The sequence below is a fragment of the Diadema antillarum genome, unplaced genomic scaffold (genome assembly GCF_040938485.1).
Source record: "Diadema antillarum isolate AM-2024a unplaced genomic scaffold, OU_Dant_1.0 seq00000263_RagTag, whole genome shotgun sequence".
Classification (NCBI taxonomy): domain Eukaryota; kingdom Metazoa; phylum Echinodermata; class Echinoidea; order Diadematoida; family Diadematidae; genus Diadema; species Diadema antillarum.
In genome coordinates this window covers 323984-612341 of record NW_027271301.1, presented here as the reverse complement: position 1 = coordinate 612341, position 288358 = coordinate 323984, and the positions used below count along the sequence as shown (strand labels likewise).

The window sequence follows — 288358 nt, the reverse complement described above, 5'->3', positions numbered from 1 at the left end:
GACGCCGAATCATCACCCAGCCCAGCAGTCAGGAGGACCACCAACAACAAAGATGGAGTCCCTCATCAAGGACGTCACCCAACGCCTACAGGGGTGCAGTGAGGAGGAGCTCAGCGAAGTGCTGGTGGCCCTGCAGTTCAAGGAGGAGGAGGTGAGTAAGGCTAGGTCGAAGGGTAGGTTAGGGGTATTGAGGCTGGTTAATAGGCACCTTTATAGTGACGAGTTGGCGGAATCAGCAGACCAAGGAGAGGCTGTCTGGAAGCAAGTGTCCGCTGCTCTTGGGACAAAGAGTACGCCAAAGGAGGATATGCCTACTCAAGAACGGAAGCCAGAGTCACCGAAGGTGGAGAACACCGCCACTCCATCCAGTGAGAACCAGTGGAGACGAGAATTCAAGGTATCAGGGCAGATTGGTGAGGCAGGCCAAAAAGACCGGCTCAGCTTTACCAGTCTTATTCACCAGTTGCAGCGGGCTAAGGCAAAAGGCTACAAGGACGAGGAAATAATTGAAGCAGTCATTCGTTCCATGGTTCCGGGCCTCACCCTCCGCGCGTACCTTGAATCAAAGACAGATTTGGACCTACCAACCCTACGGCGCCTTCTACGCTCCCATTACCAAGAGAAGGAGGCAACAGAACTGTACCATGACCTCAGTAAGGCAGTACAACGACCCAAGGAGACACCACACGACTTCATCCTTCGGCTACTAGCTCTGCGACAGAAGATCCTCTTCTCTTCTCAAGAGGCAGGATCAGCTTTCCAATACAACCACGATCTTGTGCAAGGAATGTTTCTGCATTCTGTGCATACGGGCATCTCCAGTGAGAGTATCAGACATGACCTCAAACCTCTCCTCAGTGATCGTCAAATCAGTGATGAGGTCTTACTGGAGAAAGTCAATGTTGCCGCCCATAATGAGATGGAAAGACAAGATAAGCACAAGAGAGCCAAGCTTCACACACAAGTGAATGCAGTATCTGAGAGTCGCCATGAAGAGCGTGCTTCCCCTGCTCCAATGGATATGAAGCAGCTTCATCAGGAGATTAAAGCACTGATCAAGGCTGAGGTCACCGCCCTCAGGGGAGATGGTGCAGACCGAGGAAATCCTAGGCCGGGCCGTCAACGCCGTTCGCCAGAGGAATGGGGTTGCCAAGAATGCAGAAAGAAAGGGGAAGGAAGTCAATGCCGCCACTGTTTCAAATGTGGAGGACTTGGGCACATTGCCAGAGGATGCCTGGGAAACGCCAGACGGGCACCACTACGGGACGAGTCGTGCCCCAACGAGAATCAACAGTAAGTCCCAGGAAGTTTGACCCAATGATCACCACCACGGAATTCCCATCAAAACCCCAGATAAAGATTGCAAAGCTGGTCGGAAAGAAATGTATGCTCCATTGCTATATCAAAGGAGTGAAAGTGCAGGCTCTTTGGGATACAGGAGCCCAGGTATCCATCATTTCACAAACATGGATCAAAGAATTCATTCCCAAGAGCAGAGTCAAACCCATTACTGACCTCTTGCATGACCAGGAACTTCGAGTCTCTGCAGCAAATGGGACGCCGCTACCCTTCCACGGGTACATAGAACTCCCTGTCCGGATAGGTGAAAAAGGAGGTGGGGAAATCATTGTTCCATTTCTTGTCGTTGGGGAAAATGCAATCAACGAGAATGCAATCATTGGGTACAACGTGATAGAGTCCCTTGTCTCTCACCCTTCATCTACCCCTGATGATATTTATGATGCCCTGATGTCTGCGCTGCGTTGCTCTCCAGAGATGGTGAGCACTATCATCTCGACTGTAGAATCCCCTCCCACGGAAGTGGTCCCAAAGATAAGAGTCAACAAAGCAACCGTTGTCCAACCGGGTGAAACGAGAAGGATCACGGGAACAACGCATGCTGGGAACACAGGTAAAACTAAGTGGCTTTTTGAGCCAGATGAAGGACACCCATTGATCGACGATGGTTTGCAACTAGATCCCACCCTAGTAGGAGTAAACAACGGCAGCTCATGCAGGGTGCATGTGTATGCTTTGAACACCTCATCACACCCCATTGTGATACCAAAACGGACTGTCCTTGGCAACCTGCATGAGATTACGTCAATCCACCAACACATACCAGAGAATGAGACAAGGAAAGCAGAAGTTCACCAAATGACCAGTAGCACAGCCCCTACGTCGTACAGTGACAACTTTGATCTTGGACATCTAACACTGCAACAACGGGAGAAAATCCTTCATGTGTTAGAAGCAGAGCGGGATGTGTTCTCAACAGGAGATGAAGACATTGGGTCCATCCCAGATCTACAAATGGACATCACACTTACGGACCCGACGCCAGTCCAGAAAACATACATGGCCATCCCCCGCCCATTGTACCGTGAGGTGAAAGATTATGTGTCAAACCTACTTGAGAAGGGATGGATACGGAAGTCAAATTCCCCATTCTCGTCACCCGTGGTGTGCGTGAGGAAGAAGGATGGCTCGTTGAGGCTATGCATTGATTATCGGCAGCTTAATCAGAAGACCATCCAAGACAGGCAACCCATCCCACGTATACAGGACGTGTTGGACAGCCTCGGCGGGAATACCTGGTTCACCACCCTTGACCAGGGTAAGGCATACCATCAGGGGTATGTAGCCGACAGCAGCAAACATCTCACCGCCTTTGTCACACCATGGGGCCTTTACGAATGGAATCGTATCCCGTTTGGCCTTACCAACGCACCTGCAGTCTTCCAGCGGTGTATGGAGAACTGTTTGGAAGACATGAGTGGAGACATCTGCACTGTATACCTAGATGACATCTTGGTATACAGCCCGACATTTGACGATCATGTTGCCCATCTCCAGCGAGTACTCCAACGACTAAAACAGAAAGGCATCAAGCTCAAGCCTGCGAAATGCAAGTTCTTCCAGAGACAGGTGAAATATCTCGGACGGATTGTATCAGCAGAGGGACACCATGCCGACCCGGAGGACACTGAAGCTGTGCGAGCCCTGAAGGAGAAGGTACCAGCCACTGTGGGAGAACTCCGAAAACTGCTGGGACTTGTAGGGTATTATCGCAGATATATCCCGAACTTCTCCCAGCGAGCTGCTTGCCTGTACCAACTCCTTTCAGCCAATTTCACCAAGCCGAAACTGAGACAGAAACGAAACACAAAACAAAAGGTGACAAACTCACTACCATCGAATACGCCAATTCAGTGGAGGGAATGTCATCGTCTTGCCCTGTCAGCCCTGATCGATAGCTTACTCGAGGCCCCCATCATGGCCTACCCGGACTTCGGAAAACCCTTCGTAGTACACACAGATGCTTCCCAGGAAGGATTGGGAGCAGTGCTGTACCAGAAACAAGACGGCAAGCTACGTGTCATTGCCTATGCGTCCCGTTCCCTTACTCCCGCTGAGAAAAACTACCACCTACATTCCGGAAAATTGGAATTCTTGGCACTGAAGTGGGCAATATGCGAGCGTTTCCGGGATTACCTATACTACTCTCCTCCCTTTGTTGTCTTCACTGATAACAATCCGCTGACCTACATTCTTACTACAGCGAAGTTGAACGCCACAGGACTACGGTGGGTCGGCGAACTTGCTGATTTCCAGTTCAGCATCAAGTACCGCCCAGGAAAGAGGAACGGGGATGCCGACACGCTGTCCAGGGAGCCACTCAGTCTCCAGAGCATGAAAAACTACTCTGAAGAGATGACGCAGCCAGTATTGCAGGCAGTGAGTCACGGCATCCAAGTAAATGAAGAGGTACCATGGAACGTGGCCCTACAGGGACCAAGAGCCCTAACTGTCCAGGTGGCCGATGCCCACATTTCTACTGCACTCCCTCAACTGACCTTAGGTGAGATCAGAGCTGCCCAGGAGGAAGATCAAACTATATCCGTCATCCTTGGTTTGAAAGAAAGGAAGAAGCACCTAACCATGTCCGAAAGGAAGAAACAGCCTCGAGACATCGCCAAGATGCTTCGTGAATCAAAGAGGCTTGAACTGGACGAACACGGGGTTCTCAGAAGGAAAACCACCACACGTACTCAGCTGGTCCTCCCTGCAAAGTACAAGCCTCTGGTGTATGAGGAGCTACACGTCAAAATGGGCCATCTGGGACCAGATAGGGTGGTACAGCTGGCGAGGGAACGGTTCTTTTGGCCAGGTATGGAAAGTGATATACACCACTTCATCACTGCAACCTGTACCTGCCTCAAAGACAAGAGGCCAGTTAGACCCTCCAGAGCCCCATTGACGAGCATCCAAACAACGCAACCCCTAGAGCTTGTCTCGATAGACTTCCTCCATCTGGAGAAGAGCAAGGGCGGCTATGAATATATCTTAGTTGTGGTCGACCATTTTACAAGACTGGCTCAGGCATACCCAACGAAAGACAAATCAGCAAAGACGGTGGCTGACAAGATGTTCAACAACTTCATCTTACAGTTTGGTTTTCCCCATCGTATTCACCATGATCAGGGAGGAGAATTCGAGAACCGTCTGTTCCGCCGGCTTGAAACACTGACAAACATCAAACACTCTAGAACGACCCCGTACCACCCAGAGGGGAATGGCCAAGTGGAAAGGTTTAACCGTACCCTCTTGGCCATGCTTCGTACCCTCACGTCTAGCGAGAAAGCCTGTTGGAAGGATCACCTCCCCAAGGTGATCCACGCCTACAATTGCACAAGGTCAGAGGCAACAGGATTCTCCCCGTTCTTCCTGATGTATGGTCGGGAACCTAGACTGCCCATTGACTTGGTGTTCCAACTGAAGAGAGGCGGGCAGGAGGAAGGGGTCAAGTACTCTGATTTTTGTGGAAAGTGGAAGCAGCAGATGCAGGTGGCATACGACCTGGCTCGGAAGAATGCCGACAAGAACAATTCCAGGGGAAAGCTGAACCATGACAAGAAGAGACTAAGTTTGCCACTGGACTGTGGTGATCGGGTGCTTGTCAGGAACTATAAACGGCATCCTGGTCCAAACAAGCTACAGTCATACTGGGAGGAAGGAATTTACAAGGTCGTCAAAAGGGTAGCTGATGACTTACCAGTGTACGAGGTAACCCCAGAGGACGGATCGGGTCATACACGAGTCCTGCACCGAAACATGTTGATGCCCTGTGAGAACCTTCCAACTGCGGGAGATTGTCAAGTTCAAGGGAATGGTAAGGACACGAGGGCACCCTCTCATCGAAGGACAAGGAGAAGTAGGAAAACACCTCACCGCTTGTCTCTTTCTTCAGATGATTCCTCAGGTGAAGAACTGTATTTCCTTGAAGCAGCAAGGAGACAGGGCCCCAATCGTCAGTCATCAGATAGTGAGAGTGTGGTAGAGAGTGTTCCCTCTGACAAGGAAGTCCTCTCAGATGAACCCCAACAACCCCCTTCGACAGAACCAGATCTGGCAACAGGGGATGGAACTCAATTGGTGCCAAATAGAGAGAGGAGGAACTTGACACCACCACTTCCAGATGACCATGAACCAGAGTTACCTGATGATCAGCAAAGACACAACACTCCCCCGCCACAACCACCCGATCCTGTAGTGAATGTCGCCCCGCCACCACGACGTCGTCAGCCCCCTTCGAGACTGACATATGACAACTTAGGTGCCCCAACCTACCAAACAACTCAAACAAACCTCACGCAGATACCAGCTGGAACCCGCAACCCGCAACATGTAACCAACTCCCACCCCTTCCAGCCTCATGTTCCCCCTTTCATACCTCACGCCTATCCAATGTCTCATCCTCCCCTCTATCCTTCATATCCTGAGTATTATCCAGTTGCTACCAGGCCGAGTCAACCCCAGTTGATGTCACTACAGACGCAGGGAGTACAGCAACTAGCAGAAACAACAATACAGCCCCATGATGTTCGCCAGGTCCCACCTTGGCAGGAGCCTGCTCTAGTGCCTAGAATGAGCTGGCTGACTGGAGGGACGGGTTCTCGCGCATTTGCCCCGACGTGTTAGCCGGCTAGACGAATTGGAGAAGAGTACAAGCATATTTTCGGACTCTAAGCATCAAGGTTGAGAAATTGACCCTTTTCCCTTATAATGCACTAGTGAGAACACATATCGAAAAGCATCGAAAAGCAGAAAAAAACATCATTATGATTAAGGATGGAGACTGATTTGATTACAGAGTGAGATGAGCATTGATGATAGTACTGCGCAGTGCTAAGAAAGAAGCCTTAATTTATAGTTCATGACGAAGTGTCAGTGAATGCTATGAATGAAGAGGGCAAGATGATAGTTTTGGCTCATCCATTCTATTAACATTGTTCTGTAATATGAGGTATACATGCCTATCTCGGTCGGTGTAATATGGGAGATCCAGTGGATCTGAGTTGGGACCCGTCGACACCCTAACTCAATTATTATTAACGATCGGAGCAAGGTACAGGATAGTTGCCATGAATCTGTCATGTCAGTGTTAAGTCTAAGGTAATCAGAATCAGAGGACGTTGATTTTATTCTAAAACCACACTATCAAAGGCAAGAGTTACTGTTTGTGTCGATGTGGTGTGATGGTGGACATTTTTTGTTGGTGGGGGAAGGTGTTATGCCCCTTAGTTGAGTTCACATATAAAATTTTATGTGTCTTTCTCTTGATTTGATCACTACCCAATATTTGCTGTAGAAAATGTCCACCCTATCAGTCAGAATTTTAAATTTTGTCAAGAAGGAACTATATTTGACATGAGGCAGTACAGTTTGATGCTCTTATATGAGACACTTTGTTCAGTTACCAGGAATTGAGAATATTTGCACCTCTGAAAAGTGAAAGCAACCCACCCCATTTAAGAAATGGAGTGGGCCAAGAGATAAGAGGAGAGATGGATTGGGTGGTAGTGGCCACGTTATCATTACACCGTTTGCCACCATCATCTCAACTATACAACTCTTGTGTCTCTCCTCATCATTTGTATCAGGTAAGCAAATTTCTCATTATATGACATATTCATTGTTGTTTGACATCAATTGAATGTCTCACTTTGTATAAAAGGACAGAAGAACCGGCAATGACCGAGCATTGTTGCATTTAATTGTCTAGATTTAATAGAAAGTGAGTTATGTGATTTGATATTGCACCGGAAGAGGTTCAATGAAGACTTGGAGGTTACTAAACTGATAATTTGTGCAAAAGTGATTCTGTCAGGAGAATACACAATGTCATCACTTGTTGAGGAACTTAAAAGAAGGATATTCTGTAGTGTATATAATATAAGTATAGATAGATGTAGTCCAAGAGATTATTTCTCTCATGTGAAAGTGTACACCAGGCGTATTATTGTGTAGCTAACTGAGTAGGCCTGTTCAGTCTGACGCTCGTGTGAACACAGTCTAGTATAGCCCCTACTGTAGAAAGTGATGACCCAAAGAGGCACTGTAACATACATGTATATAGCCAAGATGTGAACAGGGTCTTTCTTATCAGTTCACAAATAGAGAGTAACTCCTGACCACTAGGCTGAGGGCGATGGCCAGCCCAGGGGACATCTCCAAGCTGTTGGGTTACGATTAGTCTCATCATGCAGACTCTAAAGACTCTTATAGGGGGGTCTGCTTATGTCTTGTAAATGTACTATTTTGTATAGGAATAAGTGGTGTATCGTAGCCCGAGCTTAATGATTAATAAGAGGATATAAATGAATAATGAAACTGTGTATTAATCTTTGATAAGAAATAGAAAATAATCTGTGACAGTGATGATAGCATAGATTCGAGTGTGAGTATGCCTACATGCATATCCATGCTTGGGTAATGTTACCTATAGTGGGTCTAGGTGATGTAGACTACAAAGACCGGTGATGAGATACCGCATCCAGGCAGGAGGGAGAGGCTTGTCCCTTTATGTTTAGATAACAGGGCTGGTAGTAACCTCAATCAAGATAACATTGGCAGTACATTGTACCACTGCTTTCAGTTTTAGTATGCTGTTGAAAAGAGGAGTTTTCTCTTTTCCCTTGGAAAAAGGAGTTCCTTGTGTGAGCTTCATGATTTAGCTCCAATGTAGGTAAAAGAGAGAGCAGTTGTGTTATTTAAAGGCAACCTCCCCCCCCCCTTTTGCCTAGTGCGTGACATCTGAGATAGTTTTAAAGGGCCAGTACCTTGAAGCAGGACATAAGTCATAACCAGTAAGACGATGGGGTTGGATGGTAGTCGAATACAAAACACTAAAACATTACTCAATTCAGTGATGTCATATTCCAGTGAGATAAAGCATGGATAGATAATTTGTGTTATTATCTAACTTCATTTTAGATAATTGTTCACTTTGATAATTGATATTTTTGAGTATTGTTAATTACACTCTTGTTATATTATGTGAGTTAAAAGGAGTTTATAGCTAGCTCATAATTGATTAATCAATAAGACACATATCTTACTTTTAGGGAGATATTTTGGCATATACAGATGTATCAATTTCAGTACCCCTGTAATAAACCAGACTACCATCAGCTCAGATATCTTAATCGAAGCATGAAGCGCAATGCTACATCATTTTCATTATTAGAAAATATGTTTGATGTGGAAAGTAAATCATCAATATAAACATGATTCATGATGGTGATTGTTAATGTATTCATATTAATTTACAAATATTAGGGCACAATCACGGTATATAGTCGTGTTTGTACAATGAATGAATGTTTTGAAATAGGATTAGCTGGAAGCGGCCAAACTTACACTCAGATATACTGTGGATAAGTGAGTTGTATTTCAAGGTTCTGCATCCTAGTGTATCTAGACAGTGATCGTTCATGTAATTTTTAAGTGTTGTAATTCAAAGTAAAGACCAAGGTACAAATTCATTGTTGAATTGTGATCTTCACAAATGCTTTGTCATGTGGATTATTCATGTTACGATTAATGACATTGTGATAAACAATGAAAAGAGAGAAATAAAGATCATTACACCGTTTGCCACCATCATCTCAACTATACAACTCTTGTGTCTCTCCTCATCATTTGTATCAGTTGTATCCATGGTAACGGTCTGAAACACCTGCACGACCACGGGTGTAACATATGCACTCAAATTAGTACATTCCCAGTCCTACAGGATGATAAAGCTACAAAAGTTTGTAGGCCTTATCAGTGACATGATTGCATGTTAACCACATTTTCTATTAAAAAAAAAAAAAAACTTCTGCACAGCTGTATACCAACAATTAACAATCTTTACCAATGTCTGCTTTTGCTGGCATTTTTCTTTTTTTTTCAGGAAGCTTAGTCCAGTTTCTACCTAAAGGCAAATGCACAAACAGATATTTCTTCTCTTGCACTAAATGTGTGGTGTAGTTAACATGGCTCATCTTGTATTATGGTACGTAAGGCATGTACTCATTATTGTTTGAAACTTAACACTGATGTTGCTCAAAGTGAGAGAGGATTCTATCTAATCTTTTAAAAAAAATTGTTCATACAGTGTGTATTTGTTGATTACTTTATTCCATTCATGCAGGGACATTTTGTAATACAACACATGATAATTATGAACAGGAAGAGTTTTTTATATTGATTTTAGTATTCTTTCGTTGCAAAGTCCGATTTCTTGGTATCTCGAATGTATTTGCAAGCCGTGATATATCAGTGAAAAGGAAAAGAAAACAGTTAAATTACTTCAAGCTAGGAATAAAACAATAATGCTCTTTCGACCAAAAAAGCATTTATTTTTCTTCTTCACAGAGAAATATTAAAAGTGCGACACTTTTCATTTAAATCAATTGATGATGGAGTTCATCAGGAGTAAAATACAGAAAAGAAGGAGAAATATATCACAATAGATTTCATACATATTTATGCATATTTATGAGTTGATACATGTTTTTTCCCCATGACCTGGAAGATATTTTGATATTTTTTTCAAGCACAAAAGTATCCATGTTTTGTGTAGTACTACAGGGTAATATGGGTGGAGCACTCTATGTAGATAAAAACTTTCCTGTTCATTAAAAAACAAACAAACAAACAAACAAACAAAAAAGCCCTTAGTCATGTCAATATATTCATACTTGGAACTGCTTAATCTATTAATGGCTCTGTGTAATCATAAATGTTGAATAAAAATTCAATCTTCAGACAAATGTCAAGAAATATCCTCTTGTGCATTTACATTATTTTTGCCCAACTGTGCTATGGCATGGGGGGGGGGTGCCCCCTAAGGGCCCACCCAATATTATTTGTGTCTTTAGATTTTGATTTAATTTGTTGCTGTATTTGCCTGGGATTGTCACTGGTACATTGCAGCAGTATAATAACCTGTTAAATAAATTAGTTCTCTGTAAACCCCACGGCAAAGTATGTGTAACGTCAGTTACTGACATGTTTACCTTTAAGTTTTCATAGAACACAAAGAAAATGGACTACTGTTTCATTTCATTGTGTATTTATGACTGATGAACCAAGGTATGACTCCATATCAACCAAATCATTCTGAATGGTCAGAATTATGAAATATCACATAGCTATTCCCAATCACGATTTTGCATGTGTAAACCCTATGGCAAATGTAAGCGTAACGTCAGTTACGTAACGTCAGTTACCGTCATGCCTTCACTGAAATTGGCATGGTGGTAACAGGAGACAACTAAAGTGCACATTATTTTGCACACCTGTTCCTAAGAACCTAGGTGTATTGCCATATTAAACACGTAAAGGCTAGAAGTCAGGGACATGAGATATTTCCATTTACATCCACACCATAATTTCCCATGTCCTTTTTCCGTAACGTCAGTTACCGACACATTTTCACTTGCTATGTGATAAGAAATGCAGTTTGAGAGAAAAACTTTCCACCTATTTCTTCATTCTCATGAACTTATTCATCAATGCTAATTGAAAGCCCAAGGTGCTTTCATTCACAAAACTACAAGGTAAACAATTTCATGAAAATCCTTACGTGTAATGTCAGTTACCGTGGAATTGCCCCAATGCACGTGAGGACGCTGCCCTTCCTGCTGATAGAGAAGAGGCACACCAGCCTGAGCCAAGCAACTGCCCATCAACATCGAACACATCGGCGCCATACCCAAGCTTAGTGTCTCCGGCCCTGGAAAGGCATCTGGTGTTCCCGACAGCTAATCCCCAGCCAAAGAAAAAGAAGACAGGCAACCAACTGCCCAAGTGCATCAGCTCAGAGGCATACATCGGCTATCGAAGGGAAAAGTTGAGGAAGAAGGAGGAAGAAGAAAAGAAAAGAAGAAAGAAGAAAGGGAGAGAAAGAAGAAAGGAAAGTCAGGAGCACAGAGTGGTCACAAAGAGGGCGAGGGTGACATCGATGAGAACGTATGTCCAGAATGCGGCGGGGAGTATGACGACGATCTGGAGGAATGGGTCGGGTGCAACTTTTGCGCCCGTTTGTACCACATCGTGTGTACGAATCTTGATGGCCTCACCGACGATGAAATCGAAGAAATGAATTTCAAATGTCAAGTTTGCCAATAAGATTCCTTTGCCAAATAGTCCAGCTTCATTTTGTTTTTTCTCCTAGATGCTTTTGCTTTATTTCTAATTTTTTCTTCGTGGATTACATTCATTCCATATATTTTCATATTTAGGATTTGAGTCACATTATCAATTTGTTTGTATGATTTTTTTCTTCTTTCATATTTCCAAATATGATTTGTATTTTCTTAACCAAAACAATCTTTCTTTTCTTTCTTTTACAGGTGCCATTGAAGGACGCGCAAAAAGCATGTCTATAAAAGGAGGTATGCAATGTCCCCATTCATCTTGCAATGCAAATTTTGCGGACAGACCTTCCTTTTTTGGAAAATTGATCATGTCTGTTTTAACGCTATGTATTCTGTGTCCTCGGGGACAATTTCGATATGATTTCCTGATTGTTTATCATTTTATTTCTCTCTTTTCTTTCACTACTTTTCCACAGTTTTGACCGTTCTCATCGTGATTATTTCAACTGTTGTAAGTAAGCACAGTTCTGCCTAAAATAAAAGAGGATGACTGAATAAATCAAGAGACTGGAGGTCTGTGAAAGACCTTTATGACCAGAGGTACTGAACTGTATATTTTCTTTATTTCCTAGTCGCTGTGTAAGTCTTGGTTGATTTGCTGATGGAAGAATAGTGCATCTGAATGAAATGCTGTGTAGTGATTTTTTTCCAAAACAGCATCAGTGATTGATTGACGGACACTTTTCGGTGTGTTGGGCCTATTATTGCTGCACGTGAATTCAAAATTATTTGGGTGCTTGTGTGATAATCAAGAAGAATGTGATGATATTGCTGACAGTGCATACGACTCCGGTTTAAAATCCGATTTCATTTATTTTTTTTTTCATAAAGTAAGATCACTGGATCAAGTCTCATGTTAGTGAAGGCGTGGAGAATAAGGAAAAGAGGAGTTCCGTCAGAAGTCACTCTCAGGTCTTTTTTTTTCTCAGTCCTCTCGACTCTCTGTCACCATATTTTCTCTTTTTCTCTGCTAGATATGTCAATGTGGATGAAAAGAAAGATAATATTTGTGTTGAATGAATGAGCAAATCAATGGAATGAATGAACATAATTCTATCATTACCGTACTACAGATTGTAAACTGCAATCAACACGGTTATCAAATGCACAAATGAATAAATGAATGAATTGATAGAGAATCTGATAGGTCTATAGATACCATGTACCAATTCTCAACTGCAATCAACATAACTATCAAGAACACGAGTGAAATGTAGACATCTGAATACATGACATATCTGAATAAAGACACTGAAACATGAAAATAAGTTGGTACTGTATTTTCTATGAATGTCTGTATTTTTTTTCTTGTTTTAGTTTACAAATATAAACTTACTCCTTTGATACTACATTATCAGAACTGCAGAATTGTAACTGCAACCTGTCGAGAAAACCGCTGTCGAATGATTTTTTATCAGGCTTCATACCAACCTCGGGCAAATTACGCGTCATCTGCACTCTATATCGCGCTCGTCCGAAGTTTGGCGAGCGTGTCCGAAGTTTAGAGTGAAAAAAAGGTTCCGCTGGTAATATATAAGTAATCATTGTTTACCATTGACTACCCTGATTCCCCATAACATGATTTGCATTCGCCAAAGTATCTTTGCGAACTTAACATTAAATTCTCTACAAAAAGCATTGACATATTGTGCATCAATATGTCATGAGTGTCCGAAGTTTAGCGGTCTTACTCTATTTTGGTCTCTGCATGGTCACCGAAATGCTACGCCATATCAGGTGCTTCTGTGACAGCTATTATGGGTTTGCCATGCAACCCCTTCAACAACGGTACGCATTGGGGTCGCTGCTGCAGTTACATCAACAGCTGCTTTCCAGGAGGCCGCCCTACCTCGTACCTGTCAGTGTACATCAGTGTCAGCCTCCGGCCACGTGCTGTGGGCTCCAGCCTAGCCAGGCTACTCTAAACCCAGCCCTGGATTTTACTTGCACCATCACCTATTTTTAATGTACAACAATGTAACGTTACATTTATAGTCAAATAGGCCCTTATAGTTACAACTTTTTCACTGTCACCTAACCCGTTAGGGTAGGCCTACTCTTCTAACACTGCCACCTACTGTCGCCTCCCAGATAATTATAGAATTTCACCAGCTGCTATCGGGATTACAATACGAGTAGATCTCTAACAACAATTACCGTAAAACGGGGTGAATAGGGACAAATTTAAAGTTCTCATGATTGTATTTTTTTTCATGCAGCCCAGAGACTCAATCTTAATGTATGTGGGGATTTTATGTCCACCTAAAATACCTTTAATTTGGTATTGTGAAAGAAAATAAATATTTTGGGGAAAAGTATGTTTTTTGATAAAATGATGCTGTCCCTTTTGACCCCAAATTTGGGGTCAACATGGACAACACTAATTTTGATTTAACAAGGAAAAGTAGATATTACGCGGTGCGTAAAATATGTCCCCGCCGGAAGTAGCATTTAGTAGCAAAATGTACAATATTGGTAAAAAATCAAGGTCAAAGGTCAAAGAAGTCAAAGGTCAAAATTCTGTGTAGAAGTTTTGAAGCCCTCACCTAGTGCCATCACAAAAAGCAAACGGAATCGAAATCGGGTTAGAAATGGCGAAGGAGTAGCATTTTGTAGCCAATGTACAAAATAGGTCAAAAATCAAGGTCAAAGGTCAAAGAAGTCAAAGGTCAAAATTCTGTGTAGAAGTTTTGAAGCCCTCACCTAGTGCCATCACAAAAAGCAAACGGAATCGAAATCGGGTTAGAAATGGCGAAGGAGTAGCATTTTGTAGCCAATGTACAATATAGGTCCAAAATCAAGGTCAAAGGTCAAAGAAGTCAAAGGTCAAAATTCTGTGTGGAAGTTTTGAAGCCCTCACCTAGTGCCATCACATAAAGAAAACGGAATCGAAATCGGGTTAGAAATGGCAAAGGAGGAGTATTTTGTAGCCAATGTACAATATAGGTCAAAAATCAAGGTCAAAGGTCAAAGAAGTCAAGGGTCAAAATTCTGTGTAGAAGTTTTGAAGCCCTCACCTACAATTGTACAGACTGTAGTGCCATCACATAAAGCAAACGGAAATGAAATTGGGTTAGAAATGGCAAAGGAGTAGCATTTTGTAGCAAAATGTACAATGCAGGTCAAAAATCAAGGTCAAAGGTCAAAGAAGTCAAAGGTCAAAATTCTGTGTACAAGTTTTGAAGCCCTCACCTAGTGCCATCACATAAAGCAAACGGAATCGAAATCGGGTTAGAAATGGCGAAGGAGTAGCATTTTGTAGCAAAATGTACAATATAGGTCAAAAATCAAGGTCAAAGGTCAAAGAAGTCAAAGGTCAAAATTCTGTGTACAAGTTTTGAAGCCCTCACCTAGTGCCATCACATAAAGCAAACGGAATCGAAATCGGGTTAGAAATGGCGAAGGAGTAGCATTTTGTAGCCAATGTACAATATAGGTCAAAAATCAAGGTCAAAGGTCAAAGAAGTCAAAGGTCAAAATTCTGTGTAGAAGTTTTGAAGCCCTCACCTAGTGCCATCACATAAAGCAAACGGAATCGAAATCGGGTTAGAAATGGCGAAGGAGTAGCATTTTGAAGCAAAATGTACAATATAGGTCAAAGGTCAAGGTCAAAGGTCACAACTGAAATTCTGTGTACAAATTCAAAGCTCCCATGTAGTGCTATCATATAAAGCAAACAGAATCAAAATTGGCTCATAAATGACAGAGAAGTAGCAAATTGAACGTTTTGATCACACACGGACGCACAGACGGACGGACAGACAGACGGACGGACGGACACACACACGTACGGAGCCCGTTTCATAGTCCCTTGCTCGAACTCGTTCGGCGGGGACAAAAAAAGCTGTTTTGGAGGCATTTTTTAAAAATGAATTGGATTAAGAGAACTACAGAGTTTTAAAATGATATACAAACATTTAAGAGCAATCTATTCCATTGTTAATTCAATCTTTAACAAAAATTTCAACAGCCCAACAAAATGAGCTGATATAAAAAAATGTGACCCATCAGGTCAAAGGTTAAGATTGAAAAGTAAGTCAAAACTTTACTAATCCATTGAATTACACTCAAATATTAACCCATTTCTTCTTCAAGTGGCAAATCATGATGTACAATCTTATTCATACACTCTAAATTCAGTGTAACTTGACTCTTATGATGTCGGGAATATTTTGAGAGTTCTTACAGCAATTATAAGCTGGCACCTATAGTATGGGTCTGACCTAAACAGATGTGTTGTTGGCATTAAAACATGCAGAAGACAGAGAAAAGGGTCATGAAATACAAGTGAAAAAGTCCTAGCCTGTCTTAGGCAGTGAAAAAAAAAATTCCTAAGAGGATGGGTGGGGCCAGGGTTCCCAGACCCTTCCTCCCCAAGTTAGGGTTAAGACAGCGAAGTTCACTCTCATCTATGCCTATACAAAAGTGAAGCCACATATCCAAAGATCTTATTGCTCTCTTGTAAAGAGATTTAGAATAAAAATTCACACTTTTGGAAATAGCTGGACATAACAAACATTTCAGAGCAATTTATGACATTATAATAGTTAATCATACAGAAAATTTAAAGGGCCAATCAAACGACACCATGGTGTCCCTATTCACCCCAGTCTAACTGATTTTTTGCCCAAGAGAAGAAAAAATGTGCTGTCACAAATTCCTGTTGAAATAATTATTTCAAATTTAAAGGCACTCAGTCGTGGCGAGTGGATTGTGCGGCACGGAGACGAACGCAACATGCTGCCTCCCCCATTCTGTATCAAATGTAGTGACCACGAATGAGAATAGCACTGGCTCAATGGGTCAGCGAACAAAACGCGTAAGTCACGACAGCGCTCTCTGTGCTTATCTCCTAACCCAAAATGGCTGTCCGAGCGAGCCACGTGAGCTTCCGAATGGATGCACACACTCAGTGCGCATGCGCATGAAGAGAGGCCAAAAGAGCCACGCGTTTTCTGGCCTCTCTCCTCCAATCACCGCAGCTCGCGGTGACAATATTTGTGTATGATGCGTACACACACATGCACACACACATACACACACGTCTTCTGGCCTCTCTCCTCCAATCACCGCAGCTCGCGGTGACAATGTTTGTGTATGATGCGTACACACACATGCACACACACACACGTGTCTCAGTGGCAGCATTGTCCCACACGTTTATGGATATACAGTTGTAGCACCGAGAATCTGGCATTATGCAATTGCATGCACAAACTTCGGTCGTTCGGAGTTTACGTACCATTAGGGATGGCGATCGGCTGCCTTTAAAGGTATGTTGTAGGACCTAATAGGCTAGATTCATGAACCTTTTTTAGCAGATTTCATTAATCAATGGCCACAGGAGCAGAAAAGTTTTGACCACCCTGATTTTTTTTGTGATTTTTTGAAAACTTTATTTGGACCTCCTAGTATGGTAGGTGTCCAACCTACCGACCGGGTCCATAACGACCGGCCGCGCATTATAATGGCATTGCGCGTACAGAAAGAAAATGTACGCATGGGACTACGCGCAACGGTGTTCGATTCTTCACTGGGCTACGCTACCGAGTAAAATGTGGCGAAAACAACTAAGTATTCCCTCTAAATTACCGAAATTTAGCAAAATCGAGTAAGGTTTATCGTGTAACTACATATAACTAGGCCTACCTTTGCTGACTCATTGTTAGATGTAGAGTATCCTTCCGTAATAAATTTGACGATTTTGACCGCAAAATTGTCACCGCCGCTTGTACGATCGTGCACACACGTTACACATATACATGACATAAACATTTTGTCGCCCGCTACAACCGTACGAGTTGATGCAGAAACTGTTGTAATAGTGGACCAGATTCAATGATGAACAGAGGACATAGTTGTTTAACGATAAAATGAACAACTTTAATCCACTATCACAAACTAGCGTCATGTAATGACTGCTACTCTGACCGTATCACTCAAATATAGAATACATGGAATATGCGTACACTTGTGATAAATGTAGTGCGCTCATATAACACAACATCCCCCTCCTTCTGAAAAGATACAATCACGAATATTTTTAAACTGCACTTGTACTTAATTATGGAAACATTCACATTGATCTTCCAAGTATTATAAATGTGAATCTCTAACACAGAATGCTGAAAAAAAAATGGAGGAAGCTTGTTTGAGATTTGCATAGATACGTTGAATCATAATCAGAGAGGCAAATAAAATCTATTCTTCTTGAAACAGCCGGTCTCACAAATGCAATATACTCAGTATCAGAAACTCTTTTTTATCAGTATAAGTTTTACATTTTTCATACTGAACAAATCTCGACATATCTGGTATCGAAAGATAGAACGAATAAAACGATAACGTTATTCAAACTTATTGTCACAAAAATGCATGCAGTTTAACACCAGCATATTTACAAATAATTTCACGTATATCTTCGTGATATCTTTAATAATATGAAACAGAAATAATTATATTCATACGGAATGTACATATGTATGTAATAGAAACATAATGATTTAGCATTTGAGTGTGTACTCAGATTATCATCAACACAGGAAATGATTTATATATGCTTGTATGTTTGTTGTTGTTTTTTTAACATTCAGTTGAGATGAACTTTTGTATGTGAAATTAGTGAACAGCTACATCATAGTTTCAATGCATAAATGTGATTAACAGTTATACACAGATATATATATAGCATGCAACAACCATTTTGATAAATGTAGCATATGTCGTAGTTGTTATGGTTCCTGACTTAAATTTCAAATATTGTCTTGTGAAATAAAATGATGTGTATCACTTGGTTACACAAATGTGCTGTAAATAAATCTACACTAAACATAATGAATATATTATTTACACTGACAATGCTGCTAGTTTATCTTCCAGCATTGCATTACTCTTGGTACCGCGATGGGGGTCTGACTTCACGTCCATATCGCGTTATGTACCGGGTAGAGACTGACTTCCTGTCAGATTGTCCTTGTCTTCTGTCTGGATGTTGTCTCCTTTCCTCACTCCTGCCGTCGTCTTCGAAATGAACCCGTTTTTGAACTATTGGTTTCGTTCCAGTTGGCATCTCTCTCAGGTGAGATCTATTTCTCCTCAAAATGCTACCGTTGGGAGTTGCTACTTCATAGGATCTTGGTTCCTGACGTACTTTGCTCACTTCGGCAGGAAGCCAAGTGTTGTCTTTGGGATTCAGAACTCTCACTTTCTGTCCAACGTGCAGAGGTGGTAAATCCCTACCTCCATGCAAGTCGTGATTGTGTTTCATGTTCTCCCGTCTCTGAAACAACAAATCAGGCGTAGACGATTGTTTGGTCAAGTGGTGACTTGGAAGTGTTGTCCTGATTGGTCTTCCAAAGAGTAATTCAGCAGGTGATGGTAGGTTGGAGTCGATTGGTGTGGCACGAAAATGTAGTAGTGCTGTCTGGATGTCTTGTCCAGTTCTGGTACACTTGGTCATGATTCCTTTCACAGTTTGTACCATGCGTTCAGCGAGTCCGTTGGATCTTGGATATCGCGGAGACGATGTAATGTGATCAATTGACCATTTCTCACACATCTCTTGGAATGGTCTTCCAACGAATTGTGGACCATTGTCTGATATCAGAGTTGCTGGTGGTCCGAAAAGACTGAAGATACCACTCAGTATGTTTGCGACTGCCGCACTGGATGTATCCGTCAACTTGCGAACGATTGGATACTTTGAATGGTAGTCGGTCACCAACAGGTATTCTTCCTTGTTGAAAGTAAACAAGTCAGTTCCAAGCTTCGTCCACGGCGAAGTTGGTATGTCGTGAGGTTGCAAGGGTTCTCTTTGTTGCTTGACCTGATTTTCTTGGCAGGCGTAGCAATTCTTTGAGATTTGCTCAATGTCTTTATTGATGTTCGGCCAATACACGGTTTCCCTTGCTAGTCTGCGGGTACGTTCAATACCTTGATGACCCTGATGAAGTTGATTCAGGATGTCTTGTCTGAGGTCTGTGGGAATGATGACTTGATTGCCTTTGAAAAGTACACCATCTGATACTCCGATTTCATCGCGGTATGGCCAAAATGTTCTGACCTCTCTAGGTACTTCCTTGATTGTGTCTGGCCAACCATTCGTGACGATTTGCCACAGAGCTCGCAAGGTAGGATCTCTCGACGTCTCTTGTTGCAGCTCATTTCTCTTCTTTTGTCCAAAGAAGATAAGGTCAGTCTGTGATATGTCGATTTCCTCACAGATCTCTTCCACATTGACATCAAGGGGAACGTCTTGATTCTTTCTTGGATTAGGCATTCTGCTCAAAGCATCTGATATGATCATCGATTTGCCTGGCTTGTACTTGACATCATAGTCATAGCCTTGAATTTTGATGAGAAGTCTCTGCAAACGTGGTGGCGCACATCTCAGTGGCTTTCTGGTGATCATCTCTAAGGGTTTGTGATCAGTTTGGACAGTGAACTGGTTTCCGAACAGGTATGTGTGGAAACGTTGTATTCCAAACACGAGGGCTAGCGTTTCTCTCTCTATGTTGGAGTAGTTAGCTTGTGACGATGAGAGAGACTTTGAAGCAAATGCGACAGGTTTGCCTTCTTGCATCAAACAAGCTCCTAGGCCTTTTGATGATGCGTCGACTTCTAGGATCGTTGTCTTCCTTGGATCATAGTACTGCAAACAGGATTCTGCAGAGATCGCTTTCTTGAGTTCGTTGAAGGCATGTTGATTATCGTCTTGCCATGTGAATGGCACATCTCTCTTCAGTAGTTCACGTAAGGGTGATGCCTTTTCAGAGAAGTTGGCGATGTGTGGAGCGAGATAGTTAAGAAGACCAAGGCACTTCTGTAGATCTTCTTTGTCTTGAGGTGTTGGCATGGCATGAATGTCTTCAATCTTCTGTGGATCAGGGCGGATGCCATCTCTGGTATATACAGAGCCGAAGAAGTTGATGCTGTCAGTTTTGATGATACACTTCTTACTGTTGAAGACAAGCCCTTCTCTTTGGGCAACTTCCATCAGTCTATGGAGGTTTTTGTCATGCTCTGCCTCGGTACGTCCAACAACTGCAATATCATCAGCGATACAGATGCATCCATCTACTTGACCAACGATACGGTCCATGTGTTGCTGGAACAAGTCTTGGCTGACAGAAAGTCCGAAAGGTAGGCGTGTGTAGCAGTATCTGCCAAATGGAGTACGAAAAGTTGTCAGCTCCTGGGATTCTTTGGATAGGTGAACAGACCAATATCCGGATTTCGCGTCGAGCTTAGAGAAATACTTTGCTCCGGAGAAAGCTGGGTTGACCTCTTCAAGAGTCGGAATCTTGTGGGGACATCGTTTGAGATTCTGGTTTAATCTCCTGGGATCTAGGCATACTCTCAAGGATCCATCTTTCTTGAGAACTGTAGTAATCGAACTGCACCAGTCGGTGTGATGGTCGATTTGTCTGATGATGCCTTGCTTCTCCATTGAGTCAAGCTCAGCCTTGAGTTTGTCTTTGATGTGGACGCTGCACTTTCTTGGAGCATCAATGGTGGGAACAGCTCCTTCTTTGACATGTAGTGTTGCTTCTCCACGAAAGTTACCAATACGATCAAACTGTTGTGGATAGAGCACTTGCAGGTCCTTGACAGATTTCAACGGAGACGGTCTGTTAGGTGGACTACGACTCTGAGGGTGCATCTCATGGATTGTTACCACGTGTAACTCACTGCACATAGGTAGTCCAATTATCACTGGTCCTGAGACATCGACCACGTAGAAAAGTTGATCTCTCCACTTGGAGTCTTTGTACTTGCACGTGATCTGAAGGGTGCCCAAACAATGTATCGGGGAACCGTTGTATGCGGTAAGACGTGCTGAAGTCGGGTGTACAACTGCTTGCCACCTGCTTCCATACATGGCCTTGATTGTCCGTAGAGGGAGTGTATTTCCACTCGCTCCGGTATCGACCTTTGCATGTAAGATGTGTTGTCCACGTTTGCTGGGACAGATAATTCCAATCTTCACGAATGCTTCTTTCTGATGCACAGAATCGATAGATGCGTCTATGTCATTTCCCAGTACGATAGTGTTAAATTCCTCAAAATCTTCCTGGGTTTCTCCTTCTGGCTCTTTGGAGAATTCGGCTACATTTTGTTTGGTTGGCTGCCTGGTGGGTGTCTTCTGTCTTCGTGGTGAAAAACTGCGGTTACCACCTTGGCGTCCTCTACTTGGACTTCGTCCTCGAAGCACTTTTCCGTGTTTTGTCTTTCTGCAGCATTTAGCCCAGTGTCCTTTGGAACCACATGCTTTGCAAATGTCTCTGTAGGCTGGACACTTTCGTGGTGGATGATTCAAATTACAGTTACCACACTTCTTGCGTCTATCTTGGTTATGTGATAGAGCATCTACGTTGCTTGCGGAGGAGTCGATCGAACGAAGACACTGTTTGCCTACGGCTATGGCTTCGTATTTCCTGCCTTCATCAAGGAGGTTTGCTATCTTGTAGCCTTTGGGTTGGTCTAGAAGATCTTTCTGGAACGCCTCGATAGGTGTAGACGCAATGACTAGCTCTGTCACGCGTTCTGAGAGCTCATTTTCGGTAAAGTCACACTCTTTGGCTTTACTCCGGCATCTATTTACAAATTCGTCGATAGTTTCATTTGCGTGTTGACGATATCGCATCAGCTCCAGTCTGTGGATGCGAAAATTTAGCTTGACTTTCAGCTGACCTTCAAGAGTAGACCACAACATTGCAGGTTTTTCTTGATCCTCACTGGATAAACCGGATGCGTTAATTCTACGCAAACCTTCATTTCCTACTGCAATTTTGATTTTGATTGCTTGCTTCTTTGGGTCTTGGACATCGTTGTCTTGGAAGCATAACTCCATGCGTTGTTTGAATAACTTGAATTCTTCCGGCACATCAGCCCTATTCCAATTCATTTCTGGATACTTTGCCATCGTGCGTTTTGATTTAGATTGAGTTGGAGATACAAATGATACAATGCTTGATATCAACGTCACACTGTGCAAACTTATACGGCTGAATGGTTACAGATATAGTTTACAAAGTAAACAAATCAAGAATAGTTTGGAAACACAGAAATATATGACACAAAGTCACTCCTGATATACATGTATCAATAATGTACACTCTCCAAAATACATCGAAACATGTCTAGATGTCAATATTACCACAGTAATACACAGATGCATATGAATATGTCAAAACATTCATGTACACAAATAACGAATGTATGTAATTGTCCACACGCAAGTGTTCAAATGTCTGAGATAGTTTACTGAATTGTACTAATTCTCATCTCTTTTATCTGGTTGCATATGGATTCACTCTCAGTCTGGATCGTGCCGTGTCTTGATTGTCCGTCCTCGCTACGTTGTACATGTAGCTTGCAGGGTAGATGAACTGCGATAACGGGAAACTGCGTATGCTCTGTCAGAAATATCCTTCCGCTGAGTGATGGTCCAGGTAGAAGCAATGATGTCGCAATACACGTTGCTATGCCGATAAGATAAACACATTTCTGGCCAGTCCAGGATAATACGCGTCTATCTGCGTCTTCTATTGTTATGTCAACAATGGATGTCAATGGATACGGTGCGCTCAGGTAATGCGAACTTGGTCTATTGTTACGTCAACAATGGAAGTCCTTGAATGAAACGCTCGGGTATTGCGCGTACTTGGATACGGTGCGCGTCGATAATGCTTGTTTACAGAACTGCAACTGTCCAATGTGGCGAATGTCAGCGACGAAAATGTTGTGACAACATTTTGTACGAGCTACACAGCTATATCTAACGATGTAGAAACGAATATAGAATGCTCTGCAAAGCGTTCATCAATCCGATGATATGTATTCGTATCGTTATTTGTTGATGAGCAGCATGGATGATAAAATAATCGGTGTATTCACGCACAGTGTTACTCACAAGACGAGTCGTTAAGCTAGTCCATGCACGTATCTGCAGTAGACGTAGACGTGTTGTGCGCAGTGTCCTCTCGGGCGGTTTCAGCACAAGTCACTCATGATGAATTTCCCTAAGAAAACTTTAGTTCCGTGCTGATTTGGCATAAATCCGTGTCGGCACCGCTGCCACCATGTTGTAATAGTGGACCAGATTCAATGATGAACAGAGGACATAGTTGTTTAACGATAAAATGAACAACTTTAATCCACTATCACAAACTAGCGTCATGTAATGACTGCTACTCTGACCGTATCACTCAAATATAGAATACATGGAATATGCGTACACTTGTGATAAATGTAGTGCGCTCATATAACACAACAGAAACGAGAAATGAACGTGAAACAACAAACCGACTCATCTAATTTATTTCAATTACGATGAAAAGTTTCCTAATGAAAATCAAGTCAAATTCATCAAACAGTCCTTCAAAAGTAATATCGAAGGATTCAAAATATATTCAAATATTATTGGGGAAAAAATGACGGCTAGAAAAAAACAGCGGCCTGTCGAAAAAACGCATTTAAGTGCCCTTTATACGCATTGTCAGGGTGGTCGGTTGAAATGAGCAGGGCAACTGAGTGCGGAAAAAATGACACCCCATGCGTTCGAAGCCGCCATCTAAAAGCGCGTACCTCAGATCGCATTTTCAGTGCGCGCTTGTGAATCCGGAGTATTTTCTCCACACGTGAGTAAAATTTCAGTCAAATTGTGAGATTTTTCACGTTTCTATTGATAGAAAAACGTTAGGTGTCCGGTATTATGAACACCCAACCATACTCTTTAAAAAAATTTTCACATCAGGAGGACCACTTTTCAGAGACTCCAACCCCAAGCACCTTCTGATCTGGAGATTCTCCCGCCCGAAACCCCTAGCAAACGGGAGACTCCAAGTTGATGTGTGCAAAGCGCGAAGTTCCTAGGATTCTAGATGTTCTCTGGTGCTATCTAAGGCTTATTTTTTCAACATACGATAAAAATAAGTAAGAAAGTCTTTCCACCGGGAGACACAGTGCCAGGGCGGGAGAAATCAAATCTCAAACGGGAGAACGGGAGATTGTGCAAAAATGGGTTTTCGGCGGGAGATCTCCCGTCGAAAACGGGAGAGTTGGAGTCTCTGACTTTTTGGACACTGTTGCCGAAGTGTTGGATGGTCCTTCCATCCTGTGATAAAAATAAGAAAAAAAGTTCAAGCAAATTTGAAACATGCACATTCAAAAAACTTCTCTCGGTTTTGTCCCTATTCACCTCGCCGTCCCTTTTCACCCCGTTTTACGGTACATCTTCAAGATAGTTCAAGACTGACACTCACTACAGCAGTAGGCACTACAGTATCATGGAACACGTGGGGAAAAGTTCTTGCTGCCGTGGAGTGTTGTGCATGTGTGTGGGAGGCCTACGTGCACTGAACGAAATGTACACAGCTAGATTCTAGAACTCTGCTCTGACAGTCTCGATTACAGTAACGTTTAATGCACAGAGAATCCGAGATATACAGCGGTCTATAAATACTGAAACATCAACTCACCTATAAAGTATGCTGAAGGCTTGCATGATGCGACTGATAGAGAACTTGGCAAAAAAAAAAAAGGTCTTGTTGAAACAGGAGCATGGAGATTTACGTGCAAAATCACGAGGCTCGAGCTTACTGCATCGCAAGCAGTGACTATTTTGGCGGCAAGTCAGATACCTCATTTGCATGTACTTAACGCACTTTCAACCAATAGCACATACAGTGTGAAATGGCATTCATGGTCAATTGGACATTTATCAAAGGCGCTTTTCAATTGGCCAGTGTTTGTTACGGATAGACTCTATTCTGAGACCGTTTTATCTCTGTTGTAAGTCTGTTGTAACAAATCGGGGGTGGTATTCTGTAAAGCCCCCGTTCCACTATCACGATTTGAACCCCGATCTGTCCCGATCTAGTAGATCGGGAGAGAGCGGCAACAGCGTACGGAGATCGGAAGCATCGTAGCAGCAGCGTGTGGAGGTCGGGGTTGGAGCGGGCATTTTTTCAGATCGGGAAGAAATTTTGAACCGGTTCAAAATTTCTTCCCGATCTCCCCGATCAAAATTGACATATTTTTAATCGTACGGCAAGCGGGGAGAGCGTAAACGCAGTGGGGAGAGCGTAGTGACGGCGTAAACGCATCGGGATGAGCGTAACAAGGTCTTTCTGAGCGCGTATCCGGGCAATTACCCCCAGAGGGCAATTACCCCCCGGCCAAATACTGGTTAGTGGTAAGGTTAGAGTAAAGATTAGGGTTAGGGTTAGGTTTAGGGTTAGGAGTTTGGGTTAGGGTCAGGGTTAGGTTCAGGATTAGGATTAGGATTAGGGCCAGGGGAAGGGTGCGGGGTAATTGCCCAGGGGGTAATTGCCCTAGACCCTTCTGAGCGTAGTAACATCGGCACAAGAACGGGAAGTAATTTTAGCTGTAATTTTAGAAGAAGAAGAAGAGATGAAGAAAAAGAAGAGAAGAAAGCAGCGAAGCAGCTACCCAAAAGGCGAAGAAAGAGAGACGTACTGCACGTGATGCTGAAAGAGGAGGAAGAGGACATAGCAGAATTTTGTAGAATATGAAATCATCTACAACTGGAGGAAGACGGACTATAAAAGCAAGGACATCAAGAAAAAGCCTTGGAAAAATCAGCACGTCTTTGTTTATACAATGGATTGCTGCAAAAGAACCGTGAGTTGAGGAGCCTCTTCGAGGTACACAGTATATTTCTTCGGTTCTGCATGCTAATAAAAGTTGACTGACTGCAGACCAACAGTCGAATCGGGGTACATCGGGGCACATCGGGCACTTTTCAGCTCTCTGAACGGGGTAAGAGCGTGATAAGATCGTATAGATCGTTCGGAGCGTAGATGCAGCGTGCATCGATCGGATAACATCGGCAACATCGCACTGACAGCGTAGCTACATCGTTCAAAAGCGTACCGGCAGCGGCAGAGATCGTAATGTCTCATTCCCGATCATCGTAGTAAGAGCGTAGCAAGCACTTGGTAGTCGTAACTGCAGCGTGCTTAGAGCGTTCTAACATCGTACTGTGTCCAGATCGGCTCAGGTTTTACCCGATCCTTCCCGACCTGAGAAAATTGTCAAATCGTAGCGAGAACGGCATAGTGGAACGGGGGCTTAAGCGCGATCCTTATTTCGATCCTAGGAGCGCGCGTAGGACAGAAAATAGGATACCCTTAGGACAGGCAAAATCGGTATTCTGTAAGCCTGTCCTAAGCCTATCCTAGGACAGTTATTTATGAATAATGAATATTAATGAGGAAAGACAGGACACGCCCGACGCAGTATCTATAAGCCAATCATCTGGCTAATTTTACGCAATGCGCGCCCAAGATCTACATTGCTCAAGAGTGCGCTTCACGCAGCTCTACTGTGCGAGGAGTTAAAAATGTATTGTCAGTCTAATTCTTCTTCTTCTTCTTCTTCTTCTTCTTCTGATTAAGTCTGCCTCCTTCAATAGACTGAAGATTCTTGCAGACTGGTGCTATTTACATTATAATACAATTTAATTACAGATATTTACAAGCACATGCATAGAAAATTTGACGAAAATAACTAGCCACTGTGATCAACCGTTAGACGGTTTCGAAATGATCCCACAGATTGCGCTGAAACAATTTCTGACGACAGGGAATTCCAGTTCCTTACAGTTCTTGGGAAGAACGAATGGCGATGCGATTCAGTTCTCGCGTAGCAACCCGTTATGTGGCTAGCATCAAAAGTCTTTGGGTCCGATACATGGTTGTGTGCCCCATTCTAAATATCAGAAAGTTATTCAAGAAAATTCGTCAAATCACAGTTTTTTGTCCCACTTAATTCACCCCGCTAGCTCTCCCCTATCTTTATGGTAGTATAGACTTACATGCAGGGCTATGATAACAGAATAAATAAAGGAGATTACTGATAGATGAAACAAAGATATAAACATGGAGCTACTATAGCTCCATGATATCCTTCTATAAACACGTAATTTCACTACATTTTGAAAAAAAAAAAGTTAACCCATGCACATGGACTGTTATCAGTAGGTCACCGGGTTGCGTCACACACTATACGTACGTCTTAACAATAATGTGTGCGTATGGATCGTTGCGTTACTAGTACTTTTCATATTCTACACGCGACCTAGAAGAGCACTGCGTACGTTTCTTTTTCTTTGGTTACTAGATCTTCATAGCAACGACTTCGAGGGTCACGTAATGTGGGAGGCGAAGGTAGGCTCCTTGCACTGCGCCCGCATGACGTTCGGGCCGACGCTGAGCATAATAATAATGATAACAACAATAATTACAATAATTACAATAATAATAATAATAATAATAATAAGAAGAAGAAGAAGAAGAAGAAGAAGGAGAAGAAGAATGAAAATGACAATAATAATGATAATATTGATAATGATTATCATTGTTAAAATATTAATAATTATAATAATAGCTTTTGTTGTTATTGTGTACATAATATACTTTTGATTTATTTTGTACCGAATAAAATGAAGTGTGAATTGAATTGAAAATGGCGAACAACAAACAAATAAACACATACCAGCTAGATAAAGAATACAATTGTTTCGAACATTATAGACTGCAGTTTTAGAATCCTCAGTATGAGAGGAACAGATAACTCTGTTATACGATTCATGTATTTATTTTCTTGTTCATGAACATACAAAATAAGGGACAGTATGTCGTCAGTATGGCCTATATACGCAATCGCCCAGCATAAAGCGCCCGATAAAGATTGCCTAGAGGCTATCCTTATTTTTGCTCCTAAACTTGATCCTACTTGTGCTTACAGAATACCACTTATCTTAAGATCTCATTAACATCTAATTATATCTAATTAACATATCAAGTTACGCCCCTATCCTAAGCTGGGAGAGAAATAAGGATCCCTGACGTCACTATCCTATTTCTCCTCCTACGCGCGGTGTTACAGAATACCAATCGCGTATTTAGGAGCGAGAGCTGTCCTAGGATCCTTACAGAATACCACCCCGGTATTCTGAACACCGTTTTATCTCTGTTGTAACTTCTGTTGTAACTTCTGTTGTAACTTGTGTTTTATCTTGCGCACTCTTTGCCTGCGCATACCATTAGTGAGGTTCACACCTAAGTCCCTTTACCTTAAGGTTTTCTAAACCTCGAGGTTTTGTAAACCACGAGGCACTAAACTACAAGTTAGCGTAGATGTAGACGCATGTAGTTTAGAAAACCACGACAAAACCTTAAGGCGAAGACACCACGACAACACCACAAGATTTCTTAGGGTGTTGTCGTGGTTTAAGCGCGTAGTTTAAGCGCGCTGTGGCAGCGCGCTTAAACTATGACAGATGTGAACGGAGTTTTGTTAACCACGACGCTCAGTTTTTCCACAATAGTGCGCAACCCTATGGGTAAACTAGGCCCCCTTTATTTTCTATCGTAGTTATGTTTACCTCGAGGTTTTGCTAACTGCATGTAGGTGTGAACGGCATCGAAGTTTTGTCGTGGTTAGGGGAACGCATTTTTGCGCTCGTAGTTAGTATAACTACAAGTTTTTGGATAGGTGTAGACATGGCTTTTGTCTTAGGGTTGCGCACGCGCGTAACAGTGGGCGCAAACCTGAACACCCATTAGATTACATTGTATTCTGGAAACTGTTTTATCTTCTGTTGTAAGTCACGCCCCATGCAAATTTATGCTTCTGAGATAAAACAGGGTGGAAGGTGTTTTAACTCCATTGTAACTTTCGTTTTAACTTATGTTAGATAGTGAGATAATTCATCAAGTCAATATTGTGGTATGCGAGTTCAAAATAAAAAAGATATGCAAAAAATAAAAACAATGATTGTACAGAAAGGCAAAAGATATAGCAGTTTGACAAAATGTAAGCTCATTCCACAATACAAAATTTGGTAACAGTAACATTGCAAGTACATATGCGTAGCATAATTATGCACAAAGATAAAAACACAAACACATGAACAGAAAGGTTACCGGCACCGTCAGCAGTAATTTGTTTTAAGCACTATTCTTTTCAAAAATATCTTACAAAATATTAAATATTTGTTTATATGATTTCACTATCTTCACCAATAAGAATTCATTATCAGTATCTTTGGGTGTTTCAAAAATATTTATTGCTGGGGATGGCGCGAATCCTGAGAAAAGTATTAGAAGTCTAAGGTTCCATGATGGAACTTGACGTGATAATGATCTCCAAGAGATATCTTGTGAAAATAGTGACAACAACAACAATAATAATAATGATAATAATAACATGGCATTGCAAGGGCTTAACTTAATTTAGAAGCGTCTAGTTCCCCATAAACCATGAAATTTGGTTTCCTCTTATGAACGCCAGATATCTTCTTATTTTTTAAACAAAATTTCAGATAAAAAGAAACGCGCCTGGTTGTCAGCTTAGAGTTTGAGCTAGCAACCAACACGCACGGTTGTTAGCTAAAAATTTGCGCTATCTTCATGAGCGCGAAATCCTTAAATTCAATTATGACGTAACAATGTATCATAAAATGCATAAGAAGTAAGACATAAACATTTTCAAATCAAACTGATCGTTTGCCAGCCGCGCAAAACACATAGCAACACGAAGAGAGCATAATGATTAAAATATACAGATAAAACATTCTAAAGGCATGTTTGAGTAATAGCCGGTAAACTTTATCAAATAGGGCCTAAATTGAGGCGCAGAGACAAAGAGATATACTACTTAAAGAAACTATATTTACCTAGCCATGACTGGTCTCTGTTCAGCCCAGTCTGAAAACTCTTGCTACGAATTATAGCGCGCAGTTCAGCCAAACTCTAAGCTGACAACCAGGCACGTTTCTTTGTTATTATTATTATTTTTCTGTGCTGAGCTTCAAATACAAATATCACTGTTACCCTGAGGAAGATCCGTGCAAGGGTCGAAAATTTGGTTTACAAATAAATGAAGTTGGAATCTAATGCATTATGTCAACTTGTTTGTCTTCATCGTCTATATATATGTATATATATATATATATATATATATATATATTGATATATATTAATATATATATATATATATACATATATATATGTACATATATATACAGTAATATATATATATATATATATATATATATATATATATGTTGATAAGGTAGTCCACGTGTTGGCAAGATAAAAAGATAAGTAACAAAGCTGCAACAAAGTTCATGCTGTATTCACCAACGGTTTATTTCTTCACACAAATTTTCGAGCATCTCGCCGCCCTTTCTCATGTGTTGATACTGAGAGAACAATAACAAAATTAAGCCATAACAATATATTGCAACCGTGTTACCAAGGATGCGCGCTTTAACGCATAGCGCGCATCCTTGGTAACACGGTTGCAATATATTGTTATGGCTTAATTTTGTTATTGTTCTCTCAGTATCAACACTTGAGAAAGGGCGGCGAGACGCTCGAAAATTTGTGTGAAGATATAAACCGTTGGTGAATACAGCATGAACTTTGTTGCAGCTTTGTTACTTATATATATACATTTATTCATAAACTAACTATGGTTGATTCTTCCAATTTCTTAAAATAATCATTGATAAGAATATGTCCTGGAAGACACACAGATGCCTTAATTGGCAAAGTTTTTTTCAGGAATGCTGGTATTATTCATTTAACTAAAGTTTTTCATTCCATACATTTATGCTTATAATATACTCATATGTCGCATTTGAATTATGGCCATATAGGCTGTTTACTTGGAAGTCAGTACCAAGATTGTGTATTGATAGGATTTTAAGAATACAAATGAGGGCTCTTCAAACTTTTTTTAATCTGGACTTCCTCTTGCAGTAGGTACATTTGAAATATATACATGTATATATATATATATATATATATATATATATTTGAAAACAAATCATTGAAAATTAATTGCATCTTCTTCATCTTGGATCCTTGATGTTTTAATCCAACATGAATAATGAATCTCTCATTGCCCTTACAGTTTATATCAGAAAAAAAAACAACTTTGTTTATAATTACTCTGTAATCACCTATCAGCAAAACCTGTTCTATAAACCTCATACATGCATCCACCTCTGCACAAAACAACGTTATTTATAATGGTCCTAAGCTTTGGAATTATTTGCAAATTGATGCTGAATCTATGCCAGTTTTATCTGTCTTGTGTTAATCGATGATAATTATATGACCTTTGATTAATGGCCAAAGTGTGTATTTTTGTACCCACAAATATCAATATTACTGATGTAGTCAATTGTGTTGCACTTCAATAATGCCTGCTTGCATGGTCCTCTTATTATCCAATATCCAATATGTCACAACTCCTTCTGTTTTTCATTCCTTCCCCACCTTCCTCTTGCTTTGGTTTCTCATCCCAGTCCTTCATTCTGCAATACATCAATTTCACTCATCTTCATATAGTATTGTATAACTTTGGGAACTTGTTTAACAAGCTCTGCTTTTTTTAAAGGCTCCACACAACATTCCATGCATATACATAAACCTGCATCAGGTTTGTAATCATATACAAAACAATGTACATGTCCCCACAAGGGGTTTGGAATAAACTGATATTGAAATTGAAGTACCATATGCATCTTTTGTTGTTGTTGTTGGTTTTTTTCTTGCTTGTCAGCTTGATGAAACCACAAATTATCAGATATATTACTGCCTCCCCCCCCCCCCCCCCCACACACACACTTTAAAAAAACACAGCACCAGGCCTGGTTGGAGCTCGGCCCCTACACTCCCTTGCTTAGCACTCCCCCTCTCTCCCCCCCCCCCCCCCCCCCCCACTTGTGGAATTCCTGGATTCGCCCCTTGTGTTGTTACCCAAAGATTCTAAATGCCCTTGAGGTAAGTCTCATGACTTACATGAGAAAGCAGAGTGGTTTCAAGGCAGCAATAAGTAAATTACTGAATTACAAATGTCATATGATTCTCATTGTGCACTGGATATTCAGTCCACATGGATACATCAGGCGTATTTACAGGAATTCCGTAAAGGAGGGGGGGGGGGGAATATTTTTGGTGCTACTTCCGGGTTTCATTTTCATTTTTTCATTTTTATTTCTTTTGTTTTAACACAAAATAAAGGGGGGAGGGGCATGCCCGGTGTGCTCCCCTCTGGATCCGCCACTGATACAAACACACATTTCACCCATATACTAAAAATGCCATAAACACACATCATTATAAACACATCGTGCACACAGGCGCACACAAATTAATGCATAGCATTGTACAGTGTTGGCCTACAGGTTGAACAAGTATCAAAATGTGGCACACACCATATAACCCACAGAAGTCATCCCTCAGAAAACTTTATCATTCACAGAAACATGCACACACACACACACACACACACACACACACAGATAAAACAAGCTTTACATATATTTGTATATCCCAAAACACAGAGATCTGTCGACACAGCATACAAACTCTCTCCAAAGATCCCAAAAGATCTCAAACATTCATGTTTCAATTTGTAGTCAGAATCAGTAAAGACAAATCCTGTACAGCGCGTATCAAAAAAAAAAAAAAAACGCAACAAGATTTGATTTCAAATTTGTGAATATTGTGTTAACTTTACACCAAAGTGAGTAGCAACATCTTACAACCACATATCTCCTCTTTCCAATGATATCTTATTTATTCATACACGGTCATGGATGGCTGAGTAATCATTCTTTTTGGACAATGGGTCATATTGGACTCGGGACCAAGTTTAGACACTGCAAGAATCAATTCACCTTATTAGAAATTAACTTAACAAAATGAATAATGAAATTGATAATCGCAACTTACCATTGTGAGGGGTAATGAACGCTTTGCTCTTGAGATAACCCACCAAGAAAAATGTCACAAGTCAGATCCAGAGATTGTGGTGGCCACTCCACATCATGATACACGGCAATCACCTGATTTCCAAATACCTCAGCCAATCTGTTTCTTACTGCAACTTGTCAATAGGATGGTGCGCCATCCTGCGCCCACCATACGTGTCTGAACACACCCCTTTGTTGCACAGGAAAATTTTCCATTAATTCAGGAATAACATGTTCATTTAAAATTTGTAAGTATCCACTTTCGTTCATGTTGTTTTCAAAGAAGAAGGGCCCTAGGTATGTCTCACCTGTCTGAATATTCCAAAAAAAAAATAGGAGAATTGAAAAGATTTATGCTGGTCTTACTAACTGAAACTTGGTCCCAAGTCCAATTTGACCCATTATCCGAAAGAATGATTACTCAGCCATCCATGACCGTGTAAGAATAAATAAGATATCATTGGAAAGAGGAGATATGTGGCTTTAAGAATTACTACTCACTTTGGTGTAAAGTTAACACAATCTTCAAAATTTGAAATTAAATTTTGTTGCGTTTTTTTTAATATGCACTGTTTATAAAACTAACATGCTTCTTGCCAATTTATGATATTAACTTCCACTCTTTAAATAAAATACACATAAGCGATGTTGAGAAGTTATACCTTTTATTGAAAATACCTTTTATATTAATATCTTAAAATGGCATGGATATAAACATTCTGTATTTCTATATGAATAGAGCTATAGTGTTCAAAACATAATTATCCTGGCTGTCCAGTGAATTTCAACCATGGATGTCATGCTTTCACATCTTAAAGTAACTGCTACACGTATAAAGATATGATCAAATTCTTCGAAATTACATCACTTTTTGAGGTACTAATGATAGTAATAAAAATAAATTTATAACTCACATAAATACTCCCATTCTCAAACTTTCATTGGTTTGTTTTCCTTGCTTGCTACGTGAATATGAATCTAGAAATCACAACTTTACATGGTTTTGCATCAATATTTTACCACATAAAGGTCAACTCAATCATTTTCACTGAACTTCACCAATCACTGGCTTGCACTACTCTAAATTTCATTCACAGCAGCCAAAGACAATACAACAATTTAAAAAATACAACAAGCTATTTCCTCTTTATCACCAGTTCCTGACACAAACCATCATTGAGATGATGTGCACAATAACATTACCTGCATATGGAGATCAGTTATAAATTTAGCTTAGAGGCAGAAGTTTATTCCAACTGAAAGCAGCTTCATCAGTCTTGGTCCAAGAACAGATCATTGGAAACATGAGCAACATTGTAACTCTTCCCAACTCCCTCCCCTCCCCCCCCCCCCCCCCCCCCAAAAAAAAAAAATCATAAAATGCAATCAGAATAACTTGAGTGCTGAAAAATATGAAATTTTTCTTGAACTTACAACTCAACTTCTGTGAAGCATGCTGCTTAATTATCCTTTTACGGTCATGAAAACACAACTTTTGACAACGTCAAATGATAACTCTTGTCTTTTCTTGCACATATTTATCTTTTTTATTTAATCTTGGACTCAAATTCTGTGAAGAATGCTTCTCAATTATCCTCTCTATCACAGCTATGAAGAAAACATTTTCTTGTGGAGGTCAAGTTAAATGTTGTTACTTTTCTTGCAAATGGCAAACAATGAGTACAATGTACAATGCAGCTTTAACCAAATAAAGATGGAGTGGTGATCATATCAAGATGTCCAAGGCACAGAAGTCAGTTGACATACTGACATAAAAACTGTCCTGAGTTCCTCCAATTTTGCTCAAGTATTCAATGCTTCTTTGGCATTACTCCTCCCTTGGGATGTACAGGCCTACAGAAAGTGTCATGAGAAGGGGAATTCAACAACAATTTTTTTTTTTTAAAGTTAACATTTCCTTGCTTTGTTACAGACGTGTTAAGGGTTATATGATTTCCCTTGCCTTCTGAAAGAGAAAATCAAGTGCTCTTTTATTATGCAAGAAAAGTAAAAATATGTTGAACTTCTTTATATTTCCTTCATTTCATTCTACACATATGACATCATAAATTGTAGTAGTCTTCTCATCAATCAATGGTGGCATTGAAACTTCAAAAATTCATAACCTTTGAATGGATTGTCCAAATTTTCTCAAATTCTCACTGATGTGTTATACTGATATTGCTGCATTCACTCAATCCATACATCTATTAAGGTAAACTTCTCCTTTAATTCCCTGATTTGTCACTATTTGCCTTAATCACCATAAAGGAAGAAAATGCATAATTTCCAAGATATACAAGATGATTAAAAAGCAAAGACAATTAATTTCTTACTTGCCTCATGTGCAAGAAATTTGGAGATGGCACATAAATGTATTGTGTATATTCAAGAAAGCTACATGTGAGTTGGTAATCAGCTAAACGTTGATTCAATCAGTAATCAGTGCAAGTTGTCATTTTACCCGTTTGATCAAAAATGCAGTGTATTTCTGTGCTGCATCAGTGCAATCAGAAGCATTCTAAACTTGGCAATTGTAGTGTATCATTACAAGAAAAAAAAATCCACAACACATTATCAAGATATCAAATGGAATTTACATCCAAGTGATAATCTATCAAATTAAGATGTACTATTCAATTCTGGGAATGCTTATGAAGTCATATTATTTTGGGGAAATCTACAAGCTGAAAGCAAAGTGTGGCTACCAGTGACACATAGAGACATCTTGTTTGCTCACTCAGCATTCGACATTCTGAAAACACATACACAGTTATATATGTAGGATAACTAAACTCTACATAAAAATTAGCCTTTTGCAAAGGCAGCTTGCTATGGACTCGCTAGCAAGCAGTGTGTGCAAGTCCATTGCTCTCTGTGTGCATGTGCTGAAAATTATAGCGAGGTGCCTTTGCAAAAGGCCATATATTAGTATGATGACGCCACTAAACCAACAACTAACATGATGTACCAGTTAATACTAGATGGTCATGTATTCCTCTTGTAGCACATCCAAACTTCATCATACTTGTGTGCTCTTCCTTGCATACAAGTTTTGACGCTTGTTTTTTTTTTTCCCCAACAAACCAATCTTACCCTAAAGGCCATTAACAGCTAGGTCACATTGCACTCATCATTCCTATTTCAATTGTAACCAAGTATTAAATCTCTTTAAAAATGATTATAAAATGGGTTCAAGAATGTAGCCAATTGGAAGCGCTGAAATGAGTCACGTGTGCGTGCATTATTTTCTTCAGGTATGCACTAAGAAGAGTCTCTCTTCCACCTCCCTGGCCTGACGTACGTCACAATGTTTTACACTAGCAGTGCGCACTCAATCAGTTGTTACAAGTGCGTCACGCGCTACTATACGCGCTGTCAATCCTGTAAACAACTTCTAGTTCGGGCCGCGGGCTGCCACAACAGCCGGCGGCCTTTCTTGTGCATAACAGTACGTGGCGTACGTATACTCTTATACGTACGTACAGTACATTGGTACTTATGTGCGGGATTTCCAAGTGCGACGTGCGTAAATGTTTGGGACGAACATCTTCGGACATCTTGACTTTTGAGCGAGTGCTACATGTAGCTGACTGGTATTGACCCACAAAGGTACGTGAATAATGCTGTTAGTTTTCGACCCATTTTATAAAACAAATGATGCACAGGATTATTTCATGGCGTTGCGCCTCGTGCATGTCGCACCCGTTGTCAATACTCTCGAGCGCGCCGCACCTTCACTAACACACTCTATCCTGTGCATCATTAGTATAATGTAACCTATCTCCACACGAGAAACATCTTGTCATTTACCTGTCTCAGACTTCGTGCATTTTTTTTTTCGAGGTGGAATAAAAAGGCAAATAAACTGACAAACATCTTGCCTGAATTGTTAATTGAGCTATCATATATATCTTTGATCATATGGTTGGGGAATATCTATCCAAAATTAACAAAATATGAGCTGTAGATCATGTCTCCTGACATCACAAACACAGAAATGGTACAGAGGGACTGATACTATCATTTGCTATTTTAAAAGTAAGAAAACCTTGAATGGAAGTGAACACATTCCTTGTTCCAATCTTACTTTGCACAAATGATAAAACAACCGTGAACCTCTTATGTATGACTATAAAACAAGTCTTTTTTTTTTTATTTACCTGAATTTCCTCTTTACCTTTTCTGTCCAATTACCAAAACCATACAAGAGCTGGAATGTATGAATATAATACTAGGTTGCTATCTGATTTGCTGTCTTTCATCCTTGGTTGAACGACTGCTAGGTGGAAATATTAATGCCATCATTTTTGTTGGTCCCACATATCCATTTGTGCGTGGGACAGTTTCAAGGTGAAGGATAGAGTAGACAGAAAGTGTTTGTCATGCTTGCGCTACTCCTTACAACATTGATCAATACCCAGTGTGACTTGCATAATCAACCATTCGTAGCAACTAAGGCAGAGTTTAACTCAAAGTACTGCTCATTACCACAATTAAACACTGCTTTTAAAACTGACGATGAAGGGCACAAATCCTCTAGAGTTCATTTATCAAATGGCAACATACATCTCTTGTGATAATCATGTCACAGTCGGATATAATGAGGTGACATTTCAATGACAGTTAACAAAAGTATCAAGTTAAAGACAGAGACTGACTGACTCAGATATATGTAAATATTTGGGGACTGTTCTCACTCATCCCATGCGATAATACCATCTATTTCATATATCTGTGCCAGCACATTAAAAAGACTTGTTTAAGAATGTCTCTACATTTACAAATTAGTTTTAACAAATAAAATGAATAAATAAATAAACAGCTGTATAATTCTCATTATAAAATGGGTTCAAGAATGTAGCCAATAGGAAGCGCTGAAATGAGTCACGTGGGCATTGTTTACTTTAGTACCATTGCACTGCAGTACCAGTGCGCACTCAATCAGTTGTTACAAGTGCGTCGCGCGCTACTATACGCGCTGTCAATCCTGTAAACAACTTCTAGTTCGGGTGCCGCCGGCCGGCCTTTCTTGTGTGCATAACATCATGTAGCGTATGTATACAATACTCTTATACGTACAGTACTTATATGTGCGGGATTTCCGAGTGCGACGTGCTTGACTCTCTCGCTCAAGCGAGTGCTACATGTAGCTGACTGGCATTGACCCACAAAGGTACGTGAAAAATGCTGTTAGTTTTCGACCCATTTTATAAAACAAATGATGCACAGGATTATTTCGTGGCGTTAGTGGAGATGCAGCTCACTCTCAGGTATTTACAATGTAGTGCATGTTTCACAATTGTAAATACCCTCGAGTGCGCTACGCCTCCACTAACGCACTCTATCCTGTGCATCATTTGTATATTAACAGCATCACTGATACTGTGTTGATTAAAAAAAAAAAGCGGCTGTGAATTAAAAAAAAATTTAAAATAAAGTTTGGTTGAAAATGATTGCTAAATACTTCCACAAAATGACAGATTTACTATTTTCAGGGGGCTTCTTTCCCACTAAACACAGTAGTGTTGATATAAATCATTCAGAGAATCATGGGGATATTTGTCCCTTTATGTTTTTAGAGTGATATTATCATTTTTCTATTGTATGTATGCTTGTCTATATTTTTCAGCCATTTGAATATCATTACAGCACAAATTGCAAATAAAATCCTATATCTATCTTTGGAATTGAGCAATCACACATACAAACAGTGTTAAACAGCATAGTGCCAGATCAAAGAAGGAAGTCAGTTTTAAGTAAGAGGATTCTATGCTGAGCACTGACAAGACATTTTTCTAACTGCACTTGTTGAAAAAGAAAAAAAGAGGAAGAGCCAAGGGGCAGATTCGACGCCCAAATCCAACATGTCATTCAGCTGACAAGAATCACTATTTCACCCTGAGACACTGAAGAGAATGTTGAAAATATATAAAATTATATAATTTGCATATCACTGAGAAAGAGAAAAGACTCAAAGCTGTGCAATATCTATAAACCATTGCCACTATCTACCAATCACCAGTCAAGTGCAATAATATATTAAAAGAAGTACATATTGAAATCAACTTCAAAGCAACACTGCAATTGTGTACACAGGACAGCAAACAACATCACAGAAATATATGGCTACCTTTTTTTTCAAGCATCTTACCTCATAAATTATAATGTATTTCATGGCATACATGTACCACAAAAGTATCCAAAGATTACAATTACAAATACAGAATGTTAATTCTCTCTATCACCTGCATCAAAACATCACAGTACAGAAAAGTTTCTGAAGAACCCATAAACTTCATGCATTACTTAGAAGAGAAACCTGCCTAGTCTTTCTTTTAATTTTACATCACATATCCTGAAATGTGAAACTCCACAAACTTTCTTGAGGGCAGCACCATAGCAGTGATGTAATGTCTGCATGCACCTCTAACGCAAACTGTGACAGGGCATGCATGAAAGGCTGGTTACATCTGCAAAGCCATGCATGTACAATTTCAGTCAATTGGCCAATCTGGAATAATGCCAAATGAGCTCTAATCTCTGGAGGATACAATTTTGTGGGGCATATGATCTCTCTATTCATAGAAAACCCCACCATGATACAAAAACAAAAACAAATAAAAAGGGCCATCATCAGAAGGGATGTACCTTTTCAATACATGCCAAACAGGACCACGGCAAGAATGTGTGTTTTGCTACAGAATACCATCTCACAGAAAATGTTACAGGTAATACGCTATCACATTTTAGACAACACTGACCAATACACCAGTTCGCAATTAGCAATGATTCGAATGACTTTGATTTGTAAACCATCAAAGCCAAACATTTAAAAAGTTATGCTGTGTTTACACCATGTTCCTGGTGGCCATTGCAGCCCCGTTTGCCTGAAACGTAGTACACCGTGGGTAGACGGGATAGTCTCCTGTATTTCCCCCTTCGTATTCTGGTCTTATTCGTTCCAGTTCTCGCTCTGGTGAACATGTACCTATCAGACACCATTCTTACGGCATCTGGTCAGTCAAGACTACACAATATTTTCCATTACGTCCCAGTACAGACCGCCTCCAAGTTTTGTTAAGGCATATTACATGCTGTAACGTTTTGTTGCATTTACATCGTTTTATTGTGGCCTACAAGGTTTCTCATTAGCACTGGGACTGCCATGGCAAATTTTTTGATAGTTTAAAAATCTGAAACATGACATCCAGAGCAATCTCGGCCTGTCACGTTTGCACATCCCGCCCTCGTGCGTGGTCTCACATCCATGAAGATTTATCCACAGTAGCCTGAAACATGACTGCCATGGCTGCCAGGAGCATGGTATAAATGCAGCTTCAGTTATTAACCACTTAATAATCCAACTTGATTGTATAGTTACTAGCTCTTTTAAATTCAGCAACATTAAGAAAGCATTCAGGTCCTGTCCATGACAATATTGATTACAACTCTGTCTCATTATGTCATTTTTTTTTTCAGATGGCCTTCATCTGCTCACGCTCACGCAGAGAAAGTAATTCCAAACTGACTTTTAGCAGGCAAGCGTGAACTGATGTAGTCATTTGGCACACACTAAACTATCCACAATAAAAGTTCATGCACTCGCAGACTCAAACACAGACGCAGACATACACATTGCAAATGCAGAGAGGCATACCACAGCCTTCCTTGTTTTCTAGCCTACACACACTCATGTAAACACACACAAACACACGCACAAACACACACACAGACACACACACAGACACACATCCAGGCACTGAGCACATCTTAGTTGAATCCTACGTAGATATGAAAACTGAGGAGAGAGATTTGCAAGGCTCACTAGTACTGATAATACACCCAATCATTATCCTCACAAAATTTTCATTCCACCAAATACACGTCAACCAAACAAAAAGACCTGAATATTGCAACCTGACATTCATCGCATCTTTATAGTACCATACCAAAAATGTGTATCTTATACCATCTATGTTGCATTTTATAAATGTGTACAACAAAGCTTCTGACAAATACCTTCCCTGAACAAAACAAAACTTCATTACAAATAGTCGGGATCTCAGAGACCTACTGGCATAGTGCATAGTTTGCGTACTACAGAAATTTTAATTACAGCAATAAAACTTTTACAATTCTTCAAGCCTTAAGGAAGTTGAAGTATTTCCCATCGTGAAATCTAGTGCAACTAGCTCTTCCTCTCTCTTCAAAGCTGTCAGGTTTCCACAACGCAAACAAATCCTTCTACGCATCAACGGTCCTCAAGCAAATTATATGTGTAGATATGTTGGATTACTCTTCCATTCTTCCTCAAAGTGAGAGAAAAGCATTGGGGGTGAAAATGATTCAGAATATTAGCAAATCATTGAGGGTAGAAAACCTCTTAGAAAACAAAGCTATGTAACACAATCATGCAGGACTCACAGACAGTGGACAAATATAATAGATCATTGTTCTCATTTGATCCCTTGACACAAGATGTCACAGAGGCCCAACAACCCTGAACTGTTATACAAAATACACATGATTGATCTACTCCACTGGGGGCAGAGTATCAACATCTTCTCCATTATCTTTCTTGCCTGCCTGCTTCCGTCGCCGTGGCGACAGATCTGGTGATGACCTCGAGAGATCTGGCACTCTCTTTCCCTCCACTGGAAGGGATGATGCCGAAGGAGATGGGGATGAGGACTGATGATGTTCCTCTGTTGGCATCTCCATGTATCGAGTGAAGAGAGTGGCATATTCTGGTTTCTTCATGGCATAGGCTTTGAATTCATCTGAAATATTCAAAAGAATAATATGCAAGGAGCAGAGGACTTCATTAAAACCAAAATCAGCCATAAAATCCTTCAGCTTAAGAAGTATTCAGAGTGCATGCTGGCAAATGCTGATACAAATTACATGTCAGAACTTTAAAAAAAAAAATCAACTCTATTTCAGTAATGGAAGTCTGGCATTATAAGCACTGTTTCACTAACGAAAGTTTGTACACATATGCATTGTCTTTTTGTTTCATGCATTCTTTTTCATTAAACGAGCTTTTAGTTCTATGATTTTTTTCCATTGTTGAGAAGGCATCATGAGGAAAGTTATAACACTACAACTTGAACACCAGTTCAATGGTCCATATAAACTGATTAGGAGCATTCATGCTTCAGGTGACATCTGCATAAATAGTTTTTCCTACAGGCATAGAGCATTGTGTCATTACATCCGCACAATTATTAACCTCAAATCATCAAAACAGTGATTGCAATATGTTGCATCAGAGCGTCTTGATGGGTGTCCAACTGAAAGTAAGCTGGATTAAATAATGCTAGATAATGATAATTTGAAATCTTTGTTATTAATTTGAACATCTCAAGGAAATAAGAGTGAATATGCTTTTAAACATACGTAAAAGGACATATGTGTTATTTTTTCATCGCTAAATGAACGAGTAGATGCTCTAAATTTGGTACACCACATTTCGATGCAGAAGACAAATTACAGAAAACCCCCCCCCCTTTCTTGACATCAGAAATTAACTTGACATGCTCCTCCATATCTATGCTCTGTTTCACTAAAGTATATGAAGTATTCAAGGGCAGCTGTGAATGTGCTCCCCTGAATCATTCTATTACGTAAAAAAAAAAAAGAAGTTGGACTTAAAAGTAAAAAACACGCCCTACGCCATTCTAACCTCAAGAAAGTCATTGATGTCATACGGTAGAGTGAGTAAATCTATAGTAGGAAAAAAAAAAAAAACCTGGGGGAATTCAGGGCAAACTGGTTCATGTGCATCAAACTTGGGAATCGCATTGAAGACGAATGCAGTAAGAGATGTTCTTTTACCATTACAACTCAAGGGAGGAAGGATTGTTGCCAATAGATACTAACCGTAGGTGATGCGGTCCAGCCCCAGTGTGTCAATGTCACTGAAGAGCTGGTCACATTCATCCTGCTTCATCCCGAAGGCGTTGTCTAGAATCTGGAAGAGGTCTTCTCGAGTGATGTACTCCTTTTCACCACCAAACATCTTCAAGGGGAGGGGAGGGGGGGGGGGGGAGGTGAGGGGGATGGGAGGGTTAAAAGGTATTTGATCCCATTTCTTTCTTCTAAACCTTATGTGTTAGTCACATTCTCTCTCTGTTTCTATATCAAACTTCCAGAGTGGTCACAACTGAAGCTAAAAATGCAGTTTTTTTCCCTGGCTGAAGAAAAATGACCACATTTGAAAAAAAAAAAGAAAATTCAAGTAGTGAATTATGTTTATGCTTTATTCATTATTATCATTGTAATAAGTAGTGGCAACAGTAGTAGTAGAGTCAACCTTGCCTAAGTCGAATGGAATCTATTTGGACTAAAGAAGTGGCTTCGAATTTGAGAAAATTTGACTTATTAGGGATCAAAATCAATAGAATATAAAGATAAAAGGACTTGAAAAGACCTTCAACTTCGGATGTTATTTGACTTATGCGAGATCAACTTATAAGCAAGGTTGACCGTAGTAGTAGTAGTAATAGTAGTAGTAGTAGTAATAGAGAAAGTAGCATAATCATCATCATTATCATCACCATCAGCATCATCATCATCATCATCACTATCATTGTTATTATCATTATATTCTTATGTAGGAAGTTGATATCGCAGCACACAAGAAGAAAGCATCACCATGCTTCCATGCACACATCTTTGCTCCAATTCTAACACACACACACACATACATCAATGCTATGAGATTCATTTTGTCATGGAGCAGATAGACACTTCCACAGATTAGACAACATCACTCATCACCACATACCATACACTATTGTCACATCAGACATCATAAGTCTGTCGGCGCGATACCACTTACTTTGAATGCCATCTGGATTGTATCGTCTGTGTTTGCAGGCTGACTAACGAGGGCGCATCCTATCACGTATTCTCTGAAGTCAATCTTCCCACTGCCATCCTAAAAAACAAAGTCACAAAACTTTTCATTGCTCTCGGGTAACAGATTCAAAATATGCATGCAATTTGGCATTTATCTATTACTACACGTACTGCACAAAATGTAGCAGATGAGATAAGGAAAACTTAACGGCAAGAACACTACAGTAATCTAATTCTTTATACAAGCTTTCTTGTTTCTCTCTGTTTCTTCTCTGAAAGACCATGATCCAGGCCTTACTATCTGAGCAGAGAGCTTTCTCGTTCTTTTTCTCTTTTTTTTTTAAATTAATTTTTCTTCTTTTTGTTTGGGGGGGGGGGGACATTTTCACATGAATAAAAAACCATCATAATGTCTGAAGTACACTTCAGAAATCATTGTGAATGAAGCATTAACATACCACGGTATGTTAAATCATTGAGGACAAGCTGATTTTGCTATGACACGCATTTCCCATACCTGCATGAGTGTACTCGGGACTCGTCTTCAATGGTTTAATAGAATAACTTATGACATTTCTTCAATGTTGCCAGCCAAATGTACCAGAAAGTGAGTGACTGAGGAAATTTACACAGCCTAAATGGTATCAGGAGGAAACAGAACATTTCCTTCCAGGATATGGCATTTCAAGACATATACATCTTGAATTTATCTAGCAAGATTCACAACAGTGAAGATTGGGAGGAGAAAAACAACCCTCACCCACTTATATGATATCCTACAACAGGAGGTCCATCGCTTTGTACTCCTTTCCCATACTATAAAAAGATTCCCTTTCATACCATGGTCGATTAGAGTAGTAAATTAGCAAATTTGTACTTAATAGCATTATAGTCCTTGGAGTGTTGCTTGATACACATACAACAAAGTAGACAAACAAAAAATTTCCCTATTTTGAATGACACAAGAAGAATTTAAGTAATATTTTCTTTGTATGCTAATACTACCAAAAAACAACAACAACAACAGAGGAATCAAATATCTAGACTGCAGCAAAAACTACATTAATACAAATAACTAAAATTTCTCCCAGCTGAAAGGCTGATTAAAACTAAATTCTTTCCTCTTCCAGCCCATCCTCCCCCCCCCCCAAAAAAAAGTTGGCATCAATCAAATCAGAGTGCAACCTCTGAAAAAGTTATAACTGTTCTATATGACTGTATTATTTAACCCTAACTAGGCCGGGGGGGGGGGCCTCTGAGGCCCTCCCCCCCTCGACGTTCCGCGTGATGTATCGCAATTGCAAAAAGCTATCGCCGCGACGTTTCATGACTTTTTTCTTTCAAGTCTCCCGCATCTTTTGACACCAAATTTGCGACGCCCGGGCACGTGGTTTCGAGGTTATGCATATAATGTACATGCATGTCAGACCAAAAATTGCTCAAAAACGTGAATTCACGTACAATTTCAATGCAAACTGCGCTTACAGGCAAATTTCATAAAAGCATGATTATTTTGGTGTTTTATGGATTAAAATCAATGAATAACATATTTTCTTGTTCGGAGCGATGTCGCGGACAAATTTCATCGAAAAAACAATGAAAAACATAAAGTCAAAAAAACATAGAAATACATAAGAAATTCAAAAAACAATGAAATACTTAAGAATTTTTTCTGATATCACAATTTTTTTTTATTACATTTGCTAAGGACACTAAAAAGAATATCTACACAAAAAATGTGCCTGTTTTGAGCTTTATTTTGTGATTTATACCAAATAGTCTGATTTCATGCATCATTATGCATAAATCAGCATAATTTAGCATAAATGATAATTTCTTTAAAATCTAACTTCAAGGTATTTTAGATTACATCATAGGCAACGTGTGTGCCAATTTTCGTCGCGATCGTCGCGATCGCCCCCCCCCCCCCCCCAGCTCTATCAACTACCTAAATAGCCCGGCCTAGTTAGGGTTAAGAACCTGTCTCTTTGGACCCTCAAAACAACCTACTCTTACAAAATAATAATAACAATAATAATAATAATAATTCGATAAATATGAACAACTAAAATATGACCCTGATATAGAGTTCTAGAAACCAAATCTTTCTGTCTACATAATATACTTATTTGAATATGTACTCGGGCTTTAATATCTTTCTGCACTGATGGTAATCCCTTACCCTGTCATAGACTTCAAAGACTTCCTTCAGGGCTTGGGTGACAGGCACATTGAGGTATTTGGCAAAGTCATCCAGTGTGATGTAACCCCCTGACTTGGCTATTTCTGCAAACTTAGTAAGGTGGCTGCGTAGATGTTCCAGCTTAAATCTGTTTGCACATAAAAAGATCAGAGATGGAAAGATGGATGGATAGACAGATAGTTGGATGGATGAATGACAGAAATGATGGATGGACAGATAGAGAGAGACCAAGAAAAAGAATAGGCAATGGAAACTTACCACACAGTTTTATAAGCACTTGCTATATGTTCCTACATACCAGGAATATTATGAATATGATAAAGATATCATTAGGAAAAACAGATAAAGTGCTCATGAATGCTTTCATGATTGTTTGAGTTTGTGACTGAATCTATCAACTTTTTCCAACGTTTTCTTTGTGAAAGAAGTCATCACTTTTGTTTTATATTTCAAATTGTCAGAATCTGAGGCCTAAATGACTCTGTGTCTTGCCCAGTTTGCTGAGTACCTTGCTTAAAAGTAATTATATTTTTTTTAGCGTCCCTTATGTTTTACTGGCTAAGATTTCATATTACAGCTTCATGTTTTGTAGCAAATCAGAAAACTGTGTGAAAACAATTCTGTACCTACCCCAGCTTTCTAATCAGATCACTGTAAAACTTCATAATTTTCCTACATTTTTTCACTGTGTCCCTGATAATTTCTGTTTATTCAAACTGCATGAAATAATCCACTCTTTAGCTTCATGTTATGTGACAGTCACAGAATGTGGTGAGAGTACTGATAATCCTATTCTTACCCCAGCTTTCTGAGCAGCTTGCTAAACTCCACCACCCCAACCTCACAGGGGAGGCCCATGCTAGCAGCCTCCTCCATCAGCCTGCAGTCTTCATATGTGTGGTCAGTCACTGGTACATTCAGGCTCCTGGCAGTTATAGAAATTAATCAACAAAGGTCTTGAGGGAGGCTCTTGATACTGCTCTCAATACACTCTTCAGGACATTCAAATTGTATCTGAATAGAGCAAACCAAACCCACAGCATTAAATAACATATTATTAAGCAACTTTTTATACACATAGGAGGTGTGATGTTAGTGTAGGTAACATGATAATGGAAGAAAACACAAACGTTGTCATGTCAACTATGTTTTTAAGAAGAAAAAATGTACATACAATGTATAAAAAATGTGAGAATGCACTCCATGTAATGATACCAAGTTTGTACAAAATTGGATTGGGAAATTGTAGTTCAAACAAGTCAGCCACTTGTCTATTGTCTATTACTAAGCCATACGTCTGATGCTATGAGACTACAAACAGTGGAAGAATCCACCGCTTTTATCTCACTTTAGTCATTGTCAATAAGAAAACAACAACAAAAGCAAGACTAGTGGATATAGACAATGGATGCTTCACGCCCACCAACTGCTCACAGTCTTGCTGCATCAGATGTATCACTTAGCAAAGACAATATAGCCTCACTGCATCAGATGTTTAGCATTACAGCAAAGAAAAACGCTGCATCCTCTGCCTAGATTATAGGTTGTTATGGCACAGGCATTTGGAAGTAATACACAGATTCTGTGTAAAAGTGAACTATTGATGGCTTATAGAATAATAGCCAATGTTTTGTTCATATGTGAATATGCTCTGTACTTTGAAAAGGCATATAAATTAAACAACCACGGGCTATTAGATGTAAGATGCTTGAATATTGATAAAACATACATGTCTGGTGTAGGTTGTAGACAGTGCATCCTATTGTCTCACTTCACATTCTGTCAGTTACATCATAATGCCAAGCCTCCTTCGTATGAAAACTTCTGTTACATGCTTCATTAATATAAAACTGTAAAAGTCATCCCTTTTACAGCTTCAATATGTGACCTTACATCATAAACCCAGCTAAGATTTGCTACACAAGATAATCTAGTGTAGCCACATTGTAAAAGAGGAAATTCTAACTCGACCGAAGTCGATATTTCAAGGCAAGGTCACACAAAATGGCAAGAATTTCCTGCCAGCAAGGTGCCATAGACAGGCCAAATATGGGAGCCAAAAAGGAAAACATAACTTGTACAATGTCTTACTTTGCCATGCAGCTCCTGACGTTATTAGCAAAGAGTTTGGCATCCTTGATCTCTGCTTCACTTGGTTTGTATACCGGCAGGAACTCAATCTCAAAGTTGTTGGAAAAGTTGCACAGTGAGAGCCACAGGACTGTAAGTCTGTAATAGAGGAGGGAAAATTGTGAAAATAAACTAATTTTCAGTTGGTCTTATGTATTGTGGATATGGCTTTCATTTTATTACAAGACATCAAAAATCCATCAACCAATAAACATGTTTCATTAATTTTGTTCTAAGACACCTGGTAAGAAAAAAAGTTAATTATTTGGATACATCAACGAAAAACTTCCTAAACAAAGATTCTGCTGGTGGCATAATCTCTCAGTCATTGCTACTGCAGTGACATTATTAACAAAGGACAATGGAATGTATCTTCTCCCAGACTGAGCATAAGTTACATGTTTTCCTGCAATGTCCTTTGCTAATTGTATTGGTACATATACTTTAGCAAATAATTGACAGATGATGTCACTAGCAGAATCTTAGTTTGAAAGGTTTCTGTGAGCGTATCCACATGATCTGAAGCAAGTGCCAAAATGTGTCTTGCCCATTCGCGTAGAAGAAATTAATGTTTTTCTAACTCCTAGAAGTTCATTGACCTCGCCTATGACCTTCAACTCCCCAAGGGACATTTACCAGCCAAGTTTGGTCAAAAACAGACATATGGATCAAAAGTTATGAGCCATAATCGAAACGTGCCGTAAAAACTAAACATTGGGCCCTAAAAGTTTGTTGACCCCTGTCTGTGAGCTTTGACCTTGTGGTGACAGATATTTATTCGACCATGTAAGTGAAGTTGAGGGTATCATGAACCAACACAGGTCAACATGCCTTTGGATAGTATAATCCCTCTAAACATATGATCAAATGATCTTATTTTCAAACACATGAAAGAAAATGGAAATTGCACATTTGAAATAATTTTGCACTTACGTCCCGGGTCCATCCCACGTCCATGCAAATGTGTTGATCCGGTTTGTATACTTAATAACAACAGGCTGGATGGGAACTCCTGGGAAAAATGCACCTGGAAAAAACAATACATAAAATAATAGAAGAGAATTCCAGCTAAAGGAAATGTATTTACAGTGTTTACAAGCATTCATGATGATAAGGATGATAATGATTAACAATAATGCAACTAAGTAGTTTATATGATTAGAACGATTGAGATGATAACATTGATAATTTAGAAATATTACAAATACTTGTTGCAACAAAAATTATAATGATGTTAATAGTACTGATACTAATCATGACAATGATAATAATAATGATGATGATTATTATTATTATTATTATTATCTTCATAACAAATACAACAATAACTAAGCAATCAGGTAACTTCAAGTGAGATATTGCAAGAAGGGTATTAGTCGTTTGGTTTCGTTTGGTTTTTTTCCAAGTAATTCGACAGTGAATTTGTCCTGAGACAAACTTTGTCTCAAATGAAATGTGGAAAATCAAAACTAAAGAATAACACAACTCGTCACTTTTGAATGTCAGTAAACCATCTGTATTTCTAGAATTGACATCCTGTGTCTTGGAGAATGTCACACTTTCACAAAAATGAAAAATAAGACATTTGATGGACATTGGACATACTTGTATCCTCATGCTAAATCACATGCAGGCAAGATCACAACCGTATACAACTGATGGCTACATCAACAGGATGCAAACTATGGAATCAATTGACATTTAAATGATTCTGCTCTATTCATATTCAGAGTTAAATCTAGAGCTAAATGTTTTAATACATTAACATTACTACAACACTAGTTTCACTCACATTACCTTGTCTTTGAGATAAATCTCTGTAGACTTACTGCTTAATACTTTTGGTTTAATTTTACAAAATATTATCATTTCAATGAGAAAAAAATGAAGAAAAAAAAACTGGCCAGAGGTTGATCAGACCTGTGCAGTAAGAGACTTCCATTAGAGCCTTTAGGTCATCATTTATATAGTACTATTTCTGCAACGGAGCATTGCAATGTCTTCTCAATCCTCCACCCAAATCTTGAAATCTGCACACACTCAATTCACCTCCTTTAAACGTAATGAGGCAGGTGCCATTGGTTGTGGTGCCCTCAGGAAAGATGATGAGCTGGGGCCACTGGCTGCCCAGCTGGGAGCGGTGCTTGATCTCAGCAATGGTGTTCTGCCGTGAGTTTGGGTCCTTCCTTGACACCAGCACTGGCTGCAGGAACTTGGTCAATGCTGTGCAAGCAAAGCAAGGCATCATTTCAGTGCTGTTAGTGAATTACATTCAATGATGGGTAAAGGTATATGAAATTAAGTAATGAGTGATTTGTGGAAATGTTGCTCAAGAGGTCTTGCATTGGAAGCTGGTGCAAGAATAAAGGACAGAGACATGCATGAATGCATTTGCAATTAATTATATCTGATAACATGATAAGCTGAACTCGCCAGCACTCATTACAGTTGAAACCTTCATATTTACTGAAACAATCTCCTGTCATTGAATAATAAAATTTGCAAATGATTGTTCCTTATAGTCATTCTATATCAAAAGTAATCAAGAACAACCAGCAATGATATTAAACAAACCAAAAAAAGAAAAAAAAACAAGTATGATTTCCAGGTTTACTGGTACAAGCAAACACAGAGATAAATGACAACTTTTGTTGATATTTGCTGCAATAGGCACAGCTGAAGCAAGCATTATGGACTTCCATATTATGGACATGGTTTGTATCAATTGTAGGCCTATGTCATCATCTACACTCAATATTTACACCTTCCTCATGCAGATATTGATATAGTGTCAAAGTGCTTGCCCTTGGCGATAAAGGTAAGGTACCAAGGAAGATTCTGGGCATGTTTTGAATGATAAGACCTGGGGGCAAAGCACTAAAACTAGTTACCTCTGCCAAGGGAGGAGGTTATGTTTTCGTTACCATTGGTTTGTCCGTGTGCAAAATAACTCAAAAAGTAGTTAACAGATTTGGATGAAACTTACAGGAAAGATTGAGCATGACACACGTAACAAATGTTAAAATTTTGGTAGTGATCCGTTTATTTGGGGGGATTTCATGAAGGATTTTTGATATTTTGACAGGTAGGGTCAATCAACTTGGGAGTTCAAGTTGCGCATTTTTTAGGTTTTCGAACTAAAGCGCATGCTCTAGTTTCAGCTAGGGCGAGATGCGCCGCGCAGCTGAGGGTTTATGACATAACAAAGGCTTCTATATTGGGAAATCGGACAATTTTTCAGCATGAATGCCTATGGGTGGAAATCACTGATCTCTGTGGAAGAGCCCAAATAGCTTTTCCCCAGTGGTGGAGAGGAGAAAAATCTCTTTGGGAAGAGCAAGATCATCGGTGGAAAATAGCTGCTTGGCGGAGGTCTGTGCTCTCAGAGTGCTTTTCTAGTTCTGAATGTCATAGGGATTCCAGTTACTCCCAGGGCACTTACTCCCAAAGAATGGGATGTCTGCATTCTCTTGGCGGGAGACACCACTGGGTAGTCCACACATGAAGACGACCAGCGTGTCAAAGAAGGTGGTGTGTGGAGCCACAGCCAAGATGACAGCCTCATCTGTGGACACCTGGCGACCTTTGACCTTGACATAGTGGAAGCCCAGGCAAAAGAACTGGAATCTAGCGATTGCAAGCACAGGTTTACTCAGGGCTCTGTGGACAGATGTTACAAAAGGGGAAAATGTGATTGTACATGCATGAGCATGCACTTGTAAATGCTTTTGAATGAGGACTGTGGAGACACTTCAAAGGCAACACACTTTCTCAGTGTGGACACACACACACTGGTATCCTCAGTTGCGGCATAGATAGTACATAAATTCTTAAGCACAGGCATGATGGGACCTACATTTTTTTTTTACTTTGTAAATGTAATGCTAAAGGTCCATCAATAGGAATAAAAAAATCTTAGAAATCTACAGCTGACAACTGTCACAACTGAATATTTGTGAACAAGCGGGTGAAAGTCAGCATAAAATAATGCTTGCTCGGAAAGCAATTTACCACCCATTATCAACATTTGATATCAATCAAATTTAACATTATTTCAAAAGTAATATCAGCATTTCATTGATTTAAGAACTTAATCAAAAAGTCATCAATATCCATGAAACAAGGAACAAGGTGGCACATACAATTGTTCAGACTTTCTAATCATTTCTTCAGAAGGTAAAGATTTTGCTCAATGAAGTACAGGGAGCATGTTATTCAGTTTCTACTAATCAAAGGCAAAATTAAAGCGGACAATTTTTTTTCCTTCAGCAAGAAAGTGACATAAGTTTCAACAAATTCTCTAACTTTCCTTCATATGGAGAACTCTTTCTTTGGGATAGGAAGACAAGAAATAGCAGAGAACTCACTTCCTCCATCCTCTGAGGGGTTTCTTCTTGTCCTCTTCCCTCATTCCTAGGAAGGCGGTGAAGCACAGGAACCACGCAGGGAGCAGCAGCAGAATAGTGAGCAGAAATCGAATAGGCGCCAGGGTGACGGACATGATTGCAATCTGTGGGAATGAATTCAAATTTGGGACTGTATCACCCTCATGAAGAGCATCTGCCTAACTTTGATCTTGATGCTCTTACATGGACAAGTTTAATCTTCAGTCCATACTGAAAGTGTTGCTGTTCAAGTATATTGTATCTGCAGGAAATTCATTGTCTGTGAGTGATAATGTCGTACAAGAAGTTTTGGTTGAGACAGCATTCATATGTCTAATCCCTGTCAATATTCAGCAAAAAAATAAAAATAAATAAATAATACATTTAGAAAGAGAGGTAAAAATCCTATCCATACAACTACAGTTTGTACTCTTTTGCAAAGAAATTTGGCTTTCTCCTTTCCAGTCTACCATATTTCAATGATTCATGTCTGAGTCTGTTCCAAGTTGTTTTAATCGGCATCACAGTTGTAGTTTGTAAGTTCCCTTATTTTTAGGCTGGATTTCATCATTTGATTAAGAATTCTTAATCTTACGTGGAGAATACACATGATAATGAGAACAGAAAATAGAATCTGCAATCCAAAAAGTTGTAATCAAGAGAAATGTAAATTGAGAACTAAGGGAAATATTTGGCAAAAATATCTAATATCTGAAAGTTGTCCATGTACTTACATTGTATGTCAACAAAGCATCAGGGTTACAAAGTTCAGATTCTAGTATAAAGCAATGCTCCTATACAACACACACTAGTATGAAATGAACCATTGTTACGATTACTGATAATTTAGTTGTTTTATCAAAAGGCATAACATGTGTAAGCACACTACGGGGAAAAGATGTTGTACACGCTGGTGGTACTTATATACACAATCACTACCGGGTATATCAACAATCATGCTTAATGCATGTTACTATGACTGCTACTCACTCACCCTTACATAGTCCCATGTATCTAGATTTATTTTGTGCCCAAATGGACGGTGCGTTTCTGAAACCTGAGATGAGTTCTCCCGGACAATCCTTGGTCTCTTTGTCTTGGACATATTGTCCATTCCTGTCACCATTGACTACAGATATTCCGTATTCATAGACTTGTATGGAGAGCAAAAAGACGCCCAACACTCAGACTTCTACAGTGTGAATCAGCCTTCTTGCTATGTAATCAAAGATATCAAAGTTCCCAGGCTACACTGTATTATCTCACTGCTCAACTACATGTACCACACCACACTGAGGAGCTGGCTCCAGCCTGCTGTCAAACTCACAAAGGAGGTTGTTTACTTATTTAGTCGCATTATCCGAATACCGCCCTCATCCTTATCTCGGAACAGATGAAAGGCAGATTACAGTTTGAAAGGAAGTTAGACAGGGCAGAGCCAGGCAAAAACTGCCTTTTTTTCCAGTCAAGGTTTTCTCACTTGATTCTGGTACTTTAGACCATACTTAACAAAATAAGCTTCTGCGCCATCTTGAAATCTGTCCCAAATCCAAGATGGCCGCCAAATATCCAAAATGGCCGCCAGAGGACCTAAAAAGTGCCTTCTGTGGTTAAGATTTGTCTGGGGATGGGTTTTTTATACTCTATTTGATGATAAATGGTAAGAGGAATAAGATTCAGTGAATTGCAATTAAAATCAGTTTCTTTTTTATTGCGAAAATCCAACATGGCCGCCAGACGCAGCTCCCGAAATTAATAAATGTCATAATAACCGGAGGGCCAAACCCTAAAAACTTGCTTACTTAACAAATGAATTCCACTCTCTCTACAAACTAAGTAGACCATGCTTATTTTCAAATTTTTATTGTAACAAACAACATTCCACTGGTCTACCTCAAAAAATTTGTTGCGAAAGCCTCCAAATCCAAAATGGCGTCCAAGATGGCCGCCATATTTACGGAATTTGCTATTTGAAAGACAGAATTTGATAGAAACATCAGATTTCAACAAATGTGATGTCATATGAAAGAGAATAAAATTTCCTACAAGTTGATACCATTTTTGTGGGCGATTGAGATAACTGAATTGAGATATAAAGGAAAAACACTCATTTTTTGATATTTTTCTGAAAAAAGGAAAATCATGAAAATGCTTGATTCAGCATAAATCAGAAAAAGACTGAAGGATTATCTTGAAACGTTTTTAAGAATTTGCTTAACGTATAATTGATATTTGGAGAAAATTAGGGGTCAGTACCATTTGCGGTTCAGGAGTTATAATGTCTCAAACTTGAAAACTCACTATGTAAAAATTTCCACTTTAGCTGTGAAAAGACCTTGTTGGTCGTAAAGAGAGTCTGCACGCTCCAAGACTACTACACGCACCACGGGCACTGACGCTTGCAGCAGTGCCAGTGGGGCGTGTAGTAGTCTTGGTGCGCGCAGAATTGTTTTGACAAACAAGAGTTTGTGCCTGCAAACTAACTTTTCATACCAAGTGGTAGCTCACGTGACGCTGATCGTTATTATTTCAAAGTAGATTGTTCTGATATGTTTTTATGCCTCCGCCAACGAAGTGGCCGGAGGCATTATGTTTTCGGGTCGTCCGTCCGTCCGTCCGTACGTACGTCCGGACGTCCGTCCCGTTTTGTTTTTGTCGATATCTCAAGAACCGTGTGATGGTTTTACATCAAACTTGGTATGAGGGTATATCCTGGGGGATAATACTTTGTTTGGATTTTAGGGTCATGGGGTCAAAGGTCAAAGGTCACAGATATTTTGTGAAAAAAAGGTTGAAATTTCATGTTTTTCTCCATATCTCGCAAATGGTTAAAGGTATCTTCATGGAACTTAGTGTATATATGCTTGTACCGATGGGCAGTGATTATCTAGGAAAGTTGGGGGTCATGGGTCAAAGGTCAGGGGGTGTCAAAGGTCAAGGTCAACTCCTCAAAATATCGCTACTTATATTTATGCAATGCCTGAAGGTTTGTTTTTTTAACTTGATGTATGCATGTATTACCAAATATATATTCTGTGGGAAGTTTTTGCCAAAAGGTCAAAAGGTCAAGTGAAAGTGCTTAATTGCACTTTTTCCTCCATATCTCGAAAGTAACTCAAGGTATCATCATGAAACTTACATATGTATGCATGTTCTACCTGACAGTGATTCTCTTTGGAACTGTGAGGTCAAAGGTCAAAGGCCAGGTTTAGATAATGCTATTTTACCATTTGATACTGAAACTATACTTTTTCTCAATACCTTGAAAATTACTCAATGCATAAACTTATAAAAGGGTCAAAAGTCAAGTAAAAATCATCAGTTCCCCAAATACCTACTCTCTGACGTTTTAATCATTCATCCAATTGAACCTAGATCTAGGAAAGTGAACATTCAGCACATTTGTGGCAAACCTGTCATTTTAATATTTTGCCAATTGTGTGAAACTGTCATCACACATTGTCAAGACATTGATTTGTGGCAAACCTGTCATTTTAATATTTTGCCAATCGTGAGAAACTGTCATCACACATTGTCAAGACATTGTACTATAGACCTATTAGGAGAACCATGCATTATGGCGGAGGCATACCAGTCGCCGAAGCGACATTTCTAGTTTTTTATACTAAGCTGTCAACAGTTATCAATGTTATGGTTTCTTGAAAAGAAATGGTGATATCTCCGTATGTTCTAGGCTTCATTATATATATATATATATTTTTTTTTTTTTTTTACATGGTAGAATGTTTTGTGATACAACTAACCTTCACATATAAATCGAATGTGATATCTCTTCCGATGGTAAACGATACCTTTAGTGTGTTGCGTCAGAGTCAAATCTTGATCAATAATTTGATATGTTTTTAGAATTTCTTGTATTGCAGTCTATCATATATATTGTCCTTGTTTAAACTATATTGAGGGTTTACTTATTTTTTTTTTTTTGGGGGGGGGGTGGAGCTCATTTTAGTGTTTGGGTAAGGCCCGATCTTTGATTTTAAAAAAGAAATGCTTCTGTATCAAAGATATGCTTTTGAACTTGTATGTTACTCTGCTGTTGTAGAAACGTGAATGATGATGGCATATGTGTAATAATATCCGATCCGTACATGTTCTTGAAAGCCCTTCTGATCCGAGCACCCCCCCCCCCCCCCCCCCCGAAAAATCCGACATGGCGGTAATTTCTCAAAGTTGCTTTTAAATGTGTTGTGCGAAATTACTTTTCAGTATATTGTTCAAATAACACTGTCCAGAATGATTATTCATGCTGTATATTCACATTTCTGAGGGGCCCACATTCTACAAGACTTGTCTTTTTAGTGGGTCCCTCCATTTTTCGATTTATCCACAATGTTTACTTACTTCAAATCACTCGAGTTTTATGATAATCTGTAATGATTGTAAGGTGCTACAATTATTGTATTCTTTTCATCCTACATAGTTTTGAGCACCTGATTTTCTGTTACCAAAAAAGACGAAGTGATGTTTATATGTTCTTGTCAAAAAATGAAATAAAACATTGAATTGAATTGAATTGAATTGAATTTACAAATAAGCATGCTGAAAGTGTATTCACTGTGAATAGATTTTTCTTACATCGTTTTAGGCTGATTTCATGTGGGTTATAATTGAACTAATGCAATTGGTAGATGCTTTCACATTTTAGATATCAGGATCACTCGAGAGTGGAAATGTTCATTTTCATTCATTTTAGAGTGATCTCAGGGATCACTCAAAGAGTGACGAGTGATCCCTAAGGTCACTCTAAAATGAGTGAAAATGAAAATTTTCACTCAAAATTCACTCCAATTTTACTTTAAATTTACTGATTTCCGTTATTAACTCCTTCAAAAATGAAACTTCCACTCGATTTTTTTTTCTTTTTCGGAGTAGAATATCACTGGTTTTAAAAATATCTCCATAAAAACCCATGACGGTTTGAAATAGCACTACAATGTTCAAAATATATAAAAACTATAAATAGATAGCACTGCAACAGACAAAATTGTACCAAAATTTAAAATAATACATTTAATTTGGCGCAATAAACTATGTCAGCTTTGATGGCCTGCAATCTTGAAGTTTTTGAGTGATTGATCCAAATTTTGTTTTAAACTTTCTATAGCATGGTTGTTTCAAGCTTCTACCTCTATTTGAAAGACATTTTTTGCTTCATCTCATTTGCTCCAGAACAATCTACTTTGAAATGATAGCGATCGGCGTCACCTGAGCTACCACTTGGTATGAAAAGTTAGTTTGCAGGCACAAACTCTTGTTTGTCAAAACAAGTCTGCGCGCACCAAGACTACTACACGCACCACTGGCACTGCTACAAGCGTCAGTGCCAGTGGTGCGTGTAGTAGTCTTGGAGCGTGCAGACTCTCTTTACGACCAACAAGGTCTTGTCACAGCTAAAGTGGAAATTTTTACATAGTGAGTTTTCAAGTTTGAGACATTATAACTCCTGAACCGCATATGGTACTGACCCCTAATTTTCTCCAAATATTAATTATATGTTAAACAAAATTCTTAAAAATGTTTCAAGATAATCCTTCAGTCTTTTTCTGATTTATGCTGAATCAAGCATTTTCATGATTTTCCTTTGTTCAGAAAAATATCAAAAAATGAGTATTTTTCCTTAAAATCTCAATCCAGTTATCACAATCTCCCACAAAAATGGTATCAACTTGTAGGAAATTTTATTCTCTTTCATATGACATCACATTTGTTGAAATCTGATGTTTCTATCAAATTCTATCTTTCAAATAGCAAATTCAGTAAATATGGCGGCCATCTTGGACGCCATTTTGGATTTGGAGGCTTTCGCAACAAATTTTTTGAGGTAGACCAGTGGTATGTTGTTTTTTACAATAGAAATTTGAAAATAAGCATGGTCTACTTAGTTTGTAGAGAGAGTGGTACTCACTCGTTAAGTAAGCGAGTTTTTAGGGTTTGGCCCTCCGGTTGTTATGACATTTATTAATTTCGGGAGCTGCGTCTGGCGGCCATGTTGGATTTTCGCAATAAAAAAGAAACTGATTTTAATTTCAATCCACTGAATCTTATTTCTCTTACCATTTATCATCAAATAGAGTTTTAAAAAACCCATCCCCAGACAAATCTTAACCACAGAAGGCACTTTTTAGGTCCTCTGGCGGCCATTTTGGATTTTTGGCGGCCATCTTGGATTCGGGACAGATTTCAAGATGGCGCAGAAGCTTATTTTGTTAAGTATGGTCTAAAGTACCAGAATCAAGTGAGAAAACCTTGACTGGAAAAAAAGGCAGTTTTTGCCTGGCTCTGCCCTGTCTACAAAGAGTACCAGCATTCCGGGTCAGAGAGAGGGTAGTTAAACATCAGCTACCAGGACTTGTCCACAGGGAACACATTTTCATTGAACTGATAGTGATACATGGCTGAGAGCTTTCAAAACTACTTATCATGAAAGGTGGAATTGTGAAAAGGGGCACTGATAAGATTAATTGAAGGTCTGAAATATATCTAAGATAATGATTATTGCATTATCATTTACCAGGACTATTAATGAAGTACAATTTCATAGAGACCCATTTAATGAATTAAATGCAAATATTGGCAATTTTGCCTCGCAAGATTTAAACAAATCCCCAGATGGGGTCATCGTGGTCACTTTGCACTTATGTCATGTCACAGAGTCCCAAAGTGTGACATCATAGCCATTCATTGCCATGGAAACTGATTGTAAACAACCTCACATAGTCTGAATATCTGTGAACACAACAGTTGCTAACCATGCTTGGACAAAAGACTGTGACTTTATCACTTTGGTACACTATTTGCCCTGCTATTTTAACTGAATGGAACTATACTTGAAATGTCGAGAAGACAGATAAGCGGCCAGCATATCACAGCATGTTTCAATATGCCTTTGTATTTGTTACCTCCGCCAAGGGAGGAGGTTATGTTTTCGTTACCGTTGGTTCGTTCGTTCGTTCGTTTGTTCGTTCGTTCGTTCGTTTGTCTGTGCGCAAAATAACTCAAAAAGTAGACAACGGATTGGGATGAAACTTGCAGGGAAGGTTGAGAATGACACGAGTAACAAACGATTAACTTTTGGTAGTAATCCAAGAATTTTGGGGGAATTTATGAAGGATTTTTGATATTTTGGCAGGGAGGGTCAGTGAACTTGGGAGTTCAGGCTGCGCGTATTTGAGGTTTGCATTTGTGCACTAAAGTGCGTGCTCTAGTTTCTGCTGGGGTGAGGCGCGCTGTGCAGCTGAGGGTTTATGACGTAACAAAGGCTTCTATATTGGGAAATCGGGAGACTTTCAGCACACTACTAGTATTATAAACACTTTCAGCATGCTATAGTACGTATGGGTGGAAATCACTGATATAAATACGGAAGAACAAGATCAGTGATGGAAATGAGCGGCATGCTTGGCGGAGGTCTGCGCTCTCAGAGTGCTTCTCTAGTTTGTTCAATGATTTGATATCTGTTTGAGTGCTGCTCATGAAAAAATGAAATATTAGAATGTAACAGGAACATAAAATTATTAATGGTCAATCTATCATTTGTCTGAAAACAAATTGTAGAAAATCTCCTTTTTGTTTAAATGTGTCATAGACCCTATTTCATTTTGAAAAGACTTCCATGTGCCCTCCCCCTCCCCATGATTTGAATGATTTGAATAACATAAATGGAAAGAATCCAGTGGTTTCTGAACAAAGAACAGTCTACCACAGGAACTCACTAAGAGTGAGAGAGGACCGCTGTCTTCCGCGTCTCCTTTGCCCTGAATGTTTGTTGGAGATTGACTGAATGTTGCCCAGCTTGTGGAGTGTCTGAGTGACTAGATTGATGATTTATGGACACCTAGCTACATGAGTGTGCGACTGTTACACTAAAGTGAAGTTGCATTTAATTGCAAGTCAATTTTCTTGCAATGGAGTGCCTCCAGCATACAGCAAGTGGTACTGACAATTCATCACATTTGCTGGCTAATTTCAGCAAAATGTGAGCCTCTGCCAGGCACGCATGCTTACGCCTTACAACTACAATGATTCTCGTGAACAAATTTCAAACTGGTACATAAATACCGGTAGATAGAATGACTACAACATGTTAGATTGTTAGTTAAGTAAAATCATACTCTTTCATTGACTCGGCAAAGTTTATCGCAAATATCTATGGCCAAAGTTGCATCGTAATCATATCTTAGACTGGAAGCTGAAATAAAATGGTTTCTTGACTAAACTGTTTACAGTTTAGTGAAAAAAAGTTAGTGAGATCTCCTCATATTTAAGGCTTTATTGAAAAAAATATACATATATGGTAGGATGTTTTGTGATACAACTGACCTACACTGAATATGCATCAAATGTGATCACTCTTTTTTTTTAATAAATCACTGCACCCAATTAATCTAATGGTAATTAATTTAATGGTAGATCCCCTAGATCGATTGTAGATGTCCAATTTTAAAGAGTAACGTCACCTTTAAGGGGAACTCAAACCCAAAGAGCAATGTGGATTGAGTGAAAGCAGGAATATTAGTGGAACATATTATCAGTGAAAGTTTATTAGACTACTGAGGAAAAACGGACAATCTATGCAAAAGTTGTGAATTTCTAAAGTTTTGGTGTTGGAACTGCTGGATGAGGAGACTACAACTAACTCGACGTTATGACGTATGAGTGGACAATAATAAAGTAAATATAAAGAAAATTCCACAAAACATTAGTTTTCATAAAAATTACATATTCCATCAATTTGATACTGACATTGTTAAGGGTAGCAATTTTTCCCCCTGCTTTCTGAAAGCGGTTAGTTAAGTGCTCTTTCATAATGCTATAGAAAGGGGAAAAGTGAATTTTTTGTCAAATTTTCTTTAAATTTATATTTTCTTTATATCATTGTCCACTCATACTGTTGTTGTTGTTCTTCTTCTTCTTTGAATTCATTTGGCATTTATCATTCCTCTATTATTTACACCAATGTCAAACCTCTAGTAGCCTCCTCAGCTCATCCAGCAGTTCCAACACCAAAACTTGTTGAAAATTCATAACTTCTGCATCTTTTTTATCGATTGTCCGATTTTTCTCAAACTTTCACTGATGATGTGTGCAACTAATTTATAGTGATTGAAAGACTTCCTTTTGAGACAGCCACCCCAATCATACTAGTAGTACTAAATCAGTGCAGATCTATACAAGTCTACCTAGCCTCACCTTGCTTGCGATACGCACGGATGCACGCACTCACTTTTGGGTGGCTGTCTCACCTCAAAAGGAACTCTTGCCATAGTGACTATTCAAATGCTGCTTTAACTCAATTATTTTCAATCCGCATTGCTCTTGCTCCTTTCTTTCATTTTGATTTGGCCATTTTGAGTTCCCTGTGCTTTCAAAGTCTGTTTTTGTTAACGATCGGTAAAATCTAAAGTAGGGCTTAGGCTTGACCGGCAAGTATGTCTGATTCTGCGAAAAACTTCTCATTTATAATAATGACATTGGCTGGGTCAATTTTTTGCTTCTTTAGACAGACACCATTGATACATACGCTATTGCGACGGTTTGAACCGTTCTGGTTCAACGCAACTTCAACCCAGTTCCCCCCGCATAAAAATGGTTATTATTATTTTTTCCAGCTTGGTTTTCAAACCAAGCTGGAAAAAATATATATACACGATTAATCAGTCAACATTTTGACTCACCTCTTCCTCTGTTTCCTCCTGTTTTCTGGTTGTTTCCTCCACTTCTTTGCAGTGCTCCCCAATTCATCGCCGCCTTCGTTTGAAAAATGACCGCACGAACGTCTATGGCAAGCCAAATGCATGCTCCATACAATCACTATATCGGTACACTGGTTTATTGACGAAAGTACTAGTAAGTTGTTCAAGCGCTAAATTTAATTTCGTGATATTGTGAATGTATACTCTCAGTTTTGACAAAACCAATAAAAAGAGAGTACATTCACAATATCACGAAGTTAAATTTAGCGCTCGAACAACTTACTAGTACTTTCGTCAATAAACCAGTGTACCGATATAGTGATTGTATGCCTATATGGAGCATGCATTTGGGGAGCCGCATTTGGCTTGCCACAGACGTTCGTGCGGTCATTTTTCAAACGAAGGCGGCAATGAATTGGGGAGCGCTGCAAAGAAGTGGAGTAAACAACCAGAAAACAGGAGGAAACAGAGGAAGAGGTGAGTCAAAATGTTGACTGATTAATCGTGTATAAAGTTCTATATTTTTTCCAGTCTCCAGATTGGTTTGAAAACCAAGCTGGAAAAAATAATGATAACCATTTCTATTATTATCATTTCTTTTTCTTCTTTCTTCTTTCTTTCTTTCTTTCTTTCTTTTTAGGTGATCCGAGTATCCTCTCGGATCACCTTCTGTATCTGTACGGATTCTTTGTTTTTCTTCTTCTTCTTTATTTCTCCTCAAAAGTTGTGCAGAGGTTAGCTCACAAAGTGCATTGCCTCTCAATGTCAGACTTATACCATATATGTATCATGTCGCAAAGACGACAGCGCAAGTAAAATCATAGTGATCAGTCGACCGTGACGTCACTATGACGTCATTATATGAAAACACATTTTCATGAATATCGCATTAATGGAATGGAATATTTCAATGAAATTTACGTCACATATATTTCAAGTCAAGTGGATTCTACTCATTTTCTCAAAATTCATTTTTATTTCAAAACGCGCGCGTACGCGCGCGTTGAAATATTTGTATGCTCAAATCGAGCTCAATTTTTTTTTGCACACGTTTCAGACCATTTGGAGCATTTTTTGAAAAATTGAAAAAATTGGACGGACGCGTACGCGCGCGCACATATTCGCACGCACAGCTAATATAAAATAGAAATTTTCAATTTTTTCAAACGGATCGGATGTCCAAAATGTCAAGGAATATTTCTACCAAGTTTCAAGTCGATCCGACTCAATATGACGTCATACGGGCCCGTCAAATTCAAAATTCCGCGCGTGCGTCAATGGGGATACACAGTGCAACTATGCTAAAAAACCGCCGATTTTAAATCGGATTTTACTCGTCAGAATGGACGGTGACCCCCCATTTTCTTTACATTTTCTGAAAGCCGATGAGTTGTACATATCATTTCAATGGTTGGCAATGCTGGCAAAATGATTAAAAGATGTCAAATTTCTTAATAAAGTAAAAAAAGTAAATTTTCAAATTGACGTCATCAAATTTCAAGTTTACTCGAGCGTATCTCACTTATCCTTTGCCAATTTTCACCTAAATTTCAATATGTTGTAGGTTATTGAATGCTCTTTCATTTATGTAATTACCCAATTTTGATTTGATGACGACATTACCTCGAAAAAATGGATTGAAGGTAACCTTGTCAAATTTGACCAGTTTACGTGTAATCTCTACGGGAGTGCAATTTTTATGGAAATGAAAATTGACATGACTATCTTTATCGAGCACTAGCTCACTTATGCTTCGGTGAATTTCTCTAAGATTTTAATATGTTGTAGCTGAGACGTAGAGCTATCGTAAGTGTGCCCTTCGTTTCTTCATACCTTGTCGGGATCACGTGAAAAAACTTGGTTGAAATTAAAGTTTATCTTCGATGTATTGAAATATTTCTTTCTTTTTGCAACTTTATGTGCAATAAATCAAGAAAAACATACCCTATCACCACCATATTTTGCACATCTTTAGTTCATGTCACGAACATTATTTCATAAAATAACAACTACTTGATCAGACGCCATCTTGGGTATGTAAATTAGGGTCAAAGGTCATAGATGTTTCATCCTGTATCTTGGTGAATACAGGTCCTATCTTTCCCATATTTTGCACACGTAAAGACCATGTTACAGGGATCATTTCATAAAATAATCACTTTTTGCTCAGATGCCATCTTGTCTGTGCAAAGTGGGGTCAAAGGTCATATGTACTTCTTTTTGTATGTTCGCTATGACGTGTTATCTCTACGGGAGGGAATTTTTTAGATGTGAAAATTGACATGACTCTCTTTATCGAGCACTATCTTACTTATGCTTCGGTGAATTTCTCTCAGATTTTAATATGTTGTAGCTGAGACTTTGCAGTATCAGGACTCGTTTCTTCTTCTTCTTCTTCTTCTTCTTCTTCTTCTTCTTCTTCTTCTTCTAGGTAGAGTGCAGCTTCAAATTTTGAAGATTATCCCACATTTTTATGCGGGGGGAACTGGGTCGAAGTTGGTTGAACCAGAACGATTCAAACCGACGCAATAGCGTATGTATCAATGGTGCCTGTCTAAAGAAGCGAAAAACTGACCCAGCCAATGTCATTATTATAAATGAGAAGTTTTTCGCGGAAAACTTAGACATAAAATTTAGATCTAACCCCGCTTATAAACTAAGTAGGACCTACTTCGTACTTGTCGGGCAAAATCGGCTCATAGGGCACTACACTAGGCCTCCTCTCAGCTCAATATCAGTGCCACGCTTACCAATCTATCTGTCTGTCAAACTGCAAGTACATTAAATACCTATCTGTCAATATATGTTGTTTGTTGTTTTTTTCTGTTCCTCTCATGTTTACATTGTATTTATTGATAACGAATCGTAGGTTCAGTTGTAAAGTTTACACAGAGTCTGATCGATCACACACAACAACGCAACGTCACATCAGCGCTACTCACCCTTACGTAGTCCCACACGTTGAGATTGATATCATGTCTGAAAGGGTTTTGAATCTCCGGAACTGCAAATGACTTTTCCCGCAAAAGTCTTGGTCTCTTTGACAGCTTATTGTCGTCCATCTTACTCTAAAGTACTTGGCTAAGGGTTGATAAATATAAAATGTAAATAAATGAGATAGCGCGCTCAGACGTCAGTCCAGGTGTCCTAAAACGGACTTTGGTCATCGCCTCCAACTCCAGATAAGACCATGAAGACTGTCAATGTTTGTTTTTTTGTAACATCTAGCCACAAGGTGGCGCTATCATACTTTTCGGCCTTTGGTTCTTTCTTTTCCATGCGTCCTCATTAATTTTCCGTGTTGCGCTGAACAGCTCGTCTCGCTTGCCCAATCAAGTGCAAGTCCGGTGGTTGCTGTTGTTGCTGTCGTTGTCATTGTCGTTGCCGTTGTTGTTGATGTTGTTGTTGTTGTTGTTGTTGTTGCTGTTGTTGTTGTTGTTGTTGCTGCTGCTGCTGCTGCTGCTGCTGCTGCTGCTGCTGCTGTTGTTGTTGTTGTTGGTGGTGGTGGTGATTGCCTCTCTTTTCCTCTCTACACTAGATTGTTGAAGTGAAAACAGATAGTTCTGATGGTAAGGGTTTTGCTAGCTACAGAACCCGTCTCTTGCATTATTTCATAATTTGCATGATTGCAATTGACCCCTATCGAAAGACGCGCTTTGCCAGGATGATGAGTTGTTTTGGAGATCAAAAGTGTAAAATAATAAAAGTCTGTATATAACGACTTTCATTTTGATTAGCTGCGATGTAGTATGGCACTCTCTTTCTCACATCCACAAGATGCAAAATATATTCGCTTATTTTACTACCAGTGATGTTTAGGCCTATAGCTTGGAGTCGATAGTCGATACAGTACTAGTAACCAAGAGACAAAAGATTCATCTGCTATCATTCGTGTATATTATGAATGATATGTACCCCGGATATAGTTAAGAGACGATGTTCAGGTACAAGACATTGCCCTACATTCTCCGTAATCAAAACAATCTATACTACCACAGCCTACTGGCCTAACTAATCATTCTCAGGGGCGGCGCAGCCGTGGGGCCGTGGGGGCTCGGGCCCCCACACTTTTTTGCAATACCCATCACTTTAGGACAGCACGTAAGTGGCACTAAAATGGGAGGGGAGAGAATGAGCTGAGGACCTTTTTTTTTTTTTTTTTTTTTTTTTTTTTTTTTTTTTTTGCTTGTTAGCTGAAGAAAAACCCGGAAGTGGACGGGGAGAGATGAGCTGAGGACCTTTTTCTTTTTTCTTTTTTTTTTTGTCAGCTGAAGAAACCCGGAAGTGGACGGGGACGGGAAAAGATGAGCTGAGGACCTTTTTTTTTTTTTTTTTTGCTTGTTAGCTCATGAAACCCGGAAGTGGGCCCCCACATTAATGACAACACTGCGCCGGCCCTGATTCTCATACAGAGCTGCAGCAGCTTATGCTAACATACCTGTAGACAGAAAAAAAAAAAAAAATCTGCCTGTCTGGAGGAGTCTTCTATCATTTTTATTGGAGGAGATCCGTGAAGCCAGATGCAGCTAGTATTCGCGGACCATATCCCCGACAAGCAGATGCAGACTGATCTTTGGGTCAAACATAATACCTGATGCATTAAAACAACTTTCCTCTTTCCCCGTTTTTTTTTTTTTTTTAGTTCAATATATTGATATAAACAGAACCGAAATCCCTTCAACCTGATTTTTTTATATATATGCACCAAACCTATGAATAAATGTAATATATGCCATATATAATGTAATCACAATCACAATGCTGTAATGTATTGCACCGTTCTATGTGTGATTGTGTTATAATTTATTTTTATTCTAGCAGTAGACTTTTGATGAATTTCTGGTAGACAGGGCCCCATATCATGTAAGACGAAAAGTGACAATCATTGTCACTACTGAAAATGGGCTACCCTCCATATGTCTTTTTTATTAAATGACCTTTATATGTGAACCTTTTTTTTTTTCTTTACTGAATGTGTCGATATTTTTTATATACAGAAAAAAAAGACAAAGTTAAAAATCTGAATCCCCATCTCAACCCAAACGATCATCCCTTTAATTTGTTTGTTTGTTTGTTTTCCATACTCTCGTAGAGGTTACAATACTGACTGCTCGCGTTTGAAGGGACCACACCCTTTAAAGGGATTGTACAGTACTGGTTGAGGTGGGGATTCATTAGTCTTAACATTCCTAAGTGAGATAATGAGAAACCTCTTATGAAATATAAAAGAGTATAATATTATATATATTTCATTTATATATGCAAATTCAAAAACATTAATAACAATAATAATAATAATAATAATAGTAATAGTGAGACTCTTATAAAGCGCTCATTTCTAAGATACTCAAGGTGCTACAGAACAGAGTACATGTGTCACGTTACAGTAGTATCACAGAAAATAATAAGAATAATAAACAAACAGACAATATATACATACACATATACATACTGGTATACAATTGTCAATTTAAATTGAAAAGGTAGGGCTTGAGATTCTTTTAGACCCAATTTTGAATCTTTTAAGTTACACCTGAAAATTAAGAAAGAAACAGAGTATTATGTGGCTAAGAAACGAGGTAAACTTCATCTTCACTTTAAGAAATGGAAATTTGATTTGTAAAACCCACCAGTAAAGATTTAACATAGACTGTGTTTGTTAGGGTAGAACCTGCAAGATGTAATATACTGGTAACTATACCACAATGATTTGTGTATTGATCAAAATGATACTGTGTTTTATGTCTTATTGATGATCTTAGTTTTATTGTTATCAATATTTTTGTTCCATGTGTTCATAATTATTGTGTAATTTGTATTGTTTGTAATCAAGAAAATCAATAAAACATACAAATATTAAAAAATATATAAAAGAGTATTCAACGTTCATTTGATGAAAATTGGTTTTCAAATGGCTTAGCTATATAAAAAAAAAGTGATGATAAAAGTGTAATGCGACAGACCACGCCTTTTATTAGGATCTCTTTGTTTCTCCTTGTTTTTGGATATCTCAGCCTTTTCAAGACTGATTTTCAATTTCATCAAATAAACTTTTGATATAAACCCCTTAGAATTGCAAGAACCTAATAGGAATCGAAAACAGCATGCAGCAGCAGCCGCCGCTACACGGCGCTGCGTACTCGCGATCGCGCAGCTCTCGTCGCACGGTGTACGGTTGTGCACCACCACAGGATCTGCTCACACTGCACTAGCGATAGGGTTAGATAAGCACACTTCAAATCAACATGGCTTTTAGAGAATTAGCAGCACATGTTTACGAATCGTCATGTCCACAGTTATCGAGACATCTACTGTAAGTTACATGAGTCTGATTTTCAGTTACTGGATGGTTTTTCTGTGTTGAGTGGTGATAATTAATGCCCCTTTCATGTAACGTTACGTTATAGTCATGTTACTTCTAGTCCCATGCGTTTTGAAATATGCTGGTTGTTAATGTCTGTAGACAACTCTGTGCTCATGCTCCCGGCTCGAATCCATTAGCATTGGAATATATCTCCTTTCGCTTGACTGGCTTGATGTCGTATTCATGTGAAAAACACTAGAATGTATCTACAAAAAAAAAAAGAGTTTTCCTTTCCTTGTATCAAATATTCTCAAACAAGAACAAAACGGGGAAACTAGTCTAGTCTAAAGGGGAAAAATAAGAATTTATTGTCAACTCAAATTCAAATGTCATACTAGGTGTAGGGAGTAAATTAACATCCAAAGGTGGTAAAATGGACATATTTGTTTTTTTCATTCTTTCGATTGAGGAATTTATGAATTCATGAGACAAATTCAAGAACCAGTTATCATTTTCAATATGCATATTTTGCATTTCAGTAATTCAAAATAAAATTTCAGATACATTGTATTTGCCATTTTTGATAATATTACCTCTTCTCTATACTCATTTGATTTGGATTTGACAGAAGATTCTTTATTCACTCCATTTTTTTTTTTTTTTTTTTTGCCTTTATCTTTCGGGAATACAAAGACATAGAGATCAGTGGGTAATTTTTCCAAACTAATTTGTGTTTCTTAAGAGTAATATTGTGTGGGATCTGTCTCTTGTTCTCGGTGTAATGGAAGAGCACATACGTGTGAATGAGAATTTGTCCATTTTTGCAATTTTTGCTTTTGTGCCTTGGAAGAGAAAAATGAGTGTGTTCACTCATACATAAAGTTTCCCTTTTTTATTGACCTACCAGGTCAGGTTGATAGCCAATTGAAATGTCTGTAACATGGTATATTAAACATGTATCAATATTTAGGCTAATATTCTATGAGAAATATGACCTTGAATACAGTAAGTGTTTTTATTTTTTTGCTGATTGTGTAATTCTCTGGATGCTGTCTGGAACATGTGGTTTGCCCAAGTATACATGTTGTGTGGGACAAATTGATCTTTACAGGATGATCATGAATATTATTCAATGACTCAACATTAGCTAAACTTCACCATACTGTTGTGCCTCTCTGGTCTTCCCTGTGCTCTTCTAATTATAAGGACAATTATTGTCGTCATTATTGTCCTAATTATGAGGACAATAATTGTCCTTATACCACACACAATTCATGCATTATTAGTGTCATGTGAGTTGTTTGTAAACTTACCCTCAATGTCATGCTCTGACTTCACAATAAATACAGATCAAATAAGTCAAGAAGGGAAGCAGCCAAGCAAACTGGTAAGTCAGGGATAAGCTCCACAAATGTTACAAAAATGTATGAGGAAGTACGTATGTCTTATCAGTGTATATACGTATGTATGTATGTATGTATCACTTGTGTTCATGCTAATGTTAAGTATGCATTAGACATAATACAGTAAAAGTGGAAATTTTTGCACATTTCGCACAGCCAGAAACTAGTGTGAAAGTAAAAGCATGTGAATATTTTGCTTGCCATATGTTCCTGCACTTGGTGTCTTGATTCTGTGTAATTAAAAACACGCAAAATTCTTCTTACCTGGCCAAGCTCGAAAAACTAGTCCCGCGAAAATATTGACTTTTACAGTACATGTAAAATCTGCCAGACATGGCTGGAAAAAGGCACCTTCCCCAGGGATATTTGCATATTATATTACTAGTGCTGTAAATGAAAGATAATTCTACAGTATGATGCTTTTCTTGTAATGCTCTGTTCTATTGCTGCCTCTACTCATTAAGGTGCAATATCAAACTTTGGTTTTTCTAAGCTTGCAAGTGTAAAATGCAGGCTTGATTTGCCGACTTGCGCATATGTTTTGAAAAAGAATGCCAATGAATAAAACTGATGTAACCTCCATAAACCCTATTTTGTCATTACAGCCTTATTGTTGGACTAAGGCATTGATGCCCCCTCCCGGCTGTTTAACTTACAATGGCTCGAGGAGAAGGGGGGGGGGGGGGGGGGGGGAGAGGTAGGGAGCGTGAATATCCAAATGGCCATGCTTATTCAAAAACTTGGTAAGTGACAACCGAGTTCACAGAAAGGGCTATATATGATCATATCCATGGTGAACATGTGTCATGAAAAGAAGGAATTCTTTTTTTAAAAGTGTATATTATGTTCATTCTCAACTCAGATTTGGAAGAACAGAGCTGCATCCACTGTCACAGCTTCCTCAGGCCAGACACCAGCAGGGTCAGGCTTCGACCCAGGGCTGGCATCACCAAGGAGATTGAGCGCTTGAAGCGACGATGGGAGAGTCCTCGTGGGCGTCTCCTCAGCCCGGCTCAGCGGAAGAAACTCAGAAGGTGGATGAATAGTAAGAATGTGATAGTGAGTATATATACAATGGTGACTGAATTTATCTTTGTTGTGAACAGTGAAAAGTTGAAGTTTTAAAAGTGGAGCACTTGTTTGGAAGAAAAAAGAAAACTACCCTTTTACACTTTTAACCAAATACATAAATGATCATTATTTTGCACCATTGCCCGCATCTGATGTAACTAGCTTTTGCCATGTGTGCTCAGTCACTTATTTACTGTCAACATTTTCAATCAATCCCTTATGAGTACAACTGTACCACAATAAAATGTATAACCATTCACCTTTCTGAAAAATGGTTGCAATTCTGTACTACATTCGAGACGTAACGTAGACCATATTCGTCAACGTCAGAGGTGTTGTATGAAAACAGAACATGGTGTGGTTTACTCATGCAATGGAACAAGATTTCACGCTCATTGAACTTGAAAATGAGACTGTATTCAAAGAGAATTTGCCCCATTGACTAGGATGCCTTATCTTTCATTTCATGCAAAATCTTGTAATGACCTTCATCGTTATATCTTCCGCTCTGTGTATTTCCATCAATAGGTGATTCGGTGCAATACATGCCACAAACCCAACAGGTTTCCCGGGGCCAGCCGAACTGACAGACCAGTCTCAAGTTGCAAGCCTGATAGGAGCAGTCAATCCAAAACACCTGTGGCTAGGTATGCTTTGATTCTTTTAAATGTGTCCTAGAATATCATGCATACATGTAATGCTGACTTTGTGTTTTAATGGAGTGTTAGGAGTCAAAGAGCATAATAAGAATTCAAATGCAAGGACTTTTTTTTCTTTTTACAGTACATTCTGATTACTACTCAGCAGATGGTAAACCTCAACTGACCTTTGTGATGGTAATGTTATGGGGTTTTAGAAGCAGCTGATATCCAAAACCAAAGGCACATAAAAAGTAAAGAAATGTGAAAGAGAAAGAGTGATGACATATAATCTAAATGAATATATCTTTTTTTGTGGTCTGTTCACAGCCCTCCAGCAAAGAGACGCAAAAGAGATTCAACACCTGGACGTCAGCCAACATCAGATGCAATATCAACACCAAGGTATGTGTGAAATTATCACATGACATGTGTAGAATGGCTTCCATATATAGTACAGTGGACTCCCATTAGAACGAAGTCCTCGGGAACGGTAGTTTTCTTTCCTTTCATCAAAATTTGCCGTCTGAAATTTTACTTCGTTGTTACCAGAATTTTGTTATACAATCTAACCGTGTTCGTTATGCCGGAGTACACTGCATGTATATCATAAAATGCAACTTGCAGAGATGAATTCCTTTTGTGTGAATTCTGAAACTAAAATTATTGCATGTGTGTCAAAATCAATGCTATGAATTGATTCCATTGTTCTTTCTACTTGCAGAAAACCTTACTACAGGAATAAGTTAGATTAGTTATCTTTCAGTGAAGAGGTTTGCTTGCTGAACTGTATGAAGATCTGTAATATGAACAAAACTTCTCTCAAACAATGATACATTATCTTCATAACCATGTGGCTCCCATCTCAGAAATTAGCAGTCCTGTGTTTCACAGGAACAAAGTAGACAGACTTGAAAATGAGCATCACTGCCATTGTTCTTTTCCAAGTTCAAACCTTGCCTGTATAAAGGCAGTTTTCTGTGTGAGCCTGATCCCATATTGTGTGGACGATAAAGATACAGGTTGTACTGTATGCACATTTTGGAGAATATATTATGCAAAAAGCATTGTCAGTATTTCAGAGAAAAGTTGGTGATATCCCCCCTTGGAGATAATACATGGCACACTTGTGTTACTGGAGACAATATTTTTGCTAGTTGCTAATGTTTGCAGCACAAAGTTGACTTGCAAATTGTGTTTATAATAATAACAAGGCAAGTGCCATAATGTGTCTCGCCCACAACACCTTTTTAAAATTTTGTTCACAAATGGACCTATGGATCAAAAGTTAGGAGTTAGAATTAAATGCACAGTATATTGGGCCCTAAAAGTTTATTGACCCCTGTCTGTGACCGTTGACCTTGTGGTGACCATCAACTCCCCAAGGTACATCTACCATCCAAGTTTGGTCACAAATAGACTTACGGATCAAAAGTTATGACCCATAATCAAAACTCGCCCTAAAAATTAACAATGGGCCCTAAAAGTTCATTGACCCCTGTCTGTGACCTTTGACCTTGTGATGACCACAGAGCTGCCAACTAGTACTGATTTTCAGTAATTTCTACTAAAATTGGAGAAGAATACTGAAGGTTACAAGCAAATTACTGATCTTAGAAATCATTGTATGTAATAGAGTCTATTACAGTGTTAAGAGTTACTGATTTTCACTCAAAAAAGGTGCAAATTACTGAATTTCAGGCATCAAAGTACTGAAAGGCATTTACAAAAGTTGGCAACTCTGTGACCATCAACTCCCCGAGGGACATCTACCACCCAAGTTTAGTCACAAACGGACATATGGATCAAAAGTTACGACCCATCATCGAAACGCGCCCTGAAAACTTAACATTGGGCCCTAAAAGTTCATTGACCCCTGCCTGTGACCTTTGACCTTGTGGTGACCATCAACTCCCCAAGGTACATCTACCATCCAAGTTTGGTCACAAATACGCTTACGGATCAAAAGTTATGGCCCATAATCGAAATGCGCCCTAAAAACTTAACATTGGGCCCTAAAAGTTCATTGACCCCTGCCTGTGACCTTTAACCTTGAGGTGACCTTCATACTTGGTAAAGGTAAAACTTTGTATGACCACTCTTCCCTCCAAGTTTGATTCAAATTGAAGCCCAGAGTACAGAGTTATTCAAGTTTTAATAGCATTACGGACAGACGACGGACGGACGGATGACGGACGACGGACGGACAGACGCCGCAGGCAATCCCTTAGTCTCCCCTCACCTCCGGTGGGCTCGACAAAAACCAACACATATCATACCACATGTACAGTAGGTACTTGAATTATTTGCAGATGTCTGATCATTCTTTTCCATCAAAAATATCCCAAGACTTCCACAAGTTTTACCGGAGCTATTATGCATTTCTCTCTCACACACACTTTCCCTTTCTCCCTATTTCTTGGTCTCTCCATGCAGAGCTCAAACGAAGTCCATGCCAGGAATACCCGCAGGCCGAAGGAGCAGGAGTGCCAAGAAGGACAGACACAGACAGCTGGAGAAGATGCTGCAGTCAGCTCGAAGGGAGCAGCAGGCCAGTGCCGAGTCACCGCTCTCAAAATTCCTGACCTCACTCTAGATGCCAGCCGATAGATTTCGGACATTTCAGGACATGACACAGACATTAACCACTGGCAACCCTGTTGCAGACAAAGTCAGTGGCATTTTGAGCAGGCAGTCCGTGGAGGGTCAGTTGAAGTACTGCAATGATGTCATTGGAATCAAGGGCATTCATTTTGTGTCGAACTCAAGGAGCTACTGTGTGCTGTGACATGCTTCACAGACATTGATGAAGTTGCCAAGTTGGCAACCAATCTACACAGGAGCCAGTGCTGGCTCAAGAGTCCTTCGAAATTTTGTGGATCATGTGAATCAGAAATAAATGGTGCATTTTTATATTTGCCAATACTCTAAAGACATGGAGTATATTGAGCTTTGTTGTCTCAAAATCAATTCAAACTTTCATTTTTATGATGCATGTGCACACATGGATACACACACACCCACACACACATAAACACACTCACACACAATGATGAAGTGCACTCGTATGATGAAGTAAGCTTACTGTTTTCAAACTGAATTGTAGGTAAGTGACTACTGCATCAGAAGTAAGAAAAACCAACAACAGGAAAATATTACATTTCAGTCTCATTGGTGGCAAATTTATTTTTTTTCCATAGGAAGTCTGAATACTGTCAAAACATTCTTTCAGTACTGTATAATTTAGAGGAAACATATTTACATATTAGCGTAAAACACTCCACATGAACAGGGCAATCCAAATCAGTTTGACAGTTTTCCTTTGAGAAATGTGAAACAAAATACTTCAAGAAACTTAATTTCAGCCAATACCGTTTTAAAAAACTGTGAGCACAGTGCACACGAATGTATTCTAAAGACACATCAGGTTGATTTTGCAGTCAATTCAAATACATGTAGTCAACCTCACACACGAGTCTCAGATTGGGCTACAAAGGGGAAATCAAGGCTTCAATGTGTAACAATATGCAACTTACACAAGCAAAGCACATGTACCAATTTTGTGAATACTGTAAAATCAGAATTGTTCGCATGCATTTTAATTACCTGAATTTCATGAGAGCTAAGAGTCACAAAATTAGAACACACAGGAAAGTTCTTGTGTACACTATATGTATCGAATGCTAGTGGCAATTTGTGAAAATTTTATGCCGCAAGAAAAGGTTATTGGCTCCAATTAGTGAAAATTTGCATGCTGAAAAACAAACAATATCTTGCCTTACAGTATTTGGAATGTTCACAGAGGTTCTATGTAGCCAAACATTTGATTTCTGAGAAGTTGACTTGTGTGTGTATGACTGTACTTCACAAATTCATAATAGTGATGGGCATATGTAATTCATTTGAAGAAGTGGTCTAAATCTAAAAATAAATATTCATAGTAATCCATATAAAATATTCAAGATGAATAATCAAATTCTGATACTGTGCAAGCAAAATACAGTCCCTGCAAGATCACACATTTTACACATTGTACAACTTTACACATAAACACATCATTTCCATTTTACATTTGTACAAATTAAATACATTGTAGTCCATTTTGGGAGGCTCCTATGTGAGCAACAAAGTGACAGGTCAGAATAAGAGCAAAACTTGAGACAGATGATAAAGTTACTATTTTTGAATGTCAGTAAATTATTCTACATGACCTGTGGGCCCCTTGAAATGATTACTATATCCCGAAATTGTATTCCTCATATGCATACACTGTCAGTTGTTTCTCAACTTCTCAGAGATACATTAAATGAGCTTGGTTTGCATTCTCTCTGCAACTTTTGTACCACTCCCCAAAGGCCGCAGCAAGAGCATACAGATGACTCTTAGAACACAAATCATCTCTACCAACAGCAACCTACAATGATTAAAGATTACTCTGTCCATCTCTATCATGCTAGAAGAGAAGCATAAAGTGACTGAAAGTTTGACCCTGCTTCATCCCTTAACCCACACCAGAGCACTGCAACAACTGCAAAGCCAGTAGAGACAGGGCATCTGGAGTGGACACAGGCTAGCAACTGTGTGTGTGGAGAAATTGTTTTACTTGACTTACAGGTTCGAAAAATCACAAAAAAATTATGATTGCATCATATGAAAGACCTTTCAAAACTCTGTCAGATTACATCATGAACAAAAATTCGATTTGGGGGTGAAATTTCTCGCTAGGTCCCTTCTTGCCAAGCAGGCGAAGATGCATTATATAGATAATTGCTGAAGAAACGTAACAACCATTTTCTTTTACAAATGTAGTGAAATGATTGATAAACATGACGTAATACTGTCTCTTCTCTTTCAATTCACCACTTGTGTTATCAAATAAAGGCGAGATATACAGGTTGAAATTCATCTAGGAAAGGGTTAAGACAGGTAATCTTATCTGTTCCTGTACACACATTCCATCATACAATGTGGTTTTGGCCTTCTCATGTACAAGGTTTGATCACAAGTGTTCTATCAGGGTAACCTTCTCTATAGAAACAGAGATGACACAAAATTGTAAAGCTCAAATGTGAATTCAGCCACAGTGGATCAAATTGTATCTACCTACATTGAAACACCAGAGAGGATTCTTTACAAAAGCTAAGAGTAAGACCAACCCATGTCTTTTTCTGCAGGCATTTGGCATAGAAAAAAAAAAGTGGATTAAATTCAAGATGGTCAATTTCAACAGTATGAGAAAATGACTACAGAAATGTCATAGGCAAAATATAGGATTAGATTTATGGAATATTTTTTTTATATTTATTCACAGGGAAAATGAGTCACATTACTGTAAAACAAGGAATTTTTGTGTGCACTTTAATTTCGCGAATTTCGCGAGCGCCAAGATTCGCGAAATTAAATTGCACGCAAAAGTTCTTGTTTACACTATATGCATTGAACGCCAGTGGCACTTCGCGAAATTTTCATGCCACGAAAAAGGCTGTCAGCTCCAATTCGCGAAAATTTCATGCCGCGAATATATCATGTTTTACAGTAATGCCACACATCCTTGTAGTTTATACATGTAGTTGAAAGTACATTTACATCTGTGAAAGGGAATGTGTGCCCCATGCTAGTGTGTGCCCCATGCAGCATACACAAGAACCGTACTACACTGCTGTTTGAAAAGTTCCATGTTGGACATTCACTTTTACACTGAGTTATTCACAATCATTTCACACTGCTTTAACACAAATATTGGAAACCTTTGGTCAGGAAAGTGTATAAAATAACGGTACTCCGTTAATTCTCAAACTCTTTTAAGCGTTCAGACTATCTTACGACACATACTTTTTATCACATTCTGACACGGGATACACAATGTTTCAGCTTGATCCACATCATACCATCTGAGAAGTGTGGAATTCATTAACATTTGATTTCGAATGGAATAGCAAATCCATCATTTACTCTGTATTTACACCAAATATATTTAAAAATTGAATTACTGTCACTGTGACGGATGGATTATAGTTGGATGGAATATTTGATTATTGTATTTGACTGAAACAGATGCATAATTTTGTGATTAATGTATATTAGTTTCTTGCATATGATCAAGGACGGATTAATATACAATCACCTCCCCCATGCACATGGAATGAATTTGAAGCATGAAAAGGAGTACATATATCACAATTAGTTTTAAAAATCACTACTCTTTAATAACACATTCTGCACAAACAATTCAACCTCACATTGACTGTCATCAATTTCATCAAGAAGTCACTGTATTTGAATACTTTGTGGCACATTAATGGGCTAGACTGGTGCAACTTGAAAAGCAACTGAAGACCAAAAGTGTCAATCATGACCTTGTGTAAGAAAACGAAACTATTGTAATGCTGTTGATACAAGTGAACTGAGGAGAGTGGAGTGGAAACTGAAATGACTGTTATGTTGAAAATGGTGGTGATGATGGTGATAAAAGGTACTAGCTACTGGACTACAAGTGAATATTGGTACCACAGAGTTCATGACACCTGTTCAAATATTAATACAAATTAATATCACAATGACATCGGTGGGTATAGTGTTTGTGATGATGTTGACTACACTAAAACAAAAGATGCAAGTAACTTACAATAATGGTGTTTTAATTCATTGGAATCCCAACTGGATATAAGTTCCTGCCGTTTCCTGATGATACTGCTTGACCTAAACACCCCTAAGAAAGGCACTGATATTTCATGTACACACTTACACTCTCCATCACAAGCAGAACACAACAACACAAAATTTGCATGAAGTTACTCTTCAATAGAATTCAAACATCCATTTTTTTTTTTCCCTCTGGTGGGAAAGGCGATCCATTCTGGCTACATAGGGACATGTGTCATGACGTGTCTGTTCACACCAGCTGTTGTGCTGTAATCATGAAGGGAGCTCCGTGCCATAGTTTGTCCAGATGTTATGAATGATCTCTCTGCACAGTCTCGCAGCTTGACATACCTGGAAAACAAACAGTGTGGTCTGTCATATACATTACTCAGGGCAATTAAGTTAACTTTCCCATATCCAGACATCCTACCTTGCTGCACCTGAGAATGAGACTCTGGATTTCACATTCGATGTTACCTCTACAACATATGTGACCGTGCACCTCAAAACGAACATAAAGTCGCACGCACTGATTTTGCGTGAGGACTGAAAATAAGTGAAATGGGTCAATTTAGCCGAACTTGACTTTTTCATATTTTCTGAAAGAGCGGGTCTTCTTTTACATTATGCTAAAATTTGGTATCATAAAACAGACAGGAAAGTGTGTTTTTTGGCAGTTTATCTCGAACATTTTAGGTAGAATAGTGTGATGAGGTGTGTCTTTAGAATCCCTTTTTCATTTCTGAAAAACCTTGTCCACACTCTTCACTTTCAACTCTAATAACTTTTCAAAGGATAGGGCTACTGATTTGAAAGTTGGCATTAATTATGGACAGAATGTGTTAATGAGGCATGCTTAATTTCAGTTTAATCTGATAATTCCTTCATTGTTGTTACTCTGGTGGTTTACTTCCTGTTTTTTGTCCCATTCATCGCACAGCCAGCACGGTTTGGTAAAGATTAAGCGCTTGAATAGACACTGTACTTCAGAGCCTCTTTTCTCAGTTGACACTTTTCCTGAGTTTGTGCTTTCTTTCCAATATTTAGATAGGTTAGGAGAGTCCATTTGATTAGAGTTATACATCATTTTAAAGCTTAAAGTCTGCTCTTTCAGAATATGGTCTTAACTAAAAATTCATGTCTGGCGACTTTTTGTTTGTTTTGAGGTGCACTGTCACATATTATGAAACTAGAGATATCGCTACGGCGACTGATATGCCTCCGCCATAATGCATGGTTCTCCTAATAGATCTATAGTACAATGTCTTGACAATGTGTGATGACAGTTTCACACAATTGGCAGAATATTAAAATGACAGGTTTACCACAAATGTGCTGAATGTTCACTTTCCTAGAACTAGTTGCAAATGGATGAATGATTAAAATATCAGAGTGCAGGTATTTGGGGAACTGATGATTTTTACTTGACTTTTGACCCTTTTATAAGTTTATGCATTGAGTAATTTTCAAGGTATTGAGAAAAAGTATAATTTCAGTATCAAATGGGAAAATAGCATTATCTAAACCTGGCCTTTGACCTTTGACCTCACAGTTCCATTGAGAATCACTGTTAGGTTGAACATGCATATTACATATGTAAGTTTCATGACAATACCTTGAGTTACTTTTGAGATATGGAGGAAAAAGTGCAATTCAACACTTTCACTTGACCTTTGACCTTTTGGCAAGAAACTTCCCACAGAATATATATCGGGTAATACATGCATACATCAAGTAAAAAAAAAAAAAACCTTCGGGCATTGCATAAATATAAGGAAAGTGGTGATATTTTGAGGAGTTGACCTTGACCTTTGACCCCCTGACCTTTGAACCATGACCCCCAACTTCCCTAGACAATCACTGCCCATTGGAACAAGCATATATACTAAGTTCCATGAAGATACCTTGAACCATTTAATTTAATTTCCGAGATATGGAGAAAAACATGAATTTTCAACCTTTTTTTCACAAAATAACCTGTGACCTTTGACCCCGTGACCCTAAAATCCAAACACAGTATTATCCCCCTAGGATATACCCTCATACCAATTTGATGTAAAACCACCACACGGTTCTTGAGATATCGACAAAAACAAAACAGAACGGACGTTCGTACGGATGGACGGACAGATGGACGGACAACCCGAAAACATAATGCCTCCGGCCACTTCGTTGGCGGAGGCATAATAACATTTAGTAAAATTATTTACATAAGATCCCTGGATATGATGAGGCTGTATTTCCGCACAGTTATATACTTCTATAAAAATAAAGATTTAGAAAAAAACATGAACAGTAATGCACCTGCGTTACAGAGACCTACCAGGAGCTTTCCATGGGTCATACACTCCCAGATTAGGACACTTCTCAAACAGAGTCTGATGGTGACCATAACATGACACAGGAACATAACTTTTGATAGAAGTGCATCCAAGAGGGGACTATCAATCAACTTCTTTAATGTCAAGACTTTACTTAGAAAACATCAAGGAGTAGTATTCTGAGCCCGTTTTAACTCTGATTTTAAATCTGTTTGAACAAATCAGCATTCTGAACACCATTAACTTCTGCAGTAACTTTGTTTTATCTTGCACTCTCTTTGCCTGCAAATGCCCTTGTCTTAATTGTGTGCATGCCAGATAATGTGCGCATGGTAAAGCACACAAAGATAAGCAAGGTGTGTTTTGCGCACTTTTGCCCAAGGGAGAAACCTTTTTGATTAAAACACCTGAGATGCTGCCTCTAACAAGATTTCCCATCAAATATGATTATCACAGTGGGCATGGTTTTCATTACTTACAGCACTGTTAAAACAGTTCTCAGAATACCGATTTACAACTGCTTTAGCAGTGTTGTAACTCATGGACTTACAACAGGAGTTACAACAGAGTTAAAAACGATTTTCGGAATACCACCCAAAACAACTGAACAGAGAAGAGTGTTCAGTCTTACATGTCTGTCACAGCTGTTCTCTGTCAGCCATCTGTCTTACAGCTGTCAGACTTGGGGTACACCCCCTCCCCTCTCTAGCGTCGAGGCGTATGCCGAGTCCGACAGAGCGGTGGACTCCGAATGGCTGTCGGTGATGCGTCGAGGAGTGGTCGCACCAGTCACTGGTATTCTATGGTGCTGTGAATGCAGTTGGGAGGTATCCATCTGAGGTAAACAGTGAGGTTTGAGAAATGGATGAACAAAAATGCCTCAACTGTCCTAATTGCAAGAGACACAAAACTCGAGGTTTTAGTGGTGGTGTTTTGTTTTTTCCTGTCTGTGGAGAATTAAAGGACAAGTTCACATATTTTCTTTAAAACGTTCTATGCATGTGACATCATAATCTGTAGTAGCCTTCTCACCCAGCAATGGCGGCACCGAAACTTCAAAAATTCATAACTTTTGAATGGACTATCTGATTTTCCTTAAACTTTTAATGATGTCTAATATCACTGCATTCACTCAATCTCCAAATATATTGAGGTGAACTTGTCCTTAAAACTGTTTTCAAAAAAAGAAGAGAAAAGAAAAGATATTAAGTAATCTTGAAACACCTATTATCACTGAATTGTACGTCATTCACAGGGTTGGGCCAAACTTCAAAATAATCTCCAGTATGCCAAATGTAATTCCCCTCACTAGCCCCATCCATGAATGGGGTATTCTTTTTTACTTTCACTGTACTCAGAATCAAATTCAGTTGTTGTCATACAATGCACTCCTGTTATAACAAACACAGTTGTAATGATATTCTCGTTACAATGAAGTCAAAATTCAGGTCCCAAAATTAAACCCGCCAGTCCTGAGGACTTCAAAACCTTCATCATCACAGTTTTTATGTAACTCTACATAAATTTACTTTTCTAATGCGAAAGCAAACTATTTTGAGATAACTGGACTACCATGTATATCATTTCAATTTTCAAAAGTGGAAAAGAGCTGTTTCGACATAACATCACTGTTTATATCATATCTATGAGTGTGAATGTGGACTGGTTCCACTGGTCACCTGTGCATGTAGATTACTGATGGTGTGATCCCTGCCATCCAGCTTGATCTCCAGTCTCTGTCTGGCAGCCCGCTCCCTCTCCAGCTCGGCCCGCTGTCGGATGTTCTCCCTGTTGAGAGCGTTAAGCTGCTGGTTGAGCTGCTGGATGGACTCGATGTTGGCCTTGAGGCGGGCGTGGAGGTCCTCGATGGTCTCCATCTTCTCCGCTAGCTCCTCCTCCTGGCTGCTCCTGTACGATGCCACGAAAAAAGGAGATCTAGTCAGGTGGTGCTGGAGTCAAAGGTCAATATCACTCTGGGCAACAACAACAAAGCACTGCTCTAATGGACAAATATTTAATAGACATTAATCATTCTGAGTTAAAATACAAGTAAAATCATCAACTCCGTCATAATCAGAATTGAAACCATGACCATATTAGCTTGAATACTGCCCTCATGACATGTAGGATTCTTTAGTTTAACTCTTTACATGCCCAGACACCTAGCCTCATTTGCCAAGTTTCCTAACCATCATTCACTAATCCCTCCAAACTTGACCTAACAGTAGTAATGTATCAACAAGTCAATAAGCCCATCCAGGAGCAGCAATTGGACTACAGTAGAACATGGTGACACAACAGGGATTAGGTGTTTCCTACTCATTGACAACTTACTTCCAGATATAATTTCCAAAAAAAAGAAGCAACAACAACTCCAGTGGATATGACAATCACAGAACAAAGCATAAAGAGCTATGTAGATTTTAAATCTGTCTGTGCACCTCTGCGATACTTTCCAGAGAAATGAGTGATGAATGCAGTCTAAACTGTTTGTGCTCCTTCAAGCATAACGCTACAGCAGTATGTGCTTTATAATAAACTTTGAATATTGCAGCAAAGGCATATTTTGGGAGAATAACCAGAAAACACATGGTAGAGCTTCCAAATTCCGTCATGATCATGATGCAAGACAAAGTACAACACAAGAGACAGTGCAGCTGGAAATCCAATTCAGTATCAAACAGAGCCACAAAATATATGTCAGCAAACATGACCATCAGGTTGCATGGGCACCTTTTAATTCTGTTTGGCTCACACCTTCATAGCAAGAATAGTGAATTGCATAATCACGTTACTTTATAGATTTCACTAGGCCATAGTCATTTCAAATTGTGTTATTCAAACTGAACAAGGTGCCTCAAGCAGGTATCACATTGCACTTTACCCATATTTATAAATCAGTGATATTGCAAAGGAAGAAAAAAATGTACTCTATGCTAAAGTGGAATCAGAAACTGACTCATTGTCTTCCAGGCGAGCCTTGAGCTGCTGGAGGAGCATCTGTTGGTGAGCTGACTGGCTCTGTAGCGCCTTCATCCTCTCTGTGGCTATCTTCATCTCTTCATTCTCCAGCCTCAGTCTGTTCACTGTCTCCTGCAGGCCAGCCACGCTCTCTGTGACACGTCTGTAGAATGCCACGGAAACCATCGCAAAGAAGAATTTTTTTATTTTACTCAATGGTGCCGAATTTATCATGATGAAAAGTAGTTGGTTTAACAATCTACAAAGAAGGAATATAATTCATAATCCATACTGCAACGTCACAATGATTAAAGGAAAATGTCAAGTCTTTATTTACACTAGTAGGACTGCAAGCTATCAACTGTCATGTTGATTGAGTACAGCATATCTACATTTCACAACTTGCCAGCCAATCAACAGCTAATAATATACAAATAATGACTGCTATGAGGGGCACAGTTAAAATTATGGGCCCGAGGTGATGTGAAAAACGTAACCATGCCCGAAGCGAAGCTGAGGGCATGGTTATGGTTTTCACATCACCGAGGGCCTACATAATGTTAACTGTGCCCCGAATATCAAGCAGTCATTATTTGTTTTATATACCGAAAATACAGATTCTAGTCTCTTTTACAGCACTCGTAATCAATGCTGATCGACAGTGCGGCGGTCGTATCATTGATGCATACATGAGTGATCATCTATGTGTACACAGTGTATGTACGGGGTTGCGAGTTGCGACTGTCTCCAAACCAGTCCGCTAGTCTCTTTTACAGCACGCTGATCGAATGCGCGGCGGTCGTATCATTGGTGCGTACATATGAGCGATCTACGTGTACATGGTCGCGACTGTCTCTAAAACCTATTTACTAACTGTGCCCGGGCCCCGGTCACAATAACTCAAAAATAGGGCACAGCTATTTTCATGACTCCCCTTTTAACCAATCAGATGAGAGGATTCTAGAAATGAGGTATATAATAAAATATATGCAATTTGTCAATGTAGATTCTGTAAAGTCTCCTCTTGTGTTCCCTCTCCTGCCTCCTAAAACACAGATGAAGAAAAATACTACAAGTCATACTTACTCTTTTTCCATGGAGAGATTCCTGATGGTCTGATTCTGCTCCTTGATCTTTGTTCCTAGCTTCTCATTTGCTTGCCTAGAGACAATGGCAACACACAAAATATTATACATTATAACAGGAATAGTCAGTGGTATGCAGCGTTTGTACACAACAGAGGGTTGCTTGTGGTGATTTATAACATAACACAGCCAGTAGTACATTCGATACATTGTTTATGATCGGTTAAATTTGGCACCACATGATTTACTTGTCTGTGCTACAGTGCAAAGCAAAATACTTTGACCATGAAGTTTTGAATGGAAATCCTTTGCTAATGAACTGGTCTCTCTTCATAAGCTACAGTCTAGACTAAAAGCTATACACTTAAAATAGCTACACTTCACTATATCAAATGGTGCGATGGCCGGTCCTGCACTGTTATAGACGACACTCATTTGCCGTGCAAAAATCTTGTACAACCATTCAAGATCAATGATCATGCATGCACTATTCATGAAATATTGACTGGACAAAAAAGGACCACTGGTGTAAGATCTGATGCACACTCACTTCTGTTCCTGCACCCATGTGTTGACATTGGAGACCACCTGCTCGCTCTCCTTGTGCAGGCGGTCCCCATTCTTCCGGGACTCGTGGAGCGATGTCCTCAGCTGCTCGTTCTCCAGCCGCACCTCCTGGCACTTGTGCTGGGCCTCGGCCAGCCCTCTCTGGATGCGGTCCATCTGCAGAGACACAAAACAGTTTGCAATCTCATGCATTTACTTTCACACAGAGTTACCACATTAATTTTGATGGAAATGTGTGCCTTCACACTACCATGTTCTTTTAAAACAACTGGTAATAGTATGTACAACAGAACATATCTCTGTGTATATTTTCTTTCATTTCCGTAGGATGTCTCTACCACTTGCTTCAATATCTAATAAAAACAAACATTATCCTTTATCTTTTACATTGTACGCACATCATGTGTATGTCATACCACCTGAGATGCATCTTCAACCTGCCAAAAAGCCCAACTTTTTTTTTTTTTTTCTTAACAGCTTCTTACTTCCTCCATCCCCATATAATTTCTGCAAAAAGGGTCTGATTATACAATACTGATGATAGTGCTGATACTTTTGTCCTATGAGGCACCGAAAAACAGGAAACAATATTTCATGTGACAATGAACACTTGATGTCAATTTCAAAAGGATAACAAGGAAAAGTAGAAATTACGCGGTGCGTAATATATGTCCCCGCCGGAGGTAGCATTTTGTAGCAAAATGTACAATATAGGTAAAAAATCAAGGTCAAAGGTCAAAGAAGTCAAAGGTCAAAATTCTGTGTAGAAGTTTTGAAGCCCTCACCTAGTGCCATCACATAAAGCTAACGGAATCGAAATCGGGTTAGAAATGGCGAAGGAGTAGCATTTTGTAGCCAATGTGCAATATAGGTCAAAAATCAAGGTCAAAGGTCAAAGAAGTCAAAAGTCAAAATTCTGTGTACAAGCTTTGAAGCCCTCACCTAGTGCCATCACATAAAGCAAACGGAATCGAAATCGGGTCAGAAATGGCGAAGAAGTAGCATTTTGTAGCAAAATGTACAATATAGATCAAAGGTCAAGGTCAAAGGTCACAATTGAAATTCTGTGTAGAAGTTTCAAAGCTCCCATGTAGTGCTATCATATAAAGCAAACAGAATCAAAATTGGCCCATAAATGACAGAGAAGTAGCAAATTGAAGATTTTGATCACACACGGACGCACAGACAGACAGACAGACAGACGGACGGACGGACGCACGGACACACACACGTACGGAGCCCGTTTCATAGTCCCCTGCTCGAACTCGCTCGGCGGGGACAACAATGATACTACCAATGCAGCAACAAGTGAATCCTACATTTATAGGGGACAAGAACGTAGCGTGTTCAAAGGGATTCACACGTACAAGTTTACATGGTTCACCATAGATTACGTGGATAAACTAACATCATCAGAAGTTTCCTGATTACCTCCTCCGTGCGCTGCCTGACTTTCTCCTGCATGGAGGCCAGCTCCACCTTGAGGACGACGATCTGCTCCTCCCTCATGGCGATCTCTTGGAGCCCCGCCCGGTGTTTGTCGGTGGCCTGGCTCAGTTTGGCGCTCAGCTCCTGGTAGCGGCTCTCGTACTTCCTCACCTCCTCCTCACTCTGTCGGTTCAGCTCCTGCACCTTCTGCAGCTCCGAGCGCAGCTTGCGCATCCGGTCCTCGTACACCTCGATCTGCAAGGTTCAGAGTTCCCATGGACAGATGAATGAATGACATTTGACCTGCACTGTGCCTGCTGTCATCACCAGTCAGCACAATTATTCTACAACTACCTGTATATTAATACAGATTGAGTGATTCTTATCTCTTCATTTCTGTTGTAGCACTTACAGCCTTGTCATGAATTGGTCCACTGTTATGCCAAACTGGTCATCAAGCTTGCATTTTACTGAATATTACAAAAATGAAAATAGCATCCATGTCTAAAGAAAAATGAAATGGAAGCATGAGCAAAGGGCGCATCTTTTCAATAACTTGGTCATGTGCTACAGTGAAAATGCTTTCTGAATAGAGCTGTTATATGGTAATATTTTTATCATGTTATGATCCAATAAGTCAGTAAGAAATCTTTATATATGACCCTTTCAATAATTCAAACCTGTATCAGGTAAAAACTTCTATAAATTTGCTCACTTATTCTCAATATGGTCAATATTGCAGTGAAGGAAGAGTGACATTACTTATCTCTTTTTGTCCGAAGAAGAAAAATAAACTGTAACTCAGGAAGCTAATTAGTGCATTATGAACCAAGTAATGATTGCATATCTGTCAAAGCAAGTTTCATATCACTGTAAGTACCTCATGTGAGAAGCTTTGGTTCTGCTGGTCAGACTTGGACAGTTCGGTCTGGAGCTTGGCGGCCAGGGTGGCTCTCTCGGACAGCTGGTCCATGGCCTCTTGATGCTGACCTTTGACCTCCATCAACTCGTGGCGCACCGAGTGCAGCTGGTCCTGGCACACCGCCATCTGTGTATTACATTTTTTGATTTGATTTGACACATTGATTTTTGTCTTATCATCACATGTAAATGTATGAAAATTTAAACAAAAAATCACATAATTGCAGTAAATAAAACAGAATATTGAATGAAAGCCACACAGATACATGAGAACCCTACTTCTGTATAATTGTATTCTTATTTTTCCCCCTTCAATTTTATCTCAACAATAGCCACCTATGCAGAGAGCCTCTCAGAGAAGTGGAACTATGTTTTCACTCTCCCTTTAAACATTTTTTTGAGGCTGAGGTTGTTACACCTACACATACTGCTAAACAATTTCTTTATCATAGTTCAGACTGTGACATTTAACAAACAGATAGTCTTATGTAGTGAACTGATACATATGAGAAATTCAGAACACTGAAAAATATTGCCTCCCATAACACAAATATGCTGTGTATCACTTCAAAGGCAGGAAATTGCTAACTTTGCTCCAATAAAACAGATAATGCTTGTTTCTCATTCCACCCCTTGGATTCTCAATATTAAATTTAGACACCTGCAAATTAAATTCTCAATTTGTTACTCACGGAAGTATATGGGAGTGTACTGGACATGTCATTCTTTACCAAAGATCATGACTACGATGCACACATCATTATCCGCCCTGCCTCCCTCAAAAACCCACCTCCTCCTGGCCCCGCTGAAGGTGTTCCTTGGTCTGGTCAAGGTCCATCTGGAGCTGAGAGATGGTCTCCTCGTAGCGGGCCACCTCGCCAGCGTAGTGCCTGTTCTGCTTCTCGGCCGTCTCCAAGTTGACCTGAGCCACACGCAGGGCACTCTCCTGGCTGGCCAGCTCCTCCCGTAGGGAGCGCTGCTTGGCCTGCAGACCACTTATCTCCCCTTCAAGCTGCAGAATGTGCTGATCCTTCTCGGTATTCTGTAATGCAGCCAGCCAGGCAGAATTTTGTGTCAAATATTTCATTCTGCACCCCACTCAAGTAGATTTTGTGTCACATACTGTCTTCATACCACTCAAAAAAGATTTTTGTGCCAAATACATTTCATTAGTTAGCCAGTCAAGCAGATTTCAACGATACTTAATGTTTTATGTGCAAAAAGGTGAAGTAATGATCATCTCCTATAGCAATTGAAAAACAAATTACACAACAGAAAGTTGGGGTAGACACTGCAAAATACGGTATGGTTTGGTATACTTTAGCAGAGCATTCGAAAGCACCCATGGATGTTAAATTTGATTCCAAAGGGTCAGCCCATGTGAAGTGATGCATTCTTAGGAAATGGCAGCCAGACTGGGGAAGTCCCAGATGGATTCATCTCTCATCCTCACCATCTTCTCCATCTCCTTGTGCCTCCTCCTCATCTCCCCGAGCTCTTCCTCCATCTGGTTGATGCTGATCTTGGCCTCCTGAAGCTGTCGGGAGCTGTCATCATAGCGCTGCTGCTCCACTTCCAGCTCCTCCTGCCTGCCTCTCAGAGTCTTGTCCTGCTGGCTCAACTACCAGGGTGGAGGATGGATGATAAAAGGATGCTTTACCCCATTGCCATGGCAACCAGGTATGATAAACTTATCAAAGATATGGGACAACACCTTATCTCAGCGGTAAGAGGTGAAATGTCATCAACATGATGTCACATGTCTTTTTATAAGTTCTAACTTGTAGCCAAATACATTACTACTCGTGCAATGCATCACACACAATCTCCCACCCTGTCTCTCATTCTCTCATACTGTCAGCACCCTCCGTGTGTTCCGCACATTAAAACCAGCAAATCACAAAAGATCAATTAAAAACATTCAATTGCTCTTGCGCTTGATTTCACAGCAATATGTTTTCTACATTTTAATGCCCTCTTCTTATCTTTTTTTTTAAGGGATAGGGTAGTCTGCTCAAAGTTCAGATCTCAGCATGGGATTTTCAAAGAAAGATAATAATCACATGACAAACCATTGTAATGATTTGGGCTGCTACAGGTGAGACTGTGTTTTGACATTGGCCACATGACCCCAACATCACGCCATCCCCCCAAACATCTGTGAGTTTTGTCTCTATTCCAAATATTTCCTTTCACTTAATGCCCAGCAGCACAAGGCAGGGTGTGGTGCAGTGTCCTTTCCCTGAACCCACAGTACTGTTAAACTAGAAACATTCGCAAATTGGAGCCAACAGCCCTTGTCGCGGCATGAAACTTTCGCAAATTGCCACTGGCATTTAATGCATTGTGCAGACAAAAAAATTTGCCTGCATTTTCTTTCACAAATCTTGACTGCTCGAGAAATTCATGAAAGTTTCATCAATGCAAAAATTTCTGGTTTTACAGCCCTCACCTCAGCCTGGAGACGCTTGTTCTTCTCGCTGGTATCCATGAGCTGAGACTCCAACTGTTGGTTGGCCCCAGTCTGCTTCATCAGGTCTCGCTGGATGTCCTCTAGCTCGGCCATGGCTTCATTCAATTCCTTCCTCAGCCTACATGATGAGAGAACAGAGTGTGAATAGGCTGATATCGGAGCATACATGGAAAGTTAAGAAACTTTTTAGAAGCATCATCTGTCTTTTAGTGAGTGCGCAAAATACTTCGCAGGATTTTAATATTCACGAATTTTGCAAGTCAGGTACTATTATGAATTTCACAACATGCAAAAATACTAACTCTGATACCCACATGAATGTGATGTGTACACGCACACTTCTCAATCCATAAGTGTATTCTAGATTGCGAATTTAACCACTCACGATATTGTCAAGAAGTCATGATTTGTAAAGAATTAGACTGGCTAAATATATGGCTTACATAGTATGCATAGGTGCCATGGTTAAACATGTGTGAAGGTAGTAGGCATACAGGTATATGGCTATTGCATACCTGGCTGTAAGTTCTTGTAACAGGCTCACTGGATTTACCTATTGTGAGCATCACTGGGAAAGATACATGCGTAAAACGGAATACATTAACCCACTGAAGACGAGTCCCGAATACACTCGGGCAAGTGTATATGGGAAAGGCGTGTTGTAGCAAATCAGCCTGTCCTCAATGGGTTAATAAACCCTGCCACCCCTGACCTCTCAGAGAGCTCCCTCTGCTCAGCAGCCTCCTCCTCCACGGCTGTGCAGCGATCCTGGGTGGAGCGCAGCTCTGATTGCAGCCGGCGGGTGAGCTGCTCGTAGCGCACCACCTCAGTGACGCGGCCACTCAGCTGCTCCTGGGTGGACTGCAGGCTGCTCTCCATGATCATTAGCTTCTCCTCGTGGTGAGCCAGCTGGGTGGGTGGAGAAAGGGGCGGGGAAAGGGCGGGGAAAGGGTGGGGATTAGATGGAGGCATTGCTACATGGTGATATTGCTAGTGAAGAGTGCTGTGAAGCTCGGTACATCATATGAACAGGCTGGATGTATGTTATCATGGGCTGCAATGCACATGTGACTTTTAAATTCTTGATGTGTACCTCAGTAAAAGTAACTGCTCACACATTAATACCTGGGTAAAGTGTTTACGTCATGAGTAAAATTATAGTGTATTTCTTAGTTCCAGACATGTCACAAAATCTCATGTGTGTACTCGGAAACTTAATCTAAAAATATTTTGCTCCATTTTCAGTGAATGGAATCATATTTCAAGGCTTTGATATACACATCAAATGCACTTCTGGCACCAGCATTCTATTATATTGTAAACTATTACAAGATATAGGCCATATGCATGAAGGCTGATTAGCATAATGATTTTTTTTTTTTTTGGTCCTATATCATTTCAGACTCACTGCAGTATCACAGGTGTAAGTGACGGAAACTCCATAGTTTGTCAGTAGCCTAATATATTGTGACACAAGTCACGCTCAAATAGTAATAAGTTTGTATCCTTTTGTTCTATGAGAGTTACATGGATGTCTTGATTCATCTCCCTCGAGTAGTCCTAGTAGAGTTCAGATGGCACTAATTTGGTATGCTATGAATTTAGTGTTTGATTTGATTTGACTTCTGCATTCCCTTTTCATACAAGAATAGAATACAAAGTCAATTAAGCAAAGTGAGTGATATTTGAATCTGAGAGGGAAAATACTTGCAAACAGGTAAATATTTAACATATAATTATGTAGAGCACTGTTATTTTTGATAATACAAATTGAAGACAAGCAGGTGTCATTTCATTCATATAATAACTTTAAGATTTCATATACCTGCCATTCAAGACACAAAGTAAGCCAATCTAAGGGTACTAGAAATGCAGGAGATCATTATCATAGGCAGATTATTGATGGTGATAATGGCCTGGAAAGAACTGAATGGGACTCGATACAAACCTCCTGTGCACAGTCTTTATACTGCTCCCTTGTGTCTCCCAGCTCCTCCTTGACTGAGTGCAGCTCACCCTGCAGCTGGGCCTTCTCTGTGTCAGTCTTCATGTTATGGCTCTCTAGCTTCTTGACGTCTTCACTCAGGGCACGGGTCCTTCCCTGCAGCTCATCCAACTGTCAAGCAAGCAAGCATGGGGTCAAAGGTGAATTTTGGTAAAGTGCATGGGTAATGTGATACCAGATTTTTTTTTTTCGCAAATATGAAACTTTTGCAAATTTCGCAAGCTGCCACGATTCGTGAAAATTTGAATGAACACAAACATGCTTTTTTTTTACTGCACAATGCATTAAATGCCAGTGGCAATTTGTGAAAGTTTCATGAGCGCGACTGTTACTAGCTTTACAGTAATTTATTAGTAAGCAAAAGATGGGAGATTGCAACCTCACTTCTGCCCCCCATCCCATGATTTTTGTTAATGATGTTTAACTAAACAAACAAAGACTACTGTGTGATACAACCTTCACCACATAGAATCATTACACACAAACAAGGAATGTCAAGTAAGCAGTGTTGCTATTTGCTTTTTATTACATGCCATTTATTCAATGCATGCTCTCCCATAAACACATGCACATAATTATTGCAAGAAACCCGAACAAAGCAAGATCTTCATGTAGACATGCTTGCAACACTAATCATTACCTTTTCATGTAAAAATGAACGTGGTAAGGGCAACTTAGGGAATGATTTGACCTTGACATTTGACATTCAAATTGGACCTCTTCCCTTTGATAACTGGATTACTTTCCACAATCTACGGTGACCTGCAGTCAGATCTAAAGAAGATAGGATATGGACAGCTGCTTTTGGCCTTTCAACGAGTGCAATATTTCAACTCCTGAGAGAATGACAATAGAGTAAAATAGCCTGGTCTTCATGTCACAATGTCTGTTTCATCTGGGTCACTGACCTCTTCACTCCGCCTCTTGATGGTCTCCCTGGCCGATGTGAGGTCGTTGGTCATCTTCTTGGCCGAGTCGCTCTTCTTCCTGAGTTCCTCCTGGAGCTGCCTGGAGGTACGCTTGGACTCCTTGATGTCGAGCTGGAGCTTGCGGACGGCCTCTTCGAGCCTGTTCTCCTATAGGCCGAGGAGCGAGAGAAGATCTCATTGAGGGAATCTGTGGTACTTGATTCAATGTATATGTGATGGCGCAAATTGCCAGAAAAGAAATGATTTCGACATTCAGAATTTCACTTTTGAAACATGCAGATGTGTCACAGGTCTTGACTCTTGAGGTGACCAAAAGCACGTGATCACCTTTGCTTCCGCCATTGGCAAAATGCAAGTAAAACCTTAAACTCCATAAAAAACAAAAACTGAATCACTAGCAAGCTGTACAACAGTATTGCTTCCTGTCAATAGTGCATAGTGAAGTTTATCTTTCCAGAAGCAGCAGTGTAAGCGATCATTAACAATATCAACAACATTTCTAGACATGGATGCAAACCTAATTCAAGCAAGGTGGATAGAAGCAGTGTCTATTGTGTAAACTATTTATGCTGATGGGGTGCTAGATTTTTTCCTGAGCTCATGGTGTTGAGGTAGTTCAACTCTGATGCAATAGAACTTTCAAGTTTCAAAACAAAAGCACACAAAAATAAATTGAATGTTTTTCATGTTCTTTGAAACACACTGTGTTTCTCATGGTCACACAAAATGCTCATTATTCTGCGTCACAGGTACTCTCTTTTGTGGTAATTTGACTTTGCACTCGTGGTACCCGGTACGTGTGATAAAAAAAGCATAAAGATAACCATTACGATTTTGATGACTATGAAAAGGAACAAGTGAAATGAAAGCACACCTCTTGTTGGTGTTTGGAGGTGGCTTCTACGAGAGCTGTCTGTGCCTCCCTAATGCTCTGCTGCTGAGCATCACATTCTTTCTCCAGCCCGTTGCGCTGGTCCTTCACCAGGCCCAGCTCTGACGCCAAGTCCTCCACCTTGGACTGGAGGTCGCCAATCTCGTCCTCCTTGGCCAGGACGCGATCCTCCGTCTGCTGCAACCTCAGCTCCAGGTGCTTGGAGCTCTCATCCTTCTCTAAGACCTGGGAAGTTGTGAGATGGTACATTTATTCTCCACTCAAACTAGCAATTTATGATTGGCACACCTGACTTTGCCGAAGACGTCATAGCCTGTCACAACTTCCATACACAAGCCTACAAAGCAACATTATTCATCTTGTTATAATTTTCTGGATAAATGAGCCACACAATCTTCCAGTGGCTACTGTCATTCAAGGTACTGCGAACCACAGGGAATGTAACAAAAGTAGGCAGGGAAACAATAGGACTGACAATACAACTCTTAAGACACAATGGAACTCTCATCTTGAATCTACATATTTCTGTCTTAGGTTCTTCTAACACTGAATCAGATATGTATGAACTTTTGTTTTTTCTGTAAGAGAAATATATCATATGATGCATACTTTAATCGCACGCCTTAACGCCAATACCAGGTGTCAGTGACACAAATTTGTACAAATCCAAGACAGAATCTTGTTTTCAAAGTGCTGCCTATCACAGTTCCTCTCAGCAACATGACAAAAGCAAAAGCAATAGTGATAACCTTAATTTGTCTGTGCATTAGATTCACCACGCTGAGACCTCTCATTACCTGCTGGACAGTATGTCTGTGGGAGTCCTGGTATGCCTGGAACTCTCCCTCTATCCTTCGCGAGTGTTCCTCGTAGCGATTCAACTACAGAACAAGCAAAGATGCGTAATATTATTAAGTGACCTTTGCAAGGATGGTGGTAACATATATACATTTATTAACAGCTTAATCACCATGAAAAGAGTTACTGTAATTCATGGCACTATTATCTCTTTTAACGATCTTATCAATGGCAGTCACATGGAAGATTATCAAATGCAGCCCTCCCCCCCCCCCCCCCCCCAAAAAAAAAAAAAAAAGATTATTTGAAATTACAAGAAAGTGAATTCAACATTACAGGGCCTAGATATGCTAGACTTGCATTTCCTTTCAACACCCATAATTTGACCCACTGTCTAATATCATGCCGACTCATATTTACACAAGTGCTTTATATGACTTTGAAAATTGACACTTGACCTTTGACCAACAAACATAACAGACAGAATGTAAATGTATCAAGTAATACTAGCATATTCAAGATTTAAAGTTACCTCTTTTTTTTTTTTGTAAGTCTAATATGACATTAGAAAACAGTTCAACAGAAGCAGCTAACAGCACTCAAATACATTCACAGTACATTAGAGTAATCACACTTCTGTGTCTTAGCAGTGACTGTATACATAGAAGATGCTTCATTTCTGGGGCCTGTTGCATAAAAGTTACTACTGTTGTAACTTTGCCATCCAATGGTAACTACCATGGTAACAATAGTCAACAGCCAATCAAAATCAAGAATTCCATGGAAGTTACCATTGGATGGCAAAGTTACCATAATAGTAACTTTCATGCAACAGGCCCCAGTTTTCAGGATATGTTGGTCTAGCAGGATATGTACATATGTAAGTTGTACTTTCACCCGGTCACACCTCTTGCTGTTTCTCGCTCAGCCTGGACTTCAGGCTCTCCACAGCATCCTCAGTGAGGGAGAGCTTTTCCCTCATGCTGCGGAAGTCGGCCTGGACCCGCTTCAGCTCCTCGGTGATGGAGTCGATGACGATGTCGCCGTTGTGCTTCTCTGTCTGTGCCTCCCTCAGCTGCTGCTCCAGGTTGGCTATGTCCTTCTTTAGCTTCTCACTTCCCTCCTCTCTCTGCTTCAGCTGAACCAGGGAGAGAACACAGAGTCATTAAGGATTGATCCATTGATCCATTGATCCATCCATCTATCTATCTATTTATCTATCTACATTGTATCTTGCTTCAGACAAACCCAGTGAGAGAAAACAGTCATCAGTGATTGACTATTTATCTATCTATCTATTTTATCTATCTATCCATCTATCTATCTATCTTGCTTCAGACAAACCCAGTGAGAGAAAACAGTCATCAGTGATTGACTATTTATCTATCTATCTATTTTATCTATCTATCCATCTATCTATCTATCTTGCTTCAGACAAAGCTGTGAGAGAAAACAGTCATCAGCGATTGATTTACTCAACTACCTGGTACTCATTCCTCTTTCTATCTACCTATCTATCTATCTGTCTGTCTGTCTGTTTGTCTGTCCATCTGTCTGTCTGTCTATCTATCTATCTATCTACAATTTATCTATTCATCCATTTATCTATCTATTTAATATATCTATCTATCTATCTATCTATCTATCCATCTATCTTTCTTTAGATGAACCAGCAAAGTGAACACAGAATCAGGACACAATCAAGGATTGATCTACTCATCTATCCATCCATCCATCCATCTATCTATCTATCTATTTATCTATCTCGCTTTAAATGAACCAGCAAAGTGAACACATAATCAGGACAAAATCAAGGATTTATCTACTCATCTATCTATCTACAATATCAACATCTATGTATCGTTCTTTCTATCTATCTATCAATTAATCTATCATTTCTATAATTCCCTTATGATGTAAATAATTTCAATCTCATATCCTTGAGTAATATCCTTCTGTAAACAATTTGAACTGAATATATTCAGCAATATCAAAGTGTAATAAAATAATCATTATGGCATGCTGCTCAGTATAGACTTGATGCTCCATGAGCAGAAAAGCAAACCTTGAATCTGAGTTCGCTGAGCTGCTGCTCAGCCCTCTGCTCTGTGGCTGCGTGCTATTCTCTGCCTTCTGCAGCTGGGCCACCAGGGAGGCGTGCCGGTCCTTGTAGTTGGCTAGCTCTGCCTGCAGCTCCTGCCGGGCATACTCAGACCGCTGCAGTTGGTCTTGGAGCCCAGCTACCTCTTGCCTCGCACCGGCCAGAACCTCCTCCTGCTTCTCTGCTGTCCTGTTGCACTGAGCCACCTTGGTGAGATGGGTGACAGGGAGGGCAAACATTTCAAGTGTACATGTACATTTGAGTGTATGTGTGTGTGTCAAGTGAAGGGCTGCTGATATTTTGTTTTAATTTCCCATCTGACAAGATGATTGGAAAGCATATAATCAGTTGTGCTAGCTGGTCTTCCATGGGGCCCAGTTGTATGTACTTGGGGTGGACCACTTCACTGGGTTATGCACCCTGCTATTTGCCATTGATGAATATAGCAGAATCTTCTACATACAAAGGTTATGATTCTTTTAACACACGGGACCTCAACTTATGTCCTATCCAAGGGACAGAGTGTTTTGACTCTACTAAGGAGAAACACAACAGTAACACTCACTTGCATTCGATTTCGAGCCCAAACCCGAGCCATTCAATTAACAGGCAAATACGCAGCTGACTGAGCCACCTCACTGCTTATTCATGCATCAAAATCAGGGGGGTTCTACAGAGCCATCAGGTATACACTTATCACATTTTCAGTAGATTTCAAGAATTTGAAGTGGATTCTGTAAGGCTGAAACAAACGAACACAGAAACCAATGGGATATCATAATCTAAAGTTGATCTTACCTTTTAAAATGCACTTCTGATCTTTTTGTGAAACACCCCCCAGTTTTATTATTCACACTGACACATACCTGATCCATGGCTGACTTGTGCATCTGTTGAGTCCTGGCCAGGTCCTCCCTGAGTCCCTCCACAGTTTCCTGGTAACGAGTCACCAGCCTGTCTCCCTCCCCAGCCTTACCCTCTGTCTCCTCCAGCTCCCTCTTCAGCCGGCCCAGCTCTGAGCTGGAGCTGCGGATCTCCGCTTCATACTGCTTCTGCTGCGACTGCAGCATCCCTTCCAGCTCGCGAACGCTGCTCTGGTGTGTGTAGCTCTTTGGATATTCACATAAAACATACAAAAAAATATTGTCAGTAATATGAAGAATATCATCACAAAGATTGTTGTCATCCTGCCATTACCAATGACAATATGTTGTAAATTTCAATAATTGCATGAGATTTTGCTTGCAACTTTGTTTGTGCTTGACTCCTACGTCCTGTACCTAGTGGTTAGTGAATTGGGATTACCTGGGGGCATTTCATGAAGCGTTTTGTCATAATATTTAATCTGACAAACTGTTATAAGCTACTGAAATCTTTGCATCTGATTGGCTGAGAGCAAATTTTTGTCTGACAAGTTTGTCGGACAAATCACTTCACAAAATGCCCCCAAGGTCTGTAATCTTCCCAAATCTCTGCTGTGAGACTTTGACCTTTCTGTGGGACGGTAGCAATGTTTTATTTAAGAGGGCTGTTTCTTTGTAAATACAGTCAAGTTGTGAGGTATTCATTTGAAAGTTCAGAAAATGGCATGGGCACTAAGTGCATGGGCACACAAAAAAGGTTGAAAGACATTGCACCTCACAGGCATATCATATTGCTGACATAATAACAACACTCTCTGATACTGCTGTCACATCTTTTTTTAAGTTTGCTGTGAATGTCATGTTATGTCACCATCAACTGAATATTGTGAGTGTGTTACACTCATTCACAATGCTGCTTTTTACCAAACAAGAGAAATTGATGAGTGGTCCCCAATATACAATGCATACAAGGCTATGATATAGAAGCAAGAAACACACAAGAGCATTGAGCACTACCTCAATGCCATCTCCACATTCAATAAAACAAATAAAATTAGCTTAAATTTACCTCCTTCTTGGCAAAGTCTCTCTCTTCCTCCAGCTGCTTGATGAATTTGCTGTCTGAATTCATCTACAAAAGATTAAATCAGCAAAGCAAATAATTGGTATACTTGAAAATTGTGAAGCTATATCAATTTGTGAACACTATACATATAATAACTAGATATATCGCTACGGCTACTGATATGCCTCCGCCATAATGCATGGTTCTCCTAATAGGTCTATAGTACAATGTCTTGACAATGTGTGATGACAGTTTCACACAATTGGCAAAATATTAAAATGACAGGTTTGACACAAATGTGCTGAATGTTCACTTTCCTAGAACTAGGTTCAATTGGATGAATGATTAAAATGTCAGAGTGCAGGTATTTGGGGAACTGATGATTTTTACTTGACTTTTGACCCTTTTATAAGTTTATGCATTGAGTAATTTTCAAGGTATTGAGAAAAAGTATAATTTCAGTATCAAATGGGAAAATAGCATTATCTAAACCTGGCCTTTGACCTTTGACCTCACAGTTCCAAAGAGAATCACTGTTAGGTTGAACATGCATAAATATGTAAGTTTCATGATGATACCTTGAGTTACTTTCGAGATATGGAGGAAAAAGTGCAATTTAGCACTTTCACTTGACCTTTTACCTTTTGACCTTTGATCTTTTGGCAAGAAACTTCCCCAAAAATATATATTGGGTAATACATGCCATACATCAAGTTTTAAAAAAAACCCCTTCAGACATATTGCATTTTAAGGAAAGTAGTGATATTTTGAGGAGTTGACCTTGACCTTTGACCCCCTGACCTTTGACCCATGACCCAACTTCCCTAGATAATCACTGCTCATCAGTACAAGCATATATACTAAGTTCCATGAAGATACCTTGAACCATTTGCGAGATATGGAGAAAAACATGAAATTTCAATTTTTTTTTCACAAAATAACCTGTGACCTTTGACCTTTGACCCTGTGACCCTAAAATCCACACAAAGTATTATCCCCCAAGCATATACCCTCATACCAAGTTTGATGTAAAACCACCACACGTGGTTCTTGAGATATCAACAAAAACAAAACGGGATGGACGGACGGACGGACGGACGGACGGACGGACGGACGACCCGAAAACATAATGCCTCCGGCCACTTCGTTACGGAGGCATAAAAAATTATTTCTTGCATCACATACAAAGCTCCTTACTATTTAACCTTCATTACATAGCATTCACTCTCTATCATAACCTGTTCCAAATGTTTTCTTTGGCATCTTCATGAGATGAAATGCTTGACAAGAAGACCATCTTAAGATTGACAATCTGGTAAAGTAATAAATTACATTATTCATTGCACTCAGCATAAAAACAAATGTTAAAGATAATACAAAGTTTTGGTACCTCAAAAGTTTCCCTGAATTTCCTTGTCTTGGTTTGTGTTTCACATTAAAGTACGTTGTCTGTGAGAATTCCTCGCCCCAAAGTGCTCTCATGTCTTAGTAATCATGCAATAATGGTTTCGTACCAGAGCCATCGCCGTACGGCGTCGATAAATATTGTACGAAACCACTGACTGCGACCAGCAGCGTGCAGCCCATTGTACGCATAGCTAACTGCGACCAGCAGCCCCATACGCATAGCGTAATGGGGCTTCGCATTGTAGCATTCAGGATCATGACAGAATTAGTATCGCGGGTAAATGTCAACTTAAAATTCAAAAATTTCTTCGATTTGAAGACTTACCAATTAAGTTGAAGTATTGAAAACAGGCTTCGAACAATGTTTGGTTCTGCCAATAGTCCCTTTCTTTTCGAATTGATGACTGAATGTGACTCGGTCGAGAGGACCTTGGGAGAGCTACATACACCGACTACTACGGCCAGCGCATGCGCACACAAACATCTTATCCGTTGATGAATTTGAAAATTGTGCGCATGTGATGTGTTCGCATGCACTGGCTGTAGTATTCAGTGTATGTAGCTCTCCCAAGGTCCTCTCGACCGAGTCACATTCAGTCATCAATTCGAACAGAAAGGGACTATAGGCAGAACCAAACGTTGCCCGAAGCCTGTTTTCAATACTTCACCTTAATTGGTAAGTCTTCAAATTGAAGAATTTTTGGGATTTTAAGTTGACATTTATCCTGCGATACTAAATCTGTCATGATCCTGAATGCTACAATGCGAAGCCCGATTACGCTGTGCGTATGGGACTGCTGGTCGCTATGCGTATGGGGCTGCTGGTCGCAGTTAATTGCATGATTACTAAGACATGAGAGCACTTTGGGGCGAGTAAGTCTCACAGTGTTAGTTATATGAAAGGTACTTTAACCTGAAACACAAACTAAGACAAGGAAATTCAAGGAAACTTTTGAGGTACCAAAACTTTTTATTATTCTTAAGATGTGAGGTCTACAAAAACAGCTAGAATTCACTATAAAAACACCAACTGCCTAGGTCTTTACTCAATATGCAGTGCTAAAATCTTAATGACAACACTAATAATGTGGCCTTCTCTAACCGCGGTAGCTTCTTTTGTGTAAGCACTAGAGATTCAAAGGGTCCATCTGTTACTCCCAACCTCGCACTGAGGAGAACCCACTTCTATACCTAGGTGAAAAAGAACATGTTGGGTTAACTATCTTGTCGTGAAATATAAGCACTTGGTAGGACTTGAAGGACCTTTGTTTTACAGTCCAGAGTCTTATCCACTGTGCCACACCATACCACACTCCTCTAACAAATCTTCTAATAATTAAAAGACCCAGTAGGGTTGGGATTCATGGGTGGCCTGATTGATTCGCTGCCTACCAGGATACATCTGAAAACCACAAATAGCACCAGCCAGCGAGTATGTGCATCAAAGCATCCAGTCATCAGTAAACGGTCCACTCCAGGCAAGATTTTTTGGCTACATATTGACCGATTCTGTGACGCGCTATGTGTATTTTTGGCATGGGCAGCGCCATTACGCGGTGTCTCAGTCGACTCCCCCCCCCCCCCCCTCCCCCACCCCCTTCCGCGCACGGAATGAAAAACTGATGCATGGTTGTTTTAGCCAATGGGCGTGTCGTACTGAGTGCGCGAATGCTTGCTAAATGCGCGAACCTTTGTTACAAGTGCGCGATAAACATGTTGTCCATGGGGTGGGGGAGAGGAGGGGGGGTCGGCTGAGACACCGCAAAATGAGCTCATGGCTGCGCCCAGTGCCACAAATTGTCTGCTGCCCTCAACGAACCCGAATCGGTCAATATATGCGATAAAGCTGTACACAATTTGTTACAGGGATTGTCAAATACATTAGAGCTGGACCAGCCTTCCTACTCCACGGTGTCCCTTGCTACTGGGTCTCTGACTGGCCAGAAATCAAGCTACAGCCTCATGAATGTCCCCTCTCAGACTGTGATGGAAATTTCCATCTCTCTTGAATGTAGATTATCATGTAACTTGAAATAGTTGCTGTTGCTGTTTGCCTTAATTACACATACCTTCCTTTCCTTATCTTCCAGTTCGTCACGCGCGTTACGACACTCATTCTGAAGGTTTTTGACTTTTGACTGTAGCTGCTGGATGTCATCTTCCAGTGACTTATTCTGTGCCATGGAAGATTTACGAGAAATGTTACATGAGATAATTACTGGTAAAGTTTGCAGGAATCTATATTGATATAAGCAGATATTTAATAATTCTATTTAGTGTTAAGCTCAAGTGCATTGTTGACAGAGATGCTGCCACATTGTCATTCCTGAATACACACAAAAAGAGAGAAAATACCTGCAATGTCCAATGTAATATGAATAATCCATAAAATTGACCATGACTAACACTACGAAGAATAAAGTATTTGTGCTACCTGATATTGGATAGAGAGCATTTCATTTTATACCACCTATCTTTTATGGGGGGGGGGGGGAGGGGGAGATATGAATAGATATATACCATAGCCCATCCAAACTGACTAGAAGTAACTTTGAAGGCTTCAAGTACATATTTTTTCCTTTTCTTTTTTTTTGATACAGAATACACATTAACTTCACATTTCTATCATTTTTTTCTTTTGTATTCTCATACCTGCATCCTCATTTTATTATCATATTTCATTAAGCCATGAATTTGAACTTTTCATTTCTGCCATACGCACCAAATTGATTTCGAGACAATGCAACTTACAAGTATGTTGCCCATAACTGGGTAGCTTCCAACATAAGAAGAAAAGGCGATTCAATGGGATATGCAATGATTCAGGTACATACGTGTAGCTATGTCAGTGCATGAATTGATTGATGAAAGCCTTCAAGTTATGGCTGAAAATAGACTTCAACATACAATGCAGCATCCAATCTGAATCGGCCTCTAGGGAGTGATATTACATTTCAATACACAATTGTCCATGCTAAAAACCAGGGCAATGTCCATCTCACCTCCTCCATACTGCCCTGGTACTGCTGCTGGACCGTGTCAAGCTCGGACTGGAGCCGGAGTAGGCCCTGGTCCCGGGAGGCCAGCTCTGCCTGGCAGGTTCTGTGCTTCTCCTGGCTGACGGAGAGGTCCAGCTCCTGGCGCTGGACCCGCTCAGCTAGCTTCAGCAGCTCATCGGCATCATGCCGGGCCTGGGTCAACAGCCGGCCCACCTCAGCCTTGGTCAGCTCCAGCTGGTCTTCTACCCGCATCAACTGGTGGGTTTGGAGGACAGCATGATAGAACCAAACTATGAGTAGGAACACAACTGGCGATCAGCTCACTCACATGCACTCTTCACATACACATGATTCAAGATATACATATCCTATCTCAGTATATATGCCCTTGATTTCTTTTTATCATAGCTACAAATACAAAACACTGAATAATTGGTGATTATTTACAAATATGTATGTTAGTGAAGAGCAATTTGTCAATCAATTGTATGGCACATACTGTAAAACACAATATTTTCGTGACATGAAATTTTCGCGATTTGAAACCAATGGCCTTTTTCGCAGCATGGAATTTTCGCAAGTTGCCTCTAACTTTGATGCATATAGTGTAGACAAGAACTTCCACATGCATTTTGATTGGGCAAATTTTGGCTCTCGCAAAATTTACGAAATTAAAATGCATGCAAACATTTCTCGTTTTACAGTGCAGCTAGTCAACAATTCTGCAAAATACGCCTGTAGCAACCAATATACAACTGTTAGGAATCTTTCACAATGAACAATGAGTTTTTCCTTCATGATACAGGTTCCAGTGGAGCAAGCTCTCTCACCTCATCACAGCAGGAGGTGTACTGCTGCTGAGCCTCCGTCAGATCTGACTGGAGACGAGCTATCTCCTCCTCCTGGTGGGTCATCTGTAGGGGGAGAGACAGGGAGAGGGAGAGGGACAGGGACAGGGAGGTGGCCAGCATGCCAGGTCAAGCCATGCCATGCAGGGGGGAAAGGCAAACCAAGTGAATCAACAAGGAGCAGCAACAATAACAACAACATGCATGACACTATACACAACACAGTGTGCACTACCATCAGTTTGGGCAGGTTTTTATCCCAACAATTCCTGGAGAAACTTTGTGTGAGAAATCATCATCTTGTTATCATTACAATTGCATCCTTGAATTTCACAGCATATCTTATATAATATTACTATCAGAGAAAGAGGGAGATGGAACAGGTGACATTCATTAGATCTGGACAAATCTAAGCTTTATGAGAATTTCTCAATCTGAGAGAGATACAAAAAGTAAATTTGGGGACTTCAGACTTGATGAGTTCGGGGGTATGGTCAACAGGTATAGACAAACCATTCATGCACACCTTCTAAAACTAAATTCTACAAAAATCTATCTGAAGATCTACAGTTGGTGCCATATATATCAAATGACTCTTAACAGGATTGGCAGGGATAAATGAAAACCTACTTGTCATCATTTGATTGACCTATTGTATCATCATTTTATAAATCACACAAGAATATGAAAGTGAAGGACATTAACATTAAAATTCAACTAAATTGAATTGAATTGATAGAGATGGCATTATGATCCATCTGTCCTTAAAGAAAATTGTAACATAAACATTTAACCTTGATATGACAGAAATGTCACAAAATATATCTCCCCAGGACATTTCATTTTAAAATCTCCATTGATTTCACTTATGAAATACGATTCCCTGATTTTAAAAACTTAACTTAACTGTGTGATATGAAAAAAAACAACAACAAACATCAAACTTGAACAAACCTATCTGCTGTGCTTAGACAAAATACAGAATCTAAACATTCACACAGAATTTATGACATTTTGATGCAGATTTCCTACCATCTTCAGAGTACCGAAAAAGCTTGGTAACACTTATAGATACACCGCCAAATGAAGTGAAAGGCACTGTTGAAAATAGTGCTATGAATATTCAGTGCTTGAAATTATGGAAGTAAGACAAGCTATAGTACATGGCCAATCATTTCTTCAAGTATGAGTGACTGTCTATATACAAGGCAGTGAGTGAATAACAGTGATCAAAAGAAAGCAGTACACATTAATGCATGCAGTGAAGCAATTAACTGATATTTGATAGAAATGCTTAAAAACTCCAAACACTGCTATACCAGCCTAGCATAGCTACTCTTTAGACCTTTTTATAAGAGAAGCTTTTTCATGTTACATCATCAACAAAATGTAAAGAAATTTCATTCCACAGATGATTTCTAAAATTGATATAGTGTATATGTCTCGCAGGACCCAATGCATACCATATACGCCCCTAAACAGGCAAGACAAACATATGCATGCAACAAAATATAATTATTATACATACACAATCACATATACACATATACACACACACTCACTCACTCACTCACTCACTCAAACTCAATCACAATGTACACGCATTGGTAACTGGGGACCCTAAGCTAAAAACTTAACACACATCACCATGCTTGCACATCACACTAATAGCATACACTTTCAAACTAGTACATTTCCAGCCATGACTCCACACATCTTTATCATCATTCATAGATTAATTTTGGTGACAATGCTTTTTCAGTTATGTCATGTTCCTATTAAATATAACAGAAGAGTTACAACACATTCTTAAAAAGGTTATCTTCTGTTGACCGGATCGGGCAAGTATGATTTAAAGTGGATTGTCTCGTTTCCTTTTAGTACGGACCAATTATACATATAATTTGTTTTTTGGACACCAAAATTTAAAATTCAAAGATATCGGTGACCCAAATGGGCAAAAAAAAAAAAAAAAAAAAAAAAAAGAAATCTTTTAGTATTAAGCTCTGTATTAGGAATATGCTTGCTGTTCAAATGGCACATGCATGCAGACAAAATTGATGCTGGATGCTGGAACCATTTAAATGCTGCATATGGGTAGCTGATAGCATCGTCTTAACATGTGTCATATCTTTGATATAGCTGTGTTGCATTGATATTTGTGTGCATGTGAAGATGTTATTCAAAGCAACATGGAACTTTCTGAGGTACAATAAGTGTTTCTAAAAATCAAACTCATCCCAAAAAATTTCTGCAGATACATTTGAAGGACTCAGCAGTCCTTGAGCAGCAAAACTCAGGAAACTGCAAGGTCTAAACCAGAAACAACTAAACAAAAACAAAAACTAGCATCCACACCAACATCACGAAATCCAAACTAGTTTCCCCCATCAAACCAATCAATTGGCTTTTCATGATTTCACACTGACAGGGTAATTCAGAATACATGATAGAAACAACAGAAATCCCATGAATTAATTTCCTAGAAATAACCATTTAATACCAATTGCTGCAAAATTAAAAGGCAAATCTTGGAGGGTGAAATATTCAGGTTACACATTAGAAGCTATTGAAACATTGAAATGGATGGAACTTTTCTCTTTTTTTTCCCCCTTATAAAAACCTACACACTAACAACAAGAACCGCTGATCTATATACATTGGTCACAATTTCATTTGATGGCAAATTCTTACACGTCTTTAGATTTGGATAAAAACACTCATATCAAAATGGAATGAGACCCTCAAATAGGGATTTTTTTTTTTTTTTATAGTAAACTTTCATCCCCATATTGCTCCTATACCATACTCTCTACTAATATCATATTTTGCAGTATTTTTTCTCATATCACCCTACTTCCTTATATCTCTCTCTTCAATTCAAACTTTCTCATAAATACTTGAAGTTTTAAAAAAATCAATATAAAAACAATTCTAATTCATTTGTGACAAATACTTGCGATGAAATACTCTTTCAGATCTTGTTTCCACTTTTCTTGTTTCTTAATCGCTGTTTTTTCTTCTCTCCATCTTTCTTATGCTTGCCCTCTCTCTCTTTATCCATCTATCTCTCTCTTTATCCATCTATCTCTCTAATGTCTATCTATCTATCTATCTATCTCATCTCTTTCTCCATACATCAATTCATCTACTGTATATCAAGTTATTTTTGTGAATATGATCATGGACATTTTCGCGAGATGTTGTTTTTGCGATTTGACACTGATGCTATTGTAAGTGTACTATTACAAAAGCGCATGGCGACATTTTCGCGTGTTGTTGAATTCACCATCCAACAGTGATTCGCCAAATTTGAGAAAAATATAACCTTGCAAAAATAACAGCTTATACAGTATTCATTTGTCATTCTATCTACCCGTCATTCTGTTTATCTAACTTTCCCCCTATTTCTATGCCCTCTCATAAACCAGTCAGCTGCAAACTTTGCGTCAATATAAATATGTTGCCGTCTCATTGTCAAGGCAATGTCTGATTAATACTAAATTCCTGTTGCTTCCTTATGGCTAGCATAAAAAAGTTACATATAAGGAACAGATATACAGAAAACATACACCACTTAAGTTCACAGATCAACCCAAAAAGTGCTTTATACTTATCTATGTAATCATAATACTGACCTTGCTGCATGTTTAAAAAAAATGTAGAGACACAAACACAACAGTCACATATATCAAGGCCTAGACTACACTTTAAAAAAATGAAATGACAGTCATGATGTATTACAGCAGTTAAGAGGAAGGGTTCTATGTAAAGATTTTATGACCCTAATTCACGAAAGTGGTTTAAATCTAGTCCACGCAATTTAAGGAAATTTCTTCTGCATAAATGCGGGTGACAGATCGCATACATCAACAGTAGACAATAATGACCATGCGATGATACTGGGACTCACATACGAGAGGTAAGCCAATTTTGCACTTCTTAACAAATGTAAGTCCATGGACTGAACTCAAACTACGTCTTTCATCTAAACTACCTTCTTGAATACGGGCCAACGAGATCATGTTTAAAAGTGCTAGAGCAATTTTGGTGACAAATATGTATTTTGGTAACAGGAGAATGTATGCTAAGAGGAATCCACACTGTCACGTGATGTGTACGAAGGATTTCTTGCTCACAAAACGAACAGACAAACAGACAGAGAAACACACAAACCAACTTCCCAGGAAATGATCGCCATACATTTGGGTCCATAAGCAATTGCTTGATGGAAAATACTTTAGCAGCTAACATCCACAGCATGCTACAAAATGTCTTCTTTCACACAACCATGGACCAGCTAAGTCTCCTGAATCTCCTGAAATATTTTCTGCTGCTTCCTATCAAAATATATTTAGAGTAATGTTTCAGCTAAATTTACACAGTGCAACAATATCCTATTAAAGGCACGTAGCCAAAGTAAATGGCTGAAAAAAGTAAAATACTGAGCTTTGGAGATTAGAACAATGTAATCTATATCTTTTAGATTGCATTCTACCTATTGAATACTCCTACAAACTGGGTAGGACTTGATTAAACAATTTGTTATAAATGACTAATAATGTAATTTTTCTGCCACCTCTGAATCAGATATGATACAAATTTTTGACTTAATTCATAATCTGGTTTATCAGTTAAAATCTGCCCTCCTCAGCCCTAAATACTTGAGTGGAGTATATGGTATTCTGCACTACACAGCATAGTCTGATGTCATCACATTAAACTGATATGGCCAGATTACTTCCCCGGCTCTGCATTTGGGTACTGGTCAATTGCCTCTAGACATGCTAATGAGATGGTTGCCTGACTCGCTACATCATACTTGATTTTGTGTGCTAGGACCTTCATTTCCAAATCGGAGCACATGTCACATGACTGCATACCTATACTTCTGAAATAACATTGCTCATAGAAATCTAAATTACACTGTGGAATTGTGCATTCCTCGTTTGAAACATGTCATAATGGGTGACTTCAGATGAGATGGTGTGCTACGAGTTTGGATCATGACACTAGCTGGCTGTACTTTGATAGAGAAAGGGAAATATTGTCGTCTGGCTCTCACCCCCTCCCTCCCCCTCAGCCCCCTTCCCCAATCACGATCACAGGAATTGGTGAAAGACACCCACGGTTACTTGACTTCACCCTCCAGCGGCAAAGACTAACAAATAAGATACAATTGTAGGTATGAATTCTAGATCACCGAAAACAAAGACACACTTAACACACAATGAGACCACTTCCCACCCATGAGGTCAGTTTCTAACACGCAAAACAGCTACGGTATATCAAGTATTAAAAGGTATCGCAAACAAAATTTGATATTGTGAACAGAGGAGGAATTCTTCTTCAAGAGTGATTAAGATACAAGCTTCAGGGAATATTCCAGTACAAAAATTCTTTATACTTAGTTTGAAAATAATTCACTCAGCAAATCTCAAAACAGGCGACATCAACTATTCTGCTGCTCTACCTCTCACTTTCAAGAACCAGAAAAAAACACACCCTGACCTTCAGGGATTTTGTTTTGTGTGTGTGTGATTTTCTTTCAGGGAGGGCACAAGGGTACCGAGTAGATGAAGCCACTCATAAAAACTTGTCATCACATATGCCATATTAAAAGATCTGTCTGGTTGATACCAGCTTACAGTGACAGCTCATCATCATGGGTGAATCACAAGGTAGGTTTCATATACTGTAAAAGTGGATATTGTCGCAGTGTTGAAATTTTCGCGCATTTTGCGCAACCAGAAGCTCACGCGAAAATAACAGCACACAAATTTTTTTGCTTACCATAATGCTCCAGTGGTTACTGTCTTGATTCCGCGGAATTAAAGACACGCGAAACTCTTCTTAACCAGCTGAGTGCGAAAATATCCACTTTTACAGTACCCTTTGTTTAGTGTCAGTGAGGGTACACTATCAATGCATCCTGCTCTTCACAAGAGGCAAAAAACCTCATCAGTACTTTTTTGTTTTGTTTTTTGTTTCAGCTATTTCATACTGACTTCAAAGCTTCCAAGCACAATTAAGTCTGTATGACTCTTAGTTTTTTTCTTGTCCTTTATTGAATGAGAATCCCAGGATGGCGCTGGAAAAAATCTGAAGGTGGGAAACCATTTATTGCACAGCACATCTCAAAGGGGCATCACATGGATAAACAGATGTCTACAAGCACCTGATGAAGAACATTCATGCACGTTCAAATATAAAGAATGATACAAATCTTGCAATGCCATTCACTGATGACCTTGCTTCTTGCATAATCATGCTTCTTTGAATATCAGCCAAACATACCAGAAAAAATGGTAAAAACTGAGGAATACATATGCCATATAGGTCAAATATTTTGCGATATTTTATTTTCATGAATTTCACGAGTCAAGTGATAATCACAAATTTGACAACACACAAACATATTAACCCAACATGAATGTGACGTGCACACATGTGTATACATTTCTCCATTCAGTACTCGTACTCCACAATTGTGAATTTAACCACTCGCGAAATTGTCGAGTCCTGATTTGAAAAAAAAAATAGACTTGCTAAATATATGCTGCATTCAGCGTTCTATATGATGCACCATACAGACGATAAAATTTCAGCGGGAAACTGTTTGGAGAGTTTCAGTGCTGCACGGTGTTGGAAGCGAAGAATTCATCTCCTCTAGGAGCAGTCTGAGAAGACTGGTTACCAAGACAACGCGACAACGAACTACTAGGACATCATGTGCAAACTGTGCACGACACGAGTGCAGGGGTACAAAGTTTGCAAAATGCGTGAATGTGCAATGAAATGTGGTTGGCAGTCAAGCAACAGACAACCAACAGTCCAGACAATATTGAAAAAAAGTTTGATTCACAAACCATATAATCAATTCAATTCCATAGCATACATATTTTGTATCACAAGATTGATCAAGGGGACAGCAATAGCACACACAGTGTACAACATACAGGAGTTGCACGAGGGAGAATGAAATAATCCAACATCCAGGAATGTAGTGGGAGAAAGGTTCCACAAATAAAGAGAGAAAGTAAAATACTCATCAGTTAAGAGGAAGCTGAGAAGAAAGGATGAGCAGTAATATCAAGAACACCTTTAGCAGGAAAGTTTGAATGCTAACTAGAAAGAGTGCATTAATCCTCTCTTGATAAAAAAAAGAAAAATGACTAGGAAGATGAAAAAGAAAGTAATGAAAAAATCACCATGACGATAAATGCCGATGGAGATGATAATTGTACTGATATTGCAATCGCTGTCATAAACTTTTATTGCAATGGTATCTACTGCTGCTGGTTCTTCATATCATGGTAAATCTTTTCTTTTTCTGTTTTTTTCAAGACATCATGATGGCTGTACACCATATTTTTACCCAGTCACTGAAGCACTCACACTGGCTCTCAAGTCACTGCCTTGTAAGGGGAACTGTTAAACACACTCTTACAAAACGCTGAGGGGAAAACAAAGGCATTTAACCATAAAGGAAAGTGTAGATCACTTTGGGATGATGAGACAGTCAAATGAAAGGTACCATGCAGTTGTTACCCATACTCAAGGACAATAAATAGGCTTGTGTTTAATGTAAGCTGTAATGGCTGTACACAAAACCTGTCCCTGTTGTATGAAATGGTAGCAAATCAAATGAAATTGATCTCACATGCATTTGCTCAGCTAAGATAGGATTAGTCCTAATCTTTAAATTGTTGCCATAAATGATAACTCTTTAGGGAAAAAAAAACAACAAAACAATAGATATTAAAAGTAATGGGTGCCGAGCCCCAAAACAGAAACAAACACTAAAATGTCAAAGAAGGAGAAGGAGAACAAGACCAAGGGGAAAAGTAGTCTAGAAGAAGAAATAGAGAAAGGAAACACAATAAAGAACAAGATGAAGAGATAAGAATAAAGTCAACTGCAGCCTTGAAGGCAGGCTAAGACGTACCTCCTCTTGATGCTTTCCTTTCATGCTCTCCATCTCCAGCTGAGATTTACTCAGGGAGTCCTCAAGCTTTTTCATCACTTCTGACTGTCGTTGGATCTGACCGAACAACAATGGAGGAGAAAGAGCTCGAGACTAATCTGCCAGGTTTCACAAGTATTTCAATTAAATAAGTTTCTGCATTTACATCACATTCTTATTTCTTTGTCTTGTTTTGTTTTGGTTTTGGTGTTTTTTTGCAAAGCCTATCTACATAAACAATAACTATTGATGGAAACCTAGGAAGAAAATGTGAAAATGAACCATTTTTGACACAAAAAAAATCAAAAATTTCTGACAATATGATGGATGAAGTGTCAAAGCATATATGATATGATATGGCATACACAGAAATCTGACAATGTATATCTTCGGTTGACAAACCTCGTGTTTTTGCAAGCACAAGACAAACATTTCCTCAATCATAGGTTTGAGATGATGGCAGGACTGACCTAATCAAAAACCTGCACTCTGTATGGTAAAATGATCTCGATGAACCAATGTTGATAGGGATTCCCACAATTAGTTTGCTTGCTTGAACACACACAATCTGATTATTGCTAATGTTGCTGCCTAATTAATGGTTCTGACAAAAGTATGTGCCAACACATATTAAAGGAATATTTGTCCAATATTACTCCAAACACAAGTTTCTCAGAGGGCGGGGGTGATGGGGAGATGAAGACAATTCTTACCTCTGATGTCCTGCCTTGGTGTTTAGCCTTGAGCTTGGCATTCTCACTACTCAGTCTGTGCAGGGCGTTATCCCGTTCTGACAGCTATAGAGTTACAGAAATGGCTCAAAGTTAGCTTCAAGGATACAGTACACCGTTATGTGATAACAAACCCTACAAACTGACATCCTGCCGGCTAAGTAAGAAGCAAGAGGAGGAGGAGGAAGAAGAGGAGGAAGGAGGAGGGGGAGAAGGAGGTTGAGGAGGAGGAGGAGAAGGAGGAGGAGGAGGAGGAGGAGGAGAATGAGGAGGGAGAATGAGGAGGGAGAGTGAGGAGGATGAGGAGGAGGATGAGGAGGAGGATGAGGAGGAGGATGAGGAGGAGGAGGAGAAGGAGGAGCAGGAAGGAAGGAAGGAAGAAGGGAAAGGGAGGTGGAAGAGGATGTTGAGGAGGAGGAGGAGGAGGAGGGGGGAAAGGAAGAGGGGGAGGGGAGGACAAGAGAGAGAGAGGGTGGAGGAGGAGAAGCAGAAGGAGGGGAGGAGGAGGATGGGGAGGAGGATGGGGAGGAAGATGGGGAGGGGAAGGGCAAGGAAGGGGGAAGGAAGAGGGACAGGGCGGTTTAGGGAGGAATAGGAAGGAGGAGGAAGAGGAGGAAAAGGAGGTTGTGGAGGTCAATGGCAATGAACAGCAGTGTTCATCCACAAAGTGATGACTTCTCTTGGAGTACCACGAAAAGAGTACCATGAAAAGCACTCAAGTCACGTATTAATGACAGCTCAAGTAGGAGAAATGTCACAACATTATAGTACGTCAAATTCCAGTGTACCATCTGCCTAATAAAAGTCTGAGATTACAAAGCATCTACAAAGCACAGCAAAGTCAGTACTCAAGGACAATAAACAGCAATCATAGAATACTAAATTAATTCACTATACTTAGATTTTCAAAGCAAAATACCCGCATAGTTTTAACATGATTTCAGTAAATGCTGTTTTAGTACCAAATATCATACTAAGATGAATAATGATAGAAAAGTTATGGACTTGCAGTGGATGCATGCTACCTATATATGGTTGATAGGGCTTTTGAAAATGTCAAGTCCTGCATCTTGATGACTAAAAACTTGTAAAGTGAAATCAGACTCCTACTTTTGAGAGTATATCTCTGTGCTGCTGGTGCATTGTCTCAGTGTCGTTTTTCAGTTCTGCAATCAGGTCATCCTTTAGTTTCATCTTCACAGGAGGAGAAAAAGAAACAAATTAGCACAGGTTAGCGGTAACACTAAAGACAGCTAAAAAATACATTTACCCAGTCCCTTCAAGAGACAGCCTCTTTGAAACGACTCCTGAAAACATCATTGACAATGTAAACAAAGAGTTTATGGATGATAGAGACAGACAGATAATTTCAGTATGTCAGCAACATGGCATCTTGTGGCACCTTTAACATACTGTATACGCTATAATTTTCACGTACATAAATTTTCGCGAATTGCCGCTGTCACACATTTTCGCGAGTGGTTAAATTCGCGATTGGGGGACCAGAGAAAATATGAAGTGGCAAAGAAAGTGTGAATTTTCAACTTACTAGCAAATAAGAATGACACCAGTTATACACTGCATGAAAAAGACTTGCCAAACTCTGCGAACTAGTAAGTTAGAATTCAACATTTTTTAAGTGGTTATGTCCATCGCGCTAGATTTCTGACGAGTGGTCCCCTAGATTTCTGACGAGTGGTCCCCTTGCGAAAATGGATTGGCTCTCTACAGTATTCGTAAGTACACATGGACGTGCGTAAACAAGCTTAGCCAGTATGGTCTGTTCGATAAGCCGTGACATGGTATACTAGTACTGAAATGTTCGTATCATCAAGGCAAGGGATTCATTTCGGAAGGTAATATTTTCGCGTGTTGTTAATTTCGTGAATAGCTCCCGACTCGCGAAATTCGCGAAAATAACCCCCCCGCAAAATATATAGCGTATACAGTAGCCATCTTATTAGAACGGCAATATCATGTGTACATAATTTTTGTCGTTTTATTGCACTTGCAATAACCCTTCAGATACATACACATTTTTTCAAAATCATTTTGAAAGGAATTATGCCGGATGTGTAAGAACATGGCAGTCCATGATAAGTCTGTGGCAGAGTCAGGAAAATAAGTGTTTCTTTAGCAAAAGAAAAGTATGAATCAAGTGATATGTCAGGTACAAAACAAGCAAGGATCACTGCACCAGGAAAGTTGCCCCAACATGGCTACCACACTGCCACGTATAGTGTTATTGAGACATGATGAAAGAGTACCTCAGGTTGCATTACAGTTAACTGAGGGCTACTTCCATATCAAACGACTTACAAAAGATCTGGGAATTAAAGGGTTATAGAAAATGTCCTTGAAAATGAAAGGACCTATAAAACAGAGGTGCGATTTACAAAAGATCTGGGAATCAAAGGGTTATAGAAAATGTTTTGCAAATGAGAGTGCCTACAGAGCTTCTGAGAATAAATGGGTTAACTGAAGGCTACTTCCATATCAAATGACTTACAAAAGACCTGGGAATCAAAGGGTTATATAAAAAGTTCTGCAAAATGAAAGTGCCTACAGAGTTTCTGAGAATAAATGGGTTAAATGAAGGGTACTTCCATATCAAACAATCTACAAATGAACTGAGAATGAAAGGGTTATAGAAACTGTTTCTGCAAAAAGACAGGGCCTACAGAGGTTCTGAGAATAAATGGGTTAACTGAAGAGTACTGCCATATCAAAGGATTCAAAAAAAAGAGCTGGGAATCAAAGGGTTATAGAAACTGTCCTGCAAAATGAAAGGGCGTACAGAGGTTCTGAGAATAAAGGGGTTAGCAGCCATATCAAAGGATTTACAAAAGACCTGGGAATCAAGGGTTATAGAAAATGTTTAGCAAAATAAAAGTACCTACAGAGATCCTGAGAATAAAGGGGTTAACTGAAGGCTACTTCATATCAAACAATTTACAAAAGATCTGGGAATCAAAGGGTTATAGAAAATGTTCTGCAAATGAAAGTGCCTACAGAGCTTCTGAGAATAAATGGGTGAACTGAAGGGTACATCCATATCAAACGACTTGCGAAATATCTGGGAATCAAAGGGTTATAGAAAATATTCTGCAAAATGAAAGTGCCTACAGTGCTTCTGAGAATAAATGGGTTAACTGAAGGGTACTTCCATATCAAAGGATTTACAAAAGATCTGGGAATCAAAGGGTTACAGAAAATATTCTGAAAAATGAAAATGCCTACAGAGCTTCTGAGAATAAATGGGTTAACTGAAGGGTACTTCCATATCAAACGATTTACAAATGAGCTGAGAATTAAAGGGTTATAGAAACTGTTCTGCATAATGAAAGGGCGTACAGAGGTTCTGAGAATAAATGGGTTAATTGAAGGGTACTGCCATATCTGATGTCCAAAATGAAAGGGCATACAGAGGTTCTGAGAATAAGTTCTGAGAATAAATGGGTTAATTGAAGGGTACTGCCATATCTGATGTCCAAAATGAAAGGCCATACAGAGGTTCTGAGAATACAGGGGTTAACAGCCATATCAAAGGATTTAGAAAAGAGCTGGGAATCAAAGGTTTATAGAAAATATTCTGCAAAATGAAAGTGCCTACAGGGTTTCTGAGAATAAATGGGTTAACTGAAGGGTACTTCCATATCAAAGGATTTACAAAAGATCTGGGAATCAAAGGGTTATAGAAAATATTCTGCAAAATAAAAGTACCTACAGAGGTCCTGAGAATAAATGGGTTAACTAAAGGCTACTTCCATATCAAACGATTTACAAAAGATCTGGGAATCAAAGGGTTATAGAAAATGTTCTGCAAACGAGAGTGCCTACAGAGGTCCTGAGAATAAATGGGTTAACTGAGGGCTATTTCCATATCAAACGACTTACAAAAGATCTGGGAATCAAAGGGTTATAGAAAATGTTCTGCAAATGAGAGTGCCTACAGAGCTTCTAAAAATAAATGGGTTAACTGAGGGCTACTTCCATATCAAATGACTTACAAAAGATCTGGGAATCAAAGGGTTATAGAAAATGTCCTTGAAAATGAAAGGACCTATAAAACAGAGGTGCGATTTACAAAAGATCTGGGAATCAAAGGGTTATAGAAAATGTTTTGCAAATGAGAGTGCCTACAGAGCTTCTGAGAATAAATGGGTTAACTGAAGGCTACTTCCATATCAAATGACTTACAAAAGACCTGGGAATCAAAGGGTTATAGAAAATGTTCTGCAAAATGAAAGTGCCTACAGAGCTTCTGAGAGAATAAATGGGTTAAATGAAGGATACTTCCATATCAAACGATTTACAAATGAACTGAGAATAAAAGGGTTATAGAAACTGTTCTGCAAAAAGAAAGGGCCTAGAGCGGTTCTGAGAATAAATGGGTTAACTGAAGTGTACTGCCATGTCAACGGATTAAAAAAGAACTGGGAATCAAAGGGTTAAAGAAAATGTCCTTGAAAATGAAAGGACCTATGAAACAGAGGTTCTGAGAATGAAGGGGTTAAATGAAGGATACTTCCGCATCACAGGATTTAAAAGGATCTGGGAATCAAAGGGTTATAGAAAATATTCTGCAAAATGAAAGTGCCTACAGGGCTTCTGAGAATAAATGGGTTAACTGAAGGGTACTTCCATATCAAAGGATTTACAAAAGATCTGGGAATCAAAGGGTTATAGAAAATATTCTGCAAAATGAAAGTGCGTACAGAGCTTCTGAGAATAAATGGGTTAAATGAAGGATACTTTCATATCAAACAACTTACAAAAGATCTGGGAATCAAAGGTTTATAGAAAATATTCTGTAAAATAAAAGTGCCTACAGAGCTTCTGAGAATAAATGGGTTAAATGAAGGATACTTTCATATCAAACAACTTACAAAAGATCTGGGAATCAAAGGTTTATAGAAAATATTCTGTAAAATAAAAGTGCCTACAGAGCTTCTGAGAATAAATGGGTTAACTGAAGGGTACTTCCATATCAAACGATTTACAAATGAGCTGAGAATTAAAGGGTTATAGAAACTGTTCTGCATAATGAAGGGACTTACAGAGGTTCTAAGAACGAAGGGGTTAACTGAAAGATACTTCCATAATGACCTGTGAATGAAAGGGTTATAGAAACTGTTCCGCAAAATGAAAGGGCCTACAGAGGTTCTGAGAATAAATGGGTTTACCTGAAGGGTACTGCCATATCAAAGGATTTAGAAAAGAGTTGTGAATCAAAGGGTTATAGAAAATGTTCTGCAAAATGAAAGGACGTACAGAGGTTCTGAGAATGAAGGGGTTAACTGAAGGATACTTCCAAATCACATGATTTAAAACTGAGCTGGGAATCGAAGCGTTAAAGAAAATGTTCTGCAAAATGAAATGGCATACAGATTCCTGAGAATTAATGGGTTAAATGAAGGGTATTGCCATATCTGATGTGCAAAATGAAAGGGTGTACATCGGTTCTCAGAATAAATGGGTTAACTGAAGGGTACTGCCATATCAAAGGATTTAGAAAAGATCTGGGAATCGAAGGGTTACAGAAATTGTTCTGCAAAATGAAAGTGCCTACAGAGGTTCTGAGAATAAATGGGTTAACTTAAGGATTCTTAAACATCACAGGATTTGCAAATGAGCTGGGAATCAAAGGGTTAGAGAAATTGTTCTGCAAAATGAAAGGGCCTACAGAGGTTCTAAGAATAAAGGGATTAACTGGAGGGTGCAGCCCTATCAAAGGATTTAAAAAAGAGCTGGGAATCAACGGGTAATAGAAAATGTTCTGCAAAATGAAAGGACTTACAGAGGTTCTGAGAATGAAGGGGTTAACTGAAATATACTTCCATATCAAAGGATTTACAAATGAGCTGAGAATGAAAGGGTTATAGAAACTGTTCTGTCAAATGAAAGGGCTACAGAGGTTCTGAGAATAAATGTGGTAACTGAAGGGTATTGCCATATCTGATTTGCAAAATGAAAGGGCGTACAGAGGTTCTGCAAATAAATGGGTTAACTGAAGGGCATTGGCATATATGATGTGCAAAATGAAAGGACGTACAGAGGTTCTGAGAATGAAGGGGTTAACTGAAGGATACTTCCATATCAAAGGATTTGCAAATGAGCTGAGAATGAGAGGGTTATAGACACTTTTCTGCAAAATGAAAGGACATACAGAGGTTCTGAGAATGAAGGGGTTAACTGAAGGATACTTCCATATCAAAGGATTTGCAAATGAGCTGAGAATGAGAGGGTTATAGACACTTTTCTGCAAAATGAAAGGACGTACAGACGTTCTGAGAATGAAGGGGTTAACTGAAGGATACATCCATATCACAGGATTTACAAATGAGCTGGGAATCAAAGGGTTATTGAAAATGTTCTGCAAAATGAAAGGACGTACAGAGGTTCTTAGAAAGAAGGGGTTAACTGAAGAGTATTGCATATCTGATGTCCAAAATGAAAGGGTGTACAGAGGTTCTCAGAAAAAAAGGGTTATAGGAAATGTTCTGCAAAATGAAATGGGATACAGAGGTTCTGAGAATAAATGGGTTAAATGAAGGGTACTGCCATATCAAACGATTTAGAAAAGAGCTGGGATTGAAAGGGTTATAAAAAAAAATGCAAAATGAAAGGACGTACAGGGGTTCTGAGAATGAAGGGGTTAACTGAAGGATACTTTCACATCAAAGGATTTACAAATGAGCTGGGAATCAAAGGGTTATAGAAAATGTTCTGCAAAATGAAAGGGTGTACAGAGGCACTGAGAATAAGAGGGCTATCTAAAGAGTACTGCCAAATGAAAGGGTGTATAAAAGAGCTGGCAATAAAAGGGAGTACAGAGGTATTGAGAATAAAAGGATTATCAATAGGGTATGCCAAATCAAAGGGTGTACCAAATAGCTAGGAATGAAATGGTTATAAAAACTGTTCTCTGAAATGAAAGGGTTCTGTGTACAGAAGGGTTATCAAATGGCAACTGTATATTTGAAGGGTCTACAAAAGAGCTGGGAATTTTAGGGTTCTCAAAGCTAGTATGCAAAATGAAAGGGTGTACAGAGGTACTAAGAATGAAAGGGATATCTAAAGGGTACTGCCAACTTAAAGGGTCTACAAAATAGCTGGGAACTAAAGGGTAATACAACACTGTTTTCTGCAAAATGAGAGGGTTTACAGAGGTCCCGAGAATAAAAGGATTCTCCAACGGATACTGCCAAATCAGGAGATCTTTCAAAGAGCTGAGAATGAAAGGATTCTAACAATTTTCCTGCAAAATGAAAGGGTGTACAGAGGTACTGAGTATAAAAGGGTTATCAAAAGGGTACTGCCTAATGAGCCTTTGGCTCACAGGAGCTAATAAAAATGTTAATACGCCAGAGGAAGTGGGAAGTGTGTGTGGACTCTTACCGCCTGAGAGAGAGATTTCTCCTTGTTCTGGATGGCCTGGTAATCACAGTTAACTTCATGCAGAGTGGTCTCTAACCTCTCCACCTGTACAGAGCAGAAGATTAAACTTAGCCAACACTCACAGCTACAAACACGATATTATGCGTCAGTACAATTGGATTATGTCGCAATACCTCCACTATGTTTGTTGTTGTTCCTTATTTCATGCATTCATGAACTCTTATATATCACATCAAAAATTCTACATGCTCATTTTATCCTTAATTCAAGACATGGATATGTATACTGCATCAACTCTTCCATTTTTTTTTTGCTTCATCTTACATGTCCTTGTGAGGAGTTTTGGTTTAAGGGGCATTCTAGACATTCACATCATGTAGTACTTGAATCCAAAGTGACATGTATAGATTTGTGGTCCTTGAGCAGATAAACAAATCCTTTGAAAAACCTCAAGCATAATACACTGAACAAGGATGATACAGGAGGCTCACATATTCCAGTATAAAGACAGCAATGTTATTTCATTACAACACCACATGCTAGAGGCCTTGTCACATTAGAGCGTATTGTGGCAACAAATGCCCAAAGGATCTTAAAACCTGAAGTTATGTTGGCATCCGTTGCCAATAATTAAATACTTTGTAACATGTTTGCCATCCTGTGTATTCATTAGCTATTTGTAGGGATTTGCAGAGATATGCTGGAGCTAATTTCTTACTTTGCACATATCTAAAAAACCTTGCCTTTGACCCTTAACCTTTGACCTTTGACCTTCTGGCTGGAAATTTCCAAGAGAATCTCCATTAGGTAATGCATGTAATAAGTTTTGAAACTAATAATGCAAGCATTGCATATACTAGTATATGAGGGAAATAGTAAAATTTTGAGGAGTTGACCTTGACCTTTGACCCCTGACTATTGACCCATGATCCCTAAATTCCCTAGATAATCCCTGCCAGTCAGTACATGCGTAAGTACCAAGTTCCACAAAGATACATTGAACCATTTGCGAGAAAAGTGATATTGCAACATTTTCACCATAACTTTGACCTTTTGACCTTTGACTTTATGACATGAAACTCTCTCTGGAGAATCTTTACACAGTAGTACATGTCCACACCAAGTTTCAAAATAATACCTTTGGGCATTGCATAGATATGGGGGAAATTGCAACATTTGTAGCATTTGACCTTGACCTTTTGACCTTTGACCTCTTGCCAATGTCACTAAAATCATATCAACTAATTGTCCTATCATACATCATCCTTGGACCAAGTTTGGTGAAAGCTGCTTCATCCAGTTTTGAGTTATCACGTAAACAGATAAATTTTGGGATTTGACCTTGATCTTTGACCTTTGACCTCTGTCTGATTTCACTGAAAAACTAATCGAGTAATTGCCCCATCATACATCATCCTCCAACAAAGTTTGGTGAAATTTACTCTATCCAGTCTTGAGTTATCGCGTAAACGGATACAATTTCATGATTTGACCTTGACCTTTGACCTTTGACCTTTAGCCGATTTCACCCAAAATCTAATCAAATTATTGCCCATCATACTTCATACTTGGACCAAGTTTGGTAAAATTCCAGTAAATATTACTCAAGTTATCGCGTAAACGAAAGCGGACGGACGGACGTACGGACGTACGTACGGACGGACGTACGGACGGACGGACAACCCGAAAACATAATGCCTCCGGCACCACTTCGTGGCGGAGGCATAATCAGATGCTGCTCTCCCGATATCATCGATGAAAACTAGAATTATGGTCCTGATGATGAGGGTCCTAAAGAATGACTCTGTAGTGGTCTATCCACTGGGCCACAACAGCTCTTAGCTCACTGTGAATATAGAAGTAAATAGAGCACCACTGATGTACTGTGAGTTAAAACATAGTGCTTACCTCCTCTTTGACAGTGTGGTGCATTGACTTGGCATCATGAAGTTCTCGCTCCAAACTGTCTATCACCTCATCTTTGGACTTGAGCTGTGACGTTGCACTGTGAAGCTTGTGCCGGATCTGTTCAAGGATGAGTTCCTGCATGAAAAGAGAAAAGAATATTCAAAAAGAAACAGCCAGTGAATGAATATCTAACCTTGTTGTTCTTCTTCTCCTTCTTCGTACGGTACAATGTGCCGTGTTTGAAATTGTTTGCTGACTACTGTTGGTCACCTGGGGTGAACCTCGAGGGGTTGGTATCATTTGCCCATTTCCTTGTGTGGGTATGTTGGTGGACCACATCATCTGGTCAGCACCCTGCTCTTTGCAATGAATGAAGAGGGATCTTTTACATGCGCGAGTCATGACCAATTCATACACAGGGCCTCTTAATGTCCAATCTGAGAGACACTGTTGCTAGACTCTTACTTGAGGGGATGTTACGAATACACGCAGCATTGCTCAGCTAGACTCTGTAATCACCTTTTATATGACAGGACACAAGTTTGCAGTGTTACCGCTACTCCACCAGGAAATCTCCTGAGATACGGTGTAGGAATGTGCCTTGATTAACTCAAGCTTTGGAATCCAATCATTAGACATATTCTCGACATCAACTTTATTTGAGAAATACCATACGCACAAGGCATAAAAGTCAGATCAATGTTAGGTGTGTGTGATACTGATAGATATAAGAAGAACAAGGAAAAGTAGAAATTACGCGGTGCGTAATATATGTCCCCGCCGGAAGTAGCATTTTGTAGCAAAACGTACAATATAAGTCAAAAATCAAGGTCAAAGGTCAAAGAAGTCAAAGGTCAAAATTCTGTGTAGAAGTTTTGAAGCCCTCACCTAGTGCCATCACATAAAGCAAACGGAATCGAAATCAGGTTAGAAATGGCGAAGGAGTAGCATTTTGTAGCAAAATGTACAATACAGGTCAAAAATCAAGGTCAAAGGTCAAAGAAGTCAGAGGTCAAAATTCTGTGTAGAACTTTTGAAGCCCTTACCTAGTGCCATCACATAAAGCAAACAGAATCGAAATCGGGTTAGAAATGGTGAAGGAGTAGCATTTTGTAGCCAATGTACAATATAGGTCAAAAATCAAGGTCAAAGGTCAAAAAAGTCAAAGGTCAAAATTCTGTGTAGAAGTTTTGAAGCCCTCACCTAGTGCCATCACATAAAGCAAACGGAATCGAAATCAGGTTAGAAATGGCGAAGGAGTAGCATTTTGTAGCAAAATGTACAATACAGGTCAAAAATCAAGGTCAAAGGTCAAAGAAGTCAGAGGTCAAAATTCTGTGTAGAACTTTTGAAGCCCTTACCTAGTGCCATCACATAAAGCAAACAGAATCGAAATCGGGTTAGAAATGGTGAAGGAGTAGCATTTTGTAGCCAATGTACAATATAGGTCAAAAATCAAGGTCAAAGGTCAAAAAAGTCAAAGGTCAAAATTCTGTGTAGAAGTTTTGAAGCCCTCACCTACATGTAGTGCCATCACATAAAGCAAACGGAATCGAAATTGGGTTAGAAATGGCGAAGGAGTAGCATTTTGCAGCAAAATGTACAATACAGGTAAAAAAATCAAGGTCAAAGGTCAAAGAAGTCAAAGGTCAAAATTCTGTGTAGAAGTTTTAAAGCCCTTTACTAGTGCCATCACATCAAGCAAACGGAATCGAAATTGGGTTAGAAATGGCGAAGGAGTAGCATTTTGTAGCAAAATGTACAATATAGGTCAAAGGTCAAGGTCAAAGGTCACAAGTGAAATTCTTTGTACAAGTTTCAAAGCTCCCACATAGTGCTATCATATAAAGCAAACAGAATCAAAATTGGCTCATAAATGACAGAGAAGTAGCAAATTGAAGATTTTGATCACACACGGACGCACACACGGACGGACACACACACGTACACACACACGTACGGAGCCCGTTTCATAGTCCCCTGCTCGAACTCGTTCGGCGGGGACAAAAAGCATTTCTCTTATTATTGTTTCTTTCTTCCACAGCAATGAGAATAACAAGAATGGTGTGACAACTGCAAGAGCTAATCTCTATCATTATTATCATCATCGGCACCAATAAAATGATTGAAAGCACAGACCTCCCAACCTTTCTTAATGAACTAGAAATGTCGCTATGGCGACTGATGCCTCCGCCATTATGCATGATTCCCCCAATAGGTGTATAGGACGATGTCTTCAAAATGTGCGATGACAGTTTCACATGGCTGGCAAAATACTGAAATGACAGGTTTGTCAGAAATATCTTGAATGTTCACTTTCCTTGAACTAGGTTTGCTATAATTGTCTATGAAAGAGTTCAGGTACATGTATTTGGGGAATTGAGGATTTTTACTTAACTTCTGACTGACCCTTTTATAAGTTTATGCATTGAGTAATTTTAAAGGTATGAAAAAAGAGTGTAATTTAACAGTGCAAAATAGTTTTTTTTGCATTAAAACCTTGCTTGACCCTTAACCTTTGACCTTTGACCTTCTGGTAGGAAATCTGGTAGGGAAATCGTAAAATATTGAGGAGTTGACCTTGACCTTTGACCCCCTGACTATTGACCCATGACCCCTATATTCCCTAGATAATCTCTGCCAGTCAGTACATGCGTATGTACCAAGTTCCATGAAGATACATTAAACCATTTGCGAGAAAAGTGAAATTGTAACATTTTCGCCTAACCTTTGACCTTTTGACCTTTGACCTTATGACATGAAACTCTCTTTGCAGAATCTTTATGCAGTAGTTCATGTCTACACTAAGTTTCAAGAAAATACCTTTGGGCATGGCATTGATATGGGGGAAATCGCAACATTTTTAGCATTTGACCTTGACCTTTTGACCTTTGACCTCTTGCCAATGTCAATTAAATTTACTCAACTAATTGCCCCATCATACATCATCCTTGGACCAAGTTTGGGGAAAATCCAGTTTTGAGTTATCACATAAACAGATAAATTTTAGGATTTGACCTGGATCTTTGACCTTTGACCTCTGTCCGATTTCACTCAAAAATCAATCAAGTAATTGTCCCAGCATACATTACCCTCGGACAAAGTTTGGTGAAATTTGCATGATCCAGTCTCGAGTTATCGCGTAAACAGATACAATTTCATGATTTGACCTTGACCTTTGACCTTTGACCTCTGGTCGAATTCACCCAAAATCTAATCAACTAATTGCCCCATCATACTTTATACTTGGACCAAGTTTGGTAAAATTCCAGTCAATATTACTCAAGTTATCGCGTAAACGAATGCGGACGTACGTACGGACGTACGTACGGACGGACGGACAACCCGAAAAACATAATGCCTCCGGCACCACTTCGTGGCGGAGGCATAAAAATAGAGGACTGGCTCAAAAGTAGGAGAAAAGAGCATTTCCCAAGGGAGTGAGTGGTGAAATTATCACAAAAATCCGAAAATCCTATTGACACTAGCGCTGGGATTGGCCAAAATTCAGATTCTTTCCTCTAAATTCAGAATGGTTGAGAGGTCTGTAAGCACCAATGAAGGCGACGTCACCATCATACACATCATCACTATTATATCATCAATGACATTATATCCAACATCATCTCCACCACCATGACTATCATCATAATCAACATCTTCAACATCAAAAGCGTGGTTATCAATATACCACTTCAACAGACAGATTAACATCTCAGCCGTACCTGTGAGGACAGCCGTTCCTCAGTCTTGTGCAGCTGCTCGGTGAGAGCCATCTGCTCAGCTTTTGACTTCTGGATCTCCTCATTCTTCTTGGATGCCTTCAAAGTTCCACCAAGACAGGCAGAGGGGAAAACATGACCATCACCTCTGAACGTTTCATTTCAATGCGTGTCTATTTCATTGTTAATCTCTACTGCTTTGCACAACGTCTTTTCATAGTTTGGGAATCCTACCATCAGAAATTGATGGCAAACCTGCGATCAATTTACAGATCTCTAACGACATCCCCACATCTTTTACAAATAACATCTGATTCAGTGATGAAAATGACTGATTTTCATATCAAATCATATTCAGTCATTGGCTATTTAAGGGTAAGCAATGATCACATCTAGCGTAGGTAACAGCTTGGGTCTCCAGAGAATAAGCTCATGAGAGCATACAGGTGAAAGAGTGAGTAGCTCATGCAAGTCATATGAATACTTTTTCTGTGCTTGTGGAAAGTTTAGAATAGCTCCCTTTTCTGCAATACACAAATTAACCTCAGAAAATGGATACCAGTAGTTTGGTTATGCACTGCCAAAACGAATATAGCAGATTCTTGGCTGCTTGTGAGTGAAAAACTTCCTACTTGCTTCAATATACAAATTACACAACAAAATATCCGTATGTCTGTTTGTTCATTGTGGTAACTTACACGGCAGACATTCTCACCTCAGCAGTGAGAACTTTCAACTCACTCTGACAGGTGAGTTATTCCAAAAATCTTCTATTTGTTTTTTTGTTCCTTGTAGTATCAAACAGGGCAGACAATCTTACCTGATGAGTGATGAGAACTCTATGCTCAGTCTCATGCATATCTAATCTTATGTCTATTTTTATTTCTTTCTTTATTCTCCTTCCTTCAATGTGCATCGGACATTAGTTCATTTTTTTTTGTGATATGATCATCCTGTTTGTGAAATCTTGTCATATCATCTCAGAAAGCTCCTATTTGTGAATTCTTTGAAGTAAAAAATAAAAAGAATGATAAAGGGTAGATATCCTCACCTCATGAGTGAGAACCTCTTGCTCACTCTGAGAGGTGATGTGCATGGCCTGGATGCGGGCAGCCAATCTCCCATTCTCCTCCACTGCATCCTTGTACTGCTGCCTGGCAGTCTTCAGGTCTGACTCCAGCTGTGCCATGGACGACTCTTTTCTGTTCAGCTACTCAATTACAAACAAACAGACAAAAAAAAAAAAATAAAATAAAATAAAACTAGAATCAGTTCATTATCAACTAGAGAAGCACTCTGAGAGTGCAGACCTCCACCAAGCAGCTCATTTCCACCACTGATCTTGTTCCCGAAATGAGATCAGTGATTTCCACCCTGTTAGAACATATGCATGCTGAAAACCCCCGATTTCCAAATACAGAAGCCTTTTGTTACGTCATCAACTTCTAGCTGCGCGGCACGCCTCACCCTAGCAGAAACTAGAGCATGCACTTAAGTGCACATATGCAAACCTAAAAAACTGCGCAGCTTGAACTCCCAAGTTCATTGACCCTACCTGCCAAAATATCGAAAATCCTTCATTAAATCAATAAAAATTCCTGGATCACAACCAAAATTTAATCATCTGTTCCTTATGTCACTCTTAACCTTTCCTGTGAGTTTTATCCAAATCTGTTTTTTTAGTTATTTTGCACACAAACAAACCAACAAACAAACAAACGCCAATGAAAACATAACCTCCTCCCTTGGCGGAGGTATAAATAAAACTAGGATCAGTTCATTATTAACGAGTAAGTGCTACATATTTCTAATTTCTAAAATTTCTCATCAAGAGGGGAGAAAAATCTTACTCTGAACACTGGCATTGAAAAGACCCGTTGAACTATCAAATGCAAGGGAGCATAGTAATAGGGTCAAAACCAAGAAAGACTTTTATCAAAGATACACAAAAGAAATGCAGGCTAAAAACTAATGCCAAAAGTGTCTCAGTAATTTGGGTAGTATGAGATTACCTCAAACTATACTGTTAATTCATACATAATCCTCTTACTGCATTGTTTGCATAGTGGGTTTTTTTGACTGTGTAAAGCCTAATCTAATCCCAGGACAATCCATCTCCTTCTCACCTCTTCCTGGGATCTGCGCTTCTCCTCCTTGGCAGCCAAGAGCTGGACCTCAAGTTTCTGCAGGGCTGTCTCCTTCCTCTGCCCATCATCACTGGCTGCACGGTGCTGCTTCTGGAGTCTGTCAATGGTCTCCTCCCGGTTTGCTACCTGAAGGACAGCAATCAGTATCAACATCCTATCAGTGTTAACATCATAATGCAATCTGACAGCACAGAGATATATGGTACTGGTAGCAATTTAAGCAGGTTTGGGATTTCACAGATACTGGCATTGCACTATTCTTTTGATGATTTACCAATGACCAATGCAAATCTCCCATTCTTTCGCACTGAAAAAAGGATATATGATTTGGCTCAAAAGTAGGAAAGAAAGAGCAGTTCCCATAAGAGTGTGTAGTCAAATTATCAAGCCAAATAAGAAAATCCTCTTGAAACAAAAGCTGGGAATGGTCAAAATTAAGAGTCTTTCCTCAAAATTCAGAATGGTTGGGAGGTCTGGTATACTGTAGGTAGCCAAAGCAGGTTTCAGCTTTCACAGATACTGCCACTGAACTCTTCTTATGATATACCCAAGACCTGTCTGCCTTTGTAGTTATAAGTTTGCTACTTTTAAACATAATAATTCTGAGATCACATCTTTTTAGGCTCTAAACACTTTAAGACTTAGAAATAGTTAGTGCACGACGGAATGTTGGGAAAAGCACACTATGTTCATGTGATATTTTGTTGCCCAGTTAAAAACTAACATCTAATACTTAACTGCATGGACAAATTAGAGAAAATATGAACTTCTCAATTTCGTCCATATAAATTTCATTAACCTCTTGAAGACTAGCTGATTCTGCTCTTAGACGCATTTCCCATAGACACCTGCCTGAGTATGCTCCGGACTAGTCTTCAACAAGTTAATAAACAGGTATGCCTAAATGGATTGAATGTTGCCCAAACTTTTACAAACTCCATCAAGGCCAAGAAAGATTGTAAATAGCAATAAACATGCAAGTTTTGAGCAGCAATGATCAGCAAGCATGTGCACAAATGGCTCTTACCTTGATCTACTTCCCCTCCCACTCTCTTTCTCTTCCCCTCTTTCGTTTCTTGTACAACCACATGGCTTTGTAAACTCAGACAAAAAAATCATGCAAAGCAAAGCAAAGAAACTAAGCAAAGAACAAAAGAAAAAGCCCTCAAAAAAGAATGCTGCACAGTAATAATTTCATTTGCTTTCCAACACAGGCAGAAATAAAAGTCAAATTTTGAGTAATATATGTACTGCACTGCCATCTACCACAGTGCTTTGAAGTGTGACTTTTTATCACAGGTAGTGACTCAAAATCCAAGCAGTAGTCTGTTACTCAGTGTGTGTTCTGGCTCTAGGGCCACTTTCATACAGTGGTTTGCCATTATTCTATGCTAACAATACTTGCAGGTGTTACCATGGCAGCAAATTGAATGTCTATTATTGATTCTTGGTTGACTTAGGTGCTGTCATGGTTAGATGCAATTGTGAGTGAAGTGCTCTGTATAAAGGCTTGGCTCGTATGTGTGTGTGTGTGTGTGTGTGTGTGTGTGTGTGTGTGTGTGTGTGTGTGTGTGTGTGTGTGTGTGTGTGTATGTGTGTGTGTGTGTGTGTGTGTGTGTGTGTGTGTGCACAGCCTGCCCTGACCTGCATCTGGCTCTGTGATAGTCTTTCCTGCAGGTTGGAGAGTTCTGTCTTCAGCTCCTGAAGCCTCTGCTGCTGGTCGCCCAGCTCAGTCAGGCTGCGAGCCACCTCACCACGCTCTGACTCTCGGCTGGCATTCAGCTGGTTTATCTTTTTTAGGGGGGGGGGGGAGGGGAGAAGGGGATGGGGAGGAGGGGTGGGAAAGAGAGGGAGGGGAACATGGAGACACTTTGGCTTACTCTTCAAGCACACACAATAAAAGCGACACAATTGTACCAGGCACATACAAGTCAGTAAAACAACCATATGCATCCACCTCAGTAAGAAAACCAATAATTGTGTTCTCATTGCACAAAAAGATACCAGTGACTGTAAGTGACTGATTCTGATGTAGGTGCTAAGCATGGATCTAAGTCACTGTTGTTGTTATTAATTTGTTCATTGTTTTAATTTTGTTTGGTGATTTTTTTTTTTTTTTTTTTTTTTTGGGGGGGGGGGCATTGCAAATCATAATACACAACTTTTCATGCAATAAAATCAGATACAAGAATGCCTCACTGGCTCACTGGTGAGTTTGTCTGAGGCCTGCAGCATATATTTCTGTTGCAAAATTTAACATAGTCCATCAATCAGTTCTTGTATTGCACATTGCTTACAGTCTATACCTTAAAAATGTATGAGAAAAGATACCACACGCATGTGTAATAATTTCTCAGAATGTGCATAATTGCGAGAAATGCTAATAAACAGAGATGCCAACCTTGAAAACACCAATGCAGTAGTGTGACAGCTGAAAATGCATATTTTTTGTAGAAAAACAGTATTTTTACCTTTCTGCAATAGACATGTGTTGTAACAAAAACATCATTTCCCAAGAGACCTGCAGTGTTTTTTGGCAAAATACAACACAAAATAGAGCCAAAAAAAAAAAAGAAAAGAAAAAGGAACAGTTTGCATCTGTGCATAAAGTGTAATACATGTATTGTGCTCACCATGTCCTGTAATGAATCCCTCTGCTGCTCAGCGCGTGACCTCTGCTCATTGACCCGCTTCAGCTTCTGACCTCTCTCCTCCAGCTGTAACATGAACATACAATGTAAGTCATTACATAACCACACTAATGATGACCAGGATATAAGATTTCTACCTGTGCGCAATGTTTTTGGAGCCATAATGTTCCACTGACATTAAAAACTAATGATTTTTGCACTTACACAAATCTCATGAAATTACCCTTGCCTGCCTCAGTTTAATATTCCATGCGCACTCACAAGTTTATGAACGCTCACTACAGTAAAATATGCTGATAAATCTGATTTGTTACAGTGAGAACTGACTGCAATACAATTTTAACTCTAATCATATCAGCATAAACAAAGACATACCCAAAATAGCATCAATGGGGCTGCATGAAATAGCTATTAAAGACCATTTCATTGACCAGCAATAAATTTGACATCAGAGACAGTGTCAAACTATACAAAAGCTCTTACCACAGGATTTGACTATTCAATATAAGCAATCATACATGGAAAAAAAATAATAACTTGTGAATGTGAAAAAAAACAATGTTGCATTCCTAATATTTCAGTGCCCTTGTTTTCTGCAAGAAATCACTGCTTTCTTTTCTTCCTCTTCATGTAAGGATGGTTAGTTGCAACTACAAAGTGCCACATCTACTAGTATTTCTTTTCCTTCATTTTGAAATAACAAAGATACATGTAGCTCCTTGCACCTCAACAATGCACATATACATGCCCATCACATTTCTTGCACCTCTGGGTTTCTTACCAGGCTTTTTAAACGTGCCACCTCTTCCCTCAGCTGAGTGATAACCTCACCCCTGTGCTGCATTTGGATCATGCTGTCTCTGTGTTTGACCTCCAGGTCTGAAAGGTCACTCTTGAGCTTGAGGATAGCATCATGTCGCTCGGCAACCTAAACAAGTGACCAATCAAAGGGAACCATGGTACACAAATGAAAATACAAACAAACTTTAAGCTTGGGGATGCATGGTGTCACACTGTAACCTAAATTGTGACGAATTGAAGGGAACCGAACAATGGGGCATATATACATGAAGTTAATAAAGAGGTTTTTAAATGATGCAGAAAACAACCTAACCAGATACTGAAAGTACACTTACATATCACAATTATTGATGATTGCTCATTTGCGTTTCTGTGACTTAATTTCATTCAAATAAGATGACATGATTAAATTCAAGTTCATGCTTTACTAATGTGCTCTTATATAAATCAAGTTCAAAAGGAGCACATTAGCGCATTAAAAGGAAGCAGTCCTCACGAAATTTTAAAAAATATGTTGTTGTTGGTACCTCCAATGAACTACTTTCACCGAAAACAAACTTTCAAATCACCAAATAAGCTCGTAAATTTTGGTTGAAAAAGTGTGAATCTGCATGGTGAATATGCTAATGAGCAAGTCCTGGCGGAGAGTCAGACGTCACCGAGGCACAACTCTTCCCAGCCGTGTTCTGGTCGTTATCCGTACGCTCCCTAGTTACCCGGATGCATGAAGACGTCGGTGGCTACTACTAGTAGTATTTGACATTGTTTCTACGTTGTGTGTGTGTGTGTGTGTGTGTGTGTGTGTGTGTGTGTATTGTATATTCGCACAGTACACGGTGTGGATGGTACAACTAGATCTACGGTAGATACCCCGTACGCGGTTTGCCCTTCACACTTTTCCAGTCTATCACAAGCGCAGCTGCAGCCCTGTCGCCGCTCATGCATGTTCTAGTACGTACAGATTAGAAACGGTTCTACACAGCTACAGGCCTGCTAGTACACTATAGGGGCGACCGCATTCAGCGTTGTCTGGTCAGGCTATCTTACATCAGTAGTTTTGCTCGAATTGTGCAGAAAATTTCCCAGGAAAATCCTTTTTTCCGTCCCATACCCACAAAAGTATCGTGAAAGGTGAGCTGTATAGCTGGGAAATCTCGGTACAACGATGCCGAACATAAGAAACTTAGGGCCTACAAAATCTCTGTATCGTGTTGTGACCTACGGTACCTGTGCGTGGACCATTTGAGAAGCGATGTTTTTACGTAGACCGGCAGGCTGTGGCCCTCGGTTATAAACCGAAAAACTCCTGAAGCCAGATGCAATCCCGACCATTTGCTCACATGAGTTATAAAACAGAAACACCTCAAGCATCGACTTCGAAGAGAACCGAGGGAAAAAAGCGTAGAGAGGTAAGAAAAGTGGCTAGCTATGTTTTATGTACCGTGGGGCTGCAGCCGGGGTTGGACTGCAGTACAGTGCCACTGAGCTAGTTGCTGCTGCCAGTGCCGACTGGACATGCACGGCAAAGTGGAGCGAAATCATATCCCTACGACCCCCTGTGTTTACCCTTCCCAGCTCACGTCATAGTTTTTTTTTCGAGGAAAGGCGATATCTGACTACTTACAGAAATATTGAGATACAAACAATATTTTCTTTGAAGAATTTGACTCTCTCATTCACAGGTTATCTTCGGCAAAATCAGCTAGACGGAGTACTGTGTACATTCGTATGGTAAGAATTCGCGCACGAGAGTGGTTTCTACGCTAAGAAGTATGCAACACGGACGGAAGCTAGAAAAGGACCGTGCCTATTTGATGTCAAGTTCACGGTATATTTGGTTTAAAAATACATATAAATTTATGTTAACAATATTAATTTTTCTTGAATTATATATATCTAAGCTTGAAATATTGTTTGAAATAATAAAACCACAAACTTTCACATTACATGATAAAATTGCAACTCATCATTTCAACACTTATATTGGTTTTTAAAGGCACGGCTGTCAACTTGGTGAGTAGGGCATGCATGACGTACCATCTTTTTGCCGGCTCTTACACGATCGCTTGCAGGAATTATTTTTCAAAAATCGCATACGGAGACAATTTTTCATTTCCACGCGTATAAGCTGGTGAAAGGTTATTATTTTTACTCTTCTTAATTATCATTACAGTGAAAATCTCAGGACTGCTTCCCTTTGATTGCTTGAAGATAATTACATTTATTATGAGAGTAAACGAAACAGTATGCTAGGTAGTAATACGAACTACTAAGTATCATTTGGATTGGTCAAGGCACTAAAGCACCTCACACATGTGGCTGCTTCACTCGCAAGTCTATTTAAGATTTTCCTTTAAAGATAGCTTTCTCAATGGGGTCAATGCACCTTCCATGAGCAATTCCACATCATGAAATCACTAGCTCTTCTGATTTACCATATGTGGCTGCAAAACTACATTACATGTGAAACCTGAAAATGCTGTAATTTTTTTTACAATAATAATAATAATAATAATGCAGCGAAATGCCTCCAAATCTATGTCAAGAAGCTTGCGCATCTTTATGACAATCTTCCCTGCTGGAGGCCTGGAAATATTCAGCCTACATTCAACCAAAGCATGATCTGAAGGCAAGGGATTGGAGATGGTGACACTGTCATCCACAACAAAATCATCCAAAGCACAAATCAGGATCAGATCCAATGTGTGGCCTACATCATGGGTTGGAGATTTAACAAGTTGGTTGAGGTTGAATGACGTAGCAAGATCATAAAAAAGTATAGTGCTGCGACTCGTGATGTCATCAACATGAATGTTAAAATCTCCACATACCATAACGTAACCAGGGTAAGTAGCCAGCTCTTCAAGGAGTGTTGAAAACTCATGAAAAAAAATTAGTAATTGTGGAGCATCTGTTTGCTGTCATTTGCGGCCTATAAATCATTACCAGACGCACAGATGAACACTCTAAAGGACAGGTAAATGTCAAATCCATAATATCAAAAGACTCATATACTTTGGATTTGTTGAAATCATTTTTGAAGGACTTACGGAGGCATATACCAAGGCCACCTCCTTACCAGGTTGTTCTTGGCACATGGTGCAGCCTATAATCTGGTAGTGCACTCAGTATTTCTGCAATGATGTGGTCATCTCGATGATCCCCTGACATTCATGTTTCTGTGACGACAATAACATCAAGTTTTCTCTCCATCACCACATCACAGAACATGTCCACTTTGTTGTTTAGCGACCGTGCATTCCACAAGCCAAAGTGAGGGGGGTTTTGGGCTGACGTGCAAGTTGAGGGCATCATGGATGCTGGAGGTGGTTTTACCTTGTGGCAGCATGGCAAATATGGTATTGGCCTAGATTGTGCAGTTGAAATGCTGCTCTCTTCAGACACCACAGGTATGACAGAAGATTGAGTAATGGGTGTTGCTGCTTTCCACTTTTTCCCACGTCTCGTTTTCTTTTTGTACAAGATTCCAAGAGAGGTGAGAGTTCTCCATAATGTAAGGGGAAGCCACTGATGACATGTCTCTTTGAGGCTGATATCATACAGCTCCTGCCTGGGATACATACATGTAGAATGCTCTCTGATGTCTTTAGTTTGCGTGCCTTGACCTCTGCACAAGTCCTCAACAGGTCCAGGGTTAGGATTGATGTCGCCATCACGAAGAATGGAGATTCGACAGCAAGCATCAGACTTGGAGAGTAGTGAATCTGACCTCCACAGAGTTTACTTTAAGTTCCACTGCCTGAGAATGTGTCTACTTCACCGGTGTAAGAGTGTACTGAGATTGTCTCTGTTGAGACCAGCATTCTGAAGTACAACTGTACAGCCATTCAGCAGGTACATGCCCAGGAGCAGAACAAGGCTTGAATACTTGATTGACTCCATTGTCTCAGTACTTAGTAACTGCTTCAGTGGATGGTCACAATAGGATTCCAAGCTAGTTCATTCAGGCGTAAGTAATCAGCAATGAGTATGCCCATGAAGAAGCTGTAACATGGCTGTGCTTGACCCAAGTAGACTCATGGTATGGCAAAACTATGAAGTCCACAGACATGACAGGTACATCCTTAGAAATCGCATCATGAGTCTAGCGTGATCCAAATGCCTTGCCAAGAACATAGGTGTAGTTTTGAAGCCATGGCCAAGATAATATAGCAAGTAATTAGAACAAAATATGAAATGGAGCAGATTGTGAGGAGCTGTTCATAGGCTGAAAGCTCACTCTTTCTGAATTATGAAACATGCTACATTGCTGTTTGTCCATTAAAGAAAGCAGAGGCTTAAGATTAAGCCCCAGGCATCTCCTGAGTTAACAGAAAAAACATTCTTGCAGTCCCAGAATATGGTCTGGACTTTTAGTTTGTTTTGAGGTGCATCAAGCAAACTGGAGACTGATTGTGCAAACATAACACACTATATTTATGTATACATAACACACTTATTTATGTATACAGCATACATCACTAGCTTGCAGAGCGACATCCTTTTGCAACCAGGCAAGTGGGTCCAGGAAGCTCTAAGGTTATATAATGATGTTCTCTGGTACTTTCTTCACCATATTATTTCACTAATATGACAAAACTAACATTGGGTGAGAGAAAGTTAAACTTTAAGCAGGAGACATACAGGTAGAGCTAGAGAAATTCAAACAGAAGTGGAAAAGCAGGAGATTTTGAGAAAATGGTCTCAAAGCTAGAGATGATCTGCCAAAAGTGGGATAGTTGGAGTCTCTGATAGACTCAACGTGACCATGGTGTGAAATTGCACTACCAGCAATCATCTAGTTGCCTGAAGATGTAGATGTGATTCCCCTCTGCACTTGATCAACGCTGCAGCCTCAGATGTACATATGAATTTGCAAACAGACATGCGCATAAAGTTTATTCAATCTGTCTCCCAGTTCGCCCTTGCCCCCATATGAAGTTGCATCCATTAAGCTTACTTCGACCGTGAGGGCGTCCTTGGCGTCTTTGGACGAGGTCTTGGCCATCTCCAGGGCAGCCTTGAGGTTCTCCATCTCCACCCCCATGTCGCCGTGCTTCTGCCGGTTGGCCTGCAGCTCACTCTCCAGCTCCTTGGAGGTGAGGCCCAGCTGGTGCACCTCCTTGCGGCTGGACGTCAGGTCGGTGGTCAGCAGCTCGATCTTGCTGTCGCGCTGCTTCAGCTAAAAAATACAACAAAGCGGAAAGCTCCAACCGTCAAACATTTCTGCATGTGTCTCACCAGAGTATATACGTACTTTGATCAAAATAACATAACAAGACTTTTTAAAGCATTAGAGAAGCTTGCCATCTGAGTAATTGTTATACCCCTAGTGTTAGTCTTGACAATATGACAGAGCAAACTGAGCGATTTCCAGGTAATTCATGATTGGCACACACTTCTTTGTTATGATTATGATTATTCACGGCTCATTACAATCATGACTGGCAGCATCCGATGAATTGCTCACAACTTCTCATCAAAATATCTCAACATGCACACATATGAATAGAACAAAGTAGCAGATTAATGTAATTTCAAACTCATACAATCACGAAATCAGAATTCACTGTACATATAGGTTTAAAATTAGTAAAATAACAAATTTGAGTTCTGTCTTCTTTGATGTACAGAGAATTCTCTCCTTTGCGCAAAATTCTGACCATCGTGTACTACTTCTGTGAATTTTGTCCAAATCAGAACTGAAATTGAAGATCAGTGAAAATTAATCACAAAATCCTGTCTTTCCATGTGATGTACAAAGATATCTATTTTGAGGAAGCATTCACATCAGTTCATCTTTAATAAATTTGGCTCATCTACACTTAATACCCTAGGATTAAAGACCAAGTTCCAAAAGTAACTGATGAAAAGCTACTGACATAGATTAAAAATTCACAGTCAATCATAAGGGGTTTCATCAAGTAATTAAGAGTAAAGTACAAGTGTATCTTGACTTCAGAATAAGCCTTCTACTTTGCCACTTACCTCTTCAGTCTTCAGCTGAAGCTGGTCTTCTAACCTTTGCACCTTCCTCTCATTTCTCTCCATCTGGGTCACCAGCCAGGAGAAAGGAAAGCAGTGATGCAAAGTAAGCAGTGAATGGCTTCATTACAAAATGCAAATCCAATTCAAGAATCACACTATAACAGTGCCTCTAGAGCAGAGGCAAATATATTGCATTTCATAAACATTTCTAAAATGATTTCTCTATGTCAATATAGAAATGCCTTCAGATGCACTACTGCTATATAATATCATATTTGTTCTTTTTTATAACAGGGTGTATCATTAATGGATGGAAATCATGCCATGGGCACATTTCACGTTTTGGGAGTTAGTATGAATTGAATGATCAACTATTACAGGAAGAGATGACTTTTACAGTGACATGATCTATTACTGATGACATTATGACATGAATATCTGATACCAGATGATATACACTGGATACATACAATGACAAACACATGTCCAACAGTAACAATCTGAGCAATGTCTTACTGAATTCCTAGTGGAGAATGACATCATTAAATGGAAGAAGTCATTGACATCGTCTTTTGCCTTTTGAAATCAGATTACAAAAGGCACATAATGAGGTTACAGTGTCACTTTTCCATCACCTTCAAATGCAGTCATTAAATCATGCACAAAACAAAACAAAACAAAAATTGAAAGTATGAGACATTGTGTCTCTTGAAGAGATAACCAAAGAGCTTGAGACAGCATAAGGAGTTGGAGTCTGACAGTCACAACAGCACAAACATGCAACTTATGCAATGCACAAAAAAATGCTTTCAAGGAAGAAACAATAGAAACGCTGTCAAGGTGAGAGTGTACAAACACAAACATTTCATGACATAGCTGCACAAAATGTGCTTGAACGTTGAGGCTCTGTGCTGAACATTTTCAGTGCATTGCAAGACTCAAATTTGACACAGGCTCTGCAAAGAAGGCAGTTTGCAACAGGAGTGGCGAGCCGCACTTTCATTTTACACGTACCTCTGTGAGCGTGTTTTCATATCTTTCCTGCAACTTGAGAACATCCGAACGGAGTTTCTGTATCGTGTCGTCCCTCCTAATGACCTACGGGTTGGATTCATGGGTGAGAGGTATGCAAAGAAGCCCCTGCTTTAAAGGCAATGCATGCCTTTGAAAGCTGGTTGTCTTAAAGGCACATGGTCCCGGTGGTTTAGTCGAATGCGTATGTGGGCGCATGGCGCACGTTTCCTATACAGACCTACGCTATTGACTCCTCTTTAGCGCTTACGCTTTGGCCCATTTCCCCTGAGTCCGAAGAAGTCCGATCCACTGTAGTCAGTGGTCCGATCACAGTTCGGCTCATGATTCGGCTGAGGGGGATGACAGCTTTGGCAAACTTCTTTTGTGATGTCATAATAAGAAGTACATACCTTGCACGCACCCTGGCATTACAACAGACTGTGTGATGCACAGAGTAGACAACGAAGGCAACGTTAGCAACACCTACGCGCTTTACTCTTGATGACAGCTCAACTTCAGCAATCTTCGTATCAATGCTAACAGTGATCGGCAGTATCATCAACGGCGCCCTCTACACTACCGGGACTATGTGCCTTAAAAACCAAGGTATATAGATTTCCCATGGATGGCTCTGCATTAAGAGCTAACCCTTTCCCCCTTGACAGATAGAGTTGTTAAGTCTAACGGGCTGTCAGCACAGAATGTACACACTCTGTCATTCTACATAATCAATCAAGGCCATGTTGAATATGGGGCTCACATAATTTATGTCACTGACTTGTGATTTACAGTTACCATGGTAACATCTAAAAAATCCTGCAAGCTGATTGGTTCTTGCTGGATATGGTGAAATCACCTAGTTTCATTATTCCACCAACTAGGTTACACTTTTATTTGAGCACCATAAAGTCTGAAAATTGTCAGGTCCCCATTAAGAATTATGTATGTCCATGAGTGACTTTGGACATCACAATGACAAACGTGATGTTACAACATCTTTTGTTCAGGTCAGATTCTGACAGATGAAATTCTATAGCTGTCAAATTACTGAATATGAATGTCGCAAACCCAGTGAAATATAAGAGACTTTATAAAACAAAAATCACTATCTAGAAAGTTGTGTATACAAATAGAAGAAAAGAGTCTTCTTGATGCATGCAGATTCGCTCTGTGAGGCAAGGGACAAACATGTACATATGTGGACTTGAAAGTCTACAACCAGTGCTAAGGAAGATCAGTGCATTTTTTTTTTTCTGAAATTTAGCGTATATGTACTCTTTAGGACCGAAAACAAACAATTTCTTTCAGACACTGAATGGATGTAAATCTATGCTACTTTTATTGAGTTTGTGATGCATGGTCACTTTAGTGCACGTGTATACGCAATGTGCAACACACTTCACCTACATGTATACTGCAACAAAATGCTAAGAGATTCATGCAGGTTTTCAAGAATGGACAAGTTGACAGAGCAAATTTGGCATGTAAAAAAAAATAATAACAAATAAAGGGAAAAAAAGAGAGGAAAAAAAAAAACGCATACTGTACATACTGTGCAGATAGCCCAAAGCTCTACAGAATATTGTATGAATGGTCATGATAAAGTCTACACAAATAATTCACAAACAGGGACTATCAAACATGCATACAGCAAGAATATAATTATGATATATTGCTGGTATACCATCACGAGACAAGAGTATAAAGTCATAATATGCAGTACATTACACTTATCAGAAGTAACATTCTCAGGAAATTGCATGCAAAACTATTACATATGAATATCAAACTATATATATATATATGTGCATGTCATAAGATATTATACCTCAGGCAATTATGACCAGAGATGAAAAAATATCACACAAAAATTTTAATGTCATCAGATTATGTACCAAGTTTAGTACCACTCTGTGTTTTGACTCAGGGATAAAAGGTACATACCTTGGTACCGGTACATACATTGCATGCTGGCAGTATAACTTGGGCCACAAATTGCAAACTTGTCTTTAATATTGCTCCTCTGTTTTTGGGCAAGGAAGTACTGCTCCAAAAGGTTGTTTGTGCAAGTAAATGCATAATTTATGAATAAAAATAGTTATGCACAGTCAAATCTGTCTCTCACCAAATAGGCACTCAAGAGAAGCAGAAAAGGAGGTCTTAATAGACTGGTGGCCACCATAAACATGTTGGCAGCCATTTGATTTTGCTGCATACGTGTGATGAACGTGTCCACATACAATGTATGGAAGATTTGGATGTGTGCTCATTTGGGTATTTCCAAGATAAAAGGGGACATTTCGGAAATGCTGAGATAATTTTTGTTTCCAACTTGCAATTACCCCCAATACAATATGACCTTTTAGAGCACTTTAATGAGATATATCTTTGCCCTAATATTAGCATTTATGGCAAAATGAAAATTTGGGGACAAACATAGTAACACTAGACTGACAAATATTTACTGTACTAACATTTCAAGGTCAAATAATACATGTTCATTAAGAATCTGTTGGGGTTGTTTTTTTTTTGTGTGTGTTAATTTTATTGAACACTGTGTTTTAAACCATTTCTAGACTAAATGGTGAAAGTACGATATGTGAACTGACAAAAATGTGTCAGTCCACATACGACAGGTTTGACTGTATTCATGTATACATATTCATATCCTCTTTAATAGCAGTCAGTCTAATGGGTGCATTACATTCTTTTAGACCATTCTGAAGTAACTTCACACTTGTTTCATATGATCACGACTACAGTTGTATACACACTGTACAGTCCACGTAGGTAATGGACAAATGGATACACTGTATACGTTGCATATTAATGTAGGACTATCTGAATGAATTTCAATGAAAATGTGCGTCAAAAACTTGTCTTCAGTATGTCCTTTGCTACAACTATCTTATTCTATGAAGTTAAATCCATGGTTCATACCTTTTAGAAAGAAAAACACTAGATCTAATGCATACATATTTAGGTACCGTACCTATTTTTTTTTTTTTTTCCTGGGGGGTACATTTGATTGTACATAAAACTATAAGTTACATAATTTGAAAGAAATGAGAATCTTGTTATAGAGGACAAGAATGTAAGGCTAAATTCTGATTGTTACTTTACAGGGTATATGGGTGTATATATATATGCATAAATTTTAGTGACTAGCCAGTTTTTATTTTGTTTTTTTATATTGCATACTGTGCACATGCTTTCCCAGCTTGTTCAGATACACCAGATACACTATACAATTTAGCATTTAGCATCAACTTTGAAATTTAGTGTGGCGTCATTATGGGACAGGATACAGAGAAATAGGGCTCATAAGGAAAGTAAAAAATGATATACATATTCTATAAAAATACATGCATATACATATACATATACAAGCAACCTTTATACAAATAATTATAGCATGCATTGCAGAATTCTGGTTGGATAAAATGCATTTTAAAGGCACTAGTAGTGCACCTGAGTGATTTGTATAATGGACAGCAAATTTGGAAAAATGTGCAGGCAAGCTAAAAGTGAGAAGAAATCACAAACAAACGTCAATTTGACAGCATCCAATATTCGGTACATTCCACAGCTGGTATAGGTGCTGAATAAATCAAAGCCAAGCAGAGTGACAGTATATAAGCATCTATCTAAACACAAAGACAACATTAAAATGTGCGCAACTTACTGGAGGTGCAGTCGACAAATCATTCTGTTACAAAAGCAAACAACAAACGTATATATGCAAACATTTGTCGAACCCCAGTGCGTATGAAAGAAGCAGAGTGCACAAGAAATGGCAAAATACACATTAATGACCACATTATTTGCATTGAAAAGCAGCTGCCACACATGAAATAAGATTTAAGGACAACAGCAAAAGGAATGGGGAGAAAATTGCAGTCACGGGAGTGGGTAAAAAGTCCATTAGGAGATTAATTGTTTCCTGATGTTGCATTCCTTTTTCATAGCATGAATGCATGATTTAATATTCAAATATTTCCCAGATTGAGATGGTGGGGGAGGATATCATGCTCATGCACAAAGCACTTTAAATTTCACAGAATTGAACACAAAAGATAGGCTTTTAGCTTTAAAGATAAAGAGGAAAAGATATAATATTCTTCTGTGAACATATGCACACATGTAGAATAAAAATGAAATAGAGTATATTTGGTGCCAATATTCTACAGATATGGAACATTTTTGTAGAAAGGAAACTCCATTTGAGCATTAACGGTGCACAGGCAGCAGGTAGGTGCCCTTTTTTTTTTGGGGGGGGGGGGGGGCCATCATAGCGTACCGTTAGATGGTAGAGTGAACTTTAACAGCATATCCCGTTGGATATGTCTATTAGCCATAATCCTTTATTTCTATTTGAAATTGGATCATATAATAAGTACTGTACAAGTGGATTTTTTTGCCACTAATTTTTCGCACTTCGCCAGACAAGAAGAGTTTCGCATGTTTTTAATTCCGCAGAATCAAGTCATCAATTACTGAAACATAAGGCAAGCAAAAATACTTGCATACTTTTATTTTCCCACTAGTTTTTGGTTGAGTAAAATCTCAGAAAATTTCAACATCACAAATATTTCCACTTTTTCAGTATTCAAATACACATTTTGAGAGTACACAAGGAGCCAGGTTATTTTAACTCATGCAAATAATTGGCATTGCACATTCAGTTGTGAAGCAAGCCCATTACTAGGGGTTTGTTTGCCATGAACATCACACAACGTTGATTGTCATAGATGTTGAAGGTTTACATACAACAGCAAAGTTAAGATCAGTGAGTTTGCTTTTTTGACAGCACATTAGCTCTCTTTTCATTAATTGGTATTCTTCTCTACAGAAATCATCATCTTTTCACTGAGCTAACTATGCTAACACAATAAACAAAATGCTATGTCAAGATTTTTTCAAATATACACACAATCCATTTTTTTTTCTTTTTTCAGCTTTTTTTTTCAATGAAAACTTGAAAATTCTACTCTCCTATCCTATTCCCACTACACATCAGCGCTATCGCATGGTTAACAACAGACAAAATGGAAAATCAACAATATGTTGATATACAAATGATGCACAGGATAGAGTGCGTTAGTGAAGGCGTATAGCGCACTCGAGGGTATTTACAATTGTGAAACATGCACGAGGCGAAGCCGAGTGCATGTTGCACTACATTGTAAATACCCGAGAGTGAGCTCCGCCTCCACTAACGCCACAAAATAATCCTGTGCATCATTTGTTTTATAAAATGGGTCGAAAATTCGAAAACTAACGGCATTTTTCAGCGTTTTTCACGTACCTTTGTGGGTCAAGACGTCCGAAGATGTTCGTCCCAAACATTTACGCACGTCGCACTCGGAAATCCCGCACATACAGTATAAGTATGATGGGGGGTTGGGTTTCCGGACACTTAAGTTCCCGCATGAAAACTTACTTATTTTACATAGAATATGCACCCTTTACCTTAAAGACTTGATATAGACTCCTCGTAGAGGCCTACTAGACAACATACTCTGAAAACGGCGTGAGAATTAACCTGCTAAATCGTTGGATTTGCCCTTCAAAGTGACTCCATGTACGCGTCCGGTCCCACAACGCTTGGTCTACTGTACTGTGCAAAGTGTACGTATAAGAGTATACGTTGTACGTACGCCACACGTGTTATGCACAAGGGAAGAAAGGCCGGTTGGCCGGCAGCCCGAACTAGAAGTTGTTTACAGGATTGACAGCGCGTACTGTATGCATGCAATTCAAAGGAGCCGCCGCGCGCACAGACGATCGGCAATAGGATTTAACACGCAGTGCAATGGGACTAGAATAACCAAAGCACATGTGACTCATTTCAGCGCTTCCTATTGGCTACATTCTTGAACCCATTTTATAAAACATACTTAGTATCAATCTGGCCATGGACAACAGCTGTAACAGAGCTGCTGTATGCTACCGATGACAGTCTACCAAGCTACCAACAGCCAACCTAGTAGCTGGAATACACGATGTACAGGTATCATTACTAAATTACCGATACCGTAAAACTTATCAATGTACTAGTATCAATATGGCCATAGACAAAAGCTGTAAAATACGGAGTAGGATCGACACTATGTCACCATAAATATGAACGATGTGTGAAGCATGCATGCATATCCATGTCGTTCGTTTGCTCTTCATTTCACGAGGCCAGCTAGCATAGCTACACTGTAGCTAGCTAGCTAGTGTATAGCAAGCCTTTGGCAAAGGCAGCAGCTAGCTAGCTGCAGAGAGAGGCTTTTGCAATGGACTCGCGTGCACACAGCGATCGGATCGAAGCGCGCTTGCCCGTTGCGCGCTGTGTGTGCAAGTCCATTGCATGCTCTCTGTGTGCGTGTGCTGAAATCATAGCGAGCTGCCTTTTGCAAAAGGTGCATACAAGCATGGTACAAGAGACAACATGTTACTGGTAATCCCTCCGGGCGAAACAACAGTGAGTGTAATTACCGTACGCACCGTACGTCTTGCCGTATGATCCCTCTGCTACACTTGTTGATGTTTTTCTTATTTTTCGTAATGAACCTTCCAGTCTGACATGCGTCAATATGCGAGACACCCTCTGCTGTGTATGACAGCAAAGATCGTACTGTACATTCATGATTACGATATGCATGACACATGTACCACGATTGAAAGGCGAAACAATAGCAAGTGAGTACCGAGATAAGTCTCGCATTTTGCGTCTTCCATATTTTGCCCATGTCCGATGAATACCGTTAAAAGAAAGTATAAAAGGAAACATAAAATAGAGCAAATACATGCTGCATTCTAGGGAAATTTTGAGCTGAAATAATATGTATGACACACGCAATATTTGCGTGGAAATTTTCGTGTTTTTTTTTTTTTTTTAAATTTTAGGTCCGAGTGTTGTCTGGCCAATGTAATACTACTTTATGTTTATGAATGCAATGAGACTGTTTATGCACTCATGCAAAGTCTACACTGACATATTAAATGGGTATACGCAGGCAGCCTATGAACATATTATGTTGTCATTTTTATCTCTTTATTCTTTCTTAGCTGAAAATTATGCATATTGAAAGATATCCACTGTGATGTCCTGGGGGAAAAAATCTTCATTATCAAATCCCTTTGTGTGGAAAGTCAACTGGGATTTCCTGATAATTAGAGTCTCTTGTATCACTTGTAATAACTGAGGTGACCACTGAAAATCATCTCTCTAATCTAAGTCTGTGGTACGTCACTGTTTTCCTGACGTAAGATGGCAGAGTGAATGTGAGAGTGGCTGATAAGCTCACTTCATCCCACACACTTTGATTAGGGGCAAAATTAACTAATTATGAAGAAATCCCAATTGGTTTCCTCACAAGGATTCAAAGACTAGTACCATGGGGGTAGAGTGAAGATGCACAATTGGAAGGAGTTGATTTCTTTTCCTCTTGTATGTTGGCTTGCTTGCATAACAAGTTATAATTCCAAAGGGTAACAGATATTATGAACACCCATGTATGGTGACATGATATAGAGTCATTTGAAGACAAAATAATTGTGCGGCTCTATTTCTTGCACAGTTTCATTTGTAATCTTTTGACACTTCTCAATCAAATGGAAATACAAGAAAACAAAGAGTCACATACAATGTAGCCCTATTGACCGGTCATGCTGATGAGTTGGTTTCCTTGCCAACACTAATAGGAAAAGCAGAAAAGATTTATTATTTTTTTCTGAAGAGAGACAATCAGACTATCATTCAATCGGCAGTATTTCAATAGTTATATTCAGACGACAAGCCCTAACCTCGAGGTTAAGCTCTTGCCCCCTAACTTAGACATGCGTCCACACAACGAATCTTAACCTTGAGGTTAGGAAATCTCAAGAATAAACTCCTGCCCCTTTGAGTGCGTTGATTTTTGTGTCCACACGGTGCTTAACTACGAGTGAGACCCCCCCCCCCCCCCCCCCCCCCCCCGTGACTTGTGGTTAGATCGCTAACCATAAGATATCTTGTGGCTTGTTAACATCGAGCTAACCTCCAGGTTAGCTAACTACAAGTACGTCTACACTGTCCCTAACTACAAGCTTAACCTCGAGGTTAAGGCTTGTCGTCTGAACGTAACTAATTTCACAGCAATTCCTGAGCCCAACTGACCCTTGATCTCAAAGTGTATGATGCAATATCTTCTCTCACAAGATTGTGAAAGTAAAGGAGTTACAAAATTTAACAGATTTCTCAAACTTTATTGAGAGGATTTCTGAGAGATGAATGTAAATCTTGAAATAGAAGAAACATGACAAGCAAGACACCTGTAAATAGTAGAAGCCAAACAGATAAGACTGCTGACTGTCTAATGTCATTAATCTTTCAAATGTTGACTTCTATATCTGGGAAAGCAAGCAATGCATAGAAAAAGAGGGTATTTTTAGAGCTCTATTCAGATTCCTGTGTTTGCAAACTAAAATCAAGTTGAAAATATCTTTGTATATATCAACTCATCGTCTTTTCATTTGGAGCTGAATAGAGCCAGACATTAACCCCCAAGTTTCCCACTATCAAATACACATGGCAATACCATGCAGTAGGCCTACACATTAATGTAATAATTTCTGTCCTTATTTCTGCCACTGCTTTGCCACACCAAGCTTCCAGTGCACAGAACAGTGGTCAGTACTATATATGTCATGTTAAAGCCAAAACATAGTTCTGGTATGCCTGCAAAAGTTGTCAAATTTCACTCCCAAATGTGCACGTATGCCTAAGAAATGTGTGGAATAACACTGTAATAACAAGATATTCAATGGTTAACAACGTAAATGAGTAATCATAATAACTAAAAAGGTTCGCCGGAGTTGCAGTCTCAGAACTTTCCCAATCCGTCACAGTTATGGTCCGAGTTGATACCAAAGACACTTAACTGAAAAGACAGGAAAGTGGGCGCTAATCCTGTACAAAACAAATGGACAGTGCGCGATCCTCAAGCATATTTGTTTACGCACATCACCTGAGACGCGCTGTCTTTTGAAGTTATTTGTTGTTTATCAAGCGTCTTTGATTGTCTTTTCAGTAAGGCGATCACGAACTGCGAGTAAATTGTCTGAAATAGGGCCAAGTTTGCCCTGAGACCGAGTTTGTCTGAATTCTTCTGGAATAAAAGTCGGTATACCAACTCTTATTTTTGATCTCGAGATACCAGATAACCTTTTCAAGATTACACAAACTTATCCACGACACATTAGTTTTTTGAAATACAGTGAATGACTTTAAAAATACATGACCCTTTTATTTTGTTCTCCATATTTCAAATTCTTTTAAGGGGGAGGGATTTCACCTAGCTCCTTTTCACCAAACAATATTCAAGTTGCTATCCCAGTTGAGAAATTGCTTATAAATCGATAAAGGTCTCCTCCACCTATCTTGAGATATGATGAAATGCATGTACATATATTGTACATGTTTTTCGTGCACTCTTCTTTATATTTTGATGGGAAAACTGTTGGTTTTGTCATGATTAGCATTTGTACAAGAGGAGAAATACAAGAACCAAAACTGGAAGTGGAACCTGAAAGACACTATTCAAAAAATTATATTTCTATTGACAAAACAACATTCAACAGAGCTGTATATGACATGTGCTAAATATGACTAACATATATTCATGAGGAACTAAGAGACTAATACACTAAGCCATGAGCAAAACTCAGTCCATCAATCAATTAATCCATCAATATAAAGATTAAAACATGGGTAAAATCTCTGGATCATTTTCAGATGACTGGCTCTTTTCTTTCACCATCAGAACAGTAAAGTGACATTGTCAGACACTTGAAGCATTTGCCAAATCTACAAACATTTACTTTTCATTCTATTTCATTTATTATAAAGTACATGTGTGTTAGGGAATTAAGCAAGACCTGTATAAAAGATCATATCCATTACCCTATGTAAATCTCATGAGAGCGATTGAAAAAGATAGACAAATAAACAGTATAATGATCACATGCTCTTTTACCTTCTTTTTTCATCTTCAGAAAAGCAATTGTAGTCTAAACATTACCTATGAACAAGTTTTCAATGTCTTCTTGGAAAATTTATTTCACACAGAGTTGTCATCATATATACCCCGGCTACGAGACACTGCTGTCTCCTTCATGGATAGTATTTACAGTCATTCTCAAGTGCTTGCTCAGGCGTTATAGCTGTACTTGGCTCATAGTTGTCTGGGCTTGACAAGCTTTCGATTTATAACCAAAGGAATTATTTCATTGTGTGTGTCTGAGGCAGGCACCTTATTTTCGCATGAAGTATTAAGGCTTTTTACCATCATTGTTGCAGATATCAAAATGCAGATTAGTTACCAAGAGGAAAAGCTAGTATTATTGCGTTTAGAGGTAGATGTACTTTAAATTTTAAGCTTCCCATTTTCTCCCAAACACCCTTAATATAATTGACACCACAAGCTATTGGGCTATCACACATCTCAAATCTGTAAATCAATCAGACTGGCTTTTCAATAGTTTGAGCAAATGAGAAATTCAATTGTATGTTGACTACTATGTATATTTGTGTATGTGTGTGTGTGTGTGTTCAGATATATTGTGTTACTGTTTCTGTATGTTCATCTATCTGTGAGTCTTGAAAACATTTGTACGTTGCTTTACTATGGAGAGATAAATGAAGAGATAAATTGTGTCTACTGGAAGAAAGGCATAGTATGCCATCACAAGTGTAATTCTCTGCCACAATACTTGTTCCAGAGCTCTCAAACCTCCCCTCCCCCTCCCCCTCCCCCCCTCCCCCTCCCAAAAAACTCAATTCTATAATGAAGATTTCCAACATATCCACCAATAAAACCATATACTTTCGAGATCAGCTCGTTTATTATTGTTATTTTTTTTAGAACACATAAAAGCAGAACTCTAAAAACATGAATGCACTTAGGGTGTGATACCTCTGAGAAGCTACATTTTAGACCTTATCACAAACTGCTTTGCATGAAGTACCTGGAACAAATGTACAATATATTTGCTTGATTTCTCTGGGATAGACTTGATTGGTGTATTGTTCTCGGTTTGTTTGTCTGTTTGGTGATTTGGGGGTCAACATGAATGGGAATATAAGGAGATCTTTTTATTTCTATTATTCATAGCATACCTTAGAGATCTTCTTTACACATTCAAGGTGCCAGAAGTCCACATGCCAACTTGCTCCTGGCAACTAAACATCACTGTGGGGCAAGTAATATATATGAGCTCTTGCCTATCTATAGTATGGGACCCTTGCCCAAAAGCTATTTTGGCAAGTGGCAGAATTGTTTCTTGTAATGCACTGCACACAGTTATCATCTAAATTACTCTAAAGCTTACTAGTGAGAAAGAGAGATATACAAAGTGCTTACTTGTCGAGGATTAGAACATTACTGCCTTGAATGTGTTTCTCACTAGGAATAGGCTTTCAGGATTGCCTAATAAATACACATTCATACTGTGCAAACATTCAGTGCAGACCATGTGCAACATTCACTCTATTGCCTGCTTCCTCTGGTCACTATGGGAATAGGAGATATCCTCGCTAGCACACACAGCTGAATGAAAATCAATCTAGGCACGTTCCCTTCTTGAAAGGAGCATTACACTTCAACGAGTCTGACACCACACACACGCACCAATGTGCATCTTTCTCTCTTGCTCTGTACAGTGCTGAAGTACGGCAACCACAAAACTTCATTCACAATTCAGATAAAACCAGTCAGGCATGAGAGTTGTGGTGGGTGGTTTCCATGGCAATTGAAAAAGACAAAAAAGAAAGAATAAAAAAATATGTTTTGTTTTGTTCTGTAGGATCTTTTTTTTTTTTGACATCTGCCTGTTTGAGGAAAAACCATTTGCTTCGTGCTCAGTGAAAATTGAGCACTGAGAAACATTACGGAAATATAAAAGCTGATAATTCTGCAACTCCAGACATAATGTGTGCAGTGAAATGGACAAGCTCAAGTACATTATGTGCATGAGTGAATGATCATGGTACAAAAGACGGGGTAGCAAAGGAAATGATCTGCAAGTGCATGAATGCACAAACACAGAACGTGGCAATGAGGCAAATGGACTTATATTAAGCGGCAAACTCATGAATCATTCAACGTAACATGTCATGGTTGGTAGCAAACACTGCAGCATTTGCAGACGGAAGTAGATTGACAGCAAAACCATTATGTATTGGGGATTGGGGAGGAGGGATTTTTATGTATGTAGCAAATGTATGATTAACGTATGCCAGTGAATGTGGTAGGAATTAGACACGTTGAGTTATCAAACCAAATCACAGCATTTTTAGAAGGGGTTTCAGCATTGCACAAGGTGATTAATAATATTGCATACATGTGGCAACAAGAATTTCATACTACCGATACTTACTTTATACATTAGTGCTGCATGGCATTGCTAATAAATCCATTCTCTCTTAAACGATTTAGGAATTGACAGCTTTCATTTTTGTTTTCAAATTCCCACTCGTAATACACTAAATACATATGTGTAGGCAGAACGAGGTGTAAATTCAACAAAGCAAAACAGTGGGACATTTATTAAAAATGCCCAAGTTTTAAACTCCTACTTTGATTTATTGTCTTTGTGATTGCTTTGCTATCAAGTACTTAATCAGAAAGGCTTCTCCCAGGAAAAATATCTAGTTGTGCTCCCCTAGCAATGCGCTTGTGAATTCTTGGAGTATTACTTCTACTTGACAGACACTTTACAGATCAAGTACACAATGCCTTGCCAAATATCTCTGTTCATCATCGGTGTTTGCATGTCAGCGTTTTTATGCCCAGACTCTCGAGCAATGCAATCAGAGATCTTCTATCTCTGCATGGTCAGGGTAGTCTCAAGGAAATTGCATAAGAAATGATTTGTTCCTTGCGTCGGACATGGTGACCGGCAAATCGTGTTCTACGACAAGCTACCTTTGGTATGCTGGATACAGTAAAATTGCCTCCTTCAGTTTAAGTACCGTACTCAAGGGTTTCATATCTATCTTGCTGTGACGCAGTTTGAATGATAATTATATCTATATAATTGTAAACTGATGGAGATTTTGGCCTCTCTGCTTTATGATATTGGCACCCTGGATGTATCAAGTGCTATTTGATGACTTCCATGAAACAATAAGCTTTATTTCCTTCCATCATCTATTCAACTCTAATTGTGTCTGAAGCAAACAAACTGGGAAATTGGAAAACACTATCAAGCACATATCAAGTATTTCTGCAAGCCAAATGGGAATTTGAAAGAAGCCTGGAACAATTTCTCTGTGGTAGTAGGCAAAAAAACAAAGAAACAAACAAGTACAACATTTTCAACAACTGATTTGGTTAGGAAAACAGCCAAACTTCTATTCTACATAAGTGTGTCCAAAACATGTATTTATGGCAAACTGCAGTTATAATCTACTATACACAAAATGGTGGACAGAAATGGTGATAAACACAATGCACGGTCAAGCTCATGATATATGTGCATATATGCTATGTGAGTACATTTAGTACTATATTGACAAATGGAGTGTTTCGCTCCCGTGTTACAGGTGTATACCTCCGATCTGAGAACCTGGTGATTATCTTGCGATGCAAACTGCCTTTGCTCCATCTGTCTCGTTAGCTCTTCATGCTGCCAGGATCGATCGGGAGGCACAACAATCAAAAACTGTCACATGAGCCAGCTTTTTGCATTAAAAAAATGCACACTTCACTAGAAAACATAAAATACCTAGATATGTTCTCCTGAAAAACTAAAAGAAGGAAGATAGAAAGTCTCATCAGAGTTCCCTTTAATCCAAGTAATGTCTACAGTGTTTCAATGATTTCCAATATTATTTTCTTTCAAACTTCCTACTTTCTTTGTTTTGTTTGTTGTTGTTTTTTACTGAAGAATAAAATATGTAATAGATGGAACTCATAGAAATTGTCCTCAATTGCTTCAATAAAAAAAAGATAAAACCCTAAACAATGAAAGAATAATTTCACAAAATAATACTGACTCACAGTCAGTGTGGCAGCAATATTCTCTACAAGCTGTGGTTGTGATATTCCCCAAGCTGTGACTACACACACATTACACATGGGATTTCCATGGATTTGCTGATCTGGGAAACATCATCGAGTATCTGGATACTAAAATGCCATTACTTGCATGTAACAGTTTGCTTAAGGCAGTACCTGGCATAATACTGAGAATCAGAACAGCTGTTATGATACTATCACCATCATTAATATTCCTAAACTGATATTCTGATAATACAAAGTCCAAAGGGGGCAAAAGACATACGTTTGTATATAACACATAACACATAGTGTACATGTCCCTGTGTGTTTAAGAATAGGACAGACTACAGCATATACTGTATATTGCACCAGTACCGAGTTTCAAGCGTACAGTGTACTCAGTATATGCCACTTGTACGATAATATTATGTATATCTAATGTAACACCTATTCCAGTGGAAACGCATCCAGTCTTGGTGTATATAAACACAGCTTCTGCTATCAGACCCTTGAGTTAAAGGATCGAGAGAGCTGTTTCAAACTGTGAAACGGGGAATATGTAGGATATCCTATTTGGTCATTGAAGATATAGAAATATTAGTATAGGGTATACTGAGCATTAGCACTAGAGCGCAATATTACGTTTCAACAACATCTAATGTGGACCAACAACACATTCCTGTGAGGATATGTTTGAAGTAGACCATAAAAGCAATTTGTGCTTTTCTTTAATATCAGCATAGCACTTTGAAAGCTTTTAATTGAAGACTGCAGTGAGATGTTGAGAAGTAATGTTACCCAGTGTAGTTTTTCCCCTTTTTCTTTAGTTCTGTGACAGTCACACACGGCAATAACTTGTAATTTGAATCACATGATTGCTCTAGCTGGATTGAGTGTGAGGATTTCTTTTCAATGTCTTGCCAAAACTAGGTCATCCCCGTTTAGAAATTAGGTGCGCGGACAGGAAGTATGTCTCAATGACTGCATTGTGCCTTTTGACATCTGAAATAAGAAAATAGCCTTGCAGCATGTCCCTCATTTACATATAAACAAACACCATCTTCCTTTCTGCACTCTTATCATGTCTTTACAATATCCATTCCAGAAAAAAAAAAATCCTCCCTCTTGTTATGTTAATTACACTAATGTCAGCCATCCACAGAACATATTAATGGCTGAAAACCATTGCCATTCTCCATAAAAAGGATTACAAAAAGGACAAAATATCACAAAAGGTAGGCTGTTTGCTGTCAATGCCATTGCGCAGCCACAGATTTGCGGCTCAGTAAATCTAAGATTAATATCCCCAACAAGGATGTGAATGGTGATGAATTTCCCACAGCCATGCAGTCACGTTATCCTTTTTGCACAATCATCCCGAAGGAAGAGAGAGAAAAAAAGAAAAAAGTAAGGGGTGGAGGGACAGAACAAGAGAGTGAGAGGAAGAGAAGGAAAAATGAGAATGCAATGGAAGGTAGAGGTAGATGTTTCTTAAAGGCACAGTGTAGTTTAATGTTAGTGTAGACTTCTAAGAATCCAAAGTGACAGTGTTCTCTTAACCTGGCACAATATACAATTTCCTCTATGTCTGCTATCACCGTTGTTGCCACTGAGGATTTTGTGAAATGCTTTTCTTTTTAAATGAAGTTTAATGTAAAACACAGATCATTTGCAAAGGTGAGTGTAGCTTCTATGCTTTTGATTTTTACAGAGAGGAGCTACATTGTGCATGTTATTTTACTACTTTTTTTTAGTTAAATAAATGCTGTTTCACTACACACAGAGTAAGTTATTGTACATACTTATAAAAAAGTAAAGAGGGTATAGAGGTAGCCAGTAAAATGTTTGAAGTTTCAAAGGCCTTAGCCACCTATCAAGATTACAATTTTGTAGCACAGGGTGCTGGCTCCAAGTTTGAGACTCTGGCCTAGTCATGCGCCATTGTTGATTGTAGGAGTATTGGTTTTTAGAGTTTGATTTTTTTCCCCATAATTTAATCTTTGGTCTGTAACAAGCATTTGCTCCTTTCTGAAGTACAAGTGCCCCCACATACAGTATTTTATTGAGGCACATGTTTATTGGATTGGCAAATGTGTTAGTACAACACAACCATGTGCATGTCTGGCTTCAATTTCTGACTTGTCAGGGAATCAGATCAAAACTACTACACTGTACCTTTAACGTGATGATTACAGAATGACCAGCATTGTAACATTTAATGACCTGCATGCAGAACCCATTAGTAGACTCACAGCTCCCATCCAATTACCATCCAATACCAGTGACAAACAAATGAAAAGTGTTAATCTCCTGCTCACGTCATACACTTGGAAATGCTGTACACAAAGGAAATACAAATACTTTGGCATTTACACAAAAGAGGTCATGCTGTTAGAAAACTTTTTTTTTCTTTTTTCCATCAAGAGTGATCTTCATTGTTTGTTTGTTTCCCACCCCCCCCCCCCCCTTGATCTGAGCTTTTCTCATTTGTAGCAAAAGGAAATTTCACATCACAGACAGCTGGAAAGGTGCCCTTGCAAGTTTGCAACAAAAGCAGTGCACATTCTACACAATAACTCTGGTTTCTCGAAGAGTAAGAAAATGCCTTTTCATGCAAATTTGCAGCACACTTCGAAGACATGCAGCTGAAGGAATATTCATCGCTTTAAACATGTAAAAACAAAACAGAACAAAATTCTTTGAATGTTCACACTAGCTTCTAGTACGCTCCGCAAAAATTTCCTGAACCCTACACAACAGGCCGAAGATATTGGCTTTCTCAGCTCATTATGCAAAATTGGCATTACTGGAAAGAGAGCTACATGTCAGAAAACGTCACCCTACCTCCATGTTGGATTCCCGCTGTTTGGTGTTCAGCATGGTAATTGTCTGCACATGATTCGATTTCTGTGAAGGAGGACAGGTTTCATAGAAATATTGTGTGATAGAGAAAGTAAAGTAAGGAAGTCCCTCCCTTTTCAGCAGCGCATGGCAAGGTGCATGGCACAATCATCAGCATATGAGTGAAAATAAAACAACTGGAAGAACAAACTCTCCACCATACCAGCCTGATAAAGCAATTTATCTGTGCAGAGCTTTCTCACAGCATGGTCACACCCTTTCACACAATCTGCCATTGACATAATGAATGAATGAATGACAGAAGACTTTGTTGGTAAATGTGTTTTCAAACTCCAGCGTATACACTATTATTTGTTTTCCTCATTTGATATTTGCACTGATCACTGAACAGGCCACATAGACACTTGAAAAATTCAGGTTTTCATTGACATGACCCAATTCTAGCACTTTCCTAAAGCACATCTCATTTGGAGGGATTGTCTTTAATCTATAGACTCACAGAGTCACCCCCCCCCCCCCCCCCCCAATGTCATCCATCACAGCGGAAAGGGAAAGAAAGCACTCTAATGAGGAATGCATTTATCTATGTTCGCCTTGGCAGCCCAAGGCACATTATGACAAATAACCTTAGAACTGTCTTCATGCCCATTTTTATATATATATATATATATATATATTTTTTTTTTTAAATACAGCTACACAATGCTATTGTGTGAAACTTCCTCTTAAATCACAGCTTGCATTAATCATGCTCACTCTCTCTCTCTCTCGGAAACCAAGAACAAGCTTGACTTTAGAAGATAGCGAGAAGCATACATTTTTTCCAACATATGAACCATCATCTATTTTACTGTCTTTTTTTTTAAATACAATGCCACTGTGGTCTAATCTCAGAAGATTATGTAAAACACATGTATACTTTAATCAAGCAACAGATGAACCATTTTTCTGTTTTACTTTACAATCACACAATGCCAAATGTTACAAAACTACCTCTTCAATTACGATGTGCATTATTACTGGCATTTCTCGGGGGGGGGGGGGGGGGGTTGAATCTTCAGATATAGTGTGAAGAACATGCCTCTCGAAAACTGATTTTTTTTTTTCCTGAACAGAATGTGATTTTTAATGAAACAGAGAAAATAAGAAAATAAAACTTGAACCCAATTTTCTACAAATCCTAATACACATCTTCCCTCCTACCACCTCCCCCCCCCCCCCACAAATACAGTCCTTCTGTAAGGAATGCAAATTAGATGTTCTATGTAAGCAACATTATAAAATACAACCAAGACAAATATATCGTATATTCTGTTGACTGCACTGTCCTTCTGTAACTGAATACAAGATAGTCCAGGCTAGGCTCCATAGAAAGTGCACCTAACCTTGTTTTTCGATATATACAATGTTTTTTGATGGTTTCTTGTCAATTCGAGGGTGCTGATTCCAAATCCGATTGATGCCACTCGCGTAACCTTGAGCATTTTCCGCAAAATGCAAAAATCCAAAATGGCCGCCAGATATGCTAATTTGACCATGATAATCCCATTCATGTCAATTTTATGACCGATTATTACATCAAACTTTTTTGAATTTTTGTTCCTTGAGTAATTCTATTTGCACATGCTAAAAAATTTTCATTTAATGTAGGTACATTTAGTATTTTAAGCTTATTTTCAATTCAAAATGGCCGCTATTCCTATACTCATGTACTTTATGAATGGCAAAAAAATATGCATAGAAATAGAAGACGAATTTGCTGTTTTTCCAGTCACATACCTACGCTGTTATCAAGTTTTGCATGTGCAATGCAAATTTGATGAGTACCACTTGCAACACAAGCAAACAAACAAACAAACAAACAGAAAATATATTCTTTGTAATCTTATACGTTCTTCTTAATACAAAAATTCAAAATGAATGCCACTCATATACCCCTGTACAATATGTGTACAAAATGTGCATGGAAATAAACGAATTATCTCTTTTTTTGTCATGCAGCAACACTGTTTATCAATTCGAGTGCTGATTAGAAATCAGAAGAAATCAGAAGGTTGTTTAAGGCTGTTTTATTTGTGATGCAATCATCCAAATTTGCTTCCTCAATCTGGATTTTTCACAAGGAATTTGGGAAAAAGCCCAACAAAACTTGAATTGATCATCACGATCGTTTATCAGGAATTATTAGACATGAACATTTGATACCTACTTACCTTGAGATGTTCAACTTCATAAAATTTACTCTGATTTACTGAAGCTAAATCTCAGATGATAACACAAATGAAATTTCCAAATAACTATCTAAAATATCGAACTACCTAAAATGACTCTAATCTAAAAGCGATATTATACAAACAGTTCCGAGAAGGAACATGAGGCATGGGAAAGTTGAAAAAAGGGACCACCCCACTTCCTTCCCTTAAAAAATCTCTGATATTAAAAAAAAGTTTTTCATGTTCACCCAGAGTATGATATGCTTGAAAATACAAATGACAAATTACTTTCTGTCTGATCTGTATAAAGTAGATCAGATTTACCACTGGTTCTGTGATGGCGTTATTTTTCACCTATTTGCTCAAGGTTGGTTAAATTGTAACAGCATGAACTTGTGTACTTGCCACTGTAAAATTGGTTACAACTCGTTATTCCGAAGGTTCGTTATTCCGAAGGCTCTTTAATCCGAAGATTCGTTAGTCCGAAGGTTCATTTTTCCGAATTTCATTTTCGGATTAATGAATCTTCGGAATGACGAACCTTCAGAATAACGCCACAAATGTTCGGATTAACGAACCCTTTTTCATTTTCGAATTAACGAACCTCTAGGTATAGGGAATTTGTGTGTTTCCGATTGACGACCCTTCGGATTAACGAACCCTTTTTCATTTTCGGATTAACGAACCTCTAGGTGTAGGGAATTTGTGTGTTTCGGATTGACGACCCTTCGGAATAACGAACCCTCGAAATAGCGAACCTTCGGAATAACGAACAACACCCGTAAAATTGACACATTTTTGTGTCTGGAGATGAGTACTCTGCTCTTACCTTTCCTTCAGTGATGAATTGTGGAATTATGAAATATTTACCAATGTTAGTACAATGCTGGTGATTCATGATAAATATAATGGGATGAATCCATTTTAGTCAAGGGGCTTGTCTTACACCTGTTTGCCCCCACCTCTGCTGCAGCCTAGCCCTGCCCGACCGCGACCCCTGCAATCCTGCAATTGCCTTACAAGGTACTTAGGGGTCACTGGGTGATCTTGCCATAGAAAGAAGGTAAAGACGTGGGGACTTGCTTGAGCACTCCTTTACAGAAGATCCAAAGCCCAACCTTACAAGCAACCATCCACAGAGCCATCTGACGATAGACATGCTGACATTGTTGCCTAAAATGTAGCCATGATAGGTGAAAGGCTTCACTGTTCTCGCGATAGATGGATTTTACCACCAGTTTTCTCGGAGTGAATGTCTTTGCGTATGATGTCCAGGGAGACTCTAAGATTTCTTCAGTGCTGCCTCATTCTGAAAGCAGTGCTATAACAACTTCACACTGCTTGTCTTTAATTTTCAGCACTTGCAGCTTCAGGATTTCGCAGACCAACTGACTTAATACTCTGAATGATGGCCTCCTCCAGGGTGGCTATAAACTAACTCCACTCCTTTTAACATGGTGACTTGATAATCACTTCGTGAAGGAAGTTTGTTCGTGCAGATGACCTTACCCTTACGTCTCATAGAATGTCCTTGGATGACATTAGCCGAGTACTAACCCATCTCAAGACAATAGAGGAGTAATTCTCCTTCTGGAGACTTTGCTTCAACCTTTACAGGATTACCATTAGGCCCATGCCTTTCATCTTAGCAACCATCTTGTCAACGCTATTATGTTCAAGGTAGCCTTCTGTGGCAGGCATAGGCTAAGGAAGTCTACCCTCCTTCACTGGTGCTCGATCACTCTCCCTCCTTACGCTGGAAGGAAAGGATGGCAAGTGTCCCCGTGCAGTGCCGTCTATGCATACCCTGATCTTGGCTTCCAGTCATGATAACCTGATAACCTGACCTGGGCGCATTTCATGAAGCGTTTTGTCTGACAAATTTGTTCTCAGACAATCAGATGCAATGGTTTTTAGGCTTATAACAGTTTTTCCAAAAATGTATATATATATCTGACAAAACGCTTCATGAACTGCCTCCCCCCCCCCCCCCCCCCCCCCCCCCGGAACCTGCCATCAATGTGTCTGAAATCCCTCAAGCCAACCTAGATCTCACCCCCTCTCCCCATCACTGAAAGCTTTGACCCCAAAACCGGATGGTGCAGAAGCTGGTCTGAGGCCATGGACCATCCAAGTTACCTACAATACTGTCTCTGGCCTGGCAACAAAGCCAGACGGCCACTTTCATCCTGGTCCTATGGCAAATAATCACCCTCTGACCCTTGAGGAAGTCATGGAAGTGCTGAACGTCATCAGATGTGGTTGCAATAAAGGCAATTGCGGGTCGGACTGATATACATCTTTAGTCCTATAATTCTGCAAAGTTGGGGCTGATGTCGCCTGCTGCCAAACATCAAATTAAAGAGATCTTTGAAGACAATAAAAAAGAATAGTTTTGGTTTTAAGACGAGAATGAATGACCTCATGATGTCAAAGTATATAAAATAAACACATGGGAAGTGTGACAGAACTGAAAGAGGTATTTCACATTGGTCCTTGGTTTTGAATAGTTTGAAAGGTACTGCGTTTGGACAGTTTTGTTTATACCTTCATCACTGTTTGGTGTTGTTTTAATTCAAGATTCGATAACATCAAAGCGGTACTTTTAAATCATATCATATAAAGTGATGGAAGTTATGATCCATTTCAAACTCACCACAGGACTCCCCCCCCCCCCCAATTCCTTGCACCATTTCTGTCCCTATTAATAATGGTTTCAGTGAAATACATGTTAGAAGCCTTGCTTTCTAGCTTCCCCTCCATTTTCAACATTATTTAATAAATACCATGTATCTAGGTTCTTAACATTGTGTGAGTATTGCATTTTTATATGCAACCTGCATGCAGAACAGGAATGTATATTGATTTTTTGCGTGATGTGTAGTGCACTTATATTCTTTGATGAAACAGAATAAAAGATAAGAAATTGTGTTAAACATCGTAGCTAAGGGTTACCATTCATAATTCAAATAATTCAAGTAATAATCCAAATTCATGTGGTAAATAAGGACTTTTCATCACTGAAGAATAACTTTTTGTTAAGAACATCCTTCAGATATATGATCAGCACTAGTTCTTAATAAACGATGTAGCTGGATGTCAGAAAAAAAAACCACCCAGCAAATTGGCTTTCTATTTCCACATATATTTTTGCCATTCATATTGTACAGAATAAGAGTAATTGACGACCATTTTGAAGAATAAAAATACATGTAGGGCCTATTTATTGTAAGTGGCACCCAATAATTTTTGCGTTGCACACGCAACACTTTATAACAGCTTTAATAGGTACGGGACAGGAAATACAGTAAATTTGTTCTATATTTCTATGCATTTTTTTACCATTCATATTGTACATGAGCATAGGAATGGCGGCCATTTTGAATTGAAAATGAGCTTTAAATACCAAATAAATCTATATGAAACGAAAATTCTCTTGTAAATATAAATGGAGTAACTCTGGGAAAGGAAATGTACAAAGTTTGGCGGAATAATTGGTAATAGAATGCGCCTTATTCTGATTATCACGGCCAAATTAGCATATTTGGCGGCCATTTTGAATTTTTGCATTTTGCCGAAAATGCTCAAGGTTACGCGAGTGGCATCAATCGGATTTGGAATCAGCACCCTCGAATTGACAAGAAACCATCAAAAAACATTGTATATATCAAAAAACAAGGTTAGGTGCCTTCTAGCCTGGACTAAAGAAGCCGAGAAAGAGAAACACATACGGTAAACACAAACTTACCTAAATGGGATATTTCACATATAAATGGAAGTCCCAAACAGACTGAACAAAATTTCCATATAAAATGAACTGATTTCTTGGAAATTAAAATTTGCATGTGAACTGTATATGATCATGGTTGTACAAATACGCCAAAAAAAAAAAAAAAAAAAAATTATGTACGAGATTAAGATTAGCAAGGGCAGAAGAGAGAAAAATTTGAAGCCCCATAGCTTGAAATTGTGTCATGAAAATAAAAAAAAAATAAAAAGCAAAGTTTAAGTCCTAGACTCTCTCCTTGATTATGCAAACATCAAATCACCAGAAAAGGGCTAGACAAGGATTACAAAATACCATCGGTACATAAAAAGAAAAGAAAATAATATATGTGTCATAAAATGTTTCCTTTGCTTTGGGCAGGAAAAATTCATTATGGCCACTTACCTCTGACTGCAAGACACTGATTTCTTGTTCCAAATCCTGTATGGTTGCCTGAAGCTGCTCGTTGGACTTCTCTTGCTCTATTTTCTGGAATAACAATGATCAATAGAAGTTTGAGTTCAAAATTTCACTTTTTTTACTATGTTGGTACACTTGCCTTTGCTGTCATATCTCCCATCATGTGGTGGGATATATGTCACAATACCATGCCAGCGGTAAGTATTTGGGGGCTGCAACACTATAACTAGACATCTTTTACTTTGTTGCAAAAGATTGACAAATTCATGTCAATTAAGAGTAATTTGCCAATCGGTAGCAATATAAACAACTTGACACAAGAATTGATTAATATGAATCTTTTACTTGTTTATTTTCCAAGGTTTTAATGTGTTTTGTTCAGATGTCTTGAAACTAAATGTCAATAAACAGAGATTACCCACCACTCCAACCCACCACTCCAACCCCCCCCCCCCTCCAAAAAAAAAAAAATTCATATTGTGTCATCATGGCCTTACTGTTGGAGTGAGGTGCATTGCTACACCCACGTGTGCTTACTGTCTCACATCTAATGTAGGTCAAGTTTGGAGGGATTACTGAATGCTGGTACAATTAATTGTATTACAAAGAAGCTTGGCAAATCAAGCTAAATGCCTTGGCATTAAAGAGGAACAAAAACACACTTTATCAACTTTTATGGTAACATGAGATTTATACTGTCATATAGTGTATGCACATTCATTGAACTTACACTATGTAACAAGCATCATATTACAGTTGAACCTCTCGTATCCGGACAAGTCGGGACCGGGGCTCATCCGGATAAGGGATTTGGCCGGATACGGGAGACTCAATGCTTTATACATGTACATATACATACATAATATGGTATGTACTGATGTAGCCCATTGTAGTACCACATGTAGTAATGTGTATGCTGCAACCTTTTCATTGTTACACTCAGTAACAGACCCCAAAATAGAGGTTCGTGTTTGCAAAAATGAAATCATTTTCTTTTATAAATTCTTGGGATGATTTACCTATATAATTATTAAGAAATGCATCAAGTATAAGATCTTGAAAATAAACAGTACAAGTCGACGAAACTACGCTTCAAAATTCGATCATCATATACGGCTCGGCAAAGTCGACTGTAGGTCGCCATTGTTAGATGGTCTCCCTCTCTCCTTTTGTGTGTGTACTGTGTGTGAACAATTTTTGAGTGTTCAATATCATTCGTTGCTCAGCCAATGTCTCGAAACAATGCATGTCTATCTAGTCAAATCGACGGCTGTGTATGGACCTATATGTGGCAATGCGATATGAGAGGACTCGAGCGCACAATCTGTCCATGTTCTTGCGATGATTTGGGGATGTTTGGGGATGTTGAAATGTCTGAAGGTAAGCAATTTGGAAGGAAATTTGATGTAATGTATGTTAATCATGTTGGAAGTATTATGTAATTCATGTGTGTTTGTGTAGGAGTTCTAAAGGAGTTGGGAATCCCCCTTTCCTCCCGTAATCATTTTAAAAAAAATCACGGCGAGATTGCGTCCTTATAATAGAGAGATCCGGATAAAGGGAGGCCGGATAAGAGAGGTTCAACTGTATTTTCTTTTGTTGGGGGGGGGGTGTGAGGAGTAAGAGTGGCAAGAGAATATTATATCGATAGTGTATTGCAATACAGTTAAACAAACATTGGATGAAAAAAAAAAAAAAAAAACTCTTCTGCATTACTGGTAAGAGCTAAAATTGCACAGATGTTAGATAAATGTTACAGGCACACACCTGGGCCTAAACAGTGTGCATGATGTGGGAAGCTTTGCACTCACCATGTCAATCTCATCGTCAAGGCGATGCTTGGCCTGACGCAGCTCTGTCTCCAGCTTCATGATGGTGATGTCCTTGTCGGTCTCACTGACCATCCGCTGCTGCTCCCTGTCGTGCATGTTGGCCAGACTGGTCTGGGCTGACCCAAGCACCACATCCCGCCTGGCAAGCTTTTGTTGTCCATTGTAACAATATATGTATGACATAGTATGAGCTCATCTGTGAAGCTCTTTGCTAAGCAAGGTCTCACGCACATATCCAAAACTAAACAAATTCCCTGCCAAGTTATTTCGTTGGCATTCGATTAAATTGCCCCTCTATAATCTGATGAGAATGTAAGCTAAATTGTGAAAATGATCTATAGCAATGTACAGTGTACCTGTAACACAATGGCCGCTGTACATGTATGATTAACTTGGAGTTTTAGCTATCCCTTTACAACTGGCTGCTACATTTGTATTATTCCTAAGAACTCTGTCCACTTATATTTTTAGTGTTACACAAAGGCAAAGTAAGGATTAAATTTCAGTTGCACTCCAGTAATCCCTAGCTTTCAATTTATATCATAAATCCATGTATCATTTAGCCTACAACATGAAGCATGCTTAATTCATATCTAACCTAGATCATAAATAAATAAATGTAAGCTAAATTGTGAAAATGATCTATAGCAATGTACAGTGTACCTGTAACACAATGGCCGCTGTACATGTATGATTAACTTGGAGTTTTAGCTATCCCTTTACAACTGGCTGCTACATTTGTATTATTCCTAAGAACTCTGTCCACTTATATTTTTAGTGTTACACAAAGGCAAAGTAAGGATTAAATTTCAGTTGCACTCCAGTAATCCCTAGCTTTCAATTTATATCATAAATCCATGTATCATTTAGCCTACAACATGAAGCATGCTTAATTCATATCTAACCTAGATCATAAATAAACCATGGTGCATATAAATGCATGCGCAATTTAATCACAATTGAAATGGATGCTGCTAACATTGCCTTAAAGCAAAATCTAACTTGTAAATCCATTCATGCTCAGATGACAATGTTACAACAACAAAAAATTTCACCTCATCTGTAGCACTCCTATGTTCCTCACGCATGGTTTTCAGCTGCTCTTGCAGCTCGCTGATCATAACGTCCCGCCGCGCCAGCTGGGCCTTCAGGTCACCAATGTGGCCCTGCAGGATCTGCTCAGAGGACCGGATGCTGTCCCTTAGCGATAACGGGCCTAGGACTTGATCCTCATTCACAATCCTCAGGTCCAACGCAGAGAACTGAGGAGGGGAATAAAATCATTGGGAGTTGAGATCAGTCTTCAAAAGTCCTACATCTTACTGTAACTTCTGGTAGAGATTATTTTAAAAGATTCTTTTATAATGCATTTGCCAGGTTTTATTGCTATCTAAGGAATTCATGCAATATCATGATGTACAATTTACAATGTGACTCCTAAAGGAAACCTTTGAAATCCCGGAATGACTGGCACATTCAGTGTTCATATGATCCCTCCTTTGATGTATGCAGGAATCTAAATTCCACACACACACACACACACACACACACACACACAAAATCATTTGTTCATGCTAACTGTAGCAAAAATAGTTACAGTCTCTAATAAAAACATGCACTCTTAAATAAGACTGCGCATCCACAAATATTCTGTCTGACACAGCTTAGAATACTGTTCACGTCTCCATGTAATGACCTCTGTGAGAGCAATAAACAGAATTGACAGGGAGTTTAATACTGTATGCTACCAGAATGTATCCAATGCAAAAGAAAATTACAGTCAAGTGATCTCATTTCCAACCATGAGAATATCATAACCTCAATAGTATGTGACGTATATATCTAGGTTATATGCACACAAGAGACGTTCACTCAGTGGCTGCAATTACAGGACTGACTTCATTCTAGCCTGATACTTTTTTTATATAATGTATTCTGTGGGAACTGAAGGATTTACTGGTGGCCTTACATCAGATAAGAGAAAGAAGATAGTTAGTGTTGCATTGGAAGAATGGTACATTATGAGAGAGGAGAGAAAAATAGGGCGGAAAGCAGAGAAGGTGAGCGCAAGAGTGAAAGTAATGACAGTAGTCTCAACCTCAGACTGTGCATAAAGAGTTTATAACCTAGAGAAGTCAGTGTATTTTCACAAAAACAGACTGATTTTTTTTCCCCCAAACATAGGCAGGAGAATAATGACTTTTTTTCCCTTGTAAAACTGATGCTGCGATGATACAAATTGAAACAAGGAAAAGTAGAAATTACGCGGTGCGTAATATATGTCCCCGTTGGAAGTAGCATTTAGTAGCAAAATGTACAATATAGGTAAAAAATCAAGGTCAAAGGTCAAAATTCTGTGTAGAAGTTTTGAAGCCCTCACCTAGTGCCATCACATAAAGCAAACAGAATCGAAATCGGGTTAGAAATGGCGAAGGAGTAGCATTTTGTAGCAAAATGTACAATACAGGTAAAAAATCAAGGTCAAAGGTCAAAGAAGTCAAAGATCAAAATTCTGTGTAGAAGTTTTGAAGCCCTCACCTAGTGCCATCACATAAAGTAAACGGAATCGAAATCGGGTTAGAAATGGCGAAGGAGTAGCATTTTGTAGCCAATGTACAATATAGGTCAAAATCAAGGTCAAAGGTCAAAGAAGTCAAAGGTCAAAATTCTGTGTAGAAGTTTTGAAGCCCTCACCTAGTGCCATCACATAAAGCAAACAGTATCAAAATCGGGTTAGAAATGGCGAAGGAGTAGCATTTTGAAGCAAAATGTACAATATAGGTCAAAGGTCAAGGTCAAAGGTCACAACTGAAATTCTGTATAGAAGTTTCAAAGCTCCCATGTAGTGCTATCATATAAAGCAAACAGAATCAAAATTGGCTCATAAATGACAGAGAAGTAGCAAATTGAACATTTTGATCACACACGGACGCACACACAGACACACGGACGGACACACGGACACACACACGGACATACACACGGACACACACACCTACGGAGCCCGTTTCATAGTCCCCTGCTCGAACTCGTTTGGCGGGGATAATAACTGACCTACTTCACTACTTGAATTGTACAAACTGACCATGATTACTTTACATTAATTACAGTGACATTGTCCATCACTGACACTACTATCCAGGATCTTGAATAGCTCAATACAAGGATTATGAGGATTTAACCTGGCTTGTGCGTACAGATAGAGAAGGTGGCCATTGCAAACATAGGGAGCACAATGGCAACAAATTTACATTTATAGCAAGGTGATAAATAGGAAGTACTGTAAAAGTGGAAATTTTCCCGGTGTTGAAATTTTCGCGCATTTCGCGCAACCAGAAACTACCACGAAAATAAAAGCACGCGAATATTTTTGCTAGCCATATGTTCCTGTGCGTCATGTCTTGATTCCGCGGAATTAAAAACACGCGAAACTCTTCTTACCCGGCCAAGCGCGAAAAATTAGTCGCACGAAAATATCCACTTTTACAGTAATCCATCATCTGATGTGTAATCCATCCAGAGAAGATAATGACAGAAACACTGGTCTTTGTCTGGCATCAATGATAACTTCAATTTTATCTATCGTAAAATTCTACATTTGGATGGTCTACAGAATGACATAAATGTCCATAATTGCCATTTGACATTAAAGCTACAAATATGAGAAAAAGTACTACAGTTACAGATGTATTGAAACTGAAAGCCTAAATAGACACATCATTTTCATATCTAAAGAAATGCAAAATCAAACGACCTATCATTGCTATGCAAATGAGAATCAAAGTGGTAACAAATGAAAATCATATGGCCACAGCAGATGCCTACACCATGTGATACTAGACTACAGAAACAGAAATACTAAATTAAATATGGTCATAAAATTTGCTGTTTTAGTCAGATAAGGATGGTCTGCAATTTGAAATTTGAGCATGTTTCAAGCTCTGATTGTGAAAATATTGCGGAAATTGAATGTGCTCAGAGCGTAAATCACGAGCACATAGTGCGCAATGTATTTTGCAGTTTATTTTGTGCTGCCTATGTTCAATGTTCTGTCTCATGTTTACACACAAATTTTTCTGAAATTACCAAGTTGTTTGGTATTTTTCAAGTTGTGTACATGCTTTTTTTTGTTCATGTTTGAATATTATTCATTTTGAGCACGTTGCAAATTTTTCAGGATGTTGCATACTATAGCATGTTGCTGGTTATTGAGGATGTTGCACTAGAATTTGAGCATGTTGCAGCAACATGTATGCTCAAACCCCTCATAGACCACCCTGCCAGTTTTCTAAATTTATTTTAGACTGAGCTGCTGCTTTATTCATTTTTATTCTTTTCTACTGTTTTCCTGGCCAGCACTACTGACAAGCTCATGTTACACACAGAAGGAAATAACAAAGCAATTTAGTTACATTGTACACCTTAGTTACACTGGTGCTATACTATAACACTTCATCCTTTAAAAGCACACACAAGTCACAACACTCTGCTAACTACACTAAAAGCTGTAATCTAGAAACATGCAATTAACAAAGTAACTAGATGTACATCTACAGTACTAGTACTAACTACATTTCATCAAATTGAGAATCAAAAGGTGCTCACACTTGGTACTTTGCAATGTTAAAGTCATTCAAGAACGGTAAGGGAAAATTATTTCTTTCTCAGCATAAACTGGTCCATCTCTTTCAAAGACATTTCCATATTTTGAACAGTACAAATTTTTGTCAAATGGTGCAGATATCATGCTTTTCAAGCTTGCAATTTCTTTTGCATGAATTTTGTTGAATGTGTTTTCATTCTACCTAACAAATTCTGTATGGTACTGAAAGTATTGACTGACATGGTGTGCGAACAACAAGTACTTCATCATTTTAAACCAATCTTCATGTTGAAAAAAGTGAATGCGATTTAAACTAAAATCCCTGCTGCCTGACTGAAAAGCTGCTTACAGTTGCTGGCGCATTACCTTGGATGATTTCCTTATGTTCAAATAATCAAAGTATCCAGAACTTCCATCGCAATACTCATCCATTAATTACTGCTCAAACTTGAAGAGGTAGAGTGCTTTTATTTGCTTCTTGCCGGTCAATGGGACTCGCTCAAGGGAAATAATGTCTCCTTTTTACATTATGAGCAACACACTCATACACCTCATATACATTCTTATCTGTACATACATTGTACATCATACAGCGTGTACACATATTTGTACAAGCAAAGAGAACACTCAAGGGGGATACAGCAACAAATCGCAAGTGACAGCATAAATGCAGCAGGCAATACTACACATGCTGTCTCTGCACACACTTGGTAGAAATAATGATAACAGATAACAATAAAGTGGGACAAAGAATGGGAGAGAGTGAGAGACCTACCTCCCACTTCCCCGACGCTCTAGCTTGCGTGATGACTCCGATAAGGACGTTGAGATCGTGTCTAAGATCATCGTTCTCCTCACGGAGGGCTGCTGTATCCTCAGAGAGGCGGTCATGGCGGTGCTGAAGATCCTTCAGGCATTCGGGAAATAAAGACAGAATGAAGTGCTATTATAAGTGAATGCCACTGCAAATTTATGTCAACTCACAGTGTGTATTGTTGGGGGTTTTAGTTGACATACAGTAGGTTTCATTGAAATCACACAGTAGATATATGCATAAAATTATAGCAATCTCTAGTTATGTGTCACATAAACTGAGCGGTCATATTATTCAAAATCGCATCATAATGAGAAACATCAAGCTAAACATTTGACATTTCTAAGAACAGAAGAAAACAGAAATTGCTTTTTGCTGAAAACTTTCACTGTATAGAGCAGAAGAATCTGAAAAGTTCAGAGATAAATGTATTGAATGTATTAATATTAGATTGTTAAGACTACTGATTCAGTCATTATGAAGTAATGAGTCATCTCACATGTGATGCTAACACTGCATATGTACACTTTAATACACTGTATATGCACAATGTACATCAGTTTGTACATAGCTACATGTATAAAAACACAGAGTAAAACTGTAAAATATGGTATATTAGCGGCATGAAATTTTCGCGAATTGGAGCCAACGGCTTTTTTCGTGGCATGAAATTTTCCAGAATTGCCACTGGCATTCAATGCATACAGTGTAGACAAGAACTTTCGCGTGCATTTTCATTTTGCGAATTTCGCGAAATTAAAAATGAACGCGAACATTTCTCGTTTTACAGTATACCAGCACCTAAATGTGGGACAGCTTCTTTGATATTAGCAAGACAGCATTGTACTTTCCTCCTAAACCTCTTTCAGGATGTGTAGGAGGCAATTTGCTATCCATCCTATAAAGCACACATTGTGAATGTACAAATGTACAGTATTTCTTTTTTCTTTGAAGCAAAAAAGTTCCATTCGTCATTCATCATTCTACTGACAAATGCGCCACCACTGACCTTTAGACACCCTAATCAATCACATGACTGTACCTTGCTACAGTCTGTTTAAGACTGTTCAAAATACCAAAAGAATACCATTTGCAGTACATCTGTACTGTGGGTATTTTAAATGTGGGTATATGCCATAAAAGTTGATATTTTTGCATACAGATATTTTTGCAAATTATGTGGTCACAGACATTTTCGCAAAATGTTGTTTCCACAATTTGACACCAAGGCTATCATAAGTGCACTAATGCCTGTCCCTTCACTCCACCAGTGCATCAGGAGGCAATATTTCTTTTAAATTCACAGCCCAAAGGCAATTCACGAAATTCCCAAAAGTTATACCCTTGTGAAACTTGCAAAAATCAAACCCTCATGAAAAACAAGAGCTTTAAAGGTCTGCCATGGTCACAGCTCACAACACTGTACTTTGTGTCTAATTTTGCTCACAAAGTTGTGAGTTCACAGAGGGATGTTGTCTTTGTTCATAATTTTTTATCATAGTTCTGCTTTCTCTTCTTCCATGTACAATGTGCATTTTCATTTCAGACATACAATACTTGTTTACAGCTTGAGAAAAGGCCTGCTTTTTGGCTGATCTGCTAACAGTTTCAGCAATGACAGTATTCTATTGCAATTTCTGGTATTGCCTCGAATGCCTGCATTGGTTACCCAGTTGCCCAGGCATTTTGTCAACCCTTATTTTCGATGCCATATTAGGACTTACTAAAAATTGAATGTGCACGCCTCATCAGCCATTTGCTACAAAGCTAGCTGACGTCTGCCTGATCTATATGTGGGTATGTTTTGCAAACATGGGCGTATCCCAAAATTATGCAAGGCCAGGTGCATGTGCATGCTTACTGTACATCATACTACATGTGTGTGTAGTGTGTACATCCCTGTGTATAAAGCAACAGGTCCAGCATGTTGGTAGAGCTGTCTGTGATCCTTGCAAATGACACCATAAATAAACAGTGTGTGATGACAACATGTCAAAAGCTATTGATAAGTTACATGTGAACACTGAAAAGCAAACATGGGCACCGAGGTACCACGGCTGAGCAACACTAGCAGACAACTACCGGTATCTAAAAGTTTGTTCCCACCTGCATCTATTGAGCGACTGCAAACCCAACCCATAAAGTTCAGGTGTTGTAATTTAGGGTAATTTTGCTGCGTTCTCAATAAATTGGAAATTCTGAATTTTATGCAGGAAAAGATATTACTTTTGTAAATAGAATAAGTTAGATTCACTACATCCACACACACACACACACACACACACACACACACACAAACTGAGGCAGAAATACAATTGTAGACATTATGTCTTCATGAATATGCTGCTAAATACCAGTCGCTTACATACAGGTACAAAATGTACTAAATGTACAATGTACAATTATAGCAATTTGAAGGCTTTAGAAATGGGCAATTATGGGGCCACCAAAATACTTATCAGTGATTAAGAGAAGAATGCAGTCCAGCATTAACAGCTGCATGAGGCAATTATCAAATACAGGGTGGTCCACGAGGGGTTTTAGCATGTCGCTGCAACATGCTAAAATTCTTGTGCAACATCCTAAAAAGCCAGCAACATGCTATGCAACATCCTCAAGAATTTGCAACAAGCTCAAAGTAAAAGTATTCAAAAATGTGCAAAACATGTGCATAACATAAGAAACATCAAATTACCAGGTACTTTAGATATTTGTGTGCAAAACATGAACATTGAATGTAAGCAGCACAAAGAGAGATAAGCAGCAAAATATTGCGTACTATGTACTCATCGTGTGCACTCCGCGCATATTCAATTTCTGCAATATTCTCAGATTCTGAGCTTGCAACATTCTAAAATTTCAAGTTGTGGACCACCCTGAAATAATCATAAAACTCAGTCACTGATTTATCAAAGGCAAACCCACAGACATAATAAATGCTCTTCTATTTTCATATCTTCTGTAGATAGCATATGAAGACCTGATATGATTGAAATGTACAAGTGTACAAACAGGTCAGCATATGTTGTGTCATATTCAGAATTGAGGTTGAGCATACACTTTACAATGTAGACACGATTACAGCTGGAACCACAAGTGCATGATTTCAATTAAAAGTAAAGATATGACATCCAATTTCCTTTAATTTTGACCTAATAGTACCAAATCCTTCAGCATTGCTTTAAAACTAATCAGGAATTTCAAAAAAATACCACAACTACATTATATTTACATCATAAAAGACTGTCTGCACTTTAAATTCATAGTAGTGGCAACGGATGTAAGATGAAGCCCACAACACAAACGTTGTCTTGCCGTTCCATTGTGTACCAAGTATAGTTCATCAATCAAAGTCGGTCCATTGACAAAATATGTCAGAACAGGTGGATTCTACACATTGAACTCATCATGTACAGGAAATTACATGATTTGGTACAGTATCATTTTTTATCATCTTTTATTTTTTTTTTACTTTTTATTGTAACAATTTCACAGAGTAGGGAAATATCAACTTTTGGGGGCCCTTTTTGTTATTTCAATGAATCTGTTTTGTTTGAGGCAGAAATGTCAGCAGCTTTCTAAACTGCTACATCTTTTGTTGCATTTGCTTTTAGCAAGTTTAATATTTTTAATAGGAAAACTGATTGTTTGCCACTGACTGATATTGGATTTCCAGGGGGAAACCCCCTAATGAGACAAAATGGCTATAAATCCTTGAATTCTTCGCTGCACCCAACATGTACTCCTAAGCATGTATTGGGTCTGTCAAGACATGGTTAAACTTCTATATACAACTGTAGTACTGAAGCCAGTCTGCTGTAGATTAAATCTGGGCTGTATGAACTACACTGTAAATATGCTGAAAAATGCCCACAGGGTTGTATCATCAACTACAGCTGTAGCATTTGGTATTAAAGTAAAGATTAGAAAACACACCATTTAGTGCAGGTTCCTATGTTATGTTTGAGTATAAAATCTAAATGAAAATTAATCTCAGAGCAGTAGCCAGATCACTCTTCAGCACAATAACCTTGAATTTATGATACTCACATCCAAAGTCTGAATGGCCGATGACCTCTCCTGTGTAAGGGCTTTGACTTCCTGCTCCATGCTGCGCTGCCTTGTTGCCGTGTCCTGGGTAACGTGACACACATTTAAGCAAAAGATGTGAAATATTTCTATAAACAAACATAACAAAATTTGACCCCCCCCCAAAAAAAAAACAAAACAAAACAAAACAAAACAAAACAAAACAAAAAACAAAAAACAAAAACAAAAACGAAACAATACAAAACAAAACAAAACAAAAAACAAAACAATACAAAAACAAAACAATACAAAACAAAACAAAACACAACAACTCTTCAAAACTTGTTAAAAATATTTATCTTTTTACTCATATTCATTGTGTACTTGGATGCTTGGTGTGTGAGTGTGTGAGACTTGACATAGCCTTCCTAGAATTACTTGTCTTGCTAATGTTAGAATGATTGACTGTAATGAAAAAAAAAAAAAAAATCAGGCTCTTAGATTTACAGTACTTTAAAATCCCTGAGGGTTTGTGGGTTTTTTTTCCGTAGTTGCATGCAGAAGGCTGGACTGGCAAGTGCATCAGTTATCCTGTTATTATGCAAATTATGAACTGCAGATGGGCAATTCCATGAAAAATGTTCACTTTGGTGAAAAAATGAAGTTTTGAGTTTCACTTAAGTTCTCAAATATTCTAAGAAAGTAACATATATATTTTCATTTTTCACTAGTCGCATCTTTGTCATTACAAAATTTTGTATTTTTCTCAGTCAATGAAAATACTGTATGATGTGTTGCAATGACGCAAAAATTTGGCTATTTTTAAAGAGTTTAGTGTTCCTGTCTCTAAAGAAGGCCAGATATGTCCCAGAGGCCTTGTTCAGCTTTTAAATTATAGTCCAGTGTATATATCAACGGAAAATCACAACCAACTTCCTTAGCATTCATCATTTTTTGACCCATTGATCCTTTAAAGTTGTGTGATTTCTATAACATTTGAAGCGTCATGTCCGTTACGTTTTTTACTATAAGTTTTCATAGCCAAGAGGAAATTAGCATAAAGTTGCTGCAAATTCATTTTCTATGTTAGGATTGAATCCCCTTGCATGTGTGAAAACCACTTTTCTATACCACTTCTAGTTTTCCTGTAAATGGCGTAACGGACATGACACTTTGCGTAACGGACATGACACCTGATATTAGACAAGTGGCAGAAATAACACTGTGGCCCAGTGAAAGAGGGTGGTGATTAGTTTTAATTGCTTGAGGATAGTAGGACATTTCTATACTTGAGTAAATAATTAAGTCTGCACATCACTCATTAAAACAAAAACAAGCAGACTTTGCTTTCTGCCACTGGAAGACTGTTGATTTTAGATGATCTTGCTACCCTGTTACATCGGTTTGATCCATTCCCACCTCTTGTAATCCTGACTGATAAACAGCAGCTGTCATTCCAAGGAGTATTTAGACAATTGAGTTTTCACTGTTGGCCTTCCCTTCAATACTTAAAATGAGCACTTTCTACATATTGTAGACCACATTTAACACATATCCGCCATGGAGTCAACACAACAGCCAGGAACTCCTGCACAAATGGATCCTCGTGCATCCAATGAACATGATCACTGATGATACAACAGCAAAGAATCCAAATGTCACCAGCATCAATGTCTTCAATGATGGTGTTGCCTCATAATTTTTTTTTTAAAGTTTGTGCTGCATCCATACATGCCTCTCTCATCTCTATGACTCTATAAATCCACACCTTCAGTGGCACGTTAATGAGATATCACTTGCCAAGAGGGCTGAGAATGGAATTGTTTGCTTTGTAAAGCGTGTTGACAGCACATGTAGCTCTATCGTCAGAGAAAGTCGGTCTGAATGCTGCCTATCCATTTCATCAATACAACTAAACTAGATGTACCTCTATGCCAAGGGATATACCGGTGTATATGACAGCACACAGCATCATACAAAAAACACAATTTTGAGATGCTATGAGAAGATGTTCATCCACTGAAAGGTACATTGTATAATCATTTACAACCAGTTGGTACAGAAAGCATCCAGTATTTCAAAAAGTCCTACTCACAAGCCTGGTGAGAATAATGTAACCAGTACACCACTCTGGCAAGCCTTAAGAAGTGCCTAAGCAAGCAATAAGTTGATTATACAATTTGAACGAGTTGAATTTGCCGCGAAGAAAACAAATACTTTGTTGCCCAGGTGACCACTCTACATGGAAATGGATAATACGTTGTGAAAATTCTCAGAAAAAAAAGGGGCTTGATCATTCACTTCTAGTCAAAAAAAGAAAGCATTTGTTGACAATGATAAAGTACTGGTACTAGCAGAGGAAGTTTTTACAATAGTCTATCCAAGACTGGATAACAGAGGATGATTCTACTCCAAGGATGACATTAATGCCAAATGAAAGAACTTTGCAGAAATGAAATTTACATACCTTATTTCTTTCAGATGATAACACTAATTTGATAATGGTACCAAACAATTTTGTGGTCCTGTTTCATTGCATAAAAGTTGATGCAATCCTGAGTGCATTTTAATGATGTTGTATTCAAACTTTCTATTTCATACAGATCCGGTTCGTTCTGTTTTCTTTGCCTATCCGCAGATATGGAGACATGGTCTTCTGTGTTTTACATGTATGCCATTGTGGTACTCTGGGCATTGTACTCCATGTGCTTTAGAGTAGCTGTTAGATCACTGAAACCTGCAATAAAAGGACTTTTGATGTTTTGTTCAAGAACATAATGTAGTTAGCAGTGTGCAGTTATTTTAATCTTTTTATTTTGAAACAAAGAAGTGAAAATATGGTTCACCTTACAAGGGTGTCATGTCCGTTACGCTAGTGTATAATACTAAGTATCAAATATTAGGCCACTAAGAAAAAAATAACCATAGTATAAGATAGTAATGTGTCCTATTTTGCTATGGTGGGTGGTAGTAACTGGAAATTTGTCACTAATTGTAGCCAGCTGGTGCAGGAGCGAATTTGTTTTATATTTCTTTGTTTTGTAAATATATACAAAGACTAACCCCCCTAAAATGATATAAATATAAGAAATATTACATGATTGCAGTTATGATGTGTGTCCCTATGTTCTAACCTTACTATGCCAACAATTGAATATCTGCTGTACCTTGTAATAAAAAAATTCTCTTAGCTTACAAAAAGTGGACAAAACTGTCATGTCCGTTACACTCGAAATGTCATGTCCGTTACGCAATATTTTAAACTATTAAAAAAGAATGAACAGTAAAACTACTCTAAATTAGGAGTTTATGAGTAGAGCATAACCTAAAGGTTTAATCGAGACCAAAACCAGCTGCATCTTATCCAAAAATTCGCAGGAATTTTCATAATGGTAAGTAGATCAAAATGCCTTGTCCATTTAGTGTCATGTCCATTACGCTCGCTAAAAATGCAATTTCTCAACAACCACTTGATAAATTTCCATGAAATTTTCTGTGTACATTACATATACTTAAATGTGTCTGATAAACTCAATTAGAATCTTTTGGAGACTCCCAATTTCACTGTGTGATGGCTTGAATCACAAAAAAGTGGTCTGAATGTCATGTCCGTTACGCTGGAATTGACCAGATACGATCAGCCCATAAGGGATTCTTGATTCTGACAACCTATCCATTATAAAATGCAGACACATCATAGATAAAGCTCTGTTGCTAGAGGAAAAGTGAAGTGCAGTTCGTGGTATAAACAGACAAAGATCCTACAATCTGACAAGATTTGATATTTATCTGCATTTAGCTCTGTCATCTCCACAAACACTACATAATTTCACCTATTTCCTCATTTGTAATTGCTGCAGAGTACAGTGCACAAATGTATTGTACTGTACTGTGCATAATTTGTAGGCACCTGGGATGGTAGAACTTGGCGTCAGACACGAAGCCAAGTTCACTCTTTGTTCACTCTTTGTGGTAACATACTGTATGTAAAACACGGCAGGACACTATAGGGTGTACATTCATACTGTACATTACATACCTGATTGACAAAAGAATACAACGTAAGTACTGTGGATCATTTCATGACACAATACACGTAAATTACCAAGAATACTAAATTTGAGGTATGAGTTTTCTTCAATTTGTCTGCTCTCTTTTGTACACAAGTCAGACAAATTGAAGAAAACTCATACCTCATATCTTCACCCCTCTGCTCTACCATAATCTCTTGCTTTCAATGTTGATGCATTTACTTCTGAGGGTGTTTTACCCTGTTGCATATACAAAGATGTGATTTATAGTACTCTTAGAGCTCTTTTGCACAATATGATGTAGATGATTCATGGTGTATCAAATACGAGGGATGTCATACACCAGGCTTGCTTACATCGCACTATATCGCCACTTGTCAACTCGGCGAGTCTGGTAACCATGGCAACAAAAGACTGCATGTATTGCATGCTGAACAACTGACAGTTCTGCTTCTATTCAAGACGGGAAGCAAGAGCAAAGGCTCTCTGAATGAAGCACCCACGCTCTTGGGATTGTCCATAATGGCAATAACAGCTGAGCGTCAAGACATCTTCTTGTCAATGTCACAACAACAGGTATCCCTTTTGAAAATTTACAATGCCAAGAAGATCACGGTATTTATGGCAGGGTTGTATTTGCTGTCAAAGTATATTTGCAGCAGCTTCACACTGAAACGTCAATCAGATTTCCATATCACTAAAGGCAGTTTATAGACTTAGTTACCCTGGCGTTCATAATGCATAGCAGCAACTAAACAGGATTTGTGAAAAAACCAAGGTGAATTCAAGCCATTAACTCGGACATTGAAAAAAAGGAAGTGCAATTTAACACCCTTCCACCTACAAACAATGCTCATTTAATCCATATTATACTTTTGAAATACTGCACTACAATGGACATTTATATTCCACAGACTTTAGTTTCCCCTTTCTCATGCAATGGTCAATGACAAGACAGATTAATGTTATGACCAGTGTTTTATGAGAACCTTGAATTAGCTGTCTGAGCCACGCAGCATGCAATGTATAATCATGATACTTAATTCTACATCTAAAAGTTCCAAATTAGTCAGTACAGAACATGGACCCATGTTCCCTTTTCATTTTAAAATATTTTTTTCTTTATTCACAACACGTTCACATCATGGACAAATGAGCGAATTGATATTCAAAGTATTCTTCCACACAAAACTGCATGGTACGCTACATGTGATTTCAGTATAAAATGACTGCACATTGTACTTTGAGTCTAATGTGAATTTCATGCCCACAACACAAATCAAATGAAGTGAAGGACATTGTGCTCTTCTCAGCATTTGTGAGGATGAAGAAAATTAATTCCTGTAGGGAAAATGATGTTTGATAATTATCCAGGTAATGGGTGAATGAGTGACACTCTCAAGACCACCCTCTGGTTGTTTTTGGTCTTTCTCCTCAATCCTTACCCCCATCCTTCTCATCATCAATCTGCAATTATGTCTATTGCAAATATTGTCCATGATACTTGATGCAGATCTTTAAATGATGATAACAAAAATCCATCCACAAAGCATGGTACATGTATGTATACTTTAGTATTTTGCCTTGCAAGAGCTCCTGGTATCAATCTTGCCAGTGCATCATTCTTTCTTTTTTTTTTGTATGATCTACGTTTGCAACCATCAAACTTATGATTTAACAATGAGAAAAAGTGATTACAGTCAAAACCTCGCACAGCTTTTAAAGAAAATGCTGGGGTGGTATTCTGAGGTTGTAATTAAGTGTGTAATAAACTTCATAATTAAATTGGGAATTTAATAGCCTCATAATCATGTGCAAAATTGGTATTCTGAGGAGTTCCTCCCATGTTATTATTATTCCATCCAATCAGACCAGTTATTAGAAGCTAAATGATGATTACACACGGAAATATGCCCTCACTGTGCACTCCTCCCTACCCCTTGAAACAAAAGAACTCTGTGTGCACACTCTGGTCTTTGATATACAACGTGTAACCCTTCACATACGAATAAAAAGATCTCATCCTCTTTGCTAACATAAAATGACAAATTTCTCAAAGTTCGCCTACACTGTACATCATATTTTTGTCTGAATTCTACAAAGCTCATGACAACAAGAATCAACCACTCCTTAATTATGGAAGACCTTAAGTAAGCATCATTATGGGTGAGAAAAAAAAATGTTGTACTTGTTGATACTGGGGGCAATTAGTGACACTCTTTGGTATCATTTAAATTTCAATAACTTTCACATTTAATCATATTGTATGCTCAGAATACCAATTTGTCATTAACGCTGTAATTATCAAGTCCTCTCAGAGGTGCATGCGTATCAGTGCACATCAATATGTGCAAGCACGTAAGCCCCTTGTCATGGTAGTTAATAACCCCCTACACAGATACTTAATTAAGCTCTAAGAATACCAATTCCCTGATTAAGGGCTAATCAAACACTAATTAAGACCTCAAAATGCGCCCCTTGATATCAAGAATGCATACCAGGAAATTCAATATTTGGTAAAATACAATGTCCATGTGCAAGTGCACATGTTTGGAGCATGACTTGAGATGGCATTCAGTGTTCAGTTCAGATATCAACTGTTCAATAATTGTAGCACTCATGTTTTTCTACTTTATCATATCTACACAAAAGCTTACACATTACACAGGTTTTAAAGGAAAAAAAAGGCAAAATTCTCATCTGAAATACAGTGCACTCCCGTTATAACGAAATGCTCAGGACCGGCAGTTTTCTTTCGTTATAATGAAATTTCGTTATAACCGAACAAATACAATATTTATGACGAAAACAAGGAAACCACGCATATCATATTCTGTTTGTTGAATACTCATCATACACTGGAAAGCTATGTGAAAAGGGATGGTACCTTTTTAATTTTGTTTGAATATTACATTTAAAAGAGAGCATAAAGTTCTTGTATTGTTTTGTATCTAGTTTTTGTATAGAAAATGAGGGTTTAGGATTCGGTTACAGTTCGCTATTCTAAAAGTTCCTTTCATACTAAAGTTTGTTACTCCGAAGGCTCCTTATTATGAAATTTTGCCATTCCCCTGGATTCCGAAGCTTTGTTCATTTGAAGCTGAATTCGGAAAGTTCATAATTTAGATATAAATACACTTGTAATATTATTCGTTTTCCGAAGGTTCGTTGATCGGAATATGAAATGAGGTCTGTCATTCCGAAGGTTTGTAAATCAAGAAATGAGAAAGGATCACTATTCCGAAGGTTCGTTGTTCCAAAGATTTTTCAATCCGGAAAGGAAATAAGGTTTGTTATTCCGAAGGTTTGTTAATAAAAAAAAAAATGAGGAAAGTTAGTTATTTCGAAGGTTCAGATATCTTTAGACGATTGTAAGGTTTGCAATTCCTAAGTTTTGTTAGTGGACTCACCTTCTTCACGTTTGGATTAACGAAACGTTTTTTTCAATGTTCTGATTTAATGAACGTTTGGAACTCCTATCATTTTCGGACTAACGAACCATCATGACAAGAACCATATTTCTTTATCGGATTAACGAACCTTATCAATAACAAACCTTATCAATAACGAACCTTTGGAATACTAGTAATGCCAAAATGTTCATAATAACAAACCCTACATGTATTTCATTTCCGAACTAACGGACATTTCGTTGCATCAGAATCTGTGTGTTTTATATTAAAGAACCTTTGGAACAATAAAACAAACCTTATTTAATTTCAGATTATTGTATTACAATAATGCAAGTTCCCCTTGGAAACTGTGCGTGACACACGGAGCAAACACACAGTGATGTGAAGCGTTCGCCCATGCAGAGACGCTATAAATGCTTCTTCAGCTACGTATTTTCGGAAGCGATCCGCATTTTGTTATAACGGAGCACATGTCTTTTGTTTTTCTTTGTCAGTGGCACTCGAAAAAGACTTCGTTATAATGAAAATTTTGCTATAACCTTGTTCGTTATTTAAGCAAATTTTGTACCATAGACTTTAAAGGCGATAATTTTGGGACCAGAAGTTTTAGTTCGTTACAACGAAATTTCGTTATAACCGTGTTCGTTGTAATGGGAGTGCACTGTACAAGATACTTGAGATTTCCAAGTTTTCCTACACTTTAATTCAACATACCATGGGAATGCAACATGGTCTCTGTTGAGAACAACTGTAGGGGGTCCTAAACAGAATGATATCATGGGATACGCTGGCTCATTGAAAAAAATCCTTAAATTGCACTACTGTATGCAAAGATATCAAACATGAACAATATTTCATGAAATTGCAATTATAGAGTTGAAGCCAGCCACAGTTATTACAATTCCCGACCTCACAGAAAAGATGTGTGCAACATTACGGTGAGGAGAATACAATATCCTTTCTCAAAAAGCTATTGAAACTCGCCGGACACACCTGATATTTGTGACATCACTGAATGGAGTCAGCAAGCAAGAACAAACTACGTCCTATGGACAATGCACAGGTTCAAAGGTGTTCCCTGTTTTCCGTGTTGACTGTTTTATTGATATTTAGCCAGGTAAATGCTATACCAAGATGCAAAGTGAGTGTTTGCTTTTCATGTCATTTGAATGATCTGCTTTAAAATATCAGTTAAACGACAATCTTTCAAAAAATAAATTTCCTGTCTCTAATGCACTTGCCTACCCAAACACTTTGGCAAAAGTCATCAGCATTCACTTGGCCTTGCCTCATTCAGCCGCAATGACATGCCGGGTGGTTTTCTCTTCATTGACATTCACCACTGTCATATGGGCTTTTCAGATTTGAAAATGTGCTAGTCCTTACATTCTAAAATCTTAAATATGCCTTTCCACTGTAGTGATGGTGTCTATAAAGCTGGGTATAATTGTGTTCTGTGCCACCTCTTCTTCTGAAGAATGTCACAGTTAGCATCATTCAAAGTAATTTTAAATTTAACCTCTTCTTACATTGTAGTTATGATTTGCATTTTAGCTGTGACATGCCAGCTGCTGCTGTAACCTTCACCGAATTTTCCCGAATTCATTTAAAGTGCTTGCATTACCGCAGATATTATATGAAGTTTTTCTTTGCTCTTGTTGCATTCCCCGTTGTGGAATGTGCAAAAGTCTTACATTTTGTAATTTCCAAAAGTCTAGCATAAACACACCATATAATTTGTGCCAAATGGTAATTTTCTTTGAATGTCCACTTTAAAATTGATTCACATAGAAGTCTCCATGAGAGTGCCAAACTCAATTGTACTTAAAGTCATTGGTACATAGTATGTACATTATGATGCCAACCTTAACCATACACATTGCTGTGCGGTTCTGTAGCATATATCCAATGCAAGAAACAATGCAGGGTCTTTGTTCTTTAACTCTGCCTCGGATTTACAGTACTAGAGGACGCTAGAGGAAATATTCATACTGATGATTATTTGCAACTCAATTACCAGATTGATAAACAAATTATGTTCACTTACCACCCATGTGAACTCCCTGGACACATACATTTTAATGTAATTTAGATGTTGCACTTGGGTATCACAATGATGACTGTGTGGGCACATTCCTAAGTTTTACACAAATCAGAGCATTTGTTAAGTACATATTGTAAGTTAGCCTTAGTACACTTTGTACATACGCTTCATTGAATGGCTGCTATTTTGGCATCATAATTTGATGGCAGTAATGTAATGGGAGAGCTTGAATGGAGGGAAAATAGTCTGATGGCAGACTCTGTAAGTATGGTTTTATTGCAATTTACCCTAGAACAGCCCTGTCTTGTATATATCCCATGCACACTTTCTATGAATTGGTTATTTTCAAATGGCAACCAGAAAGCTCACATGTCTACAAATGCATACTGAATATCCCTGACATACAATGCATAGTGTGATGCATGCAAACTGGTTTCTGAGTAATAAATCATTTATAATAAGTACCAGTACACTTGTAGGCTGACCATGTAAAATTTGATTTTTTTTTTTCTTAACAGATTGGGGGGGGGGGGGAAGAATATCAATTTCTAAACCAGCTTGAGATATTTGTATGGCAGATATTCATCATCAAGAAACTCAGTTTATGCTCAAAAAAACTAAGTTTGTTAATGATAAACTTACTTTTTTGCTCAATAAATGAAGTTTTTCATTTCATACAGAGAGTTTATCACAAAAAAAAAATTTAGGTCATGAGTCCATAAATGTAATTTTATGGTGATTTTCAAAGTTTATCAGTCAATAAACCAAGTTTCTCCATTGATGGGACATTTGGCTTGCCATCCCGTTAAATGCTGATTACTATGTGCACTTGTCTTTCGATAGATACTGCACAAACACAACAAATACATTCATCTGCAGGCTTTCTTCAGATTTTTTTTTTCCTTACTATACTAGGCTTGTCCAGAGGCTTGCACAGCTCAGTATTTAAGTGAATAATATAAAACGAGGAAAGTTCACACATATTTTAATTTTGCAAATTTCACGAGTCCAACATTTGCAAAATTAAAATGCATGCAAAAGTTTTTGTGTACACTGCATGCATTGAATGCAGTGGAAGTTTGCGAAAATTTCATGCCGCAAAAATATCTTTTTAAAGTGCATGCACACTGGATAGTAGGTCTAAAGATTTTCGGGCAGTAACAGGGAAATTGAGAAGCCCAACACTAAGTTTCCTGTGAGACAAATGATTGTGTAACAAACCAGTTTGAAAACTGTACAGGTTTTAAGATCATTCAAGTATATCATTGCATAATCTAACATGTACAGTCAAACTCGGATACCTCGAATTCATCGGGACTGAAGAAAATGGTTCGAGGTACGCGAATTTCGAGGTACGCGTACGTCAAATTTTCTTCGACTTATCCGAAGTTTATCGTTGTTCAACATGGTATCTGTTGTAGTCCCTACTGATTGTTTGCATGCTTGTCAATTGGAATTGAATCAACTTTTATATGAGTGAATTGAATGAAAATGGGAATAGAAATTAAAATTTCAGAAATAAAGATTTTGGTGGCCCGATCGCGCCACCAAAAAATTCGGATGTTTGCCTTTACTTTTGAAAATGAACAGCTGTAACAATCGGCTACGTAAGATGCTAAAATAAATGTCAGATGTTTGCTTTTAATTTTGGAAATGAATAACGGTAATATTCAACTCGGTATGATACTGAAATAAATGTCGGATGTTTGCTAATACTTTTGGAAATGAATAACGATAAGACTCAGCTCCATATGGTGCTAAAACTAATGTCAGATATTTGATTTTGCGTTCGAAAATGAACAAGGATAACATTCGGCTCCGGAAGACGCTGGAATAAATGTCGAATATTTGCTTTGATGTTCGGAAATGAAAAACTAATATTCAACTCCGTACGATGGTTCGATAAATGTCGGGTGTTTCCTTATACTTTCGAAAGGAAATATAGCAATAACATTCGGCTCCGGAAGATGCTAAAATAGATTTCAGATGATCGCTTTTATGTTCGGAAGTGAATAGCAGTAATATTCTGCTCCATACGATGCTAAAATAACTTTCTGATGTTTGCTTTTAAATTTCGAAATGAATAACAGTAACATTCAATTGCGTTCAATGGTAAAATTAATGTTTGATGTTTGCTTTGACGTTCGTAAATGAATGACAATAATATCAAACTCCGAACGATGATAAAATAAATGCCGTATGTTTGCTTTTACGTTAGAAAGTAAATGGCAATAACATTCAGCTCCGGAAGTTATTAAATACATGTACATGTCGAATGATTGCTTTTACGTTTGGCATGTTTGGAAGTGAATGGCGGTAACATTCTGCCCCATACGATGTCAAAAAAAATATTGGATGTTTGCTATTACATTTCGAAATGAATAACAGTAATTCAGCTACGTTTGATGGTAAAATAAATGTCTGATGTTTGCCTTGACGTTCAAAAATTAAAAACAGTAACATTCGGCTCCGTACAATGATAAATAATTGTCAGATGATTCATTTCACTTTCGGAAGTGGACAGCAGTACCTTTCGGCTCCGGATACGATAATAAAATAAATGTCGGATGTTTGAAATGAATAACCGTAATATTCTGCTCCGTACGATGCAAAAATACAATAATAGATTGTTGCTTTAAATTACATTTGGAAATGATTAACGGTAATAAAACACTCAGTTAGATGCTAAAACAAATAGCAGATGTTTGCTTACACATTGGGAAATGGATAAGGATAGCATTCAGCTCCACCAAGATGTTAAAATGAATGTCGGTTGTTTGCTTTTACATTTAAAAATGATTAACGGTTATATTCGGCTCCGTATGGTGCTAACATACTAATATATGTTGGATGATTGCTTTTACAATAAGAAATGAATAACGGTAACTTTCGGATGCTAACAAATGTCAGCAAATGCTCCCATTTTCTCATTTCAAACGTAAGTAGATAAAAATCAATGACATTGGTAACCCGATAAAGTCAGTGTGGAGCCCTGTCTATTCCATTCTTTATTATGCTTGGCCTATACTTCCAGATCATATACCACACTATTTTCATGATCGCATTGCTGGAAAAAAAAAATCCAGTGAAAGGCCCCCCCCCCCCCCCAAAAAAAAAAAGATAAAATATAGGCACTACGCAGGAGATGTTAGAACAGTGGACCGTACTGATTAATGCCAAAGATATAACTGTCAATAAATGCGCCACGACGGTTAAGAAATCTACGCGCACGGTATGACTACTCGGTATCACGATCAAAAATCAGAACACAGTGGTTAAAGAAAAGATAACGTAAGCACTCCATTGGCAAGGGTGCTACAAATGTATGTGCATATCGTGTACGTGTGTAGTAGGTATGTTTAGGTGGGGTTTTTCTAGTCAGCTGTGTAGGCCTACCGGGTATTTCTTTGAGTGCGCGATTCTTTACAGTCGAGTGTGAAAAGATTTGTGACATGTCTCCGCTGTCCACGCGCGCTTAATCGGAGAAGCTGAGTGATGTTGCAATTTCGATTCGAGCAACATGCTGGGAAAAACAATAAGTTAATTAACATCGGGACAATAGATTTCACTTCGAGGTAACCGAACATCGAGTTATTTCCTTCAAGCTACGCGAATTTTAATACACGGAAACTCCATAGGAACAATCGGGACTTTCATTTTGCACCCGAGGTAAGTGATATTCGGCTTAACCGACGTCGAGGTATCAGAGGTTGACTGTACATTGTATCCTTCGGGGATATCAATTTTGCCATTTAAGCAACATGATTGTGATAAAACACACATAATGAATTACCGTCAACGCAGAAATTTTATGGTAAATTAATTTTCGCATATTTTGCGCTTCTTCCACATAGAAAGAATTCTAAAAACCCCAAATATTTTCTCTGCACAATTTGAATAGGTTCATGAATTCACGAACCCGAGAATATGTTTTGAGCCGCTCAGTGCGAAAAATTAATCACATGAAAATATTGACATAGTTTACAGTACTATACTTAGGAGATCATGAACTTTGTACAGTATCTAAAGCAGTTGGTTTTTTCTTTCTGTTTTGTTTAATGTGTGTTGTGGTGTTACAATACATGATAGAGTACATTGTATATGATGTTTTTATTGCAATCTAGAAATTACCAAGCACCATGTTAGTTTCATACAGTGGAACCTACATGTATGTTTGTACCACACATGCAAGCTCAAGGAGATGGATTGTACAATGCTTTTTTTTGGGGGGGGAGGGGTGCCTGATCCATTCTACCTGCTTATCTGTTGCCATTCTAACATACTGATTTCATGGAATACAAAATTCTCTCCAGAAATATTCTCTTGAACTATGGTACATGTAGAAGCTCTCCTCGGCAAAAATTCATACACCAAAGCTATATTTTGACCATGCAAACAAAACGTTAGAAACATCACATTCCGTAAATCTATCTCACCTTCTGACTCTGAAGCAGTCTTGTTTCAAGGATAATGACTCTGTCATTGGCTTCCTTTTCTAATTCTTCCACAGTCTTCACAAGGATGTCATTCTGCTCGGACAGGTCACTGACGTAAGACTGGAGGATTCTCACTTTTTTCTACACATGAATATTACAGAGAGTAAAAGTAGATAATAACTCAACCAGTTACTTCTGATTCATCTGATTGAAACACAATCACCTTTTTACCATGGAGCACTCTACAAGTTAATTTCATACATACAGTGTAGATCTGTACTTTGGCTTGAAAATGCAAGAACATATCTGATACAATGACATTGACGAAATAAAATACATTACATCGAAATCAAGGTACTCACATATCAAAAACCTTTAATATAAGGGATCAGTAAAGATTTTTTTTAAGTGCTTACTGAGAATGATACAGTGAGTGCAGTGTGGCTGACCTGTTGCATGGTACTGGTATACATAACAAGCAAACGATATCTGATGGATGTGTACTGATGTAGCGTATCTAACACCATACACTTCCATGTTCCAACAGCTTGAATGCACATTGGTAGACATCATCTTTCAGATCTTACCATCTCAAAGCAAACTCACTGCAAACTCACAATGGTTACTACTGTTTATACTTAAATTCGGACCATTTTTGTTATTGACTTATTAAGAATAAAGTGATCAAAAATACCTGAATCCCTCTGGCAATGCAACAGACCCTGACAGGCGCATCATGACTCAATATGGACACAAAATGTACATGATGTACAATGTACAATGCATCATAGGATGGGAGACTGTAATACGCCTCCACTTAGTTACATCGTACACTAGCTCAACCCACACTATAGTAGATAATGCATCTCACCCAAGGGAATATGAATGCAAAGGGGGGGGGGGACGCTTTTACAGCTGTAGATAGTCATCGAACGGGTGTTCAGTGGATATACAACCCTGATTTAATTCACCCTGGAAGACTGCTTTTCATCACTGATGATTTGACATTTACCAACATGTGAAAAGGGGTACTCTGCTCTCTCAAGAAGACTTCAAAGCTTGAACAGCACTCTGATTATGATTGCAATCATAACTTCATGAAAAGCAATGCAATACTATTAGTCTATCAGAGTTCATTCGCAAGAGATTTGTCTAATAACCACTTAATCCCAAGCTCGTTCTGTCTAGAGATGCAACCTTATGAACATGCAATGATTTTACTAAAATTTTTAATAATCTACCAGGAACTAGTGAGAAAATAATCCTTAACCAAAATTAAATCCCTGCAATTTTTTCTTAGACGGATTTATTTATTATTTCTAGAGATTAATACACGGAAAATGGAAGTGTTTCCGCCAGATTTGTCCTGATAAAGCGGTTCATGGTTCCGATAAAGCAGGGGAAATAACACGTGAAAATTTTGTTGTGCATCAAGTTTTAAAGCGGTTCCCAATTAACAGGTGAGCAAGTGCTGTATTCAGCTTTAACTTTACCTTAACCCGATGAGGACGAGTCCCGAGTATACTCGGGCAGGTGTCTATGGGAAATGCATGTTGTAGCAAAATCAGTCCGTCCTCAACGGGTTAAGTATCTTAATTATGGTATCATAGCTTGGGGGAACAATCTTCCAACTGATCTCGACAGACTGTCCTGTCTCCAGAAAAAAAGCCCTTCGATTAATTTGCCACATATCCGAAACAAAATTTTAAAGATAACCAATCCTTATTAATCATCTTGGCCAATTTATACACGTACAAACTCAGTAATAATTCATTACCATTTGTTTCACCAGCACATTTGCTAGAAAACCCTCTTTCCATAATTAAATACCCAAGTAGTCACTGAATTTCATTTGTCTTTAACTTGTACACGTAGGACTATTTCGACACAATCTATATTTTGCTGGACCTAAATATTGGAATAACCTCTGTGATGAAAGAGGGGTGAAGGTTCAGGTGTGAGTTTCTTCAATTTGTCTCCCTCTACAAATTAAATTTGTTAAGATTGCAACTGTTGATCTGTAAATTAACAAACATGTCGGAATTTCCGACATGAACCTCTGTGATACATTTGTAGTTTAAAGGCATCCACAAGTTTAAGTTCTTTTAGGAAAAGTTTGACGGAAAAATTCCTGATGTGGGCAATTCCACAATAAAGTGGACATGACCATCAAATTTTCAAAATAGTCAAATCTCATCAAATGAAAGCTTAAGGACTGAATTTTTCATATATGACCATCTTGTTAAAAAATTACATCATTAACTTTGCTAAATATGTGCATAAAATCAGCATTTTTTAAATTAAATTTGACATAATTATCTGAAAAATATAATGAAGTTAAATGAATGTAGCATAAGAAAATGAAAAAGGAGGTAAAAACTTTACCTTTGTTTTCAGAGTTAAAGGGTTGAACATCATTACCAAATCATCAAAGTGCAAGATTTTCTATGTGTTAAGCTTCAGCGAACATCGCAAATACGATCATCATTAGATCAATAATGTCAAGGTGTTACGGTAAAAACTGATGTTTTTAGTATTGTTTGAAAATTACAAACACGAAAGGGTCTATTTTGATAGCCCAAATCATGACCACATGTAGCTACCACATACAAGTACTAAAATAATGGTAACTCATTTTGTTAATTAATTACAGCTGATTAAAATGTGTCCCGGTGTTACAGTAACTGTAACACCGTGACTATAATACCGTGACTTGCATTGCAATAACACAGGACACATACCGGATTACACATGATAATTAACTGTTGAAGTGACCATCTGATTTCTCTGTCACATTTACTCAAAAGATGGAGGTTTTTCAAGTATTGTTCATAACAGATGGGTCAAGCTATATCCACAAAGATTATCCCTTGAACTTGCTGCCAGCATCATGCACTTTTAACCCTTTCTGTGCCAAAAATCGAGAACTGTGTTTACAATGCAGGGGGGTTTGATATGTCAATCAACACTCAGAGCACATGGTGGGTTAAAATGGAAGCAGTCCACTCACAGTGTGCCACCTACCAGATTCATTACTATCCAAAGCAAACATTTCTGAAGGTTTTGAACTTTTAATTACGGTAAAGGCAACAGTTTGTTCAGTTGAGTTAATACCCTTTGTTTAATATTTTTATCATAATTGACCATTTTATCACATGGTTTGACTTCTTTTGTAGACTCAAATGTGTTCCTAACATGATAAACAATCTGAAATCTTGCTGCAGCTTCCCAGGTATCCTAAAGAATTACTTAGGGCATACTGAAGCTAGATCGATGTGTCCACCAAAAGTTAATCTCACTGGAATACTACTTTCCTGTGCATGGTGCTGTGCACAATCTTACAAGTTTCACCATTATAAGAGCCACACTCACTAGGATTTATGTGTATGAATGAGAATTTGCATTGTAATCATTTTTATGTGCATGTTCATTTTCAAGTACATCTTTGAAAAAGAATAATAATTATGGTACATTTTGTATCACACAAATTGCTTGAATGATTCTTTTTGTTGCTACTGAAATTGCTAAGTGGGTTCACCTGGCTTTGTGAACAAAGGTATTAAAATCAAAGTTTCAAATTTGTACGTCATTTTAAATATACAAATTGGACTTTTAAAGAGTAGTTGTAAACCCTATAAGTTCACTCAGAAATATCTAACAAGCTTTCATTGATGATAGAGTGAATTATGTCTCAAAACATAAAGTATATTTTACTGAAAGAGCAGTGTTCCTGACTGTAATGTGTACAAACGTATATGACATGTCACAGCGTTACAGTGCAAAGTTTTTCTTTACTTTGTTGTTTTTGTTAATCTGTTATGATTTCAATAATTTTTTGTGTTATCTGGAAGTGTTATACTGTGATGTCAAACATTCATCATGAATCATCATTTCATTCTACCTAATGGAGAAACACTATGAGCTGAAAGTAAGACAACAGGATTCTCCATAGGTTTTCTACACACATTTCAGAGGTCACGGTGTTACAGTCACGGTGTTACGGTGCACTTATTTAAAATCTATGTCACAGTTTTCCTGTCAATTGATTCTTTAATCAAATTTTACTTCATTATTATCATTGAGTCTCTAGTACATCCAATGAACACATCCACTTATCAAAATGTTCATTAACTTCACAGAGTTTTGTCAGTACACAAATTGCACAAAAACCCATGTCCATTTTGCGTCACGGTGTTACAGTGGTAATTAATCATGCATAACTCATTTACCACAGCAGTTTTTCTGCCTTTCTTTTGTTTTCAAAATTGCTTATGACAATATGCATAAATACACAATAATTTTTTTTTTTTCTCAAGTGTTACATTTTGATTATTATTTACATTTGATGAGTGAAATTATACTCAAAAGTGTCACGGTGTTATCGTGGAATTGCCCATTATTTACAAGAATTTATCTGAGTCTCATCACCAAAATTAAAGTTTTGTATATTAAAAGGACAAGTCCACCCTTTATACAATCCCCGTATCTACACTGTATGGATTGAGTGAATGCAGCAATATTTGTAGAGGACATCACTGAACGTTTGGGGAAAATCGGACAATCTGTTCAGAAGTTATGAATTTTTAAAGTATTTGCACAGTCACTGCTGGATGAGAAGACTACTAGAGTGCATGATGTCACATGCGTACAATGATATACAAGTAAGGAAAATATAAAGAGAATTTCACAAAATGTTACTTTTTGAAAAAGGTGCACATTTCCTCAACTTGTCACTGACGTATGTTAAGGGTAATACTGTATACGCTATATATTTCGCGGGGGTTTTATTTTCGCGAATTTCGCGAGTCGGGAGCTATTCGCGAAATTAACAACACGCGAAAATATTACCTTCCAAAATGAATCCCTTGCCTTGATGATACGAACATTTCAGTACTAGAATACCATGTCACGGCTTACCGAACAGACCATACTGGCTAAGCTTGTTTACGCACATCCACGTCTACTTACGAATACTGTAGAGAGCCAATCCATTATCGCAAGGGGACCACTCGTCAGAAATTTAGCGCGATGGACTTAACCACTTCAAAAATGTTGAATTCTAACTAACTAGTTTGCAGAGTTTGGCAAGTCTTTTTCATGCAGTGTATAACTAGTATCATTCTTATATGCTAGTAAGTTGAAAATTCACACTTTCTTTGCCACTTCATATTTTCTCTGGTCCCCCAATCGCGAATTTAATCACTCGCGAAAATGTGTGACATCGGCAATTCACGAAAATTTATGTACGCGAAAATTATAGCGTATACAGTATTATTCCCCTTGCCTTCTGAAAGAGGGGAAGTCAAGCTTTCTTTTATTATGCAAGAAAAGTGAAAATATCTTGTATTTTCCTTATACTTTCTTTATATCGTTGCACTCATGTGACATCACAAGTTGTTGTAGTCTTCTTATCCAGCAGTGACTGAGCAGAAACTTTAAAAATTCATAACTTTCAAACGGATTGTCCGATTTTCCTCAAACTCTCACTGATGTGTTCTATTAATATTGCAGCATTCACTCAATCCACATGTCTCTGAAGGTGAGCTTGTCCTTTAATAATTTATGAAATCGTAAAACTGTGTTGATCCTTTAATGGTTGCTACGAACTGGAAAATCCAACTTCATTTTCTGCTAAAATCGAGTAAACTGCTGAGCAGCTCCAACCATCCTTTAACTCTTGTCTTGTTATAGTCAACTATCTTTTTTATCCTTTATCGTCATGCATATTTGTACCGCATAAGTTTCTCTCTCACATGTTTATACACACTCACACACTCTTTTCTTTCTCTTCCTGCATGACAGTGACTTACAAAGTTCTGCACATGTAGGGATTTGCCAAGGGTGTTTATTTTTGGTTACTTAGGTTTCCATATCTTAATTTCTTTGAATGTATGAACTACTTCTTATCATATCAACCATATGATTTGTTGTATTACATGTGGGGGGATTGCACCCTATGAGCACTGACAGTGATGTGCATACACACATGTGCATTGCAGATCTACAGTTTAGTGTATGTAAATCACACAAGTGATCCCCATGTTGTCTCTCTACAAAAATCATCTGAAGCGGGCAGAGGAAACAAACATGCTAAGCTCAGTCCTGCCGTTATCCATCTTTATCCCCATTACCAGTAATGAATAACCAAGTACCACTCTTTTCAAGCGTTTTTATAAACCATAATAATTCACAAGAATATATAAGCTCAATAAACTTTAAATCATTGAACATAATCATTTATATATTCTTTCAACATGAAAATAAAAAAACTAGAGATGTCGCTACGGCAACTGGTATGCCTCCGCTATAATGCATGGTTCTCCCAATATCCTAGGTTTTAATAATGTGTGACAACAGTTTCACATAATTGGCAAAATATTAAATGACATGTTTGCCACAAATGTGCTGAGTCTTCACTTTCCCTGATCTAGGTTTGATTGGATGAGTGGCTATATTGTCTAAGAGAGCAGTTGGGATTTGAGGATTTTAACTTGACCTTCGACCCTTTTAATAAGTTTAGAATGCATTAGGTACAGAGAAAAAGTAGAATTTCAGAATTATAGAGTATGGTAACATATTAACGCTTTAACCTGACCTTTGACCCTTTCACATTTTGACAATAGTGTTGTCATACAATGCATGCAACACAATTTTACGAGAGCATGTTTAGATCTAGAGATGTTTTCAGTGCGCTTTTCCCAACTAGATTAATCCAAACAATATGTAGCATTTGAAGCAAACTGCCAACCCGGCCCGGCAGAGAGCTACCAAAAATTAAAAAGAACAGCAACATGACACTGTAGTATTAACAACCAGACTAGATTAGCAGATTAGATGAATAGTAAACCCTGTCTGGAGTGCTCCTTCACACAGCGAAAAAAATATCAAAGATCCTTGTGGAAAGTTGTGTAGGATCTTTGGTTATAGTTTAGCCCGACCAGACGCTGTTAGTACGCTGTGCGAATACGCGCTACGTACAGCGACTGGGCTGTGTATAGTTAGTTATAGTTACACTGGAAGTCTGTACTGTGGTCATGTGTATGAATATTATGATACTTACAGTAACCCCTGCCCGGCCCGGAGTGCTCCTTCACACAGCGGAAAAGATCCTTGTGAAAAAGATCAAAGGAAAACTACAGTCCACAGATCCTTGTGAAAAGTTGTGGAGGATCTTTGTTATACTGTACTGGGCCTACTCAGCTACTGTATGATAGATTCTACTGTAACCAGTGGTAACAGTAGTAACGGTTAAGTAGGACCCTAGGAACCCAACTTGTTACTGTGGAGAATCGAATAGGATTAGGAACACCCACCTGACCTGTACCTGCTGTATATAAACTGTAGGCCTATTTGTATATTGTAAGCTTTGATTTCTAGGAATTAAACTCACCCGACTCGTGTCTTCTCCAGGAACCGCGGACATCTCAAGCTTTCGTAGTCTTTCAGTGTACACGTCCTTGATGTCAGAGAGTAAACTTTGCATGCTCTCGTTAGCTATGCTCAGACTTCGAATAGAGCTTCTCGATCCAGCTTGCATCCGCGACGTGCTGTCTGTTGACAAACGGTTCAGCGACGTGTTTGCCTCCCGAGAGGCTTGGCGTCGAACGCTGCCGTCTGTCCACTCCCGAGATCCAGCAATCACTTGTCCGTGTCTTGCCACAGAAGACGATGCTGCAGATCGTGAACGTCCACTGCTTGACTCAGCCATTATTCAGTAAATAAACAACTTCACTTTGTAGAAATTATATAGGCGTTACACATTTCAACTGAAGTCATTTCGTCTGCAGCAGGTAAACACACTCCAAAGTTCAAACCAACAACCTAAATGCTGTTAGCATCGCAGACTACACAGCGGCCATATTCAATGTTGTATCCAGCGCTCTCGTTCAGACGCGTAACGGTGAAATTTGATTGGTCGGTGTTTTTCATAAACGAAGTGTGGTACTAGTATGTGCTACATAATGAAGTCTGAAGTGGATGGGCGATTTCCAAGCGTACAATGATCGATTTCGTCTCGAATGTCACACACACCGTGACACGAGCGATTTTAAAATATGCCATGGGGCAGTGAGATACTACTACACGGAATGTTTGCCTGCTCTCTCTAGTATTCTTCGTTTCGTTTCGTTTTGTTTTGTTTATTTATTTCCATTTCAAATGAAAAATATACAACAAATAGAATAACTACATTATCACAGATTCCAACTCTCCCGTTTTCGACGGGAGATCTCCCGCCGAAAGCCCATTCTTGCAAAATCTCCCGTTCTCCCGCTTGAGATTTAATTTCTCCCGCCCTGGCTCTGTGTCTCCCACTTGAAATGATTTCTTGCTACATCTGTAGTTGAAAAATAAGCCTTAGATAGTACTAGACCAGGAGCTGGCTGCTGGTCAATTTACCCCATCAAGCCCAAAAGGTTTGACCCCTCAAAGTTACTGGGGCCAACCCCCTCATTACAAAACTGGGCGTCAGCCTGATACCTGAGGGCGGGGTCCGGTCGTCCCCCAGGGACCCCCCCCCCCCCCCCCCCCCAAATGGCCCCCGGCGGGTGTAATTTACCCCATGAAGCCTATTGACCAAACCTGGTCTAAAAGAATGGCCTAGGGGTGTACATAATAAAAATATAAAAACTGACAAAATATCTGGTCGGGAAAGGGGTTGCCAGACCGTCCCCCCCTGGGCCCCCCCCCCCCCCCCCCCCCCCCCGGCGGGTGTAATTTACCCCACGCAGCCCATGCACCAAACTTGGTCCAATGAAAGTACTATGGGTGTACATAATGAAAATATAAAAACTGACACGATATCTGGTTGGGAAGGGGTTGCCAGATCCCCTCACCCCCCCCCCCCCACCACCACCGCCCATTACGCCCCTTCGTGGGTTTAATTTAGCCAACAGCACCCATGGATCAAATTTGGCTGGGGGAAAGTAGGCCCCACTATGGGTGTGCAAAAAATAAAGATAAAAGCTGACAAAATATCTCACTTACAAAGAGTAATCAAACATATCCCCTACCTTTGCTACCCCCCCCCCCCATTTTTTAGTGTGAAGGGCCTAACGGTTTGGAGAGGTATGAATGAGCGTGTCATAAAAAGTAATAAATGGAACTTCTTGAATTAAGATGAAGTTATGACAACAGGAAGCATTGTGTGTGTACATATATCCACATGCCCCATCCCACTCCCTCCCCCAAAAGAATGGAGTTATCAATATCTACACTAGAAACATACTCAGACAGTGCAGACCTTTGCCAAGCAGCTCATTTCCACCCATCCACACATGCTAAAAACTGCCAAATTTCCCATATAAAAGCCTTTTGCTTTTAAATGCCATCAACTTCCAGCTGTGTGGTAGTGCATTATACCTTGAGCATATGCCTTTACCTTTAGTGCGCATGTATGCAAACCTCAAATTCATGCAGCTTGAACTCCCAATTCCATTGATCTCATCTGCCATAATATAAAAATCATCAAAATTTCATAAAGATTCCCGGATCACTACCAAAATTTATATTTATCATCTGTTTTTAAAATGTAATTGTGTTATTATTATCTTTTCATACAAGTTTCATCCAAATGTGTTCTCAACCTTTCAAGTTGTTTTGCATACAAACAATAATGCAGACAATACTATATATAAGTAACATAAAACCTCAAGTGGCAGAAATAATCACAACTGTATCCAACATCCTACAGTTCAACTGTGTTACCATGCATGTGGAGCAAGCTCATGTACAACAGTACAAGAAACTGTATACCTGTGATAAAAAATTGTACATGCATGCAGTGGGTGCATAGGCCATAGTGTGGTTATATTGCATGCATATATTTGTATGTTGTATACATTTTACTTGTTGCATGCAATTATACATTTCGAAGATCGGCAACATGTGTATCATCAGTCTGCAAACAATAAAAAGGTGGTGTTTTCCTGACCTTGGTAAGTGAACTGGGCTTTCCTATTGTAGGTACTATACTGGTAGGCCCCTATGACAGTAGTACATGTATTTCATCACTGGATGACAATTGGTGTCATACAAGTTTCATCCAAATGTGTTCTCAAGCTTTCAAGTTGTTTTGCATACAAACAATAATGCAGACAATACTATATATAAGTAACATAAAACCTCAAGTGGCAGAAATAATCACAACTGTATCCAACATCCTACAGTTCAACTGTGTTACCATGCATGTGGAGCAAGCTCATAGTGTTGTTGTTGTTGTTGTTTTAGGTTTAATGGCAATCAGTCATAATTTTGACTATTTTTGCCAGACTATATAATATATATATTTCCTTATAGATTAATCATCAATATTTCTTAACAAATTCAAATTCTATCATAATATCCATATTTGTTTTATTTCCAACCATATTTTTATTTTAATTATAAAAATTGTATTGTTTTCCTCGCTCAGTCAAAACGGCCACGTTGCCACCCTCGGTTCTGTCTTACCAACCCGGCGAAGTGCGTTTCGCAGGCTTCTCAGGCGTGCGCCCTGTATAGGTAACTCGAGAAGGATGGTGGCGACCGTCATGCCTGAGCGTGTGGAGAACAATATTCCGATATAATCCAAATCCAAATATATTCATTTTATTCATCTTTTTTTTTTAATATGTATGTAGCGAACATTTGTGGGCAGAATCAAGGGTGCAAATGATGAAGATAGGTGCACTGGTGGTAGGCCTATACCTTCAACATATTCTAATGTTGATATAATAAGACATACACTAATCTTCCAAATACTAATATACAGTAATACTTAACATACTGCGGCATATAATATAATATGCATGTGTGTATATGCCTATATACACACACATACCTACTCATGTATACATCTGAGATCATACAAATACACATTCACATAATATCAATAATTCACTGTTTTACAAATTTTACAAAATAAATTTTCTACTTTACACTTCATTATGAAAATACTACATTGTAATCTTTAAGGTTCGTCAAGCTTATCCTTGACTCAAACGATTTGTCCTGTACACAAATGTGATTATGGAATTTTGAATATTTCGATTTTGAGACGCTAAAAGTTTCATAATATCAGAGTCACGATTTGTGTTGGTTTCTGCCATTAACATGGCTCTTTCTATTGTATATTTCGGGCATTCTATTAGAAAATGTTTAACTGTTTCAGGGGTGGGGCAATAGGGGCAGTTTCCTGTGGGGTGTTTTGCTATTTTTGCTAAATCATAGTTAAGGCCGAGACAGCCCATTCTCAACCTGTGTATAATCATTTCATGTTGTCTGGAAAGATGACATGTGAATGGCTGAAAATTTACAGATGATTGGATGGTTTTTAGAAAGGAGGTTGAGTTATTCCACTTACTTTGCCATTCTGCTTTATACTTAGTTACAAGGACTGACTTTATCTCTGAAAAACTAAGGTCGTTGTAGATTTCGATAGGTTTCGTCAAGGCTTTTTTAGCTCGGGAATCAGCGGCTTCATTGCCGTGAATTCCACAGTGTGACGGAATCCATTCGAGTGAGATGTCCGTGCCTTTATATTCTAGACGAGTGACAATTGTCCTGATTTCAGTGATGAAGTTGTCGTCGTACGGTTGTGATTTGATGGCTTTAAGTGAGCTCAGCGAATCGCTGAATATGACAGCTCCTGTGTGGAGGTCTAATTGCTCAAGCCAGTTTAGGGCGAGGATGATTGCAGATAGTTCTGCTCGATATGATGATGTGTGATCACGTAATCTTTTGCATTGGGAATAACGAAGTGATGGCACGTAAAAGGCGGCAGCTGATTGCCTTCGTTTGGCAATTTGGATCCATCAGTAATTATGTGAAGTTGATGTTTCCATTTGGAATTGATCAGTTCTAGGCTCCATTGTTTTTGAATTAAGGGGTTGTCGTCTTTATTGAGCCACTCAGTTAGCTCTAAGGAGATTTTGATTTCGGATTTCTGGGGGGGGGGGGTGAGAGGTTCGAGTTTTGTTGTGATATTTGCGCTTTGAATTCTAAGTCCGAAAGGTTTACGTGAATTTTTCTCTTTCATATACTCGTATTGCCAGCAGTTTTTTGTGCTTTGTGATACCGGATGGTTTGCGATTCTCGTCAAAGACGCATGGTATTTTGTAGTCAGCATCTTTCTTCTGATGCATAAGGGGAGTTCTCCCATTTCTACTTGAAGGGATTCTAGAGATGTGGCGGGAGCTGCACCAGCACATACTCGAAGAGCCTGATATTGGATGGAATCTAGTGGTTTTTTTGAGCTTTCGGAGGCGGACTCATAAGCTTCACATCCATAGTCGAGAAGAGACCTGATCAGTGCTCTGTACACCATAAGAAGGGTTTTAGAAAAGTTACCCCATGTAGTTCCCGCCAGACTCTTTAAAATATTTATTTTGGGTTTACAACGATCAACAACATCATTTATGTGTGTATTCCATGTTAATTTTTGATCAAAAGTGAGACCTAAAAATTTCTGACTTTGTTGATATTTCGCTACATTATCATTTATTTTTATCTCCGGTTTTTCAAGTTTAATAGAGTTTGTGAAAATTACTGGGGTTGTCTTTCTGTCGGATAATCTGAAGCCCCATTCGTTGAACCAGGAGTTCAATTTTCCAAGATATTCATTGATTTTTTTGCCAATGAACTTTACATTTTCCCCTGATTTCCAGAGTACGCAGTCATCAGCGTACATTGACATATTTACAGCGGGATCGGTGGGTATCATACATCATGAGGTTGAAAAGAAGGGGACTGATTATACTTCCTTGTGGGAGACCATTACTGATGGTTTGGGGACTAGAATTTGTGTTTTGGATCCGCACTTGAATTGATCGGTTCGTCAGGAAGTTATGTAAAAAGCGAACCACGTTCCCTTTTAATCCTATACGTCTTAGTTTGAATATAAGTCCATCAATCCAAAGAGAATCAAATGCTTTTTCGATGTCGAGGAATACAGCTAATGTATGCTCCTTATTTCCTAGACTTTTTTGAATGCTTTTTTCTAAGTTAGTTGACTATGTTGTCTGTAGTACTACGTCCCTTCCTGAAGCCACTTTGGAGTGCTGGAATTAGATTGTGTTTGTCTGAGTACCACTGGAGACGAGATTTTATCATACGTTCCATGATTTTAATAAAGCAGGAAGTTAAGGCGATTGGACGATACGAGGAGACATTTTGGGAGTCTTTGTTTTGTTTTGCTATCGGGGTGAGTATAGAGTGCTTGCAGGCTTTGGGGACGTGGCCAGTATTCCAGATTTGGTTTATGAGTGAAAGCATGGTTGTTCGTGCTGAAGGGGGCAGTTTGCTGTAGACAAGATAGTTGATTTGATCCTGTCCTGGAGCGGATGTTTTTCCACAATCCAGAGATTTCGACATTTCGTTCATGGAGAAATCTTCATTAAGTACTGAAGGATATTTTTCTAGTTCGTCATGTCGGTTTCTCTCTAGGACGGTATCGTAGAGGGCGGTATTTGGTTTCTTTTTTCCGATATTTGCAAAAAATTGCGCGAAAACTTCAGCCTTCCCTTTATCTGTTATTACTTCAGTGTTATTTACAAATAACGCAGGTATATTCCTAGTAAATTTAACAGAAACATTATTCATTGTTTTTATGGTTTTCCATATTTCACTGGTAGGGGTAAAGCGGTTCAGTTTGGCGCAGTAGTTTTCCCAGTACTGACGTTTGGCTTGTCTAATAACTTTTTGAGCTTGCGCCTTCTTTATTTTATAATCATTTAGGTATTGCTGTGACATATATTTTGCTGCTCTGTTTTTTGCTTTATTTCTTTCTCTCACTTTTTCAGAGCATTGCTTGTTCCACCAGGGAACAGCTGGACGGTCTTTTTTTTTTTCTTTTGAGGAACGGATTTTGAGATAATTTTTGTCAAATTTGTTATAAAATTCTCATAAAAAGTTTCCGTGTCCTCGTGCTGAATGTCAGCGGACAACAAGGTTTCAGATAACTCTGCAAAAATATTCCAATCTGCGTTTTTAAAGTGATAACGACTTAATCGATCTTCTTGATTTAATTCAACACTGCAGGAGAAATTCTTAATTGTTATAGCCAATGGAAAATGGTCGCTACTGAAGCGATCGGTAAGAACAGACCAGTTGCTTTTATTTGCTATGTTTGGGCTTGCCATTGTAAGGTCAAGGCATGACAGTTTGCCGGAGTATATGGATCTAGCCTCGTGCCTGCGCCGTCATTTAGCAGGACCAGGTGTTGGTCGTTGATAAATTCCTCGATGAGGTGACCATTGCGATTGGTGTGCTCGCTTCCCCACAGGGTGTTGTGACTGTTAAAGTCACCAAGAATTATGACATTTTTAGTATCATTTCGATTGCTTCTGATTGACTGCGAAAGTGCCTCAATTGTGTTTTGATCAATCTTTTGACAGGGGTTATAGAAATTTATTACAGTCAAACGGGAAGAATTTATATGGAGAGTTATTGTTTGGATTTCGAGTTCCGCTTGAGAGGTTGGCGAGTTGAAAGGGATAGTGTTATGCACGTATAGATGGCACACCCGCCTCGGGGGCCACTCTTCCTATTTCGTGGGAAGCATAATAGTTTGGTATTTGCATAGTGTTTTCTTCCGAAAACCAAGTTTCTTGGATGCATATGATGTGAAAAGGGTTCTTTTCACGTGACTGTACAAATTTCTTTAGCTCATCTCCGTGGTTCTGGAGGCCTTGTGCATTCCAGTGAAGTATAGACAGGAATGCCATAAGGACGTGTATGTTATGTGCGAATATATGCATTGATACGGATGATATCAACTTTGGGGATGTTTAGTATTCGCTCTGCTGCTTCTGCTGTTGTGGCAATCAGTTCAGATATGGACATTTCTTGTCTGAGTGACTGTATCATGCAGATCAGGAATGCTAAAAGCGACTCGGTTGTGGCAGTCAAGACGAAATTTGGGCGGTTAGTCTCTCCGGCGTTATAGTTTCTTTTTGGATTTGGCGGATCTCTTCCCAACTCCCTGGGCGGATCAACTTTGCTAGTTTGGGTTGTTTCTGGAGTCGTCGCCGTTCTTTCAATGTTTTGAGTTTGTTCTCTATGGCCTATTCTGTTCTTTATTGGGGGGTCTGCGCTTTTGTCTGCGGGAGCGGTCATGGTTTGCTGGGTTTCAGTGATTTTGGTTGGCTCTGCAGTGTTGTCTTTTCTTTCGTTGAAGACTTTTGTGGCCTGTGCATAACTTATTTTGTTTTCAACCCGGATGATTTGGATTTGCTTGACCTTTTTTATTTCAGTGCACCCGTTGTATGCCGCGGAATGTTTCTCGTGGCATCTGATGCACTTGGGGTTTTCTTTCTGTGTACAGTCTTGAAAGGAGTGTGGCCCTCCACAGCGGACACATCTTTGTTTCGAGCGACAGTTTGTTGCTACATGTCCAAGTGACTGGCAATTGTAACATCGAACGATGGGAGGGATGTATTGTTTGACCGTGAACTGTTCGTAACCAAGGAGTATGGCGGCTGGGAGGTTGGGGGTCTTGAATGTTAATATGACTGATTTTGTGGGAGTTTTTTCTGTTTTCCCTCTCCTCAGTATGCGCTCCACTTTAGAGACTTTCTGTCTACTCAAGGCATCTAATAAGTCAGTTTCAGTGAGGTCGGTGGATATACCACTGATGACACCTTTGCTAGTGTTTTCTTTTTCGAGCACTTTAACGACTACACTGCCAATTTCGGTCATTTGTGAAAGAGACTGTAGCTGATGGAGGTTGGCACATTTGATAAGAATACCGGTTCTGGTTCTCTTTACGTATTCTACGGGGGTGTTTCCGGCATGTTTTTGGATGGCCTTTGCAACAACAAGAGGGTTTAAGGTGTGGAGATTTTTCCTTTCTACTGGGGTGAAATGGATAGTGAGGTTTGGTGGAGTCCGTGGGGGTGGGTTTTCAGTTTCAGACATGTCACTGGCGGTGGTATAATAACCTGTTGGGGTTTCATTAAAGTTTACGCTGCCTTGTCTGCGGCGTTTACCTCTACGTCTGAAGTGGTCTACTGTTTTGAAGTTGTCATCTTCCATATTTCCAGATGCATCCGCATCGGAATCAGGGTTGAATTCCGGCGCAGAAAGCGGAGGCAGCTTGAGCGCCATATGGCGGGAATTTTAAATGAACGGATTAGCGTGCTCTATACGTAAGATGGGTTAGTGGTGGTCTGGTATGAAGAAAGGAAAAAGCCCACGAATGTGCACTTACCTTGGTTCTTTTCCTAGGGAAATCAACGTTTTCCTTGTATTCTGCTATCTATCCGGTTATATTTCAGTTGCCATCCGTGTTTTCAAAAGAATAAAAGAGAGATTGGAGAAATTTTCAAGTTGGTAGCTATGGAAACTGGAGAAGCTAAGAGTAAGCGTCCGTGCGTCCATGCGTCCGGTCGAAGGCATCCAAGGTGTTCCCAACAGTACAACAGTACAACAGTACAAAAAACTGTATACCTGTGATAAAAAATTGTACATGCAGTGGGTGCATAGGCCATAGTGTGGTTAATTGCGTGCATATATTTGTATGTTGTATACATTTTACTTGTTGCATGCAATTATACATTTCGAAGATCGGCAACACGTGTATCATCAGTCTGCAAACAATAAAAAGGCGGTGTTTTCCTGACCTTGGTAAGTTAGTGAACTGATGATGGGCTTTCCTATTGTAGGTACTATACTGGTAGGCCCCTATGACAGTAGTACATGTATTTCATCACTGGATGACAATTGGTGTCAGTAACAGAGCAAACAAATTAGAAAGGTCAAGAGTCTAGATCTTGGACTAGATCTAAGTCTCATAATATTATGCTATGATATGGCTAGATATCTAACGTTAGACCTATATTTCCTATACATGCTATAGCTTGTAGAGTACCTAGTACTATTTGGCGAAACCAAATGAACTGGAACAGGGGATGGATTATCAGCGAGATGTAGTGCATCATGCGTCATAACTGAGAAACCAATAAATAGAACATCAATGTTCTCAGCCTATATAGGTTTAAGTGTCAAAGGTGTGCATTGCTTTAAATTTGCATAGAACACTTAAACCCTGAATTTGTTAAAGTCATTGCTCTTCCTATCATTAATAGCTAGAGTCAAAAAGGCAGAATTATACTACATTTCAATTTCTCTATCTAATAAACAACTTTGACTTTAGGATTAGAAATAGTTGATGGCATTTAAAAGCAAAAGGCTTTTATTTGGGAAATTTGGCAGTTTTTAGCATGTGTGGATGGGTGGAAATGAGCTGCTTGGCAAAGGTCTGCACTGTCTGAGTATGTTTCTAGTGTAGATATTGATAACTCCATTCTTTTGGGGGAGGGAGTGGGATGGGGCATGTGGATATAATTATGTACACACACAATGCTTCCTGTTGTCATAACTTCATCTTACTTCAAGAAGTTCCATTTATTACTTTTTATGACACGCTCATTCATACCTCTCCAAACCGTATAGGCCCTTCACACTAAAAAATGGGGGGGGGGGGTTAGCAAAGGTAGGGGATATGTTTGATTACTCTTTGTAAGTGAGATATTTTGTCAGCTTTTATCTTTATTTTTTGCACACCCATAGTGGGGCCTACTTTCCCCCAGCCAAATTTGATCCATGGGTGCTGTTGGCTAAATTAAACCCACGAAGGGGCGTAATGGGCGGTGGTGGGGGGGGGGGGGGGCTGAGGGGATCTGGCAACCCCTTTCCCAACCAGATATCGTGTCAGTTTTTATATTTTCATTATGTACACCCATAGTACTTTCATTGGACCAAGTTTGGTGCATGGGCTGCGTGGGGTAAATTACACCCGCCAACTGCATGCATCGACGGAAACAAACGTTCAATTTTAACGGGAAATGTACTCCAGTATATACGAACGCACCCAGCAAATGTGCAGTATTAGGCCTATACGATCATGGTATAGAAATGGATGAACTCGATCCTTTTCTCGAAAACCCGTAAACGAATTTTCACCAAACAGAGTTTACTTAGCAGCAGCAAGTTCCCGAAAATCACTGTGGATTTTTAAATCTTCTTCTTTAGAACAAAAACTGGAAAATATAGCCAAGTTGTATAATGATTGTAGTTTCAAGTTTGTTTTTGTTTGTTGTTGTTGTTGTTTTTTGTTGTTGTTGTTTGATGTTTGTTTGTTTTTTCTGTCGCCTATCCCTGTCACATAATTATCCCTACCACGGATCTCTCAAGCGCAGGCGAAAAAAGAGGGAACAATAGTGATGTGTACATGCAGAATATTTTGCATGGTCATTATATCACACTAAGTTTTACATGTTGAGTCGTATATATTTTCATATAGGTGGGGGATGTGGAGCCGGGAATGTGCAAAATAAGCAAACGTCTGGAATTGTGCAAACGCCGTGAAATTTGCAAACGTCTAGCCGGGAAATGTGCGAATGCCGGGAAATGTCAGTGTCGCCGGGAAATGTGCAATTCATCGACGGGAAACATTATGTGCAAACATGTGCAAATGTGGAAATGTGCAAAAGTTCAATATTGCCGGGAAAGGTGCAAGCGTCGCTGGAAATGTGCAAAACTGTGTATAAAGATGGTATAGATAAACTCCATGTCAAAACTAAGTAAGTGTGGTGAAGACTTTAATAACTAAAATTTCATGTGTAATCATGGCGGATCCAGGGGTGGCTGGTAGGGGCGGAGGATATGGGGTGGGGTGCCCGGGAAGAATTTTTACACTTTCAGAATCTTCTTTAAAATCCATGACAGAATTTCACCAAACGTGGGAGCTGGCATCCCTATCTTACAGAATCCTATACTATAAGGGGCAACAAACCGTGGGAGGGGGAGGGGGAGGGGGAGGGGGGACGGGGGAGGGGGGACGGGCGTGGTTGGGGTGAGACGAAGGCCCAAATCGAAGGGGTCGTTTAGAAAATTTGCTCTAACCATATTAAGTGTGACAGATGTATAAAATATAGTACCGTGTTTTTATTAGTAATTACAGTCTATGCATAATGTAGTTTCAAGCTGGCTATGGCAGATGAAGGGATGCCTAAAAGGGGGGGGGGGTGGGGGTAGGAAGGAACCTTAATTTTCACATTTTCATCTTTTTCTTGAAAACTCAAGAAGCATCCCTCGGGAAATAAAATCTCACTTCGGCTTTAAAAAATTGAATAAACAATAATCTATACAAAGGTGATGGAGCAAATAAAGTGCTATAGTTCATTCATGAATGTAATTTCAAGGGCGGGGGAGGCGGAATTTTCACACATTCAGCTTCTTCTTGAAACCCGTTACCATTCGCCAAGCTTGGCATGTAGCGTATTCATTGGGTGATATGACCTCAATTTGTTTAATGAGCACCGCCCAATCCCAAAGGTGGGAGGAGGTGGATCTCCCCCCCCCCCCCCCACCCCCGTCTCAGCCCCTCAAAAGGGACCGAGACGAGGGGGTGGGGTCGTTCGGGTGGAATTCAGAATTTCAGGTATTTCTTGAAAACGTGCACATGACAAAAGGAATACATATTTGAAGAAATATTATGTCCAACTATATAATAAGAGTCATCGAACTCAATTTTATCACATTTTTTTGGAAGGTTAGCCTCTATACTTTGATGAAATTTCACGCCTGCTTATAACGTGGTGGCTACCCTCGTCTTAGCCCCCGCGTTGAGGAAAGGGAACAAATGGACTTGTTGCCCCTTCGAACAAAGTGGGATTCTATTACCCTATAGAGATGCTACCTCACGTTTGGTGAAAATCCGTCAAAGGTTTCTCAAACAGATGCAGAAAATGAACATGTGGAAAATCCCCCTCATTCCCCTCACTCTATCCCACCCCTGGATAAGGACACCCCTCGATCCGCCACAATCAAACATGAAATTTCATTCATTAATGTCTTCATAGCACTTACTTAGCCCTTTCTTTTTTGTTCGACAGAAGAAGATAAAATTCCACAGTTTAGGGACTCTGAGGCTTCACCCCCCCCCCCCCCCCCTCCCTTCAGCACTCAATGTGTGTGTGAAGGGGGTGGGGGGCTCATTTTCTCAAATTAAGATCATATCGCCAAATGCAATCTGCAAGTTTTGTGAAAATCCGTGTAGATTTTTTAAGAAGATGCTGAAAATGTGGAAAATCCCCCTCATCCCCCCTCACCCCCCCCCCCCCCTTCTGGGCACCCCTGGATTCGCCATATCAATCATGAAATTTCTGTCATTAATGTCTTCATTAGCACTAACTTATACCTCTATCTTTTCCGGTTTGACAGAAGAAGAAAAAATCCAGAGTTTAGGGACTCTGAGGCTTCAACCCTCCCCCCCCCCCCCCTCCTCCTCCTTTGGCGGGGGGGGGGGGGCGCTCATTTTATCAATTAAGATCATACTACCAACAAAAAAAATGCTATCTGCCAAGTTCGATGAAAATCCGTCGTTGATTCTTAAAGAAGATGCAGAAATAATGTGGAAAATCCCCTTCTTCCTCCACCCCTAAATTAAGCTACCAATTGTCTTACGATTACACCTTTAGGCCCTTTGTTAGTTTAAAGGGATTGTATAGTTTTGGTTGAGCCTCAACTTCAGGTTTTTATCATTTTCTGGTGAGATAGTGAGAAACCTCTTATGAAATATGAAAGAGCATGTAATTCCAAGAGGGATTCAATGTTTATTTGATGAAAATTGGTTTTGAAATGGCCGAGATATCCAAAACAGAGCGATCCTAATAAAGTGTGGGACCCACACTTTATTACGATCGTTTTGTTTTACTTTGTTTTTGGATGTTTCAGCTATTCCAAACCCGATTTTTATAAACTTTGAATTCTTCTTAAAATGGTATGCTCTGTACTATTTCATAAGTGTTTTCTTGGTATCTCGCAAGTTAAAGCCTAATTTTCATCTCCACCAATACTGTATTACCCCTTTAAAAAAAAAATCACACACACACATTTTCAACATTTCTTTTGTTTCTGCATGCTAGTACTAGGTGTTTCAAAAAACATTTTCCACTTTTAATCATTGATAGTTCAAAAAGTATTAATCCGATAAAACTGTCATTGATATGAGTAATAGCTGGATAGTGTACAATTTGGTTGAAGGTAATTTGCACGTGAAAGCATAAATCAGTTTCATTAAATCTAAGATTAATTTTGAAGTAAGGTTTCAGATTTTGGTCACATTTTAACCCTCTGTACAAAAATGAACTTTGCACAGGAACCAATGATGTGTATGTGAGTGTGTGCTGACAATGGCCCTGAACAATGGACATGCCTGAACCACCTGTTGACTAGGCGTCAGTCCCGCGCTCCCTGGCACATGAATGCTTAATCAATAATTCATATGGATTGCCCTGGACACTGCTAGTCTGAATTCATGCACGGTAAAGTGCTTGCAAACACCACATTTTGTTCCAGCTGGCAATCGTTTTCAAATTTTGCTTCACATATCACTAAATTTTGGATATAAACAAGACTGAATTATCTAAAGTTCCTCATTTTAATACAACTGTCTACTGACTAAATAGTCTGACAAATTTTTCGCTTTTTCGATAAAAAGAGATCATTTTTGGTAAAGAGTTCAGCAGCATTTATCATTGGGGCGATTTGTTTCACAGTAGATTAATTTAAGGCTCCATATACACAGATTTAATGTATACTCTTTGCTTCCTGTCACCATGTTTACGATAGAACAGAAGGTATTCATTGCAATTTCGTTTTTCAAAAGTAGGGAGAGCACTGTCACGACTCAACGACAGTATCAGCAGGCGTTTGACTTTACACAGATACTGCCAAAGGCTGAATAAAGACTAGTTGTGATAGTGGAATTTCGCATGAATAAATAATGAAGCATAGGACCATTGTCAGGGTGTTAACCACACACTCCCATACACACCCATTGACCCCTGTGCAAAGTGACATTTTGTACAGAAGGTGGAAAATAGAGCAAAATCTGGAACCTAACTGTGAAATTAATCATGGATTTCATGAAACTGATTTATACTTTCATATTTAAACTGCCTTCAACCAAATTGTACACTATTCAGCTATCACTCATATCAATGACAATGCTATCTGATATATAGTATTTTAATTATTAAGAATCAAAAGTGGAAAATGTTTTTTGAAACACCTAGTATGTGTAACGTATTGATATTTGAAAGAAATATGTAGATTTTCGCGACGCAAGAGTTCAGCTTAAAAAAAACAACAAAATCCTGGTCTGCGCATGCGCAAAGTTTGCTTGTAAAAATCTTCTCCGCGTTATTCTGACTTTGCACGGTCGGTTCTGTCACCCTTCTGTGTACATGGGCAAAGAGATTTTATAGCTGTTTTTGCGTCCGCTTAAAATAATTCACACTGCAGCAGAGAGCTACTCCTTGATGTAATGATCCTATATGGTGGCGCCATTTATATTTGAATAGGATGCCTCAAAGACATTTTTCTCCTCATACTCTTTATTTTGTATGAAGGTCTTTGGGCTGCCTCCTCGCGTAAACTAAAGCTATACTCCTATAGCATACCTTACAACACGACGCAGGGAACGTTAGCGTCGCAAAAGCAAAAACAAAAACTCCTATATTGGAGTTGTTGGAGGGGCAGTATACAAAATACCTGGGTGCTGCGGCCAAAAATGATGAAATATATACAATTAGGCCCACACAGATAGACAAAACAGGGGCGTCACCAGCTTTTTTTTCAAGGGGGGTGCGTTTTGACCCTATTGTAACGAGATTTTTTTTTTTTTTTTTTTGACAGACATTTGGAATATAGGAAGCTCTCAATCCCTAGACTTTTACTGTTTTTGAGGGAAACCAACAAGCCGGGAAAGGGCACCGGCGTAGCTAGGATTTCATCTTTTTTTTTTTTTTTTTTTTTTTTTTTTTTTTTTTTTTTTTTTTTTTTGGGGGGGGGGGGGTGTTAGTATGCGAGGGAGCGAGCAAGGGGGGGGGGGGAGTGTGGAAGTTCCTGTTGTCCCCCCCCCCCCTCTCCCACGGTGAGAACTTTTTGCATTTTGATGTTGTAAATGGTGCAATTTGATGCAGGCTTTTTGCGTGTTTTTATCGACTTGAAACAGTCCCACTTGTTTAAGGTAGCAGTACATTTTGATGGAATTTGTTGTTGAACAATGTGCCTATAAACAATATCATTTCAATAAACTTCTTGTATTGATTCTTATACTCTGATGTCATGAACGCGACCGGGCCCGAGCAAGCGGAGAGAGCGAGGGGGATTTATTGCATGTTTTGCTTGTTTTATCGACTTGAAACAGTCCCACTTGTTTAAAGTAAAGCAGTATATTTTGATGTAGATTATTATCGAACAATTTGCCTATAAAATGGTATCATCCAAATAAACTTCCTGTTTTAATATTTACACTGAATATCATGAACGCGGCCAAGCAAGAGCGAGAGGAGTGAGAGAGGGGGAGGATGTGGGAGGGAGTGTCCCCCTCCCACGGTGAGCACAATTTGCATTTTGATGTTGTAAATGGTGCAATTTGATGCAGACATTTTGCGTGTTTTATTGACTTGAAACAGTCCCACTTGTTTAAGGTATCAGTACATTTTGAAGTAAATTGTTATTGAACAATTTGCCTATAAATGGTAGAATTGAAAATGATAAAAGATGAGTAAAATCAAACAAATTGATACATGACAATGTCAGCATATCCTATTATGAAAAGCTTTGAGAGTCAAACCTGGTAGAGAGACCATCTGTTTTCACGGGTGATGCATGTTCTTATTCCGAAGGTTCGTGATTCCGAAGCACACCTGATGTTCGTTGATCTGAAAAAAAAAAAGGATAAGAAAAAAATTCTTAATCACACCACTAGTGGCGTTAATCCGGAGGTTCATTATTTCAAAGGTTCGTATCATACTATGAATACACGAATTTATATAAAGGGATTCTGAAAACGAAGCAAAAGTTTCGTTATTCCGATCGTTGATTCGAACTTTATGATGAGAAATAAGGTTCGGAAGGTTCAATTCGTTAATCCGAAAATGAGAAGAATGTGCGCTTTTTAACGAATCTTCGAAATTACGAAAGTTATTTCGATTTCGTATTATCGAACCTTCAGAATAAAAAACTTTTTTTTTCAATTAACGAACCTTCGGAATAACGAACCCTATTTCATACACTTCCTGATTACAGTGAACCAGTTGGATAATGAACCTTTATACTTCATCTTTGGAATTACGAACCTTCGGAATAACAAATCTTCGCATTGACGGCCCATACTCTATTTCGATTTGGGATCAACGAACCTTCAGAATAACGTTAGGACCCCTATAACAACCCCTCACGAGACCAGGTACCATGATAACAGATTTGGTCTCGCATTATAGCTGGACAACCATTTTTGCATCACAACAACATCCGCAGCTCAATCCTTAACCTTTGAGGAGCGTCAGTAGTCTGCTGGACAGTCTACACCAATATATGAGTTATATTTTCCCAAGGAAAGAAGGACCTATGTAAAAAACAACAACAACCCAATAACAACAACGATGTTTTCAAGGTTGTCATCAACCCCAGAAACCCTCAATCTATGCCTTCTAACCAAAATTGTCTCAGTCACGCACGGCAATTTTTAATCCTATAAAATATATAGCGCCTGGACCTTTCAAGAGCTATCAAAATCTGAAAAAAAAAGAAAAGAATCCGACAACTCGAGCTTACTATATAAAACCCCAGATTTTTTTTTTTTTTTTTTTTTTGGGGGGGGGGGGGGGGGTCCACAGTGACCTTCCAAAAATTCTCCCCTATTCTTTAATGTAACGTCAATTCCATTACCCCGAAGGCGAGGTGATAATATATGTGAAACAAAATTTGTGTTTTGTTTTTTAGTAATTTTACATTCTAAACTATAGTTGTGATAGGGCAGAAGGCACAGTATAGGCCTTCTGAAATGTATTCCTTGATAACAAATTCATAAATATTCTAATTTAAAACACTTTGGGAAAAAGTAGAGAAAAAATATTATAAGTGTTATCTGAAGTTATCAAAACCATTGTTATACCAAAGCAATAAATTTGAAATTTAGGACTCTTTGGCGACAACGCGACCTGGAATCTTTGGATTATAATAACATTGTACTTTAATTCCATTTCCTTTCTGATTAACTATAATCTTTTCTGTCTGTTATATCATTTTATATATTAAGTTGTTCATTACTCTGCATAACACGTGGTCGTAGATACGAACCATTTTATCATTTTTGTCATGTCACGTGCTACAGGTCTGTTTTCTTTTGGGGCATTATGTACGCACAATATCTTGACCTCGATAGAAAAGCTTAAATCAAGGACTCTCGTTATTTATCTATTTATCTATCTATTTGGAAAGTGAGAGTCAATGTGTATACAACAATACCTCATAGTAACTTTTGGCAATAAAGTCTTACGTAAGACACCATCGTTGCTCACAGTCAGGTTGATCGTTGCCATATAGCTACTATTACTTATAGTATAAAGTCTTTGATTTTGTGAATGAATTCTATTTTTTTTTTCATATAGCGAAATGAACTATGATAAGGAAATTTTACAGTAGAACAGTTTTTTTCCAATGTTACTCCTGTGAAACAATTGAATGTTTGTTTTATAAAAGAAACAATTATTTTTTATTTCAGCCATTTTATTAAGTAATTCTATGTGGGTTATTCTAAAACTTGCTAATGAATCACGATATATAGCATAGCTATTATAGAAGTTAATGGTCTTCGCCCCAACCGTCCTCCATAGACTGTATTGCTTCTTCCGACGGTCACGTTCCTTGAAGTCGTTGTTTTGTTTTGTTTTGTTTTCATCTGATCCCTTTATTTTCATTTCCCGCCACTCATAAATAATAGCCTCTATCTAGGCTGTAAAAGCTGTTGGCTATTCTTCCACAAACATTATAAAGACGCTCACTGTAATTTACGTAAAAATAGACTCAATGACTTAGAGTTGACGGGTTATTGCTCCACTTCCCTAGTTAAATTCAATGCTGTTTATTCGTTCTGAAATGTGTTAAAACTGGCTTGAACACCACGAAGAGTCTTTCACGTAATAATCTTTTGAGCTTTGCTACCCCGGATCCAAGAGCGAAACGTTTGCTATTCAAACGTGAATTTCGTTTTTTGTAACATTACTATTGTGTGCTCAAATGGGGACACGTGTCATCGTAATATTACGTAACAAAGCATTGTTGTTTGATAGCTAACAAGTTGTTTGGCCAGCTCCCTGGTTTTAGCTGTTTTATTATTCTTTTGCTACTCCGAACACACGGTCGTCGACACGAAACATTTTTCATCTTTGTCATATCACGTGTAACAGGCCAGTTTTCGTTTGGGGCATTATGTACGTAACATCCTGGATTCCATAGAAAAGCTCAAATCAATGACTCTCGCCATTTACAAATCTATTCGAAAAGTGAGAGTCAACGTGCCCAACATAATACGGTATATATTTGGCAACGAAGTCTTACGTAAAACACATCATTGTTATTCATTTATGGTTGGCTGGTCGTTGCCTTACTATTCAAAGCTGCTCAGTTCAATCTTTTGCACATGGGGCTGCAAAGTTTCACCCTTTCAGAGGGTGCTCACCTCTTATGAGGTGTTCGACTGGTATTTATCCCTAGGTTAATTTTAATATACCAAGTTGCGTCTCAGTTAGCTGCATCTTAGTTTGTCTCTTTGCTCTTGTTTTCCATGAGGGAAATTACAAAGCAGAGATTGTTGTACTTTCCGAAACGTATGAAATGACTATGGGCTACTGCCGCCCCCCCCCCCTGGGATTTCTGTGACGTAGGAGACCGGAGGTATTTAGTGATTATTGATTGCGAGATAATTATATATGCATACACATGTAAATGTTTGATATGTTTGAAGAATAATTCAGTGATATGGATGATTTCTTTTCCTGCCAAGCAAATGTATATCGGTAAATAGCTGATTGTTTACATTTTTTCTTGTCAGTGGGAGCTCTGTCCACTTCCACTCTCCACTGCCTAGTACGTGTAGCACACGTCCTTGCTTGTTAAATAAGTTCATGTTAGGCATTGTACACGAGGCCATGGCCTTGTGTACCATCCGCAACGATGTTGATTCTGTGTCATCTGTGTTCGTGTTCATGTTCGTTTCCCTGTTCTGTGTGTGTTTCATGTTTCTCTGTACGAATTTCGGTTTCCTTTCTTCTTTTAGGTCTGCATACCCCCACGTAGCTGCTGAGCTAGGACCAGACGGGAAGCCAGCTATTAATTCCCGAATGTTTTATATTTTAACCCATGGCTAACGCAACAAATTTTGCTTTTAATTCTTTGAATAGTGATGAATTCTATAACACAGTAAGGCACTCTGAAACTGATCATGTAAATATTATTTCCAGTGTATATGAAGATAACATATCCGATAAATACAAAACCTCAACACAAGAATTTGAATATAACTTTGACTCAAATGATCCAGTCCAGAGTCCATCGTGTGTTTATTTGACCGAAAATCAGTATAAAAATCGGATCACGAATACAGTTGGTGAAAAATTTTTGTTAGCTCACTTTAACATACGCAGTATTAACAAAAATTTTGATAAGTTGCGCTTACTCTTAGAAAACCCAGATCATAAATCTTGTTCCATCATAGGGTTAACAGAAACATGGCTGAACTCTAATATCAGTCATTTATTTTCTTTACCCGGATTCGAATTTGTATTTAGAAATAGAAGCGAGAGAGTTGGTGGTGGAGTTGGTTTATACATCTCGAAAAAAAAAAATTTAAGTATACATGAGGAGATTAGTGTTATGAGCGATGTACTTGAATCCCTTTTTATTGAATTGATAAATCCACATGGAAAAAACATTATGATTGGCGTAATTTACAGGCCCCCTCGTTCGAATTTAAATGATTTTTTGACTGTTTTGCAGGATTTAGTACAAAATCCCATGATACTTAATAAAGATACATTTTTGATGGGCGATTTTGATATCGATCTCATGAAATGTAACTCCCAAAACAGTTCAAAAGAATTTATAGAAACATTAATGTCTGCTTCGTTTTTACCATTAATCTCCAAGCCTACCCGTGTCGCCAGCCAATCGGCTACCCTCATAGACAACATTTTTTGTAATGTTTTTCCACTTCCTGAGTCTGGTATCGTCCTCTCAGACATCACTGACCATTTTCCTATATTTACTCAGGTACCAATTAAACTGATTAAACAAAATAATCATTATAAGCGTCGTAAGATTACTGCAGATAATCTTATAAGTCTTCAAAACAGTTTAAAAGAAATCGACTGGTCTTCTGTATACAACACTACCGATGTCAACTTGTCTTATGACTATTTCATATCTACTCTTACCTCCGAAATCGATAACCATATTCCCCTGCGTAACATAAAAAATAGATATAAGCAAATTCCAAGACTCCCGTGGATAACCCAGTCTATATTACGATCTATAAACAGGAAAAATAATTTGTTTTATAAATGTAGATGTAATCCCACTGAAAAAATAAGAAAAAATATGTTTCATACAAAAACACACTCACCAAATTATTACGTACGCAGAAGAAAATGTTTTATGTGAATCAGATAAGCAAATACAAAAATGATATTAAAAACACATGGAAAACATTAAAGAATGCTATGAATACATCTAGCAATTCATCTAATATTTCTGAAATTCGGTGGGGCAATGCCTCCAGCAACACTCCCGCTGGCATGGCGGAAATTTTCAATGACTCTTTCTCTTCAATTGGGAAAAATTTTTCTCAAAATATTCCTCTTTCTAGTAAATCTTTTAATGATTTTTTAGATACACCTAACTCCAAAACTATATTTTTTGACCCAACATATAAAGAAGAAATAATAAAGATTGTTGCTAATTTGAAAGAAGGAAAAAGTCCTGGCCATGACGGAATTGACAACTATTTGATAAAAAACATAATTCCTCAAATAGTGGATCCCTTTTGTACACATTATCAATTCATCGCTTACAACTGGCCATGTGCCAAATAGCATGAAAATTGCGAAAGTAATTCCTATTTACAAGAAAGGGGAGAAGGATGATGTCAATAACTATAGACCCATATCTCTATTATCTTCTATTTCTAAGATTCTTGAAAGAATAGTTTATATCAGGACAGTACGTTTTCTTACAACCTGCGACATATTCTCAAACTTTCAATTTGGATTCAGGGAAAATCACAGCACAACACACGCACTACTTGCCCTCATCGACAAAGTCACACACGCACTCGACACACTTTCACACACAATAGGTATCTTCTTGGACTTCTCCAAGGCCTTTGACACGATTAACCACGGAATACTTCTCGCCAAACTGTCTCATTATGGAATACGTGGAAAGGCCTTGGAGTGGTTCACGAGTTACCTATCAGAAAGATCCCAATTTGTACATGTCAACGGCTTTGACTCTCAAAGTAAAACAATTGCATCTGGTGTTCCACAAGGGAGTTTATTAGGCCCATTGTTATTCATTATTTATATTAATGATTTTCATAGATCCTCGGAGAAACTATCATTCATATTATTCGCGGATGACTCTAACTTTTTTTTTCTCACCCTGACCCAAACATTTTAATAAGAACAGTCAATGAAGAACTGAAAAAGGTTATACAATGGATATACGCAAATAAATTGTCATTAAATATTCAAAAAACAAAAGTTATGCTTTTTAGTAATTCTTTAAATAGCCTCCCAGGCAATATAACATTTGATACTACTCCCTTAGAAGAAGTTTCTTCCTTTAAATTTCTTGGTGTTTGCGTCGATAACAAGCTTTCATGGAGGAATCATATTGATAACATATGTAAAATTATATCACGTAACATTGGCGTAATGAATAGATTAAAATATTATCTTCCTTCATCTGCATTATTAACTCTTTATTCTAGTTTGATACTACCTTATTTAAACTACGGGATTCTTGCTTGGGGTAATACATGTCAGATGTTACTTGATAAACTTCTTTTACTGCAAAAGAAAGCGCTTAGAATTGTTTTTAATTTACATACCCGAGAACATACAGATGCTTTGTTTTCTGACCATAAAATATTAAAAGTAAATGATTTGTATGTGTTTCAACTTGGCCAGTTTATGTTCAATTACAACAGTAACTTTTTACCTAAAATATTCCATGATTCATTTCATCGAAATAGTCATGTTCATAACTATCCCACGCGACGATCCGACGAATTTCATCTTCCATTAATGAGAACCGCACATGCCCAAAATACATTTCTTTATACCGGACCCAGACTTTGGAATAATTTAGATAATAGTTTAAAAGATTCCCCCAAATTTGTTACATTTAAATACAAACTCAGAAAATATTTACTTTCTACTTATAATCTTAGATAATTTGAATTGTTTTGATTCATGCTTGAGCCTTCACTTGTCCTGATGTCGCAGCACTTGGCGTGTTCTGTGTGCAGACTTCTCTTCTTTCTTCTCTCCTCTTCCTTTCCTGTCTCTTGTTCTTCGTAGACTTGTATTGTCACCGTCTTCTCTCCTCTCGTTACTGTCTCGCGTCTTACAGTGTATACGTGTGGGTACTCAGTAATCGAATGTGTGTACGAACGTGTTGTCCTTTTTGTCATATTTTGCCGGTACACGTGGTTCAGTGAGCAGTGTCCGGGCACTAGCATTGGTATTCTATATTTTTTCCGAACCGGTGTATCTCAAAATAATTACATGTATATTGTTATAGAATAGTATATAATTTACTCATTATTTGTCTAGCGATCCACGTCCGACAAGCTATGCTTTTTAGTGGATCACTATTTTCCATAATCGAATTTATTTTCCGCTCGCCCACGAAGTATTTATACAGTGTTTTCCTAAATATTGTACATGTTATATGTTGTTCTATAATATGTCTCTTATATATATTACAGGGGCCGCGGAAGCGGGGGGGGGGGGGGCTGGGGGGGGGGCTTCAGCCCCCCCCCCCCCCCACCCTTTTGGATCGTGAAAAAAAAAACAAAGAAAAAAAAGAAAGAAAGGGAAAAAATCGGGGGAATATCACATTACCCGAATTTCTCACAAAAAGTGTGCTTCAGATCGCTTTATCTTGATTTCAAAAACGCAAAAGCTCCGTCGATTGGGAGGGGGCATCCCCCTCCCACACCCTCCCCCTCTACCTCATTAGACTTTGTACATACACACAAATGATGCACACGCGGAATAAGAGCTAAATGCTGTGATTTGCTATTTAGTTTTAACACTTTCCTGAAAAAAATCTAAATTATTTCCATAAATATATATTTTTTTAGGGGGGGGGGGCTGGGGGAGCTAGAAAAAAATCCAAGTATTGAACCAAAAGTTTGCACCAGATCACTGAATTTCAGGTCTGAAAATGTAAAATCACCTTCGTGTAGGAGGAGAAATATCCCTTTTGTATATACACTCTCGTGAGCATGCCTTTTCTGTTTGATTGCTTAATAGACAACATTCATGAAATTAATTGTAACAATAAATTTATACAAGAAGTTTATTCATATGCTACCGCTTTATAGGCAAATTGTTAATAATGATAATTCACACCAAAATACCCTGCTATACCTTAAACAAGTTGGGCCGTTTCAAGTCGATAAAAGACGGAAAACATGCATCAAATTGCACCATTTACAACATAAAAATGCAAAAAGTTCTCACCGTGGGAAGGGGAACACCCCCCTCCCACACCCTTCCCCCGCTCCCTAAGCTCGCTCGGGCTCGGTCGCTTCGCTCCCTGGCATAGTAACCCGCCCTCCCAATATCACAAGATCATTATCCAGGCTACGCCGGTACGTGTAAGCGGGGGTTTCAAGTCTTTATAGGCAAATTGTTCAATAATAATCCACATCAAAATATCCTGCTACCTTAAACAAGTGGGGCCGTTTCAAGTCGATAAAAGACGGAAAACATGCATCAAATTGCACCATTTACAACATAAAAATGCAAAAAGTTCTCACCGTGGGAGGGGGAACACCCCCCTCCCACATCCTCCCCTTCCCTCCGCTCGCTCGGGCTCGGTCGCTTGGCTCCCTCGCATAGTAGGCCTAACCGCCGCCCTCCCAAGACGTTCCGCGGCCCCTGTATTACATGAATCTTATACAAACGTTTGAACAATATTTCATCACATGTATACTTTGTACTATGTTTTTTGATTTTCGATGATTGGAAATAAACTATGATTGAATTGAATTGAATTGAATTGAATTATAGGCGCCATGATTATCGGTAATTCCTTTTACTTTTTCAAATCACATGGCACATTTTTCTGCGTTAATGTTACTCTAATTGTACATCTAGTACTGTTCCTTCTCCACTGAATTTTAAGACAAATAAAAACTTTCAATTTTCAAATTCAGTTTGAAATTACTGAACTGTTCAAGAACTAATCGTTGATGGCATGTGAGGAAAATCGAATGAGCATTGCCCTTTGCTTGAAAGAATTAAGCGGCATAAGTTTATCACTTGCAAGAAGAAAAAATCATGTTGAATTATCAATAGGCCTACTAATATCTGAAATGTCTCACTCCGTGTTCTCAGGTGAAAGGGTGTGAATAGGCGTTTACTCATTACCATTTTGTTTTCTTTATAATTATCCTGCAGGGTTGGCCTATTCAGCTGTATAAAACTGCAGTGCTGAATGTGCCATACAGTCTTTATTTGTCTTCTTGTATTATAATTGTTCTTTTTGCTGCTATTGCAGCACTTTATCACGTCGTGATGTAGTCCATATACAGTTAATAAGGGGGTTAGTTAATATCCCAAAGAGATTTTACGTTCATGATTTTTTGTGTACTAGTATGTTGTGGACTACTGGGCTCACACCCGTAAATACAATGGAATGTCCGAAACCCCTTCACAAATTCGTACCAAAGATACCAAAATAAATGAAGAAAAAAATTAATTAAAAATCAATGATGCAGTTTGGCAAAAAACTGAATAGCTGTAGATATTGAGTATGAATTCCTCTACAAATTGCATTTTGGTTAGAAGATGAAAGCTTTTCTGGTGGAATTTGAGGGGACTATATTTCATTGGGTACGTGCACGGAAAATGGGTGACTTTTTGAGTGACAAGAACTCGTAGTCTGGCTTTTCGTACCCCTGAACAGAATTTGAACTGAATTATCCACCCAGAGAATTTGATGGATGAAAGGGTACATCTAACTTATCCAGGTTAGTGAAGCTGAAACACCTCATTTCTCCCAGCTATTTTACAGAATTTTTTGAAATTTGATTTTTAACACACGTCCCTATGGGGAAATATTTATGGGTGTGAGCCCTATCTTATTATGTTGTTGTGTTGTTGTGGTATAGATAGACCTTTGTACATAGCAGTCATCAGTATCACACAACTTTGAATGACTGTGTTATTTTAATGTATTTCTTTGTTTGGCTACCACTGGAAGAGGTCAAAATTCATAAAGTTAGTCTGTTTGACAGAACAAAGTCTTTTCAAGTATTTTGTAGGCAATAATGTGATGATGACACCCCCATAATCAAAGATTACTGCCTGCTTCTAGGTATTCATCTTATGAAGAACTGATCAACACTACATTTTTATTTCTTTAAAAAACCTCAAAGGGTGTGAGTTTCAAAAGTGTCCCTTTGAGAAGCTTTATAACCCTAGAATGTGTAATTTCCCATATGATGTAGGTGCAAATATCATCAAAAACACATTTATGATGTTTAAAAGTCAAATGAGAAATATGACCTTCACTATAGGGCTCACACCCGTAAATACAATGGAATGTCCGAAACCCCTTCACAAATTCGTACCAAAGATACCAAAATAAATGAAGAAAAAAATTAATTAAAAATCAATGATGCAGTTTGGCAAAAAACTGAATAGCTGTAGATATTGAGTATGAATTCCTCTACAAATTGCATTTTGGTTAGAAGATGAAAGCTTTTCTGGTGGAATTTGAGGGGACTATATTTCATTGGGTACGTGCACGGAAAATGGGTGACTTTTTGAGTGACAAGAACTCGTAGTCTGGCTTTTCGTACCCCTGAACAGAATTTGAACTGAATTATCCACCCAGAGAATTTGATGGATGAAAGGGTACATCTAACTTATCCAGGTTAGTGAAGCTGAAACACCTCATTTCTCCCAGCTATTTTACAGAATTTTTTGATATTTGATTTTTAACACACGTCCCTATGGGGAAATATTTATGGGTGTGAGCCCTATAGAGGATGCATGCAATGCACACAAGTCTATGGGAAGTATTCATCCCATACAAATTCTGCTGGTTTATGTTGTTGTATTGTGTCAAATCTCTTCCTCCCTCCCCCCTTCCCCTTCCTACCCCCCCCCCCCCCTTCTCCTCTACCCCCCCCCCCCCAACTCTGTTTGGCTATAATTTGTTTTCTTATTATGTTGTTGTGTTGTTGTGGTATAGATAGACCTTTGTACATAGCAGTCATCAGTATCACACAACTTTGAATGACTGTGTTATTTTAATGTATTTCTTTGTTTGGCTACCACTGGAAGAGGTCAAAATTCATAAAGTTAGTCTGTTTGACAGAACAAAGTCTTTTCAAGTATTTTGTAGGCAATAATGTGATGATGACACCCCCATAATCAAAGATTACTGCCTGCTTCTAGGTATTCATCTTATGAAGAACTGATCAACACTACATTTTTATTTCTTTAAAAAACCTCAAAGGGTGTGAGTTTCAAAAGTGTCCCTTTGAGAAGCTTTATAACCCTAGAATGTGTAATTTCCCATATGATGTAGGTGCAAATATCATCAAAAACACATTTATGATGTTTAAAAGTTGCAGTTTGGCAAAAAACTGAATAGCTGTAGATATTGAGTATGAATTCCTCTACAAATTGCATTTTGGTTAGAAGATGAAAGCTTTTCTGGTGGAATTTGAGGGGACTATATTTCATTGGGTACGTGCACGGAAAATGGGTGACTTTTTGAGTGACAAGAACTCGTAGTCTGGCTTTTCGTACCCCTGAACAGAATTTGAACTGAATTATCCACCCAGAGAATTTGATGGATGAAAGGGTACATCTAACTTATCCAGGTTAGTGAAGCTGAAACACCTCATTTCTCCCAGCTATTTTACAGAATTTTTTGAAATTTGATTTTTAACACACGTCCCTATGGGGAAATATTTATGGGTGTGAGCCCTACTGCCATGTACGCACCACTTTATCGATAGATGGCGCTCCTCAATAACTGCTCAATTGCACATCAATAACAAAAGTTGCCTACATGCATGCAGGGCAACTTTTTCTCCATGAGCATACAACCTGCGTCTGTCGATGAAAATTAATCAAGCAAGCGTGTGTTGGGTTGCTATATAGCAGCCTTCAGCGTGCACAGCGTCAGCTGTTCCATAGAAATGAACAAACTTCTGGCTGTAAATGAGTCATATCTTCCAGATCCAACAGCAAAGTGCATGTAAGAGGTTTACGTTTGAGAAACAAGTGTGATACAGTACATGTCTTTTTGCGTTGGTGCAGCACGGAACAATCCGCAGAAGCCTCACTGACGAACTTGTGCGACTTACAGACCTGCAGCTGTGAGGAATCTTAAAAATATTTCCGTTGCATTTACAGCAATTTAGGTATGTATCTGTTAGTCATGTCAGTAGTCTATAACGTTAGTAAACTGCTAGTCTTTGACTAATAACAATAGACTCTAGAACCTACGCTGATGTTCGTTATCAACAACACGATCACGGCATTCACGCTGTTCACATTTTGATACAGAACAGAATGGGAAGCGGTCGGTCGGCGGTGGCGGTATTCCTGCCATCCACATCATCATGTCAGGCAATTTCTAATTCTATTGTGACAATAGGGAGCTTTAGATTTTATGCGAGGACGTTCAAAGGGAAAAAAACATGGTCTGACTGTGCGCAGAAGCGCGCATCAAGTTGACGCGCGCTTCTGCACACGCTCAGACCATGTTTTTGTCCCTTTGAACGTCCGCGCGTCTAAAATCTAAAGCTCCGCGCTCCCTAATATGTACGAACAAACGAACGTTCTAGGTAACAAATAGGCTGCTGGTACAGTAGTCTATAGAAAGTATGAGTACTGGAATCTGAAATCTGGCATGGGCTATAGCCATGGCACATTATGGCGCTGCTTTTTTATTGACGACAGCAATCCGGGAAACCTCGTGGGGGGGGGGGGGGGGGGGGGTGGGGAGGGGCTCCTCCTCGTGAGCATGGCTGGGGTGCTCATGGCGGACATGAGGCCCTCGGCTGGCTCTGGGTGAAATGTTTGACATGAGCCTCCCTGTTCACTTATTTAAGTTATTATCCATCTCGCACCCGACATAAATTGTTGCAAGTTTGCACCGTAATTTTTTGGTACACACACATCACAATCCTCACATGTCCACTCTTCATCCATGATGAAAAGAAGAAAAAAAAAGTCTGTGTGCACTTTTTGACAAAAATCAAGTTTTAATCAACTGACGTGCAATGACCGACCAAACCACAGGTTTTCCAATAAGAGTAAAATAAAATCAGAACTAACCTGATCTTGTGCTTCTAGGGCCTATAGACAGAAAAATCCATCTGTCCGGAGGAGTCTTTTATATTTTTGACTTTGTCAGCTCTCCTTTGTATGGGAGGGGATTCCATGAAGCCAGACACAGTCTCCGCAGAACATCCCCGACAACCAGATACATACCCATCTTTCAGTCAAGTGCACATACATGTACAGCTGTATTCCAAGTAGATACCCTAACTATTCCATACTGATGAGTAGGTGGGTATTCGAATTTGTTAGCAAACTAATCATTTTGTAGGTATTTATGGGTTCACTTTCTCTGTTAATTCCCCCGTCCACCAGCCTTAGGGCGCCTTTCATGCAAGCGTCCAGCTGCATCCAGCGCAGACAATACGCAAGCTATGCTATAAAAATGTACAGAAATCTCCTCCCGTGCGTACGCAAGCTCTGAAAATCCCACAGCTTGCATGGCTTGGGCACTGTCTGCACTCGATACAGCAGGATGTGTAAAAGTGTCTCAAGGTATGGAGAATCAATTGTGAAATATTTAGATCTAGAGCTTTAGGGTGAGTTTGTACACGTTTGAAAATCATTCGCGATGCGAAGTGGCACTAGCATACATTGTTATGATAGATAGCAGCGCAATGAGTGTCAACAGTATGCTGTCCAAGCCCAAGGCAAGCGGCTCGTTTGCAGGATTGTTGACTATCGGTACAGCACGCATATAACACAATGCTTGCATGAAATCATGATCCATAGGTGAATTTCCTGTGTTTTTTGGCCGCCCGTGAGAAGTAGAAATATCAAAAAGTTGATGTAGCAACTTAAAGGGCACAGCCACAGGGAACATTTAATAAACTTATCTTATTTTAGATGTAGAACGTAACTAGGTCTAGTCAACTGTAGATCTAGAAACTAGAACATGATTAGAGGTAAAGAACAATGGTGTTCTACTTCTAATCAAGTATTGTCTATGACCCTGGTGTAGAAAGAGATTAAAATATTTCTAGAAAACTATCTCAGATAGAGATCCAAATGAAAGTTTTTTTTTCAGGTTGAATATACTTGTAAATATCATTTAGAGTGAGTTTGTACATGTTTGCAACTCATTATCATGCAAGCTGGTGCAAAACTACAGTGTACACTATCACAGTACAATGGCCTAGACCTTGTAATGTAATGTAGCTTGACCATCATTAATTGTACCAGATACCAGTAAATGAGGGATAGATTCTAGTAATCTGCTCATTTCTAGACTGTACACAGAGTTAGGTGTGTGTCACGCTGTTGTTTGCAAACTTGCTATGTTTTCCCAGTGTCCACCTACCACCCATACATTGTACAACTTTCTTTGAATATTCATAATATAGTAATGCAATGGTTCTTTTATAAGGCCTACAGCTTTTGTGTATCAATGGCTTCACTTCGGCTTGCAATAACTTTGACTTTGTTTTTCACCCCGCTGCATGCTGACAACATTTCCCATTAGATGTGGATCACATGGTTTTAGAACAGTGATCTGTGAACTTCATATTAGGACAGGTATAACCCATACATTCATGTAGAATCAGGAGAAGTAAGGTAATTAGGGTCATCCACTACCTCCAGTAGGTCCCAATGGTGTGCTACACACTTAGCTTGCAAGGTTGCAGCACAGGATGTAGTCATAATGTACTCACACCTCATGCAGCATGTACATTGTAGTTCACATGGTGGCTGCCCAGACATTGAGAGTAATTACCGTTAGTAGAACACGTGTGCCATGCTGGGAAGTATACAACGCTGTAAGTTTGTCGCATTTTAGTGCACTTTGCCAATGCGGGAATGATTTGCTTGTGTGCACTGCACAGCAGGCCATTCATCTAACTGCAGTAACTGTTGCTTATTGATGTGAAGGTGCCGATTGTAGCATACATACTGTATTTTGATCAGTATTGATCGCATATGAGCCACATTAGTGCAGAGTACTTTGATAGGTGGATGCGAATGGAACCCAACAGTACAAACCTCACGTTTCCCATCCATTTTTTAAAGCATCTTTTACCAAACATAAGTTGTAGATTTAGTAATCTGTGCAGGCTCAGATAGGTTAGGGGCAGAGACTCGAACCCCAAGCACCTTCAGGGGGGCATTTCATCAACGAGTTAGTCAGAGGTTTTCGCCGACAAATTTGCTATCAGCCAATCAGACGTAAGGATTTCAGTAGCTTTTCACAGTTGTCAGTGTAAATCAGCGACAAAAAGTTTCATGAAATGGTCCCCTGATCTGGAGATTATCCTGCCTGAAACCCCTAGCAAACGGGAGACCCCAAGTTGATGTGCGCAAAGTGCGAAGGGAAGTTCCTTGCGGCCGGGGTCCAGCTCTAGGGTTCTAGATGCTCTCTCTTGCTGTCTTTACTCTAAGGCTTATTTTTCAACATACGATGGCAATAAGTAAGAAATCCTTTACAATGGGAGGCACAGAGCCAGGGCGGGAGAAATTAAATCTCAAGCGGGAGAGCGGGAAATTTGGCAAAAATGGGCTTTCGGGGGGAGATCTCCCGTCGAAAGCGGGAGAGTTGGAGTCTCTGTAGGGGAACTCTGGTTCACTTTTATGGTGAAATAAAGAATGGGAAAGTATTGCCGTAAAAAAAAAAAAGTAGCCTTACCTTGGCTTCCATGTACAATTGTAGAACTATATATTAGTAGTTACAATGCACTTATGTTATTGTCACGAGCATCAGTGGCCACTACTCATGCACAGTGCAGGTTTTTCTTGCAAAAGCAAGGCAAAATCCCAGACTTTACCCCCAGAATTTATTCTCTGTTATTATTCATTTAGATATTTGCAAGGAAAAGTTTCTTGTTAGTCCCAGTAGATGGTACACATGTATGACAGAAATCTTCAATCACTGTCAGCCCTGAGTCAGCAATATTACAAAACTGTGTGCAACCACTATGAAGTATTGCACTGGAATATAAGCCAGCTGATGGGAATCACATACCATACCAAAGGCAGAAGGGATATTGCTTTGTTAACTGTACACATGTTATACATGTGCATTTTGTATGTTTGGTAGCATACACTGTAAGAACTGTATGGTTCCCTTTTAATACAATACAAGAGCCAGCACACAACTACATTGTACCATACAAGGTCTGTACCTGCAAGCTGAGGGGATCAGTTACTAGTACATTAATTCAGTAGACCATTTCAGCCTGTGGCTAACTTGTTATGTATGTAATATGAGCTGTAGACATGATTTAGTTACAAGCTTTGTTAGAACCCCATTGTTTATAAGTTGTGTTTTAATGATGGAGTGTGTGTGTGTGTGTGTGTGTGTGTGAGTATGCATTTTAATGTGTTTTGGTGGAAAGCTACTCTGTTTTTAAATGTTCTGTATTACAGCTGAGAGAGTAATACACAAGTACATATTTGTATCTTTATGCCGCCCTATGGAATACCACATCTGCAGTGTAAATTTGTTTGTTTTTTTTTTTCTGCAGGGTCCTCATTGCTACATTTCCTTTTAGAGTTATCATCAAAGAAATTCTACACTGTTTAAATGCGATATGATGTCACAGACATTCTTACAATCTATGACTGCAGTTTATATTCTGTATCTTGTTTAAACTTTTCAGTTCAGTATTAATGCACTTGAATGTAATTTTGTTATCAGTTACTATCATTATCATTATCATCATCATCATCATCATCATCATTACTACTATAATAATTGCTGTTGTATACAGTAGTTATAAGTTCAAGAATGCCAGTGTGTCATTTATGTTATGAAGGAATTAATGCATAATTTACTGATCAAATGTTGATTACATTTGCTTCCATCTTGCATGAGTAGCACAAAGAAAAGAGCCATGGAACTTCAGGTGCAGAAGTAAGTTATAATTCAATCATATGCATGAGGAATGGCCTTACGTAAGTGGTATAGAGACGTTCATGCATGCAGAATTAACATCTTTAAGCTTTTATTTTTGGATTGTGTATGTTAATACTGTTTTTTTGTACGTTTTATCAATATCTTATGAGTTCATAGTCTTGTTAGTGCTGATTGTTTATGGCTCCATCTACACTTTTTTTTTTTCATGATTAGTTCTTCTATTCAAACAACCACCCCCCCCCCTCCCATTCAGTCTCATACCTGTACTCTTTCCATCTTAAAGGGATCGTATAGTTTTGGTTGAGACCTAATTTCAGGTTTTTAACATTTTTTTGGTGAGATAATGAGAAAACGCCTATGAAATATGAAAGAGTATGTAATTCTATGAGGAATTCAGCATTTATTTGATGAAAATTGGTTTTGAAATGGCTGAGATATCAAAGAAGAGCGATTCTGATAATGTGTTGGACCCACACTTTATTCATGATCACTTTGTTTTACTTTGTTTTTGGATGTTTCAGTCATTCCAAACCCGATTTTCATCAAATAAACTTTGAATTGCTCTTAAAATGGTATGTTCTGTGTTACATCATAAGTGTTTTCTTGGTATCTCGCAAAAAGTTAAAAGCCCAATTCTCATCTCCACCAATACTGTACCATCCCTTTAATATTTTGGTGATAAAGAGTGGTATAGTAGCCTAGCTAAGAAAGAAATAATGTAAGAGTGCTTTAATGATACATTGTAGGTACAATTGTATCATGCTTGTGGCTACTCTGCTACACTTTTAAAGTATAAATGGGGCTTTCCTACATTGCCAGTTTGTCCTTGATTCAGTCCTAGTATGAACAATGTATGCATGTGTTGTGTATGCCCTGCATGCGACTGTAATGCTGTCATGATTGTAACCATCCTAACTGTATTCAGACAGTAATGTAACCCCCACTTTTGAAACCTGCTGTGTTGATGATGCTTACAGTAGTTGTAACAATATGCAATATCTGTGATAATCCTTTTGACCATATAGAGCTGCATTTCATTTTAGTTATTTTTTTTGACTGATATGCGTTTATTGTTTGAATTATACTTTTGTGTGACACAAGTTTCTGAATTGAGCGTCATCTTCAACCTATTATTTTTGCATTGGGAATTTGAAGGTTTTTTTTACTGATCATCGTGTAATAACATAACAAATGTGTCCTGTTGTGAGATTATGATTTAAATAATCATTTGTGAGCACTCATCCAATATTTTTTTGATGTTCTATAAAACTGTGTTTGAATTATATTAAAATAAATTTGAAAGAAATGTAAAGGGTTATAAAACAATGTATATATTGTGCCATCATTATAAAATATAATAGTATTATATTTTATAATGATGGCACAATATTCCCAACTCAGTTGTCCCTGCAGTGCCAGGTACATACAAGTGTATGTATGTGAATTAATCACTGCATATATGGCTTGCCTGATCGTGAACGTCGTTTCAAATCTACAATGTACTTTAAATATTTAATTTGAAGTTGCAATACTGTTCTTTAATGTGTTGACACTTGATTATTGAATATTTTTTGTTTGAAAAGTTTTTGCATGCTCTTTCCTTTATTTTGTGAAGCAGAAATGTGTTATATCAAGGAGATGTTTGCCCACCAGAGCAAATCTCAAGATTAAATGTAATATGGATTCTCAATCTGCGTTTACCGTGCCCAGGCTAGGGTACGTAGATCTAATAAAGTGTCTGAACGCATCATCCAGATACTGTCACCTGATATGATATTATCCCTGAGGGTCTACTCATATCAGAGTGCCTTTCAGGCGGCCATCTAAGGGTTAAGGCAATGTGCTGCTGAAGCGCCACATGCAAATGTAATTGCATTTGGTGGATGAATCAATACCTCCCATGATGGAAGAGGTGCCGCGAGCAGGGCTGCACGGTGGAGGAAATGTCAAGAAAGTTGACAAGACGGTATCGAGCAAATTGGCGATCAGGGAGGCTGGATACTGTATTGATGCTGCTTATGTACTCTGAGTTGCCTATGTAGTGCAATAATGAGGATCCACAAACCTTGGAGAAATATTTCGTGGACCCCCACTTTGCTGTAAGTTCCCTCTGTAGCGTCAGCAGCAGTGAAAGTAGCAGTTTCACTCTATAACTCAACTACCACCTCGCTATTATCAGGACTTTGTTTATTCTTTTATTACAACATGAAAGTTCATTGTGAAAATATCGACCTTCATCAACAGACTTTACGACGGACTTATGAAATATGATTCAAATTCTAAGAAATCTTTTGAATATTATTGTGTTTTTTGTGATTGACAGAAGACATTACTGTATATGGAAACATGCAAGTTATCCTGGGTTTAGAAGAAGGTGCATTCCATTGTCTTTTGTTATTTCATATTAGTGATTTAGCAATGATTGATAGATGGTGTCATCGACAGAATGTTGGAAGCTTTTTTCTTGTGGCCAGATCCAAAGAATCTGAAGACAAATTATCATAGGATATGGTCAGTATATTGACATAAAATACTTAGATGGGCAAGTCCAAGATAAGGTCCCCTCAGAAGGCAAAATTTCATCTTTGCTCAATATTGACATGTTTGGTATCATTTTGAAGCTTATGAGTTGAAGTTTTGATTTCCATGGACGAAAAAATTATATTACGTAAATTTATGCAAATTTCAAGGGCTTCATTTGCATAAATGTGAAACACAGCGTTACGTATGGGACATTTATAAAAATTCATATTAATTCAAAGGAAAGCAAATGATATTTGATTAATATGTGGACATAAGAAGTTCATCAAATAGTTTAACTTGGTATGAAAATTTAGGGATTATGCAAATGATTATGCAAATTAGCTCGTGTCCTATCATGAGATGTCCCATACGTAACAAATTGAGGTCATTTTTTTAGGTTTATTCTGAAATTGCTAATGTTATATTAATGCCCTTTTGGAAAGTTCTAACTTATTGTTTAGAGAAATTAAATACCATAGAAAAAAGAAAAAACAGTAAAAGGAATATTTTTTATTAGGCATTGAAATAATGTTACGTATGGGACAAATGCGTTACGTATGGGACATCCTCATACATAATGCATGTGAATGCATGTAGCTAGCTGGGAAGGTCTCTCAGTACACAAATGGTCAATCATCCTGAAGAAAGCATCCCAACATTGTAGCTACTTTTTGAGTTATAGACACTTTAAACAATACATGTACTTGACTGAACAATTTTCAGAAAGGGGGAGGGGAAAATGGCAAAGTACACAATGAAAAATCAGCATTAAAGGGATGGTATAGTTTTTTGTAGAAATGGGGATTCAGTTTTCAACATTTAATGAGATGATTGGAAACCAATTATATGAATTACTAAAGAGCATACAATCTTAAGACTAGAGGAATTCAAAGTTTAGTGATTGAGATCCAATTTGAAATGGTTGTGATATAAATATTAAAAAAAAATAAAGTAAAATGATTTTTTTTTTCATTGCAAGTGATACACTAATTGTCCTTATTCAAAAAAATAGACAAAATTCATGGGTATACATACTGAGGTGTGACTCGAATCAATGACCTGACTGCTAGACAGACATCATATATCTACTTGATCACTGGGGTTCCACGCAGCAGGTATTGCTTATTTATAAAAATTAATATTTCTTGTGTCAAGTTGTTTTTTATTGAAACGAAATGGCAAACTGCCCTTCATCAATGGAAGTAAACACTTTAAACTATTTAATTTTTCAGTAGTAACTATCCTGATAAAAATAGGGCATACATACTCAGGTTGGTCATAAAAATATAGAATATGATTAAATATGATTATGATGGTAAATATTTGGGGAATATTGTTCCCTTGTCAATCTGGATCAGTATTTGAGTAGTTTCAACTGATTCCATTTCAATAATTATGCAAAAATTTGTTCATGGGTATTTTGCAAAATTATTTTGCAAAATACCCATAAACATGTCTCTCCACACACTAAACGAATGGGGGACAAAGGGCATGCATACTCAGGTTGGTCATAAAAATATAAAAATATGATTGAATATGATTAGGATGGTGAATATTTGGGGAATATTGTTTCCTTGACAATCTGGATCAGTATTTGAGTAGTTTCAACTGATTTTACTTCAATAATTATGCAAAATACCCATAAACATGGTTCTTCACACACTAAATGAATGGGGGACAAACTGTCCCATACGTAACTGTCCCATACGTAACACGTCATGTCTGTCTTTAATTAGAACCTGTAATTAGAGCTTTTTACCTAATGACACGAAACTTACCTGTGATAATCTTCAGTGTTGTGACTTTCATCACAGTGAGTTACAAGTTGTAGAGTGAAATACTTTCAGAGAGTTTTGAGGTTGAAAAAAATGTTCAAAAAAACAAAATTTTTCTGGTCCCATACGTAACGGCACATATTTTCTCTTCTAGAATATAATTGTGAAGGTCATTTTTCTCCATTTTTTGCATGATTATACTTCTCCTAGATATCAATCACCATGATAAAGTTTAATATCATCAAAAGCCATTAACACTATTTTTCAGGTCATAAAAGTCTCTGAATGTCCCATACGTAACGCGCGTGTTATCTTGGACTTGCCCAGATATTCTTTTTGCCACATGCAAAAACTGTAAGTGATGGTCAGGATATTGTGAACCAATACAAGTAAACATGCATTTGCATTACATCAATAATGTACATGTAAGTCCTTTTCTCACCTTCTATTGAAGTATCTCTATACATTGCCAGGAAGAGGTACAAGTGTTGTTTCATTGAGTCCTGAGATTGATGTTTACCTGAAGTTTTAAGGTTTGATTTGCAGTGGACCAGCTTAATTGTAGTTCCAGTTGTAAATGTTGTTGTATCTTCATTGTGTTTCATGGTTTAAAATGATATTTTGGACTGGTGTCTTTGTTACAGAAAAGGCAAGAGAAAACAGAACTTTATGCTCTCTCCTGTCTTACATAAACCACACATTCGTATCAATTTGATAAAATCCTATGGATATTCAAAGGCTAAAATTTTCACTGAAATCAAAAGGCTAAATGTGAAGTATTGTAATATTACTGCCTGTATTTTGTTGTTGTTATAACTGATTCGTTATATAGCTGTATTTCAAGTACATCCGAAGCTTGATAAGCCATGGAGGATACAGTACAGTATCAAGTACATTGTAGGTCCATACAGGCTAGGTCCATTGTACAAATGTATGTATTTTGTGTGTTTGTTTAGTTTGTGAATTATACAAGTTTGTATGTTGCGTAGTCCATCCATACTTGTATTTACAGTGTGTCTATATTGAATTTGCAAATACCAGTAAACTAAATTCTTGTAAGATCTGTCATGAGGCAGGGAAAAATCATATAGTAATGGCTCTGTTCATGCTATTTATGATGGGATGACATTAACATGAGTGAAATAGTTTGATGCTCTACAATGTTGTACATAATTTGTCGGAAAAAAAAAAAACAAACAGAAGAGGGCAGGATCAAATGAATTAACACAAATTTTCTGCTATGATGTGGGCGTGTTTTGCCTTTTTTTTTAAATCATTGATGTATGGTGTATCAAGAATCACTGAAAATGAAACATTGAACATCCGGTTGGATTCAGATGTCATTGTGACAATCTGACCTTTGTTGCCAATACAAGCAAGCAGGTTTACCTCAGCTGCATACCACCTCAATGATAATGACTACGGTATATCTCTACAAAGATTGTCAAAAGATAGTAGAAGGGAGATGGATCAGTCTGTATGGGAAAACTCGACGTCACAGTGTCAATATTTATTGTGTATTGGGGATCGGCTGACAGAGGAGGTAGTAGAGCTGATCAAAGATATGCACAAGGTGGCCAGCATGCAGCATAGCCCAGAGACAGTTATTGTGTGCTTGGGCTGGACTGATGTGGGCAGTGTATTGGTCTTCTGGATGAAGGAAATAAAACCATATGGGCAATTCCGCGGTTAGTAACGTTACATTTAAAGAAATTTAGATATTTATTTTTACTGCTAAATCACCATTTATTCATTTCAAGTCAAAATCATGTTAAAACATGTTCATCCTCCCCAGGTCTATGATAGAGAAAAGAATGAGTACAATCCAATGAATATTAGAATTGCTATGGCAACTAAAAGGGCTGGTTAGTAACGTTACGAAAAAAGGACATGACAAAAAAATCAATGTCTTGTAACAAAAAGTGTGCAAAATTTCAAGTTACTTCAAACAAAGTGTTGCATTAATTTCAATTATTGCATCATGACAAATGTTCACGCAAATATTTTAGCAGTTCGACCGATAATTCATTAGCTAGACCCCCAAATGCATGGTTAGTAACGTTACGGTTAGTAACGTTACATTTGTCCGGAGTAATTCCGCAGGTCATTTCACCCTTCTGTAATTGACAAAATGTCACATGACTTCTGGAGTATTTAAATGTATTCATCTTTTACCTTTTAGCAAAAATTTGAGGAAAAAATTTCAAAGCAACCCACTGTAATTTGCATTTAAGTGAATTTCAGCATCCCCAGTCCCACATGTACATTTTAAATGATGGTTTTAGATCTCGCAAAATCAATAAATACGAAAAATAAAATCTACTGAATTTGAAAGACCTTAGTGATTGGTGAACATCCATGGCATTAGTTGATACCTAAATTAAAGAGTAAGATAAAGAGGCACATTTCTTTTATCCATGTCATGTCCACCTAACTGCGGAATTGCCCATATATGGTTCTTGAACCATACTTCACATGTCAGCTACAAAGTTGAACTGTGTTATGAAGAGGTTGACTATAACAAAATACTCATAGTTAGTATACAAAGTGATTTTGCAGACTCTTTACAATTTTTGTTTTGTTTTTTCTACCCTAATATATACTGTAGTGAGAAACCTGATAATATATAACAAGGTAACTGTCATGGATCTTACGTGTAGGTCCTTGTTATAGTGAGGTTCCCCTTTAGTGTAGTACTCATAAGACACCATATGTCCTTTATTAAGAAAGCATATGAGTACCGGTATTACACTTTCAGATGGGAAACAACTGAGACATTGATAATTGCTGAGAACAATTTTCCTTCGTATACTAGCGATGTGAACCAAAGCCTAAAGAGGCATTTGTGACATACAATGTACATACATTGTGACATTGTACACCAGCATATCATTATTGATGATGATGATATCTTACAGTTTGTGAGTAGTGTTCTTTTCATAGGAATATTCTATATTTGTACTGATTAATAATGAGAATGGGAGCTTTATTTGTGTTAATATACTACACATCTGATTAGTTCACTATTATTCATGTACTTGAGGAATTCATTTTATCATGATACACAGTGTATTAAGTGCACTACATCAAGTTCAAAACCAAGATGGCTACTACTAGTTCAGTGCAAAGTGTACTCTTCTTTTTTATCATATTGTTTACATTGTACGTAAATTGTGTGCTAATTGAGGCTAGTTGCTAGTTTCGCTTTACTAGTACATGTACAAATGCACTTTTGTTTCATGAATACTTAACATGGATGTTGGCATGCTTATAGTATTTTACTTGTAATAGTATTTATTTTTCTACCAGTTAATATTGAATGGAGACCATATTTCTATGATCTTTGTTAGAGTGGTTTGTAGTTCTCTGTATAAAGTTTGGAAGTTATCACTGCAAGTTATGAGAATATAATGTTAAGTGAATAACTAAGTGGAAAAATCACGGTCAGAAAGGATACAATGTACATTGTTTGCAAAATATTTGTAATGAAAAGAAGACATCAGACAAAAATGAACATAATTTTTAGATAACTTTGTATTTTCCTTCGTGGGCTGATCACCTTTTTAAGTTTGTATTTTCTTGAAAAACCTTCTTTTTTTTCTTAGTTTTGTTCCACAGAATTTAAAATGGAATGATGTCAGTATGTTACTATACCATCCAGCCATGTAATGATAACACTTTAAGGCCAGGTGTTAACAACTTGAGGTTGAAGATCACCATTTCTCATTCCATGTACTGTGTACTGTTGTACATCTGACATTTTTTATATGAGGAGTTTACTTGGCATGTCATCATCAAAATCATTCAACTCTTCAGAGTTTATGTGATTTATCTGAGCCTAGTAGCAAAAAACGCTTTAGTTGCTTTGGAATGATTTGGATTCCCAAAGGGGTGGACATACATTTTGATAAATTTTCAGACTACAATATGATAGAAAATTGAATTTTAGACACATAGGGTTGTTGCATGTTGCATGTTTTCTGTATTAATTTTAATCTAACATTTCTTGAATTGAGGAATAACACCCATTTCACAAAATTATGATTTAAGAGTACCAATGTGCAAGAATTGTATGTTTGCTAAAAGCTACATGTTTACATGTACAATGTACACACTATGTTCATGACAGAGCTTTGTACACCACTCATGAACATACAATATCACAGCTAGTTTTATCTCAGAAATTTCTACAGACACCACTATATAGGATACTATGTGTGCAATGTTTTGCTTGGTCGATGCTCTGTAGCAATACATTGCTCTATACAATCATGCAACACAGATCAGCACATCTCTGGCCCCAGCATGTTCCCAGTCTGTGCCGTACTGTATATGACATTTTTTCTTTCTTTTTTTTTTTTTGGGGGGGGGGGGGGGGGGTGGGGGTTATTTTTGCAAATTTTCTGAGTCAGGTACTATTCATGAATATAAAAACATACGTGAAAATATTTACTCTGATCTCAACATTAATATGACATTCAAGCATGCATGTTTCTTCATTCATTATTTCTGTCAAAGATGTGTTTACTGTATCTTTTTATTTGATAGTTAATTTAATGCCAAGATACAACAAAATAATGTACTTTGAGTGCAGCCAAGTAATGCAAGTTACACAGTTGCATAAAGGTGATAAAATGCCATTGGTGCAATTAGTATTGCAGCAGGTAGAGATCAAAAAAAAAAAGAAAAAGAAAAAGAAAAGCTGATTGGCTCGTACTTGAGTTACCTGTAATCATGATAAATATAGGCAATCGTGCAACTGGGATCTCGTCTGCCAAGGGTGTTGTATTATGGCTCATTACATCTTCCACCACAGGAGGTAATCAAAATAATTAAATCAACTTGTCTGTGGAGAAAAAACAGAGTGCATGCATTCCTTTAACATTCAATTCAGTAGAATCACTGTATGAGAGTAAACTATTCATGCACATATTTCAAAGAGACATGAAAATGTATTCAGAGATAGCATTTTTTTTTTCAGATGTGATATGATGCAAGTATGCATGTGTATGTATTATGTAAGGACATTTCCCCTGTACTCTCACTTACTCGTTATCCTGTTAAATTGTCATTGAAGCCAAGTGTTGACAGTTCTGACTCGTTGTTTATCATTTTATGAGAAAAAACATGAAATAAAAGCCTGCCATTATACTCTGTAATATACAGTTTGCTTCAACAACAACAAAAAAATACTACTACTACTACTACTACTACTACTACTACTACTACTACTACTACTACTACTACTACTGATAATAAAATGATTGGTGCATTGTACTGAACTGCTCTCATCATAATTGATATAATGACATTACAGCAAATAAAAGATACACAAAGGGTATACACATGCACTTTGTCTTAGCTGACTACAAAATTGCCATGGTAACAGATGAACTTTTACCTAGTTCATCAGGGATAAACCAGGGAGGTGAGACCTCCCTGGGTAAACTAATTCCCGGGATTGGAAAAGTAGCAGAACTTCTGCCTGGTTGATACCTTGGCTTACAGTGTATCTACAAGCTGCTGATAAATGCCAAGAGATGCACTACAAATGTATCAGCCAAATTGAGATTTGCACTTCGTGGCATCCCCTGTGCCACTTATCTGAAGTAATTTGAAAATGTCAAATAGATCTGAGAGGGGCCTTGTGCTAATTCTACATATTGTCAATTCACATATTTCTTTTCAGTATTATGCGCATCTTCAAGGCAATACTGTTAAACTGGGCTACTTGTAGGTTTAGATAAAGTGGAGTTGAAGGAGAATGACTATTTGTAGGCATGTGATTGTTTTTACTTCAACAGTATTATTATGAAAAGAAATTTTTGTTAGAGGGTGAATATCATTACATTCAACTTGCTTAATACTTTGTACAAAAGGACTACACTGTGTTTAATAACATGTACAAGGTGTACTTCTATGCAAACTGGTGGTAAGTCAGTAATGAATCATAGGTTCATGTTCTATTAGTTGTTAGTATTAATTTGATGAAAGGTTTTTTTTTTTTTTTTTCAAAAAGGAAACAACAAATGTACACTCTGTAGTTCTCTTACCCTGTAGAATGTTTAAAGCAAAACAATGATCTTTGATGACCACAGTTCCTCATGTATTTCACTAGTGGCATGCATACACCCACATGTAGGCCTCATATTACACTCTCCAGTAAACTTTTTTGTGTATTTTCTTATTCACTGACCAAATACAACAAAAAGTCGCTGTGGAGTGAACGAATGGAATAACTCTGTTAACCACTGAGTTCCATATACAGTGTAGGATGACTCAGACCTTTGGTACAATGCCATGATGAATAATGCCATGATGAATAAGCTCATGGAAAAATTTGGAAATAAGTGGAAAGAACTAAATTCTCTAAATCCCCCCCTTTTTCCATCAAACAGTAGCATGAAAAAAACCCTGCACAACTGTCAAAATAAGTGCTACACTTGCCTGCTAAAATTTTGATACATGGTTGTTCAAAAAAAGTTTTATAAAGATGAATATATACACATGTGTACACAAGTCTGATGTACTTTGCAAAACACACCCTGGCATATTCTTTTATACTTCAGCAGGGGTTGTATGATGGCAGGAGTCTATGACATCGCACTGTAATCTCTTCAGAACAGACTTTGTGTCCATTTTTACCAGTTCAAATATCCTTTTGAATGAAATACTGCGACTTGAAGTTAGCATATTTGTTGCATTAATGTACTTGCTAAAACATTTGGACATATGTTTTGATTTATGCTAATGTTACTTTAGCTAAATCTGACATACGCATGATTGCAATTTGCATGCTAATTTGCATACAGTAAACTGTTTTGTCACTGAAAATCTGAATGAAATTTGACCAGCTTACATGTATACATTGTATGCAACTGTAGAGGTGTTTGTTTGATTTTGTTTGTTTGTTTGTTTGTTTGTTTGTTTGTTTAATCCATACTTACATGTCATGTTTTGTTGAAACCATTTGTGTGTTTATTATGGGTAGGGTATTAAATTCAGTGCCTGCACAACATGAACATGCTCTGCTTTTTAGTGGACCCCTCTTTTTTTTCTCTCTCTCTCGGAGCATGAACAGTGAAACAAATTTGGTTTGCTTTCATTTGCTTTCAATTCGTTAATTACCTGTAATTTCATCATACAGTCAACTTTTTTGTTTTCAAGATTTCGAGTAATTTGCTTCTATTATGTTCTTTGGAAGATACAAGAATTTTTTATGGAATTAGATTGAATAATTGTATTGAATGTACCGTGTGACATCTCAGAAGGGTATTGGCGCATATATGAGAGCAAGAGACTCATTTTCTGTCTTCTCGTTCCGCTTCCCTCTCGGTATGGAGCAGCGAGAGGGAGCTAGACGGGATGTCGTACAGCAAGCTGGACGCCGACGACGTGGAGCTTGACAATGTGGAGGCGACGGAGAAGATGTCCTACTCCAAGCTGGACGAGGTGGACGGTGGTGGCGGCGGTGACCAGAAGGACCTGAAAGGGATGCGGGCCAAGAGCTTTGATGGCTTCGAGGACCCCAGCCAGCCCCTCCTGCTGTCTGGGAACAATGTTGCTGTTAACTATGAGGTGAGTCTTCAGTCCATAATCATTCTGGGTGCCAGAGACTGAACCTTGTTTTACTCTCCGTCCAATGTTTTTTGATGGTTTCATACCCAATTTCTAGGGTGCTGAATCCAAATCTGAATGATGCAACTACTGCATCCCAGAGAGTTTTGAGATATTTACAATTTTTTGTGGCCATTTTGGCAGCCGTCAAGAATTCCTTGAAACCCTTGAGAATTCAAGAGTTGCATCTACCAGATCCGGATTCAGCAACCGCCCCAAAAAAGAGGGTAAAACCATCCATTTATTTTCAATATTTTCACCATTTCTAAGGATACATGTACTTATATTGGGATTTTAATTTTTGGTGGACAGTTTGGATATCTCAAAACCTCAGGGATGCAGGAGAGGCATCATCCAGATTCAGATTCAGAACTCACAGAATGGGGTAAATCCATCATAAACATTGGGAGTATAGCACATAAAGGGGTAATGCTAGAAACTAATGAAATGATGGGATTGATGAGCGTACCAAGCTTGCAATGTACTCAGACATTTATATATCAGGATGCATACCTTCAAAAGAGTTTTTCTTTGTTTCTGTGTAAAACAAGGTTAGACCTAAAATCTAACTTTGGTACCCAGTCTGCATGAGGCAGTAGACCAATTCTATTGAAATTTTATGAATGCTTTCCTGTCATACTAGAATTTTATGCATAATTTCGTAAAACCTCTGAGTCAGAAAGCTTGGATGGAGACTTGCTGGACAAAGCATCACTTAACCCTTTCTATGCCAGTGTCTTTGGACAGTGTGTGCAACACTATGTGGTTTTCTATGCCAATCCGCACTCACAGCACATAAAGGGTTAATGCTAGAAACTAATGAAATGATGGGATGGATGAGTGTACCAATCTTGCAATGTACTCAGACATTTATATACTAGTACCAGGATGCATACCTTCAAAAGAGTTTTTCTTTGTCTTCTCTGATGGCTAAAAGCATGTTCGTGAGTTGCCCGTCAGCGTCGTAACAACCTATGATGATGATGATGAGCAGCAGTTAGGATTTATTTTGCTGTAATTCCACCTAGAAAGGTGAATGAGTTGTGTGCAAGCGAACTGGCATCTGTGTTTGATTTGGTTTGGTATGAACAGATGAATTGAACAGCTAGTGACAAGGTTGGGGAGTAGGGAAAGAGATCTGTAGACACAAATACATTGGCCCATTTTTAGAGTGTGAAGACACATAAAAAGTCTGTCCAAACTTTTGCTTTTACAGCGGCAGGGCCTAAACATCTAGGCCCCATTTCATAAAAGATATTAGGATGACAACTCTTGCTGGAATGACCACTTTCCACAGCAAGCAGCCAATCAGGAAGCTGTATTCTTGTTGTTACCATGACAATAGTCATTCCATCAAAGAGTTGTCATCAAATAAACTCTTTATGAAATGGGGCCCTGGGGGGTATGTTGCTGATTTTAACAAGTGTGTAACAGCAGATGCATTTTACTATGTCATTAAAAGCCTCAAAGTAGATGGATAGATTTCATAATGCCATATATTCAATTTAAATGCCTCTTGTCAACATGGCCGCTACAGTACGGTATGTTTATACCTATTGGGTTACAGTGCAAATGAGGAATATTCCTATTCAATGTAGCAAGTGACATGATTATGTTAATCTTACTGAAGCACTATTTCCTGGTTAAAGTATATGGAGAAAGACATTGAGGATCAAATGCCAAATGTATACTCATAGTCGCTCTGACACTAATGATGTAGACATTTCTTTCCAGCTTTATTTGGCAGATTACCATTTTACCCTGACCTTTTTAGTCCTTATTGCTGGACAGCAAAATATTTCAGATTGTTAGTATGTGAACCCATCCCTACTCATTGGGATTTTCCTGGAATGCTCTAGCAATGAGATATGAGTCTTTCCAGCCAGATGAGTATTAAATGACTGTGCCTTGCTGATATTATAATGATTAGAGATTTGTCATTGAAACTGCCCTTTTTCTGTGGGTGAAGCATCGGTACATGTATAATCAGAAAATGATACAATGTACATTGTAATGACAACTTCCTTGGCAACATTGCTGTAATTCATGTGGTGATCTATGTAACATGATTTATGCATAGTTACTGAATTCCATTCTACAATCTTCAATTTAAGAGCTACAATCCAAATTCCACCAAGAATGAAGAATTGAATAAAATTTAAAAAAAACCACTATAGGCGTTTTCACATCAGCCCGATAAAAATCCAAACTCGAGATTTTCGCGATTGCGAATTAGGGCACGTATTCATTATCTTATTCACATCAGCCCAAAGAGAATAAGCCCGAATTTTTTTTCGAGCTAATTCGACAGCTGAGTATGTGCCAACAGCATCAGCAATGTGTGTGCCCTCTCAAAATTTCCTCATGATTTGTGTGCAGTTTGCCTCGATCAATCGGGTCACACACGCTAGGCATGATGGGATGCATCGCGCTAATTTCTCGAGTCGTTTTCACGTTATCAAATAGCACGCTACTATCCCGCCTATTTCAGAAATGTCCCGAGTTGGACTCGAGAAATTTTCTCGAACAGAGCGATACAATTAGCGCGCTAATTTGTGTTCGCATTATCTAAATAGCGTGCTATTTTGAAACATCGGGCTGATGTGAAAATGCCTCTTGTAATCAAAGTGAATTTGTAACTGGATTAAATGTATTCAAATGACTTTTGTGTCCAATGAGAATGAGTCCTATGACAATGCAGAAACATGCAGCAAACACTGGACATATAATACATTGTAGTCTCATTTGGTCCCTTATGAACATCTACACTATCTCAAGTGGTTGATAATCTTTTTGCACCATGAATTCTCTATTTCAGTAAAATGGCTGTTCAGTAGAAAACATCTTTGCTAACAAAATGCATGAATACGTGATTGGTCAATATATATTTTTTTCAAGTAGTAACACTTTATGAGAGAATAGTTTGATTACGTCGTAGTGTAGAGAGTTTAGGAATATGAGGGCGGAATACTGCATCAGTAATGACTTACCTGGTATGCATTGAGATGATGATGAAATGTACTTACAGCTTGTACACACTGAAGCAAATGATAATGAATTGGAGGAGAATTTTCATAAATCCACATAAAAAAAAAGAGAGAGAAGAGGAGAAAAGAAAAAGGAAAAGAGAATAACAGAAAGAAAGAGAGGGAGGTTGATGTCTACAGATGGATACAGAATCATGGGAACTTCCAGCCTGCCACATAAACAGAAAAAGACAGCGTGGTTGGTGTGAATAAGTTATTAACCTGTCTCGTGGATTATTTCTGTTGTTTGCTTAGCTGTCTTTGTTATTGCCATGCCAACCTACATGTAGAGAAGAATATGAAGACCTGGGATGCCACTGTGTACATCATGAAATCTAGAAAAAAATATATATATATGTCATGTCTGATAGTATCTTGAAAAAAAACCCCAAAACAATGACCAGTATGGAGCAAAAACAAAATATTCATACTGTAAAAACAATTATTGTACAAGTTTGCAGACAAGATTCAATACACAATGCAGAACTGCTGCTTTTGTGGATAAGAACAATATGCTTTAATGACAGTAAAGCCTTTCCATTAACTGATTGAAATATTTCCATGTGAACATTGTGGATCATTCTTTAATAGCTAGTATGTCCAGTTTAAGCCTGGCACGTATCACCATCAGCAAGCCCCATCAGACGTGTTTTCTTTACAGACCCGCAACAGTGCCCCCCAGGGCTAGGGTGCATCTGGCGTACAGACTCACTGTCTGGCTTTGCACATTTTATGTATCGTCAACTGTCCTCTTGGAATCACAAATCACAGCCATCCCTTTTGGTGATGTTACTCCATCTTAGGTGTTAAAATCAGCAGCTTTGCTTGTCACTTCTGAATTCGTAATCTCAGATGCACAGTGACATCACATCTGTGATCGTTTTCCTGATGCTGATTCTTTTTCTTGTTTCACATTTGTTCCCATAGTTTTGAGGAGTACATTATTGATAATCCGATGTTGCTGCTGGTAAGGAGACTAGCAGATGGATCATGTTGTTGTGCACATCCCTTGCACCATTCCTTTGCCGAGTGCATCATTTGTGCAGTGCATACATTATGTACAGCACTCTGAAGGGAGATTTTTTTTTTCTTTGTCATTGGCGGGCTTCAATGATGAGACACCTGTGTTTCACACAAGAATTCAAGGCTCTGTGGTGCCATTCCAAAAGATGGCAGTCTGTTATTAAACTGTAAACGCAGTCAATCAGGGGTATTTTATCCAGTGGCACCTCGTCTAGTCCTGGTGAGGAAATCAAAAACGAGCTATTATCATCATGCAGTAGAGACAGTGTTGAAGTATTTATTGTGTACACATCTTGTAAATGTTTGTATCTTGCATTTTATTCCTTTTCTCTTTTTTTTTTGGGGGGGGGGGATGGATTACAATATTGATGAATGAAATATTATGTGATTATGTAGATTTATCTGTCAACCCCAAAATACTATGAAAATAACACATGAATATAAATGTTATTCAAGGATTGAAGTCAGCTTTCTTCAGATTTGAATAAAAAGGACAATAAAAATCCATTGATTTAAATTACACCATTGTTCAGATTTCAGAGTTGATGTCATTTTAGGGGACCTTACAATGTAAATTTTCCTAGATGCACACTCTCCTTCTGCAGAAACCTTTATTAACCTGTTAATTGCCTGTATCTTTGAAATCCAGCTCGTACAAATCAACACATATAAAAATGTCTGTGTATGCATTCTGTGTGTGAATTATTGATTCCACAAAGCACAAGATATTGTACAAAAACTTGAATTCATTGATCAGTACCAGTAAGGTGCCAAAAGCTACCATAGTGTATAAGAAATAGAGATTACGTGTTATTTAAAGGATGAATTCACTATCTCCAAGAATTATGAAGGACCGAGTAGTGTTTGGAAAAATCAGTGGCTTGCTAAGGCTCATAAGAAATGTTTGACTGTACACTGCAGGGGCGGATCCAGGAATTCCGTAAAGAGGGGGGGGGGGGGCCTTTACGAAATTAAAGGGGGCACATGTGCCCTCCCCCCCCCCATTTTTTCTTTTTATTTCTTTTGTTTTAACAACAACCAAAAAAAAAAAACCAAGGGGGGGTGCCCGTTGCGCTTCCCCCTGGATCCGCTACTGCACTGTACAATGTATTTACTAAGTAGCTAGATGCATATATATGTACAGCAAGACTCATAAGTCAATCCCTCTCTGTGATTGCCCAGACATTCCACAGCTTAAATTTGTCAAATCATGCTGTCTGCAGACAAATTGATGAAGAAATGCATTTAAAGGTCTGTAATTTTAAGTCTATTCCTCCCTCATCGCCCCCAAATTTATACTGTGTATTTCTGTTAGAGCTGTGTGGTACGCTTGAAAAGATGGGTTTACATTGTATGCAGTGACACGTTTTGCACCAGAGTGTGAGAGACATTGATTTGATACTCTGGTTGGCCACATATTTGTAATCCTGTTGTTCAGCCTGTGGTACAAGGTTGTAGTCAAGAATTGTGGTGCTCTTTGTGTGAAGTACCTGAAATATAACTGACATAATTTCTCACTCTCTTATGGATTTAATTTACCATTAGGGGAATAATATATAATTCTTATTTCATCGGTGTTATGATTTCACGTTTTTGTTTGCTGGTTTGCAATTCTTTTTTTTTTTAAGGAAAAAAAGGTGCAAAATGTGTGACATACTCAATGCTTTATAGACAACTGTTCCTCCTGTTAGAGCTACTGGAGTTTACATAGCTAAATTGTAGTATGCCAATGCCAGTGAGTAGTGATACATGCAGTATTGTGCTCCTGATGCATTTTGCTCTTGGTTGTTGATACAAAGTCCCTCTGAAATAAACAAAACAAGACACTATAAATGCATCATCATAAACTTACGTTACTCTTTATTCACAACACATTACATATTACACATGAAGAGTTGTCCTTTAATAATATGTCAGCAATACATCTCTATGTCAATTAACATGATTGTTGTGTTCTGTCTGTGCACGTGTCCAGCTTGACTTTGTGGAGACAGAATGGGGCAACATCCTGGTAGCCATCCAGGGAGATCGGACAAAGCCTGCCATCCTCACATACCATGACATTGGACTAAATCGTGAGTACCCCAGCCGTACCCCCCAACAATCTTGTAACATTACCTTGCCTTTCAAGATGGATGTAACTGTCACATGAGAAGGCGCTTCAGTTTTCTGCCATGATTCATTACAGTGAATATATGGCATGCAGTTTCATGATTCCATTTTTCAAACCAAGTGGGAAATAGGGACCTACATCGTAGGGCTCTGTGTGGCAGTATTTAGTGAAAATGCTCCTCAACTCTCCCTCGATATACAGTTGTATTAATCCTAATGCTTCCTAAGGAACCATGGGTCAGGACCTTTCTACAAAAAGCAGTCATGGAGATAGGTTCGTAATGATAGGAAATATCTATATGTTATATATCCTGATTGGCTATCCCTATATATTTGATGTGTACATGAAAAATCTATGATGGTGCAGTTGTATATTGCTGCAGGCCTGGTTATTCTATTTCTCTTTATTTTTTTGAAACAAATTCAAGTTGCCTTTCGACAAGAATCAGATTGAAATTGTGCATCAAAATAAGAACAACCAATAGTGTGCTTTTGCTGTACATGAAGCAAGTGTGAACAGGGTGATGTAATGTGCTAATTACATGCGGTGTCATAAACTGATAAACCAGGATGGATCTATTACAGCTTAGAGGATGTTCAGCTCTATCAGGCAGTAATTGTTTCAGCAGACACTTTTTGTTTTCCCACTACACTGTAAGCTGCAAGCCATAGAACAGTAGTCCTTTGTAGTCCTTTGTGGTACTCGTGTTGTATTGGCTTCACTCATATATCACACACCATGTATGACTCATGTTGCTTTGAGTGAATTTTTTAAAAGAGCTGATATACAATGTATGTTGTCATTAAAGGTACATGGCAAAGACCCAAACTGACATTTTTAGACAGTGCATAATAACTTTGGACATGATGTACTTAATGATCCTTTTCAATATTCTAATAGATGTATTGGCACAAAAAGAAAATCCTCTTGCTAGCAAGTCTGATAGCATTTTTGTAAATGTGAGCAATGCTTACATTGTACCTGTAATGTGGTGTAGGTTCGCTGTGCTGACAACATTTACTATGCTGAAAATGGGCAGTAATGAACATGCATGTCAGATCTCAGATTAACAAGTGTTTAACCAGCCAATATTTTACAATTTTATATCACTGTAATGATACTCTGTAGGATTCCACAAATGTTCACAAATTTGTAGGTGAATTTGTAGGTGACATTTTATATAAATGATCATATAATTTTGAAATTGATGGAATCCCAATTTTGTGGTGTGGAGGTGAAAATGCTGTGTCACTCACTCTAGTGAACAGTTCCAATATACTGTTAAGTACAGGTATTAATGTACCGTACAGCTGTGCTTCAAGAAAAATGATCTAGGCTGTAAGAATACCTTCATTTGTTTAGTTTAAATGGCATTGTAGTAATAAGGCTTTGTCATACAGGAGCAAAAAGCAGAATGCAAGTATTCTGTATGGTCTGCATGTAATATCTGAGATGATCTCTAAGCAAACATCACAATCAATAACTGTGCATCTAGACATAAAATGTATGAAAATGAGATCATTCACGAATGCAGTCAAACTTAGTGCAATATGCTACCTGTAAATTAAAGTGGTCATTTGTTTGTGAAACGTGTAGCCACCTACCTACAAATGTATATGGCCACTGAGGTTACATACATTGTATGTTCTTGTACATTATACCCAAGATAGTTTGTGCAAATGAAGAATCTTGTTTGTTGTCTGCGATGGGCATTACTATCCAATCAAGAGAGAATCCTTTGTATTTTTCAAAAAAACTCTTCCATGAAAACAGTAATTGGAGCTACTGTATTTCAATTCAACATGGCCTCCATAATGTGCTGAACTGATGCATTTATATTTTTATAGAGGTTTTGGTAAAAGCTTGTCTGACTTCATTTAAGGCTTACAAAATGAAGGTTGTGATGTTTTGGTGTACGCCGTAGATTAGAAAGAACGAACGCAGCTTTCTATTGCAAAGTAGGAATCACCAAGGGTATGGAAGCATTACTCTAGGGTAGTAATAGTTGTATTAGAAGCACTCAAGGTGCAATTAATCATGCCAAAATTATTGCCCAGTGAAAAATGTCATTTTAGCGAATGATCTTTGACATGCGACTGTGAAGGATGTTGCCCCAAATCTGATCAGCACTGCCACATTTCATGTGGCTATCATGATAACAAGAGCTGGGACAGACGGACTGACAGACAACCCGAAAAGACAATGCTTCTGGCACTCTTACATGTAGGAACATACATCCTTATGCATAAAAACTTTGCATGGCACCACTCCTTTGTGTGTAGGAGATAATGCATCTTCAGTGAGTTCTTAATATCGTGTAAGAGCAGCCAAAGAATGGTTCTATTTTAGGATGTAATAGGGAGCTTTAGATTTGCTGTCTGGACGTTTGAGATGACGCTTGAGCTGGACGTTCTCCTCTTCTCTGCGTCGTGCTGAAAAGTAGCTTTAGATTACGCCGAGACGCAACGTATAAAAAATTAAATGGCGCCCCCGTATGATCGGTGCATGAAGTAGCTCTCTACGTCGTGAACAGAGCGGACGTAAACATAGCCCTGAACGCGTAGTGAAAACTCAGGTGCGCGAGCTATAAATAGATCGACTTTGATACGTGATTCTGCGCATGCTCAGACCAGGTTTTTTTCCCTCTGCACATCCCCATCGCGAAAATCTAAAGCTCTCTAATATTGGCTTTCTGTGTAATAACAAATCCCCATTTGTGATTTACCAATGAGAACTACATTGTACAGCTACGCATCATCAAGGTCTGGGGTTAATGCTCCCAGTACAGGTGACTCCTGTTATAACAAAGTCCTAAGGGCTGGCAGTTTTCTTGTGTTATACCCACATTTTGTTGTAGCTGAAGAGTGTAGAATGTGAAGAGATTAATATACAATGATAATTTGTGGCCTGAAGTTTGACTTCATTGCAAGGAGAATTTCTTTATTAACATGCTTGTTATAATGGGAATTCATGCATTGTACTACTGCATGTGTACAGCTATCGGTGATATCACAATGTTTCTGATTTTGAGCCATCAGTATTATACCATGTCTTCCTAATGAAATGGCTCGTTTCATGTTTTGTTCTGTTTGCTTTGCATCGCTGCAGACGTGTCCTGCTTCCAGGGCTTCTTCAACTTCCCAGACATGCAGCCGATCCTCAAGCACTTCTGTGTTTTTCACATCAATGCCCCTGGCCAGGAGCAGGGGGCTGCCCAACTCCCTGAAGGGTGAGAAATGTTTGCCTGGTTACCAAGATCATCTCCATGGTTACTTGGTGTTACCTCAGTTTCCTCTTTTAGGGGGTAGTCTGTGCACTTGTTGACACACTGACATTCATCTTGGCATTTAGCATATCATATTGAAATTACATTCACGATGATACTGAGATATGGAGAGCAGTGTGTAATTGTGTGTGATTAATAAACACAGTACAGGCAACTGCCGTTACAACAAAGTCCATTGGAGTTTGGACTGGCAGTTATCTTTCACTATTTTTTTTTTTATGTCCAAACATTAAAGTATGTAAAGAGTATAGATGATAATTTTGGGACCTGAATTTTTACTTTATTGTAATGAGAATTTATTGTAAATGTGCAACGTGAGTTATAAGGGGAGTGCACTGTGTGACTTTTCGTCAATAGAAGAGGATTACATGCCAGATGCATGTTAGTAGTGTGAATCATTATATTTCTTCTGGGATGTACCAGCAGATAGAAGGTAGCTATCAAATATCCTTTGTCAGTACAAGACACCTGGTGCAAACCTTTTTCACCCCTCTTTCCTTTTTAGATGTATTGATGGGATATTATTATCAACAAGTAATCCTATAAAATGTATTTCACTGGATGTGTTAAGCTACTCTGTTACTTTTTAAAGTTGGATATTGACATGATTGTTTTATCAATATTTTGTGTTCACCTCTCTTTCCAGGTTTGAGTACCCTGACATGGATTGCTTAGCAGAAACCCTCATCAGTGTGTTGAACCACTTCAGGTGAGCTGCTCAGTATCATATGCTCAATTGAGTTAATGGTAAATGCATGCAGTGAATAATACTCCATTCAGAGACAGTTTCTCCATTCAGTGAAGGCCCGTAATGTAGTATTGATTGCTATAGGGCAGATATGTTGTCACCAATTAATTTCTGTGTAATGAACAAGAAGCAGAAATACCCCTCTTCTCAAATTATTGGAGAGTACTGTGTACGCCGATTTCGCAATGTTTTTATTTTCGTGAATTTCGCGAAATTAAAGACACACGAAAATAGTAACTCTGATCCCGATATGAATGTGACACACACATATACATTTCTCCATTCAGCACAATACTTCACTATCGCGAATTTAACCGCACGCGAAATTGTCCGGTATCCCCGATTCACGAAAATTTAGACTCGCTAAGTATATGGCGTATACAATATTGATTAGATTTGTATAGCAGGGAATGTTTTTTGGAACAGATAGCTGAAGTGGGCGATAAGAATATTTGTAGAGATATTTACACTTTCTGGAGAAATGTGAGGGAGTAACGTCATTACCTTAAATGTGATTTATATTGCAGAGCATAACCAACATCACTGCATTGTTTTGTTTTCTTTTGTTTTGTTCTGTTTGTTGTTGATATACGTAACTTTGAAACTGACCTCAATTTTGTTTGACTTTACAGAAATTTGCTGTCTTATTTATTGGATTGTACTGTGAATCTGTGATCAATTTGAACACATAGTGCAACTTTCCTTGAAGTAATTTATCTGAGAAATCTGATAGGTATGCAGATTTATACAGGACCCTCTTTTGCTATGAAATATAGTATATGTGACACAGGTTAACTTGTGCATTTTAAGAAAATGTCTTTCTATTCAGTCTTCACCCAGACACTCAAATTAATTTTTTCTTTCCATTTCAAATTAAAAGTCATAATTTAAAAAAAATGCCTACACTTCATAATATCCCAATTATTAGTATTCTATCTTTAATAAAGGTTTAAATAATTGATTCATTGAATTCTTCTTATTTGTTTTTGCTCAATAGAATTAAGAAATTCATCGGCTTTGGAGTTGGAGCTGGTGCAAATATTCTTGCAAGATTTGAGGTGAGTGAAAATTCCTGTCAAATGATGCACACCGAACACTGCCATCCCAAGACTACCAGATTAACTTCATAGGCATCAGCAAACATATAATGCAACACAAAGTAACACTTTGTGTGCTGTTTTTAAGTTTCTAGGTCAGTGCCAGGTGGGTTTCCAGCATCTGGACTATCTCAAGGTTATAGCATGAGGTTATGTAATAGTAGACTATAGTTACGGAGTATTGTGGAGGTACTAAAAAAAGGGGGGGGGGGGGAACAAATCCTACTGGAGTGCTATGCTTTCTCAAAACTTATTGAGTGGAGAAAATGATACCCCATTCAAAGGCTGGCAAGGCCATTAGAGGACAAACCCATCTTCATATACATGCTCATTGAGTGAATGCAGCACTTTTAGTACAATACATCAGTGAAAGTTTGGGGAAAATTGGACATTCCTTTGTAAAGTTGTACATTTTTGAAGTAGTATCTTGGCAGTCACTGCTGGATGAGAGAACTAAAGTGTATGATGTCACTACGTAGAACGATATAAGAAAAATATAAAGGGAATTTCACAAAATTTTATTTCTGAAAAAAGTGCACATTTCCCTGATTTGTCACTGACGTATGTTACGGGTAATATTATTTCCCTTTGTGAAAGAGGCAAGTCAGGCATTCTTTTATCATGCAAGAAAAGTGAAAATATGTTGAATTTTCTGTTATACAGATCAGCAGTTGTGATCTTAACAAATTCAATTTGTACAGGGAGACAAAATGAAGAAACTCGCACCTTTCACCCCTCTGAATGATATCTTTCTTTCATTTAATATGCCTTGTCCGCCTTTGACTACTTAACATAACAATGTGATTTCGGAGCTTGGGTATTTGTATCATGTTCAACTGCTGAGTGTCGCTGCCCAGTAGATGACAGGTTCGAGTCATCCACATGCAGTCAGCAGTTGAGATCTTAACAAATTTAATTTGAGCAAAGTGAAGAAACTCGCACCTGAACCTTCACCCCTCTGAAAATATGTTTCATTGTTGAATTTTCTTTGTATTTTCCTACACATGTGACACAAGCTGATTGTGACTGAGCAGAAACTTTTCATTTCTTTTGAACAGATTGTCTGATTTTCCCCAAACTTTCACTGATGTGTTCTACTAATATTGCTACATTCGCTCAATCCACATGTCGATGAAGGTGGACTTATCCTTTAACTCTTCCTATGCTTCATTTGTGTGTTTACAATGTAGCAGAAGAAAACTCTATTTTTGCCTTGTTCTCCAATTCATGCGTTAAAGTCACACCTGGATGGATGAGTGGATGATCCAAAAGGTGCTCTTGGTGAGCAAAGCAATAAGGAATGACTCCAGGGGGTGTTTCATAAAGCTGTTCTTAAAGTTACGAACAACTTACAAAAGACTGGTGATCAGTTCTGATGTGCTGTACTTATCAGAATTTCAATAATTCAGCACAAGATCTGATCACCAGTTGTTCTTCAGTCGCAACTTTAAGAACAGCTTTATGAAACACCCTCTGGTAGCAATGAGTAGTTACGTCCCACTGTAGGTTTCTATAGATATTATTTTGTTAGTTCCCCTATTTTCTTGTAAGAATTAAAAAAGCAAGGTTTGCTTTTCTCAAGCATATGCTAGCAAAATGACTTGTTTGCCATGGATTTCCTGTGGAATTTAATCACCTATATATGTCTTGTTCTTCATCTGTAATTTTCCAGCTGAGTCACCCAGAGTACGTTGAGGCCCTTATTTTAGTAAACTGTGTGTCAACTCAGTCAACATGGTCAGAATGGTTTCAGCAAAAGGTAAGTACATGTATTTCTGTCCCACTAAAAAAAAAAAAAAAAAAAAAGTTTTCACCATTGTTAGGATGTCAGTATAAACACATATAAACATACAAAAACACTCACACAACATAAACACACAAAGAATAATTAACCCTTTTGAGGGATTTCCTTACTAATGAGCTGATTTCCTTGCTGGCTTCCGTGGCAGTACTTGCAAATGCAAAGAAATATTACCTTCCTAAGTGTAAATAAAATATAGATCCTCTCCAAAATAGATAATCATTGCCTGTACTTCCTAATAAGGGTTGATAATCACTTCTCATTCTGTCGCAGTGTTCTTTGTTATCACAATTTTTATCACAAATGTAACTAGTCACACAGTTTTGTGAATTGTGTGTCATTAATTAAGCCTGTCTCAATGAATATCTGGACAGATTGCTCATTAGTTTTTGTTGAGTTCTGATTGCCATAGCATTGATTCCTTCATAATAGTCCAGTGGCAAGTAAGTACAATGAAAAGTATGTATATGTTGAGGTGAAGACTTCAGTGTAGATAATTCTTTTGTTTGCTTGCTGTCTTTATCTGCAGGTATCTGCATACTATCTCAAGAAGAATGGAATGACCAGCTACACACAGGAATACCTTCTCTGGCACTACTTTGGGAAGGTATGTTCATATTGTGCAATAAAGTTTGTTTTGTTGTGTTTTTGTGTTTTGGGTATTTTTTGTTCAGTTTAGTGATGGAATTGTTTCATATCCTGGCCCACAACCCCAAGTAAATGTCTTCCTTCATTTTACTACTGAAGAGAGCTGCAGTGTATACATTTCTTTGTGTCCTAATATGTGTTCAGCACTTGTTCACAGTGCAAACAGGGTTTTGTCTTTCATCTTTTTCCTTTTACCATCAGGGTTTATTTTCATGACAGGAATGAATTTAAAGATAATATAAAGTTTTGGTACCTCAAAAATTTCCCTGAATTTCCTTGTCTTAGTTTGTGTTTCAGGTTAAAGTACCTTTCATATAACTAACACTGTGAGACTTACTCAACCCAAAGTGCTCTCATGTCTTAGTTATCATGCAATTAACTGTGACCAGCAGCCCCATACGCATAGCGTAATGGGGCTGCGCATTGTAGCATTCAGTATTACGACAGACGTAGTATCGCGGGTAAATATCAACTTAAAATCCAAAAATTTCTTCAATTTGAAGACTCGCCAGTTAAGTTGAAGTATTGAAAACAGGCTTCGGGCAACGTTTGGTTCTGCCAATAGTCCCTTTCTGTTCGAATTGATGACTAAATGTGACTCGGTCGAGAGGACCTTAGGAGAGCTACACTGAATTTACGGTCAGCGCAAATTTCAAATCCAAGAACGGATATTAAAGATGTCTGTGTGCGCATGCGCTGGCCGTCGATTCAGTGTAGCTCTCCCAAGGTCCTCTCGACCGAGTCACATTCAGTCATCAATTCGAACAAAAAGGGACTATTGGCAGAACCAAATGTTGCCCAAAGCCTGTTTTCAATAATTCAACTTAACTGGTGAGTCTTCAAATTGAAGAAATGTTTGGATTTTAAGTTGATATTTACTCACGATACTACGTCTGTCGTGATCCTGAATGCTACAATGCGCAGCCCCATTTAGCTATGCGTATGGGGCTGCTGGTCACAGTTAGCTATGCGTATGGGGCTGCTGGGGCTGCAGTTATCATGCATGCAGTAATGGTTTCGTACAATACGTGTACTGTATATTGATTCTTACGGCTCTGGTACGAAACCATTATTGCATGATTACTAAGACATGAGAGCACTTTCGGGCGAGTAAGTCTCACAGTGTTAGTTATATGAAAGATACTTTAACCTGAAACACAAACTAAGACAAGGAAATTCAAGGAAACTTTTGAGGTACCATAACTTTGTATTATCTTTAAAGGAGGAAGAAATGTTTTACCTGTCCCAGGGGGCTTACAGTGTTGGAGTTGCAATCGGCTAATGATAGTGAGCTTTAATTGTTGCCTTCTCTTTTTCTTTATATGTCAGCGGACGATGGAAACACATCATGAGCTGGTGTCTCTGTTCAGAGAAAACCTGGCCAAGAATGTCAACGCCTTCAATCTCTCACTCTTTGTCAACTCGTACATCAAGTAAGTATGGGTGCATTCAAGGGCTCGCTCTCCTTAAGGGTACTGTGCCATACCAAGCCAGAAGTGGACCACTCCCTGATGTGCTCCAAAAGCATGCCATACCGTACCATGCCATGCCTATAGAGGGCTCAAACACAAAATGACCCAAAACACCTGTTGACATGAAAAGAACGTGTGTAACACACACTATGCCATAATGCAAAAATTTGATTCTCTTTTGTTAGGGAAGACTATATGTAGTGTAGGCAGGCGAGGTGAATGTGTTGTTTGCTACAAAACTTGTGAGCCCCCTGACTTGACAAAAAAAAAAGCAAGCTCATGTTCTGCTGAATAGGTATGGAAGGAAATGTGTGCACGGGCATTTCAGTAAACATTTATGACACCATCTGCCTTCTTTGATTATTAAAAGGTGTTGGGTGAACGAGGGAGGTGTATTGCTGGAAGAGACAATGGGAAAGAAGTCATTTTAACCAAGAGATTTCCCGCAGTACAAGGAAGTAGTATGTGACTAAATAAAAAATGAAATAAACGATAAAAAGCCAGCAAAAACAAACAAAGCCCCAAGCCAAACAGCTACTTCTTGTTTGATGGAGAATTTGAACTTGTGTGACAAGAAACAAAGATTTCCAGACAGGTAGCCTCTGACTCCTTTTTCTTTTTTCTTTTTTTCAATGAACGCTGTAGACGATCAGATCTGAACATCAAGCGCGAACTGGACAAGAACAAGCAGAAGAACACTCGCTTCATCAAGGCCCACTCCATTCTCATAGTAGGGGCAAATTCACCGCATGTCAATGATTCGGTGAGTACAAAGAAGATGTTCTTCAGACAGAAGGTGTTATGTAACACTTTGTGGTATAGGCTTTAAAAGGACCATAAGAATAACAGAGGGAAGGTGGGTAGAAAGTAGAGGGGAAAGGGGGATTCTTTTGCTGTAAATTAGTTCCTAATGGAACGACAAGAAAAAGTAGCCAAGAGCTTCTGAGAGAAAAAGTGAGAGGTGAAATGTGATAAATGCAAAGGTGGAGAAAAAGGAACATTTTTTTTTTTTGGCTGTAGAGTAGCTGTGAGCAGAACTGATTTAGAGAAAGTGGTAGAGAGTTTGTAGCAGAGAATTCTGAAAGGAATTGTAGAGTCGTGGGGTGAAGAGAATAGATTAGCTGAAAGTTGAGGGGGAAAAAAGAGTATGCATAAGTATTCTGTGACCCCGGTTGGTATACATTCAAAACCAGGTTGTCGTCGAAATTTGCAAACCAAGAAGAAAATGGGTTTTGTTGGGCTATTTTGAAAAATGAGATAACTCGTGGCTATTCTTTGGCAGCAAAAACCTCTATTAGGAGGTTGATAGATGCATTTTGTTAATGTTGTGTTAAAAGCATTGTAGGATATTTTGCTGTCAAAAGTAAAAATTTATAACAACATCATGCCATTCTATTGCCATGAGAGGCTGTAGCAAAATAGCCAAGTGTCTATCTCTGCTAGAATTTTGCCATAGATGGCAATGGAAAACATACAGGGGACCACATACTGCTGCTTATTCATATTCATTATATAAGTGGCTTTAACTAGTTAGACTGAAATTTGAAGGATTTACTGGGCTGTTATCAAAATGAGAAGTGCTTGTGTTTTGCAGGAGTTATTTCTCCCTTCTATGTCATGACATTATTGTGATTACGAACAATACTATTACTGATATATCTGAATTACTGTCAGCAATTGTAATGATAAAGGTATAAACCTATGCAATAAACAATGATATTGATTGTAATTATAATCATCATAACATAATAATATTTGAATTATTCATAGTCTTGTTGATATCATCACACAATCCACATATTTTGTCATCTGCCTCTCACAGAGACACATTCGTATGAGAGAGAGTAATTTCTCCTGTATTTTCCCCTTTTATCTGCAATACTACCCCCCCCCCCCCCCCCCCACGCAGGTTGAGATGAATGGTCGAATGGACCCCAGCCGCTCCCAGTGGATGAAGGTAGCCGACTGTGGAGGGATGATCCTAGAGGAGCAGCCTGCCAAGCTGGCTGAGTCCATCAGACTCTTCCTCCAGGGACAGGGATATGGTAAGTCAACCCTGGGGACCTGGGTCCTGTGTCTTTGCCATACCAAGCAAGAGGGTGGGGTAGGCCAGAAGATATTTCACCTGCCTACCATTTTTTTTCCTTTCTTTCTCCTTAGGGAGGGGGGAACAAGAGCCCTGTACTTAAATACTAAAACAGACATTGTTGCCCGTATCTCTAAAGCAAGCAAATATATCGCAAAATTGTTATTTTTGTTTCTTTTTTGGGGGGGGGGGGGGGGGGGGGGGGGGGGGGGGAGGGATGGGAACAAGAGCCCTGTATTTAGAAACAGACATTTTGCCAGTACATGTACCTCTAAAGCAAGTGTGCCCTTTTTTTTTTTTTTTTGGAGGGGGAGGGGTCAAGAGTCCTGTATTTTAAAACAAACATTGTGCCCATACCTATAGAGCAAGCAAGTGCCCAATCATTTTACTTGTGCCAGAGTAAGATTTAGTTGCCCGTAGCGAGTGGGCATGTGGGCTGTAACATTCTACGGAGGTAACAGTAGTGTTTGCGAGGGGATGGAGGATTGGGGGGGGGGGGGGGGGGGGGGAGTGAAATATTGGTTGGTTTGCAGGAGTATTCTATGAATAAATACCTCGGGGAGATTCAAACCATTCCAAGTATTCTGTAAGCACTGTTTGGTGTACAATACTGTCATAGGAGATGCAGGCAAACTCTGGGAAATTAAAGCATAGAAATGAGAATAATACCACTGATAAGACCTTGAGAGCAAAGCCTGGTACTAAGATTATCAAAATCATAACTCGTAAAAGAGCATATCAGTTATCATTTCATAGAGAGCACAATAAATAGGCTTTTGATGTTTCTTTTACTAAATGCACATGTGCATGTTAGTGTGAATGGTTCCTGTGTTTTAACAATTTATTTGGAAATAAAAGAATTTCTCAAATTTTTGGCAGTCTAAACAATCCTTGTACAGGATCTTAATTAGGACATCACCTACTTTGAATAAATATTCTACATACTCTCTAAACTTTGGGGGTGAAAGTCTTTCCAAGCCTTTGCTTTTTGTAGCAATTTTCAGTTTTGAAACTGGTCTATGATTAAAAAAAAAATAAGAATATTATAGCTCTAACTTTTGATTAAGCAATGAGGAACACATTTTTTTTTTTTTTTCATTTTCTCTGACCACTTGGTATGTATGGGTAAAAGAAAGGTAGAACTGATCCAGTAAATGTTACATTTGTGATGCTGAAATGCAATATCTAAAAGAGTATTGTACCACAAGTGGCTCACAGAACTGGGGGAAGTGGTAGCAGTGTGTGGAGGAAGCTACCTGTCTAGTACCATTTATCTATTTCTTTATTCATGTGCTAATCATGCATATCCACCACTGTCATACACATGAGGTTATTGATCTATATTGCAATATTACAACTTGCCCCAAGATATGCATACCTTGGTTATATCAATCTATTAATCTTTTTTTTTTTATTGATATTATTCTCAGTAATATCTTTATTGAATTGCTTTTGTGTCAAAACAACAACAACAAAAAAGGCAACAAACCTCTGGCTACTGTCATACTATAGTATAGTACAAAGCATTTTTTTTATTGTAGTTTGGTGTGCACAAAAATTGTGTGTTATTGGGACCTCATAAAGCCTCTCTTTTCTTTTAAAAGAGTGTATGCTTTGCTTTCCAAAGTATGTTTCTCAGCTGTTTGTGTAAATGCATCATTCATGCCCAAAGCGTACATGTTAGCCCAGCCCTTTCTCCCCATTATGTCTGCTGTGGGGTTATGATGCGCCCAAATGTTCTATCTTGAAAATAGACTCCCCCCCCCCCCCCCTTAAAAAAGAATTATAATAATAACAATGATAATCAAAAATGGTGGAGGATTGTTTGTGGTGATATGGTAAAGGTTCTTCTAATCTTGATATTTCAAGACAAGAAAAGCAGAAACACAGTCAAGGCAGATATATTTGGAATTAGTTTTTAATTTTTGGGTTTTGGAGAGTAAATGATAAGAAAAGAGTTCTGTTTGACATTGTTGTGAAATGAGTATGGAACATGTGCATGTTCCAAAAGGAGGAAAACAAGGAATTTTTTCTTAATGGGCTTAAGTAAGGCTGGCTCTGAAATATATAAATGTTATGCTCATATAAATGCTGTTATCTGTGATGAAATGTGTGTCTTGACCTTTCTGTGGGGCCATTCATCATGCTGGGCGGTATGGGAAAAAACGCCATGAAACAATTGCACTCTCATGAAATTCTGCACCAAATGTTTGGGACCATGTAGATTTAGGGTTGTGTGTGTCTGTCTTTCCTCATGATTCTCCTCCCACTTTACTAACATATATGACTACCTGCTTCAAAACTGCCAAGAAGTCCCTTCAGAATGTTTTCGTAGCTTTTGAAACAGTTTAAACAGTTTGCAATGGAGCATGATGTTGCTTGTGTATTGAAGCCTTAAACTTCCTTTATTGTGGTATGAAAAAAGAAATGTGTACAAAACTAAGAGAATTACAGTATTGTGAGTAATATATAAGACTGGATTAATGAGACAAACTCAAAATGTGATGAAATATTGAGCAGTTTCATTAAACAGAAATTGAAAAATTGATTGGAAAAAAAAATGATTGAAAAATAATTTCAAAATCCCAAAGCAAATGTTCTGCATTCATGGAACTGATTTGGCCAAAATGTGACGGCATAATTTGTTTAACATCCCCCTTTGTTTGGAACAATGAATTCTAATATTTTATAATATGAGATCCAGTTTGGCAAAGTTTGCTAGGTCATAGCAGTGAAATCATTGTTTAGGTTTGCTCTGATATCTGCATCGTACTTAGTTGTGAAAATTGAAGTTCTCAAGAAAAAGCAAGTGAATAATCTGCGGTTTGTTGTAGTATTCACAAATATCAAAAAAGGTACAGTAGATACATTGAGAACTTAACCACAAATGTTTTTAAACATAAGAATATTTTGTGTATCTCTCTTTCTCTTTCAATCTTGAATTGATACTTTGGTTAATTTTTGAGCTAAGTGACTTCTTGGTGGTTTTGTAGGAGGTGAATTCAAAGGTTTCTGTTGCCAGCTGTCTTCAGTAGTAGCTGCTTTAGAAGAGAGTACTTTAACATGTTCAGTTGTCCTTTTGAATTGCAGCGTCTTCAAATTCCCTCCCCATCTAGCTTTATCCCCCGCCATTCAGACTTTTATTCATGAAATCATGTCATCTCTTTTTACGTTCACGGCTTCTCTCTCGGAATGCATGGGATCTGTTTAAACAGTGCCTTGGGTGAAATCGTAAATACATCATCATCATCATATCTATATGTATACTTTTCCGATAGTCTAGCTAGAGAAAAAAAATCCAACTCGCATGCATTTTTTTTCCTCCTTTCTTAGCAGAATGGAATGAAATTAGAGGTTGATTGTAGCTTGATATCCTTTCCTTTAGTTGATTATACTTTATACCCTGAAAAATGCAACAACAACAAAAAACAGACTGTAATAGTGTTCTGCAAATACATACCTGAACCTAATACCTACTGAGTATTAGTGTGGTCTATAAATTCCAAATGAAATGAATATCAAATGTAGTTATCACCCCTTTTTGTCACTTAACTGCACATCCTTTTACGACAATTCACATGTGACATCGCATACATTACCCAATGTTCATTCACCAGCTGACTTTCATTGATTTAAGTTATCTCTTCTGGTAAATTCAGGAATCAGGACATATGAATTCCTTGTTATATTCCCACAATATACTCCTCTGCACATACAAACAGCATCACATATGTCAACCAGAAGTCATATCAAACTGTTCAGGACTATTAAACTTCATTTATGTTTTTGGTTTTGTTTGTTTTTCCAGCTGAGGCATCTTCTGAAGGCTGTACCTTTCTCGCTAACTTTCTTGTCAGTTGCTGCCATATGAAACAATTTTTGTAATTGTTGAATAATAAATTCTTCACAATGCATTGGTTTTCCCATCGGATGAAAATTTTGAGGATGCAACAAATATTGCTTTTTCCCATTCCCCCCCCCCAAAAAAAAAAAACCCACAAAAACAAAACAAAACAAGAAAAATCAAAACTATGCGTAAGAATATTGATTCATGCACATTTCCTTTTATGGAAAGAGAGAGTAATATGAGGGATAATTATCCCTTTTACAATCATTGGCTGTCACTATGATGGTACTGTGCACCTACAATTTGTACAACGTAGTCCTGGACCAGTTTGAATAGACTTAACACACCCTCCATGGATATATATATAATATAGCACTCTAGTGAGATGTGTCAAGCACTTCTTCAGCAAAAGATTGACAAAGTTTAACCAAAAAAAAAAGAAACAACTAAACAAGACAATATTAGGCACCTGATAATATAGAATATGTGAATATGTCAAACACGTGCATACAGATATTTTGTTGCCATTAAAGTTTTAGTTGAGATTTCATGTGCATTTTGCAGCTGTAGAAATTACTCTTCAAATCAGAAGTGCCTTCACTTTTATCTCTGTTCAGTACTAGAATTCTTTGTATGAAATTGTGATTTTTTTTTTTAACTTTCTCTTTCACTGTCTGTTTGTGTCTACCATTATGTGAAACGCTTCTTTCTCGTTTGTGCCATGTTTGTACAATAATGTCTGTCTGTTGTGTAAACACGTCTAGTCGTATGTGTGCCACAAAACAATGCTGCAGAAAACTATGATGGTCACATGACCCCTACAGGTTGCTAGGTTGATACATGCTTTTGCTAAAAAAGTATGTGACTTGAACCAGACCATTTGATATATCCTTTAAGGATAAAGTAATGACTTATTCCCTAAACATATATCATAATATTCAGTGAGCAAAAGTAGAAATCCCGCATTTCAGGTGGGATTTGTTTTTCTGTCTTCATATTTTGTATTTAAAATCATCTTTCATCTATTTGGTGTCATTATTCCTGTGTATTTTTCATTAGTAATGAAATTTCATGATGTTCATAAATCAGTTTGAGATCAGTATTGAGAATGTTTGTGTCTTCTAGTAAAGTTACTAAAGATTGATATCCTTTCTAAATCATTGTTTTATCTGTATTATTGGAACATTTCGTCATAACAGTGGAATACCAAAAAAGAAGGAAAAAACAAACAGGTGTCTAAAATTTTCTCTCAAGATTGTTAATAAGAAACAAGCAATAATTACACATTTCTAAAGTATTACAATTTTGCCAATATCTCTTTGATCAGTACTCATATCTGCTAATTTTACCAGTATGTGAAAAATATGATTTTGCCATACACAAATAAGTTGATATGGGACTATGAATTACAGCAACATTGTACACATTTTAAAAATGGGTGTGGCAGACTTGTATTTGCAGACACTAAAATGGCCTGAGTGCATTGAATCTTCCAAGCAAACTTTCACAAAGTTTGGAAAAGTCACTTGATATGAAGGACATGTCTGAAAGATGTTCTGAAACTAATGCAAAGGACAGGAAGATGATACAACATGTATTTGGTTTTCTGTGTCTGTAGACTGTTTGAAGTGATACAGTCATAGCTTCTTGCATGTTGTCAAGAGAACTAGCATGACTGAATGAACTTTGAGAGAATGTAGATCACATGATGTTCACATCTAGTAGATCATAGTCAAATAATCTTCTGGCCATCTCTCATTCTCTTTTTCTTCCTTGTTTTAAAAAATCTTGATGGTTGGTACTGATTGTGGTATTGTGTAGTTGATCGTAAGTGAACACTTTATTTTTGCCTGATTTCTGTCATGACAGTGAATGGCTTCGCCAGCTATTATTTTGTTTCTTTCACTCTTATTTGTCACTCCATTAATTAAGTTGACTTAGCTTTTTTTATTTAAAAGAAAAAAACAAAACAAACAAAAACCAAACTTAACTTTTGTTTTTGCATTGAGTTTACCTAATGAAACTTTCACAGCATGCTTTATTGATATTGTGTTATTTATGACCATATTGAAACCACATCTGTTACACTTTCCCAGTGTTCTCCCGTAGTTTGATAGATTGTAGTTATATGTTCACAAGTTAACAGATATAATGTGGACTTCAATGTTGTTCTGATGTATGGGTACATCATATTTAAAAGTCTGAAATTTCCTCAGTTTTGTGATTTCCCTCCTTCCTTTAAAGTAGGAACCATAGATTTAGAATATTTCCCCCTGTTGGTGATTTGTACCCATGCTTGATCCAAAATTAACTTTATGATATACCAGCATCGAGAAATAACCAGGTGGGAATCATTAGCAGGGGCGGATCCAGGAATTCTGTAAAGAGGGGGCGCCTTTACAAAATTAAAGGGGGTGCATGTGCCCCCCCCCTTTCTTTTTATTTCTTTTGATTTAACGAAAAATAAAGGGGGGCGTGCGCCCAATTGCGCCCCCTCCTGGATCCGCCACTGATTAGAAAAAAACAAACAGCCAAACAAAGAAACAAATAGACATGCCTACATGTCATAATGGTCTGCATATTATGTGTATTGAATATCTGAAGTTTTTTAAAAAGTTCCCTAAATACTTGCATACTTCTTTCATTTACAGAGATTAAAAAGCTTTCAAACGACACATGCTATTACAAATAGAAATAGAATGATACTAGAAAAAGCAAACTAGCAAGAGATTGCCTTTTGGGAAAAATGGATTGATAAAGACACTGTAGTATTAAGTGTGGAGTGCTGTACAAATGAGCAGTGTGCGGTGACTTGCATTATTGGTAGATCAGGGGCCCATTGCATAAAAGTTACTATTGTGGTAACTTTGCCATCCAATGGTAACTACCATGGCAACAATACTCAACAGCCAATCAAAATCAAGAATTCCCAGATAGAGAATGTAGGAGAATAAGCAACTAGCAGTCAAATACCTTTAGTGTCAGGCACTTTGATGTGTTTCTTGAAGAAATAATCATATAGTTTAAATTGGGTTGCCGTACTTGCTATTATCCCCTTTTGTCCAGCTTAATAACTCCGAAAAGCAGGAGCTTATTAGTAATATGTATGCATACTTTTGGTGATACAAGTTAAAGGCTTCCAATGCACTCTTCCATGTTGCACTTGATTTAGATGAAAAGACAATAATGATCAGGAAAAACTAATATTTATACACACATATAGATTATATGTAAAGGTATGCCAAGCATGCACAAAATTTCAGACTGGAATTCCCTTGGGTTAAAATTTGGATGTAAGGGTAATGAAAAACAGAACTAGGGAAAAGATATTATTTCCAGGGTAAAAGTATATACCAGTCTGCTTTTGAAAAGAGATACCAAGAAACAGTTGATCATTGACCATTCATGCATGCTTATCAGCCATACGAAGCTAAAGAGAAAAGGACATACTTCTCTATTATCTCCCACATAAAGTCTTTGAGTATAATTTTATCAATGCATATCAAAATTCCATCACAGAATATTTCAATATATTTATGTTTATGTATTATTTCCATAATTCTCTTTAAGTTTATGAAGGTTTATTTTTTGCATGTTGATTTAACCTTGGAATGATTTCTTCCCTTGTGAATTATTGGGTTTGTTTTGTGTTTGTTTTGTTTTTTATATTAGCATGCTCATAGTATCTTGCAAATGCATCAATGATTGTTTGCCTTCTTCAGAATGTACTGCATTTTAAGTTATGAATATTTTTTATCCATCATTTCCATGTACATGTATGTTTGTCATGTTTCATTTCTTTGTTGTTTTTTGTTTATTGCCTGTTGACTGTGATGCTGTTTTTGATTATACGCTGACTGCATGACACTATATAGATTGCAAGCTATTTAGTGCTGCATTACTTGATAATATGTATGTTTACTAATGTATACAAGATGTATACAAGATGTATACTAATACATGTATTTTAACCTGTAATATCGGTAGACATTTATCATACTGTAGAATGTAGTTTTATGTGCCTCAAGTTTTAGAGCAATTCAAAATCCACCTTTCACACCTTTGGTAGTGTGTGGAAGAATATTGTAGTGCAAAAAAAATCAAGCATCTGTTCACATAATCATAACCTCATGCTGATTGGAAGATGTGTACGCTAAAAGAACCTGTGTGTTCAATAGTGGAAAAAAGTAATGAAGCAAAGGATTGAAGGAAATTGGACAAAGATATTTGATAACTGATATAGATGACTCATTGAAAAATGGCATGCCATGGGAACCTTGGGCTCTATTTGTTTTATGACTGATTTCTATCTTGGTTTAGTGTTTTTTTGAAATGCCGCTACTGTACCATGAAGTGTTGCCAGATGTCGTCTCACACAGTCAATGTGTGCTACAGACCTATGGGAGAGTAATATGATATGGTGGAGGCATATCAGTTGCCATAGCGACATTTCTAGTTTCGTTCTTTTTCTTCAAAGATGTTGGTTTCAAAATTTGTCATAGATGTATATTTACTTTATGACGCAGTCTAGTCATTCACCAAGACAGAAGATATTGGTTCAGTTGTACAAAGTTAAGACAAATCTTTCTTCTTCTTTTTTTCTTTTTTTGTTCATTTACATTATCGAACAAATTCAAAAATATTGTTTTATTTCATTTATTTGCAAAATTTAATGCAATACAAATGATGATAGAAGAACAGACAATATAAGGCCAAGGCTCCTGAGAAGCAGCCTGTGCTTGCGTGTACAAATTTAGAGCCCTTATTCATGAGGGCTCAAATTCTTTGCAAGTCCTTTCAAGCTCATGTGACCAAATGTTTTTTCTTGGTCCCTAGCATTCACGGTCTTGTGGCTTTCACAGCATTTGTTCAATTTCCCTAATCCTTTTGTGCAAAACTTGTCATGGCTACTCTCTGCGAGTGATAAATTTTGTTTTGCCAAGTTTGGAGTGGAAAGTATTTCCATCAAGACAAGAGTCTTGCTCTCAGGTTCAGAGTCTAAGGCAAGGAAACATTACTTCTCAAGAAAGTATGCATAGCAGCTCTTAAAGGGACTATGCAATACAAATGCATGTTGATTTGTATTGATTCTTGACACAGTGATCTTCAATTACGTGACTTAAACACTATCAAAGTATGTGCCAAATGTTTTATAATTTTTGGTGCTATTTTTCTTCAAATTACTCTGATATAGCCACAAAAAGTAAATGATAAAATGAAATAAAAACAAAAATCCCTTCCAAACTAAGATTCTGTCAATGAGTACTAATGTGAATAATGAAAGACATTGGATTGCTTCTTGCCTTAGACTGAGCATGATTTGCATGTTGCCCTGCAGTGTATTTTGTTAATCATATTATTAGTAACATGGAAACACACAAGTTATTCTCAGTTTAGGGAAAGATGCATTCCAATGTCTTTTGTTATGTTAGTACTGAAGTGATGTTTAACCGATGATGTAATTCACAGAATCTTGATTCTGGAAGTTTTGTTTTGTGGGTGTAATCTGAAGAAAAATAGTAGAAGACATGTATTAAAATTTATGGCACATATCCAGATATTCATTTAGCCACATAAATGATGCTGAGGGTATGATGAATCAGCACAAGTCCACATGCATTTTCATGTCATAGTTTCTTTAATCATGCTTAGAGTTAGTGCTGGTGTTTCTCTGTTTTTTCTTTTCTTTTTAGTATTTCTGTAGACTTGACAAGGATAAGCATGTGCTCATTTGATTGTTAGACCAAGCCAATCCCTCTTCAAGTGGCCCAGTATGAGTTTTTGTAGGATTGTTTTCTTTTCTTAGAACTGAGATATGATCCCTTTCAGTTTCATCTTTACACATAAGTGGATAGATACTCGGCAACTGCGGTAGAATTTAGAGTAGAATTCTACTGACAGCCATTTTATCATTTAATAGCAAACATGCATCACTGACACTCGCTGCATTGTGGAGTTTGAGAACATAGAGTATTACAACTTGTGGTTATATTGATAACTATTGCTAAACACTGGAATATTGATAGGATGGACATATATTAAAGGAGAATTCCAGAGCAATTAAAAGTTGATCTGATGGGGAAAGAGGAAAATTTTATGAGCACAACAATGAACGTTAGATCAAAAGCTGACAAAAATTTGGAATTCAGAACACTTCTTGAGCATTCAATATTAATATGCAATTGAGTGCATTGATGATTTGAGTGCCCCATATTGTTTGCCAAATAGTTCATACTCAAAATCTGAAAATTTCAATTTGTTTGGTTTTTTTTTTAAATGTCCCAGTATCAGATCCTGATATGTGTGACTGATCATTATTTTGAACTTAATCAGCAAGGAATAATGTATTTTTTTACACTTGCATGGCAGAGAAATTGAATTTTTGTCATTTTTTGAATACAATCAATACAGTAAAATTGTCAGGTGATAACATCAGCTCACTCTTATGAATATTCATATCATCTAAGAACTGTGTGGCAAAAATTAGCAAATCTTCAGAATTTTAATAATTTTCCTATTTTTCTTTTTCTGACTTGGATCAAATGTTCACTTCTGTGCTTATAAAAGAGTAATCTTTCTTTTCAGACTTGTGAATACTTTTAACTGGTCTACGATTCCCCTTCAGGAAAATGATAAGACTTAAATTTATAATTGCAATGTAATAGTTGCACATTTGGGAGTGATTGATAAAGAAGAGAGAATAATTTTATTGTCCAAAAGAGTAAGCTAAAGCCAATTAAACTTTGAAAGATTCAAAAGGTTTGTGAGAGTATCTGTTTTTAGCCTAGTTGTGGATAGATATGCTTTTTTTTCATATTCTTCTTTTTTTTTTTGCGAGGAAATGCTCCTTAATCTATGCAAATCTAGAAGAATGTAAGGCAGATTGTTTGGATGACAAAGTAAGTCAGAGAAACAAGAAAAAATGAGACTGAGCCAACTGATGATATTGGTGCTTTCTTTTCATGGAAATGTCTCCACAAAGCAGGAAAAGAATAGATACTATTTACCAGCCTAAGTTGTTTGTATAGTTGCTCTTAGTCTAACTACTTCAGGGCCCTGTTGCATAGAAGTTGAGATCAGGCATACCATGGTAAGTCAGAAAATCAAACATAAGTCTCTGAATACTCAATTCTGATTGGCTGATACCTGGATTATGTTTGATTTTCTGACTTATGTTTGATTGCATCCTTTCATGCAACAATACCCAGCTTTATTTGTTACACTTCTTTTGTACGTCTGTGACTGAAACCGTGTTCCTCATTGCCCCCTTAATATCCCTGGATTCTTTCTCTCTCCAGTGCTAAAGGTGCGAGTCAACCACCCAGCCAGGAGCATGGAACCCCCAGCCCCAACAAGCAAGACAGGAGCCCCAGAGCCAGTGATGGTGTAACTGTCGTCGTTTGAGGGTTGCCGAGCAACCAGCTGAGCACCATATAATATTCATACTGTGACATGCCTCCTCCTCTCCCCCCCCCCCTCATAAAAAAATAAAAATTAACAGTCTGCCCTTTGCTTTACATAGCCCCGCCCTTTTGTTTATGTCACTACAATGGTCGTGCAGCGTGTAAAAATGGTACTTCATACATTGGTGTCAGTCACATTCCAGATAGATCTTTGACTCTTTGGAGAGCCATTTAATGGTTCCTTCCTCCTCTCCCCCCCCCCCCTTGCTCCTTTTCAAATAATTTCAAAAAAAGCCACATGTACATACGTATTCCTGCAATCACATATGTACACACTGTAGTTGAACCTTCAGTACCAGACTTGAAGGCCCGACCGCTTCTCTGTGAGATCAACTCCTACCCTTCCTGAGATGAAGGCCAATTCATGTGTACTATAAATCAATTATGTATTCATAATGGAGTATTGCCAATTTGCAGAGTGCTTTGCTGCAAATCTACACCCACTGCTGGACTCTATTTATGTGTTTGTTGTGTATTTTGGGGTTGTTGCTTTTTTTTTTTCTTGCTGATGTACATTCTGCTCAATTTTATGCATTTGATGTAGAAAAAACAAACAAACATTATATATACATCAGTGAATAGCTGTGAATTATGCACTACACATCAATCAACTGCAAAATAAATGTCAAATGCAGGGGCACACATATGTTTGTGCTTTGGGCTGTGCACCATACACATGTATGTACACAACCATAGATAGTCAGCGAAGGCATGTTAGCATGCTGTATGGAAAAATGAAAGGAGGAAAGATAGTGTGTGCATCAAATTGTCAGGACTTTTTTCTGTAGCTTGTTTCATAAACCTCTCTCTCTCTTTAACTGTAAGATACCCTGTTGTCAACTTGCATCAATTGTCATTTTTGGTACAATAGTTTCTGTGGAATGCTCTTAAGATCACACAGTGAGGATTGAATCAAATGGGACAATTTGTGTCGAGAAAATATTGCATTTTGCATAAAACTGGACAGGGTTGACCAAACATGAGCTTCTTTTTCGCTAATGGTGAAATGTCTCAGTAAATGCTTGTTTCTGCTCTGTTGTGTTGTGAACACTTTTCCAAAATTTGACATCTCATCCCTTTGTGATCCAGAAATGTATTACTGTGTAGCGAGTTTTGTGTATCTATTCAAATTTGATGATATTGAAGATGTTGTGATGGTGAAGTGAGATTGTATTCATGTCTGTACCTCAACCTAGAGGCCGAGTCAGAGGTGTTGTATTTTTGAAGTTCTTCTTGTCTGTCTGTCTGTCTGTTTGTGTGTCTTTCTGTCTGTCTGTTTGTGTGTCTTTCTGTCTGTCTGTTTGTGTGTCTTTCTGTCTGTCTGTTGGCTGTGGCACACAATTATAAGCCAAGTGATCAATGCAGTGAGGGACGGGCAGAAACATATGTATGACCTTTGTTATGCTGGATTTAGTCCCAAGGTCATTCTTGATAGTAATCATGGTGATGACATCGTGATTGAGTTTAAGTTTGTTGTTGATGCAAGAGACTCGTAGGGGGAAAAAAAAGAAAAAAAACACAACATTGATATATGTATATTTCATGCTGTACAGTATGCATCATCATTACTAGTGAGACAGTGATCTTTTTACTGTACAGTAAGGTAGATGGGAGTGGCATGCCATCCCAACTGCCGCATGAACCCATGTTCTCCTTTTCTACTCTCTCTCTCATATTTGTCCGAGTTCAGTTGGGCAACTCATAAATTAGATTTCATGTGATGTCTCTCTCTGCCAACCCCTCACCCACCAGGTTTGATTTTATCAATTACTGTATAAGCTGTTACTGTATTTTCTTGTACAGATATTTTCTTGAATGAGGAGGTCATGGACATTTTCGCGAGATGTTGTTTTCGTGAATTAAAGCCAAGACTATCATAAGTGCACTATTACCCCAGCGCCTGGCGACATTTTCGCCTATTAAAGTTGCGGTCCAACAGTGATTTGCGGAATTGTCTAAAGTTAAACCATCAGAATATAACAGCTTATAGAGTACAACTAACTGCAAATTTGAATGATGTGCAGCTAAGTTTCCTTGTATTGTTTGTGAATGAAGTTGTAAATAGCCAGAGATCATTTACATCTCCAATGATGACATATCTGCCATTGACATTGAGTATCTATCTACCAGTGTGTGTATATATTGATAATGAAATGACTTGATTATGCATATCAGATGAGGTTATATTAAGTTTTTATTTACGTTCAGTGTGATCATGATTTTTACTTTCATTACAGCCATGCAATGAGAAGTATGTATACATGTACATTTAATTTGTGTGATGTGGTTTTTGTATTGTGATATGGGGTTTTCTTTTGGCCTTTGTTTTTATATTTATATATATTTTGCAAAGTTCTTGTACCAGAACAGTTGCTTGAAACCACAGAGAATCAATTCTAGTTCTGGTGGGCCAATGTATGTCAGAATCACAAGTAGATTTGTAAGAAACCGTATTTAGAAATGTAAATCTGAAATCAGCCCATCAGATACTGGGGATAAAGTAGGTTTAGGCATTACAACACTCAGTATTTGGACCATGTCACCTTATTTGTGCGTGTATGTGTGTGTGTGAGTGTTAGTGTGAGTTTAACTTCTTTATTGCTCTTTATTTAACTCACTGTCAAATTGTATCAACACTTGATATGGCATAAATGTTGAGGTAAACCAAGTCATGTTATATCCACTTGGGCATGTTCATCGTACATGCATTCATCAGGATGCAGAATATATGTTCCATATTCAAACTCTGTACATTATTTTCTCCCTTTTTACTCATCATGTTACCCTTGTTTTGATTCATTCGATTAGAAAGTTTGTTCACTGTAAGATGTATGTATATGAAGATGCAACTATATTTTATCATCAGCATGTGCTGTAAATTGAGAAATTAGAAAAATGGTCACTCACATTTGTCATGAATCCTTTGCCAATATAGAAAGCAAGGCAAAGTGTGTTTAAGCTGTAGCTTGCGTCCAAACTGATGTGAATGCTGGCTGTACAAATACACTGATGACATGATATAATTTTGTAAATGAAGAATTTGATGGAGCTGCAGCATATTGACTGTGTGGTATTATTAGTATTTCAGAATTACTGATCTCAATGGTATTCATATTGCTAAAGGTCACATTTTTCTGCATAAGGAAGTGTGTGTATGACCATGTAATTATATTAGAGAGGAATTCTAAACAACTTTTTTGTTTTTGTTTTGAGCTTCTTTATAAGATAGGGTTTGGACCTTTGTAAAGGCATTTATGAATCTGACAGCATAGTTTTGGTTTCTGTTGGACAATCAGACAATAATTAAAGTACAGTGGCAGGCTATCCTGTGGTATAATATAAGATTGTTCACATTGGTCCTCTCACATCAGAAAGATCTCATTGCCTGGAAGAGTACAGGAGAGAATGTTCAGACATTGAAAACTATCGGTCCCTTCTCTCCTTGCACAAAACAAAGCAAAAGTGTAAAAAGGAAAGAAATGGTTGAAAACTGACATTCAATGGATTTAGGATTTCAGCAAACTACTTGCATTCAGCCAGAGAAATTGCTTTTTTTTTCTCCATCATACCAATAGGTGATGATCATTGCCCTATGTATGCCTCATTCCCATAATTTTGTGCCAAATTTATGCTGCTGATAATGGTGTTTCCCCTCACCGAGAGACAGAGATGCCATAAGCAAAGCTCTACTGATTGCTCATATACCCATTCTGCTGTCACACATCTTACTACTACTGCATCTACATTCACTGCATTTTGAATTTGGATGTCTATGTGCCATGAATTATCAATACATTAGACTATGGATAATTTTTTTCACTGTAATTGAGGCTCACTGCAGCATATGATCCATTCACTTTGATATAGTGAAAATGTAGGCGTGATAGTCGGTTCATTTAAAAGCTGGATTGTGTCTTGTTTTATTAATCGCATGCTTCAATCCAGATGTGTCAAGAGGATATGGAAGGAAGCTATAAAGGTGGGAAAAGTATTAAATGTAGTTAAGAACGTGTTGTCCAACTTCCAATTTCATTTGTAAAGTGTATCACAGGGTACCCCATGCAATATGATGGAGATAGGACAGAGTGTTGAGCTCCTTTGCTTCTAAAAGCAATAAGGTGTTCAGTCGTATCATCTATGAGTTAACTGCATGTTCATATTAAAGAATAGACTACTGTTAGTGAAATATAAATGATGATAATTGGTGAAGAATATACAAAAATTTTCTGATTTGAAAAGATGCAATGCCATGTTCTGTGGAGTTAAGCTATATTAGAAATCAACGTGGTGGTGGATTTTCTGAAACAGAGTGTGGTTGGAAATGACAAATTCAAGCATTGTCAAGTTTTCCCAAAATTCCCTTAAAAACCACATGAATCCTCCACATGGCTACAGGTTAGTCCAAGAGGTGAAAAGTGCTGAAATTACACAGCAAAACATGACAATCCCCTTGATTTTCCACAATTCTCAACAATTCACTTGCATCATCAGTTTTGCTGCAATTTCAGCAAAACTTGGTGAGTGCATCTAGGAGGGTACTATACTTCTGGAGTACTGATATCAGCAGAACAAGTTTTGCTGTAATTACAGCAAATCTCTTGGACCATCACACATGCTCAGGAAACATGATGTATGTGCAGGTCATGCAGACCAAATTTTGCTGTAATTTCAGCAAAATTATATAGGCCTTTGGAAAGATGCTGGAGTGCATATTGTAGGACCTAATCATGTTTATGATTTTTTTTTAATGCATATGTCATGGTTTGTTGAAATTGACAATATTAGTATGTAAATCCTAGCCTTATTGTCAACTAAATGCGATGACTTTGTCTCATATGATGGATTTCAAACATGTTTAGGCTTTCATTCTCCATGATATAGCTGACAGAAGTAAGACAAGTCACTCATCAACTCATTTTTTTTTCTTTCATTCTATTTCCTCTTTACACCACAAAGCATAGCTCAGTACATGTACATCTATCAACAGATACCAAATAATTATAAATGATATAGTGAGATTTGTGTTTATCGTTGAAATACATTTCTTTATTTCCATTTTTTTTGGGGGGGGGGGGTGTTACAGTTTGGTACTTGATATGTAGCGTTTGTAATACGCATGGGAATTCATACAAGAAAAAGAAAAATGCTTTATCAGAAAAGAAGAATACTGACAGCTTTGTTAAATCTAGGCAATATACATATGTACATTTACAGGCAGAACTCATGCCAAATACTAGGATGCTGCATGTGCTTTCTCATCATTTCAAAAACACTACAATCATTATGGCATCTTGGATATGAATTGCTCAGATGATACAAACTTAGGATAAATAAAAGACATAGCTTATACAATTTCATTCAAAATGATTTTGTCATATTGTTTACTTTTAAATAGCTTCATTGACTAACAGTCAGGCCTTATGAATAATAATTGTAAAAATTTTATAAAACTGCTCCCATTGATTGATTGAACACATAAAACAAAACAAAAAATGACCTCACAAAAGTTTCCTTCTCAGAAAGGTGGTAAGTCTTTCTAAATAGAGATAAATAGCTGTTTTTATACTTTCACATGATTATGAGGCTTATTCAACAAACTTATAGAAAAAACAGTAAAACACAAAAGGGACCCACTCAAAAATAAATCAAAATGGAAGAAAATGGATACATTTCTTTTTTCTTTCAACAATATTTGATGAGCTTTGCAAATGGTTTGTTTGCTCTTTCTCATATTTTAAGTGTTTGTATTCATTTTATTCATTTATTTATCTATTTTTGCATGTAAAATTTCATGAAATTATTAAGTCCCCAACATCAGGGACGATTGAAGGCGTGGAGGTGCCAATGACCCTGTAGAAATATTATTTTACTCACCTTTAAAACACCTGTAAGTTCACACATCTACACCACATAGCGGTCACATGTGTCAAATTTCAACCTTAATATTCAAGACTCAGGGAGGTTTCCACAGTATTTTTGCGTGATTTCCATTGAAAATATCATGTTGTTACCATTGGCATCACATTGTTCAACAATGACCAAAGATTGAGTTTGCACATCTGTGTAGCATGGCAGTCACATGTGCCAAATTTCAATCTGAATGCTCAAAGACTGAAGGAGTAAGCTGAATCCACAATATTTTGTATGCTTTATAGGGGAACAAATTGTTACCATAGTAATGCATAGTTCAACAATGACAAAAGATTAAATTTGCACATTTTGTACTACAGCAGTCACATGTGCCAAATTTCAGCTAAATGCTCTAAGACTAGGGAAGTTAACTGTTTCCACAGTATTTTCGTAGGACTTTTATTCAAGATATGCTGTTACTTTGGCAATTCATCGTTCAACAATGGCAAAAAATTAAGTTTGCACATCCACATTTTGTACATACCATAGTGGTCACATGGGCCAAATTTCAAGCTAAATGCTAAAAGATTGAGGGAGTTGGCAGAATCCACAGTATTTTTGTATGCTTTTTAATGAAAAGATATTAGCATGGCAACGCATAGCTCAACAATGATGAAAGATTAAGTTTACATATCTACGTACTATAGTGGTCACATATGCAAAATTTCAAGCCAAGTGCTCAAAGACTGAGGAAGTTGACTGAATCCACAGTAATTTTGGATGATTTTCATTCAAAATATGCTGTTACCATGGCAATGCATCATTCAACAATAACCAAAGATAAAGTTTTCACATCATAGCAGTCACATGGGCTAAATTTCAAGCTAAATGCTCAAAGATTTAGGGAATTAGCTAAAAAGCATATAAAGGTATGCTTTTTAGTGAAAAAATGCTGTTACCAAGGCAACATATTGATAAACGTCTAGATAGAAGATGTGTTCTGCACTTCTACACAGTAGTCGTCACATATGTGCCAAAATTCAAATCAAGTACTCCAAAAACACAGGGAGTTAGATTAATCCACTTTTTTTGTATGATTGGTACAAAAAACTGCTGTTGCCATGGCAACATATTTGTTCACACATACATAAATGGCATCTTGCACAACTACACCGTACATTGACGGCATCTTATATCCCAAATTTGAACTGAATTGCTGTAAAACTGATAAAGTAGTTTGATCAACCACAATGTATAAGATTTTGTCAAAATTTGCTGTTGCCATGGCAATGCATTATGCAACACTAACAAAAAGCGTTTGCACATCTGGTCATACATGCCAAATTTGGGGTCAATTACTCAAAAAATGAAAGAGTAGTTCCATCCACAACATTCTGTAATTTTTTTTTTATTTGCTGTTGTCATGGCAATGCACCAGGCGATACCAATGAAGAAAGTGTCTTGCACATCTTCTTTTGATAGGAGTTACACATGCCACTTTTGAGGTTAATTGCTCAAAAAATGAGAGTAGTTCAATCAATAATTTTTAACGAAAATTTGCCGTTGCCATGGCAACGCATTATGCGATACTAACAAAAACGGTGTCTTGTACATCTACCTTTGTATCTCCATGGTTCAAAATAGTCTAGGACCCTGTTTAATCAAAATATATAATTGATTTTAAATTGCTGCCACAGACTTCTATGATAGAAGTCAATTTTGTAATCAATTCTAACTCTTCATAATACGAGACCAAGTACAGTGTAATAGGATTTAGGGCATGGCGTTAGAAATCGCTGTTTCATGTTCACAAAAAGTTTTATGTCTGGTTTCGATGACACTTGTGCAGGCTGGTAATTTTCATCTTTATTTCCTTTTTTTTTTGAATTTCTATTTGCGCATCCCTGTGTCTTAACCATCATAATTATATCACCTGTCTTTAATAAGAAGGGATAGCAAAAAGTAATTACCATCACAAAGATGTACACACCTTCCCCAGAGAGTGGCTGGTGATACAATAGGCGTTTTCACATCAGCCCGATGTTTCGAAATAGCGCGCTATTTGCTGACTATTTTCTGCGAAAAATATCTCGAGCTTGGATTTTTATCGGGCTGATGTGAAAATGCCTAATGAGACACAAGTCCATTGTATTCCAAACTGTGCGGCAGACCCAGTTTGGCACATGCTTTAAATATTTTTGAGTGGCAGCATCGAACATCTGGCAAAGGATATAAGATGGTTGTGACTCCATTCTTTTTAACCTCCTTGGATTTATAAATCACACTTTGTGTCATTCTGTGATAAGGCAAATATTAAGGACAAGTCCACCTTCATGTACATAAGGATTGAGAGAATGCAGCAGTATTAGTAGAACACAAAGTTTGAGGAAAATCAGACAATCCGTTTAAAAGTTCTAAAAATTTTTAAGTATCTGCGCAGTCACTGCTGGATGTGTACTGCTACAGTGTTGGTATATGATGTCACTTGCATACAACGACTGAAGGAAAATAAAAAAGAATTTCACAAAACTTGACTTTTTGAATAAAGTGCGCTTTTAATCGACCTGTTACTGAAGTATGTTAAGGGTAATATTATTCCCCCTGTCTTCTGAAAGAGAGAAGTTGAGTGTTCTTGTGTTATGCGAGAAAAATGGGAATATGTTGAATTTTCTTTATTCTTTCTTTATATCATTGTACACATGAGACATCACAAGCTATCGTTTTTTCATCCAGCTGTAGCTGAGCAGAAACTTCAAAATTCATAACTTTTGAACGGATTGTCCGATTTTCCTCTAACTCTCACTGATATGTTCTACTTAAATTGAAATATCTTATTTTGCTGCATTCACTCAACCCATATGTCCATATAGATTTTTTTACTCTTATGTTATAATGATCTGTACTACCCTAAATCATGTGGCACACTAGTATGCATTCTGTGATAACTGATGCATCTGTTAAACTACTAGTACCAGATACTTGAAGGTGCGACCATTATCTCCTGGATTTACATCTAACTTTGGACTGATGCTGCTTGTTGGTGATGTTGTGTGAAGCTGGAATCCATCAAACTGATACCCTAGAAATGAAATGAACAAATGAGAAGAGTTAAAATTTGTACGGAGGAGAGTTCTGCAAAAACTGCAACATGTATTCTTTCACAAAGCAACAGTGTGCTGCTCTGTACAGTAAAGCTTACAATAATGTACTGCAACATATTTTTACATTAATTTTCATTTTCATTTTCTTCCCTTAAAGCTTAACATTGCTCTAATGCCAGAGACAAAGTGGTAAACAAACAAAATACAAAATGCTTGCTCCTTAGATTCCTAATTGTACAAGAATTTTTCTACAAGTACCCTTAATTAATTACAATATTATTTCTATTCAAATCTTTAAGTCCTACACAATAATGGTAAGTCTACCACATATCACATATTGGTGCCTTGTTACACTGTTTTGTAACATTTGCTATTAAGCAGGAATTCCATTCCAGGTTCAAGCTGATTTTAGAGCTTGTAAACCTGGCAAAGGATGTGGATGAAAAACTAGCAAACTTCAACATTCACATTTTTAATAGTTTCCAAATGATTGCAAAACCTAAGCAGGGGATTGAAAGTGTTGTGAAATATTTGTGGGTGTCCAATTTTAGTTTTTGATTTAAAATAAAACAAAAAAAATAGGACAATTTCTTGTGCACTTGCACATTTGTTTGTGATCTGCTCATAATTTGCTCTGAAAAAGGGTGTTAAAGCCTTGTCATATGTGTACATATATAACTTCCACAAGACGTGCATAATGCTCTGGAAATTTTTGTGAACTTCCATATGGAACACAACAGTTTTTTAGAATATCTTGCGTATGTTAATAGCAAAATCTGTGACGTTTTTCTGATCATTCACAAAATATCTGCAAATTATTCGCATACCTTTTGAGGCATTATTACCTCCGCCACGGGAGGAGGTTATGTTTTCATTACCGTTGGTTTGTTTGTTACGTAGTTGGTTTGTCCATGCGCAAAATAACTCAAAAAGTAGTTAACATATTGGGATTGGGATTAACGGATTAACTTGCAGGAAAGGTTGAGAACGACACAAGTAATAAACGATTAACTTTTTGTAGTGATCCAAGAATTTTGGGAGAATTTATAAATGTCGTAGTCCGGCTTTCACGTGGGACGGTAAAACCACTACACTTTCACTCTAATGTAGGATATAACTGAAATAGCTGAATTTATTTACAATTTGATAACAAACTCTGGATCAAAACTTGTAACACAAAGACCTAAGACTGTGTTGACGACTGTCAAACATATGACCTGGTAAACGCTGTGGTAAAGTCTGTTTCGAAGACTGCAATGGACCGCTTGAACACTATGGTAAACACGTTGACCTCTAAAAGAGACCACGTCCACTAAAGGAGATGATCCTCTAAAAGAGATGTTCCTTTACACAAGAGACGACCTGAAGACGACGTTCATTTAAAGACTGCGTCCTTTAAAAGTTGACATCCAAAGTTCTCGTCCACTAAAAGACGAATATAAGACAACGATCACTAGAAGAGACCACGTCCACTAAAGGAGATGATCATCTAAAAGAGACCTTGTTCACTCGTAAAAGAGATGACCTCTAAACAAGAGAAGAGACCTTGTCCTTACAATAGACGACCCCTGTGAGATTTAAAGAAATCAGAAACAGGGCAAAGAAACAGCATGACAATATGCTAAGAGTATTGATTTCTTTGTTCATACAGTGTACAATTTCAATAAAACAATATGGAACTTATTCTTTCTTCTCTGTGAGATATTCAATGCATCACCACTGTACAAAATTTCACAATAACATGCTTTAACATTCTGTCATATTCATTTTGTGAAACACAAAAGCATAAACTGTATTCTGTCAAGAAAGTACATTGTAATTTCTATATATATGAACCATCGAGCCATCCTGACTCACCCAACTGTCTCCTCATTGCTCTGGTTTTCCAACCAGCTGAGTAACCAAGTCCTTCATCTATAAAAGATAACAATTTACATATAAGCCTATATGTAAAATCTATACAATATTACAAAACACATATTTCTTGTGTTTACATTTTTTACATTAATTTCTCATCTAAATCTATACAGAATATATTGAGAAATTATTCACATATCACATATAGATATTGCCAATCGTATCTAGCAATGTGCAAGTTGTATAACTATTATGCATAATGTGTATACATCCTAACATACTCAGTAGCAACAATGCACTATGATACTATAAACATTGCGATAGGTCTTTCCCTCCTTTTTGTCAACATAAACATTGCCACAAATTCTTTCCCACCCTGTCATTGCACTTTTCATTCATAACTTCACATACTCTCTGTGATTATGAATATAGTGTATAGTGTATTGCAAACTTCATACACACATGCTGCAAGAATGCCTAGCTCTAAAAATGATACATTTCAAATTGATACATTTATGCCAATGCACTCTGACTGCTGTGCAGTGAACCAACATTCCTGTGTGTGCGTGTGTATACACTAGGCACATTTTACGCTTACACACACAACGGAGCTGAACCTACTGTAAACAACAAAAACAAATTGCTACATGCCTAGGTACCTTTCTCTGGGTATGTGGCTACTACACACAGGATGTGTCTGTGCTTAATTTCTTATACAAGTCACACATGTAGTGGAAGTAATAAAAGAAATATTTACAAAACTTACTCAGCTCTCCTGAGCTCCTGGGAGGTTCCACCTCTCAGTACTTGGCTACTACTGAAGCTCTCCCAGTGTTCCATATTACTCCACAGAGTGAACAGTTCATCTTGTACAATTAAACTTCTTTGCATTGTACTCTTAAACTCCACTGTTTCATGTAAACTCTGTAACATAAATCAACTATTATATACAGATGAATCATTGTTTACAAAACAATAATTCTACAAACTTATGAACAAACAACCAAAGAACTTAGTTTTTGTGATGTATGAACATTTATGTTCACACTTGAATGACTACCCTGGGAGTCATGCATATTCATGAGGATGATGAATATTCATGCATTTCATATCAACACACAAATTCTGTAGTCAGCTGATATAGGTGTAGAAATGAAGAGCACACTATGCTTCCACTAACATGAATATAACTCACAATTATATCTTCCCCAGGATATAACCAACATTTCTCCTTAATGAGAGATAAAACAAATTTGTCATTCTGTTACTTATACTCCTGGATGGCAAAATCAATCAACCATTCATGAAATTGTCTTGTTAAGATTTGTGAAAATCATTCACATTACCACAATCCATCCTGACAATTAACATTCGTCCGCGAATGTCAGTATAACTATGTACAATATCAAATGAATCATCAAATGTATAATAACACACATAACTGACAGGCTTATTTCAGAGCTGACTTTGGTAATCTTGTAGGATTACTATGCTTTCCTTTAGTTGCTCTGTTAGATCTCCTGAGAGATTTCGTAGTTACTTCATCCGAAGTTCTAATGTCTTGCCATTCTGGCAGAGGATAGACCACAAAAGGACACTCATTGTCTTGTTCGTCATCACTACTCTCACTTGACGACGTAACAATGTCACTTGTCTGAAATGTATCCGACATAAACAGAGGGGGTTCGGGTATTGTCTCCTCTTTCCTTGGATCAGGGCATAACAACTTTTTGTTCACTGTCTTTGTTGTACCCCCATGAATTGGTTTGATTTGGCATACGTCTCCCTCTGAGTTGATACTGATGACGACATAGCTCTCTCGGTGAAATCTATCACACAACTTATGTCTACCATCAAAGGCAACCTTCTTAAGAAGTACATGTTGTCCAACATGAAATGGTACGTCCCTCAGGTGACGTTCATGAAGTTTCTCACTGGTCGCTGCTGCCGCTTCCATTTTGCGCTTCACTACATCATCTGTTTGTTGAAGTGCCTCCGCCTGTTCCTGAATGTATTCATGATCCCAATCATGTTTCACTCGAGACAGAAGTTGATCTAGTGGGATGGAAGGATTCCTTCCGAACATGAGTCGATAAGGTGAGTATCCCGTCACCCGATGCGGTGTACTGTTGTACACATACAAAAGATGCGTCAACAATTCTGGCCAGCTCTTACGCTCTTGAGGTTCCAGTGATCTGATCATCGTACAGAGAGTGCTATTGAACCTCTCCACTTGTCCATTCCCCTCTGGATGATATGGCGTAGTCCTTGATTTCTTGATGCCATAAAGCTGACACAGTTCCTGGATCACACTATTTTCAAAGTGTCGGCCTTGATCCGAGTGAATGCGAGTTGGTATTCCATAATGAGAAAACCAACGGTCTCTCAGCACTTTTGCCACTGTGTGAGAAGTTTGATCCTTGCAAGGGACGGCTTGAGAGTACTTCGTGTACACGTCCGTCATTACCAATACATCCTCATATCCACCCCTACCCCGATCCACCTTCAAGAAATCTATCGCCAAGATTTCAAGGGGTCTGAAGGCTAGGATATGCCTCAGTGGTGCTTTCACTGCTGGGGTACGTTTTGACATCGTGCAGGTGAAACACTCCCGGATGTATTGACGAACATCTGTGTGCATCCCAGGCCAAAAGCATCTTGTTCTGAGTAGTGCAATTGTCCTACTAACTCCTTGGTGGCCCCATTTATCGTGAACTGCCTCCAAAATGATGCTTCGCATGTCTTTTGGTACTAACAGTTGAGTCAGTGTGTTACCATCACTTGCCTGTATCTGTCGATATAGCACTCCATCGATGATTACAAGTTTGCTCCATTCTCTCAACCAGCTTTTCACTTCTGGCGACTCCTTAGGCAACTCATCTCCAGATTGCCAATGAGTTTCAACACATTGTTTCACCACTTGAAGGACATCATCTTTCTCCTGCAGTTTGGCTAACTCATCCAAACTAAGTGAAGGAAAAATGCCAGGAACAAAGTCACTCTTGTGATCCTCATGCCCTTCATTTGTATGTGCTGCTACCTCCACTGGTACTGCACTTCCCAACATCGCTGCTTGTATGCTGATACCCGACGTATCATCCACCTCATTAGCAGGATGTCGACTCGGTGCATCTGCACAATGGTTAGTCTTTCCAGACCGGTATCTGATGTCCAAGTCAAATGGTGCAAGTTGGGCCATCCAATGTTGCTCGGTAGCCCCCAGATTGGCTGTCTGTAAGTTGGCAAGTGGACTGTGATCAGTCAGTACAACTACATGACCATCCATCAAGTACTCCTTGAATTTATCCGCTATGGCCCACTTAAGTCCAAGCAATTCTAGCTTGAAAGTAGAGTAGTCTGGATAGTTGCGTTCGGCTTTCCGCAGTCCTCTGCTCGCATACGCAATTGGGTGTAGAAGTCCATCTTCATCGTACTGTGCCAAGCAAGCACCAAGACCCTTCAAAGAAGCATCAACTTCAACCACAAAGTCCTTACCGAACTGAGGATAACTCAACACTGGTGCAGATGACAATGCTCTCTTCAGTCCATCGAAGGAGATTTCTGCCTCATCTGTCCATCTGAATATCCTTGTTCCCTTTGTGTTGTGCCTTTTGACCTTCTTTGACGTAGACTTCTGTGAACCACCTACTATCTCATGCAAAGGTGCTGCCATGTTAGCAAATCCTGGAACAAAGCGGCGATAGTAAGATGCTAAACCGAGGAATGACCGCAATTTCTCTACAGTTGTCGGGACAGGCCATTTGACTATCTTCTCAAGTTTCTCTGGATCCACAGATATTCCCTGTGATGTGACGACATGTCCATGGCGTTTGACTTCCTCCTGAAGAAAGTGACATTTCTTTCCTGCCTCGAGGGTCTTTTCAACCAGATTCCAACCTGGCATGTCCTGCACCCCTCTGTCCTCCATAAGGGCTTTTAGGGCATTACATCCTAAAATTACAGGAAATTCACTTCTCTGTTTGGAACAGACCTGATCACTTACTACCAAGAATCCTACTTGTGCAACCTTTCCGTCAATGACCACTGGAGCTCTGACATAGCCCACTATGGGAATGATATTTCCAGTTACTCCAGTCACTTTCACTCCACTGCCTGTACCATCGAGTGGACCTAAGGAGGACTTCAACTTTTCCTCATAGTAGCTGACTGGAATTAGACTGGTCTCTGCTCCAGTGTCTAGTATGCACCCAGTAGATACACCAGCAATTGTTGCTTCCATCGTTGGACTTTCAACAATCAAGTCAGAAATGACATCACCTGTTCCTGTGTCATGTACCGCCTTCACCTCTGCTTCTGTTTTCCTCTTGTTCTCATCTTTAACTTCCTTTGGACAGTCACGACGGATATGCCCAGTTCCTCTGCATCCAAAACAAACTGTGGGTGATTGACAGTCACTCTTGACATGCCCTTTCTGTCCACAGTTGGAGCACCATTTCTCCTGCTTCTTCTGACGCTGCTGAACACCTGAGTTCCGCTTCATCTCAGCAACCACTTTCACCACTTCTTGTAGTGTCTCCTTTAGTCCCAAGATTTCGTCTTGTAGGTGTTGCATGCACACATTATCAGGTGATGTGATCCTTGCCGCTTCTGCCTCACATTCCCTGATCCTAACTGTAGATGGTGAAATGCTGTCGTCCTGGAACAGTTCTAGCACCTCCTTTCTCATGACAAGAAATGACTTCCCTGTGGTATCCAGTGCTGTTCGTCTGATCTCTCTCTTTACTTGTTTGTCTTGTACACCTTGGATGAATCTTTCTCGTAGTGTACTGTCTCGCAGTTGACACAAAGCTGCCTGCTCATCAGTGGATGCAACCGATTCCATTCGATCGTATATCTTGATCAGTGCACTACTATATGCTGCGAGTGATTCCCCTTCCTGTTGAATACGACTGTGCAACTGACTTGTAAGAGACTGCACCGTTTCACGAAGAGCGAATCTAGACTTCAAAGCGGATTTCAGACATTCATAATTTTCTCTCTCATTTTGCTCCAGACAGAGAATTTCATCTTTTGCTGATCCAGCCAAATGAGACACCAATGCCTGCACCTTCTCTCTGCCTTGCAACTTATAGAATGAACAGTATTCTTCGAACTCGTCAAGCCATTCAGTGATCGTTGTGTCTCCAGGTTTCACTGAAATACCTTTGAACTTGGACAGTTTGATTGCAGGAACTACTCTAGTGGCAGAAAGACTCTGAAAAGCTCCAGTGAGAGCAGCTATCATTTCAGAAATACCAGAGCTGTTAGCATCTCCAGCTCCTACTCCTCCAGTATCAGTATCACGAGGCATGCTGCTGATTTACGTGGAGAGAAATAACAATACACAATTGTATGTATACACAGAGTATCAAATACACAATTAATGACTTTAGTATCTACTAGTCACAATTGTACAATGTTTACAAAGTCTCTTCCTCGACGACTATCCCGACGATTCCTTATCGTCTATCGTCAACACCGACGAAGATTTCCAACAGTTGAGGGTCGCTGTTCATCACTTTGTTCAAGCACTTTAAACGTTGTCTTGTGTCTTATCAACCAATCCAGTCTATTCAGTATATCCCACTCCTGACACCAATGTCGTAGTCCGGCTTTCACGTGGGACGGTAAAACCACTACACTTTCACTCTAATGTAGGATATAACTGAAATAGCTGAATTTATTTACAATTTGATAACAAACTCTGGATCAAAACTTGTAACACAAAGACCTAAGACTGTGTTGACGACTGTCAAACATATGACCTGGTAAACGCTGTGGTAAAGTCTGTTTCGAAGACTGCAATGGACCGCTTGAACACTATGGTAAACACGTTGACCTCTAAAAGAGACCACGTCCACTAAAGGAGATGATCCTCTAAAAGAGATGTTCCTTTACACAAGAGACGACCTGAAGACGACGTTCATTTAAAGACTGCGTCCTTTAAAAGTTGACATCCAAAGTTCTCGTCCACTAAAAGACGAATATAAGACAACGATCACTAGAAGAGACCACGTCCACTAAAGGAGATGATCATCTAAAAGAGACCTTGTTCACTCGTAAAAGAGATGACCTCTAAACAAGAGAAGAGACCTTGTCCTTACAATAGACGACCCCTGTGAGATTTAAAGAAATCAGAAACAGGGCAAAGAAACAGCATGACAATATGCTAAGAGTATTGATTTCTTTGTTCATACAGTGTACAATTTCAATAAAACAATATGGAACTTATTCTTTCTTCTCTGTGAGATATTCAATGCATCACCACTGTACAAAATTTCACAATAACATGCTTTAACATTCTGTCATATTCATTTTGTGAAACACAAAAGCATAAACTGTATTCTGTCAAGAAAGTACATTGTAATTTCTATATATATGAACCATCGAGCCATCCTGACTCACCCAACTGTCTCCTCATTGCTCTGGTTTTCCAACCAGCTGAGTAACCAAGTCCTTCATCTATAAAAGATAACAATTTACATATAAGCCTATATGTAAAATCTATACAATATTACAAAACACATATTTCTTGTGTTTACATTTTTTACATTAATTTCTCATCTAAATCTATACAGAATATATTGAGAAATTATTCACATATCACATATAGATATTGCCAATCGTATCTAGCAATGTGCAAGTTGTATAACTATTATGCATAATGTGTATACATCCTAATATACTCAGTAGCAACAATGCACTATGATACTATAAACATTGCGATAGGTCTTTCCCTCCTTTTTGTCAACATAAACATTGCCACAAATTCTTTCCCACCCTGTCATTGCACTTTTCATTCATAACTTCACATACTCTCTGTGATTATGAATATAGTGTATAGTGTATTGCAAACTTCATACACACATGCTGCAAGAATGCCTAGCTCTAAAAATGATACATTTCAAATTGATACATTTATGCCAATGCACTCTGACTGCTGTGCAGTGAACCAACATTCCTGTGTGTGCGTGTGTATACACTAGGCACATTTTACGCTTACACACACAACGGAGCTGAACCTACTGTAAACAACAAAAACAAATTGCTACATGCCTAGGTACCTTTCTCTGGGTATGTGGCTACTACACACAGGATGTGTCTGTGCTTAATTTCTTATACAAGTCACACATGTAGTGGAAGTAATAAAAGAAATATTTACAAAACTTACTCAGCTCTCCTGAGCTCCTGGGAGGTTCCACCTCTCAGTACTTGGCTACTACTGAAGCTCTCCCAGTGTTCCATATTACTCCACAGAGTGAACAGTTCATCTTGTACAATTAAACTTCTTTGCATTGTACTCTTAAACTCCACTGTTTCATGTAAACTCTGTAACATAAATCAACTATTATATACAGATGAATCATTGTTTACAAAACAATAATTCTACAAACTTATGAACAAACAACCAAAGAACTTAGTTTTTGTGATGTATGAACATTTATGTTCACACTTGAATGACTACCCTGGGAGTCATGCATATTCATGAGGATGATGAATATTCATGCATTTCATATCAACACACAAATTCTGTAGTCAGCTGATATAGGTGTAGAAATGAAGAGCACACTATGCTTCCACTAACATGAATATAACTCACAATTATATCTTCCCCAGGATATAACCAACATTTCTCCTTAATGAGAGATAAAACAAATTTGTCATTCTGTTACTTATACTCCTGGATGGCAAAATCAATCAACCATTCATGAAATTGTCTTGTTAAGATTTGTGAAAATCATTCACATTACCACATAAAGGATTTTTGATATTTTGGCAGGAAGGGTCAATGAACTTGGGAGTTCAGGCTGCGCGTATTTGAGGTTTGCATGCAGGGCTTACTTCGTTTGATCGGGTGATCGCGTTCGGGTCGGGTGGTCGCGATACACGACCTTTCGTAGATTATATGCCCTAATATACGAAGGGTCGGGTGGAGCATTTGAGAATTAGACCCCTATTATTTACGAAGTATCGGGTACAGCTTCCCCGAATCTTCGAGAAAAAGCCAGTGCGAATTTACGAACGTTCGCGTGTTTTATCTCCGAATACGCGATTGTATTCCTATGTTTTTACACTGAAAAAATTATCACAAGCGTTTGTATACAAGGCTAGCAGCACATAATGCTCGCCGTGCATATCTATGGCAAAGCGATACACTCGCGTGCGATAAAGTGATCATGCAGGTTTCAATGGACGACCATTCATATTGTACAGTATGTGCGGCGAAAGTTTTAGTCGTCTCGACTCGTGGATTACAACGATCTGGTCCTTCCTGGTCTATTTGAACATCTTGACAACATTGTTATCGGCATTATCGTGGTTTCTGTCTCCACTCATTTCTTCACTGCTGGTGACAGCTAGCTCATACCACCTCCATGGACTTTATTGGGCTGAATCGTGATATCGGTCCCCTCTAGTTGCGTGTGTCTTTACCATGTGCAAAGTCTATGGAGGTTGACAGCAGTCACCGGCTGCACTTTGACGAAATACAAATTATGTACACTTGTACGTGTAACTGAATGGCGGTGAATGGAGTGGGGACCTAGTTCAGGATAAATGTCCTTTATTGTACAAAACCACATAGTATCGATATGGAGACATTCTTTTACATCACTGCGAATACTTGTGTTGTTTGACTGAAAAGATGGAATTCTTTTCAGATATATGATCAGAATCTGGTTACCGGTGCATGAAATAATCCCTTCAAAATTTGATAAGATTGTGAAGCCTTTTCAATCCCTTTCTGAGATATTTTTCAAAACTGATTACTGTAGTTTGGTTGGACAAAATAGACTCACACAGAACTCTGATTAATTGGTTCAGTTCACGTTCTCTGCTTACCATGCAATTATATGTTTTGTCGACCCTAAAGACTGTGCAAAATGCAAACTTTGGGATTGAATGAGCATAGATTCTGTGTACCGTCGTGATTTTGTTGCAAACATTATTTTTTAACATAATTTAGCCATGTCCATATTATACATATATCTGGTTGCCAAAGCGAGCGTACACTTACAACCATGTCTGTAGGTTCTTGCGTGTTTTACTGTTCCATCGGACCTAATAGAGCCGGATATTTTCGGAAGTTTAAATACATGTGTATTCATATTCTCCATCCTGTAATGATATTGTTTTTATTTAGCCATAAAATTATGTTTGTGAGGATATCTTATACTCTTTTATTTGTTATTGCCATTTTTGTGCTATTTTGTGGCCAGTTTGATGTCTTTTGCTTTGATTTATTCACTGGTTTCGCCGTCCCTGATTCACCCGATACTTCGTCACTTGAATGACACTTTTTTACGTATAGTCGCGTTAAACGATCAGCCTTATGTCAAGGATTATCTGTATTAAATTGTGATTATTCTACCCATCCTTACCCGACCCTTCGTAGATTAGGGCACCTAATCTACGAAATGTCGGGTAACGCGACCACCCGACGCGAACGCGAACACCCGAAGGAACGAAGTAAGCCTGCATGCAGGCACTTAAGTGCGCACTCTGATCTCTGCTAGGGCAAGGCGCGTTGCGCATCTGAGGGTTTACGACGTTACAAAAGCTTCTATATTGTGAAATCGGGCGATTTTTCAGTGGACGGAAATCACTGAT

At 38.4% G+C, this 288358-nt stretch overlaps 3 protein-coding genes and 2 pseudogenes across 4 annotated transcripts; 2 read left to right on the top strand and 3 right to left on the bottom strand.

The window, feature by feature from the left end:
• Positions 1 to 41826: 41826 nt before the first annotated feature.
• LOC139729783 (lysophosphatidylcholine acyltransferase 2-like) lies at positions 41827 to 65731 on the bottom strand. Its single transcript, XM_071640716.1, has 11 exons — positions 65531 to 65731; positions 52858 to 53000; positions 51933 to 52150; positions 50540 to 50713; positions 49424 to 49517; positions 48452 to 48589; positions 47160 to 47285; positions 46340 to 46487; positions 44138 to 44236; positions 43177 to 43315; positions 41827 to 42074 (listed from the first exon to the last, which is right to left on the bottom strand). The coding sequence occupies exons 1-11, from the start codon at positions 65648 to 65650 to the stop codon at positions 41827 to 41829; spliced, it is 1647 nt and encodes a 548-aa protein (XP_071496817.1). The 5' UTR covers positions 65651 to 65731.
• Positions 65732 to 68833: 3102 nt separating this feature from the next.
• On the top strand, positions 68834 to 74839 carry LOC139729782 (UPF0711 protein C18orf21 homolog). The gene is made up of 6 exons (XM_071640715.1): positions 68834 to 68901; positions 70242 to 70279; positions 71158 to 71354; positions 71895 to 72013; positions 72335 to 72409; positions 74441 to 74839. The coding sequence occupies exons 1-6, from the start codon at positions 68834 to 68836 to the stop codon at positions 74598 to 74600; spliced, it is 657 nt and encodes a 218-aa protein (XP_071496816.1). The 3' UTR covers positions 74601 to 74839.
• Positions 74840 to 75172: 333 nt separating this feature from the next.
• On the bottom strand, positions 75173 to 194896 carry LOC139729765 (uncharacterized; annotated as a pseudogene).
• A 2650-nt stretch (positions 194897 to 197546) lies between these two features.
• Positions 197547 to 199280, bottom strand: LOC139729781 (uncharacterized; annotated as a pseudogene).
• Positions 199281 to 222503: 23223 nt separating this feature from the next.
• Positions 222504 to 267941, top strand: LOC139729747 (protein NDRG3-like). Of its 2 annotated transcripts, XM_071640681.1 has the most exons (13): positions 222504 to 222644; positions 227378 to 227413; positions 239061 to 239292; positions 245356 to 245455; positions 248602 to 248722; positions 249426 to 249488; positions 250525 to 250585; positions 252297 to 252383; positions 252955 to 253032; positions 254403 to 254506; positions 255191 to 255308; positions 256455 to 256590; positions 267777 to 267941. In XM_071640681.1, the coding sequence occupies exons 2-13, from the start codon at positions 227394 to 227396 to the stop codon at positions 267866 to 267868; spliced, it is 1212 nt and encodes a 403-aa protein (XP_071496782.1). In that variant the 5' UTR covers positions 222504 to 222644; positions 227378 to 227393; the 3' UTR covers positions 267869 to 267941. The 2 variants fall into 2 exon arrangements, with proteins under 2 accessions (XP_071496782.1, XP_071496783.1); XM_071640682.1 differs by lacking the exon at positions 227378 to 227413.
• The last annotated feature ends 20417 nt before the right edge of the window (positions 267942 to 288358 follow it).

Coding starts and splice junctions, on each gene's coding strand:
- LOC139729783 (XM_071640716.1), bottom strand. CDS start 65,650: ATGGACGACAATAAGCTGTCAAAGAGACCAAGACTTTTGCGGGAAAAG. Junction 52,151..52,857: donor CCCCTCAGAGGATGGAGGAA/GTGAGTTCTCTG, acceptor ATCTGTCCACAG/AGCCCTGAGTAAACCTGTGC. Junction 44,237..46,339: donor TCTTTGAAGTCTATGACAGG/GTAAGGGATTAC, acceptor TTTGTTTTTTAG/GATGGCAGTGGGAAGATTGA.
- LOC139729782 (XM_071640715.1), top strand. CDS start 68,834: ATGGCTTTTAGAGAATTAGCAGCACATGTTTACGAATCGTCATGTCCA. Junction 68,902..70,241: donor CAGTTATCGAGACATCTACT/GTAAGTTACATG, acceptor CAATAAATACAG/ATCAAATAAGTCAAGAAGGG. Junction 70,280..71,157: donor GGAAGCAGCCAAGCAAACTG/GTAAGTCAGGGA, acceptor TTCTCAACTCAG/ATTTGGAAGAACAGAGCTGC.
- LOC139729747 (XM_071640681.1), top strand. CDS start 227,394: ATGGAACTTCAGGTGCAGAA. Junction 239,293..245,355: donor ATGTTGCTGTTAACTATGAG/GTGAGTCTTCAG, acceptor GCACGTGTCCAG/CTTGACTTTGTGGAGACAGA. Junction 250,586..252,296: donor ATATTCTTGCAAGATTTGAG/GTGAGTGAAAAT, acceptor GTAATTTTCCAG/CTGAGTCACCCAGAGTACGT.